Here is a 274,156-nt window from a genome sequence, read left to right as displayed (position 1 = left end):
TGAGACAGCATTACTTAGAAGATCATTAAAAACCCTAACTGTTGACTCGGGCCATTCTGTGGTTTTAGTTTTACTAGATCTGACTGCTGCCTTTGACACGGTCGACCACAACATTCTCATCTCAAGATTGGAACATGTCGTTGGTCTTAAAGGCATAGTTTTATCTGGGATCTCGAAAAGCTTATTCATGCTTTTATCACTTTCAAATTGGACTACTGTAATTCCCTCTGCTCGGGCCTCCCATATTCTTTTCTTCACCAGCTCCAGTTAGTTCAAAACGCAGCTGCGAGTCTCTTAACTGGTACTAGAAATTATGCCCACATTACACCAGTTTTAGCCAACTTACATTGATACAATATTCAACAGGGAGCCAATTTCAAAATTCTCTTGCTTACCTTTAAAATTCTAAACAATTTGGCTCCCAGCTATCGATCTGAACTCGTCCATTTGTATAATCCTAATAGAGCACTAAGATCTTCCAATCAGATGCTCCTGATGCAACTGAGGTCTTGTCTGAAGACCAGAGGTGATCTGGCCCTTGCTATAGTAGCACCCAGACTCTGGAATAACCTCCCTCCTTGTATTCGTTCCTCCGAGTCCATCCAGTCCTTTAAATTGAGTCTTAAAACTTATTTTAGTCCGGCTTTTGATTCAAACTAGTTGATAACTTCGTGGCTAGTTATGCTGTTTACCCATATTGTTTCTTGCCCTCCTTTTAACTGTTTTATTCTAACTGTCTTAGGCTATTGCATTGTCCGACTGTGAAGCACTTTGGTCAACTTTGTTGTATTATTATGTGCTATAGAAATAAATTTTGATTTGATTTGAAAATTGATGGAATTATGAACACAGACTTCCACTATGCACCACCTTTTCGAAAAGCACCATTTTTCCAGCATAACATTGATTCCACACACACACTGCCAACGTACCTGGGTAGGAAAACAGCGAAGCAGAACAAAAGGCAGCCAACATCCAAAGCAGAGCTTTGAATGTCCTTCAAGGAGCCTGGAGGACTATTCCTGAAGACCACTTTGAAAAAAAATTACATGAAAGCTTGGAGAAGAAAGTTCAGTATAAAGGACGTCATGCTAAATGCAGACTTTCAAGCTCACTAGAATTATAAAAACTATGTTTTGCTTTCCTGTTTCAATTCATTGCTGCATCTATTTCCAATTTTCTTAGCAAAACATAAAGAAATGAGTGGCGGCTAAAGACTTTTGCAATGTACTGTAGTCTAGTAAGGACTGTTATTACCATCTCTGAAAGCAATCTGCGAGCACAAACAGTCCATCCGATCATAAACGATTTGGAAAACACATTTGGAGAAGTGTGTTCTCTGGAGCTGCTTCAATTAGAACAAATGGAGCAGTAACAAAGTGTTTGTGCTGAAATTTGACATTCAAATGAGCTTCATAAATTCTCATTAGGGCAGCAGTTATTTAAATTATGAATACATGTGTCAGCTATTATAATGAATTAGTTCGTTAATGTATACAGCAGGGTGACTGCAAGCCATATACCACTCTTAATACATTTCTAACCATATCTGAGCACGATTTGGAAAACACATTGACCACAAGTACTGGAGCCTGGGCATTGTTATTGTTGCAACCTAAAAGTAGTTATAAAACTTACATTTTCTGAATCGTTGGCAAAATCTCTAAAGACTATACTTATTTAATGGTGTTTTATTTTTGGACACATTTCCAGTTGATTATTGTAGTTTCAGTTAATTTTTGTAGTTCATTAGTTCCAGGAGGTCAGAGTTCAGACACGTGATATCATCAGTAAGCGCAGGAAAAGAAAAACGGTGTGTGAGACGTGAGAACATTGTTTGCTGATGATATGCTGTGCTGCCTGTAAACTCCAAACCTGAACTGAGGAGAATAAAGTTGCCAAAAGGAGAATGGAGTCATGTCTTTCTGAGGGTGCAACATTATCAGAAGTAATAACCCTATTTTTCAGTAAAAGTAAGTTCCAAACAATTATGTAAATCAACTAAATGACATATTTATGTAACTTGAATGTTTCCATGTAACTTTAATATTTTTTAATTTTATTTTTTGTGTTGCAGCTCTCAGTTCACATGCACTGCTTTGGCTTGTTGTGCCGCTCAGTCAACAAACAGATCTGGGATATAGAATTGATTTATTTTTTTTTTCCACAATTATTCATAAACTTAAAAAAAAAAAAAAAAAAAAACTGAACTATTAAAACATATTTATTACAGCCCCATCCCCTTGGCCATCAGGTTACATCTAGCCAGTGTTTTTGACCATAAACCTTGTCTTTCGAATCACTGGTGATGGAGAAGAGGGCTAACAAAAGGTCCAGACAGCAGGGGACTTGTCCACCCATGGAGACTTGCAAAGTCTCCATGGGGACAGCCTAGGCCAACAACAAACTAACATTTCATGGTCACATATTGCTGAAAGCAGACTAAGTGTTGCAGAGTAAAAAAAACAAAAAACAACAACAACAACAACAACAACAACAAAACAAAAAAAACACAGCAATTCCAGGTAAAAATTAACGATCTTTCCACAGGTTCCCTTTCAAGGTTTATTGATTTACACACAACACAGAACTGGAGCCTTATAATAATAAAAAGTCATTAATTTATCCCATTTATCTTCTTTCATTACTGAAACATAATAGACAAATAGATAAAAGATAATAATTGGATATTTGACAATTATTGGGATGTAGATAAGCTGCATAATGTTAGACAGCAGAACATGACTCAATAATACAGGAGACAAGTTAAAATTTAAAATACGTGAATTGTAAACTTACATACATTGATACACATGAACGCAGTCAGCGGGGCAAATAAAACAGGCAGACAAATATCAGAGAAGACAAAATTAGTGCAAGGTCCAAAAACGGCACAGTCACTGTCAATTCACTGAAAAACATAAACCACAGGCAAGAAGAGGAAAAAAACAAAAACAAGAAACTCATGAACAAAGGTCTGTGGCTCTCATTCATCGTATTAATTGAACTGACCTCACAGCCCGTTGTTCATTCAGTCAGCTAGGTTCAGTTAATTTGCAAATATATTGTTTATAAGGTTGGGGAAACCTGCAGTCAGCTGAGACTAAAGATGTCACTTGGATGAGTGACAGAGCGTTTCTCCCACCTCTTTCAAGAGGTCATATATTTAAAAAAAACTAAATAAGAAATGGCTGGATAGCTTGACTACAAGGAGAATCAAAAAATATGGCACGTGAGGATTACCTGATCAGGAAGCGGTAGTCCAGAACACAGGCAGGAAAATAAAAACAGGCACAACTAAAACTTGAACCAAAAGATGGACCAGATTCAAGAAATACAACATAATGGAAAATGGTGGACAGCAATCAAAACAAAAAGCCACAACAAAGTAAATCAGTTTGAGGGACCATTTTTACTTTATGCAAATACAGTTTCCTCTTCCAGGAACCAATTAATATTACGTCAAAGAAGAGCACACAGCATGATATTGAATTCACTGTACTTCCAATATCGCCCAAACATCAGTAAAAGTCCAGGGAAAGCGAAAGAAAGGCTGGATGACAGCATACAAATTTCCACTTCTGAAAGCCAGAACTGTCTATTTGCACAATTCTGTCAAGGTTCAGTACAACAGTGCCAGGTTTCAATGGGATTTTTTTGTAAGTACTACTTTTGTAGTTTTATGTTACCTTGGACAAGGTTTTATGTTCCCTTGCAAAATTTATTGCTTATTACGCTTTTCAAAAAGCCAAGCTGCAGCAGTATACAGCCACCCAGGGGGTTAAAACAGTGCGTCTACATCTGCGGTTGAAGCTATGATATGTTTACAGCAGCTGTGCTTTAAACACTGTAGTCATCAAAGCTATGCCAGCACAATCATGTCAAATCACTGTGCACATACAATGGCTGCAATAGCACCGGATCGATTGAAATGTGTCACAGCCATAATCATTACAACCAAAGCACAGCCAAGGTTACAGCCACGGCCACAGCAATAATCATAATCGGAGCAGTCGGTTATCGTTTAATAGGACACAGACTTTGATAGCTAAGGGTCCACTGACTGTGCTGTGGTCATAACTAGAAAAAAAAAGGGTTTTTCAGCTGCTTCCTTATTCATAATGTCTAACGAAAAACTCTGAAAGACTTTTTGAAAGCTGGAGGAAACTATTGCTCATAAACACTTTAAAAATACAAAAAAAAAAAAATTCCTTGGATGAATAATTGAAAGAAATGAGAGGTGTTCAAGACTTTTGCACAACTCTACATGGATGCAGCTCTTTGTCAAAGAGGCAAGGTCCAAAAACATCAAAAAACCTAAACCACAGGTAAGAACTGGCCAAATAAAATAAGGAACAGATGAGAGAAAAAAGCCATGAAGAGGTGCAAAGGTCAGACACAATGAAACCGAACAGGAAACGGCTGGAGAGGAAACACAAATGGAAAGAACCAAAATGGGGATTTACAAAAGCACCGTTTTGGGGGAGGGGGAAAAAAGTAGCCATGAGTTGTGATGAAACCAGGCTAATGGACTGCTTGGCAGGTGGTCTAAAATAACCTTACATCTAACTTCAGTCAGAAATACTCACTGTGAAGTCAGTGCCATTATTATCCAAACTGTTACAGTTAAATTTAGTGGCACAGGTGCCATTTGGCTCTGTATGGTGCTGTGAGCTGCATGTGAAGTAGAGTGAAAATTCAGCAGGGAGCAGAACAAAGCAGGCAGTTAAAATATACTGAATTAGAGAGAAATCACCACAGGTACTGTAGAGTAGGCAGAAAGGAGGATGTTGGCAGTGGGAAAAACACTTAGCTAATGTTAACAGCAATGTTGCAGGCTGCAGACACAGCATAAAGACATCTTTAGTTTGAACCTTCTCAGTCTTAAAATACCCATTAAAATAACATTATGACATCCCAGCACAAACAGAGATAATTTCCCCATATTTCATAACTCACCACCTGGGATTTTGCAAGGCTTACAACAGGGGTATGGCTGGTTTAATTCACAGGTGTGCTGACACAGAAAGCTTTACTAGGTAGCTGTCATTTCTGCTTATTTGGATCACTAAGCTTCTTTAATGTGTCTGTGCCTGGATGGCTTTGTCTCAAAAATATTATGGCCTGCTGTTGGTACAGCCATCCTACTGTTCTATTACTCTGCTTCCAATGAAAAGATATGTCTGTGTGCATTACACCCATACAGTTTGTGGATGCATCTTGCTAACCAGGTTTGCTGGTTAAATATGATAAGGTCTCAGTCATGTAGGTCTACAGGCCTGTCAGCAACAATCTGGCCACTACCAGTCACCAGGGAAAACTGTGTATGCTCAGAGCGGTTGGCAAGTGCACCTTAGAGGCTGCTGGCCATTGCCAGGTGATATCAGTGTATCACAAAAATTGTGACACACAAACAACCTACTTGCGATTGCTTCGGTTGCTGTCAGATTACCAGGGCTGCTCATAGTTTGCATGAGGCTCATTCAAAAAATGAAAAAACAAGGAGGAAAAAAAAGGCCCAAAAGTGGATTGATTGACCATTTAAAAAAAAAAAAAAAAAAAAAAAAAAAACATCCTGAAAAGTATTCGATATTTAAAGCTACAATTTGACTGTAATCAACATTAATGTTCAAATTTTCGACCATAAAATTTTAATCTGAGATGGTCCAGCAGAAGGCTTGGCTGATTTAACCCATCTAAGATGCCAACTTGTTTGTGAACACTTGCCATTTACCCTCTGAATTATAGTGAATCCTAAAAAAGTGTGATGCTAATCAGGAAGTTTGCCTTCAAAATAAAAGCTTGCCACTGCAACCAACATGTTTCAAAACATGCAGCTTTTAATTTAAAGGCAATTTTGTGTGTGTGTGTGTGTGTGTGTGTGTGTGTGTGTGTGTGTGTGTGTGTGTGTGTGTGTGTGTGTGTGTGTGTGTTTGTGTTTGCACTTTTTACAATTCACACCGGATCTGAGATTTTAAAAAGTAAAGCTGCTGCGAGGCAGATTTTTGGTGTAGCACCATGCTTGTGACTCCCAGCAACCTCAAGCAACCATTTACATCCAGTTGGGGAATACTCTTTTCTCCCTTTTGATTGCAGATGGCTCTCCTATGACTGAGGCCTAACTAAGCAGTCTCTTCTGATGGAAATGTCACTTCTGGCTCAAAAAACACCAACATGCTGGCAATCTAAGCACAAAGATTAAGCTAAAAAAAAAAAAGTGAAGGAATCCAAGAATTAGCATTTGGATTCAAAGTTGCATATTTTATACAGAGTTTAGATGAAGCCCATGGGTGGCGCAGTTACAACTCCACACCTATAAACATTTCAGATCTATTGGTGCATGCTGAAGGCCATGCTCACGGACACGTTTTAAAGAACAATGTCATGCTTGTTTTATGCTTTTGAACACGAGCATGACTTATGTCGTTTGATGTTTTCTGTGTACACAGGTTATGTATTAGTGTAGGTTTTCCCATGTAGCACACATTTACCCCATCCAGACACGCTGCCTGCCCGACATAAAAGCACACCCATGCAGGCGTTCAGATATTTGTACAAAAGCATAGTTTCCTTAACACATGGTCAACCATTTGGAACATATATGCGCGCACACACACACGCAGCTTAAGGCGTGTCAGCTTGGCTCCACTAAGCTGCCAGAGTCCATCTCTGTTAGTGTGGGTGCTTTAGGTTAAAAGCTTTTAATATGAACAATGGAAAATACAGTGGCACATAAAAAAAATAACAGCACAGGAGTAAAATAGCAGGATGACAGAAAAAAAAAACTGTATGGAGGACGACTGAAATAGATAAAAAGTGCTGAACAGAGCACAAAGGGAATGGGATGTAAAGAGAAAATTGCAGCTGATGATTAGTTTCATTAACATTTAATATCCTGGTGATTACCGTTTGATTTAAAGGATATTCTAGCAATTAAGTCCTGCATTCCCATTATGTTTTGGGACTATCACAAGACAAATGAAAAAAGGGGCAAAGGCTCACATTTCCTGACTTTAGTCTCTTGCAAATTTTGTGCAGAAATTCACATATAGCCTGTAATGCTAATTACACCCATTGTTTCAGGTTGTCACAGCTTCTTCAAAGCAGCACAGGGTATTCAGAAAATTGTCTCTGCGTGTCTTAGAATCCTCTATAAAAAAGTAAACTATTGCATGTGGAGCTGTCTATTAAATAATTAACTACAGTACACCTAATGCATGACATTTGGGTTATATGGCTGAATTCTGCCAACAGACATCTCCGCACCATTAAGCTGCAGGATGTATTCGCTGTACAACCACAGTCACCATCACCTGTCACCTCAGTCAAATTACATTGCTCAGCATGTTGTATATGTTCCTCGGGGAAACTGCGCATCCAAACAATGTGTACAGAACATACTGAAGGCAAAGGTCCAGAGGAAGTGGACCATTAAAAAGAGGGCATGTGACTGAGCATTACACACTCCGTGGCAGCCTTACTGGCAGCTAAACTACAATACTTAGTCTGTAACATTTCTGGACATTTATAGTTCGGTGAAAATGTTGCATTTTCTTTGGGTCACATTTTCAAATTGTACTCCCTTCTTGCCTAATCGCGCACCAGTTTTCTCCACTTCTGGGCAGAGCCAGGTTGTACTTTTCTGTAAGGTAGTAGTACAGACCATTATATTTAGTCTTCAGTGTTTTGGCAGTGTTGTTGTTTACAGTTGGATTTCTTTAACAACTGTATTAAAAGTATCAGAAGTACAACAATTTTTTTCAGACTATTATCAAACCCAGCAAGGTTGATGCAACTGATTTTCAAAGAAGCTAAATATATTGTGTCTTTATGACCCTTTCACAAAGGCTTTGAGACCATTTAGCAACTATATAGCAAATGTGTGAAAACCACCTGGTGACAACCAGTCGCCACAGAAAAAAGTATTTGTGGTTCAAAGTGGTTGCTGGAAATCACTGTGAAACTGACTGCTAAATGAGGTCCAGCTTCTGACAGAATGGTGAGATTACAATAACCTTACCCTAAACACCAGGAAAACTAAGGAAGTGGTCATGGACTTCCGCAAGAAAAAAAAACAAAAAACTGATCCCCCTCCTCTCTCCATAAAAGGTGACTATGTGGAGAGGGTGTCCTCCTTCAAGTTCCTCGGTACCCACATTTCCGAGGACCTTTCCTGGACCACAAATACATCAGTCCTGATGAAGAAAGCCCAGCAGTGCCACAGGCTGCAGAGCGACCTAGTGTCCTTCTATCATGCGACAATCAAGAGTGTGCTGGTGCACGCCATCCCTGTGTGGTATGCTGGTTGCACAACAGCCAATAAGAAGAGACTCCAGAGAGTCATCAGAATTGCAGAGAAGGTGATCAGCTGCCCACTCTCCACCCTGGACTCCATTGCCAGCTCTAGATGCCTCTCCAGAGCCGGGGCAATCAAAAGAGACCACCTCCATCCTAACCACCACCTATTCAACATCATGCCCTCTGGAAAAAGGTTCAGATCCATCAGGTGCAAAACCAACAGACTAAAGAACAGCTTTTTTCTCTCTCTCCTTTTGTATATTGTCTTTTACTTTCACACCTTGTGGTCTTGTTATACAATTTCATTGTGCAAGCAACTGTACAGTGACAATAAAAGTTCTAAAGCCGCAGTTCACAGGCCTAGACACCGGTCAGTAAACCTGTGGTGACCACCAGTTGCTAAGAAAAATTGTGTATACCCCAATTGCTTGACAAGTGGTTGCAGGAGGTTGTGTGCTGTTGCTAGAAGAAATTGATCGCAAACAAGTACACGGTGTCGTACTGAAAACCTCTTCATGATTGCTTTGGTCACTAGCAGACTTCTGCAGTTGCCTGTAGTTTGTATAGAAGATGCCAACTTGTCTCTAAACACATCCCAACAGCTCACTAAATGAGATAGAAATTCTGAAGAGAAAAGTAAAAGTTGTATCTTTGAAAATGTGTTGGTTTCAGCATTAAGACACAATGTTTACTTTAAAAGATGACGGTCTCCATTTGTGGTGTGCATTGCACTTTTTCAAGTATTACTGCAGCTTGGAGAATAGTTGGAGAGTGTTTGCAGACAAGTTTGCAATTTCTATACAAACTATAGACAACCTCGGCTATCAGCTAGCAAACAAAGCAATCATAAAGATGTTTTTAGTGCAGCACTTGCTTTGTGACCAATTTTACCTCGCAATAGCCAGCAACTGGTCAAGGAATACACATTCTTCCCAGGCAACCAAAGGAACCAGGGACTTGTCACCCAGTCTCAAAGCCTGTGTGACTCAAAATTCTGTTGTTGTTGTTGTTGTTGTTGTTGTTGTTGTTGTTGTTGTTGTTGTTGTTGTTGTTGTTGTTGTTGTTGTTGTTGTTGTTGTTGTTGTGTTAGTTTTTAATTTCACTTGCTAAAAGTATTTGTTAAGCTAGCTTAAGATTTGAGTTTCTTAGCTTTAAACTATTACTGTAATAAACCTGACATTCAGATTTCTCTGAAAGCCCTTTCATCACCAATTACAACTTTTCAAAGCTAGCATAGCTGTAGACGTTCTCACTGGGTCTCAGGTTGAATTTGTTGCATAGAAGTATGCAGTGCTGCACTGAAAACCTCCTTGCAATTGCACTGGCCATTAGTAGATTGCTGTGGTCACCTGTAGAGTGTAAAAAAAACACTGATTTTTATGCAAACACTCACCAACTACTCCCTAAGTCAGGGGTGTCCAACTCTAGGCCTCAAGGGCCGGCATCCTGCAGGTTTGAGATGTGTCCTTGATCCAACACAGCTGATTTCAATGACTAAATTACCTCATCAACTGTCTTGGTAATGAACTAATCATTTGATTCAGGTGTGTTGACCCAGGGTGAGATCTAAAACCTGGGGACACTGGGCCTTGAGTCCTGGAGTTGGACACCTCTGCCCTAAGTAGTAGTGAAACTAAAAAGTGAGATGCAAACCAGAAACGGAGAAGTTCACAAAACTTTAAAGTAAAAGTTAAATGTTCTCTGTTTCTAGTTTAGATGAAGATTTTCCCGTGCTTCATTTTTACGGAGTGCAATCGGACCACATTTCGTTCAAGATATCGCGGGGCGATCGTGGCTCAAAAGTTGTGAGTTCGCCTTGTAATCAGAAGGTTGCCGGTTCGAGCCCCAGCTTGGACAGTCTTGGTCGTTGTGTCCTTGGGCAAGACACTTCACCCGTTGCCTACTGGTGGTGGCCAGAGGGCCCGGTGGCGCCAGTGTTCGGCAGCCTCGCCTCTGTCAGTGCGCCCCAGGGTGGCTGTGGCTACATGTAGCTTGCCATCACCAGTGCGTGAATGGGTGGATGACTGGATGTGTAAAGCGCTTTGGGGTCCTTAGGGACTAGTAAAGCGCTATACAAATACAGGCCATTTACCATTTATGTCAAACCTTTTTTATTGTTGGAGACAAGTTGGCATCTTACCTGAATAAAAAGGTTTTTGTATCCAAATAATGGACACAAAGATGTTTTTGGAGCAGCACCCACTTTGCCACCGATTTATCATCTTCATTTAACAACAGCCAGGAACCTTCAGTAACATTAGGGTGGATCTTCCCTTAGCTCCCCCTAGCAACTGGAGAATACGAAGGAAGTAGTGTACTTCCAGCCTTGTCTCTCTTTTGGCCTTATTTCTTTTACCTTCTGCCTTTTGGTATTAAAACTGATTTCATCTGGCTGGAACTTTATGGTGTGTATGATGTAAGCTTTATGGCCTTTGTGGTGCATTACGCTAAAAATGAATCATAGAAAGCAATTCAAGTAATTACTCTGCTAATCAGCATGAGTGCATTATGTGTATGTATCAGCCTCAGCTAGAAAACATAACACTATATTTCTAAGCTTTCATTCCTTTCTAGAAATACTCTGTTCCCACCAACACTATATGGCCAATAAAACATTTAATACTGTGGTAAAGATAATAACACTTGGCAAAGCAGAAATGTTTTGGCCGCCTATGCTGTAATACATCAACCGATTCTATTCTTGTCACTCGATTTCTCCTCGGATGCCAATAAATGACAATAAAAATGGTTCTGAATTCAACTAAAAGAGTGTTTAAGTTGAAGTATAGACTTTTACGGCAAACTGCAGGTAGACAGCTTTCTATTTATATTTTAATATCCATGTCACAATGTGAGCTACAACAGCCTTTGCTGTATTCATGTCGGAAAACATGACTCTTATGTCATGTGACTTATGTCTGCATTATGCCAGTAGGGATCCCAGTGTCATTAGGCTGCAGGACACATTCAATGTCAAGCCACAGTCACCTCAGTCACATTGGATAGCTCGGCACGTTGTATATGTTCCTCTGGGAAGACTCACATTAAGCAAAGTCTACAGAAGTGACTGAAGGCAAAGATCAGCAGGAACCGAAGCATTGAAATGAGGTCATGTGTTGAGATGTTCCACCCCGATGCTGATGACTAAAGACTACAAATTTCAGTGATATAGATGGAAGGACGGATGGAAGATAGATGGAAGGACCGATAGATAGATAGATAGATAGATAGATAGATAGATAGATAGATAGATAGATAGATAGATAGATAGATAGATAGATAGATAGATAGATAGGGTCTTTTCACCCAGCATCCTTAACTACTTGTATATTGTTCCACAGATGAATGTTTTTTAGGGTCTAAAAGGACAAAATGGTCATGGGTGAGGGGCCAAATCTAGATACATTCAAAAGAATTCTACATATATGACAACAGGGCACATTGGAACAGAAAAGCAGTGTAAAAATGTTGGTTCGTTTTCAATTCTAGCGTCTTTACCCGTAACTGAGATCTGGCACTGACTCATGTCTCGGGGAGGGGCTTGTCAGCGAGTGTGTGGTGACATGTCCTTTACCTGTAGGACTCAGCCAGCTCAGAGGGAAGGAGCCACATGGATCCATCCTCTTTGGGATCCCACCACCTGCAGGAGGAGCTCTAGGGGTCCACTTTGTTATAGATGCCTGGGTGCCAACTGGCTTCAGGAAAAGCCCTGCCTGGGGAGAGGGAAGTCTTTGCAGCTCTGGTTAGACTGCTGCCCCTGAATCTGGATAAGCAGGTGAAAACAGATATGGATCAGACAGAGGAATGGATGAATTGAAGCACAGAAGCTCTAATAACTAGTCAGAATCAAGTTAGCCATTCTTCATTTCCTTTGGTGTTATTCAGTTTGTAAAGATAGCCTTTCAATTTTCTATGACTTTGCAAACTCTCCTCTAGAAATTAGCTTTTTTTAAACAAACGGCTAAATCACAAAGGAAGTGTGTAAATGTCACAAAGTACAGTTGAGCAGACTGTGATAATGGTGCAGTGTGTGACCGTTCATGTGGAATTTTAATAGGCAGCACAAAATCTCTCTGCGCTCTGCCTGCAATGAATTCACTTTCCCACATCAGCCAGAGGGAAAAAATGTTATCTCCCGCAAACCAAAACCAATTTGGTAGAGAATAAACGATGTACCTGCCCAATTGCCAGACACTAAACCCTCTGATCCCTTGTTATCTGCTTCATTTCTTTCATTTTGACACAGCAGTAACTGATTGTACAGCAGGAATACTCCATCACTCTCAGAGATCATCATTTCCATGCAAATAAGAAAAGTGGACGAGCAGACAGCACACTTAAGGAGCACTGAGGTATAATATCCCACGGCGGATCAATAAACAACATATGGAAGTGACTCATCACCAGTGCATTCACCCGGCTCATCCTTCTGGCAAAGTGCTGAGGCAAGGCTCTCCCCACGTCTGCTCCAGATCCGATAAGGAGAGATGTTCCCACTCAGACACAAGGGGCCTGCTGGCAACAAGTCCATCTCATTTCATTGATCTGCTCCTCCAGGATCTAAGAAATATGACTGAGAGCTGATTCCCTAATGGGAGTGCAAATGTAAACAGCAGGGCCATGGCCTGTCTGCATGATGTATGCCAGGTGGATGGACAGGCCACTCATCTTCTCATTGTCAGCTAATCGGCTGCCTGCCATGCCTTGTGTCTAAGTCAAGCCCGGGCTAATAGTCGGCAGACGGTGTCTTCCGCTCTCCTAACCATCACCCATCACTCTTAGACATATACACATATAATTCCCCCTCACCCCTCTCTTCTCTGTCCCCCTCAATCTAAACTCCCATAGGGGACAAGGCGAGAGCTGTGGTTAGGGTTAAGTGTTGCAGTTATGGTGATGCACATACATTTTTAATCACACTTATGTACCTCTTGTAAGGCAGCAAGCCTTTTGGTCCCAGGCTCCACCATTTATATTCAAGCCCACTTCCTACAACTATAGATCATCTGCATTTGGACAGGCTTTTGAAATTTATTGACTTTAATAGTCAAAGCAATATTTGACTCTGTTGAAGTAAAACATAAAAAGTAATCACAGAGAAAAGTCCCAGTCCATCAGTCTAATGATGATATCTTTTAGCAATATTGAAAAGGTAAGTGATAAGATCAGCCCACTCAATCATTTTGGCAGGTAATATTCTTTTACAGTATACAAATGCAATATTGATTCATCTAGGGAGCAAATCAGGGAAACTATATTAAAGTCTTAAACTTTATTAAAGTAAATGAATGTAATAAAATGGGTTTTAAAAAAATTACCACTAACCAGCTCAAATTTATTTCCCTTGTAGCTCACAATTTACAGTCAGGAAGTTTTTCAGTGCAGCATCAAAAGGGATTTGAGATTAAGCAATAAAAAACGCTGATGGAAGTGAAGACTTTCCACTATAATTCAAAGGGTTTAAAAAAAATATTACATCAACCATTTAGCAAGTATCCCCATTTTTACAGGTTCTAAAGTACTGTAAATTGATTATTACAGTTACAACAAGGATTATCTTTAATACTTGGATGCAAACCCGTTTAGGCCAGTGATTACCTGAGGCCTGAAACCAGAGGAGTCATTTGCTGTGAAGTACCAACCCTTTAATTTTTACGCTGTGCCCCCCTTTTTTTGCTGGATCCCTTTCAGTGTTTTCAACGCTTCGATCATCCTCCTGTGTTACATCAACCCTCTGCATGTCCTCCTTCATTTCACCCATTCTTCTCTGTCATCATCATCATCTTTTACTCCTGTCTAGAAGCTCTATCTTCAACAACCTGTATCCAATATATCCACTGTTCCTCCTCTGGACATGTCCAAACCATTTCAGCTTTGCCTCTCTAACTTTGTCTCCAAACTGCTCAACCTGAGCTGTGCCTCTGGCATATGTTTTTCCACTCCTGTCCATCCTGGTCACTTCCAATGAAAATTGTCGCATCTTCAACCCTGCCACCTCCAGCTCCACCTCCTGTCTTTAGTGCCATCATCTCCAAACCACACATCACAGTAGGTTTCACTACCATATTGTAAACCTTCCTTTTCAGTCATGCAACTATCAACAGCTGATTTCAGTTCCAGCTAACATTAACTTATGGCTCAGGTGATAATTTTCTAAGAATCCATTTGGAAATTCTCATATACTGTACACAGTTTTTAAATTACTTCACCTTGCCTACATGTGCTACCGTATCTGCAACCTGCTTTGCAACCCACCTCCCCATTTTTGCCCGTACAGCTAAACATAAATTATTGCACAAAGAAAAAACATTTTTCTTTGATTATAGTGGTCCTGAACTTTAGTTTTGTGGTTAATTATTATATTTGAATGATTATTCCAGTAATTGTTTGGACTTTTCTTTCACTACAAATTCTGAGCACCTCTCCAACCTGCAAATATCTTCTCAAACATTGTATTAAAATCTCTGGAGTCTAGACTGGAGTTAGGGTTAGAATTTTAAAAAGATTTAATTATATTTTCAAGAAAATTAAAACACATTTTGACTTGCTTTGACATTGCTTTATCTAATTATCCCATAATATTTTCACAGAGGAGTGAGGACTAAAGTTATGCGAGTACTAACTAGCAGAGGCTTCAAAGTCTGATTCATATGTAACACTTTTGCTTTCTCCAGGCAATGCAGCAGGATATTTCTATTCACTGATGTATATGGGAGGTACAGCAGCAGCAGCCTGGCTGACCTTGGTGCTCCTCATGTATCAGCCAAGTACTCAATGTAAGCCCAGGCAGAGGAAAATAATCACTCTGAATAATTTCTTAATGCTTTCACAGAGGAAACTGGTCAGGCAGACCAGTGTGAAGCATAGAAACAAAAAAGAAGTTTTACTGGATGGCAGCGAGACAGAGAGCAAATAAAACCTGGAGACAAAGAGAGTGGATAACCAAAGAGTAATGTAATAATAAATAAAACTGTAGTAAAAAGGAGGGATGAATGAAAGAAGGGCCATGCATGATAAAGGGGTGGGGTGGTATGGAGGCAGTGCTGTGTCCAGAGTTCTGAGATCCTGCTGCAGTCTACATTATTCATGGCAAAGCTAGACTCATCCAGGGTGACTTACATAGCTCATCATTTACATGCTATCACTACTGAATTATTTAAATAATGAGTTGTGAGTCTGATGATCCATAAAGCATGGGGTGGGCTCCCTGAGGGGAAACAATGACTTAGAGGTTGGTCACAAGCAGCTATGGCTAATTCAGAATAATAGCAATTTACATTGTAAAGACAAGAGCAGAGAGACCTCTGGAGTAATCCACTGACATCAATAAAGATGATGTTACACTAGTGACCAGCTGGAGACCATGGCAGGACCACAATGTATGTGACCGTGTGCAATGAATTTTGAAGTGGTCTGCTATCAGCCTGTGATTAAATTGGCTCAAGTTGGCAAATACATCTGTTTGTGATATTATGATCAATGACTGTGACAAATCTGAGAAAACTGCAAATCTCTGGCCAGATGAACTTAAATTACTTACATTCAGTTTAACCAGAAATTCATATATCTGCAAAGGAAATTCCTCTAAAGTAACATAGTTGCTGCAAGATGGCAATTTAACTGCACAATGACATTGCTTTAATAGTCAGAATATAACCAGAATACAACCAGCTGGCATCCAGTTAAGTCGAGTCCCTTATTGCAAAGCAACACATTGCAGATGAGTTAGTTTCACTGACTCACTCACTCATTAGATGAAAGTTACTGGCAAACTTTTCCCAATCTGTCTGAGAGCGATTGCAGTCTCCCGCCAGGCGACTTATGCAATTGCCTTCCAACAAAAAATGCCCAACCTTGCTTAGAGGTCGAGTCTGCAAAACCATCATCCCTCAAATACTTGCAATCAGCCACCCAGTGTGGAAAAATTCAGTGCAATCACCCCTTAACAACCTTCCTAGTCGCAAGGAAGTTTCAATCCTATATTTACTCTCGTGTGACTGAGCCACTGCACATCAGACATGAAAGGTAGCTGAACCAAAATCATGAAGTGTCACACTGAAAATGGCTCAAACATGGTCCAGCATTCATGCCATACAGAGCTCTGCAGAGGCACGTCTACACGTTGTAGCTGTCTGCTGCAGCTGAGGCCACTTTTAGAAATATGGGGAAAAACCTGCATTCTTTTTTGTGTTTATGCTGATGTAGCTGTTCTCTTTTCTGTTCAAACAAGCTTTACAGCAAAACAGCATTAAATCTCTGCATAGCATATCATGCACAAGCAACACACTTGTTATAGATTGAAGCCCATCTGCAAAAACTATGCACTGATTGAATTCCCAAAGTCCTATAAATCCAGCATAAAGAAGAGAACTTAAAACACCTAAAGTGCTAAATGTATCTAATCTGGAAGCAACCTTTGGCTTCTCTGGTGCTGAATATCTGCAGCAGTCATCTTGTTGGTTTAGGGTGAACAATGAAGATTAACCCATGCTATACCATCTGTGGTATAGCAGATGAAATATCTGTATCTTGCACTGCATACCTGGATCTCTTCATAATGGAAAATATTCACTCATATTCCAAATCTCGTCATTCCAAATAAAAACAAATAAAGAGTCACAGCATCACATAAAACTCACTTTGTTTCTACAAACCTGCCACAGAAAATACATTAATTTAAAGAACCCACATAAGCAACAGACTGAATCTGTGAACCACATTACTAAACCACAGCAGTTCATCATTCATGTGAGATGTAATCATAACATCCACCTAAACCTAGGGGGACATCCAGAAACGGTAACAGTTTCATACCCCACATATATGTGATGAAAGAATCTTTTATACTGGAGGTTTTTGGCTGCGCACACACTTGTGGTCCCTGAGGCATTTTAGAGCTTCAAGCGTTGGCAGTAATAGCTTAAAGACTGTACACTTTAATGTATGATTATACTGTAGCTCCTTATTGTAAATTATATCCAGGTGTAAAACATAAGAGTGTGTTAAAGCATGATGGTTTGGCAGAGTAAAGGGAGTAATTCTAAGCTCATTTTATTCATTTTAATATTATGGTCACAGATCCAATGTCTTCTCTGCATCTTGACTCCAGTCTTCTTACTGTGGCTGCTCTATAAAAAATTGCACACATGTAAAGTGAAAGTTTATTCTTTTCAGAAGACCCCATCTTTCAGTAACTACACCTAAGAAGAAATTTGCTACACTCAAAATGATTTATCCCTTATGTTGTTGAAGCTAAAGAGAGAAGAGAGCCAGGGAGCGGCAGTGGGGATCCATGCTGAGAAAGAGTACTACAGATGTGATGTTTGCTTTGAGAGTGTTGATGGAGAAGCTTAGAGAAGGCCAGAAGCAGTTGCTCTGTGTCTTTGTTGATCAAGAAAAGCATATGATGGGGAGAGAGAGGAACTGCAGTACTGCATGAGGAAGTCAGGAGTGGCAGAGAAGTATGGGAGGCCGGTGCATGAAGACAGTGAGACAGTGGTGAGCTGTGTGGTAGGGGTGACACTGGGTTCAAGGTGGGGATTTGATTACCTCAGGCAAAGGCTCTGGGCACTTTCTTGGCTGTGATGGGGATGGACAGGCTGACACATGAGTCTCTATGATGTTTGCAGATGATACTGTCATCTATAGTGAGAGTAGGGTGCAGGTGGAAGAGAGTCTGGACAGGCACAGGTATGTGCTGGAAAGAAGAGGAATGAAAGTCAGTATAAGGAAAAGAATACGTATGTAAATGAGAAGGAGACAAGAGAAAAGGCTGGAAGTGAAGGTATATGAGTTTAAATACCTGCGGTCAACCTTGTAAAGCAGCAGACAATCAACAAGAGAGGTGGAGGAGAGAGTACAGGCAGAGTGGAGCTGGTGGAGACGAGTGTCCTGAGTGATTTACAACAGGATAGCAGTAAAAGTGAAAGGAAAGGTTTGCAAGATGATTGTGAGACCTGCTATGATGTATGGTTTGGAAATTGTGGCCCTGACAAAAAGACAGAAGGTGGAGGTGGCGTAGCTGAAGATGCTAAGATTTTGGTTGGGAGTCATCAGGATGGACTAGATTAGAAGTATATCAGAGGAACAGCACAGGCTGAGTGCTTTAGAGATGATTTGTACATGTGCAGAGGAGGAATAGTAGATATACTGGACAAAGGATGTTGTAAAAGAAGCTGCCACACTCAAAAAATAAAAAAAATAAAATGAAGGCAGGAGGAAAAAAGACCTTAGAAGAGGTTCATGCAGTGAAGGATGACATGCAGACAAGCACTTCAAAATAGATTGCATTGAATTATAACGTATTCTGGACCTTTGATGGAGGAAATGTTCTATAACTGGACCTCCTTAAATTTTAATTTAACATCCCTGATATAGCAAAACATATTTTACAAAATAATATGTATTTCAAATTCCAGTAACATTTTAAAATGTATATTTTAAGAAAACCAACTATCCAAAGTTCATATAGAACCATCCCATCTAATTATTTTTGGACAGCTAGCATGCCCTCAGGCAGCAGCTAACAATGGGACTTGATAATGATGCACAAAACGTACACTCTATAGATAATTTGTCTAAATCCATTTATTCGAGAAATGGACAGAAAGCTCATGTGGCTTTATTTTTAAAAAAGCACAGATTAAATGATTAATATTCAGCATAACCCTTAAATGAAGAGGGTGAAGCTTTAAACTTTTGTCATCACTGAAAACAAAAGAGAGATGATGCTTCCACACCAAATGACTGCTCAGATTAATAGCAAATTATCAACAATGATTTAAGCTAAGTGACTTACAGTCATGTCTTGTCTGTTCTTCAAAAACATATATCCCACCCATCTGATTATGCACTGAAATTCAGTGCAGTGATAAGATATGACAAAGCTGCGAGGGGATAGCTGCAGTACAAACCTTTCAAGTATAAATCATCCAGTGCAGAGTAGTGATCAAAGACAGGCAACACGATTCTATATAATAAAAATGCTAGTCGTTCATTAATGCTAATCGTCATAGTGGGCTGAGATGTCTCTTTTATCTTTGCATTCCCCTTTGAACTACGCAGACATTCATATTTATGCAGGTGCAGATGCATGTTGACATGGCTGAATGCCATTAGCTGGGGAACAGCTTTGTGATCTGATCTGAAAATACAGCAACAACCTGAGGATAAATAAGACTACAGTTCTATAATAATATATGTACATGCAGCAGGGCAGCGGGGTAATCCGAAAGCTGCACGACAAGTTTTCTCTTTCTCTTGTTCTGATCCTACAGGGACACAACCTGGACCACTTAGGAAGATTAAAAAGAATCTATAGACAAGTGGAAACAGGTCCGTGAAAGAGACACAGTACGTTCGAACTAAGTGTGATTTGTCTTACTAATACATTCGAAACGCTTTCAGCCTGAACATAGGCCTTCAGAGGCAGCTTTCAGCTTTCAGCTTTTCGCATGCTCAGTAATGTAATTGTGGTATAGCAGATGAAATTATCCTTCAGAAGGTACTCGTGATGAGACCGCAGGGTGTGGGCTCAAGTGCTTTTATGACACACCTTCCAGTTTGTAGTCCTTGAGTCAGAAATGAAATGAAATGAAATTCTAGGGGGAGAATTTCAAAGTCCTACTGCTACTTTAATCTAAATTTGTCTGAAAAGAAGATGTTTAGTTGGAGATGCAATAATCAGGCTTGGATATGGTTAGATTTACAAGTATTTGGACAACAGCACGTGCATTGTACCTTTGCCTCTGCACACCACCGTGGTAGTCTTTAAAGAGAGCACTTCTGTATAAAACATGTACATATGAATAGTAGGTATTTATTTTTTTGCATCTAGTTTTCTCATTATATTAACACGGTAGCTGGTAATCTGACAGCGCAGACATCTACCTTTTCCTAGCTTTCACAGCTTGGTTGTATTAACTGAAATTGCTCAACCGGGCTTGTGTGTTTGTGTAGCACAATAACACAGCTTGTGCCACTGAGGAGGTATTCCTGCAATCTGTATTTTAATTTTATACAGTTATGTTCTTTATTTGATATAATATTATTATTATTACATATCATTAAAAATGTTGGCAGTGCCCTTTTTTTGTGGGAGTACTATATTAGTTTATGTCCACTATTAAAAAAGACTGTTTTGTTGCTTTTTCTATTTTTGTTGGTCTTAATTAATTCTGCTCAGACCTGAAAATGCCTTCAGTCACATGGTTTTGAGTGACCCACAAACACTGTTCCCCTCTCTCATCTTCTCGGCATCTCCTCCTCAGTTAGCTCACCCTTCCACGTTTTCTCTTTACTCCACAAAATGTGAGAATAACAACACGACAGAAGCGAACACAGCCACAGACAAAGACTGAGGGAGAACAATACAGCTGACCGTCCTTGAAAAGGCAAAATAAAACTAAACAAAGCAAAAATACAAAGCAAGCACAAGATGCTCAGTAAGCCCTGGGTAATTAATTAGGGGTGTTCAGATTTAGTCATGGCTTAATACCCAGCAGTGCAGGGCTAAATTGCAGTGAAGTTAAATCTAATTAGGTCTGTCTCTTAAGCCGCAATGTGTTTTATTTATTGCAGCATTTCTGGAGCATTTTCTTAATTTATGTGGCACTACCATGGTGACCGGCAAATTTTCCACTGCTGGTTTTAAACTCTGAGTGTCACAAAGCCATCATAAATCTTATTATTGGGTGGAATGAGTATGTTAATAATGTAAAACAAGAACAGTTTATGAATATTCATAGTACATGTGATAGATCTGGGTAAGGCTTTATGAGTTGACACATAAGCCAGACAGCTCATGCTCAAAAACTATTCGTCATCTGAAGGCGTCACTGCGGACGTCCTCGTCTATAAAGGCACAAAAGTGGGTTTCAGACTTGAGCTAAACACTTTGGACTCTTTGAGGTTCTTTATTACAAGTTTATACATTTTCATTTTTTGTTATGAGCGGGAAGACAGACAAGAGGAATTTATAAAAAGCCAAGAGTCAGATTTAGATCAGTGAGTGTGTTAACGTGGATAGAAATATCCTGTTTATGGCTCATCTGATTAAGCATATCCCCCAGTGTTTCTGCACCTAATTACATTTAAGACTTTTTAAAAATAATAAAAAATAAATAGTTGGACATCTTAGTTGTTTATTGACATTTTTATCATAGTTACAAACAGATTTGTGCTTATCCAGCATATTCTTTTTGGGGGGCTTCACATAATGCAGTGTTTTCAGATGTATCTCACCATTATGGACATTGCATCATTACCTTCACGCACAAGAAATAATTATCAATAATTTTTTGCTTTTAATTGCTGGTTACATTTAGGCACTAAAAGGTGCTTGGGTAGCTTAAAGATTGATGACTTGGGAGTGACAGCAGAAGGACCAGCAGCTTTAACAATATGGGATTATAGGAGTAAGAACCACCTGGTTATTCTTATACATTTTTTGTCAGTAGTGCAAAAAGCACTAATTAAACTAACTTATTTAATCAGTTAACATGATAGGGAATCAGAAGAGTAATAATTGACCAATTACGACATCATTCATTGACTTTTTATTTAACTTTCATGTACTTGTATCCAAATAAGTGTCGAGCAGCTTTAAAGCTACAGAGGCTTCCAGTAACAACTTGCTTCAAAACTGGATGGTGCTGAAACTCAAACAACAAAGCTTCCTGCAGCAAAACCAAATGTCACAACAATCCCACTTTTAGTGTAGAGACGTAGAATGTCTCCTGACAGCCCACAGCCACATCACGACTAGATTCTGACTCATGGTGGAATGTTGAAGTTGCAGTTTTTTATCCTTTTGCGTGTAAGAATGAGATACAGGCGGTGAAACTGAGTTTCCACTGAAGGGTGGCGGGCCTCTCCCATAGAGATAGGTTGAGAATTTTTTTTCTGTTAGTAAACTGGAAAGACTGGATTGTGAACACCTCCAGAAAATGACCAGAAAGAGTCTGGGTCACTACTTAAACTGCTGTCCCCACGATCTGAACCTAGATAAGCACCAGAGGACGGATGCATGCATAGATATTTTGAGAAGGATGGGGTCTCTCTAAATGTTGTTAACAACTTTGGAAAGCAGAATGTGTTAATTATATCATCCATTTTGCTTAAGTGTCTATCATAGATTCCCATGGAGCTTATTCCACCTGACATGGGCAGAGTGGTGTGGTACACCACGAAGAGACTGCCAGTCCATCACAGAGCTAACACAGGTTAACAGGTTATAATTAACCTAGCATGCATATCTTTGGCCTGAGTGAACAAGCTGGAGTACCTGCAGAAAACCCACAGAGGTGCAGGGAGAACGTCCAAACTCCCATTTTTGTCATATGATACAATGGCGACTAACCCCACCAGCTCATTTCTGGACTTCATATTCAAATTGCTTTTTTCAGGTATGAGAAAATAAATTTTTTCGTTTTTTGTGCACTGGGAATGTGACTTCAGCCACAAAATAAAAGCCAAACAGCAATGCTTATTTTAGTGTGTAATTTAGATGTTGGAATTCGAGATGACTGAAATGCACATATGGTATATAAATCCATATACTGATTATATGTTTGTGCTTGACTGTATGCACAAACATATAATCAAATACCGTATTACTAAAGTTTGAACTACTTTATGTTAATTTTAGGCATATAGTAAAGGAACATATGTTATATAACTATAGCATTTAGTAACATATAGTAAAGGCCTTTTTTGCTTCACACCATATTTACGTCCACTTCAGGCTGAGTTTGACTTTTTATAGAGTTTGACAGAGCAGTCATTAAACTGTAGAGTGACCTTAAGAAAGTCTAGGGGCAAACTCTGGAAACCCCACAGTGCATTTCAATGGCAGCAGGGCAGTGTTTACAGGGACGCCGTCTCCTGTTGTCAGTCCCGTCCTTGGCTTTCTCAAAGACCCTGCGGGGAATCCAGAGCTCATAATTAATTGATCCAGTTCTTGTTTGATTCTATTTATAGTTAACCACTTCCGCGCATCAAGACATCCTTCTTCCCTATGACATGAAACTCTCAACACCCTTGATCAACACATAATTATCTGGTGGAAGCTTGTCAAGGTCACAGCAGGGCAGCTGAGAAATGAATCTCGAGTGCATTGTGTTTTATTAGACCCAGCGCTGTCACATCCACAGGAAAACCAAGCACACGCAGTGGGAGCCTCACAACATGGAGCATGCATATTTCAAAATGTTCAATTTGAGGAGACACGTGCCCCCTCGGTTGCAGACGGCTTGATGGGGGTACTGCATTTCTGGTCGGGAGGTCATCCATACTTAATGAGGTTGTTGGTTGTTTGGCAGTCATGTGACTTTGTTTTCCTCCAAAGAAAAAAGCAGACATGCTGCCTCTGTGGGATAAGCACAAACTTATTTTTGAAGTTGTGTGTAAGATAAAATGAGGGAAAATTAAACATGCATACAAGATCAGAGGGTCATTGGGTTTCATAGATGTTTCAGACATATTCGTTTACATTTCTGCAGCAGTGTGAGAAAACACGCATGAGACACAAAAGCAATCATAAGGTAATCACTGCCAACCACCTGACATCCACAGATCACATTTTCTCAGCTAAATCTGGTCAACCAGTCACGGTTTAATTTTCTGATGATAGCAGGTTTAAAAGATCTCTAAATAGTAAATACTGTCAAATCTAAAATCAGGTTACAGTAAATTTCAAAGGGAAAAGTTTAGCATACGTCTAGATCAGATGTAGCTACTGTTTAAAGATTAAACAAACATATTTAAGTTTAGTTTTGATACAAAATTGATACGAATTTTTTTGAGGTTGTGTAAATGTTAAATAGAAAGATAATGTTCACAACAGGTACACAAATATTAGCTCATGCCTTCTGCAGCGAGACCTAAAAACTCTTTTGTGTGTTTCATTCTGTGTAAAAGGCTCTCAAAACACGACATTTCGGAACATTTTACAGAATAGTTCAAATCTGATGGTTCTAGGAGTCTGCAGAGGTGCTAAGGAGGATGAGTGCACCTTCATAAGAGATATGTTTTTCTAAACATTTTTCCCAACTGAAAATACTTTTTTTTTTTTTTACTTTACATCAAATCATAACATTATATCTTTTAGTTTTGCATCCTTTAAATATATTCAGTTATTAAAAATCTTAATTCATGTTTATTAGCAGTATTTCTAAGATTATAAAAAACAAATAAAATGTTCAAAATAACAATAAAATATGTTAAAAGTAAGATTTCTCATACTGCAGAAAGATGGTTTCTGTCATCAAAAAACAACATATATTAAAGGTAACAACATTCATTAACTAAATAAGCTTCAAATGAGTTTTATTCTATGCTATATTAAATTGTTACATTTACATGTAAGCAGCTCTTTTCTGTTGTAGCTGGTTGAGACGGAGTTAGTTTTAATTTAGTGCCCTCGGTAAATCTCTGTGGCCAGTTTTGAGATGGTAGGGAAAAAATAGAATTTATATAAATAAATATTACAAATGCAAATATTGCAAAGTTTTAGTGGTTGTTTTTATTTCAAGTAAACAATCTTAAAAGGGTTAGAGTGGTTAAATAACTGTAACAAACTAACTTGGACAAGTAACTAATTATATACCAATATAGTAATTTTATGACTTGGTTGAGCAATAAAGGTTCAAACTGTAAGAATATATCTTTATCAGATTTAATCAGTGATTCAGTACAATAACTTTCACCCTGTGAGACATGACTCCTCTGACTCTATGAGCATATACAGTGCAGTACAGTGTTGTGTAGTAAATCCCAAAGTAAACCAAACCCTGATATTCATTGACTGGAACTACAAGGTGTTGAATTCCCCACATGAAACAAAAGGATCAAATTACTATAAATGTTGACATTATAAATAAACAGCTCCGATATTTTTACTGCACGCTGCGTATGTTTAACATGACAGATATCTGCATCCTTTGCTTCCTGTGCTAACAAATATTTTTTATAATTTACGTTCATGCGTCCATACAAACTGACAAATGTTAGCTTGGATTAAGTGTTAACTGTCAGACCAATTTAACACCTTTTCAAGGAGAGCGATGAGAAGAAAGAAGTCATTACATTTCTATGACCGTGTAAATCAGCATAAATAAGTGAATGAACAGAGAAGAGAAAACCCCTTGACAAAAAGCGAGAAAGACCAATAATCTCCGCCTTGAGGTATTTCTATTTATAGAGGTGGAACGTCTCTTCATATTAAGGTCAGTGGCAGCTATTTGCTGCCCTCTACTGTAGAAATACAGACTGGCTTTTTTCAGGTGTACTTACTGTAGCATATTTGTTTTGTTTTTTTAAAACTGCAGAATTCTCTATACATATTTCATATTTTTTCATTGTTCCTGGTTATTTGTTACATTGTGCACATAATATGTGGCCCAGATTTTAACTGCATAGCCCAAAACATTTTTTTTGTTGTTGTTGTTTTTTGGATAAACTCTGGGTCACACATCCACATTTGCTCTGGTCTCTTCAGCCTCAAATGGAGTGTAAAAAGAATATGAAAATAGCAAGCTGAGCCAAAGCATCCTAAGACAAACACTTTAGAATAGATTCATTATTATCATTAAGCCCTTAAAAGTAAAGCAATACTTGAGAGTCACAATTTTCAGACTGGGAAGCATGGTGGTGTGCTGTCCCATTCCCTATGAAAGCTGGGACAGGCTCCAGTACCCCTGCAATACAGAACTGGATAAGTGGAAAGTTTTTCAGACTTCAGGAAAAGTTATTATAGTTAACTAAAACTAAACACCAAAACTAGATGTCAAAAAAGATTTTAGTTAACTAAAAGAAAAACTAGACCTAGAAACTAGAAAACTAACTACAATAAAAAATGTAGAGGAATTACCCTCACTGTAGTTTTAGTCTTATAAAAATACTTTTAAAAAAAAAGAAAGCACTATGTTTTTATTGTAACCTCTGCCTGTTGCCTATGACATTTGTCCTCCTTACAATAATTAAAAAGCCATTTACTGTGTCTGCCATCTTAAACGAGTTAGTCACGATACGGCTTTGTTTTTGCTTTAAGGTAACTGACCTTTTAAAATAATGCTAATTTTCATATAGTTTTGTTTATCTTAAGTTCCTCTTATTTTTCGTTGCATAACAACACAGAAGGCCTTTATGCAAATTTAAACACATACAGGTAATTTTGATAAATGTCACAACTGGGTGTTCACTTCTGCATGAACAAGCATTGTAATAGTCTATCATTAAAAAGAAGCACATGATCAACATACTGGATTTTACTGATGTAGTAGTAGAATATGAGCAACATAGAACAAGTCATTCAACTATTTCTATGAAAAAATACAATGTTTGGACTGAACATGATTTCAGCTCATGGTTAAAGACTTCAAAATGTATTTAAACAAATGGGAAAGATGCCTTTTCATATCTGCTTAACACCAAATAAAAAGCTTACTTTGCCCCTAAAATGAGGATTTATATTGTTGTGACTTAAATCATTTGATTGCTTTCATATAATGTGTGACACCCTGCTAATTTACTGCCTCATAATACCCCACTGTTACTTTCGCTTACTGAATGTTTAAACAGCCCCCGGTGTTGTTTAACAGGGTGAGCACTGTACAGTGTCAGTATCAGCTTGCAATGGGGGAAAAGAAGACCATGGATTTAATTTTTGATTTGATGCATAGGTTTACTATCAGGTAGAGTTGACAGAGAGTACAAAGAAGTACTGTTTCAAGCTGCAGAGTTTAGGACAATCATTCAGATTGAATAACCTGATGCACTGCACTAAAAATAACAGCTACTGTTACTGCATAGCATTCAGGAGGTGCATTGCAAGAGTTAATACTCTCAGGCATTTTCTACAAACCCTTGTACCTGCAAAGACAAAGTACAGAATATAGCACAAAATATCACATCTATGCACAATTCTGAAAGTGTTTCCTACTTTTATTAAGTACAATTTTCCTTTTTCCTTTTGTGCAAACTCTATTGTACTGTAAGGACTAACTAGTCATAATGTAAAGCAACCTAAAAGGCTGAACTAAACTCCTGCAAACACGTCATGGAGGAGGCATGTCAGTACATTGTATTCACTGAAAAAGGTGTCCTAAATACAGCCTTTCTCTTTTTGATGAGCAGTAATCCATCTGATGCTTACATCTGTGTTTAGAGTCAACACTCAACCTTCTTGAGAGTCCTGGATGTGCAAACAAAAGTTAAGCACAGCCACAGCAAGACAGGAGAGGCTGACTCACACCATGTTGTACCTGTTGTACATACTGAAAAGCATACAAAAAATCATGAGCACAATGCTTCGTATTACCAATTCCTTTACAGATCCAACACATTTTCTGCATTTTAATTAAACGCCAGCAAACGAGGACACGACGACACAAACGCAGTACAACAATGAAGGATTTTGAGATGATGCTTGAAAAACATTGTATTTAGAGTCAAGCGCTCTTACAGAAAATGGCTTCGCAATGTCCTTCAAAAACAAAGCAAGTACACTTTTTTAAAAAGAAAATCAAACTAGGAGCTACAAGCGCAATTTTCACATTTAATCAACATTCAGTTTATCCTATGTTCTCAAACAGTCTGGTAAAAAAAAAAGTAAATGCATTGTCATCTTGTGCTGTAGCAAGTCTTACAATGAAGCCCTTTAGAGTCATAATACATCTGAAAACATGATGAAGACATGAAGGCTCGGGCAGATCAACTATTATGTACACATACGTGAACTCTTTGGTTCTATGATCCATTTATTACTTTTTTCCAATTAAACACACTGAATAAAGTGAATGTTTTCATGTTTTGTAGTGACAGCGTGAACCACAAATCTAAGGAAAATATGAATGTGCTACAATTACTACCGCTGCCACTCTAAGTCATTCTAAATATTAGATCTATAATTGCTCTTGCTTTTACTACTGCTAAAGGGCACAATAGTGGTTTAACTATTAATCTATACATTTTTATTTTTTCAGTACAGATTTGAATGGATCCTCATATCTCAGCATAGACTTTCCCCTCTGACTGAACATCTGGTATCGTAAAATTGAGTTCAAGAGAAGAAATGTAAAATTTTACCTTGAATGAGAATTACCATTAACTATTATACAGTTTAGTCACCTTTAAACCAAATCCATGTTTGAGCTCATGTTTCATTCCCTCTCTGCCTGTCCCCAACTAATCAGTACCATTAATCAATTTCAGAGGTCAAATATGAAATGATGCTTCTTCAAACCATAGTCTGTATTCATTTTTCAGCTCTGCCCATCTGCGGTCTTTGCTCCAGGAAAATTAAACCTGGGATGGCCAGGCAACATTTTTGACTAACAATTATGAATTGTGTCTTCTTAAAGATAATCGGGTCAAGACGTAGCCCACAACTGTTTGTGTAATTGAATCAAAGCACTGTTGTGCACGTGATACACAGCCCACAGTAACTCAGAGATGCTGAATGTTTACGATGAGGCCTGCTTTGGCCTTTCACTGACAAACGCAATGAAAACAAAGAAACATGGCGGATTTGAAAAGATGCTCTTTCACTGTATTTCTCAGAAAATAGCAACCAGCGTTTTTACTGTAATGCAATGACCTCCTTCAGCACATAGGACTAGTAGTGGAGATTTCAATCAGATGACGAGGAAGTACTTGATATTCTTGAAAGATCTGGATCGTACCTACTTTATAAATCTTATGCAGCTATTTTCTTTAGTGAGCCTGTCTCCCTTTTCTATCTTTTCTTTTCTCAGTCCACAAACTGTTCTCATTAGCCTCGTTTCCAGCACCAGCTAATTTCAGAAAACAATCTGGCAAATTCATCGCAGCCTCCTTGCCCAGCACCAAACGGGAGACGGAGTAAGCTAAAAACATGATTAAAAAGTGGAATCTAAAGCAGTTCATGAGACAGGTACTTACAGAAGAGCAACACAAAGAAAAATCAAGAGTGAAAACTAGACTTCAAGTAGCCAGAAGCATCCTCCATTAAAAACTACCTAAGGTGATATTGAATGTAAGCCCGGGGCCACTGTTTGACTACTGCTTGGCTATTTTTTCCACCTAGAAAAATAAATCCCCAAATTCAGGATCAAAACTAGGCTCAACGTAAACGAATACCAGCTCTCTGAGGAGAATTTTGAAATACATTCCAGAGGGTGATTTGGACATTTCTATCCCATATTAACAAGTTTACTTCTACCTAATCAAAATCTTACACTAGAGAATAAAGTACAGCCATAAAAAAGTCAGTAAAATTGATGTTATGGAGCCTGCTAACAATCCTCACCTGCAACTCCACTCAATTTGATGCAAGAGAAATGAAGCACACCACATCCTAAATTCATTTTTCAAACCTTTGAAAAGTCATTTTTATACCAAATATCTGGCCTAGATCCAGATCAGGATGCTTTAGGAAAGAAAGCATTAAAGAAAAACGGCAGCTACAGCTGGCAGACAAAGTGATTAATCCCGCTTTGCAAGGGTTTATTTTTCTATCTTTGTCCTGAGTGCTTTGTCGTTGCATTGTTTTCATCATTCTGGAGGATTTTTAATTCTTAGGTAAATGAAAGCAACGGTGCTACAGTGCATCAGACTGCACAAAGCGTACCTAATAAACGTAGAACTCAGTATGCAATCTGCTGACTGGTTTGAGCTGCAGACACAGCTGACTCATGCTCAACATAACAGATCCTGAGTACTTTTACAGAGCAGGAACAAACATACGTGAACATATGTTGCCCATCTCCAGAGCCAGACTGCAGGACCTTTGGATAAGTCAGATCAGTCGAGTGCTTTTGCACACAGACAGGAGGTTTGCAGCGCACAAACCAGGACAAGAGGTGTCCAAATAAGGAAATGGTCAGATAAAAATAAAGGCTGCTTAACTTCCCAATCTTGGCCCTGAGCAGAACAGCGAGGGCTAAATATAAAATCTTGTGGTTTCTTGCGTCTCGCCTCCGCTGCACTTCACAGGTCCCCTACCATTTCATTAAACTATTGTTGCTCTCCTCTAAGCTCAGAAACCTCAAGGCAGAGGAAGCTACACGCGAGAGTGAAGCTGAATAAATACAGCAGCGTATCATTACATACAAAATAACTTTGATTACTGCCTCAGAGTGCCAGTAGTGTAAAATGGCACACCACATTTGTACAACTACATTGTCCTGTTCCCCCGGCACTTGTCACATTTGAGAACGTCTACAGAAATGTACACAATACTTTGAGAAATCCTTTTAAAATGTCTCTGGAAAAATCACGAGACTCAAAGAAGATTTTCCACAAATAATCACAACTGAACACTTTCCCTTTGTGCTCTCTAGTGTTTTGTGTCTCCATCCTGGGGTTTGGTACCATGGCAGTATGCTCAATAGGCTTTATTTAGAGTGCTGCTCTGCAGAGCGAGGCGCCAAACGACCACAGATCCCGATGGTTCTGCAGCCAAATCAGAAGCTTGATACTCTGTGTGCTCTCAGCAGTCCACAGGGACGCAGGAAGGAGGTGTCCTCTTCTGCCGTGTCAGTACTTATTAATCCCAAAGATCCTCACACCGTGCAGCTGGGGCAGCTTGGGAATGAGTACCGTGAGCAAGGAGACAGTGTTGACAACAAAATGGGCCCGATCGTATTTGGTGTAGAAGCTGGTTAATATATACCTGAATCAAGAATAGGCACAAAAAAAGGAGAAGATTACAATGAGCAAAGGACACAAATCTTATGTCTAGAGTTCTCTCTGCCGGTGTGAAAGCAAGGCAGTCCGTTAAAAGCCTGAAGAAAACCACAATGTCTTTAGTAAAGGAAAATTCCTTAAAAAAAAAATGTCCCTTTGAGTATAAAAAACCTTTCACTTAGTTTTATTCTGGCAATCACACCCAGATGTTTCCTAACTCCCAAAAGCTGTGCCAGGAGTTGTTATGTGAGACCATTTTAACGTGCCAAACAACAGAATTACAACACTAGTTATGAGCAAATGAGCTGAAATGAGAATCTGTAAGCCTAAATCTACATTAGGCTTCCAAGCACCAACAAGCTAAAAAGTCTAATCTAAATCCATCTAATTTAATCCCAACACATGCATGTTAGGCTAACTGATGATTCCAATTTTGACGAGGATGAGAAGTAGATAAAACACTTAAAGTGATGTATGAATGTGAGATGATTTATCTGAAGTTCGGGAGCAGGACCACATAAACACTCCCTTTTCGGTCTTATCTACAGATGCCTGCTTGTCCCACACAGCAGTTGTTCTGATTGCTCTCCCTCCCCTCTTCCTCTGTCTGCCTCTCTCAGAGGTTTCAGGGGACTTAACCGGCTTGGGAGCCACTGCCCATCCTCAAGAGGCCTCAAGAGGCCTTCCACACACTGCAGTCTCTGGCCAAGCTCTCTGTCTCATTATCAATAAACGTTTTTTCCATTTGCATTGGGGGTGGTTAGAATGGTCTAAAGAGCTAAGGCTAGATTTCATGTATAACACAATCTATTTGTTCATAAATAGTAAATATTCTATTACCTATTCAATATTTCTACATTCAGCGATGACACCTAATCAACATATCTATAAAGCTTGTGTTTATCACAGAAATGTTTCAACTTGCAACAATCTGAAAAATTATTTGTATAATTGAGCCTTCGGCCACAATTCAACCCAACCTGCGACATCATAAAAAGGCAAACAGAGTAAAGTGGGTCTGCACAATAAAGGTATAAAAGTTTGAGGTTGGAGACATAATATATAATACATATTAAGATTCTAATGATTGTAAAGTTTAGAGTCTGCATTTACAACATAGTTCAACATCTTGCATGAGTGCAGTGGGGCATAATGAGGAAGATGTAAGCTAGTTTTTTTTTATTGTAACCTCAGAGGAAACCAAAGTAAAATATGAGAAGTAAAAACAAATGCTAATGGCGGTTATAGAGTTTACCAGAATTCAGCAATGTGTGCATCTTATTTTACAGTTCTTCATCATGTGGTCCTACACTTATTTTATTGATTTTTTATTATTTTTATTATGGCCCCCTGAGACCCCCGCCCCCCAAAACCACATACATGTTCTATATAAACTCGGCTTGTGTGCTGGCTGTATGTTTGCAGAGTTGTGTTAATCCTGGTGAGATGCTGGAATAAATAAAACTATGCTGATTTAATATGAGTCGCACTTTTAGGTGTGGCAGTAAGGGGTTTTTGTTAAGTGAGAATGATGAATTGCATTTCCTGCTCTCAGCGGAACAGGTAAGGACATGTACAAAAACACTCCCAGAAGATTTCAGCAGATGTGTAGCCTTTACATCTGGAGTCTAAAGACTGACCGCTCACTTCTTCCTGCTGGCGCTGGTTACGAAACAAAATGACAAAGAGCCCCTTTAAATAAGTGCAAAAACAAAGTCCACACCTGCAAAAGCGCTATCACTACAATGTTCGTGCTGAGCTGGCAAATAAACCCTGGGGAAGCAGAGTGCTTCCTGTAAACTGAACTGTGGTGGTTAATAAGGACAGAAAAAGGCCAAGAAAGCAGCAAGCGGCACTTCTGCACACACTGTGCCCCTTCTCAATGTGCAGGCTTAGCTAATAAGGGAGCAGTGTGTATGCTAATCAATCCACACTCACACCAAAGGATAGTAAGCACTCAATTTTATAATGCAGCATACATTTTTCACTGAGGTATAAGTGTGTGCAAGTTCACTCAGAATAAAAGGTACTGGCATTGTGATTAAGCCACAAACACACAGGTTCATTCATAGCGAGCTGCTTTTGCTTTAGGCCTGTCACACACAAAATAGCTGATGGATGACAAGGTAGTGAGACATCATGTCCTTGTCAGAGAACTGATGACCTACTCTGGTTGTCATTTCCTGTCTACACTCTCCTTAGACCTAACATATTTGCTTCAGGTGTTGTCCCATTATATTGTCCTCTAGCGTTTTTTGGGGTCCTTAAAAAGCAGCACTAAACAAAAAAGCAGAGGAATGCAACTTACAGGACAATAGGTGTGATGGTGAGGAACTTGCGTGAAGCCGTAAACTGCACACCGTAGTCCATCTGCTCCCAGTGTGTAAGGAGGCGAGCTTTGCCCTGATCAGGGGTCTCGAAAGGTGTCCCTTTGACTGTATGAAGAAGCAGGTACATGCACTACAGAGAAGGGGAAAACAGAACACTGTTGTCACATGATTGCCACATTAGTGGATTATTGATATGTGAATACAAGTGCAAACTTTGTTCAGTACAAAATCTTCCAGGAAGTTAACTTACTAAGTTAAGGGCTTCCTCTTCTTCTTCTTTTAAAATAAATCTAAATCTGCTGTAAAGCTCATAAGTAAAAGTCGGATGTGTTCTCAATATTAGGAACACTTTTAAGCTGCATGATGAAACAGCCCATGCCTCAACTAGCAAATTCACTTGTGTAACCGGATCACGGTGTGGTTAATACTGCGCTCTTCTCAAGAAATGTGGGCCTGTCCAATTTGAAAAAGAAAAAAAAGGAACTATGAAAATTTGAAAAAAAAAAAAAAAATAAGAAGCTTGTTAAAGAACCACCTCATTAACCAAAGGCATGTCTAAGAGCAGTGAAGCAGCAAGCAGTTGTGTCTCTGACTCAGCTCTCAACTTACTCTCATTCACCACATCCTAAACCTCTTTACTCTGCTGCACGTGCCCTCGACTTGATTTGACCTGACTTGACCTAGTCAGTAAAGGTTAAGGCAAACCGTGGCTGTGCTGGTCCTTTGAGGGACACCACTAACCAGATTATGGATGAGGTTGGTGAGGGTCCAGACCACGGGCACACTGGCAAAGGGGATGCTCAGCAGGATGATATGAAGGAGGCCGATGCCCAGGATGTAAGACAGCCACATACCCCGGCTGTTCATCACTCGGGTGTTGGGGTTAACCTCACTGTGTGCTGTTCCCACGTTCATGATGGCGGCGGTAAGACTTGTGTAACGGTCTCCTGAAACAAAAACCAAAGATGTTACCTTCTGACTATCTACAACCTCTAATGGTAAGCGGTAATATTTAAAGGGTTATACAGACACCTGTAGTGAACTCAACTAAAAGAAAATGAATCATGTAGCTTGGTTGCCCTTAAATGAAACTGCATAAAGGAAATAATGACTTCTATGTATTACTATGTATTGCAATAAAGCAACAGTAGGTTATATGATGGCTTTAACCTGACATCTGCAAGCCAATCAGATGCCTGTTGCCGTGGTATAAATGGAGAAAACATTCAAATATGATCAAATGAGATTTACACATTTTAAGAAGTAGCCTTGTGCGTGAATAAAAACTGCTGAGCAAGCTGGTGTCTGCTGGTTCAGTAGCAACTGATTGACTAGAGTAAACAATGTCGCAAGCGCTGATCATTCCAGCATGCTCTTTTGCAAGTTGTCTGGAAACATCACTGGAGAAAATTGATCCTTAAAAAGATCTTGAAGTGAAGCATGAAAGCAAAAACAGCAAAAAACAAGAAAAGTTCAAATGCGTTGGGTTAATTAATGAAATCATTGCACTTACTGCAGAGAAAAATGGCTTCAACTCCGACCTTTACGGGCACTACTCCGTTATCACAGTTTTTCCGTTATCGATGGCTTCAGTTATGTAACTAATACTATCCCTGCGCGGCTGACGAGTCTGCGGGGCTTCCATTAGTCGCCCGGTTCCCCTCCTTCAGTTCCGAACGTGGCTGTAAGCCCTACGGTCCCCTCGTGAACACGCAATCCATCGAGACGCGTCCACTTTTCTTTCGTCTTCTTTTAGCCAACAGCTGGTGACAACACAGCACGGTCCACGGTGTTACGTCATCGTCGCTCTCTCACGGCACACGTTTCGGAGGAGTTTTTTTGCTCCTCGCAATTTTCAGTGATACGCTGCGTTCAAGTCACGTGAGCTTATTTAGCCAATCACAGCGTAGTGCGCTGAAAACACGTAGCTACGTCTCCCTGACGTCAGGGCAGAGGAGGAGCTCAGGGAAAAGTGATTGGCACTTATAGGCTACGTTTAATAACAAGAATCCTGATTTTAAAAACGAGGAAGTATAGTTTATACAATTAAATTGCTTATATTTTTATTTTTAAACAAACAAAAATAACTATCAAAATAAATAAATAAATAAATAAAAACGTCTTAGTTCTGATGACAAAAAACTAAAATATATATATAAAATAATTTTACTATTGTATTATTAATAAAATAATTGCCTTACAGTTAGGTATATAATACTAAATCCGTTTATAACAGCACCTTTAAGGTGCCCAGATGCTGACATTAGTGCTGAATTGACCTGGAATTTAGCACATTGGGGACAAATAATATGGCATTTTAGTCAAATGCTACTTTCCCAGTTCCCTGAGTAAATTTAGGCAAATTCAATAAACATAAAAGGTTTGTTTCATCATCTTCAAACACACCTTCTATCAATAAATGTAGAAACCTTAAGTTAATGTTCTGTCTGGTAATAGTCTTTGGCTTTCAGTAGGAACTAAACCTTAGTTTGGCCATTGGCTCCATCATTTAGTTGTTTCCACATTCCCCTAACAAGGAAGTATGCCTAGTTTGATCCAGTGAGGAGATACATATCCCTTAGGAGTTGTGGCGGGAAGGTCATCTGCTGTAAAAATCTGTCAATCTGGCACCATATTTGATGTGTCGTGCAGTGGCATCCCCTTGTGAATAAAGGAGCAGCTAAAAGTAGCCAGCTAACATACTGAGATTTGCATTTCACTTCTTGTTTTTAGCCCCAGGAGCTTTGTGAGACTGACATGCACTGTTTCACTTCATGTCGCTATTCACCACCATGTGAAATATCAAAATTACAAGAACAAAGGCAAAAAATTCCACCAGTGTCATCCTGTTATAAGTAGCTTCATAGTCTTTATTGTTGCTGCATTTGCTTGTCTTTAAGGTATTTTCCATCATATTCCACTGAAATCGGCAAAGCTTTAGACTTGGTGACTTCCTCTGTTTGTTTTCCCCTGTTTGGCATACTGTAGCCAAGGCAGCAAGAGAGTGTGATGATAACATGCACATGATTCATGATGATGGTCTTTGTTCATAACCACTGGATAGCAGTGCCTTGGAAAACTAGACTAAATCAAAATGTTAGACACTGTCACAATTACAGGATGTTGTGACAAAGGACAAAAAATATTGCAGGGACACCTGGTCACCATACTTTCCCCCCATATCAGCAGAGTAAGAGTCTAGCCCCCCACAGCCCTAAGTTGGAGAAGCTGTTGAAGGGCTGTTTTTTTTAGAAAAACAAACATTTTATAAATATATGATGGAACAGAGAGATTAAACACAAAATTATCTAGAAATCATCCTGCAATGGATTCACTCCAGTTGCTACAGAAATTGGTCTTTAGACAGTTCTTGAAATATATTAGTGCATCACAAGTTACCAATGAATCCATACATTCATCCTCTGCTGCTTATTAGTTATTTTTCATCTCTGGCTCTCTTCCATAGTGTTTCTTTGTCCTGTCTTCCTCCCCTCACCCCCAGCTGGTCACAATAGATGGCTGCTCCTCCCTGAGCCTGGTTCTGCTGGAGTTTTCTTCCTGTTAAAAGGGAGTTTTTCCTTCCCACTGTCGCCAAAGCGTTTCCCCAAAGCAGGTCATCTTAATATTGGGGTTTTCGCTGTTTTTTCTGTTTTATTGTAGGGTCTTTACTTTACAATATAAAGAATCTTGAGGCAAATGTTGTTATGATTTGGTGCTAGATAAATAAAACTGAATTAAAGTGAATATTCTGATAAAATCCCAATGACAGTGAGTCTCCACAGACACTACATTAGGTTTCAACAGGCTAGCATTTTGCCACAGTAACACACAAGGAGTCACAAGTTAAAACAGTATCAGCCACGCTCTCACAGCTGCTAAAAATTCCAAAATGGTGGGTAGCAAAATTTTTATACACACACATAAAAGAAAGCTCTCGATTCTTCATGTAGCCAAGATGAGAGGAGACCTTGCTAGAGGCAACAGTAAATGTCTAACAGGATCATACTGTGGTTTCACAATCAAAAGATCAACAGTGTCGTGTTCTAGATCCCAAGATAAACCCATATACTAACTTTGGCCCACAGTAGCCTGAAGCCAAGGGGGTCATCAGTCCTCTGCTTGCATGAAATGTTATGTGACACCTACTGTATCCAAGGGTACCCCTGTGATGAGTGGCATCAAACGGGTTTAGCCGTCTGACAGTGGACTGTCTCGTGTGCTCATAGCCTTGGGAGTTATAGTTGTGTCAGATATGTAAACCTAGAGCTCTGCTCAAATGAGAACTATGCATGTCAGTGCTGTGAGATCATCTCTGGCACTGGAACAATGACCAAGTACACGACACTGATAAAATACATATAAGGAGGAGGGGGATAATGAAAGTACTCATCTGGGCACGTTTGACATCAAGAGATGAGTATTTCAGTGACTTCAGTAACACACACTCGTGTAAATGATTGTGCGGGTAAACCTTAATACCAAAATTAAGAAAAACAGGTTTTGTTATATGTTAAAATGCCATTTTAAATCATTAGCTGTTGGTTTAGTCCAGAGCGCCATTTAATAGTTGTCTTACAACTTTAGTTACCACTGATGATGATAGATCAAAGCTTCGGTGTCATGCGGTTGCATTCATTTCTCCACAGCTATAAATCTAACAGATGTTTAGACATATTCCTCTGTAAACTCCACTTCTCTACTCTTAGGGTTTTGCCTACGGCTCATTTAGCTAAGTCTTTCAGATGTAATGCGATTCCATTAATAGGATGCATGCCAGTAACAAGAGCTTTTAATGATGAGATGCATTTCATATTTCCATGTCTCCCTTAAGATGCGAATCAAGTGTAAATTCTTTGCATGGTTTTAGCCAGGAATATTTTCTTCAAGGCATAAATCTGTATCCAATTATCATCCATAAGTTTACAGACATTACTGTAGCTCACGTGCATGTATTCTGGGAAGAACATTTTAACTAAAAAATGGGACAGGAAAAAAATCTGTACCCAGAAAGTTTACCATATATATTTGTTGTTGTCTGCCTTGAAATTCTGTTACTAAACAGTTCATGTAAATCATGTGTTATAGCATAGTTTAAACAATTAGTTGAATGCTTCTTTGTTTTTTCTACATTGTTTCAAGTCCAAATATTGCTCTGTAATTTGAAAAAAAATCATAACCTTTTCAAAATGAAACTAGTGTAGCTTACATTAGTCATAAAATCAGGAATGAAAAATTGTAAGCAGTTATATATTCTGTGATGTGGCAAAAAAAACAAACTCAAAGGGCCTACAAGTTGCATTCTTTAGTATATTGTGCCATATAATGTTATAATATCGCAGTTTAAGCTAAATCAGTCAAAGAATACACAGTCAGTTTGGTCCGTTTAAAAAAAGAGTCCCAAGTTTAAATTTCAGTTTGAATTCTGCTTCTACAAGGTTTGAAAAAGTCATTTTTTTGTACATCTCTTGCTACTGATACCATAAAGATTAGTGAGTATTTGGCACCTGTATATTTCACTCATCAGACTGCAATATGCAGATAAACAGCAGCGTCTGATTGTAGAAGACCAGCAGATGTCACCATCAACACACTTTGAACTGGTTGCTGCCATCCTGGAGTCTGGACTGTGATGCTTCTACTCTTAAAGACACAACTGTGGAGGCATAGTGATATAATATGAGGTGTAATTATTAATTATCATAATTAAGTCCTGCTTTTTTCTGTCGTTCTGAGCAGCAAAGAAACTTAGGAGGTAATGAGCCTCTTCTCAGGTGTTTAAAAAGAAGTTTTTATATATAATGAATTCAATGCCTTTTTAAATGCCTGTCTAAATGCACGTTGCTTAATGATTACTCATGTCATAGGACCAGGTTTCCACTGTAGTAAATGAAGATAACAAGACTATAAGACTAGGCAATACAAGTATGAGCTTTACACAACATATAAAGTATAATCTGTACTCATCACTTCTTCAAGAAAATGTGCAGGTTTACATTTTAGTTCATCCAGTATTTTGTATTTCCAGCACTTTGTAGACATCTACCAACTCGTGAGTTCAGAATCTCAGTGAATTGCAGATTTTAAAAGGTTGATAGAGACTGTGAAAAAAGCACAATACAATAAAAGAATTATAAAAATCTGGAAGCACTGCAGAGAAAGGATTTTGGCAAATCAGTGTCGCGCCTTTAATTAAAGCATGGAGCAATGCTTTACCTGAAAACACAGAAATATCTAGCCACAAATACAGATATGTTCTTAAGGTCAGTGGTATTGGGGTTTTATGGCCTGTGGATGGGCTGCTTGTGACAGGACTGACACTGCCGGGGTAATTTTCTCCAGTAGGAGGGGTGGACTTGTGACCCAGGCGGGCTTGGATGATAGCCTCGCTGGAAAAGGCTGACGCAGGGAGTCCATTATTGCCCCTGGAGGAAGCGGAGGATTAGAACGCCAAAGAATTTCAATAAAAGAAGTGTCTGTTTGGGGGTCGGGGAGAGGCAGAAGGATGGTGAAGGTGGTAGGGTGCTGGGGGGGGGGAGTTCCCCTCATTGTCCCAGCAGTGATTGAGAGCAAGAGGAGGGGAGTGGGACAGCATTGTGTTTGCAGCTTCTCTGAAGAAGGTGGTTATTAGGGGGGATGGCTAAAGAGGGGTGAGGGATGGGGAGGCTGTTGACTCTTCATCTTGTGTGAACAAAGTCTCTGGCACATAGCCCTCTTCTGTCCCTCTGTCCTGGACACCCTTGTCTACGAGTGCCATGAATTCTGTCCCTCTCGCCGGGGACCCCCACCAACTCCAACCTGCACCGCCGCACATTGTGGGGCTTAAGTGCCCTTTAATTAGGCCGCCTCAGTGTCCGGCTGAAGACCGCTGAGGGTTTAGGCTCTTCCCTGTGGGACCTTGCTGAGCAGCTCAAACACACCAATAGTGCCCTTCACACAGCCAAGGGATAAGTGTTTGCTGCTCTAATGAAAAAGATTTATTTAAGGGTAGGGTTCTCATTGCCCCCGACTTAAAAAGTCCTCACAATGGCCCTGATATTATCTTTAACACTGTTCCATTTCCAGGAAGCATTAGCAAGGTCTGTTAGACGAGGCAATCGCTCCACCACCGAGTGGCACAAGGCTGCCAATAGACAGACAAATCAAGACAGTACACACAGTTTACTTCCTGTACAGACAGAACATACTGCACATTGAGCTCTTATTGAGGTTATCATCATGAGGTATTAATTAATCGGGCCCTTACTTCACAGATGGAGGCCAACGAGAATCTGTTTCCTGGACATTAAATTCAAGTGGAAGGTTTCAATCTCACACGCACCATAGGTCAGTGTGAACCCACGCGAAATTATGCAAAGAAGCGCTAATTCACATAAATTCTCTCTTCCACGTACACAGCCAAACACATGTGCAGCTTTGTCATTGTGATGGAGCTTATTTCATTATCATAACAGCATAAAGCACGGGATCCAGAGTGCAAAGAGGGAGGTGGGCAAGAGGCATTGGGAATTTGCTGAACTACTCCAACAAAATGAGTAATTTCTGGACACCCCATTGTGTGAAGAGCTTACAGGGTGAGGACTCTGAAAGGAAGGATACAAACATGGCAGCAAGTGAAATAAAGTGAAAGATGGAAGCAATGAGATGCAGAGAAGAAAAGAAATTTGTGAAGGGAGCAGGGCGGGATTGGGCGTGTTCAGAAACTTTTTCGCTACAGCCCAGTGTGTGTAGTTACCCTCCTAATCCTAGTTTTATTGGCTGCCTGTGTCCAGCCATGCCGGTCGGATTGAGTAGGGAGGCCAAAGAAGTGGGGGTGGAGGGGCTGAACACATGTCCTTCTTTGTGGTAATACGCTGATTAGGCCTGAGAAAGAGCCGGACCTGGTTACAGCCTTTCTCAGGTCACCGTAGAAACCAGCCCGGTAGGGGACCTCTGTGTGTCTCCCCCCTCCTGATGTAGACAGGCACACCGAGGTCTTCCTTTGCAGAAATTTTTCCACAACACCACCACTCAAAATGCCACCGCAATTGTTGTTGAGCCTCCAATGTTTTTGCCTGTAATCGCCGTTGCCTTTCTGGGCAGTTTGCGCTGCACTTGTGGCCTCAACCTGGGAAACGTGGTTTCAATGTTGTTCAGATGCAAACCGCAGACTGATTCCTTTGCCTGCGCTCATAAATTAGACCGCTGTCACATTCCCATAATCCATCCCTGGCCCTGCACACCGTCTATCGTTCCGGCACAGCAACTGTCATCCAAATCCCAGCGCTGAGCTCGGCACATTTCTGATGATGCCGTAACACATGACATTGTTCATAATCGAAAACAGACCTGCCTCAATGTCAGCACCACTATGACATACCGCATCTTGACTTGAGGCATTGAAAAGTCATCTTTATTGGTATAGCACAGAAGACTCCCCACCACAACCAACTGGAGAGCAGGCCTCATACAACTTTCACCAGGCAATCTATCAGTTATTGTCATATTTACCCCCCACAGAACCCCGACGCCCCTCTCAAACAGGGCGGTAGGTTGAGTGCTGCTCAGTCACTGTTGTTTCCCCATCTTCATTGTTAAGGAAGACTAAAACACAGAAGGGGCGGGTGAAGGGGCCACTCCACCGCTGACCTCCAGACTTTGGTCACTGGGCTCTCTCTTCATGCGGCGGGCAGTGAGCCTTCTCGATGCAGAGTGCACGCTCCCAGCCCCTGCTGAGCAACCTCACCGCCCCACTCACGCCCTAGAGGTCTCCAGGAAAGGCACCATCACCCCCAAGTCACAGCCATCCGAGACATATAGAAGTGCGGTGCAAATACTGCTACGTATACACATTGCATTTATTTAAATGTAATAGTATTTATGCTGATAGGTACATCATGAGCACTGTGTAACAGCTAGTATGAACCACAAGTCTACTGTACATGATTATGGTATAATTAGAAGCATTAACGCAATGCATAGTTGTGTAATTAATATCAGGAATTCTCAAAATTCTCAATAAAACAGGTCATTCTGACAGTTGATGAAGTTTCTGACTTGAAAACAGGATTTCCAGAAAATGCTGGCTTCCATATGGCGCCGCATTCTCAATCTGTTGTGAAATCCATCAGGTAATCTATCCAGGCTTGTATATTAATTTTTAATAAGTGTTCACTCACATTTCTGTTGTGTTGATTCAAGAATTTGTCTGATTGAATATTCACATGGCAAGAATGTAAAAAAATGTTTCCTGCACTTTATTTAGAAGTAAAATAATCCTGATTTTAAAGAAAAAAGAGATTCTTAAAAAACATGAAGTTGAGTAAGATATTTACAGGGATAAGCCCCTTCTGAAGTGCTCGCATCTTTGATGATAATTCCTCCCGTGATAACCGCCTGACAATGCTTTCAGACGAAACTTTTAACTAGATTGTCATCACTACAACTAAGTTTGTTTGATCTCTGCTGGGTTATCTTGTTTGCATTGGTGCTGATCAGTTTCCTTGTATGTGAATCAAATGCGTGGTTACTTCAGGCTAAGTCCATCACAAGCATCCCACCCTCCTCCTTCACTCCCTATCTCCCTCTCTCCGCTCCCTCTTCCTCCTCCCCGTCCCACGGCTGCTTGCCCCACAGCCCATCAGAATGACAATGGTATTGATGTAAAATGTGTCGCCTTTGGGCCGCTGAAGCATATAACCCCTGCATGCCTGGCCCAGCCACCGCCACAGTTTATGGCTTTATTGTGTTCCCTTTTATGTCCTCCCCTGTTGGGGAGGGCGGGCAACAATTTAGAAAATTCACTGTATATGTGCCCGTGAGTGGGAGGGAGATTATGCGTGTGTTGACATGGGTGTGCGCGCACTGTACGCACATGTATCCGGATCAATTAGTCAGAGCGCAACCCCCCGAAAAAAATCAATGTGTCAACATGTATGTCAGCGTGTGTGAGGCTGCTCCTGGGCAGGAGCCAGGCTACATCGCCTACCTCCAAAACCACTTTGGGGGATCATTTTTTTCCCGATGATCCCGGGATTAAGCAAGTTGAGCAACAACTCAACTCTACCTTTTTCATCTGTCCCTCCCTATCCCTCCTTCTCTCATTTCCCTCCCTCCCTCTCTCTTTTCACTCTTTCCTTTCTTTTTCACATTACCAGGGGGTGGCGTGTGATTGACAGATGGGAACGAATAATAATTTTTTTTTTCGTAACCTAAGGCCATCTTCTGTGATTGGCTTGCCAGCTGACATCTCCAAACCTCATTCTCCCCCTGCTGCCCCCACCACCCCCCTCTTAATATTGGGCCTGTGGATGAGGCATCCTGAGGGAGAAAAAAGTAGAGAGAGAGAGAAAAATATATCTACCTTAGGGAAGAACCTCAGAGAGAGGGAGGGAAGGAGAGGACGGGTAGGAGCGTGTGTGCATGTGTGTAAGAGACACTTATTCTCTTAACTACTAGGAGACAGACACACTTTCCTGGCCCGACTCAAAGAAGGGGGAAAACAGGAGGAAGATTTTTTTTTTTTTGCTTCAATATCATTTTAATTTTCCCCTCATTCAACAATCAAGCTGCCCTAAAGCTTCTCTTCCTGGAAACTCTTCTTCATTGCCTACTGGAAGTTCTATGTATTGATCTACTTACCCTCTCACACACTACAAGGCTTACCTCATGGATTTGTATCTGATTGGATATTTGATGTGTGTGTGGTTGTCCAGCTCACGGGTGCTTGGAGGCTATCCCATCTGGTGGTGAGTACAAATCCACAGTTTCAGCATCAGACCCTATAGCTGCATAAAGAGAGAGCGACTTTTTTTTGGTCAAATGATCATTTCTGAGAGGGCAGAATGTGCACTTTCAGTAGACTGCGTGGAAAAATGTTCTCCAGCCCAGTCCAAAGAATCTTAACCTCAAATACTAGTGTAACGGAAAAGGCTTGCCGTTCTTTCCCCCTGCACATTCAGGTCTATTTATCACGTTGGAGTATGTTATGATGCAAAAAGGGTGAATTTTTAGTTTAAATCATTCAAACGTGGGTGTCTTCTTTTAATTTAAGGGGAAAAAATACTTCAGCAAGTGGTCACCATGCTGATGTGAAGTGTCAACAGCAAAAGATGGACTTCGGAGTATTTTCACATAACAGTTAAAGTCATTCATAAATACATAAATTGCGTCTTTCGCTCAGGGACAATGACAGGACTGATGCTGTGCATGAAAACTCAACAAAGCCTCAAAAAACAGCCCCCCCTTTTTATAAACCATAATTAATTTCTTTTCTGAAATACAACCATATAATTTTAGGAGTGCATTAGGAAGTACAACAATAATGGCTTATAAGATCAGCGTCATTTTGGTTTTGTTTGTTATTGTGCGTCACTGTTCTACATTCAGGCCGCCGGCCCCCCAAAAAACCTGCCGTGAAGTGGATCTAAAAGATTTTTTGGGACTGACAAAGTCCCACACAATTAAAAAAGAAAATATTACAAATTTGCGGTTTACCACGGGGCACAGGCTGTGCTTAAATCGGTACATTTTGGACATTTTGCTTCAATTGCAATACAATTCACCCCCTCCACTACGGATTTGTGAGGAGACAATATGTTTAGGTGCCGCAGGGTTTTACTCTTTGTTAAATTATCCCAGATCGCTTTTGGCACCAGCAACTGAAATTTAGAGGTTTATCTCATTACAGATTCAGCTACATGCAGCTGACCTCATAGCTCCTGGTCTTCTTTTGTAACATAAAGCTTCTATTTTGGAGATATTTGTGTAGGCGTATGACAAAGCTCTTTTGGCACCCGACACAATACTTGTCAGAGCTACTGCACTTTAGTAGCCCAACTAGCATGTGGTCCCACCGTGATGCTGTCCAAACCGCGAGCATCTTCTGGTTTCATTTACAGAGCAGGCAGCTGCCAAGCACACAGGCCACAGGGCTGAAGTGTTAATGGCAAAGAGGACTTTACACCCACTCCTGGATTCAGCAAGAACCCTAAGACAACAGTGACAAAGAGCTCGGGATTCTCTCTGTGTGAATTACCTGCAGCTGTTCTGTTCAAGGAGCTTACATGACACTGGTGTAATGTTTGAACCTCAACAGTGCGCGCTACCTTTGATTTGGGTAACAAATTTTGAAGTGTAGGCTAGGGTAGATGTTACTGGAGGGGGGGTTGAGATGAAACAGGTAGCTTCAGGTGACCGGGCAGGTGCTGAGGAACGGGCACCATCAGTGGCACCATCCCCACGGTATAGAGTATGTCCAAAGGGTGACAAAATGAGCTGGTGCATCAAAAACAGGAGGGTGCCGAGTTTCAGCGAGGGCCCAGCCTCTTCTTCGCTTCTGTCTCAGGGGCGATGACTTGGCCATAAATTCTCCAGCCAAGGTGGGACGGGTTTGAGTGGAAGAGGAGTTTTTGACTGCTTTATGCCTGGCAGCCGTGCTTTTTTACAAGATGGGATGTTGAAAACAAAACAGAGCATAAATAACTCGAGTGATATGCAGATATGCGTGGATGAGGATGAGGTGTGGTGGAGAGAAAAGCCATAGCAAACTAATGAGGAGGGTTTGGAGAGACAGAGCAGTAAACTGCCTTCTTGAAATGCAAGAATGTTTGGAAAAACAGCGAGTTTGTACATCAAGTTTTGAGAGAAGTCATAACAGCTCGAAGCTTAGATGTGACCTCACATAATCCACAGGTTCCACAGTGTTTCTATCCAGTTATCTGACAACACCATGCTCTCTGTGTGGTGAAGGAAAAATGAAATAAAGATCTTATTATTAGACTTACTGCCGCGGTTTGGTTTCACCTTTTAACCCGAGAACGATGACATAATATGTTTCTCTTATTAAACGCCAGCTTTGTTAATACTCCTAATCGTAAGTTAGTGTGGCGCAGCATCTCATCTATTTTCAGAACAGCAGCCAGCAGTGTGTTTGTTTTCCTTGCATAAACAGTGATAGCTGTAAGTGAATGATGACAGCCACTCTCAGCGATGAATTACCTCAGCTGAACTGACTCCAGCCATCGAGCACCAGCAGTGATTATCGGTTTTAACTCGGCCACAAGATGTTTAAATCCAATAACTGCTGTTTTCCTGATCCTCTGTTATCATCACCACTGCTAAATCCACATGAGAAAGCAGAGAAGTTGTACACCTCTTGTCAGTTTTGTCCGTGCTCTTTGTCATTAAAAGATTACTTTAAATTTACATAGCTGCTGTTGTGAGAGGTGAAATCAAATAGAGAACAATGGCGGGGAGAAAGAAGGAGGGAAATGACAGAGAAAGAGATAAAGGAATGACGCAAGAGTCAGTTAAATGTTTTTGAAAATCGCCTTTAATGAGCAGTAAGCACAACCGCGGGTGACCATTATTAGTTTAACTTCCATTCAGGTGAAGAATTATTGACACAGTAAAGCAGTATAAATAAATCTGCAACATTAACACAAAAAACTAGCAAATTCCATTTCCTAGAAGTGCCAGATAATACATTTAATGCCCTTTAATTAACATTTGGAGCTTGCTATGGATACATACAACATCCTGGCTCAATCTGCATTACTTGTGGAAGTTTCGAAAACCACTGGGGCCTCAATAATATCTGTGGCATACCTCTCGAGATCTCCTTCCCGGTTCAACCTGAGCAGCTTAAATGGGGCTCTAGAGTCCATCTCCTGGTCTCAGGAATGTCATTATCTGGCTGTGACACCCCCCAAAACCCCTACTGCTGGCAAAAGGGGCCACTTAAATGATCCTTACTACGAGAAAATCCTCCCGTCTGCAAGTCTTGTTTGAAAAGATCAAGGATGTTTAGGTATTATTCTGCAGTTGAAGGTGAAGAAAAGAGCAGGAAAATCCATAAGAATGTAATTCATAAGAAACTTTCGGGTTCCATTATGAACGGCTGATGGCTGCTATAGGGCCAGGGTCAAAGGAAATTTAGGGCGAAAGCTTAAGATGTCTCAGCAGAAATTGACATCCACAGGGATACTGGGCACAAAACAATAATACATTTCTCAAAAACAGTATGATTATGTAACAAATGTTAAGATTCCCTTTATCCTAAAGCATCTGTAATATGACTAAATACGCATTGAAGGGACCCATTATGCTCACTTCCAGCTAAGCAGTGTTATTCTTGGACGTACGCTGGGCCTCAGTGGAGCCTCATGGTTCACACACTGTCTTTTAAAAACAAGCCATTTAAGCCTATTTTCTTCTGATTGGCCGTCCCTCATAAGCAGAAGGTTTCACATGAGCATTAATGTTTAAGTTTTGTTTCTTCTACCAGTGGAAAAAAAATGTGTATTTACAACTGTGTTTTAAAGATGAGGTTTTGAAACTGACTAAAAATTTTGACTTGATTAAACTTGATTGAGTCAGTCACTAAAAGATTTGCTACCCTTATTTTCTGATCCATTACTTTACTTCACCCAGCGCAACAAGACCGTGGGATGACACTATCAAGGCAAAACCGAGCTAGGTAAGAGGTTCAAAGGAGAGTGGTATTTCAAAGCAGCGAAGGCGAGTCCTAAATTTCTCACACCATCAAAGGACATGCGATGTGCTCTTGTAGGAAATGACAAAGTCCCCCTGGTGCGTGGCTATCAGCTGCTTTAAACCACAGGGCAGCACAGTTACTCAAAGGGAAAACAGCAACGGCCAGGGGCGAAGAGATCATTAGAGGACACGTGTGGAGGCGCACATGCACACATTATTTAAAGTCTTCATTACCTGGCTGATCTCACCTCTGTGGCTTGTTACAGAGGTCAATTATTAGTGGCAAGCAATTTCTTTGACAAACAGGGTCAGTGACAAAGATGTGCCGATCACACCTGTGCAGCCTGTGTTCAGTTAAAGCCCTCAGGTCACTGACCAGGTCAGCCGAACGCCTGACAGATCCAGTGAGAAAAGGAGAAGGCTATCACTCAAAAATAGAAGGGGTCCCATTTCAAATAAAAGGATCTTTTTACTTTGCAACCACAAAATTTATCTCCAAAAAAACAAAAAAAGACCAATTAAATCAAGTATGGGTGTTTCATTTAAAGATTTTCAGAACCAAAAGCTTTCTGTTTTCCTTTTGTTGCCAGAATTTTACTAATCAATCACATTTGGATATTCTCTGGTTGCATGCAGATACACAGCAAAAAAGGGACTGCATGAGCTGAAATACAACCTCAAACCATCTGATATTTTCTGACAATAATTCAGCTTATTAGTAGTAATTTTTATTGTAATTTTTTTATTTGCTATCATGATTATCTGACCACAACAACAGCCCTGAAAAATTAAACACTGCCAGAGAAGTTAAGCCACCAGACAAGCCAATGAGTTGCCAGACTGACACAAGTGTAGAGGAGAGAAAAGTTGCACAAAGATTGCACGGTCTTGCAACAGCAGGTCCAAAGTAATGGGCAGTGTCTCAGACTGCAGCAGCACCTCTGAGTGAAGTGTGTGAACCGGCGGGCTTTCTTAACCGCGTTTTATTTAATTAAAGCCATTAATTTTTTTAAATTACTTTTAAAGACAATTTGTGGTGTCTGAAATAACCACAATGGAATTCCTGAAATACAGTAAGAGATTTGCAACAGTTAAGCATGAGTTATGATTTGCATGAGATGCATTACCGCTGACAATTCGAGCAGGAGTGCCAACAAGCTGCCTTTCATGAAGAGAAGCTGGGGACAATGCGCTGTTTGAGTTGCAGTTCATTCAAACACTCCCTCAAGACTCAAATAAGCTCTGTCCTCTCAAGACAACAGCTCAGACTCTGTTGTGTCCACCTACCAGCAGAGAAAGATGCCAAGTTCCTGCTCTGACATTCATTTATCAGTGCCTTATACTCCCCAGAGCACTTCAGTGCAGAGCTACTGCTGCTCTCATTCTCTTCCTGACAGGGAGGTTCACAAGTTTACACCCTGTTCAGTTTCCCTCTGCACGTCTCCATACTTGTGACTGCAGGGGCTCCTTGTCCCAACTCCGCACGCTCTGCAGCAGTCTGCAGAGAGAACTCGGAGAGGAGGGGAGGCAGAAGGAGGTAGAAAGACAGAACAGGTTCGAACATTTTTCAGGGGTCCTGTCATTTTTTATCTGATCAGCCAGGAGCTGTTGGACTACAAATCAAAAGTGTGCCAAAGAAAAAGAGAAGACAACAAAACACAGATAGCAGCTTTGCATTCCAGCCTCCACCAGGAAAAGTCCCATCCTCGGGCAAAGCCGGCAACTTTTCTTGGCCCACTTACTCTCTTTTCGAGTGTCTTTATCTCTCTGTGGATTCTGTCGGGGGGATTCATAGATAAGATACCGATGGCAGTGTTTTTGGCGCACGGTGCCGCCTGCTTTTGCTAGGGCCTCGTTTAGCAACGTGACATCCTCCAGGCAAATCTCCTAGGCTGAGCTGCAGCGTCAACATATAGCGGTATATCGGAGGTAGATTAGAGTTTAATGCAAACAACAGTCTTGCAGTTTGTTACTGCAGAGGAGCGTCGCTCTCACAGAAGAAGTGACACAACACACATGGGACTCAATGCTTCAGGCACAGACCCAGCATACGCTAACAAAACAACTATAATATATAAAGTTCCTCTATGGGAAATAAGTTAACTTATTCAGACATGGCTAAGAACAATTGGAACACATCAGGGCTGGTTTTAGAGTGAAATATTAGGGTGCGCTGATAACAATAACAGGTGGATGTAGCCCAAAAGCTGAGAAAGAGGACCAGCAAGCCATATGTTGCAACTCAAAGCCAGTGTTATGAACTCAGATGTTGAAGACACATTTGAAGGAGAAAAGCCACTGCAGTCCTAAACTGTTCTAGCATGTCAGCGAGGTGCATATCAGAACAAATGTCTAACTTTCCAGCTCCCTAATATAAAGTCCATGTGATATCAGCTTGCATAGACGTGCAAAAAGCACAGCTAATAATGTGGGACATGCACTGGTAGAGAGTGGGTGTCTTGTGCTATATACTGCACCCTTTTTCTGGCCTAATCCTCAACCTTAACCCATACCCACCATAAAAGCGACGTGGTTAGGGAAATGTTATCTCGAGCTGAGAGTTTTTGCCTTCAACATGTTGGTGTTTTGAAACTAAATGTGAAAAGCTTGGGTGGATCTGAGTGTGAAATAGAAGCGTCACACGCTCACTGGCTAATGACGAGTAATAGACAAGATGTTACCCAACGAGCATAATCGTCCTTTCTGACTCCAACAATGACAATGATTTGCAAAATAAACTTCATGTTGTCTTTGATATACCCTCAAGTTAGCGATGGAGCCCATAAAGTGAACAGGAAAATCTTTACTGAGGTCAAGGAGAAAGGGCATTGAGGGCAGCTTTCCCATAGACTTATGTAGCCTTTGACAACCAAAGAAGTCGCCTCCTGCTGGCCATTAAAAAGAATGCAATTGACTCACAGTAGCGACATTCATCTTTTATGCTATCTAGGCATAAGCCAAACAGAACTTTACTGGAACCGTGAACACAAAAGAAGCAAATTATATAAAAGATATGCCAGTAATAGTCTTCTAATATTGTCCTAAGATTAAGGGTTTGAGTGTTAAATTCGGATCTGCCTACTATAGAGATCTCATGAAGACAGGAGGAATTTTCCCACACCACTACACTATCCAATGATTGTGTGTAGTTTTGTTAGACTTATCACATGCTAAATTTTATTAATGGATTTTAAATTGGAACTTTATCTTTGGTTATTTTCTAACTGATGGTTTAGGATGTTTGTTCCATCTAACCTCACTACACCTAACACGTTGTATTGGTTTGACGTCTGGTAATTGGCGGTTAGTAAACACCTTCTAGGTGCATTCAGACCACCTTCAGGTATTAATTGTGCCTTACATATTACTGGGCACCGGTAAAGCAAGGGGAAAAGATATATTTTAAGACAAGAAAAAGTCCCAAAAACCAGTGGTTATTACTGGCCTTGGGTACCTATTATCAGTTCTCACTAAGAGTGCATACATTGGATTCCTATAGATTCTAATCAAGTTTGAAGAAAGCGTCAGGTCTGTTTGTAAATGACAAATCTTTCATCTGTAGTATCTTTAGTATACCACTGTTGTAGGTATACTAAAGATCTGCATATTGCTCTTTCCTAGTTTACTGCTGAGAGAAGAAAAATTTGATTACTTGGAATAATTTACAGAATCAAACATAAAAACTCAAACATACTTGCAGGCCTCTATAATTAAAGAAGACAAATGCACCATTAGTTCTACCTGCTCTCTGACATCTTGCACGACATTTACAAATATGTTTAATGCAAATTTAGCATTTCATCTGTTGCCATGTACTGTAAATAAACATTGTGTTGGAATTAGAAACCTAAGTAGCAATGCAATCATGCAGTTCTTAAGTCTACGTCTAAAAGTCTAAGCAATAATACATAGAGGGATAGCTAGTGATAGATTCCTTCTCTTCACCTTCTGAACTATTACCATAAATAATTTAAACACAATAAAACTAAAATGCCATGGTTAGCATACTAACTAACCATTTATGCTACTTTAGACTTACAAGCTATACCTCCAATTGTTACTTTCCACATTTTACAAGCAAAACATATAATAAACATAAAATACACTAGCCTGTAATCATCAATCAGCTTTAAACATTGATCAAATTCAGGTATACAATGCCAGAATACAATGTATAATTACAACATGCTTGGGTCATTGTACTTCTAGTACTAATCAGTTAAGTTTTGACAGTAAGTTTTTCAGCTTTAGCAAAACAGCAAAATGTGACTGAGCGTGTAGTTAACTGTTGCCCCTGGAGAAGCTTTTAGCGCACCAACAATAGGCCAACACATGCTAGAGAGCGCTAAGAAAACTGAAGAAAAAAAAATGTTGTTGTGTAAAATAACGCTTCACTGTGGCTACAAGCCAAAGGCAGAACAATTAAGAGTGTAGTAAACGATACTGTAATGCTTTTACTTTAAAAGTGAGATGACTACACACAGAGCTATCTGTTAGCTTAAAGCTAAAAACATACAAGCTAGATGAAACTGGTTGGTTAATTTCCTCTGTTCAGATTGTGTCAAATAGTTATAATTAATAAATACAAGTACAAAAAAGAGTTATTTATTCATTGTGGTTCTAGACAAGACAAAGCACATCTTTTCCACCATATGTAAATAAATAAATAATAAAAATAAAACTAAGAATATAACCTAAATAACATTTTCCTTACATATTAAAATGAAGCAATTTTGTTTAATTACCGAGAAACACTTGAACTGATACTATGTAAGTCAAAATTTCAACATAATAACCCAAAATTTGGGATTAGCTCTTTCTTACAAATTTACAGAAAAGATTTAAAACACAATAAACAAACATACAGATTAATATGAGTGATACCATTGTTGCTGAGTGATAACATTAGTAGCCCTAACATTAACATAATGAACACAAAGAATAATATTTTGATGATTACACAAAGTGACAGTGTAGCAATCTGTGCCAAATTCTGTGAAACCCACTGTTTCACAGAATTTGGCAGATGAATGTAAACTTCAATAGTTATGCAATTTGAATTTCAGCTCTTCTGTACGACCTCTGTTGGTGCATGCTCTTGTAAAATCATGCTGTCTTTTACTGTCTAGAATTATCACACCAATGCAACGAGTCTTCAAACAGCGTAAGGTGCCCGCGGCAGGTTTGTCCACACTAATCTGTAAATTTGTGTATTTCAAACTTGGTAATGTATAAATCCGACAAGCCATTTTGAAGTCACATTTGATTACACCTTCATATCCCTGTGGGCACTTACCTATAATGACCCTCTATTTGCTTAACGAGGCAAACAGGCTGGAGAGCAACACTCCTGAGCTGCTTAGATTTGTGCTTATTGGCCCTGGTCATGAACTTCTGTGGACACATCGTGCTAACGGCAATGAGGTCAAATGTCATGTTGTTTTCAACAAGTTCAGAAGGTCACCTGGTACGTTTCATGCCCCTGGATATAGGAAGCTGTCACACACTGAACCCTGTAACGCAGACCTCCCACGACACAGCACATGAGTCGACTCTTCTATTCAGGTTGAGCTTGCTCAGAAACAAAACAAGAACTAAAATGTGCAATAAAGACATGCCTTGCACCTAAATTTCCTCCCCAAGCAGCAGAGACTGCAGTAGTGATTTTATTGCACTGGGAGTGGCTGAGCCAAAAGTTTTTGTTGACAGTGTTATAGTCTTGATTGCGTGAATTCCCATTTCTCAGCAAGGTGTGTGGTGGAATCCCTTTGTTTCCTTTGCTTCATTTCTATGGTTTCCAGTGGCCCATCATACTTTCACATCAGTCCGGTTTAGATACTGAGAAAACCCCCAACCAAGCTGTAAACCCCCAGGCCAGAAGAGGCCCCACACGGATGTGCCCGGGCATGCACCTGCCAAGCCCTGCCGTTTGCTGCTGCTCTTCTGCTCGTCTCATCCCCTGCAGCAGATTCCCCCGGCATTCTGCCTCTCTGGAGGTCTCTGCGTCTGCTGCTCCCTCACTCGGTTGAGACACGTTGCGCGTAGCTTCCGAGAAGTGAGGCAAAGCAGGCAGGATCAGCAGTGCACACATGCGGTCTCTGTGCATGAGTCTTCGTGTGTGTCTGTTTGCACAGTGTGTCTTGTAACTCTCATTAACACCTAGCCAATAACTTATCCCTTTCATCTCATCTATCCATAAGGATCAAGTGAGGCACATGCTTTGCAAACAAAGACAAATAGCCTGGCAGATCCACAGCCTGTTGTTTAAACACGCTATGTCCACCACAAAGTCCCATGTGGTTAGCTAATTGATTCCATCAGAAATCCTGCCCACCACAGCAAACAGTTTCATCCTCTTGAATGGCACAGTGGTCTGATTCATAAATATCTGACTTGAGCAAGAGAGATTTGTCTTTGAGGTAGCTCATTGATGTTGTTGGGGAGCATGTGACACCAGCATTCATCTAGTGGCTCATCATGCTCTCTGGTATATCCCATGACTGAGAGATTAATGGGCAGCAACCCATCTAGCAGACAGTGTAATTAAGGTCCTTAGTCACGCAGTCACCAGACGGGGTGAAGTCAGCAACACTTGAACTCTGATGTTGGTGGGATTGGGACTGGCAGATGAGATAATGTGGCTACATTCGCTTGGGTAAACTCAAGACAAGAACATGAATGGAGATTGATGAGTACTATCAAATTACTAGCTCCGCATGGGAACATGAAATCGGAGAAAATGGCATGTTAACTTTGAGTTATTAATAGACAGCAAGCGTATTTTTCCTTGTGCGTAGCAGCATTCGATAATTTTTGAGTGTCAGATCAAGTTTCGTTATGAGCTTCCACGTGAAACACAAGAATTGTTTATTGTGCATCTGTGTCAGTCACAAACCCCACAGCAGCAACACAATTGGCTCAGCTGATTATCGGATGATCAAATTACATTAGGTTGTCTGTAAAAGCAAAACAGCGTCATGTGCCAGAATGCTACCTCCGCTAGTAAATCTTAATACCTGGCAAAATATTAATCTAAGGCTATCAATGCTTAGATGAAAAACAGTATAAAGAAGGAAGATGTGGGTGCAGGGGGCTTGGTGGGAGCTTCATGGAGAAGTGCACATGAGTTGTGAACGTATCTAAGAGCCGTTTTTTTTTCTTCCCAACTTCAATGGCTTCACTTGTGTGTTCGGGTGGGGCACTGCACCGCACTCATCTGTCAGAGTCAGTGCCTGCTATGATTGGGTTGCGCCCTGCGGGTGTCCTGAGGTCATCACGAGTGGCGCTCTGATCTGATCGGCATCAATTGTTCCCGCGTGATCCTCTAAGGGCCTCCAGCGCCACGTTGTCCAGTCAGACTCAGCTAAGTGCTGCAGAGTCTGCAGACTCCTGTGAACTGCCAGCACATCTTCACATCCCTTACCCCGTACACACTCACATCAAATGCATACATTGCAAAACAATTATTTAGTCAAGCTTGTACTCAAACACATATTTTTCATGGGGTGATCAAGGCTATGCACAGAAACAAATAAACAAGAAATATAAATCTGGCATCTAAGAGAGCTTCTGGAAGAAAGCGTACATTTTGTTTGAGCTTGTCAACATGAAAAGCGTGTTAAAACACGGGCATGACACACACGTCTTCTCTCTGTCTTTTATTTCAAGAGAAATAGAAAGCAATTAAAATTAATTACCTGAGTGAAACTATAATGGTTTCTGGCAACGCATGCTGAGCTCGACTGTTTGGCAGTGATTAATCCCTGCTTAGACACATCTGCACGAGTCCTCTGGTGAGGCGCATCGCCTCAGACGTGCCATCTTTGTGCATCACCGTCAGTGTTCTTAACACATCACCTCCAGAGGACAACCGCAAATTAATGACGGTACTGCAAGGGCAGGTGTTTTCATATATTCGAAATCACACGAGGGGGCTTTTCCCCAAACTAAACAGACAGGTTCTTGTGTGTGTTATCTATTAGATCAGCAGATCTGTGCATGCTAACAAGTGGAAACACTTTGAGAAGTCAGTACTAATAGCTTGTTTCCCTGCCCTGAAGTGGGCTTATTAGCCTCCCCTCTCTGGTGAGAAAAAAGGAAGCAAAATAAAGAGGAGCTCTTAGTATAAACAATATAAATCAATAAAACACTCAGGTATGAATCATTGTACTCTCTTGGGGCTACATTTATAGTGTAATGGGAGATTAATGAATACAGAAGCGGTCTCTTCTCACAGAGCAGGTTGCCTTTCAGTGAGGCCTCCCTGGCAGGTTACCATTCTTGCTATTGTGGAACTGAGTTCACGGAGGGCACAGAAGATGTGAGGGAAGCACAGGGAAGGGCTTTTGAAAGAATACCAAACTAATGTGAGAAATGTACGGGTTAGTTTTATTTCTTTTTTGCTTATAAAACCTACAATAAAAATGTCAAAATTCCAAAAAGTCAGACAGCAGTACCAAATTTATTCAATGGGTACAATTATTTAGGCATTTTTGCTGAATATGTCTTGAGGTTTGTTGCAAATCCTCAGGAAAAAATAAGAAATGCAGTTATCAGTAAGTGTTTTTTTTGCACTTGTGTGTTTAACACAGAGGTGCTGATCTCACTTAACGATGACTTCCCTCTCTCTGTGACACAGGTCCCTGGCACTGGGGCAGCAGTACTCATCTCTGGGCTCCCAACCCATCCTGTGTGGCTCTATCCCTGGCCTCGTACCGAAGCAGTTGCGTTTCTGTCGCAACTACATTGAGATTATGCCCAGTGTCGCTGAAGGTGTCAAGCTGGGGATCCAAGAGTGCCAGCACCAGTTTAGGGGCCGCCGATGGAACTGCACCACCATCAAGGACAACCTGGCCATTTTCGGCCCTGTTCTAGATAAGGGTAGGCCTTTTTTTTAAGGTTGCTATAATATCTTTCTTGCTGGTTTTTGTACTGACATACAGGCTTACTGAGTAAAAATAAATGATCTAGAGGGATCTAAATAATCTCTTCCAAACAACACCCAACTTTAAAATGCAGTCTTTGAAGGTAAGGCTACTGCAAGCTGTTACAAAACTGGTGTTTAACACTTTCCACCCTAAGGCTCAGCACTGCCTGAGCTGCCTGGGCTTTTGCTGACAAACGACTAACTAGGGCAATTACAATAATATCCACCTTTCCTGGCTGCACTGAGAAATGAGTGCAGGTACAAGCACTGACACATTAGTCATCTTTATCTTCTATATTGCATTTATCTTCAAACTCATGGGCTTTTTTTTTTGGTTTTTCCCAACCTTGTTTACACACTCGTACATGAAAGAAGGTCAGTGCGGTAAATCTCTCAACAAAACCTGACAGCTGATGTACTGGAGGCATCCATCAGGTGCTGTACGCGCAGAATGCTAAGTGTAAACTATCCCTACACTTATCTGCGTCAATTAGGCAGTCCCACCAGACCTGACAGTGGGAAACAAGGCACACAGGTGTCCTGCTTAAGGCCTTCCACTCCCTAATTATAAAGGCAGAAGTTTGTGTGTTGCGTGTGAGGTTGCTGATTGGAAATGAATTAGCCTGTGTGTCAGAGGCGAAGGAATCTGGGCAGAAATGGGCAGTGTGAGCAGTCCAAGCTCCTCAGTCAAATAAAAGGGAGAGGGGAGGCCAAATGAGATTACAGGCAATAGAAAAGGGCCGGGGGGCTCCGCTCAACCCCTACTGTGCATGAAGGCCAGTGCGCGCCTCACACAGTCCAGCTCCCACGGACACCCCATTCACACGCCCTTTTGACTCTGTCATGAAAACAGGCTGAAAGGGGATCTCTCCCAACCTAGCCCGGGTGTGCACAGTGGGATAGGGAAGGATAGGATGGAGGGAAGGAGGTAAGGATGTAAGGATGAAGAGTGTGCCACTTTGGGAGTGATTAATGGAGAAGCTCATGCTAGGGAAGCGAGAGCTACCAACCAGTACCCTGGCCACCTTAAGCTGTGGGTTGGCTGCAGTGGTGCTGTTGGTGGATGCCTGGAGGAAATGGGGGTTGAGGTGCTGCGGTGGGTGGTGGTGTATGGGATTTCGGCTCAGGGTGTTGGCGGAGGGGGGACTTGGGGAGTTTAGGGAATGCCAGGTCCGGGCAGAGCTGGGCTGTGGGGGCGCGAGTCGCTGGACCCTTTGTGTGGATAATACGGTGTGACACAAGGGAAACAAAGGCGGATTGATGGGCCCAGCAGGTAGCAAGAGCAGCGCTAGCCTTGGCTAACAGCCAGAGCTCCAGGGGCCCGGGGCTCACAGGCCCCTGTTTTGGAGGGCCCACTTAGGCTTGCCAGGGCAAGTAGGGATGCCCAACATGAGGACAGTATGTCATCCAGTGTTGTTCATTGGACATTTAGATAAACCTCTTTTCATTAGGAATAAACAATGAACATGAAATGTGTAGACAAATAGTTTCTTATTATTTCAGTTTTACAAAATATATCAAAAATAATTAACAAACACAGTTTTGATTAATGTTATTTCATTGTCTGTATTTCTCAAGAATTTCTCAAAAGCAGCCAACATAAAAAAAGGGTTTTGGTTTTGGGACACTGACTGCAGTCAAATTGTGGGTGGGGAAAATATGGCTAGCCTCCAGACAAACATTTGTAAACTTTGTCTGTGGCTTGTTAAGTGGTCTCATTGAGTTTTTGGCAGTGGATCCATCAAAGAATTTCTAGCTCTAGTTGCCAGTGTGGTCAGCAAAATAGGAGCTTAATTCTCCAGTCGTGTTCATACAAATTTCAAAACTCAAGTCGTGCAGTTCTGTAGATCAGATATTCCAGCTGTTGAAAGCCTGAAGGTCTGTTCTGTATAACTATCATAGAGGGAAAAAAGCTGGGACGCTTGGTAAAATGTAAATAAAAAGGTTGCACAATGATTTGCAATTCTATTGATTAATGGTTAAAGCAATATGGTTCAATTTTTTTAAGAGAATTTTTTGAATCCAAAACTAGAAATATGCTTTAAAAAAAGAAGGTGGGACAAGGACTTTAAAATACTGTAAAGATTCTAATAACCAAGAGGCAACATTGGAAATGTTCCCAGTGTTGCCAACTTGTTTGTACCGGAGTTCATTTAAGATTTATGCAAACTGGAAAACTGTCCCCGTGGTCGGGCCATCAGAAATGTTTTATACCTTTTGAAAATGATGGAAAAATCATTGCCTCCAGGGTAAAGTGAAGAACATCCAACATTATTAGTACACAGTTCAAAATTTAGCATCCATAGTGATGCAGTGTGGCGTCTGTGCACATAGAATAGGTAACTTGGAGATCTGTAAAGGCACGATTAATGCTGAATACCGGTGCTCCTGTTCAGCTAACACTTGGGGAACACCCTGTTTATTTCAGCAAATACTGCTAAAGCACTTTCTGGGGATATTACAGCATCATCGCTCCACAGTGAGAGAGTCTTGGTGCTTGTTTTACCCAGGGAGAAATCATTTGGTGTCATATGAAATGGCAACTGAGCAGAAATAGGTTCCCAAACGCTTGGAGAGCATTGCCAAAAGAACAGGTTAAATCAACTTAAAATATGTTACTGGTATCAAAAAAATGTCTGTGTATAGTTTTTATTTAAATATAGGTTAAACGCTCTGAAATCATTGTGTTCTGTTTGTGTTTTCATTTTACAAAGCCCCTCACCTTTTTTTGGAATCGATGTCACAGGACACCCATAGTGTGTGTTTTTCTGTATCTGGTGGAGCGTAATGGGTGAGCCACAGTAAGTGTGCTGTGATTGTGAAACAATGGTGTCTGGCTACATAATAAGCTGTTGTCTTCAAAGACAGCGTAACTCCATCCGTCAGAGTAAAGAAGAAACAGCCTGACACACTGCTAGGTTTCACCAGAAGGCCTTAGGCTGTAAACAGGAATGGGTGGGTGGATGGGGGGTAACAACATTCCTGAAACACTATCCAGATGCAAAGCAGCACACCTCAGGGATGACAGGGGGTCACTTAGATCCCACTGAGCGTTAGACTACAATAGGCTGATGTCACTGCAGGGACTCTGCTGTTAGGCTCCTTGGTGGTGCTTCCACGTCACTGATGATGATCAGAACTGAGTAAACATAGTTAAACATTGTTTATATTATATTAAATTGTATATAAGAGATGTTAAGGTGTTCTTCTATAGGCTTCTTGTTTTTTTACAGTGGCAAATACCTGTCCATTAATGTGCCTTCGCAAAGATGAAATGTTGTGTTAAAAGGTTAGCGCCTGAAGGTATCCCTTTCAATACATCTGTCTGGATGTTGGCAGTAGTAAAGATCGCCTTGTCTACATTTACCACAAGATTGACACACTTCCTTTCCCTCTCCTTTTCTCTGTCTTTCTGTCTGTCTTCGTCCGTCTCTTTCAGCAACCAGAGAGTCAGCATTCGTCCATGCTATAGCTTCAGCGGGCGTTGCATTTGCAGTGACACGCTCATGTGCTGAGGGCACGTCAACCATGTGTGGGTGTGACTCCCACCACAAGGGCCCTCCAGGGGAGGGCTGGAAGTGGGGTGGCTGCAGCGAGGATGCAGAGTTTGGGGTGCTGGTGTCCAGGGAGTTTGCAGACGCCAGAGAGAACCGTCCAGACGCTCGCTCAGCAATGAATCGGCACAACAACGAGGCAGGACGCACGGTAAACACATTTACTATGAGGAACCTGCAGAGCTGCACTGTTATTTTTCTACTTTTCACATGGAAAATAACATTAACCAGCCAAAAATATGTGGGTACTTCAACATAATATCCATATGAAAACCTTTAAAACCACAGACATTAACCTGCCACTATAAGAGCTCCCACTCATCTCAGAAGAGTTTGCCCAAGTTTTCAGAACCAGGTTTTCACCCAGTCACAACAACAAAGTGACGTTCAACACAAAGTCGTTGTACAACTTAAACCCAAAGATCACTTTGAAATAAGAGTTAGAGAGCATAAAAAACAAAGATAGAACAGATAATCAAAGTCAAAGTTTCTTTTTAAAAATTTTTTTAAGTTTATTTGTATCATGTCAAATCACAACAATATTGGCCTGAAGGTGCTTTATATTGTAAGGTAAAGACCCCATGATAACAGAGAGAAAAAACAAATATTCAGACGACACTTGGCAACAGTGGGAAGGAAAAACTCCCTTTTGACAGGAAGAAACCACAGACGCAGGGAGGTGAGGGGAGGAACTGGACAAAATATCTCAGTAATAATTATTATTTATTATCTGAATATTTATTTGTAGTTTAGTTTTTATCAGTTTTAGTATTAGTTTACGTGTTTTATGTGTTTTTAGATTAGATGTACTTGTCAGATGAAGAAATTACAATACAAACAACATTTCACTGTCAACAAACACACATGCTGAAGACATTTCCTCTATATTTTTATATTAGTTTAGTTAGCTTTGTATGTACTTTGGGGTGGACTGGGTGCAATTAATTAGTATTATTAAAAATTATATAAGACTTAATGGGTCTGCAAGACAGCAGAAGGTTCTGACAGTCCTTTATAGCACTCTCATAAGTCGTGTTTGTTACAACAACCTGAATTATTGGTCAACATTTAAACCACGATGATGTAAAAACACGGACATGTGGACTGAAAACTGACTGAAAATATTACTATTTTGGATTACTGATTGTTCATGTGACAGACATGGATTTGGTACTTGACTTGTCCACACAATCCCAAGTTTCCATCTGAAAACGAGCACTTGACTTTGAATGACTGGTTAATTACTGATCTAAGCAACATTCATCTACCCGCCATGCCCGCACACCTTGCCTTTCATGCCTTGCATCCCAATGAGAAATTCCCCGACAGTCAAATAACCCAAGTGAGCTGAGGGGGAAAAAAAGAAGCAAATCAGCTCAGTCTTAAAACATCACTGGCTGCTGTCACTGCTGGGAGAAAACAGGCTGCTCGCTGAGAGGCAAAACAGGGGGACCACACGGCAACAAGACAGCCCTTTGATGCGCACAGCAGCAGTCAGAGCGACCACAGGAGCTCACTGAACAGAGGTAATGTCAGAGGAGTCACCCGTCCTCTCCACCTGGCCCTCTCACGCTTCGTTATTCAGCCCTGAGGGCCTTGGATTTGATGTTGGCATGACAAGCTCACGGTGTGATGTCACTGGTCCACTTTTCTCCCCTCTACTCACCCAGAGGTGCCACAGCCACCTGCCTTCCGCCCCAGCTGGGGGATTTCTGCAGCTAAATATAGCTGTTGAGCTAAAGCACAACACAATGAAAAACCGAAAACATAAAAACACGCCCCACGGGAGCATACTCACAATGTGAGCCAATAACTTCAGAGAGAATTAGCAGCGGCACAGAGCCTCCATACTCCACAGCTGCATGACACTTCAATAAAGTGCAGCCACTGGCATATTGTTTTTCTTGGCCTGCTTTGCAAGGCTTTAGTGGTTTTGTTAGTCTGCATTACTGAATTCACTCTAAATCTCTGAGCATAAAGCTTTACCAGATCTTGTTCCGTTGTGGCAGCTTCCAAAACAGTTATCAAACTAAGACCAGCACATTTTACACTTCAGAGCAATGCGCTGCACAAAGAGAAAAAAAATCACAACTTGTTTCTACCCAGAAGACAACAGCTGTAGTTAAAATCTCACCAAGCTCCAACGTTCTGTCAAAAGAAGCGTACTTAAAGATTTATTGGCTAGGTGAGAATTTGTTTTATTTTTTGGAGCATACCGAACATATACAGACAAAAAGTGATCTGTGTGTTCAAGAAGCGCACTATCCCTTCATGCAGTGAATCTGTTCTGAATCCAGCTGGATGAGGCAGATTTTCTTTTCTGGGCAAGAGTCATGACACTCAAGAGATGATGCTTTAGTGAGGAAAAGTGTTATTAGAAAAGCTTAAAAATCTTGGATGCATGCTGAGATGCCAAATATGTGGTTTTTACTTTATTTCAGTCACTACAGTCAAAAGAAGGTTGTCATTCCCATCTGTAGTAATTCATATTTGGACGTATGGTTCATTTCTGGGCCTCCCAGCGCCTCCGTGTGCAGCCAAGACAAAGAAAGTAGTGAGAAGACCTATTAAAAGGACAGAAGAGACACTGACAGCAGATATTACACAGATTATCAGAGAAACGGCATGAAAGGAAGCACTGAGGTAGAGGAGGGTTACAAAGTGGCTTGCAGATGCACAATAGGTGGGCTAAAGCAAGTGTGAGTACAGCCTCGCATTGCAATTAGGTGATCTGTTGACACTGTGGCCTACCTAAACTAATGCTGGCCTCAATATTAACTCTTTCAAGCCTGGGAAATAATTGCCAGGACATTTAAATGTGTCTCTTGAAACGTCGGACACATTTTTAAATAACGAATTAAATATAAATTTAAATATATGCGTTTTAATTTGTATAATATTTGCCACATCTAGCATTTTTTTGCAAAATTTGAAAAAGGGAGAAAACATTTTCCCACGCACAGACTTTTATTCTGGTTTCTTTTCTCGTTCTCAGACTATCCTGGACCACATGCACCTGCGCTGCAAATGTCACGGCCTTTCTGGAAGCTGCGAGGTGAAGACGTGCTGGTGGGCGCAGCCGGACTTCCGCATGCTGGGCGACTACCTGAAGGACAAGTACGACAGCGCCTCAGAGATGGTGGTGGAGAAGCACCGCGAGTCTCGCGGCTGGGTGGAGACCCTGCGAGTCAAATACGCCTTCTTCAAGCACCCCACTGAGCGTGACCTGGTGTACTACGAGGGCTCGCCCAATTTCTGCGAGCCCAACCCAGAGACGGGCTCCTTTGGGACGCGCGATCGTGTCTGCAACGTGTCGTCGCACGGCATTGAGGGCTGCGACCTGCTGTGCTGCGGACGCGGCCACAACACCCGGACTGAGAAACGCAAAGAGAAGTGTCACTGCATCTTCCACTGGTGCTGCTACGTCAGCTGTCAGGAGTGTGTGCGCGTCTACGACGTACACACGTGTAAGTGAGACAGGCAAGCTGACTGCTGGACCTTCAACTCCCCACCTCCTGCATGACTTCCTTGCTTCCCCCCCCCACACACACAAGCGCAGTCAAAAACATATTCATCAGCACACACACTCAAGCCCTAATGGGTAATGGCACATCAGTAATGGATACTTCTGTACCATTTTTTTGTACAAACCATGCACAAGAATCTATCTTCCAAACCACTACCCCCATAACTACATAATATCTGAGCAGAATGTGTCCCGTGTTGACCTGATGGATAACTTGGTCCACTCTCACGGGAAGAAGCTAGAGTTGTGCCACTCTCCCCTCGTTCGTCCTCACCCTGCAGCATTGGGCCACGACCACCCCTCCCTTCCCCTTTGTCTTTATTTATTTCCCACCCTTCATGCCAACACAGCATTTTCGGCATGTACAGTAACACTTTTACATGTGAGATTAATGCAGTAAAAAAACAAAACAAACAAACAAAAAAAAAAACAGAGACTCTCTTTGCTTTTGAGTAAAAAGCATCTTCTAACTAACACCTCACTTCTCCAGCCAGTCTGGTTGGTTTACCTTTTTGTTGTTGTTGTTGTTGTTTAACTTAACCAACCTCTCTACCCAATCACTTACTCTTAAGTGATACTGAACACGTCAGCAGCCCCAGGAAACCATCACTTTGTAACTACTGAACTGAACTGAACTGAGGCACTGGAAGTGCCGCAGTCCTGTCCTTTCTAAACTACTGAGCTGATCCCTTCCTTCCCTGCGGACTGACTCTACTGCGACAGTCAACTAGAAGATATGTGCTTCAGTCTGATTTTTTAATAGAACCACATTTCTGAAATATTACCACTGAGCTGGGGTTTGAGGTATGCAGGAGGAGGCATGCTCGTTCTGCTAACTAACAACCCGTACACATGTATTTATGTGCACTATTCATAACTCCAGGTGGTAAACATTTGAGCATTGTTTATGTGAGCAAATTCTTCTTGGTTGCAAGCTAGCAGTTCTTATGAATGACGGCTCTGTTACCACATTCACCCTGTAAATCACTCATGGTTTCCACAAATGTCATGCAACTTCACCATTCAAACTTACGGAGTCTGGGGGTAAAAACTAACCACAGAAAAGATCTGATTATATGTGTGAAGGTCACCTATTATGGCTGTGTCATTATGAATTTATGCATCAAACTTGAGTCCAGCTTATGTCCAATAATAACTCTGGTGTTTTGTTTTTTTTATATCACTCTCAGTGCAGAAAAACATTTGTCTCAACAAAAATCTTTTACTTCTGGGAACAAAAGGGAAAGAAAATAAGGGGATATGTGACAACACGTGGAGACAACGTGGGCTGAGAAAGATCTGACTGGCTGTCACGTCCTTCCATCCGTGTTTTCAGTCAGCTGGACAGTTGAGGTTTTTAAGGTTGATTTATGAACTCGTATTCTTGTCAGTATACACCGAAACACTCCTGCCGTTCTGTTTTGTTTTTTAGAATATTGGAAAAAACAATTTACTGCCATTTAATCAAAAGATTGTTTTTCATAGACATCAGTGTCAGCACATTGTGACTTGCAACAAGAGGAACCGGTTTTAAGACCGCTAACAAAAATTGCTATGATTTGCGGGTGGATTGTAAAGACTGCCAGTTCATGAAGTTTAAAAAAACGTCTGATTCTAAGAACATGAAACGTAGAACGGATGATTTATAAGGGATGTGTATGTGTGTGTGCATGACAAGCGACTACAGAAGAGGATGGATGGACCAACGGACAGCAAGCTGGCTCTTCACAATGGTGGAACTAAGCAAGAGAGGTTTCACACAACATGTTCTGACAGTCCCACCTGCTTCCTATTAATTATATTCAACAACAAACACACAAGTTACCCAGTAGTGTGTAGGCTGTCCTCTCTTTGGGACATAGCTTAGCGTTCGCGTCATCTTCTACACAGCCCTCCCTACCTGGGCCTACCTTTCTGTGTTCAGTCCCCCACCCTACCAAGACCCCCAAAGGCCCCTCATCTTTCCCCGCTATATCCAAAGTTTTGTACAAATGTTTTAAAGTTGAATAATTCCCTTTTTATTTTATAATCGTAAATGTTATGTTTTTATAAATATTATTTATTATACAATGTATATATCTGTATGACTGAACTAAGATTATATATTTGAAGAAGAAAGCCTGTGTCGTGTTTCTTTATGCTTGCAAAGGTACACTCAAACACACGCCTCACTTTTCTAAACGAAGTTGAAATGCAGGCTGAAACAAAGGTCTGTTAAATACTCCGTCCTTTGATACAGTATTCACTTACTTAATTTGATTCTACTTAAAGGAGAATTTTAAATATACTTACTATTATTCTGGTACTGTAGAAAAATCCAATGAAAAACAAACTCTTATCGAGTGTTTTTGTGCGACTGTATATAAAAGAAGGACTTCTCCACATTAAAGTCTCCCATTGGTTTATGAAGTTAGAGCGCTCTGCCTCATAAAGACGACATTTGACCACCTCCCTTTATCTTTAATGACACCTCAGTATATATCAATAAAGACGTGGTTTGATGACCATTAAAATTAATTTCCAAGTTTTTCTAAGGATAGCTGCATAGGCAGGGACCAGCTAACTTCTGATATAAACCGAGTCATTTTGTTCTACAAGCAGGCCTGAAAAACAACAGAGATCGTTCAGTTCAGAAAAAAGCTTCAAGTTATTCCTAGTAGGCTTTCAAGGGTTATGAGCTAAAGAGTCACATTTCCAAAGTCGGGAAGTCATTTGTTGTTGGGTACTTTTGCATTGTAATCTGAAAACAACATTTTTGTGACAAGTTAGAAGGTAATTGTTCCATAGATTTTTATAGGACTGCAAATCCTCTTGTAACCACAGGTATCGCCATCATGTGGCCATAAAAAGAATGCAGGTTTAAGGACAGCTTTGTCCATCTCTTATACAGTCTTTGGTCCAGATACTAGCTAATAAATGCTAAAGAAAAAACATAGAAAACACTAAAATTCAAACAAAGTACACAGACCACTGGTTTAATTTTGTTCTCTGTTGGATCTGTATACAACATAGTCTACTCAACTGGCTAGTGCTGTTGCAAGGATTTATATGGTATCCCTGCATTGCTCTGCAATTTCACATCCAAAGCTTTGGGTTGCGGTGGAATTTCTATCGTCAGGTCGATCTGCTCTCTTCAAGTAGTTTTGAAAAAACTATGGTAGAAGTAACTACAAATGTATAGTAGGAAGCAATAATACTGAATGGGCCAATCACAGTCATTGTGATTGGCTGTGCTGACGTGACACGACGTAGTTACTCATATAGGGAAGTTATGGTGTAGGGTTTCAGAAGGATTGGCAGTTACATCATACTTTTTGCTCAACATACAGATTTAATCCAGAAGGATAAATCCCACTTTAGCTGCTCTAAATTTGAGCATGTTAACAAGCGTGCATGGGAACTAACTCACTTTAAGAGGCAGCCTCTAGTGGTCATTTAGTGAACTGCAGACACTTCCATGCACGTGTCATTTGTTTCAGCTCAAAAGATGTCCGTTGCCACCACTGAGCAGAAACACACGCATGAGCCATTCTGTGGCAGTAGGTAGGTTATTCTGATTCAAACCCACATACTGCATGAAATGTATATGAATCTAAAGCTGAAAAGAGTCTCAAAGGACTCTTAAAAACTACTGCTGTTGATCCAGTTAGAATGAACAAATGAACTATCACCATGGCATCTGCTTAATCCAGTGATCTCCTGGAGTTCTTGATAATACACTGGCTAATATGTATGTGCATGAATTCAGCTTCACAAGTTTTAGCTCAAATTTAATCTCACTTGCAGAAAATACAAAAAAGAGAAGAAAAAAAATAAAATGATACAGCGACATCATTTTGATTTTCTACTAATATCTCAAACAACATTTTGCTGCCTTTTACTAAAATCCTGGAGAACTGCATCAAGAAACGTGCACACATGCAGCAGTAGCTCCTCCATAAATGGCTGAGTGTTTTCTTGCTAGGCTCTACAATCATTGCTCAACCCAGAAGCCGTGGAGGTTAACCTCAAATGTGTGAATGGGTTCATCTCATCTCAAATATTTCATAATTAGGAGGTAATTACACTAAGTGATAGTTATGACATTCTTATGATTTCAACAGCCATGAGAAAATTTAATAGTTAACTTTTTTGTTTTTCTTGGGAGCAGCAATTTTTTACATGCTACTGTGGAAAACAGACAGCTTTTTGGACGCACTGAACAGTATCTGAACTAAACAGCAACTGAAAACCTACATTATAATAATGGAACACACAGCACAAGTTCCTTTGTAACATCCCTTTAAAAACAACATTAACTACAGATACTACAACGTTTTTTTGTTAGCAATATTATTTTATTCATACAATAAAAAGATCAGAGGCAAGGAAATGTGCAACATAAGAAAAGAAGTCATGGAATGCTCTCTTCCTACAAATAAAGTCTATATAAACAAACATTATCATAATTAGTGTTTGTGCACATGTACTTTGCCCCGACTCTTTTTGTATACATATATATAAAATCCCAATGGAGTGCTAGAGGCATCACAAAGAGATTGCAGCACAAGCAGACACCGAGATACAACAAGCACTGTGCATATCTCTTATTTTACATTATCACATAATCCTGCAGAGGAGGAGACCGCCTGCTTGGTGTCTGCAGCTCAGAGAAGCACGCAGAGCTTCAGGGATGAGAAGGATGTAGAGAGATGGGATCTATATCTCGTTTGCTTCCTCCTGCCATCCTTTATCAGTCTTCTGATCCTCTGCAACTGAGTGAAGAGAGAGAAATAAAAGTGAGAGGAGGCAGGCGGGCAAAGGAGGCATGCTGCCACAGGAGAGCACCTGTCTAGTCGACCTATTTTTAGGCACGCTGCGCACCAGCTATACCATAAGCCTCTGATGCCGCGATGAGAAGCAAAGCTCCTGCTGCTTGTTGAAAGACTTGTTGTTTATCACCGTGGGCACCGTCCTCCCGCGGTTCATTTCAGAAGGCAAGGTTAGCAACTTAGACACATAACTTTCTTAAACTTTGCCCTGCGTTTTTTTAATGATTCAGATAAAGACATGGAAGGATAATAATTTTGTATTCATTCACCTAGAGAACTTTTATGGTGCCAACATTCTGAGCAAAATCATTGTCAGAACTGAACAACACCCAATGCACGTCACAGTTTTACAAGCATGCATAGTCAAGGTAAAAAGAAAGCACGCCCTCTTTAAATTCTAAGGTTTCATGTCTCAGGACATAATAACGATAATCTGGTCCTCAACAGGTCTTAAAATGCTGGAGATTTAAAGCAAAACAAGACATATAACACCATGTCATTATTATTTTTTTTAATTAAGTCAAAACACAGAAGCAGCATGCAGAGTAAATACAACTTCACTAATTCCAAGATTCAGGACCTTAATAAAAGCAGACGTTTTGGCAGTTTGCTGGTCTGGAGCATTCAGGTGTGTTAATGCCAGAAAGGAAACATCAGCAATGATCTTAAAGAAGCAATTATTGCTCCCCATCGATCTGGGAAGGGTTTAATTTTTAAACAATTTCAGAAAGAAGTAGAAAGCATTCAAGATAGGTGCCAGTGTTCCCAGGAGTGGATCCAAGAGCTCCTCCTCAGGCTCTACAGGCCTCGGTTAGCATATTAAATATTGAAGCTCATGACAGTAAAATTATAAAAAGACTGAACAAGTATGGCTTGTTTGGAAGCGTTGCCAGGAGACATGTCTGTTCTCTCCAAATAAAGAACATGGCAGCACAGCTACACGCGTGGTGACACCGCCGTGATGGCATGTTTTACAGCCACGAGACCTGGGCCGTCATTCAGGTACTTATGAACTTCAATGCATACCAAAGTATTCTAGAGTAAAATGTGAGGCCATCTGCCCAACAGCTGAAGCTCAGCCAAGACTGGATCATTCGAAAAAATCAAGGTGTTGCAAAGATCCAGACCTCAAAAAGTTCTGTAAAGAGAGCTGTGCATAAAAATGATCGCAAACCTCAATGAACTAAAGTGGCTTTGTAAAGGGAGTCAAAATTCCTCCACAATAATATGAAGGACTGATAAAGTTATACAGAAAATAGTTACTTCAAGCTGTTCCTGCTAAAGGTGTCTCCACAAACAGCTGAATCATAGGGGGTATTCAGTTTGTTGGGTTTTTTACAGTAGTGTTTAGTGCCCTGTGGAAGTGTTTTTATTGTGACAATTTTTTCGTGTGATGCTTCCGATTCCACGCACGCACAGATTAGCTGTAAAACTACTTAGTCAAAGGTAAGTTTGGTAATTCAGTTTTGAGTCAGCACATTTTAACGACATTCTCTGTTATTCTGTGGTTATATCTGCTTGACTGGACTCGCATAACGTTATTTCGAAACTTTGACTGTGACTCTTCAAAGAGTGGAGTCACAGACTTTCACATCAGCTCTCCTCAACCCTCGACAGGATATGATGAGTAAAAAAATGTAACGTTTTTGCTTAAAGCGGCCTCACCGTTGAAGGATGCCTCTATTTCACCGCGTGGCTCCACTCAGTCTAGATTGGTTTCTGATAAGTTTGTGGCAGTCTGCAGAGGGAGAAAAAGGACAAAAATGTGTATTATAAATCACACTTGGTACGATGATCAAAATGTAAACACTTTGTGCTTCTGACTAACTTTTTCCTTTCTGCTACATTTGTAACTGACAGCTGGTGAAAGTGACAGATGTGTGTGCGGTGTGAGTGTTCAATGTCAATGCCGATCCTGCTCTGGTGATGTGGTTAGAAACAGGAAAGGAATACTTACGCTCCTTCTTCCTGCAGCAGACTCACGAACTTCCTAACTCTGTAGTCAGGATCCATCTGAAAAGACAGACATGCTTGCTTAGTGCTAACAGTCATACGATAAAATAACTATATATTTGTTAGCAGGTTCTTTGTGAACAGGCACTGGTTCCTTCAGGTGTTAAACATCACAGCGGCATGCTATCATCGGCAGCGGGTCCTGGAGTTCATGTTTCAGTTTGGATTGAAGAGAAGGGGAGGGAAAAGGAAGCAAAATTAATGGGAACCTATGCAATAACTTACAGTATGTCTGGAATCGCCTGTAGCAACCAGAGTTAAGACATGAGACAAGTCAAAAACATTGGAATGAGAGGAAAAAAGATAAAGACCGCAAATGTGTACGTGAGTGCGGCTGTTTGCAGCATGTCTCGGCAAACACAGGTTCATACTTCTTCAGGCTCAGAATGGGGTGTGTGTGTGTGGGGGGGGCACTCAGCATAGCTGCATTGGAGCATACCACAGCAATTACACAGCCCCAACAAACAGGCTGCACACATAGGCAACATAACAGAGAGACAGTCGGGAGAAGAAAGGAGCTCATGGTGTGATTTAGGTTTGTCTGATGCTGCTGGTGGGATGTCCGTCATCTGTTTGGTAAACAAATATTACTTGGAATATGAGGTTTTGAGATGAACAAAGAAAATTCATTGTGGCTTTAAAGCAGCAGACATCTATTAGCTGGAGTGAAACATTTCAAGTTTTAAAACTTTACTTCAGGAGTTTAGAAATATCCGAGAAATTTGTAAGAAACAAGGGAAAAAAGGAGAGAAGCAAAGAACGGGATGATCACTGGAATGTACATTTCCTGTTATGACGTACGACAGTGACTTAATTAAATCCTGCTTGGTTCTGTGATCTCCTCAGAGGTCACAGGAGTAAGGTGTTAGGACACACAAATCATCATTTTTGCAAATCGAGTAATCAGATATTTGGTTCCTGTTTCTAATTGTTCTAACTGTTACATTTTATTTTTCCTTCTCTGTTTTGTTTTCACAAAATAAAATCACCACAGCTGGACATGATGTCACAGGTTACTACAGTGACTAATTCGATACAGTTTGTCTATTTCAGTGGAGGTAAACAGTTAAAACTAAATACAGGTTGACATCTTTTAATTTTAAACAAACTTATTACTATTACTTATTTGGAAGAAGTTGTACAAATTCATTTAAAAACCTAACGGGGACATCTTTTTTCATTTTGTGCTGCATATTTCTATTCTAGGGCTCGAGCAGTTTTGCATGACTCCGTTCAAAATGCTCCTTATTCATCTTATACTGGGCTGTGCAGCGGTTTATCCTCTGTCACCCTTTCATTTAAGCATCTTTCCTGATTTTTTCCTGATTGGCTGCCTTTTGTAAACAAAAGGCTTAAAAGGCAGGTGGGTGGGGCTTCTATGCTCATAAATAGAGCTCATACAAGGCATAGAGCAGGAAAATAGAACTGCTGAAAACCGCACATTTAGAGCAGTTTAGAGCTTTTGGCTCACAGGGATTACTTGTACTCACTGTTACTGCTGTAAAATCATATATTTTGTCTGTAATGGGGAAAAAAAAAACATAAGTCCTCTTTAAAGCCTGCACCAGTCTAAGGACCGATCAGTAAATGATTTATGATCAATCAAGTTGATTATGCTTGTGTCCTGACAGGATCAATGCCCCTACAGGCTTTGCAAGTAAATCATTTAGGGGAACAGGGCAGAAAAGAACTACACCACTTGCTACTGTACAGAAAAATGCACAAAAACAAAACTTGGAGGCCAAGCCACAAATCCCTTTAGGCAAAGTCAGGAAGGTGAGAAGACTCTGTACCCAATGTATCCCTCTACATAACGGGTGGGTTGAAAGGAGACCAAGAATCTGCTATGACTTGGTGGTCTATGTTTTCATTTTTGTACACGTCTCCTTGATTTTTTTTTTTTTAAACCTACCCCTCACATTTGCCCCTTCAGTGGCTGATCTTTGCTTAAACCGTAGGTAAAACCAGACGGCGACGAGCGTAAGACTGTTCTGATGAGTAACTTATTCGTAACACGTGAATATAACTTGGAAAGCTGAGCAGAGCACGGTTTCACAACTATGAATGTATTGGAGAGAATGGTTTGTGAACTAGAAATGTACTGGATCACTCTGCTCAACAAATCATCAGCAAAGCCACACAGTTTTTCACTCCAGCTAATAGATGACAGTTTTTTGTGCCTGACAGACGGATCCTGTTGACTGTCGAGAATGCCGGCCAGATGTCGAAGAAGAGGAGGGACGGCCTGCTCAAGCTCAGACCACACTGAGAGAAAAAAATAATAATAATGCAAAGCCTGTGCCAGTATGAAATCTGTGTTTTGAATAAAATGGGAGGTGATGAGTGAGTTATTGAAAAGACAGTTTTCTTGTGCTTCACAAGTTTCGTACACCCAAAAATAACTTGACCTTTCTGTTGTCTAACACAACTAGTACACATGGAGCTGCAACAGCATAAGAAATGGCCATAAATAGTCAAAAAAGAAACATAAGGTCACATTTTAAATAGATTTTTAGACAAACACTATAATAGTTGCTTATACAAGACATTTAATACAAGGTATGACATCCAAGCAGTCCAGATGTGTTGTTTGAGGAACTGTTCTCCATTCCTTGATGAGCATAGTCTGCAGCTATGCTCAACTAGGAGTGGAGCCTGCAACACGCTGGGTCGATGCACATCGTGTTGCAGGCTTTTTAATATCCAGAAATGCCTGCGCTACTCTGGCAGTGCAGGGGTGGGCATTGTCCTGCTGAAACAGCTGCAGGGAAGGGTGCTGTCACAAGAATGGCACAAGTACAGGTTGGAGCACTTCATCTTGTTACCTCTGTCCGATCCGATTTCCACCAAGAACAATCACATCTGAGGCGGCGCTCTCATGCAAAGCTGCAGGAGAGGCTCAGATGCATATGGCAACGTGCAGCATGCCACAGCCCAACCTCGGTCAACATCATCACACCGTCAGTCGCGGTACTCATAACAACATTGTGCACATACTGTTTTGTTTTGTTTTTTTCCTCTTGGTTTGAGCATACATGAGTTAATTTGTGTTCAGTACTGAACTGAAAACTAGTCATAGAAGATGTTTGGGTTTGTCTACGAGAGATATGGGATCACTGATATATTTCTGTTAGATCTGCTCCTTCTGCACATTTTGAACACTTATTATCATTGCTATGCAGATGACACTCAGTTGTATCTCTCTTTTAAAGCCCAAGATGTTTGTAAGTTACAGATTTCTCAGAGTTGCTTAGACTCTGTTAAAAGTTGGATGGCTAACTATTTTCTGATGTGCCCCTGACAGATTTGTGCCTAGGGTAATGGAAGGTCCCCTTGCCACATTTCCTAAATCTTCTATCAGGAACCTTTGGGTAACTTTTGACTCAGCTTTGACTTTGGACGGTCATGTTAAATCTCGCTTTTGCTTTTATCACTTAAGAAATATTGCCAGTTTCCACTGTGTCATGATGGAAATTGTTATTAATGCATTTATTTCATCACTTCTGGATAATTGTAATTCACAGTTCACTTGTCTTAACAAAGCTTCCTTGGAACGTTTGCAGCCTATTCAATAAAAGCCGCTGCGAGGCTTCTGACTAAGTCTTCTAAATAGTATCATGTCACTGCCCATTAACTTCTGACTTTAAGATTCTAGTTTTGACTTTTAGAATTTTGCATGGACAAGCACCACATAAAGTGCATGCACCCATATAGCCCCAGCAAGTGCCTGATGTCATGTGATCAGGGCCTGCTTGCTGTGCATGCAAGGCTAAAAACTAAAAGGAGACCGAGCTTTTGCTACAGTGGCTTCAGAATCCAATGATCTCTTTTAAAAAGCTGCCTAAAACTCATCTTTTTAAGCTGCTTTTCGGTAGTTTTTTCCTCTGACGTACTTTTGTGATGCCATTTTACCTACCTACTTAAAATGATCTCCTTTGGAATAGATTTAAAGCAAAGATATGCTTATTTTTGGAAAAGTATATTCTTTCTAAGGGAATGAAAGGACATCTGAGAATGCAATGTTAAACGCAAACCCAAAGTACGAAAAACTGCAGCTCCTCTAATGACCATAGACTCCTGTGTCCAACTTTACAACAGAAATAAACATGTTTTCATATTTTAGTCTGTGTAAAGCATGCTAAAATATATATATATCAGGCTGTCTAATTCCACAAAACAATGGGTATGGCTATCTTTTATATGCAGTCTATGGCATATCAGGGTTATCACAGGCTGATGTTTAAAAACTGTAATGTTTGCTGTGTACCAATGGTGATCATTAATTATAGGAGACATGAAAGTGTGCCCCCAGTGTCAAACCATCCACTTTACATAAACCCACAAATATTATATTTTTAAAAAGAAGACAAAAAAGTTGCAATACCGCAAAATTCATACTAACTACAACTAACTAAACAGTTGAAAAAAGTCAAAATAAAGACCATAATAGTTTCTCACCTGTGCCGCCATTTCAATCAGCATCAGCAACTTTTTAATGCCGATCCCCAAGCGTTTGTCCTGTACAGCTTTAGCTATCATGGCCCGTTCGTTCTCATTGAAACTGCCCAGCAGCTGTGTAAAGCAGAAAGAGACACGGGAACCATCAATGCGAGAGAGAAACACTTAAATTCTGTCATTCATTTTTAATGCATTTAGGAATTCTAATAAAAAAGTAAGCAAAAAAAATGTCGCCAAGTCTGATGGTAAGAAGAAATTCACAGAAGAAAAGCATCTTTCTTCTGTGTTTTCTTAGAAACAGACATTAAAAACGTGTAGTTTCATAGTTGTATGTATTTACTGACACATTTTAAGTCAAGAGGTGCCAAAATATTGAGAGACATGTGTGCATTTGTGAGAAAGAGGATGGATAAACAATAGGAAGTTTAATAAGTTCCCTTTAAGTGTATTCATGCTTATGTGTAGTTTACCTCAAAGGCCTCCATCAGCTGCTCTACTTTTGAGATGTTGGGAATGTGGATGGTGGTGCTGAAAGCATCCAACATCTCCATTTCCTGAAGGACGTCTTTACGACTTGTGGTGCCAATGATGAGCAGCTTACGACCCTGAAAGAGAAGCAGATGTCATTTTGCCTGGATCTTTAACCCTTCCCTCACATTCATCAGCTGGTCTCCTCCTATTGGTCATAGGAAAAAGAGAGACCAATGATGTATAACCATTTGATACTCTACGCCTGAAGTCCAGATAAAAGTGTGTGATGACTCTAACAGAGATTTGGGCATCATGATTGTGGATGGTTTCAACACTTATCTAGATCTCAGCCAGACTATACAAAAACTGGGCACAGCCAAGGTGCTGTCACCTATGGTCTTTGAGCCATATTATGAAGCCTTATAATAAAGAACATTTTGGCCACCCCTATTCCAACTTTCTTTTTTTTTTTCTCTGACCAATAACCCGTCCATCATTTGTGTAGTTTTACAGCTTTAAGGCAAATCAGCTGATGTATGGGTGTTAAATTAACCTGGTCTATACACGCAATCACAATGCCAACGCTGCCACTTGTCTCTGATCAACTCAAAGCTCTAGCAACACAAGCAGCGTATATAACAACTTTACTGCTTGATACAGAAATGATTATTGACATGTTTCATTGGTATGTGATGTAGCTGATGCTGAGAGACCACAGGCCTGTAAAAACAAGCTGCACCTTCTTAGACAACAGTAATTTTATCGTTAGCTGGTAAACAACAGTTATTAAATGCAGTCCATGAGATGCTGGGTTAATGGCAGATATGTATAAAAATTTAATTTAAGGTTGTTTTGCATTTTGTTTTCTCACTCATATCCACCCTATTAAACATGCTGTTTGTATGCATTTTTAGGACGGTGGGGAAGTTGTGCCAGAAGCCTCTACTCTGCTCCTTCAATGGCTTACACTGCAACATCAGCACTTTCTGTATCACACCGAGTTATGTTCTCATTGCCCGCCACTACAAAAAAGCCAATCGGAAGTGTCGAATTGTGAACGTTTTGTAATTAAGTTCTCATATTATCCAAATTTTGATGCAGGCAGTCTTTGATGCCAAAGCTCTTATTGATCATTGAAATACAGGGCGACTGATTTTGTCATATTTTGTAGATTTCTGTCTGCGCAGGTGAAGGCTGACATTGAGCAGGGGCTCTAAGTCACAACAGGAGTTTAAAAAATAGAAAACAATAGAAAGGAGAAAAAAGAAAGCATAATGCAGCATAATGGAGCAGAGGGCAACAGAGAAGACAAACATGAGCGGGGAAGAAAGAGGGGAAGCAAAAGAAATGTCGCAGCACTAAGCCGACGAGTTGGAGAACGACCAGAAGAAGACGAAGGAGGAGAGGCAGAGGAGTGGCGAGCAGACAGGGGGATTATGGCTGCCGCCTGCCCCCCCATGGCGTGGGGGGTTGTGATGCTGCATGCAGATGAGGTGCCACACAGGCGGCAGTGCTGCCAGGTCCTGGCTCTCTCACAGAGCCCATTCTCCTCCGTGTCCCCCTGGCCTCCCCCGGCCCCAGGCACCCCGCTGGGCCCAGCGCTTTACAACCCCAGAGGAGCACTGCAGCCAGGCATTCAACACCAGGCCCCGCGCCACTTCTCATGCACATGCAGCCATATAGTGAGCTATATCCTCATTCACAAACCCATCAACAACAGACACACACAAACTACAACTAAAGAAACTATGAGAAATGGGTCTCCACCACCACCATTCACTCCGAGCACAACAGGCCTGGACCAAAACACTTGCTAATAACCATACACTCACACACAGGCGTTCACACATGCCAGTTGCAGCCAAAGACCTCCAACAATTCCTCACAAGACTTTATGTTGGCATCCATAAGATCTGCTGCCCTCTTTCTGCCACCTCAGGACTAGCAAGAAATAAACCCTGGTTACCTTTGGAGGTGGTTTCTTCAGCAGCACCAGCAGAGCCTGTAGCACCATGTTGGAGAAACGAGGGCCAATAGGAACGTAATCTGATGACACACATCATTTTATTATTTCATTTCCTCTGTCTCATCACGTCTGATTCAAATAAAAAGTAACTTCAGAAGGCAACTGAGTAGAAGACCGCTAAATATTTTGGGCTCTCTCGTCTTACCCAACAAGCGCTCGATGTCGTCCACAACCACACAGCTCAGCTGGGATTTGTAAGCATCTTCAAATATCTGCCAAAGGGAAACAAAAAGGTACAACCTGATCTCCATCGAAGAAAAAACACACCAGCAAACACTAAAAATAACTACTAGTATTTTTAAAATGACATTACTACACTAGCAGTAGTATCTTAATTTCTTAATGCAAACGTATTTGTATGCACTGTATCTGCATTATGAAATCTCTGTTACCTTTTTGATGGCTTGGCATTTGGCGATCTCAGAGTGTCCGATCATCTTGTCCGGAGAGCAGATCTTGATGAAGGGAAACTGGGAATCCTCAGAAATCTTAGCCGCCAGTGCCGTTTTCCCGCTGTTAGGCGGGCCTGGCGGTGAAAAGAAATCACTGATCAGCCATTTTAATTGTTAGTAAAGCAGGCCGCTGTCCTCACCTTATTTTATTTGCCCTATGTGTTTGAGTTGCATGACACGTGTGAGAGTTACCTTCCAGCAGCACAGAGACTAGTGGCGTGCGGTCACTGTTCTTTGTCTGCTGCACCAGCAGCTCCCCGTCCTCCAGGGCTGCTGACACTGGGTCACCCCACCGGATTATGCCGTTCATGATGTAGCTGGCGTAGTCCTCCTGGTTGGTTCCAAATGCCTGAAGGAGTGGTACAAGGAGAGGAAAACAGAAAGTGAGACTCTAATTATGTTTGACTGCGTGAGCTCAACCGAGAACGGAAATATTAGTTATAAAAAAGATATTTCCTCTGTGTTGTATAACCTGCACAAGTCCTTCATCTGAACCCAGTGAAGTTTAATCACAAATAAATATAATTTACAAGTATTTTGGAATATAATTCCTGCTTATATCTGGACTGCTTCCTATAACATTTAGCAGCTGAACAGGTTCAATTTAGGTGTAAAATAGTGTTGAGAGGCCCCTGAAGCCTGTCAAAAACAAAACTCATGCCCAGAGTGGAAAAAACAGTTTATATTTATATGCAAAACTTAGACTAGTGACATCAGCTCGACTTCATAATACTGTCATCACAGGTTTTAGTTACAGTCTAATGAGGAGAAAAGACCAGATTATTTAGAGGCATCTTTCAAAGATTCCAGCCTGCCACTAAATTTCAAGAGATTTAAGTGTTGCAAGTCAAAACACTTTTGCAAAGGTTGTGGCATGCTCACAATTGATCGTTTAGCGTAAGGTGGTTTTAAACTCTTACTGTCTCAAGTCAGCCTGATAAAAACAAACAAGCTAAATCCTATCCTAGTTTCTTTTTTTTAAAGTCTTGACTCATGCAAATAGTGTTCGATCACATAAATATTATTAACAACCAACAGGAGCACTCAGTTCTCTCAAGCAGGTCACATGCAGATTGTGCAATGTCTTCTCTTTTTCTTTTGTGATTTTGTTTCACACAAAAAAGAGAAAAAGCTGCTTCTGTTTCTGCACCATCATTCAAAGTTTTTCTCTTTGCAAAGATCCACCAGCAACATGACTGGACTGCAAAATCTCAAAGTCTATGACTAAAAACTCTGACTTATGATGCATGGATTTCTATGTCAGAGTGTGCCGGATTTTTCACGTTTATTAGTCTTCTTGTCTGTGGTGGGCGTTAGATTAAAACATCATGGTGAATGGCGTATCCAAAACTCAGGTTTTCCTTTAGATTTTAGAAACAACATTTCTCTCAAATATTTCAGGATGTTTCACTGATCATGTTATGGAATAACGAAAAGGCCAGAGAAGGTGGGAGTGGTTGAGTTAAACTTCAGGTTATTTTGATTATTGTCACTTTTATTTCACTGTACTCTGCATTTCATTTTTAAGAACTTAAGAGAGACATGTGCACAGTAACTTACGGGTTTGATGTCGTTATTCAGCGAGGCCATGAAGTCTATCCTGTTGACCTGGAGTTTTTCCGCCGTCTCCATGTTTACCTCCACTGTGTTGCTGGCCTACATCAGAGCAACAGACAAACAGCACAGGTACAGAGACAGCAAATTGCTTCGGATGAACTCGGTACCCCGTCTCGTGAAATCCATTAAATGAAGTACTGCACATGTAGATTGCAAAATGTGTCAGAAGACAATGTACTCCCTCAGAGCAGAAAGGTCAGACAGAGAGACGGAGGGAGGGAAGAATAAGTGCCTAAAGGAGTGAAGAGAAACATCGCTGCCATCAGACATGTGTAACGCCCTTGTCTGTCATTTATCATCACCCTCCAATATCTGCTGCTCTGCGGGGGCAGAACGCTTAACAGATGAGAACTTCACCTTATCTTTGTGCCCTACAGAGCAGTATAGATTTGAGCCAATGCACCTGATAAAACACTTAAGGGAGAGCACACACACAAGCACACACACCTGGATACCTACCCAACCCTTCGACACCTGGGTGGCTGCTTAAACTGGCACTATAATATCATTTATTATGCCCACCAGGTGTGTGGCCTGCAACTTAAGCCAGGAACATGACACTGTTCCTGTCAGTGCTTTTGAAAAAGATGTATTTAATATAAACGAGCAGGTTTTCAAAAGTTGAATAAATTCTTTGCATTACTTCTACTTTCCTTCTTCTCTTCCTTTAGTTTTCTTTTTAAATTTACTGCCCTTTAATTAAACTTTGTATTTGCTTTATATAGTGCATATTGGCTTGTGGAAAATACCTTGTGGTAAATACTGGTTGCTTGCCAGTATTTTAACTCTTATATTAGTAAAGAACGAATGCATTCTGGCTTTATTGCTCTGAGGGCGTTTTACTATTATTTCCTTGTTTTCTATAACCCACAGAACATACACATACACATTAATAAATGGACAGTAAATAAGCTCCTTGGACTCTGACCTTGATGTGTCTGTTCATGGCAGTGGACTGAGCAGCTCTGACCAGACCCTCCAGTTCAGCACCGCTGTAGTTCTTGGTTTCCACAGCCAGCTCTTTAACGTCGACGTCGCTGGCCAGCAGTTTGTTTTCCCGCATCCTCGCTGTGTGGATGTGGAGGATCTGAATCCGCCCAGTTTCATCCGGTAAGCCTTGAAGAATAAAGTGGAAAACAGAGACAGCGTGACCGCGTGTGGTGTACTGGTGCTGTAGTGCACAGAGACAGCCAAAGAGTCACAGCTGATAACAGTCTTGCCTCCATTGAGCTTTACCAGTAAGGCTGCTGGTATTAAGTTGGAGAAATCTGCAAAAGATACATTACTTCTTCATTTGATAGCAGGAGTATTACTTATTTACACTGTTTTTAAGACTTTCTGACCCACAACAAGAAAAAGGTATGAAAATTATTAAAAGCATTACAGTTAGAAAATCAGTGAAAATACTTCTATTAATTATTTGAGCAAATACTTTAATTACTTCATAGGTTTTAAAAACGTGTTCTTTAATCATTTTCACTTCCTTTTCAGTTCAATTCAGTTTTATTTATACAGCGCCAAATCACAACAAAGGTTGCCTCAAGGCACTTTATGTTGTAAGGTAGACCCTACAATAATACAACAGAGAAAACCCCAACAATCATGACTCCCTATGAGCAATCGCTTTGGCGACAGTCGGAAGGAAAAACTTCCTTTTAACAGGAAGAAACCTCGAGCAGAACCAGGCTCAGGGAGGGGCGTCAATCTGCCGTGACCGGTTTGGGTAAGAGAAGGAAGACAGGACAAAAGACATGCTGTTTTCAGTCTACTGAATGAAAGTCTGTGTGTTCGCTACTTCTTACCAATCTCCATCTTCACCTCCAGTCTCCCTGGCCTCAACAAGGCCTCATCTATCAGGTCGGGCCTGTTGGTCATACCTGAGGCAGACACACACGAAAAGACAGAAGAAAGGGAAGAACAAGAGTGATGAGGCAGAGTGCGGCTGTTCAGGTGCGACACAGGAGAGGATTTACGTGTAAAAATGTTTATGCTAGTTTACATATACTGCGAAAAAATGTCTGCGTGTTCGCACCTATGACCAGGATGTTGTTGAGCTGCTCCACTCCATCGATCTTGGATAGCAGCTGGTTAACCACGGTGTCATGGACTCCTGTGCTGCCTGCCATGCTGCCACGCTGCTTGCAGATGGCGTCAATTTCATCAAATATGATGATGTGAAGGCCGCTGTTGGCACCGAGCTGTTCGCCGACAGAGACGCAGAGGAGGAAGATTAATGTGTAAACTGTAAATACGTGCTTTGCACCTTTATCCTATACCATCTGTTCACACAAGCAGGGAGGACATCGTCTCGATAATGCTGAGTAAATCCAGTTTTTCTACATCTGTCATGCTGGATATAAGTAATTTTGCAGGAGATGGTGTTACACAGTTACACCTACTTACTTGAAAGCGCAAAAGTGATATGCATGTTTATCATATTTGCTACAGGGGAGACAACACAGATGAACCACAGAGGTAAAAAAATAACTTTCCCTGTTTACAAATCAATTAAGGAACATTCTCTTTTTATATTAGAAGCTTTAAAAAAGGTTACGCTTAAATATAAAAATTAAGCTTTATCTAGAGAAATATCAGCTTCCTGCCACACTTTTCCTAAACTGAAATCAGAACTGGATAGTATAGATGCATAGCTCTTGTTTGATTTTATTGCCATATAAAAGTTACAGGTTTTTATTTGTCTATAAATCAGAAATTACTTTCAACAGCCAGAACAAGTCCATCTTTTGCACTGAATCATGCACTGAATGATAAATGAAAAAAGCCCTCTCTGTAAAAACTTTCACAATATTGAAAGGAGTAAATCTGGAACATCTGGAGGATAAGCGCTTTATATACACAGAGTATAAGAAAAGAGACATCAACACCATTAAACATGCACCAATTTGCAAAAATGTCTAAAAGATAAACTATAGACACACAAATGTGCATTTTAAACTTTTTTCCTTCTCAAATACGCTTAATTTTGCTTGTAGCTCCTTTTCTTAAACATATAGGTATGCATAAGTTTAGCGTTTTACCAAATAAACAGGGGGTTGATTTTAAGGAGCTCTCTGTTATTTTCAAGGTCTTACAATATTATAATTGTCTCTTAGTTCTGGGAGTCAGTTTTCGGGTCCTCGGGTAAAGTATGTTGGTGCTGGCCATTAAATTCTGTGGAAAAGTTCGTCTGCCTGCACAACTCAAGGCTGAAAATTCATCAGTGTGTTGCGGTCCATTTCTGTCCTCCCAAAGTTTTCTGCCCTGGAGCTGAGACGCACCTGATACAGCTGCATTTTATTGGAAGATGTGCAGAAAACTGACTTTGTTTTGGCTACTATAATTCTCAAAATAAGAAAATCTGGTTAATGAAACTGGAATAACTAAAGTCTCAGGCATTTTTGTGTAAGATCTGAAGCTGGCAAACCATAGGAAGTTCTGGTTTGGACATTCATTTAAAAGTTTAGGGAACAAAAAGTAAGCACAGCAGTGTTATTACAGCTGGGTACTGCCTCTCCTTGGCTGACCTGTATTTTCTTGACATCCAATTCAATTTACAGTGATTTAATGTGGAACTCCATAAAATGGCTTTCCATCTAGCACCTTGCAGAGGCAGAAGAATTAAAAAAAAAAAAAAGAATAAGCTTCCAATAATAACATAAAAAACAAAAAAAATATTTTTGTTAATAAAATAAAAAATTGAAAGTAAACTTTTTACCGAAAGTGGAAAATGTGAGTCAAGTTTTTATATTGTAAAAACTGGTTTTTACAAATGCCCCCTATTATATGAAAAGATACTCAACCAAAAAGTGAAACTAATACAAAAAATGACATTTTTAACAATAAAAACCAAATTTAAAGTAAAATCCACACAGCAAACAAACTAAAATCAGAAGGAAATTGTACATTTACATTAAAATAAAACTAAGTATACTATTAAACTATAATAACCTTGTAAAATATGAAATCAAATAACTATTTCTTTCAGCGGAGACACAGAAGCATAGCAAGAAGAAGCCGTGACTGCTTTTCTTTCATCCTGAGCTGAATACAAGTATTGAGCCTCTTATGAATGAATGAAAAAAAGTGATGGAGCAGCAGGGTCGCTCCATCTACGGACCTGTCAGACTCTGACGTAGCATTTAAAGCAGGTGTAGAGCTGTTCATGTCACACACTAGATGGTGTGTGTGTGGGTTTGTAGGGAGGTCTAATAGGAGGTCAAAGAGAACCCAGCCCCTCATTAAGTGGTGCAGAGTGAGGCTTATGTCACACCATCCAAACCAACTATCACTGCTGGGTTTCAGTGCCCCCTCTTCCCTTTCAAACGCACACACACACACACACACACACATACACACACATACACATACACACACACACACACACACACACACACACACACACACACACACACACACACACACACACATACACATACACATACACATACACACACACACACACACACACACACACACACACACACACATACACATACACATACACATACACATACACATACACATACACACACACACACACACACACACACACGCGCGCACGAACTTTAAAAAGTCATTACAGCTATGTCTGGCTAAAGGGCAGATCTCTCCACTCTTTGAGAAATTAGATTTTTTTTCTGCAGTGCTTATCACTATTTCACTGGGATGCTGGAAGAATACTAATAGTTACTGAGAAAATACTCTGAACAAACACGGTGACTTCTGATGACTTCTAGATTAGAAGTTTAGGAAAGTTCTAGCAACACAGCCAATATTACTTGGAATTAGCTGCAACAAAACAGACTCATTTATTAATACCAACAGGACTTCTATGTTTGCTCTGCTTTGGTAAGCTGGCTCTGTTGTGGAAGAACAATACAAAATGTACATCGTGTCCTATTCTCACCCTCTTCTGTTCATCCTCTGCATCTGCAAACAGCTTCCTGATGTTTGCCTCAGACTCTCCCACATACTTGTTGAGAATCTCAGGGCCATTGACGATCTTTGGCTCCCGGGCCTTCAGCATCTTGCCAATCTGTCGTGCCATCAGGGTTTTACCACAGCCTGGGGGGCCGTACAGCAGGATTCCCTTCACATGTTTACAGCCTGGAGACAGATACACAAGCAGAGGAGAGGAGCTGATGTTAAACTGAGCACCCACGGTTCACTTTCACAGCGAGAAAATGAGTAGAAATCGGTGGCAAAATGCAGAATTTGTATCATATGTTTCCAGAACAGTTACCTATTTAAACAGATGTCTGCATAAGAATGTGCCAAATCTATTCACAAAGGGATAAGGGATTTGATACCAGAAGCTATCTGGTTTCTGTCTGCAGTCCAGGTTGTATTGATCAGCCCCATTTGAGTAGGCTCTGGCTGCAAACAGGTAAACAGTCCGTGGGGAACTACATTGCTGAAATGCAAATTCAAAACCACTCTGTCTCATCCAATAATGTTTTAGCTTTATTTTAGCTGTGTTTAAATATATCTGCACTCGTAAACATAGACAAGCAACAGAACAGGAAGTCTTGGCCTGGAAATCTGCTGGTTACACTGGAGAGCCCAGAGGCTATGTAAGAAGGGTGGCCAATGGCTTCTCCAGTTAAAAGAAAATAGTAATTCAATAGGAGAAGGCATTTCCTTTAAGTGTGGATCATCATTTCCTTCAAAGACTTGCTTCTTCTCCAAGAAGACCATGCGTGGAATCCGTGAGCTCTCTGCTCAGGGATGTTTACAGTGTGGCTCTTTTAAATGGCCTTTTGCACCTGGTTAATGACATTTAGCTCAGACTAATTGAGAGGCCACAGATAACCATCTGAGCTGCCATTTGGGCCTGCTGAGGGAAAAGCAGCCCGACTGACAGGTGAGAGCAGAGAGACGAGGGGGTTGGCTTCTCTTGCAAGGTGGGGAAAAGTGATGTGGTTGTGTCAGATTTGGGAGAGCGAGCACTGAAGCTTCTCTCTGTCTGCTTCACCTCTGAGAGCAAAGGGGAGACAAGGTGAAGCTCTCAGGCACACACACATCATGTGTGACGTACGCATGCATATTGCCGCTCTGTCAGCACCTGCACCCCCTGCTCCCAACGCCTGCCAATTACCGCTTTACCTTTTGCTGGGCGCGCTATCAGGACATGCCATCTCATTAGAACAGCCAGCTGGGCACAGCCAAAGGCCAATTCCTGCACACAACCAACTGTTTAAAGGTCAGCTCGCACACTGCTGGACACTGCCGCTCTTAGCTCTGCAGGTATGGAGAGTCTGAGAAACTTATGTAAAGTGTATATTTGCCATGCTTTGGGGGTCCTTACAGCAGGTTTTCACAAGACTGTTAGCTTCTTGGAGCAAGGATTAGGACAGATGTGTGTGAATGCGTGTGAGAAGAGAGGGTTTGCGTATTAGTCACAAAGACCGCCTGATGGCTTTCATTAGAATGAGCGGCTGTCCTTTTGGCAAATGAATCATCATCATTGTAATCTGATTGCTGTCAAAGATTTATTAATGAGAGGGGATAGCAGGGATTTTAGTCACGGTCCAGGCACCCAGAAAGGACACTGCTTTGATTGTTCCCTCACTGTGGGGGTTGTCGATTCAGGTAATGCTGCTGCATTTCTCAGAGGAATTATTCGACGTTATGTTTGTGTTACGTCGACGAAAGGATTAAACGCAAGCTGAATGTAATAACTGAAAACACTGATTATATTTAGCATGAGTAATCTCTTCAATCTGATGAACAGTGGAAGAAATACTGAGAGAGAGAAAAACAGTGATTATTAGGATTGATTTTTTCTTTCCACATTTTTTGTTAATGTTCATCAAGTATGGACAAATGCACTCATATCGAGTGACTATGAAATTTTTTGACAGACAAAACTTGTCAAAACACTGAGGATCAATGCTTTATCACTCCAAATGGGATGATAATTTAGAAAATGAACACCATATCAGAGCCAATAAGAGTAGAAACAGTTTAGTTCAGTAACATCATCATGAAACAGTTTCCTGAGATCACAGATGAAGTAAGAAAGAGGGTCAATTTCTCATAAATTTCAACACTAATGGACTTCTTTTTGCTGGCCAGTTATGTCCTCATCACACAGATGTCTTAAATCATCATCAGACTTTAAGCATCGCAGTATAATAAGTGGAAAAAGAGACACAAACAAATGAATACGTGATGGCAAAACCGGGGGGGCTCACCCATCTGTTCAACTATGTCTGGAGGGAACACTCGGGAGGCGAAGGCTCTCCGGAAGATGCCCGAAAACTCCTTGTCAAGGCCGCCAATGCCCATCTTCTCAAAGTTCCAGTCTGGGCTAATAATAGACTGGCGCGACTCTCGGGTCTTAGATTTCCCTGGAGGATAAAACATAAAAATGTTTATTATTCGTTCAACGGTACACTTTTAATTCATTTTTCCTCCATTTGTTAGTGTCTTAGATGTTGCAAGCTTTATTTTGATGTTCAACAAAGTTAATTAAACTTTAAAATGTAACTTTAAACTGTCCTTGAGACAGTTTTGGTTTCTGTAATTAAAATATTGCATTAATAAGTCACCCAATGCCATTAAAGCCCAAAGGCTGGGCTACGTGAGTGGAGTGTGCCTCCTTGTGGTACTTTAGAGAATTGCTCCAGATGTAGTTAATGTAGACAGGTGTAACAGGTGTAGTGGTTTTAGCAGTCACCTTTGCACTGTGTATTAAGTGTAGGTATATGAGAATATATTTTTACAATGAGAGAAAAAGAAAAAGTCTGACACTCACCGGCCAGGATTACGGATGAGTTCTCTGCTTTCTCAAAAATCACCTGACTGTTTGCCACCAACAAACCAATGTCAATCTAAAGGAACAAGCAAAAGTAAGATGATAACTAGCTTGAGTCATTGCCCTGTTTTCACTGCTTCAAAAGTAGCATCAACCTGTTTGAAATCAACATTCAGGTACAACATCTGGCCCTTTAACTACCTGAGAAGGTTTAAAATAAAGTGTATGGATTAAAATTAATAGCTACCATGGTATATAGGTGAGTGAACATCAAGGGACAGCAACAAAATATTCTCCAGATACCTTCTGTTTCTTTCCAGAACCATGTCCTCCCCTCAGGATGCTGGGGTCCATGGCCTCCATATCTTTAACTCCCAAGATGAACAGCTTTTCGCAGAAACTCAACACGAACTGTTTTTAAAAAAGAAGATACGTGCACAGGACAAAACGAACATAAACACACATAGATAATCGGTTTAACGAGCACACACACATTTAAGTAGTAAACAAGTTTAAGTGATCACACATTTACTCTTACATTTATGCGTATAGGTGTTATTAAGCTTCATTTTAAAACTGGTATCTGGTTTTGTTTTAGAATCAGTATTTAAAGTGGCACAATGTTAACTGTTAAAGCCAAAAGCACCTGCTGGCCAACACTGAAGGCCTGGTTGTTGAAGTTCTGGAGGACCTCAGCAGCCATCTTGTCTGTGTCGTAGGCCTTGGTGTCTGCATGCTTCTTCTGCAGGAAGTCAATTTCCACGGTCATGCTGCTTACACACTGTTTGGACTTGTCAAACGTGTAGTTTGACACTGTGATGGCAGAAAGGAACAAAATAAAAGCAGGAAGTATTTCTCGTTAACCTGAATCATTGCTCATGGGCTTTGTAGTGGGGAGCTGGCAGACTATTTAACGCTGGATGTGACAGTTTGTATTTTTGCAAACAGCTAAAGTAATGTTTGGAAAAGTGTAGGACTGTAGTGCATGTGTAAAAATGTTTATTATATCACCTAATAAAGCTGTTCGAATAATAAAAATCACTTTATTTGTATAACAGTTTTCAAAACACAGAGTTACATTGAAGATAATACTTCATAGTGAACAAGTGAGGAAACAGTTGCCAATTCATATATCCACCATTTAAAGAGCAACATGAACATTTGTCTGGAGTCATGTTTTTTGGATAGAAGTTAGCGCTTCTCTTGTTCCATCTCGTTATTTAGCTCCTCGACACTACTCTTTCCAAACACTGATCCCAAATGATTTATTATACTGATGTTAATGTTTTGAGGTTAATGAAAATGAAGAAATTTTTAAAAAGACATCATGAAAGCTGTTTTTATCACTACCATAACCTACAAACATTTCAATCTGTTATGATATTAGTAGCTTTAATGTAATTTTATTTCCCAATACTAATAAAAAATGAATGCAACTTAAACTATACTGTCTGTTTGGAAAGACTATAAAGCCTCATAAAATGTAAATCAAAGCAAAATAAATTGATGTGCAAAACCACAAGTTTTAGATGCAATTTTGCAAACCTAAGCCATGCTGCCATGTTCTTTGTAAAGAGAAGAGGCAACACTTCCAAAGAAGAATGTGCTAGGTGTCTTCCTGGGAACATTGGCAACTGTTTAGAGTTTTCCACTTGTGAATAATCCTTCTCACTGCAGAATGATGGACTTCAAATTGTTTCAGAATGTGGAAATTGACTTCTAACCACTCCCAGATTGATGAGCAGTTACAGTTGATTACTGCTGGCGTCTTTCCTTCTTTCATTTTGTTAACATGCACCTAAACTGTCCAGAACAGCAAACTGATAACATTTTGCTTTTATAAAGCTGATTAGCAACACAGGGCAGTAAAATATACTTAGTTTTTCGCACACTGCATCTGCATTTGGCTTAGTTTTTATTAAATAAGTCATAACAAATGCAATATGTAGTTTTTTGCAGTTGATATGAGGTTTTATTTACCTAATTTTAAGACCCGCTGAGCACCAGGTTACTTATAATGTTCTGATATGTAAAACTTTAGAATTTAAAGAGAGTGTACTTGCTTTTTTCCCCAGCACTTTACATATTGCTATGCCTACTAGTATCCCTCTCATCTCTTCTTAAATGCTAACTAAATAGCTGAATCTGAGCTCATTAGTGCATATGGAGGGGTAACCACATCACTAGTTCCTCGTTAGCAGCCAGCAGCTCCTTCAGCCTTTAATGTGTGAAACCAAATGTGAAATCCAGCAGGCAGCTCCTGAATTAGATATGATCCATCATCCCCTTTCACTTTAAACTGAATGTCTTCAAACTGCTGCTATCTCATTATGAAAATGAGATAGTCTGTAAGTAGCGTGCTGATATTTCCACTGCTGCCAGGTAATGGAAATATCCACACACAATATGCCCACATTAATCATAGTTACTAGAAGACACTGCTACCACATTTATATTCATTATAAAAGTGATTTGAATGATTAAATACATGGTTTAAGTAGGTTTAAATAGCAAAACATAGTGATTTGATGAATAAGAATACCTGAAGAATAAGAGTAAGGGCTTTGATGTTTTTCACGGGGATCAAATTTTAAAACTATGACGACATTTATTCTTTTCTTTCCCCCAAATCAAGTAAGACGCACCACTTTAGCCTAAGGGGCTAAGTAAAAATATCTATCAAAGGAAAGTCTTCCTCTTTCACTGGATGCTGGCTAGCCTCTGTGACAGAAATGCAGAGGCAACACCTACACATATTGTTCAACTGTCTTTCAATCTGCCGGGCAAATCATATTTCCTCATTCCCTCCTGACACTTGAATAATAGCTATACCCTCTAACCTCACCTACAATTAGAAATCTGTATGATAAGACCATCAGAAGTCAGCACACTGGGAAAGACTGCAGTGTGCAGTCAGAAGCATGCACGCTACATCAAAGAACCTTCAAGGTCCCTGCCAGTGGTTCTTATGTTTCTATAATAGTGAGTTGCCAGTGACTCTAAAGGTATTCACTTCTATGACAGAAATACTGAAACTCTGTTGATAACTACTGTTACTTAGTTGTGTATTTATCACAAAAAATGTTATGTTAGACCTTTCAGAATGTACTTAAATCTCTTTACACTAAAATCAAGGGAAAGTTAGAGGTGTTTTTAAACTGATGGTGCACTGGTTTCATTAGTCCGGCCCTCTTTAATGGGCTCGATGTGGCTTCTTAACTAACATGAGATTCACACCCATGCCCTAGAGCAGCGGTCCCCAACCCCCGGGCCTCGGACCGGTACCGGTCCGTGAGTCGTTTGGTACCAGGCCGCGAGAGTTGAGGCTCAGGTGTGAAATGTATGGTTTTCAGGGTTTTTATCGGTTTTCAGCGTTATTTTGTTATCGTTTTTATCGTTAACTCGGTTTTCCTGGGTCTTTTCACGTGTGTTATGAATAAATCTTCTTTTTTTCGGTACCAGCACTAGTTTTATTTTGTTGTATTTATCCGCGACACTTTATTGCCGGTCCGTGAAAATATTGTCGGGCATAAACCGGTCCGTGGCGCAAAAAAGGTTGGGGACCGCTGCCCTAGAGCAATCATTAGTCTATGCACCCTGAACATAAAAGTAAGAAACAACTAATCTTTTACTGAGAGCTGCTCATAACAGAAATTATCCGTATTTTATCAGAATTAATCTGAATTATCACCTATATCAGTATAACTGCATTCTAAAGCCTCAAGAATAACAGGATGAAAAAAGGATGAAAATGCAGAGATTTTTGTCAAATAAGATTAATCCAATCATGTGTAGTGTCTCACAAATTCATCCCCAATATGAACCAGGAAAACCCTCAAATGAAGTAAACACTTTATTACTTATTTACAAGGTATCACAGTCAGATGGGGAGAAAACAAATCAACAAAAAGCAAAAAAAACCTTCATGTTTTGTATTCATTTTGCTCTGCTGCCCCCAAGTGGCCAAATGTGGGAAGCTTTAAATAAAAATGCATTGAAAAGATTAATTCTTCAACTCACCTTCAACCTCTTGTCCAATTATTATGCCTGCCCATTTTCTCTGTGAACAGAGAGAAGTGATTGATTTACTTCCACGCCTTATCATTTGCTCTTAAAAAGTTTTGCGCTATGGCAACGACCTTGCTAACATTTAGCAGTCTAAAAGGCAATAACATTTTCTACGAAGCTACCACACAGAAAACATCGCTGCATGTTTCACAGTGCAACATTCCTCTGCAAGATGGTCTTATTTCACAGAACTCCACTGAAATATATCACTTGTGTCTTTGATGGGCAACTGGCTATTTTTATTTGAGACAGCAGGCAGACTCAGTTTCCATGTTTTAAAATGGTCATTCAGTCAGTATAATTCTTGTGGTAAAATAAGACCATCTTGAGGAGGTTACAGTAGTACCTGTGTGCGGTCGTAGCTGCCAAGTTTATAGATGGAAGAAGAGCAGGCAGAGACAGGCAAGGCAAAAAGAGGAAAAAGCAGGAACAGACAGTTTGAGACAAACAAAGAGGTCCATGCAAAGAGCTCTCAAACTACCACACAGTTTTTAAGTTTACTTGTCAGAATATCAGATCACAAACTGCTATGAAGATTAAAAGAGCAATACACAACAATATGCTTTGTTGAAGTGTTTTCATTCGTTTTTAATAAGTGGAAGTTATCTATGACACAAATTTGTGTCTGTTGCTGCTCACTGTGTCCCAAACAGTGCATTGTTTTAGTTTCCATGCCGGTCAGCTTGGTCATGTGACTACTGCCGTCTACTGTAGGTAATGAGCTGTGGCTCAGGAACTCATAGAAACCCCTCATCAAAAACACTGAGCTATTCATTGCTGATTAAAAACATTAATCGGTCAAAAGGGAAAAATGTTGAAGTGTTTTACTAAGTTTCCTGAAAACTACAGCAGCTCCCGACGCAGGAAACCTCTGCTTTTAAATACATGCTACGAAGTCACATTTTCCAATCACTCTGATCACTGCTTGTAACAGCTCACCTGCTGCTTTGTTCAAAATACAGTATATACTATCAATAAAAAAGAAAAAGTACACTCTGTCAATTCTAAGGTTTTACATTTCAGGACATAATAAATAATCTATTCTTCAGCAGGTCCTAAAATTGGGTAAATGCAACCTCAGATGAAGAGAAACACATCATATATTACACTATGCAACTATTATTTAACAAAAAATAAACAATGGAGAAGCAGTGTGTGTAATTACCCCTGATGATTTAGTATCTGTTGGACAGATGGCCAACATTTAACACCTGAACACTTTGGTATGTAAAGAAGTTCATGGCCAACTCAATGACTGCAAGGTGCTCAGGTTGGCTGAAAAACAAGCCCCCCTCATGAGGTTTTGGTACTGATGCCCTCCATTTAGTTTTTGCCAAAGTAGCACTGTACATTATGGGCAAACATCTCTGTTTTGGTCTCACCTGTGCAAAGGACATTGTTCCAGAATCCTTGTGGGTTGTTCACATATAAATTTGCAAACTTGAGCCATGCTGCTGTTTTCTTTTTGGAGAGAAAAGGCTTTCTTTTGGCAGCACTTCCAAACAAGTATACTTCTTCACTCTTTCTCCAATGGTGCTGTCACGAACCTTAACATTTAACATGCTAGCTGAGGCCTATAGAGAGCCTGAGATAGATCTTTTGGGTTATTTTGCAGTTTCTCTGAGCATTGTACGGTCTGATAATTAGTTTTTCACAGACTGCTTCTGCATTTTGACTTTATTCATTTATGACACATTTATTTATGTCATGTTTTGTAGTTTATCTGAGGTTTTTTTACCAAATTTTAAGACCTGCTAAGGTCCTGACATCTACAACCTTAGAATTTAAAGAGGCTGTACTTACAGAAAACAGTCGTGGTAAAAAAGAATCGGTAAAAATACCGAGATATCATATTTGCAGGAAATGCATCAAGAAACCGAGTAATCAGTGACAACATGCGGCCAAGGATCATCTGAAACTCTCAAACATTTGAGCCTACCTGAGCCTGACTGAAGGCGATGGTGTTGATGTTCACACTGGAATGCGGCTTCAAGGTGAAAACATACTTGTGGGCTGAAATGCGCACAATCACATGTCTGCATCGAGATGAAGAATTAGAAGGAAAGCAAACATGAAGCAAACACTTGAAACAAGCAAATTCCCATTACCTTTTTTTCTTGACAAAGGTTTTCAAACAAGATACCTTGGCTGGAGTTACGAATGAATATAGATGCAAAGAAGTCATATATTATAGATGTAATAGTAACATGTTCGACTGTCCTTCACAGAAGCACTTAACATGTCTATGTTAACTGTTTTGATGAAATTATGATTGTAAACTGAATGATCTGGGCTGGACAGTTCATTCTTGGCCTTTTAACAGCATAACAACAACAGTTTGTATCTATGTTCCTTTAAGTTGTATCTTACTGGATTAATCAGACCATGACTGAGCAAATGCCATGGACATACAAACATCCATCCAATAATGGGGTTTGTTCGTCTACTAGAAAGTCAAAAATATGAATGCAGACATCACTATCAGCTGATACATAAACCCACCGATTTGACAAAACTGGACACACAGCCTGTGTAGATGCACACCAAAAACCTGACTCACTTTTCAAAGTGCTGATCCTTGTCACTGATGATAGCACAGTTGGTGAGCGACAATTCGTCTGACGGGCATCGAGCCGTTTGCATAACCTGAACAGAGAAAAAAATGTGACTTTGCAAAAGACAAAAAATACAAATAAAAGCATTTCTCAAGTTATGTCTTTACATCACTTGTGTTTGTTTTGTGTAACTTTAAAAAACCTCAGGGCAAAAGGTTTGGTCGGTCTATGGTCATACATGACACAAAAAAAGAATCAGATCATCACACATGGCCAGAATAATTGTAAATTAATTAATTTAATTTTGCAACTCCAATTTAGAGTTCTGAAAGCTAACACTGTTAGTGTGAATATACAGTACATTACTTCACTTCTTTTACCAGTTAAAGGTAAATTTTCTCAGGTGGGAAGTGCATCATGGGGAAAGTGACATGATAATTTGTGTTATTTCCTGCCTTTTGTGGAATTAGCCAGCTGAATTTAACAGCATAGAAGAACACATGTGCTGTCATGGCTGAACCAAGAAGCTTTTTAGTGCTAGTATGAATACAAGTGTGCCTTCAAATTTTGGTTTAGTACACCTTGAGCTTTAAAAAGGTTTAAAACTAGCAGTCCAATGCACCACAGGCCTGTACAATCTTTTTCTTTCAGTGCTGGTTTTTTCCTGTCAGCTGCACTATGCAAAGCAATGATGTCAAAGTCACAGCAGAACATTAACCTTCTGCACACCTGAGTCACATGCATGCATGCTTTTTTTTTACTACTCTCTCCACGTAGCCTAGTCAACTCTTAGACTGGCCTTGAAGAAACATTTTGTACTGTAATTGCACACTAGGTTTTCAGCTCAGTGATCTTTATGACTCCACATCAGGCTGTTGTGTAAAAAAATAACTATGAACCTATGAAAACAGAAAATGTCTCAAGGCAAATTCATACAAAGTCTTTATACTGACACATACAGGCTGCGTAGCAAAAAAAAAAACAAAAAACATTACCAAACCAAATTACTGTAGAAACACTGAAAATTACGAGAAAATCCCCATCTAATTACATCTTTCTTAGAAAGCAACCAAGATTTAACCTGCTTTCATTTCAAATATCCAAAAAGATGATTAAGTGCTGACCTAGATCTAAAAACGTTAATCTCGGCCTACTTTAAGCATTTCAGGAAGTAGGCTTTCTTGTGCCTTTCAGCTCTCCTGATAATCTCAGATTGTCAGTCTATCCAAGGTCAAAAGTATTAAGAATTGTTATTTTTTGGCGAGTTGTTGGTGATAATAAGAACTGTTTTAGGTTTGTTCATTGAAAAAGGGAAAACAATAGCAGGAAGGTGTCTTGACCCATGTTCAGCGGGCCCCCTCCCCTTCCTCTCTGAACAAAAGAAGTACTAAAGTACCCCAAAAAAAAGCCTCTGAGACTGAAGAAGTCACGATAAAATGTTTCTCCCATCGAAAACACTACGTCCAGGTGAACAGACTCAATTTGATGGTACAGCAAAAAGGTGACATGGCATGTAAAAGCATAGTTGACTCACATTTGCAACTACACTCAGTATCTATTATAAGATTTAGCCCAAGAGGCCTCTGTTTTTCTCAGCAATAAGTTTGATGACAGAACAGCAGTGAAGCTTACTGTCAATATGGGTGTAGTTAGTAACTGAGCTCCACACAGCAAACAGTGACCGAGATGTTGAACTGGGGGAATGAAAGAACATGTCCACAGCAACCCTCACGTATCTTATCAACATCCAAGAGTTTACTGGGGAAAATCTGATAAAAGTCCTTTATCAAACCATCTGTTTAATGAGCTTAAACTAGAAGATAATTGATCTTTCCTCGGCACTTTGTTGTACACAGTTACAGCAAAACGTGCAGACAAACTGCACGTTTACATGTTGGACTGGCTGAGAACAGCCCATTCTTTCTCTTTTTGACAGTAACACCTGTACTATGCCGAGGTGAATCTAAACGACGATCACTACATTAATTTTAAAGCTATGGTTACTAATATTTTGCACATGAATTATGTTATAGTATTAACTGTATTAAATACAACTTTAATGGGAAAAGCTACCTGACTATAATCCATCAGATTCTCCAACGTCTTGACAGAGATGCCTTCAAATAGACTAAACTTTATTAATATAGCCTAGTAGTTCTTTTCCAGTCTTATTGAGCAAAACATTTAGAATACTTTAATACAGTACTTTTAATGCTAAACTATTGTATAGTGCTTTTTTTCTTACACTGCTGATATGTCTGCAGCAGCAGTGTTGCTATTAAAGGTGCATCTTATTTTGCAAAATCAGCGGCTGTGCTGCCAACGCCTCCACTTACAAATACACTTGTAGCTAGTTTGGGAAATCCTGAGTTAACTTAGTGAGATGATGACCAGTTTCATGTGACTGCTTAGCCTGATTGCACATGTTAGGGGTGAATCCAGACAAAGGAAAGATACCCTGGGTATACTAACCTTGCTTTCAATTACAGGCCCCAGTAACTTAGCAAATATATTACTACATATAACAAAAATGCTGGTGAAATGTGTTTGTTTCATGTGTGTGAATTAATATATAGGATGATATATTACAATATCACATTTTTAAAATCACCAAATACCCTATATCTCTGGGCCAAAACCTAGTGGCATAGGGCTTTTCAGACTTAATTACTGGTTAATTGAAAGTAGCTAAAGTACTTGTTATTAGTAAAAAAAAAAAAGGCAACTTTTAACACTTAAGTTAAAAGTCAGTTTGGGCTTACAGTAAACGTTTTTCTTTATGTGCCTTTCTTGTTCCCTTTTACCCATTTAACACCGCAACACTTCCTTCATTTCACTTCAGAGACACATCCAACCCTGAACAGCAGGTTTTTTATATCGAGGCTAAAAACACAGCTAAACAGACCAAATATGGCAAATGTTACTTATAATAATTCACAGGTGGGAAACAAAAACAGCTGCATGAATGCTGAGTTTCACACTGGTCATAAGATACTCCATTTGTCTTCCGGGCTGCCTACGAAGTTATGAATGACAACCGAATCTGCCACACAGCTAGTGCTGTGCTGGCTCACTCTCCGAGTACAAACCCCCGGCAGTCCTCTAAGTGTACTTCCGGCTTATTCTTCACTATTTTCCGCTCCAAGTGTACTTCTGAGTCTGAGCTTCAAATAAACTCACCCGTGTAGACATCACTGTGAGTTGTTTTTGTTTTTTATCCTACTTCTGGTAAAACTCTGCATCAAGCTTCCGCTGACAGAGGTAAACGCACAAAATGACGTGTGAAGAAGGCGGGATTTCAACACGTACTGTAACGTCATCACGCAAGCGACGGGAAGCTTGTTTCTCAAATCCGTAGACACCCATAAAACACTGATCTTCAGCCAGGTTGGATTGCTCCAAGGTGACAAAAAATGGATGTGTCAGATAATAGATAAAGCAAAATCTTTTATATATGGGAAAAAATGATCCACAATAACATTAGGCTGGGTTTAGACTTAGTTTTAAATTATAGTCTTCAGTTTTCATTATGTCTGTGTTTTCCTTTCATATTAGAAATCCTCAGAAATTTCAAACTGGGATATTATTTAGGGATATCAAAAGTTATGTAGCCCTTGGACCAGGCGTATCTTGTCCTAGGTCCAGCTATAATAAAACATAATGGCGTTGAAGAAATAAATGTTTTAGGAAATCAGATATTAAAAAATCAATTTGTGGATGTACAACATTGTAATTTGTAATATAAAGGTGAAAACACATATTAAACATATAAGCATTACTATCACTGGGAACAAGAAATATGGGAGAAAAGAACAAAAAAATGTGGCTAAATAGTGATGGGTCCAGCAACACTGACGCACCGGCGCATGTATCAAGCTCACCTAGCGATGCCTGTATCGGTGCGTGCGTCGCTTTAAGAAAAAGTCACGTGATCGATACAGCTGCTGTATCGCTCATTACCAACGCGCCAAGCTGTGTTTAAAAGGTACCGCATCCGCATCTGTCAACGGAACGAGTCGCCACCAAAAACCCCCCACAAATTGACTTTCGCAAAGATAAATAAAAATACACATCTTTCCGTAACAAAATGGAAATGTTTCTGCTGTGTGGGATCATTTTGATCTTTTAACTGTAAATAGTTTGTCTGTCTTTGTTTCAGTGTAATCTATCAGAATAGGAAAAACAGCAATGTGACTTGCAGTGTAAATTATTTATTTCATTTTATGCAGGATAAATGTCGCATCTGTTCTGCGGAGCTTTCTTACAAACAAAAGCACCTCTTCAGTGTTACAGAGGCATTACAGAGCCAAACATGAAAATGAGGAGACAAACACACTGAGAATGAACACAGGTAGGCCTATATTGACACTGAACAGCTTTATCAACACTTTTTTTTTTATTAATATGTGTTTTATTATTTTGAAATCAAGCATCTAGGAAGACTGTTCTGGACCAGGCAGTCCTGAAGTTTATTATAAAGGACTTCCAACCCCTTAGTATTGTGGAGAGTGTCGGAGAGAAACATTCCAAGATTAGAGGATCCTTTAAGGTACTGGGGGATGAGGAAGACATCTTATCAGAACTTTTTCCACCTGGCTTTACAGTTTTTGTGTACCCCAGCTTCATCTGTGCCTGTGAGTTTTCCAAAGCTGGGGAAATGGTGTGAACCCCCCCCCCCGCAATAGACTGAATGCAAAAACATTGGATAAACTTATTTTTCTGAATAGAAATTTATAATAAACTCTGAATCAATTACATTTAAATGGGTAATATTATATTCACAATACTTTCATTTTAATTTTTACTTTATGTCATTCACAATATATTTTAAAGATGTCTACAATATTTGCAATGTAAAACATATAAAATGATTCCATGGAAAGTACAATACCTTACAGTGTATATACACGTATGACTATGTCATTGAATCAGTGTCTGTTGTGAGTCTCAAGTAAGTTCCCTGCAATGATATTTAAGGTCCAGCAGGTGTCAGTATGGAGCAAAACAGCAACACTGTGTCGACACAGTATCGATACAGTTTGGGGAATGTGCTGAAACGCTTCACGAGGCCTCATCTACCCATCACTACGGCTAAATATAAAAATGTAAATGTGCTATCTAAGTCTGATTGGATTGTGGATTCTGTGAAGAAGATAATGTGTGAAACTTTTGTTTTGTTTTCTCAAACTAGTTTCTGTAGATGAAGATAACTTCTCAGTGCAGTAGAGCAATTTTGGGATGTGGTGGAGGGGAGAGTTTTACATCACGGACGTGCAGCCGAGAACTCTGCAGGAACTGTTGATATGATGCTGTCGTGTCAGTATTGACCAAAATATCTGAGGATTGTTTTCAGCAGCTTGTTCAACCTGTGCTACTTAGCAATAAGGCTGTTTTAAGGGGAAAATGCATATGTAAGTGTCCAGTGAGCAGAGGTGGGTCGAGTATCCAAAAATTGTACTCAAGTAAGAGTATCATTACTTTAAAAAATTATTACTCAAGTAAAAGTAAAAAGTAGTCGTCAAAAAAGTTACTCGAGTAAGAGTAAAAAAAGTACTTGGTGAAAAGGCTACTCAAGTACTGAGTAAATAGCGAGTAACTGTTTGAAATGTCCGATTTATTTTATAAATAAATGCTATCAGACAATCAAAAATAAATATACAAATTTTAGTATTTTCAAAAGGAATATATGTAAAAAGATCCACAAAATAAGGCACAACAATTCTAATTTCAAGATTTCAGTTTTTCACAACGTAAAGCTTTTTCAAGCAAAACCCACAGTAAATATACTCGCATTTACAGCAGCCTCAGAAAACATTAGAACGAGGCAACTTCAACATAACAGACTACAGCTGATGCGCCAGAATGTCATACTAGGGGTGGTTCTTTTAAATACAAGGAGGGATTAAGTAAATCAGAAACAAATGACACAGAGATGCAACAGGTATAATCAGGAAAAGTTTATTCCCAAGGCGGACAGCAGGAATTTAAAAAAAAAAAACAAAAACACACACGCACGCACGCACGCGCACGCACGCGCGCGCACGCACGCACACGCACGCACACGCACACACACTAAAACTAATTATAAAAGACAAATACAAATTTCCACTATGTGGATGTACATATGTGTATGGCTCACTTTACCATAAATTGTTTCTTCAGTCAGTGAAATGGTGGTTCAGCTTCAGCAGCAGTTGGCTCTCAAGGTTCTTGCTGTGAAGCTGTGACCGTTTGGCAGTGAACAGGAGTCCTGCATGACTAAAAAGTCTCTCACAGGCTGCAGATGCAGGAAGAGCTGTATTGACTTTGATCGACAGCTTCTTGATCTGAGGAAAGCCATGCAATAGATCCACACCTCCAGTGAATGGACATGAAAGGTACCTCTCCAGCTCCCCTGCTTCTGGATTTCCTGACCCCATGGACCCAAAGAAGTCATCTTCATCAGATAGGCTGCTGTTTGTGCTGGCCTCACCCAACTCTGTGTCTAGTTGATGTCTGATGACGGTCAGACCTGTGGAAAGATGTATGGTTAGGTCTGTGCATTAGTGTGCTGTATAGACTGCCAAGCTGCTGATGTTTGGCATGAAAAATTTTATCACACCAGAAATGTTTTTTTCCCTAACTTTTGTCAGCCTTTTTTTTCCCCCCTAACTAACACTATAATCCCAAATCACAGTAACAAGAAAAGTCATTATAAGTAAAAATCTAGTGGCTCACAACTTAATGGATAACATGCATATTTACCAGCTTTTAAGATGCTCTCCTCTGTGGTCGATGATGTTCTGAATCTTGGTATTAGTATTGCAGCTGCAATCAGCTCAGGGTCTTTCATCATTTCTCCAAAACGTTTCTGGATTCCATCCATGCAGCGCATCAACAAGAGGTCTACACATTTTGCAAGATGACTCCAGCTTCCTCAGCTTCTCCAGCAACTGGTAAAGTGTTGGCAGCAAGAAGCCCATGTGCACAGATGATTCCCCTTGGAGGATATTAAGGGCCATGGCAACAGGCTTCATCACAGCAGTGTACTCAACCAAAAATCCCATTTCAGCAGAATTGAACCTAAAAAAGGTGTAAAAACAGAAATAGGTCATAGCCATTTCTACAGCAATGTAATAACTGAATTGTCTGTAAAATTTGCAAATGATTGCAAAATGAGACAGTAAAACTATAAGTAATTGATAATATTTACATTTTCAGTGTCAGTCAAAGTCACTTTAAAAAAGGGGTGGATTCACACATTAGTCACAATTTAATATTTAAAACAAGTTCCATCAACTTACATCTTTATCTTTAATGCCGTGCAAACATTGCGGATTGCTTTCTCTCCTTGCTCTTTATGAATGCGCACAAGTCTTTCCACAGCAAGGAACAGGGAGCTCCAACGAGTTTGATTGGGTCGAAGAAACTGCAACTTGCACTCACGTTCCACTGTTTCATAAGCCATGATTGACCTGCTGGTTTTATTCCACAGAGCATGACATTTTGCAAAAGCAGACCGAGACAGTCTCTTGTATATATCATTGGTAGCTTCTGCAGCAGTGGCATCAACTGTTGATATAAGATTGAGTAGATGACATGCACACTTTTGGTGCCTTGGAAGCTGGTACTCCAGACCTGTGTTGTCATCCAAAACGGCAAACACATCTTGATACTCCACCTCTAACTCACTGTCTTCTGCATCATCAAGGATAGACCCACTATCCTCCTGCCAACTGGTTGTTTCTTCCTCTTTGTCCTCACCATATAATCGAAAGGCCTTCAAGAAGTTTGAACCACTGTCTGTTGTCGTCCGGGTCACTTTTTTCTCTGATGTGATACTCTGAATGGATTTCCTCTAATGCAGCAGCAAGAACATCAAATGTGTGTGAACCTTTAAGAGGTCTACAAGCCAGTGCAGCAGAATGCCTTTCTAAAGAGATGTCATCTATCCAGTGACAAGTCACTCCTAAGTAGCTATGCTGTCTGGCAGACCAGCAGTCTGTTGTGGTAGCAACATAGTTCACAGTGCTCAGTTTTTTGATGATTATGCTTTTCATGTTCTTCACAGCGTCTTGTATTTTTGAGCACAATGTTTTCCTTGTCATTACTGTACACTGAGGTTGCAAGGTTTCCATCATAGTCTTGAAGGACGATGTCTCAACTATAGAAAATGGTTGGTTGGCCTCACATACAAACGTAAGCAGAAGCTTGTCAAATGTTGCTTGTGTTATTCGCCTAGAGCCAGTGAAAGAGTCTGTAAGTTTTGCGTTCTTCATAGGTGGCTCGGTAGAAGAGGACGACTTTTCGTTTTCTGTGGCTGTCCATTAATTCCGTATACATCCTCAATTTGTTGGAGTGAACCCTCTGTTGGCAGAAAAAATAGACCATGAAATGACATGTGACTAAGCAATTTCTATACAGTTCTTTAAAAAAAGAAAAAAAAAAAGATGATCCCATATTTGTAACCCTCCTGTCATGTTCAACCCCCACCCATTGACTGAACGACCAAATGAAAGGCCCCTGAACGACCCACTGAATGACCAAATGAAAGGCCCCTGAGCGACCCATTGGACGCACCCGCACAACTGAATTTGGTGGTGAAAACTGTTTGTTATGGTAATTTAAGAGCTGTTAAAACAGACCAGTCAATTTTGACTGGGAACACTAAAGTAAGGGGTGGGGGTGAACGAGAGGATAAACTAGCACAAAAAACATTTTTCACCACCAAATTCAGTTAAGTGGGCCGTTCAGTGAGTGGATTCCAGTTCATTTCCTATGGCAGTTACTTTTGTCCGGGAACACCACAGGTGTAACAATGCTGATTAAAACACTCAAAATTCAATGAAAGAGGTGATCATTACTTTTATATGTTCAAGTGCATAGTGCAGAGGATATCATTATGCAATCAGATGTAAAACACAATATTTATGAGTGCTTTAAGTTGTGAATCGGATAGATTTGACCGGAAGACTACAGGAAGAAAAGAGAAACAAAGTCGTGCCTACATTACATGGGTTTCCACTTAAAAAAGAAATTCCAGATTAAGTTCAAAACAAGAACGTATGCAAGGCTTAGCAGAGCTAGTCAATAGATTCTCCTTCAAAAAACAAAAAAACAAACAAAAAAACTTTAGCTTTTCCTCATAAAGTTCTACACCTTATAACTGTACTTCTCTGAAGCATGAGTCAGGACAAAAAGTCACTTGTGGAGAAAAGAAAAATATTAAAACGACTTAATTACTAATGTAGTTTCTAGGAGAAAGGGAGTGATTCTGGATATGTGCATTTTCTTTTTTAAATCATCTCATTTTTAATATGGGCAAGACCTAAGACTGTGATTCTGTAACCCACGGGTGTCAAGCTCCAGTCTTCGAGGGCCAGTGTCCTGAAACTATTAAACATGTCCTCACCGCGACACGCCGAATTATTGCTTATTAGGACATTAGCAAGACTCTATGGTACTTGACTGCATGCTGAGGTGGCAAAATTCAGCCATTTAATTCATGTGTGTTGGACTATGGACACATCAAAAAGTTGTAGTGCACCGACTCTCAAGGAATCAAGCTCGACACAGCGGCTGTAAGACTGACATCCACTTAACCACAGCTAAAAAAGAAATTTAAAGCAAACTTAACGCAACATGTTTCCTCAGGTTAGATGTTGAGTTTTTGTACGCTGAGACGTCGGTTTGCTTTGGCTCACACAGAAGACATCGCATTATATAGCTGTCCTTTTGTATTCCTTTAAAGCGAAACATGCTTTGCATATGCGGCCAAGGGTGTTTGTCCTGTTCAGTGTTAGCGGAGACGGTTGCCATTTTTTGATGTATTTCTTCTGTCCGTCTTTGGAAGTTGAAAAGGCTTGGGCTACTCGGCCTGCCAGTTTATATCTGGTCATGTGACCGCATGGCTACGTCTGATTGGTGAAAGAGTTACCGGTAGCTCCAGTGGCGGCATGATCCATAATTTATATTAGTAGTATTATCCAATGTGTGAAATTAATTATTTAAAAAAAGTAACGAGTCGAATTTTGCAAATGTAGTGGAGTAAAAGTACCGTTTCTTCTTCACAAATGTACTCAAGTAAAAGTAAAAAGTATCGTGCAAAAAAGGTACTTAAAAAGTACATTTTTTTCAAAAACTTACTCAAGTAAATGTAACGGAGTAAATGTAGCTCGTTACTACCCACCTCTGCCAGTGAGTGTATGATCTGTCTGCTCTGGGAATTATACCGTTTCCACGTGAAAAACTATATTCATTAGTAACCTGTGGTCTTTCTTCTAATAAAGAACTACTATAAATGTGCAATTTGATAACAACGTCTTGTTCTATGAGTTATACAAACTTAAATATAACTTCAAATGACGTGGACAGCAAAAAAATTTATTTATGAAAATATAAGCTGGAGAACAAGATGTTTAAATTTCAAAGGCAAATGAAAATCTTTATTTCAGATGTGGAAAATCTGTTTTTAAAAAAATCTGTAGAAATGCTGCGAGGGGATCCAGTTTCTCACAATGATGTAGTGTTTGATCTGGAACTCTTAATTATCATGACAGCTACAGTAACGACTTGTGCTTCTTGTTTTTTGATGAAAAGAAATAAATCTTGCTTAGAATCATAGGAAAGGTTAATTCAATGTGATAAAACAAATTACTTTAAGTGAAAAAAAGAGCAAAATGAAAATCAAAGCCATTAGAAAAATGGATTTAATGCCCTTTGATGTAAAGTTGTTACTGACAGAGCAGCACACAAAGGTGTAGTCTCATTCTTAGGGTGTTAACATCTCCATTTTTGGAGTAATTTTAATTTTTTTTAATGTAAACACCTCTTCTTTTAAAAAAAAGAAAAAAAAAGAAGACATTTGCTAACGTATACATCATCTGGGATACTCTACCATCATTAAATGCATGTCAGAGAATTTTGCAACATGAAACACCAGCCTACTAACCACCTCATGCAGCTTAGTGGTTAACAAACTAGCTCCATTGGCCCAAATAATCGACATTTTTTTCTTCTTTTTTGCAAGAGACAAGACAAAATCCTTAAAATACAAAATATTTATTTTCGAAAATGTCTTTATAAGAGAAAAACAAAACGAGAAAAGGAAAAAAAAATCAAAAACCAAATCAAAACCATATAAATTGTTTGGTTGCTAGCATACCACACTAGTGCTAGGAACTAACAATGGAGAATTGTTCACCCGGGTTAACTCACAGACGCTCAGAGGCGATGATCTCCACCTCTACCCTGCGATCTCATTGCACCCAAACACTGAGGCAAACAGAAGCGCCGAAAACATGGCACTAGTGGTGAAATGGCATCCTGTCCGTTCTAGAAACTTATAATAGCAGGAGGGGCAGACGTGGCAACCATCTGATTTCCTTTTTTTTTTTTTTTAAAGAAAAAAAAAGAAAAACACAAAAACCAAAAACAAAGAAAGTGTTTAATACATATCTGAAATACAGAGGGGACTAACTGTTGGCATTGATATGGCGAGGAGGAGGAGGGGGAAAAAAAGAGCTAGAGGGAGCTCTTGGGCTAAAAATCAGCACTCCAAGGAGCATCCCAACCTTCCAAAAAACTGAACAGTGTGCTTCTGAAAGATATGGAGTAGGAGAAAGCCTCGCAGAGCCCGAGGCCACAGAGGTCAAAGTTGCACCTTTGAGGTTGCAGTGGAGTCAGCTTTAAGGCTTGGCAGGCCGAACCTTACAGCAGATATAAACATATATATATTCTTAAACCTTTCCATCTTTTTTTATTGTGGTTGTACAATATTCCCTGATGGCCTGATATGGCCGCTGAGTGTTATACAGAATCCTGAAGAGATATCAAAATTAAAAAGAATAAAAAGAAAAGGAAAAAAAGAAGTGATGAAATTGTCCGTGGAGGAGGGGTAGAGAGGGGGGAGGGTTTGATGGTGGGGGATCCTGTTTTGTTGCAGTTTGTGGGACTTCCTGTTGCTCTCCCTTGTCCCCTCTGAAAATGTTGCACACGCTGGTCAAACACACAGTTTCTCCATCTCACTGCTGCAGTGATCTGCTCTGAGGGGGTTTAAAAACAAACAAGAAAAATAGGTTTAGACGAGAGAAAGAAGACTGCACATATAACCGAATCCTTTAATTTTACTCACCTATGTCAGCTTCTTGGCTTTGTTGTAAAGCGAATCCACGACTTTGCTCATGTTCTGAATTGTTTCCAAAGCTGCTTCGTATGTTTTGTCCACTGGGGGTTCTTCAAATATGATCAAAACACCTTCACCTTGGTCGAGGATTCCTAAGGCGGCGTGCAAAAAAAAGTATTACAGCAGACTGCCGAGTATAGCTTTGTGAAATATTTTAAATAAAAAAAAAAAAAAAAATGCAACAACACAATTACCGTGAAACTTTTTGTCCAGAATCATTTGTGATAATTTCCTCTCAACATCGCCCTAAAGAGATAAAGATGGGGAATTAAAAATGACCTGAGATACACAAGACTGAATGTTAGCTTAAAAAAATTTAAAAATAAAATAATAAATCCAAAATGCAGCAACACTTACCTTAGATAGTTTGATTAGACCTGATATGTGTTCTATCTGAAAACCGAAGGACACAAATTAAATACAGGTCTTAATTATACATTTTTCAGTTGTGATGAAGAACAAACAATAATATCAGTCTGTACTAGTATTAAGTAAAAGACACGTTGCAGTCACGCAGACTTCAGCTTCTATTGTTTGATAGAAATACGTAGTATAAACTGTATGATTAGCACAAGAGTTAAATCAAATAGAAAGGCTTTTAATGTAGCTGCCTCATCATGCTAATAGTCCACAGTGTGTCAGTGTCCCATTTCTGGATATTGCAGGGTTTCTCCAGGATCACTCAAACTGATATACTTTGGGAAATAAGGTGATGCATCTAAAATATATTCACGCAGTTATGCAGTGACTCTAGAGACAAAGACACCAGTTTTCACCAAAATGAAAGTGTAATAAACCAAGCAGCAGGGGAAGGGGGAGCATTATTGCTTATAAAATCAAGCTTTCAGGCCAAAAGATGGTATCGCATTAACTCAGAAAAGCAGAGCATGGCTTTCGTGGCTGCCAGTGCAACAAAGTCTGCTAGCGGCTGTATTTACAATGATCCCATGTTATGAGATGTTTTTTCCTCAAAGACACAAATACAACTTTACTTTTCAGCAAATGTAAAGTTTTAGGACCGATTGGTAAGTTTTCACATTTTGTATTACAGTGGTGGGTTTCCTATATACACCTGAGCCTTGCATGTCCTCACCTGCACTCTGGAAAATGGTTCAATGACTCGGATGAGGTTTTGTTCCAGCAGGTTGTCGTACAGCTTGGCCAGGTGAGTGTTGATGATGGGGTCGTCCCGCAGCTCTGCTCTGTACTCTGTGAGGGCCTGGAACATGCCAAACTCTAACTTAGGAAAACTTTAAATTGTCAAACAACAAGGCACAAAGATACACAACGTTAAAGTTTTAATCCTTCAAAATGAAAATCAAGGACCTAATGTTAACTTCTGAGTGTGCCACGTCACCCTCAGCTGACAAATGTGAGACCAAAGAGACCAAAATGTGTGTTTCCTTATCTTTACGTAAAGCCACGGGGCAAAATTTGATAATGATAAAAGCATTCTTACCTTTTCAAAGTCTGCTAATGATCTGTTCTTGCTGGCCTGGGCTACACATTTCAATGCTTCTGTCTACAAATAATAAGATGAGAAAATAAAATATTAATATTTTTTTTAATAATGAAACACCCACACAAAACTAAGAAATATCTGGTAGTTACAGTGAAGGTCATTTTCCACTGAAACACACCAACACATTTATTTAAATTCAAATATTTATCAAAGATTTGATTAAAATTCTGCAGCACTCGCACAAAAACCGTGTGCTTCACTTAAATTACACATTTATTACACCTTTATTCACAAAGCAGCAGCTTTAGTGTGCAATCCACAACTGATATTTCTATTGTATTTAGTTCAAACAATGGTTTGCAGCATTTGTGATTCTTTCAGTGTTTGGATAAAAATCCAGTGACAGCTTGTACTTGCCTGTCTGCCTGTGTATCTGAGGCCCAGTTTACCGCTGATCAGGGCTTGTACCTCCTCTGGCCTAAAAGAGTCAAGTAATAAATACATACATTAGACTTTTGAAAAGAGTGTTTAGTATCACGTATTACTGTAAAACAGTACAAGTACTACTTACAAGTTGAGTACAATTTTGCACAGGAGCATGTATTTGAGTGCTGTGATGGCTCTGGGGCTGTCGATAGAGTCGTAACCCTCGAAGGCCTCAAAGAAGTAGGAGTAGGCCGTCTTCCAGTCTTTCTCCTCTGCTGCATGGATGATCCCTGCATCAGAGATGACAACAGCATGACAGTTACCATTTCAGACAAAAACAAAAACCCACAACAGTGAAGTATGTCATGCTTCAACAAAAACTTGCAGGGCTGAGGCTGCCATATGACTGCATGACTCCAAAGAGTATTAAAACCACCATGTGCTGAGCTTCTCTGGGTGTTGCCCGACACGGACAACTTAATCATAAAGCTGTAAAGTACAAAAGAAATGATCATGTTGAGTCATTTTTTCAGGTCATATTGTGTTGGGCAGCTAAGTCTAAGAATTTAGTCAGCCATCCTGTAATCAGGAGGTTAGCAGTATGATCCCAAGCACCTCAAGTCTGTATTTTGCCATGAAGACAAGACTGAATGTCAAAAACATCCCAGATGTGTCATGAGTATGTATGCAATCGTAAAAGGGCTGCATGAATGCAGCTTTTGGTGCAAACTGCTTTAAACTGTTTATAAGACTAGAAAAGCTCTACTGTATTAATCTACTCCACCATTTATAGCCATGAATAAATATGATAAGATCTTGCCTCCAAGCTCTTCTGGCTTCAACATCAGAAACTGTGGTTTTCAGATACTCATAACCGTAACGTTAGAAGCACTGGAGATCAAATCTAAAATTGTTATGCATCTGTCAAGAAAAGACCTGCTTTATGTTATTAAAACACAAAATAATTGCTAATAAGGGTAAAAATGATGGTGCAGCACCGTCTACATCAACATTTTATTACTCTAAACCACTATAACATCATTCAACTTAACAAGGATAGAAAAATGTGCCTTTTTTGTAAATAAAGCTGAAACTGAGGAAAAGGAAAAAAGGCCAGAAAATTACCATTTACTATGAGATCCTATCAAACAATATTAAACTCTAGAAAAGGGCATCTTGTCAAAGATTTACGGTATGCCTGGCATTACTCAATGACTGAACCAAAAGAGGACAACATGGTAGACAACAGGGACTAATTTTTCCACATATTCAACTTATGCAATCGAATAACATAAAAGATTCTATCAATGACAATATTTGAATTTTTACATGGTAGTGTTACAGGAAAGTAGTGCTGGGCGATATGACGATATATATCGTGTGGACGATAGAAAAGTTTCTATCGTGCCATTTGTCTTCTATCGTTTATATCGTTTCTAACCCGAATTTTACAAATTATTACATAAAATATATCATTAACCCTTTACAACTCCGTTTTCCCTAACTATTTTTAAATCCCTGTAGAACTGTAACCACGTAAGGTAGCGCAATAATGTTTTTTTTGCATATGACACCGTAGGAGTTGTACTTACATCTTATTCCATTAGCTTGCCCTAGGTCACGGTTTTCTTCCACATATAGCTTTGCAAAAAATTGCATAAAAAACACTTCCAGCAACAAAACATAATATTCCAGACTTGCAGCAACAAAACACAATATTCCAGAAACAGGCTTTGCCGATCCGATCAACTGTTCAAGTCAGCGCGAACTATCTTATGTCCGCCATTACCTGTCCGAAACCGGAAGTAGCGTCATTTTCGCGGAAAATGTAGTTTTTTAAGCTTCAAAGTCTATGTTGGTATTTTTAAAAGTCATGTTTGACTTTATGCTCTTCTGTATCGTTTCTGGGATGTTTAGAAGTCAAATTGCACTGTTGTAAATAGTTTATTTTGATGCACATGCTGTGTTTTTGCAAATTTGCATTTATTTATTTTCATTTTTCCTGTAGTATATAAAAATTTGTGCATCTCCAAAATAAAACTATGAAGACACTCAAAATAAATAAATGTAAAGATAAGCTCTGGCGGACTTGGTTCTATGGTAGGTCTTAAAGGGTTAAATAGCCTGTGCAAATATATTAGTGTTGTCTTCTCACTATACATACTCTTAACTTTATGCAAGAGAAAATAAAGTATAAAAAAATGATATTTTTCGCAAAGAAACTCTGTCTTGTGGTTTCGCAAAATGGTGCTGCTTTACGTGCACCCAGATTTGCGACATGCTTTACAGTAACTCAAAACAAAGACTGCACCCTCTCCACTCGCTGTTTAAAGACTGCATACTTTCCAGATGACCACAGGTCAGGTGGTATATCGTGATATATATCGTTATCGTGATATAAAATAATTCATATCGTGATAAACATTTTTTCCATATCGCCCAGCACTACAGGAAAGGATGACTTAAAAAGCCAGATAACCGTGCTGATCTCACATCGTCAGAGCATCTGCTGACATCAGTCCAATGCAGTCCTTTCCCCTCCTCTGAACAACTAAGTTGTTCATTTTACTGTAAAAATGTGAAACTAACCCTTGCAACATTTTCCAAGTATCATCAGTGTTAAATCTGACACCTCTTTTTTTGCTAGTTATTGAGAGTGACTGTTTAGGCTCATTATTACTTTTTCTGAATCGGGTTTTTTTGCTAGTATCAGATCATTGCGTTTCTACTGAGCAGAGCATGGATGATGTACCTTCAGACAGAGGTATAATATTATGTAGTCTGTTCAGTTACCTTCTACACCTGAATGGATGAGCACACCATTCATTAGCTGTTATATCCATTTGCTTTATTAACCGTTTAAGCCCCATGCAAGAAATATTCAGCATCCTCTGAACAGTAATCAGCCGGTCAAGTGTGAACCTGGCCTTTACAATCCTGCATCTTGATGAATAAAAAAATGAAGGGAAAAAAGTCTCCCCTTTTGTTAATTCGCCCAGACAGAAAGTTATTCCAGGTAAGACTTTGGTAACTCTTACCTGACTGCATGTCCAGAGCTGCCTGGAGCTTTGGAGGACAGTAAATGGCGTTGGCGGTGGTTCTGGCTGAAGTGAGGGCTGCGCGGGCCTTGGGCAGGTTACTGAGGGCGTGGTATGTCTTACTTTCAAGCAGCTGCACCTCCACCAGAAGAGCTTTGTCATCCATCTTTTTCAGCTCCTGCAGCAGCTGGGAGCCTGAGGGTAAGAGGGCAAATCTGTGTTAATATCGTGTACACCAGCTGCTGCAATAACTTTGTTCAAAATTATGTAATTGCCTGGGGATGAATGCACAATTATAGTCCTGATATGTGCTGCTCAATTTCCTCCCATAACCCTTTATTTATGAAGTATGTTAGTGAAGCATTAACTTTTTAAATTTAGCACAAGAAGAATGAAAGATTTCTTGCCAAATATCTCTGTGGTAGAAGACAGACATTGCTATTCACCCAAAACATAAAAATGTTAAAAAGGATCTGTAAACACTCACCAAGAGCCAAGGCCTCCTGGTATCTTTTGGTGTCAAAATAGAGCGAGATCAGTCGTGCCTGAAAGAATGAGAAGCTGTTAGACGAGCTGAGAACAGCTGTGGCAGGAAGCAGTTATAAGAGACAACTAATGAGAGAATCGTACCCTTTATTAATTCCATCAGACTAATCTTAACTTCGACAGCATTTTGATGATGAAAACATCTGGTTGTAAATGGTATCAGACTGTTTCTTGCAGGTATCATATCGAGCTCCGGACCGAGCATCAAGAAATCACACCATGAGCATTTTATTAGCTTTCCAATAATTGCTGTAAATTACAACTACAACTGTCATCCTCTTCAGGCAAAGGTAAAGGATTCATAGGTTTCCTGTTTTCATCCAGGTTCATCTCAGAGTCAGAGTGGTGGCGTTGCACAACCAATCGCTCCATCATTATCTGTCTGAAATCACAGCGTCTCCCACTCCATGAGTCAGAACGCATTAAATCTGATCTCTCCCACAGCTGCTATTTATGTTTGGGGATATCGTATTTCTTTGTTTTCACTATCATTACTCATAAACTGTGTTCCATGTCAGCACTAAGTGAGGTCAGGTGGGAGGACAAATATATCAGCTAGCAATAACTTCATTTATGACAAATCCAATAACCATCTTTATACTCCTCTTCTATCAGAATGGCACAATTCATGTACTGCAATTTGTTGCTTTTACTGCTCTGGAGATCTTTACTATCAAACTTCCAAAATACAAAATAATCCCCCACTTAATCCAGTTATCTTTCCCCTTCCTTTTATAAAGTAGAAAGGCCACATCTGGTGTAAAAGTAATAGAGTTCAGGAAAAAGACTTCGTAGCACTGTTTTAACACTTTTCTGCTGTCATACATGGTTTGGACAAAGTATGTATGGGCTTACACATTTCAGGTTTTACCTGATGGCACCCACAAGCCTATGCTAGACATCTTTTTACCTCCAGAGCTTGTCGTAGGAAGGTCCTCTTCTCAGCCTTGGCCCATTCAATGCATTCAAGACACAGCTCCACCTCCTGCCCCGTTGCTGCTTCCATGTCAAGGAATAGATCTAACAGAGAGCGGACGAGCCGAGCCGCCTTTGCCTTACTGATGGACATCAGGAAAGGCCTCACAAATTTCAGGAGTCCACCAAGTTCTGTGGACAAAAACAAAAGAACTTATTCAAAACTAGGGGCAAAAACATTTATATGACAACATCTCTTAGTCTGAGCAGCGCCCTGCAACATGTTTAGTGAAAACTCATTTTGTTAACCCTGCAATGAGGGAAACTGAGTTTTTTGTTGCAAAAAGACGTATAACCTAAACAGATTGTGAACCTAACTTGCTCACTGGCAGGTTTTCTCTCTGATTGGCACCTCCTGCAGCTATAAGAGCTCTTATCAGATCAGCACAAGTTCACACTACAAATGCTGAAATCCCAGTGAGATATTCTTAACAGATCTAACCATTATCTGTATGGTTTATTTTTTTAGATTCAGTTGATGTAACTTGAATTTCACCCCTGTCAGACTGCAAAATTATTATTATTATTTTTTTTTTAATCACATAGTTTGGTGAGACTCCAGCTTTGTTGTCTATTAAATTTTGACTGAGTGGACCAAGCTGATTAAAATTAGTCTTTTCTCCTGCCCTGTTTTGTAAGACAAATGTCACAGTCCACACTGACATGCATTTAGATTATTCGGTCCACTGGATTTTAACGGAGGCTCTGCTCGTTATTTCCTGACTGCTGTTACTTAAGCACACACTTACCGAGAAACTTAATCTATTTAAAGTCAATTGAACTAACTCAGATGAGCTTTTCTGGAAGCTGAACTTTTCTCATGTTAGAGTAAATCAATTCAGAGTTTAGGTCTAGACTCAGAGTTTATTGAAACTGTTTTCTGGAACAGGACCCAGGTTTTAGCCAAACATAAAATGTACACAGAATGTCTTTGAACATTACCTGCAGCTTGTCCCGTCTTTGCCAGCAGCGTGCCCAGCTCCAGGATGCTTTGTTCTTTAACTCTAACCGCTTCCTCATCGTTCTCTTGAACATCTCTTCTCACTGATAAACAGAACAAGTTCACATGAGAAAAAAATATTAAAATATTAACTATGAGGTAAGTACATTTACAAACACGCATAGTGATCCATACTTTATTATAACAATACACAGTCCCATCTTGTGATTTGTGATGTGACATAAACAGTTTAACCAAAAATATTGAAATATTTTTCTTGGTCCTATAAAATCCTCGATAACCAAATCCTTTGAAATACTTTTGAAATGCCAAAGCTGTGCAGGACAAAACTGAGATATCTTAGTCCCATCACCATCTCCAAAATCCAACTAATTTACTAAAGAAAAAAAAATCCTGAGGAAACAGTCAATTTGTGGCTTAATAACTATGAAATGATTTTGCCCCTCTGAGCAGTTTCTGGGGAATTGAGCATTTAATCACTTTAGCACTGACACTAGAGCTATACAGGTGGAAAGAACATACGTTCCTTAGAGGTAAACAAGAGAAAAGGACATCTTGCCAGCTAGTAGGCTGGTGTGACAAGGCAGATTGGGGACAGCTATGCCTGTTGTGGGAAATGTAAGAACTCTTTACCACTACTCGTGTGTTTACACCATCATTTAGTTATTTATAGAGGTCCAGCTGATTATGAAAGAGGTTATAGGTCCTCTCGCTTTATAAGGTAGCTGCTTTTCACTGTGTTGATGACAGGCTTTTGATAACAGGCTAATGTTAGCCTCAACACTATCTATGCTAACATGACAGTCTTTAGTTGGGTTAATGAGAACTGTGCTCAGTGTGACAGCTCCAACACACACACAGTGGAACTCATACACAATTCTGACAACCACCAACAGACACATTTCATGGCTAGGCCTAGAGTTAGCAATGGTGCTAACGAGCTAACATCCACCAGCTAGCAATTCCCGTTAGCCACCGTTCTACAGTGAGTCAGCACGGCACACCACCGGCTCCAGCTATTCAAAGCCACTAGCTACATGCTAACCCCGCCGCCTCACACTAACTGTAAAATCATTCATTACAGTAGTGAATGGGATGATATTCACCTCAAAACACCAGCCTAAGACTCACCTATTGAATGTAGGATGTCGATAGAGGCGTTGCGATCCGTGCTAATGAGAGACTGAGCTCTCTGAAACTCAACCACCGCTGCAGCCGCCATCTTCCTTATTCAAATGCTGCCTGAATGAAAAATACGTGCGGGGACTACGTTACCAAACGCCTGTGACGCCACTGTACATCTTGCATGTCGGGATTGAAAGGAATAATGGGAACTGTAGTCATCAAATTCCTTTGTTACAGTATTTAAAAATTAAAAAAATAAAAACTAGTTCTTATTTCTGCCCATGACAATTTTTTCCCCACAATAACTGAGAATCTTGGATCCATTTCGTCTTCACTTCTACCAGCCGTGAGAAATCTAAGTGTCACTTTTGATGACGTATTCAGTTTTTTTAACTTTGGCTACAGTTTTTAGAGTTCTGTTTATTTTTCTATTTTATTTTCTATTCCATTTTAAAGTTCATTTTAAAAGGTGATCCCTTTCAGAGTGCTTCGTGGCTAGATGCCGCCCTAAGAACGATCATCCCTAGTGAACTGTGTTATTCTGATATCAGTTTGGGGGACAGAGTCTAAAAACTGATAAAACATTAAAGTGGTCTATTTGGTGTGTTTCTCATGGATTAAAATCATGCAATTCTATTTTTATTTAGTGCAAAATTACCCCGGCGTAATATCCAGGTCTCTTTAGGTCCCTAAATGTGTGCTGATATTCAGTCTGTACTCTTGCTGAAGCGTATTCTAAGTGGAAGAACATATACAAATACCTTCCCTGCTAAACCACTGACACCACTGCAGGAAATAGCCCATCCCAATGCACTAGAAGTCTGGTCAGGTTTTTAACCAATGTGTGGTCCACAATGATAATAATGATTATTTATCAAAAATAAATGAAATAATGTCTGCCCAAATTACAAAATTACATATAATTATTCTAAAAGCCTACAGTATTAGACATTTTTGTAGAGGCTGCTGCGGGACTTCCCATAACCCACTGAGCTTCTCTTACTCACTCAACTACATGTCATTAAATTTACAGCATGTCAATAACTGTTGTCTTCTGTCTCTCATAGTTTGTGTTTTGTTCTTGTCTCTCAATGTTCTCCTTTTTCTCCTATCTTTTCCCTCACACCAAAACCAGCTGTGGCAGATGCTGCCTCTCCCTGAGCCTGGTTCTGCCAGAGGTCTCCTGTTAAAAAGGAAGTTCTTCCTTCCCACTGTTGCCAAATTGTGCTAACAGGGATTCATCATTGTTGGGGTTTGCACTCTAATGCTGATCTTTTCGTTATCTTGCATTACAAAGCGGCGCGAGGCAACTCTTGTTGTGAGTTGGTGCTATAGATATAAAACTGAACCAAATTAAGCTGAATTCTATGGATACTAACTCTATTTTTCACAGTACACAAAACCTACTTTCTGATTAAAAACTTTAGATTACATTGCCTCTTGAGAGTTTTGCATGATCTCACCCTCTCTACAAAAGTGCTTTATTGTTTTGTTTTTTTAAAGAATCTACTGCATTTTTTACTGTGTGTTTTTTAATGTTTGAGAGAGGCATGTGACACACAAAGCCTTAAATCTGCCTAGATTATTGCTGTGATCACTTCAGAAAAGACAATTATTTCCACACATGGAGAAAAGCTATGGTAATTTAATCTAATCAGTATAATATATCCTACAGTCCTACAACAAAATGATTAAGTATGTTAGATGCTGCTGGCCACATCCACACTCACCAAGCTTGATAAAGAAAACACTTGGCAGGATAATGTTTGCACTTTCGACTATAACTTGCAAAGCCTTTTCCCCCTCTGTATTTCTCTAACCATATTGTATTCGTCACAATATGACTGATTTCTGTTCAACATGCAGTGGAAATGGATAAATTTGCTTTCTTTTTCGTTTCTTTCTCTTTTTTTGTTATCTGATCATTTTAACGTTGTAAAGGTGTGCATTGGTCAGGTCTTTCTTGAGAAAGAGATTTTAATCTCAAAGGACTTAGTGGTTAAATAAAGGTTAAATAATGCATAAAAGTATAAAATCTACACAGTTACTTAACACTTTCTTTCTTTCTTATCTTTATGTATTTAAAAAAGAAACACTACTTTACCTCGGTTTGCACTTTGTTTTATACTTGAATATATATTTGTATTCATTTGACTCTGACTCTATAAGCTTTACAGAAGACTGGTTATGCAGATCAAGTGCATATGTACAAATGGCAAATATTTTATCTTTATCTAAAAATAAATAAAATAAGAATAAATCGATTTCAATATAAAGATTTGTAATAAATAAATACAATACAGTTGGGTTTCTACAGCAAGTTACTGTAAAAATAGCCCTTTGAAATATACAACACGGTATGGAGATTAAAATCTGACAATCAGGCAGGCTGTACAATGGACCTATATTCACAACAGCCTTGCAAACCCGGGGCTATGCTCACATCATAAGTAGGCGGAGAGGTACTTCCAGATGAGTGCTGTTGCTTTGGTTATGCAGGTGCTATAGGGTGCCACGAGAAAAACATGCTAAGAGTTCATCGGGTTCATTTTCAGCACCTGCTGTGTGTGTGTGAGTGTGTGGCTACAGGCGGAGTGGTTTTCCAGCAGAAACAACACCGCGCACAGAGCGCAGAGCGGCGCCCCACCACCGCCTTTGCGTCAACCATCCTCACACAGTCAGTGACACAACACAACATCAGCCCTCGCAGCATCCGCATCTCACGGCCAAGAGGACCAGGAGCAAGCACATCTTCATCCAAGCATCCATTCCACAACTGCCTGCCGTCGTCTGCGCACCGCCGACAGCAGGCGCGTGTTTATGCGCTGCTTGATACACAAATATATATTTTTAAACTCAGCTCGGATTACGTTCTTTGTTGCATTCATATCGTGCGAGATGGTTTCGTGTTTTAATCGCGCCTCATAGGGAAGAAGAGACTCGATACACGGAGCATCGCCTCGATATCGCAGTTATTTCCACACTGAGCTGGAGATTTGGTAAGTTTGTTTCGATTCTGGGGGACTGTTTTTTGTTTTTTTGTTTTTCATTTTCTAGCTGAAAGCCAGGCATTTTTTTTTTTTTTTTACTTTTTGTGGATTCATTTTATGTGTAAACAATGCGCAGCGATATCTAATTAAGACAATATGATTATAAATGGAAAGTAAAGGGTTGTGAAGGTGAAGACAGACAAATGCATCGACGCATTGTTACACTTTCGGGGACGGGGGAGGTTTAAAAGATGAGGATTTAATTCATTTTTAAAGCCACCGCCTATCACAACCAGCGTTCTCGTTTCGACGCAGACGCTCAGTTTCAGCACCACGGAGAGCAACCGATGCACACGGCGAACAGGCCAATAAATCCTTTCATTTCACTCCAGCGGAGGCACATTCGCCTGATGCTTCGGTATCTCTCTCGCAACAAACAACGGAGCCACGAGGCTGATAATAGCTGATAACAGGGGCGCTGGAATGATGGATCGAACAGCTTGCATCCTGCGCAAGAGAGCGAGGTCGATCCACCGACTGCCTCTCGTGTTCAAAGGTGCTGCAGTGAGCAACGTCCAAATAAAAAATGCGAACATCCCTTCACGTCTTTGTTCGTCTAATTCTAACGGACATCACTGTCGTGACATTGGGGTTTGTTTGTTTGTTTGGTTTTTTTTTTTTTTTTTTTTTTTTTTTACGCTGATCAAACGCGACCTTCACCTGTTATTACGGTGTTTACGTTCTGGTCTTCCATTTTAGCTAGAAGGGTGGCGCGTGCTTCACTCTCATCGCCACTGACCGTAAAATATAGCTCTCCCGTTATAAAATATTTACGACACATGATTCCATTTGAATCACACGTGCATTACTCTGCATGCTCTATAATCTACTGCACATAAGAATCAGCTAAAGCGCCGTTTTCACACTCAAACGTTTATAAGGTGATTATTGTGCTGATCATTTGCAGCAGCGGGGGTCTATAGCCTACCGTTTTATTAATGAGCCTAAGCTATAGGCTGATCCATTCCACCACTTACTGAGCGGGATCAATACTGCTAATAAGCCTGATTGTCGGATAAAGCACTCAGACAAGAGTGCATGAAAACATTGTAGAACAGATATCTGTGATATTATCTGATGTAAGGTGAATGATGGTTCTGTTATCTGATGGAAAAGAAAAATGTTTTCTTCTATTAAAAAAAATCACTGATAATCTAAACGGGAGTGATCTTTTACTAATTATGTTTCTGATTATTGATCTTTTCTGCTTCCAGCAGCAGTGGCCATCCTGAGACGCTGACAGGGAGCTGAAATAGAACAGTCAAGGTGGTTTTAATCCCCTCAGAGAGCTCGTTACAGGACAATCCCCTCCAGCGCTTTAGATGCCCAGCACCAGCCTGTAGCCTGGGACTCTCAGCTCCGAGAAACATCCAGGCTTTGAGACCCTCAGGATCCCCCCCACCCCACCCCTTCCAAACCTCTTCTGAACCAGTGCGGCTAAAGCCCCTGGAAGCCTCCCTGCAGTCACCATGGGAACCGTGCTATCTTTGTCACCTAGCTACAGAAAGTCGGCTCTGTTTGAAGATGGACCAGCCACCGTGGGCCACTACACAGCTGTCCAGAACAGCAAGAACGCCAAAGACAAGAACCTGAAGCGCCACTCGCTCATCAACGTGCTCCCCTGGAAGCGGATCGTAGCGGTGTCAGCAAAGAAGAAAGGCTCCAAGAAGGTGCAGCCCAACGGCACCTATCAGAACAACGTTACCCACCTGAACAACGAGAACCTGAAGAAGTCGCAGTCATGCGCCAACCTGTCTACCTTCACCCAGGATCAGAGCACTCCAGCTCTCACCAAGAACTCCAACACAACGACATCGTCTGTCAAGAAGGCCCCCCTGACAAACTCCAATGTGGCCCCTGGCACCCCTAAGAGAGTGATCGTCCAGGCCTCCACCAGTGAGCTGCTGCGCTGCCTTGGGGACTTTCTGTGCCGACGTTGTTACCGGCTGAAGCACCTGTCACCCACTGACCCAGTGCTGTGGCTGCGCAGTGTTGACCGCTCCCTGCTGCTCCAGGGTTGGCAGGACCAGGGATTCATCACCCCCGCCAATGTGGTCTTTGTCTACATGCTGTGCCGCGATGTGGTCTCCTCTGAAGTGGCCACGGAGCACGAGCTGCAAGCCGTGCTGCTCACCTGCCTCTACCTGTCTTACTCCTACATGGGCAATGAAATCTCTTACCCGCTCAAGCCCTTCTTGGTTGAGAGCTCCAAGGAGACCTTCTGGGACCGCTGCCTGTCCATTATCAACCTGATGAGCGCCAAGATGCTGCAGATCAACTCCGACCCACACTACTTCACTCAAGTGTTTGCCGACCTGAAGAACGAGAGCCAGAAGGAGGAGGAGAGGAGCCGCCTGCTCATCGGCCTGGACCGGTGAGGGGATGCTTGGGGGTGGGGTTGGGGCGGGGGAGCAAAGAGGTGTGGGGAGGTGGGAACAACCTCCAGTCTGGGATTTAGAATATTTGTGATGCTTTTTATTTATAATCGTCCAAACTGCTGAGAAACTAGACTGATTCGGAAGTGTTTGACATTCACACCAACTTTGCATCTAGCAGGACTGATTGATGGAAGGAGGGGGGTCGGGGGATTGATAGGGGTCGTGTTTATCTCATGTTTGTGTGTTTGAGGTCACAAAGGTCACCAAAAAATGGGGCTTAGGGTTTAAAAAAAAAAAACTATTTCCAAACCAGCAAAGGATGGATTGTGAATACACCCAAGAATGAAAGCTTCTTCTTCTTCTTTTTTTTGACAGTTATATGTAAACAAAGAAATGCCAGACTTGGGTAAATCCTTTGCTAACATGCAGATATGTTATATCTATATAAAATACTGAAAATCTTAAAAAAAAGGAAAAAACTTGTTTTGAAAAGGAAGCTTACATCTACAGCAATGAATGTGGACAGGACTGAGGCTGCAGCAGTGACCTTCTGACTGTTTGACGATGTGATGTGCACTGCCTACTTACTGCAGGAGGGTGAGGGCCATCGCCTGACTGGCTTTCTTCACAGATGAGCAGGCACCCCCGGCTGCAAACCCTGCCTCTCTGGAATGCCAACACCCACGTCCTCTCCATTAAAACAGATACGACTGGACATTTTTGTATGCATATCTGGCCATCTAAGGAAAGGACAGCGGGGGCCATCAGTGCTGGATCCATATTTTCGTGGGTTTCTGTTTACGGCTCTGCAGCGACCTGATGGACAATAAGCACTGCATTGTGGGACTTTTGATAAAAAAAAAAAAAAAGAAAAAAGAAAAGACAACAGCCAGTGGACATGTGGCCAGTCACAAGTGGTCATGTTGTGTGTGTTCAGAAAGACCTACTTTATTTTCATCTAGAAAAAAATAAAGCAAGTTAATGGATGTTTTACTCCGAGGCTTGCACCTGTGGAGGCTTATTTATTGCTTTTCTGGAACAAGTTTTCTTTGATTTTTTTTCCTTTTTTTACTTAGAAAAATGTAACATTTTTGCATGTGTGCCATGCAACTTTACAGAGTCTCCAGGAGGGCAGGAGCAGTTCTTCTTTTTACTTGATTTGTAAACCAACTGCATCTGCGTTAGAGAATGCTGTGAACAAAGTGACACTAGTTTATTTAGCTATGCTTGCTAAAATAGGCTATTTGTTTACCAGGGAAATTCTTTTTTGTACTTTTTGTCGTTATAGGTTGTGTTGCAACCATTTTTGGAATGACGTTTGAGTTTTTGTGCTTCTGATTCAGCATAGAAAATGTTAAAACAGTGCCATATCTTTGATGAAAATCCCACAAGTCTGAGAAAACTCTGTGCTGGTTGACCAGCTGTTGAATGAAGGGTGGATTTTCATCACACACTAATATACGGATACCTAATTTATTGCCACTTATGTATTATTTAGGCACATTGTATGTAAATGAGAGACTGCGATGAGAGACTTTAAGGAAAGGACACGAAGAAGAGGTGAAGGGGGCTTGGTGGTTAAAGCCGGTGTGCTTATCTTTGGTGGGAATGAAGATTGATCTGGTTTATGCTAATGAATGTTGCAGGGATTTATCAGTGGATATCTAATTTTTAAAAAAAGCCGTTAGATCAAAACCATGCTTAAATCTGACCATCACTAAGGTGGCATCCCGAAGGACACCTTGACTCACGCTGAGCTGTTAGTTATGAGAATCACCCCGAGAATATCTTTTGTCCTGCGACACTGACTTGAATCGGGAGCTATCCCAACCTGCTGTCCCCCACATATCAGTAACAGAAAGCACAAACCATTTTTACAGTGGAATAAATCAATTAAACCGCAATGACTCCTGCATCTTGACTGCAGAAAAGCACAGCTCACCCTTTAGGATAATCCATCAGCATCGCCTCTGATGAGAGAGATGAGGCAAGCTGCAGAAGAATAATCACAGTTTTAATCAGAAGCTACAAAGACATGGAATAACCAAACAGAAAGCGTGCAGAATACCTGAACTATTCCTCATTCTTTAACCTAATGACTTCAATTACTACATAAGCTACAGTATTTGGTTTTATAAGCTCCATGTTTGGTGTCTTAAGAGAAATTGTGTGAACTGCTTTAGCTTGCAGTATTCTGAAAATCTGTCTAAAAAGCTGGCAGTGCCAACAGAAAGCTCTCCTCATGTTCCCACAGAATGAAAGCATCCCCCCATCCTCTCTCTCTCTCTCATCACCGCTGTGTTTGTGCGAATCAGAGAAAATGAGGAGCTCAGGCAGTCACGACCTGTGGCTTTTTCTGCTGTGGATGTGGAGTCACACACTGGCTGAGAAGACAGTTCATTTAGAGGGATTTGCTCTGGCACAATAGGGGGACACGCACTTTGGACGGGCTTCTACTCTAGCAGAAAAAAGCAGGGCATTTGGGATTCAGGGCCTCAAAACAGACATCCCTCCCGAATCTTTTTCTCTTTCTCTCTCTGTCCACATGCCCACTTGAAATGTGCCATGTTTTTTCACTTGCATCATTAAGTAGTTGTTTGAAAAAATACTTTCAAAAGCTTATAAAATATGAAAAAAAACCTCAAGTGATAGTTAACGATTTCTGTCAAGTTCTTTTCTGTATCTCGTTGGGTACTTTGTAGATAAAAAAAGGTAATTAAAATCAAAAAAGTCAAAGGCTGCACGTGTGAGCGAATGAAAAGAGGTGTGCGTGTGCGCGCGCCCATGTGTGTGAATGACAGCGTTTTAACTGTACAGAAGAATGTGTGACATGTTGTTTTTCTCCAGCCACACTGATACTAGGACTCGGTTTTTCCCATGATGGGCTGAGGGAGGGGCGTTGATGCTATTCAGTAAAAAAAAAATCTTTTTTTTCTGACAAAGACAAAAAAGCTGTTGCTGTAATTGAAACTTTTTTTTTTTTTAAGTTGGTTTCTGCTTATTTTAATTTATTTTTGTACTGTGATGGAAAAAAATAAAATGCACTGATCGTTCAAGGCCATCGTTTGTCTTTTTGTGCCTCCAGCGGCGGATTAATGTGTGTGAAATCTGATATTAGCATCTTTTTTCTTAGGGAAAGAGCTTTATTAGGTTTGTGTGTATTTATCCCTGGAAGCAGCCCAGTAAACACCAAAATCTAATCTGGTCTAAAACGATAGCTCCGCTGTAGCTTGACAGCTAGCTCATGGGTGGTGACAAGAATTTTGTTGCATACCAGACACAGTATGGTACGTGCCTGACTTGCAGTCTATGGAAGAATTCTGCAACAGCAAAGATGGTTCATTTATTTGAAAATTCATTTAAACAATGCCTCAAAAATAACTACCAATTAAGTGCCCAGAACTGTTATCAATAAGTCTCCCAGCCTTGAGGAGAATTATGGTAAATACTCAGGAATTTCCGCTCCCTGGACTTCCAAATCAATAAGTGATGCTTACAAGATTTCAAAAGTACAAAGTCAGTTGAGCACTATGCAGCTGTAGCCCAGAAATGTTGCAGGGCTATATTTATTTGTATTTTAATCTTTATTAATTTTCAAAATGTCAAGCAATTAGATACAGTTTACTTTCTAGATACTGTGATAGATCTGTGATTTGTCCAGGGTTGCCTCAACTGCTATAAGAGCTGAATTAAATGAGTGGAAGAAAACAGATGGATGGATCAATAATTCCTAGATTGGGGTTTTAGTTTGTAAGTATTAGTCACATCACAGCAACACATTATTATTATTATTATAGATATTATTATCTTCCTAGGCACATATCTTTGTTGTTTGCTTGTTACACCAAAACAAGCAGCCCAGCAATGAGATAGCTGCTTATACCTTTGTAACATGTTTGTTTCATAGGCTTTGAATTCTTTAAAAATCGTCCCAAATCTTTTCCCATTCAGGTGAATGAGAAGGCTAGATTGGGCTTATTAACTGTCAGAGTTGGAGGAGCAGAGAAGTTTTTCTTCAACCTGATGGCGAGCCCACAAGTCTCACTCTAGAGCAACAATTCCTCAAAACCAACAGATCCAGACGTTTTAATGTGGAGGCATTTGAGTGACAGGGGTGCAATAAAGCTGAAATAACCTCTTCTGGTAAATTCACCCAACCACTGATCTGTAGAGCAACTTTTTGGGGGGTTCTTATTTCTTTTTTTTCTTTTAAAATCATTTTAATGAGACTTGTGGTTCTAAATTTTAACCTTTTTCTGAGTGAAATATTACACAGATGTCTCTGTGTACACACAACAACATGACAAGAACAACTAACTGCTGGGGCACTTACACAGGTACACACACTGACAAGCTGACTGACTTGAATATAATCATTTTATTGGTTAATTTAAATCTCCTCTCTCTGTTTCTTTAACTGTTCTCTGATTGGTGGAAGCAAAGACTTGTCTCTTTCTCAAACAAATGTTTGTCCTGCAGACAACTTCAACCCATCTTAAACTTTTTTATCCTTCTGTCACAGTCACCGACTGTTTGTGACTTTTAGTGTGGATGTAAAGTATGGAAAAACCAAACGCGGCTCTCTTATTGAGTCATTTATCTAAGCTCCATCATCCTCAGTTTCTTAACAGAAGACCAATATACTTTAAAACCCTCATTTTTAGACAAGAAGCTATTCTGTTGCGCACAGCCATGTCTGATTTTCAGAATAAAGGCTGTGGGGAAACAGGATTCTATAAATTCTCAGGATTCTAATGTTTGTTTGTTTTTTCAAAATAAAAGCCCCCCAGTTATTTATAGATCTTGTCAAGATGCCTTATTGTTGTGAAATTTAAAATAGCTGGCCACTTAATTAAGGATAACTGTGCTGAGCCATTTTATTGGGTACACCTAAAGACTTAATAGTGTACATATGTCTTACCAACCTTTAAACCCCAGCCAACATGTCCTGCAGTGGCGACAATCGCAGCACAATTTCTGTAAAATACATACACAGTCTACTTAACTGTTATAACTTTGGCAGTCACTTTTACCCACCACAACCAGCTGCTTCTTATACACACGTGCTTCTGTTGTGGTTCGACTACTCTTCTAACATATAGTTAGACTCTGTGCTATCAGTGCTAAGGGAGTCTTGTACTATCCATGATCCTGAAAGTGATCAGTCAGTATGAATTAGCTCAATGCTAGTGTCTTACGGCAAAATTGTCTTCAGTGCAAGAGAACAAAAAGAGGTAAATTTTGTTGTTGTTTAAAAAAACCCAAATATCAATATTTTATTTCAGTCCCTTTTTTGTCTTGGATCATAGATCAATAATAATTTAGTTCAGCTTTATTCAGTCGTGCCCATTCAGAACCATTTCGTGAGCATCTTCTGGTGTAAACCTTCCCGATTTGCAGCCAGTTTGTGTCCAATGGGACAAAGTGGACTTTGTCAGCACTATTTAGGCACCATTGGCTCATAACAACACTCCTAACATTACCTATGAAAACACGTGCCATCAAGGGAGGAAATCTGCTTTCCTGTAAGACTTAGAAAACAATAGTAGGAGCCTACTGTATAAATTTAAAGTCATAAATATAATCAACATATATATGTTTTTTTTTCCACAACAGAAGATGGTTTGTTTAAGCCATATATTGTCTTTCAGTTCAGTTCAGTGAGGACTATCATGAGTGCCCTCTAGGTGAATTGCAGCCATTGTCAGAACAGTATTAATAGGAGGTGGAATTGCCCTCTATACTAGGTTCAGTGTTACTGAGCCACAGGAAAATATAACTTTTAATTTCCACACCTGCATTTCATGCTCTGTTCGGCTCTCTTTTACTGTGTTGGCAAAACTGTTCCCAGCCTCCACATCCACAAACGTTCTTGAGCAATGACCTTGAAACTCCCACACGCTGGACAGAGACACACGTGCTATAAAATTGTTGGTGACAGCTGTAAATATACAGAGTGCAACTTCATCATCCATAGTTTTGTGTATCAGGTTTTCTTTTTTTTCTCGATGTGTGGGGTTTTCATAGACCTGATTTGATTTCACAGAGTGTCCTCTCTGATTGAAGGTGTTAATATGTGTAACCAGATGGTCTGCACATTACCGTTGATGGCTTAGGGGCGAGACCAGTCAAATTAAGGCTACTTAATTAAGAGCCATGTTTCCTTAGCTCACCAGTGGTGTTAAAAGATAAAAATGTATCATATTCTGTTGTGTGCTGATGGAAATAGACTCAGCAACAACAAGCTTATTTTAGAGACTGTAGTAGAAATAGAAAATAGTCGAATGAGATCATCCTGAGCCTCAGCGATTTATGCTTTACATTACTGCAAATCTTTTATTCAACAATAACAGGCATAAATATTTTCTGATGTTGTTAAAGAAAAGCTCAGTCAGCTATGTTTTGTGTTTTTTAAAAGTCTACCCAAAATAATCGGCAGTAATTGTCATTGTCAAGAACAAAAACACCTCAGTGCAATTTGAAACCTCTTCTTAAGTGCTTAACAACTTGCAACTGGTCAGGGAATATATACATTTCCTTTGTAACTGGTGGTTCCACGTTGTTGATAATCGCTTTCTTGGCAGCATTAAAAAGCGTGTTTACAGCCTGGTACTAAAAATGGGTTTGCCCTTCATAACAACTGTATATTGTGTGAAATTTTTAATAACTGGAATTAGGCGTGTGCCCATTTTGAACAGGTGTGCCGACACAGACAGCTGTCTGCTAGGCCGCCATCCATCTTCTTCCACTTATCCAGTTCGGGGTCATGGGTGCGCTGGAGCCTGGCGCAGCTGTTGCCAGTCTTGCGGGTGGCAACACAAATCATTGATTAGCCTAATGAGCCTGTTTTTGGACTGTGGGTAAAAGCTAGAGTAATCAGGGAGAAGAGGTAGCCAGTAGATTTGAACCCAGGACCTTCTTGCTGTGAGACACCAGTGCTAACCACTGTGTCACCATTTATAGCCGTTTTACAAATAATCTAACTTACTTTGTGGGCGAGACATCCAATAACTCCATATTCTAGAAATTAAAATTCTGGTATTTTATTAGTTTGTTGCTTGGTAGGTTTCTTGAAGGTATTTACACCTGAGCTTTGCACCTCTACAGTTTATAGATGCTTCTCGCTGTAAGGAGCTCCTAATTCCACTGTTTCATCCATCGTCTGGCTCCAATAAGCAAACCTGGCAGTGACCAAAATGTCAACACTGAGGCTTCAAAATTCAAGTCCAAGACCAACTGGTAACGTTATTGTGGCTAGGTTCGTCTTTAATATATAGTCTATGCTTTTAATATGTGTAAAATAAACCGAAAAGCCTAGAAATGTTTGCAATTTTCCCCATTTAGCAGTAAAATCTGTAGACTGGACCGGATCTTTTGGCTGTGTTTAACACCTCTGAGTGATAGAGTCCATCTTTGCAGAACAGACCCCGAGAATGTAAATCCGTACTTTACTGCACATTTACTGGAAACCTCCCACACCGAGACAGACGTTTCTGGGTTAGTTTGAGCTCTGCTCATTCATTTACCCAACAGATCAGTCAGTCCGGCCTCAGTTAGTCACTGGCCTTGAAGAAAAGTAGACTCATCCCACTCTTTGCAGCAGATAGTCATCCATCAGCCAGTGGATTATAAACCCCTGCTGAGATAGCCGATGATGGCTGGTGACACATTGGCGGTGGGAAGCGGTGTTGTCATGCCAACTGCAGAGGTTTTAGCCGTCTCGACGTCAACCGGAGAAACAGCTGTTAGTGGGTGGATTAACACTGCGCACTGCCCAGTTATTACCACATCATGTGTTAGAGACTACGACTGGGAAACATTTGAGTCAACAAAACATTAGCCTTTACATCATTTACAGATTAATGACCTCTTATCTGAGCATGCCTGTAGCACATGACGGCACACACATGCAACAAAAGCACAATGAGAATCACTTAGTGAAGCAAATAAATTTATTAATAAATCAATTATTAAATTGCTTTCATTAAGAAATATAACTGGCATTCATACAGAATATTACAGCATTTCCCTTTAGATGTCCTCTGGATATTACAGTATATTTATGGTACTAATGACTTCTTACACAAATATGCAAAATACAAACTTAATATAAAATTAGGCACTTGCTGAATGAATGCTGCATAAATACAGATTTAGCTTAAAGCTACAGACGACAGAATAAATTACATTAAAGAAAAGAGAATTTGTTTCACTTTGGCTAACATGGTTGGACTTGATAACAGGAAATAGAGACTACGACTCACTGTACGCCACAATAAAGTGAAGAATGGCACAAGTCCATAAATGTTAACATTCATATTTGATCTTGCCTTTGATTTTTACTCTTATTGTAAAACTACTAATCAGCATAAAGGAAAAGTAATCGTCTTTGATTAGACTTGCACATCAAAAAATTAAATAAAAATCATTAAAGAATAAATTTTGCGATTTTTCCATATTAATAAATCCCATGAAAACCCCACAGCCAACAACGCACCGTGTACATATGCAAAAACATGTGCCATCCAGCTCACTGTATTACCGGGCGACATGTCCCTCCATTAAAATGAATGCACACACTATTTTGTGCTGTATAACCTTTATTGCACTAAGTGTGCATCAATGCATTTCTGAAACTGGTTACAAATGCATCCACTCGCACGACTGCATCTGTGCTTCAGTAACCTTTGCTAAATCTACGATGCCCAGGTGTTTTATAAAGGTACTGAAGATTATTGTGAAAATGAAAATGCATGTTTGTCATCTACACTACATGACATCAGACATAGTTTTCAGTCATGTTCCCAGTGCAGAGCTGTGGAGCCCAAAACACCCTTGATCCACTGCAGAACTGCAGCACCGGTGTACTAATTTTCCATCAGTTTCAAAACACGTATGTTTAAATAACCTCTAGGTATAAAAAAAAAAAACAGGTGAATGAAATGTAAGCTATTGGAGGTATAGTTACGTTTTATATATATATATATGTTTTTTAGGTTCTATAATGCTTCCATCTGGAGCTGAGGGCATGAAATTCTGTCACAGCCAAGGTGAGTTAGCAGGTGTGTCAGTGTTTACAGACAGTAAAGACGAGGCAGAGCTTTTCTGGGTAGGTTTCCAACTTGAATGCAATGAAATGGCCCAATATTGACAGGCTGGCTGTGAAGATGAAGGTGCTTAAGGTTTGATTTGGCCACTGCTCTTAATTCAGAGACTATAATTCACATGTAGTTGTGAACAGAGTGGGTAGTCATTAGTGCATCAGATTTAATAACTATCCAGAAATTTGGAAAAACAAAGCTGGTAAAGACGCCCGTCAGAAAGCACAGGTAAGGTGAGTGTTCCTATAAAGATGTGACAAAGCTTTTCACTGGCTCCAAGACAAAGAGATCTTCTCCTTTCCTTCATATATATGAAGATCTTTGTCTCTGTATTTAAAGAAGCTTTGTTTCCGATCGTTTATATTTCCTGCCTTGTCTTGCTCAAGGTGTACTCTCCCTCTTTATTGCCACACCTCTCAACTCCAGGACGACTGAAGAATTGTATAAACCTGAAGGATCTTCATCGCCCTGCAGGATGGTACAGCCAGCCTAGCTGGGCAGGCAGCCAAGTGATTTGACCGAGGAAGCAAAAACAGAGAAGGAGGGAGGAATGGGGGCAGGGAGAGAGGAGAAAAGAAGAAGCAGAGCAAGTACAGGAGAGGAGCCCAGGCAGGGCTTTGTTCACCAACCCCCTTTAACTTAAGAAAGCAACGAGAGAAGCGCTGAAGTGAGAAGTGACACCGAGTCCATCCTAATGATGAGCGGTGAATAGCCGCGCAGAGAGGAGGAGAGGAGAGGACAAGCCCTGTGGGAGATTATTGCATGTTGGAGGATATGGAGAGCTGCAGTGTTATAGCTCACACACACACACACACACTTTGCTGAGCTCCTCTGAAAACCACCTATTAGCGCTGCCAATGTCACTTCCTTAATCCACACCACGAATGCACCAATTTCCCCAAACAACTCTGTGTCTTATCAAGCAACAGGACAAGGTCATCCACCAGAAAAGCTCTGAGGTAAAAATGGAGATTTACCACTTTCAAAGAGAGGGGCACTCACAAGCTAATTTAGATAAACGACTTGTTCAGACACAGTCAGAGGGGCTCAGCTACTGTGGCTAAAACGACTGCTAACAAGTTTTCCTCTCAGTTGTGACGAAGCCTGCCTCTTCAAGTAGGGCAGACACAGAGGGAACTCCATTGCTAACCTTGGGCTGTTGTTCCTTAACCCAGATTCTTTACTTTGTCTTTACACAGAGAGAATGCAGCCCTGTGACTGTGGGCAGACTAATTATACAGTGCTAAAAAGTTTCTGATAATCTTTGGACTCAACAAAAGCATCCGACAGCATAACTGTTCCTTCCATATTTTAGAACCAACCTGACTTTCATCAGCAGATGTTTTTGGTGACAAATGACAAATCAGAAAGAACCCATTTTCACAATTTGCACATATGATATTTTATTAGTATGTTAAGTGCTGCATTTAGCTCAATACCTGTGTCTGTGAAGTTCTTGAATGCAGCTTTCTAGCTATAAAAAGGTTGTTGTCAAGCATTTTTTCTTAACAACTAGAAATGCCATCTGCTGATCAAAATTATGCACTTTTATCAAAAGACCCTGAAAAATCCACTAAATGAGGTTATGTGTGAATGATTTTAAAACTGCCAGAGTCAAGAGTTTTTACTTTTAAGCTCACAATCCTTATATTTGTTGCATGGTAGCAAAACTCTATTTACACAAGAAAAGCAAAGAGCATTGTTGCCGCCTGAAGATGAGCATCAGGCTTTCATCGACTGTAGTTTCACAGCCATCTGTGTTTACAATTCAAGACCTACTCTGCAGGAAGCTTCCTGGTTCTGTTTGGATGTGTACTGCTGAAAACCACCAAAATTTGAATATCACCATCCAATGCACATAAAGACAGATATTGCAATTTTTTAAGTTTTATGCTGCCACAATTTGTTGTAATTATTCTAAAAAACACAAAAACAGCATATTGGAATGTGCTAACAATGGTCACTCACCCAACAGCTTGTAAGAACATTACAAACCAGACCCAGAGCCACTTTCAAGTGCTGATGATTAGATTAGTACGATTTGGCTTTTCACACTTTGAGAAGTGTGATGAATTTTTTTAGTGAGATAAGATGTAAATTACGTCTCTGAATAGACCACAAAATATACAAAAAGTCATGGGGACAGCAGTCTGACTAACGACGTCACACCCTTCTGTCCTCGCTCCTTCTCGGTGGCTACCAGCCAGCCTCTCTGAGCCAAGAAGTGAAGAGCGAAAAGAGCTAATCAACACACACAGACTCCCTCAATCGCACTCACACACACTCACTCTCCTTTGATGAAGGGGATATTTGTCAAGTGGAAGCCTATTCCAAAGGACTAAGGGCCACTACAAGTCATCAGGCTATTCACCAAACACAAAGACAGCAAATGAGAGTGCATTTAGGAGCTGGAGTTCACATGGGATTATACAGTACTGGCCAGTAAGAACATTAAGTCTCACGTTTGGAGAAAATATGGACTGAAAACACTTGTAGGGAACAAAGTAACGCCTATGTCATCATCCGCTTATTTGACTTTTGTTACCAAGTTACAGAATCCCTGTTTACACCAAATGCAGTGTAAGTTCTGCATGTACACATATTTGCACTGCTGTTCACAAACAGCACGTCCTAACCTCACATGTATAAGCAGCGTTAGCGTGTTTATTATAAAACTGCAGACATTGCACAGACACTAAGATTACAAGATTAAAATTAGTAGATTTTTTCCATGTAGCTGGCTGCAAAATTCAGGATGTGCTCAACACATCCAGCTCAACACCCTGTGACTAAAACTAAAAGAAAAACTTGCTATTTGTTTCTCGCTCACTGTCCTTTTATGTGATTGTAACTATTAAAAAAAAAAAAACTATAAGTGGACAATCTTCCACTCACCGCTTACGCAGGCAAGTCTGCAACTAAAGTCGTTAAAATTAAAGTTATTTAGAAAACAAAAACAGGTTTCTACTGTTTTAAAGCAATTTAGATTAATCAAAGTCATACACAATTTTCCTCTTATTTAGTTTTTTATGGTTTCACTTTTGATGTGGCTCCTACACACGGAGCTGCAGGGATTATGAATTCCTGCAAAGCCTTTGGAATTTTTTTTGCCTCTTATGCAACATCAGTGGTTCTGAGAACAGTTGCTGCATAATCTCCTCTCACCTACACTCAAAATAATCAATGCACAATAAAAAAAAATATTGCACAAAGCAAATCATTTCAATTTTTGATTCTAAAAAAAGAACGAACACCTCTGTGGTGCATAATCATATAGTGCATATTAAAAAAAACAAAATGCCTAGAATTCAACTAAAAGTTCAAATTTGGCCTTGCTTTCCAAACTGAGGACCGAGCTGCTCTGTCACATTATTAGCAGCTCTGCAAAACAACACAACGAGTGAATCATCATCATTATTATTCAAGACAGCTTCGAAATCAGCTGCTTTTTCTGTCTTGGCCCACTTTAGTTGCCAGGAACAGCCAGGATGTACCCAGACCGGCTCTTGGTGAAGTCCGGCTGCGACTGGTTGATCTTGGGCTCAACGATGATCGTGCACTTTCTGCCATTCATGCTGCACTGGATGGGACTCGCAATGTTCACCTGCAGCTTCCTCTTCTCACTGTGGAAAGACAATACGAAGACAGAAATACCTGTTAGAGTTCAGACAAATTAATGAACACTGATTAGACGTTCTTAATGAAAATATCTGCAAACATAACCTCAGATTATTAGTCTGCTCATTACAATCAGAAAATATTTGCAGCCTCACTGGTTTCACTGTTTAATGCACAGAGATAAAATAAGCAGATCCATTAGTAACCAGAATGTGTGTACGAGGGAGAACACAGGTACAGGCCATTAATCATGTTTACTCCAAAAACACAGCATCATAATCTTGGAAATACACCACAGTCATTCCAACACAAACACACACACACTCGTGTTGTAAACGCTCTTACTGTATATGCACAGTCACACTCACACAGAGATAATAAATCTTGGAGCCATAAATCTTGCTGAGAAAAAACTCTCCTTTCATAAAAACAAAATCCTCCTCAGCCATGCACACTGTCAAACTCACATATGTACACACAGACACACTTTTATGAGACCAGGTATTGTTGTGCACAACAATGGCATCACATATAAGACAGAAAAACTGTTTTTAAGTGAGATGGAAAAAATATCAGAGGGAGGTGATCCAAATATACCATAAAAATACCATTTTTAAATTCTCATTTATTTAAAAAGACACTGCAATCTAACATAGTCCTCATATGGAGCATGAAACTGATGTGCTGCACATACAGCCTACAGCTATTGCTAATTTCCAACTCTTGTCCATTGTTGGGCTTTTACATCGACGGTCCACAAACAAAATTACAACATAATAATTCTGTGTAATGCTTAAAATAAAAGTCAGAAATGAAAGATATATGATTAAATTAAGATATATAAAGTGAAATACAAAAACAAATAAAATTATAAAGTGTATTAAATTAAAAACACAGCTGAAGGACCTTGAGTTGCTTAGACTTGAGGTCAGATTATTAAAGAGTCTTGGGGAGTTATTAGCGACGGCTAACTTCACCATGCCTTTTAGTTTTGAACTCAGGAATGAGCTTAAATGATTGTGGCAGAAGATCAAAGAGATCCTTTGGAATTTTATTCACGTAACACCAACTAACAGATGTCACTCTGGGTCACTTTACATAGAAAGTCTTATAGAGAGAAATCTAACAATCCCCCACTGTGCACTCAAGCAACCACAGACTTATTACAAGGTCAGAAAGGGACAACAAAAACCCGTCAGCCGGTTCATGTGGAGATTTTAAATTTGGAGTGAGGAGTAGAAATCCAGTCTACTAAAGAACCATTTCTGCAGGCAGTAGTGTACAAAATATGATCTTAAAGTTTAATGACTTCAGCTGTAAAATTCAAAAACATTATCTGATTAAATCTAGCTGATTATGCTTTTTTTTTTTTTTTTTTATATTGCTTCATCCTGTCGCCTTGCACTTGTGCCTCTGTGATGTACATTCAGTGTGTCAAAACAGAAACCTGCAACTCGGATCAAATTTGCTGAACGAGGATGAAGCTGCAGATAGTCAAATGTGACGAGCAGGTTTAGTGATGACCCAAGACTCCAATAAGTGTTTGACCCTGAGGAAAGAATTCATGGTGCACAACCCTGCTGAAGAATGACAAGCATGGCATGAATACTTATCATAGAACTAGTTCTTATTACTAGTGATGATTCTCAATATGAAAACTGATCCATGGTGAAATTACATAGTGCACATCCAAGTGTTGAGAATAGGACCTCCATGGAGTGACAGCTGTGCTGGAAGCAGTCCAAAGAGGGAAACCTCCAAGGGGAGATTGGCCAAAATGTGTTTTTTGTAGTAAAGATTCGATCACACCTCACATTGGATATGTGATGCAGAGTAGTTTGTAAGCTGAATCTTTTAAAGATCTGTATGGTCGAGACAGAAACACTGCAGCTGCACCCTGTTCAAAGCCTGCAGCTACAGCATGAAAATACACGGGTATAGTAGAGACACTGTACGCCCACGTAGGCGTTTTAAATTACTGTGGCTGTAAACATTACAGACCTACTCTAATGTCTGGTCGAAGTCAAATGATCATGTGATCTAGTGTCAAATCAGTCTAAACCTAGAAGTGTGACTGCTGGTGGTGTATAAAGTATGCTAGCATTAATAGACAGCAGCAGATAGTAGTAGTGGCTGTAGCTAACTTTATATACAAGGGCACACATGGTATTTTGTTTACATGCTGCTCAAATGGATCATTTAACGTAGTAAGTGGCCAGTATTTGTGTACCAATTTGAAACGAATACTCGACGAGCACAAACTGGCACCGTGCTGGTTTGGTCATGGAACGTGCCCGATGATCCAGGCGAGTAAAGGAACTGTCAATCAAAGCACGTCTGTTTTTGTCAGCTGAACCCTTAGACGACATCTATTCACTCTAACAACAAAAATAAAAACTGGTGTGTAGGCGGACCGTGATGTGAAGCTATTTGCTGGAACTGTCAATTAAATACAACTTCTGCACCTTCACATGATAGCTGCAGCCTGCCTGCATTCATTCTCATCCAATAACAATAATAAATATGGATGTAGCCTCTGGGTCTGAAAAGTAAAGTTGTTATGGATAATGCATTGAAACTGGTTTATTTCTAATGGAAAACAGCAAGCAACTTCTCTTGCTGAAAATAAGTGCATAAAAAACTAAGTAAACACTTTCCTGATGATTTTATGGCCTCAGTGACTAGTTACAAGCTGCATGCAATGCTGACAGAGTGCGGTCTTTAAGATTGCTAGTCATCACAGTGTACAAGGCTTTAGGTATTATGTGTGGTCAAACGCTTGGCAAGTTGTAAATGTTTGCAGTTCTGGGCAGCTGGCAGGCTAACAGCAGCCAAAATGCTGCGATGATTCATTCATTTCTAAATATAAGTAGATGTAAGTGCAAATTTTCAAAATTTAGCCACTTTGCTTCTAAGTATTGAGTGTAATCAGTAGTTTACGGGACTGTGTTGCTAAGCTAAGCTAAGCGGCTGGCATATGCAGACTTATATCCATGAGTATGATTTTGTTGTTGGACAAGCAAATGTTGCAAGTCCCAACACCCCAAAAAGATTAGAAATACTCCTTTAAATACTCCTTTAAATGGAGAAATAAGTGGTGCAGCTAAATTTCTCAGTTCCTAACTCTTTAAAAAATGAAGCTACAGGGGGCATCTGAATAAAGCCCTGGTGATCACCATGACAGAATTTAATATCTGTGTGTGTGTGAATGTGTTTTTAAAGCAAGAATATATGTATGAGATGCTGAGAGGCTATGGAAATAAATCGTGATTATGCTATGTGGGTGTATACGAGTGTATGTGGGAGAGAAATGTGTATGATTACGATGCTGTGCATCTTAATAACCTTCAACACAGTGGAGACGTATGTACGAGCATGTTTCAGCTCACAGATTGAGAAAATTAAGATGAATAACAGAGAAGAAATCATGCAGCTCTTCTGTTGAAGGAATGATCCATATGGTGGTGCTGGGTTGGAGCACAGCAGCGGATTGGCTTTTAGCGCCTGTCACATCTAGTTAGACCCTTTCTGGGTGAACGGGTGCTCTGCCTCGTTTGCTCTTAAACAGGATCGATGACGGGAATCAAAGAGTGAGAAGAAAACGGCATAAATCGTATGGTTGCTGCTAGCAGAAAACGAGAGAGAAATGTGAGGTGATGTAAATGTGAGGAGGGGAACGAGAAGATGAGAGTGATAATTGCTCTCTGGTAGAGGGGAAGATGGAAATGTAGACAGGAGGGCTGGCGACAGGAAGCTGAAAGTGTGATAAATAAATATGCATCTCTCTGTTCAGTCAAGTGCTTGTCTTGACACACTTTCTTCAGTGGCACAATTACCGATCGTGGCATAAACAAATTCATTATCCGCAATTACTGCCTCCCATCTCTGTCCCTGAAATGTAAACCGATAACGCCGACTTGTTGCACAACAACAACAACAAGAAGTCATAAACAACAAGCGAAAGGCTTCTGCTGCCCACGCTGCACTCCTCTGCAGAGTGTGTGTGCAGCTCTCCATCTCGGCTTAGAGTGGAAAAGCTCAGACTACCACTGGTGCTGGTTTCCATGGCAACCCCCGTGAGCTGAACTCCCCCATCTGTCATGGCTGCCAGCCAGGCAATGGGACTGTTGGTGTGAGTATGTTTAGATATGCCTCTCTCTCTCTCCGTCCATCTCTACTTCACCCATCTCTACTGCGCTGCTGAATTGCCAGAGGGGATGCTGTGCTGTGCTCCGTGTGAAGGGCAAACAGGGTTAGGCTCACATAAACAGCAACGTACCCACATGTATACACACACATAATACCCTGTAACACACTCTCACAAAGCCAAAATGATCTCAGACACCTTTCTGATCTGTCAGCTCCAAACCTTTCCCCTGAATAAATACTCCAATAAAAACCAATAGAAGCCTTTATCTGTGAATAGAAAAACGTGATCAGTTGAGTCTTAAGGTCACTGGCTGGCCTTTCCCATCACGAGCCAGAGCCCCGAGGGTAGACTTGGTCCTTCATTGCATGGCCTCTCCGACTGGAAAATCAATTCTTTCCTTTACTCCAACCTCGCTCCTTTTGTGCGTCTTTGCCCTTCATGCCATGTGAGCCCAACCTCACTTGCTTCCTAAAGTAATTCCCTTTCACTGAGAAGGATGCAGAATAGGAGGAGAAAGGGAAAAATAAAGAGAAGGTGAACTGAAATGAGTGATTAGATGAAATGGGAGTGAAAATAAAACTTGAGTGCAAAACTGTGGAGGGTCAAAGACAAGTTTAAGTGTGATGAAAAGGAAAGACAAATATAAAATATGTAGAAAGTCCTATGCAGAATGGTATCTGAGAGGAAAAGTGTTGCAAAATGAAAAAGGGGGGAAGAGATGTTGGAAAGACTATTTTCAGGTCGACAAGGCAGGATTACCTCCAGTCTGTTAAGCCATCCAGTCCCACTTCTGAGTCATCCCTCTAATAGTGTACCTGGCTATCCCCCAAGCTTACTGCTGCTGAAAAATATATGAGCTCTGCAGGTGGGGAAGAGGGGAGGGCCACTTTGCAAAGCTAGGCCTGCTCTAAAGACTTAAGACTTTGAGGACAGGATCAAAGTTGGAGCACAGAACACAAACTACTGCAGGAGCTTAATCAGAGACAGTGATGGGTTTGGAGTTTTATGATGACTCAAATAGCTCTTACAAAATCAGAGAAGAAAAGAAATATCTGGATAATAATCTCAATCATATTAACATGTGGTTGAAGAGCTTCCAGTGACATCATCAGTGACATAGCCTATTTAGCTATATTTGCTTTAAGGATAAACCGCAGCTCAGCAGCCAATCGCTCTCTATACTCTGGTCCTTATTTAACATGTTATGAAGGAGAAAATAATGCAGTGCAGAAATCTCTGCAGCGGTACGAAACAAGGCGTTTTTAAAAGAACAAAAAATAAAGAGCAAGGAGAAAGAATCAGGCTGTGAAAGTGTGCTGAGGGATAGAGAAAGGTATAGATCTGAACAAAAACAGAAAAAAGCACGGTAGACGCACACTTAAAGAAACCGAAACTCCCGCAGGCTGACACAAGAGAACAAAAGCTGGGTCTACACTGGAGATCTGTCAAAGCCTCAGCACAGATCTCCTCCTTACAGACAGTCCTGAAAAAGTGAGGCCACCTTCTATATATAAAAAGAAGAAAAAAAAAAAGAACAGTCTCCTTACATCAATATTTCAGCTGGGAGATCACAGAGATCAAGAGAGGAACCTCACGAAGGGAAGGCATGCACAAACGTGCCATATGTTTGTTCCTGACAGTGAGCATGAAGTTCAGGCACTGCAGGCCAACTTGACTGATGGGTTTCAGGATTTCTTGTGCACATTAAAGCTACAACTATACAGCCATGACATTACACACTTTAAAAGCATTCCCTTTACAGTACAGGCACAGGGCATCGTTCACTAACAGTAACTACACACAAATCGGTGCTCAAGCTCTTCATACACGTGAATATTTAATCAGTATTTTCCTCCCAGCTTTATACAAACAAATTTAGAAATGCCACCGGCCGTGCATGAGCGCAGACGATGAAGGGATGACCAACATTTAATGCACAATAATGACATCCACAGTTTTAAATGCCTAACGTGTTAAATTCATGACAAAAGCTTCCATTCTTGCTCGTTATAACTTAAACTCTCTAATACCTACTAAGCTATCCCTGTAAGGGCAGGGATTATTGATTATTATTGATTTTGTGCGTTTTCTGGGTAAAAAAAAAAAAAAAGATTTCTACGCCCAACAAACGAGGCCAATTCTCACTCGAAAAGATGGACACCAGAGATGCTTTTCCACACAAAATGGTTAAATTATTTATGTGAGGCTGGACATTCGTTGTGTTGTAGTTTTGACACCCTTTGTATGTGCGGGTACCTTTCCAGCAGCTGCTGATATATGTGTTTACAGTACAGCTGAACAAGAACAGTTTTAATAAAGATATCACTCAGTAATTATTTATTTATTCATTCATTTTATGCTGAGCAATGCACAACTAGTTTTCCACAAAACAATGAGGCACAGCAATTAGTTAAAAGTATGTAGCACAATATGTGAAACTCACCTAACTGCTCAGTATGGCTACTTTATCGTTTTCTACAAATGTAGCTTTTTGAGATGCTGCATATCAGAAAAAATATTAGAGCTGTGAATCAGAATAAACAGGGAAGTAAGCAATGATGGTTACCACAAGGATGACAAAAGACAGAGACATGTAAATACACTGCACTACAGGCAGGCACTGTGAATTTTTTGTGCCCATACAGAAAGTTTACAGGAATGCCTGCCTTCACCACCAAAACATGATTTATAGTCTTCTCTTGTTTACATCTAAACAATGTTGTCAGCCATTTACCCTTCACTCTGCACTCAGAGCCCTCAGATCGGTTGCTGTTACAGGTTCTACGTTAAAGATATAAAACAAGTGTGATTGTGAACTTTTATAACAGCTAAGTCGATTACTCAGTTTTAAAAACCTTTTGTAATGTCTTCTTTATACTGACTTATTTTGCTTTCATGTTTTTTGTGTTTTTATGTTTTTGATGTTAGTTTGTTTTCATTTTGGGAAACACATTTCAAGTCAGGTTTTGGAAGAGCTATAAAAACAGCAAAGCACATTACATATTACATTTAGTTTCACTGAGTCATTAGCCATAGACTAATCAAGGGGCTGTGCTTACATGTCATCATCAGGTAAATAAATCACACTTGTCCACAAGATGCAGGTACATTTCTGAGGGGATTCATTTTCTTTCAGCTTAACAGTGGAAAGTTGAGATGGTGTTAATAAACATAAATACACCGAAAAAATAAAGCTTTAAGGTGTTTAGTCCTGTATAAGGTACTCTGAGGGACAGCTAGTCGCTGATAATTGTGCTACCCTTCTCAATCATGCTACATAGCCTTCCTCCAGATTACAGGCTTACTTTTTTAAATTGACATGTCACATTTAAGCTTCTCATCTCAGCTCTGAGACTTACGCATTTAAAAATGGCATATTAAAAAGTAGAGAGAACACAGAATCTGCATTTCTGCATCCTGTTCTACTTTTCTTTTCGTTCTCTTTACATTTCCTCTCCCTTATTTGCTACATAGGCTTATATTTACCAGCAGACCTGATACAGCATCTCTCTTCCTCTCACTGTCGCACCGTTTTTGTGTCTCACATGGCTGCATCGCATGTCTCACGTGCCCCCGTGTGCTACATACACAGTGCTGCAGAGGAAATGGAAAGATGCACGGGCCATGAGGCAGCACAAACGATCATTACAAATACCCGCATCAGACTTAAAATAATTTTTTCCAGGTATAAAGAATGCATACATACTACAGGTAGAGGTTAGTGATGTCCATCTAGGACAAAAACTAACCACACACAGTGATTTAAAGTGCCCCAGTTTAAAGTGACTGAGCTCTGGACTGGTTCAACGTGTGAAAACTGCCTGAGAGGCTCTTTGAGTTCAGTTCTATAATTAGCATTAGTGAGACCATGTAGAAAAGTTTTGGTAGAACTGCAACTGCAGGCTTGGTGTATTAATAATAGAGAAATGCAGAGGGAAGAAGCAATTCTGATGGCGTGCTGCGCGCGTTGATGGGTCTGAAATGGTTGCAGTAGGACACTTTAGTTCAGAGAAAAATGAATGCTGGGGGAGATATTCCAATTGCAGATATTAGATTCCTAAAAGTCAAGGCTAACAAGTCGGAACCAGTTAGATAATTTCTTTTCATCTGGATCTACAGCTTATTCCACATTTTTACTCTACGTCTCCATCCTTCCCGTTCTACCTCGAGGCTGGCAAAAAGTGTCCTATTAACTGTGGTAGAAGCAAGGGAAAGCCCCAAAGACAGATCAAATGCAACACTGAAAACCATTTGCAGCAACTGCCCTGGTTGGTATAGAATGAGATTTTGCCATAAGACAGCCTTTGCTTGCAGTGTTCACTAAGCTGTGAAAATGCAGCAAATCCAAGCAGGCATATCTCCTTTCATGTCTTTTTTTCTTTTTTGCCTCACCCTCACCGTGCTTTCCCTTTTCCCGTTGTTATCTATTCTCCCTGCTACGGAAAGAGAAGAGCTGTTCTCACAGTGGGAAAGATCACAAAGTAGGTCATTTTGAAAACAGGGTAAAAATGCACTGACAGCGAAAAATGCGATCGATTAAATCTGGTGTGGGGAGGAAGGAAGGAAGAAAAGAGAAGTTGGTTTTCAGTGCACACGGAGAAGTGGAGTTCAGAGGTGAAGCTGCACAAGTGAGGCTCACATCAAAGCGATCTATGCAGCGGCTGAGATTCAGTCCTGCTCCAGGCCTTTGGACAAGACAAAGAAGAGGAATGTTACAAGCTATGGAAAAGTTGCCGCTGGATAACACCGTAAACCACTTTGTTCATCACACTCCCAAACATGTAAGATGGTATATTATTCTCGTTCCAATGCATTGAACTCCCATAAGACAAATTAGACTTCACAATATTGTGAGAACCAGACTCCAAAACTCCCAGGAGAAGCTGCATGAAGTTTGATGATACATGAACAGTAAACACGAGCTAAAAAGGCCTCTTCTTGTTAATATTCTAAGCGAGTGTTTCTGCTTTTTTATGCACAGTAAGCGAGATCTGGAGTGCTGCAGTCAGGGAATAGAGATGCTGACTATCAAGGGCCGTCGAGGGTCCCTGTAGTGGTTGAAAAAAGTGCCTTTTTGTGATCCATAAGTGTAAAATTTGAGAATTTCAAGCATGTGTTTCCCAGTTTGGGCTGAAATCAAATACAAGAGCTTAAAAAACAAAACAATTTAACAGCTGCTGTGTTTTCTGATGAAAACTGACTAAAGCTCAGCAGCAGCGCGTCTCAGTTTTCATCTTTTGTTCTTCCTGCTCTGATTCAGCACAGAACTGCTGCCGTTATCCTGCGAATGAGTCTGTGGAAGTCTGGGACGTGTGCGATTGGACAATTACGTTTAAAGCTTTGAAAGGAGAAGATCACTGAATCACATTTATATATTAGATTGCATATGAAGGATGGATTTAGCCTCCCGCATGGCTCCCAGTGGTTTGGTACCTTTTCCAGTAGTCATTTTGAGGTGTTTTTGTGTGATTTCAAAGTTATTTTATGGGGGGGGAAAGCACAACAAAGTTTTTTTTGTGTCAATATGCACCACAGCTTTATATAATTTCGACTTTTGCTGCTCTGATAAAATCATCCGAGACCTAGTCTAAAACTAGCTTCTGCACCAATAGCATTTAGAACAAAAGAACCAAAAATGTGTATTGACTACTGATAGGGTTGCCACATGACATCCTTATTCCCTGAGGACAGCAGGTGAATGACTGCCATCAATAACATCTACTAGCACAAGCTGTTCACAGATGCCCCAGTCAAACAAAAGGACAGACTTCTCACCTCTACATTTCATTGTTAAAGAGGTCAGTGTGAGATGAAAAAGAACCGGAAATGTGCAAAGCAAAAGCCTCGTTCTCCGGGGGGACAGTGTCGCTGCTCCACAGATGGTGGAGGCTATGAAACACTGCAGAGTCATTATAGCTACACAGCAGGAGGCTTAAACAAGCCTGTGTGTGTTTGTGCAGGAGGTCAGCTCTGTGTCGGATCCTGTCACTCTCTTTGTTCTTCTCTTTATACTGTGAAACCAGAGAGTTAAACCTTACTCACCAATCACCTGTGCCTTTGGCATTTCAGAAGAACACTGATCGCATCTCAAGGCTCAGTAGAGTTTACTTTAAACACATTAGGTCAGTCAGTACATTGGCACACACTGAGTCAGAGCAGATAACAAATAGAGTCAGCCTCAATTAGCTGCTCATTACCAAAGCGTGACTGCTCACTTGTCAAGTGGTTACGCCTCCACTTGTGTTCATTAAATTCAATCAACGTATCAATCAAAGGTTCATCCATTTTCATATACTGACACAAGACTCTTTTCTTTGCAGTGGTAGGAAAGCTGACATGTGCACAGTAAATCACATTAACAGACATGCTAATTGTCTGAGAAAGACAAGACTCATCTTTAATTCTAGCACAAACGTGTGATAACTGTAACGACGGGTTAAACTCATTTTTCAAATTTAAGTTCTTTAAAAGGTAAAAATACAGTTTTGGGAGCACAGATGGTCAGATACCTCAGCCTCAGAGCAAATAATCAAGAGAAAAATATGCACAGCGCAGGCAACAGAAAAAGTTTGAAAGACTTAGTTCAAATAACTTTTCCCCCACTTTCTATAACTTGCAAACTCAATGAATCAGTCCAGTAAAAGTCCTTAAGGATGTGACTATTCCTGAGTGCTCAGCTGGAGTAAACAGTATTGAGAACCTTGAACCAATAGCTTTTTTTCTCCCGTTGTTTGAAAAGCTTATAAAGGTATTTTTAACCAGAATGCACAAAGCATTAAAAATATTAAAGGCAAGAAAACCCGAGGCCAGTTTCATAAAGTTAGACTAACTAGAGCTCGGAGAAACTAAATAGATCTGTTGTACAAAGCAGTTTAGTCACAAATTCTGAGTAAATTACAACATATTTGAAAGAAGAGAAATGGTAGACTGAGTGACAGCATCTGTTTGCCTTATTAGAATATATTAGTCTTTTTAAAGAATTCAACAGTTACAAGTACATTTTACTAGTAGAATTCAGCATTCATCGTTTTCCTATGGAGAAAACTACAGTGACAGTAAGAAGTGTTGGAAATGTCATGCTTGATAAAATCTCAATGCACTGCAAACCTGCATTAGACTTTGTTATTTGACAAGGCTTAATACTCTTTACTTTACAGAACAAACAAAGATGGTGTAAATACGTCCTTACTTCTCTGAATCACTCTAACTCACATTAGAATAATCCATGAGAAATATCAAGACGGGTCTAATGCCTCTATTTTGACATTTTCAGATGAAATCAGTAGTCAAAGTATTTCTGCAGGCAAGCAGCCCCAAGTTTATCAGGGCTGGATATTACATAAACTCGGATAAAAGGCAGAAAAGACTAGATTAAACTGACAGATATGCAGTGGTACTTTTGATATTAGTGTGAGAAAGCACAGATGGAGGGATAATGAATGAAGTAAGGCAATAAAAATGGGAAGGAAAATATGAAGGCACAAGAGAAGCGTGGTGAGACGGCAAATGATGGGGAGTTAAATGGCAATTTGGAAATGAAGACAGGAAAGCAGGGACGGGAGCGAGAACAAGAAAACAAATGAGGCCTCAATCTGAAATGGGAGGAGAGATAATAGAAAGGATAACAGGAGAAAAGAAGAAGAGTCCAAGGGAGGAGGAGGCGGAGGAGAAACTGTGCTGAGGCTAATCATAATTGGCCTGACAGTGGGAGATGGTATGGTGCTGTTGCTGGGCGAAACATGTGTGTGTTTGGGGGTGGGGGAGGAGTACGGGGTAAATGTAAAGGTCAATGAAGAAATGGAGTCCATGAAATATCAAGGCTCTTAATTCATTCCTACTACTTCATCTCAGCCTAACAGCACTTAACTTATGCTTTTATCCACACGGAGAGTAAGATACTAGACTACAGTAAGAGCGAACATTATATCCATACATGCAGAGCTCCTGTGGGAATGCAGAGGCAGCTACTTTGCTAGCGAGTGGTCATGTAGCAGAACAAATATAGTGAGTACTGGTCCATAAAAGACAGACTGGATAAACAGCCGTAGTCTACAAATACATTTCTTTCTCATTTGACAACTTCTACAGTTAGAAAGCACCAAAAGAAGAAGTGCAATTAAAGCTTAAACAATTCAGTGCAAATGCATTTATTGCACATTTACTTGATTATTTACATTGTTGCAAAACTGTTTGCATACCAAATGTGAATATTTATGTTGAATAAAGTTTAAATTAAATGTAAAATCATCCAAAAAAAATAACATAAATGAAGTCCTACAAAAACATAGGGTGGAAAATTTATGCCACATAAACAAAGACAAAACTTGTAACCGCTACAGCCACAACATTAATGTTATTCTGCATGTGGTCCAAGAGGCGCACACGGTATGGTTTTCATGTATATTGTTTACATAATGTTGCATACATGTTCTACATTTTCAGTAATATCCATTATTTTGCATTTTTTCTGTTCTGCTTGCTCAAGACTGTTTATGGACACTAACACGAGAGACTCTGATAAGACATTTATGTTGTAAACTTTGTGTTTTCTTCAGCTTTTACTGTGTCTGAATACAATAAGAGAGCGAGAGAGGAAAAAATAAATTTTCGAAGACATCAGTATGATGCGTGGCCATTCTTTGTTGGACCCCTGTAGTTACACTTGTGCTGAGCCTCTTGCTCAGTTTGCAGTCGTCACCTCTGTGTAATCATTTGTTGATGTTCTGCATTGAAGCACAGGGACTGTGGCATTTGAAGGGTAGTTTAAAAAGGCAAAGTTCAGAGTTGAGATTTGTCTGAGATCAGAGAGCTCAGATTTGAATTAAACAGCAACGCTTCGTAATGAAGCCACAAGGTTTCAAATAATTTACTGAGGGTGCAATTAAACTTCAGAGAATTTCCCATGAAAAACTGATCCTTACGAGTAGCTTGAACTTTCCTAAATCCAGCCACACTTATCTCAGTCCATTAGAGCGCAGCTGAAATGATGCTTAATAAATCTGTCCCAGACTGCTGTATCTGTCAGAGGGTCACTAATTACATCTGTGCAGTTCTGTTCACAAGTAGTACGGCAAACACACGCCGTAAACACTATTCTGTTAACATTCACACAAGGACTTAAAGTCTTATCACTAATTCATATGTGAAAAACTGTTTTGATAAATCAATTACTGAGTTTCTGAAATTTTAGATGCACTCATGGTGATTTTAATTTTAATCTGCTTGAAGACATATGAACTATTCAGCTTGTCACTGTGGAATTATTGATGCTCAATGCACCAAAACAGCTAAAACAATCAATGCGAAAGGCTTTTCTTCTGTTAGCTGACAAATACATTAAATGCATCACCACCAGTTCTAGCCATTACCTTGTAAAGTCCCATTTCAAAGTGCTGATTATTATTGTTATTATTATTATTGTTATTGTTATCATGTTGATTTTGAAGTGGATGGGTGTGCCACATAGACACAGACACCTGTTAATTAGTATCATATGAATACAATATTCAAACCTCTTACCAAATCTCTCTACATACATCTTCTGTTAGTACAATTCACTCCACAGAAAATCATGTTATTTGTGAGATATACATAATGATGTTCTAAAAAGGACCAACACCACAAACATGGTTGAGAGGTGAGTTCAGCAGTTCAAAGTATTCGAGGCATAATTACCCACTTCTGTTTCTTTGTAACTACTTGGATCAGAGGAGTGGCTTGCTTGGAGTAAAGTTTGGTATCCAGGTTGACTGCTCACATATATATATGTATATTTGCATCTATGTGGGCCTCTGTACTCAGTCTCTCTCTCTTTCCTCCAGGTCATTTGGGTTTGGTTGAACTTTCTTTCTGCCATGTGTTGTCCCTCTCTTCATCTCTTTAAGTTGTGACAGATGTTGCACAACATATGTCAGCAATAACTGGTCAGTTAAAGTCTTAATAACTTTAATAAAACTTCAGTGGGGAAATTATTTTAAAAAATTCACCCCAATAATATTCCTATGTAAAAGGAAATGATCAAAAGCATTTTTGGATGAGGCTGCAAACATGTTTATTTCTGCTGGAAAGGCTAGCATTTTAACATGAGTCGTTGGTACAGATTTACTCTTGGAAGTAGCCTCAAGTGATCATTCAAACACGTGAAAATGCAAAACCAAGTCAGCCCTGAAGGTAGCTGCACTGTGTAATAATACAACATGGTATGAGAAGGCGATTTCAAGTGAAATTTCATCCACATATGCAGATTCAGTGTGCTATACAAGGCACAAAGTAAAATTAATATTACCCTTTATATATTGTATTATATTCTATTTTATTTAATCCAACACCTCTTTCGTCCTTGTGCGTTAGAGAAAAGCAGAGAGAAATGTGGCGAGGCAGACGGTTCAGCGGTGTTTGGGGCTCTCTGCAGTGGAAAAGTAGGTCACGTTGACTTGCACATTCACACACATTTTTTTCATTCATACACTGCACATTTTCACACTTTAAGTATTATCTCTAATGTATGCTTACCCAGTCGGCACACCTAAACACACAACCCTCACAGTCACAACAACACAAGCACTCGGGCTTGGCTACTCGCCATCCATCACTCCACCCGGCCAGCCTCCTCCCCCAGGCTGCAGCACGGTGCCAATGAGACGAGTAGGACTACCCACTGGCCCACATAACAATGACTCTGAGTGTGTCCGAGTCTCTTTTATGTGTGTGCAGAAATTTGTGAACTTGCAGATTAGAAAATATAAAAGGTTTGAAGGCATGTATTACCCATGCATTACTATGGAAGACCATAGCTACCATAACCAAATGGAAATGAAGAAATTAATACATGATTTAGTAAAACAAAATATATGCAAACAATATTAAATAAGGTAGAGACTAAATTAATATAATATCACACATGTTGGTATATTTCACATGTGATTATTGGAATACCTGACTACCCAGGGAGAGGACTACTGTGAGTCTCCTCAATGAATAAATAAATATAAAGATATGTACAACTCCCCAATAGCTTAAATAATGCATAAGAAAAGTAAGAAAATTGAAGAAAATTGTTTATCTCTATATATTTGATATTATTTTCAGTGCAGACTTGTTATTAAAATTGGTTTTTAATACCGAATTTAAGTATAAATAATTGACTATAATTATTGCCTATAAAAATCTTTATTCACGTCTAAGATGCTGTTCAAGAAACACCCTTAACTATCTAATCAAAGACTAGTCAAGGTCATATTGGTTTAATATAGCATGTATATACCCTATAGCATGGAAAAATCCACAGATGATTGAGTATCTAGACAGCTAAAATGTAATATACCAGCTTGTGCTGGTATTTTCTATTACACAATATATTCATCTCCATCCTTTTTGTGTGCTTCTTTCTATTATTTACATTTTGTTGTTGTACAGTTTTGTTAGCATGTTTCTCTTCCCCTCATTTCTCTGTCTGCGGTATGAGATTTGCTGTTATTATCTGCAGCCAGCAGGGTTATTAATGGATCGCATGCGTATCAGACTAACATGGATCCGATGGTTGCTATGGGAACTGCATCCGCAGCGCCCCAGAAAGAGGGGGGGGGGAGGCGGGAGAGAGAGCGAGAGCAGGATGAGGAATGTTAAGTGAAAAACAAGAGGGGGAGGGGGATGAGGAGCAGCAGTGGGGCGGGTGATGGATGGAGAAAGAGGAAATGGAGAAGGAGGGATGGAGCGAAAGAGGAGAAGAGAGAAGCCCACTTCTATCAGTCTGAAATATTTGATTCAGCAGAAAGGGTGACCTTGGAGAGGAAGACAAAAGCAGGTCGGCTTTCTCTCTCATTCTCTCCCTTTGTTTTTCTTATCACTCCTCTCCTCCACCCTCCCCCTCACCCTCCCTTTATAAAAGATGTGAAGATGGCACTAATATATAACAGAAAAATCACTTTGGCACATTTATTGAACAGCAGTTTTTGTTCTTAAATATTAATTAGTCTCAGCAAACGGACCTGATTCCTATAAAAAGAAAAAACTGCATGAATGGATGGCCTTGATTTATTCAAAGCACCAAATCAATGTGTTAGCACGTTGTGTCCCATTTACTGCAAACAATGTTCTTCCAGCTTCCAGATAACAATCCTGAAAAGCCTGATGCTGTGTTTTAGTTATTTGGATAAAGTTTAGCAAAAAATCCAGGTAGGAATGTGCAAGTCTGTTGGGTGCCAAATATGCTGGTGGCATCTCAGAGATACGTGGCTTACTGTGACATATCAGGTCATGTTAATAGCACATACAATAATGCAGCTGGTCTTGTCACCCTTCTTCAGGATCCGTTGGGGTCACATTAAATGCACTGGATAGCCTCAAGTACCATTTTTCTACAGGCAGGTTTAACATTGAGCTGGCATATATTATAACCCACCTTTTCCTATAAAATCTAATTTTAGCAGTTGTTGGTACCTAAACCAAACCAAGCAGTGGGTGAAAGCTCAAGTCAATACAAAACTGACCAGTGAAAGTTAAACTAACAAGAAAACACAAAGCTCTTAAACAGGAACATGAACTGTGGCTTTCAGAGTGGGACACCTGTCTGTGACTTAAGCCACTGCCAACCCTGTGGCTTCCTCATACAGACTCAGGAGACGCCAGAAAACGCCTTGTGTGTATCCACTGTGACACTAGTGACGTTGAACAGTAGTACTTGATGCCCTGGGATGGGATTCGATCTAATAACCTGACCTTAAAGACAAAATGACAGTCATGTTGTTGTGTTTCCCCTATCAGTTACAACATCTGATGGAACTTTGGTGTATTGTATGGTCAACTTTCAGTGACACAGCAACTCTTGGTCTCATGTTACCTTGAAAAACAGATTCCAGTAAGCATACAGGTCTTAGCTTTGGTAAAATGAGAGCGCTGCTGCTGCTGCAGACATTGACTGGACTTGATTTAAAGGCCATAACATCAGAGATTCATGCCTACTATTTTTGCTTTGCCAACAAAGGCTGATGTCTATACAATTTATGTTTTAAGTTTCTTTATTTCCATATGTATGTAACCATGTTCAAATATCCACTGTGGAATAATAAAATATGAAAAAGGGTCTCAAAGGGTGAACGCAGCTCTAACCATTGGAGACTCACATAAAAACCCCGCCATAGTCCTTGAAAAAGCTCAACACACCCATACAAAGAAAGATTACTGTCATAATAGAGAAGGATGGGCTTTACGCGTCTATGACTAAAATAACGATCTTACTCAAACACAAACAGAAAGGAAATTAAGGAACAGTGACGCCAGCATGTCTGACGACATCATCTTACTACTGGAGGCTAATGTGATCCCTGATACGCAACCTAAACCAAGGACACACAAATCAGTCAGACTTTATTCAGATAAATACAACTTTTCCATAACCGACATCCTCTAAATTTTCTCCATCCTTTTCCGTTATCTCTAATTTGATCCATTGCTTGCAGTCTCTTCCTCACCTCCCTTGCTGTTCTCTCCCTGTTACTAACACTCTTACTAATACTGTGTTTATTTCCCCCCCTCTGTTCTTAAACCCTGCAAGCATTCTGATTTAACACCCCTCTGGGGTGTCAGAAGCAGACAGGGGGAGGCTAAATGTTGAAGTCTTTAGGAAAGGAGGCAGGAAGCAGAAAGAGAATCTGACCACATAACTCTGATCAATGAAGGGTTGTGTACTGCACACTACTGCTGACTCATACTGTCGGACAGGAAGGAGGGAGAAGAGGATGAATAATATAAGCAAGTGGGAGTGAGACAGAAGGACAAAGGGTGGGGTAGAGGTTAGAGGAGAGTAAGAGAAACAAACGATATAACCAAGACGTATCTGTCACAAAGACAAACCTGGACAGTTTAAAGGGACAGAACGAGGAAAGGAAGGAGAAAGTAAGCTAGGATGCTCTTATGTAGGAGGTAAGCTTTTGGTAAAAGCATTTACAGTTGTAACAAAATAAGTACATACATACAAATACAGCTTTAACTCCACTAATCTTCAAACTGAGAGGACCTCAGACTTCTAGTAGGACGAATGCAGGGGAATCATACAGTTATGGGTGGTGCGAGCAAGAGCCACAAAAACCTGCAAATTATTTAGATTTTTCTTTTGATTTCTACAGTCGGTGACCAGAGTGACTGTTCTCTACGACATCTGGACAAAATCTTAGTTTTGAGTGAAATATTTTCAAATTAAAAATCACTTTAAATTAAATAACTAGCACAAAATAATAAATACAAATATGAGGCAAGCTGTGATGCTCAGTTAATTTTATCTGTCAGACGTCATGTTATACTCACCAAACTGCTGCTTTATTTTCTTTTACCAGAACAACTTTTCCATTTTCCAGTTAACTGAAATGATTTCTTCTCTCTCATGTTTTTTTTCCATTTGTCATTAAAACAAAGAATGACTCAGCATCATTTCCTGACTGTTTGTCTTGCACTACTCTGACCTTTATTATTTGATTTCTTTCTGTAAAATGTCTCAATTACCAGATGGACTGTCGAGGAAGGTAGATGTTCTCCTCTGATTTAATTTAACCAACTTTGATGATACCAAAACTTTTTATTAAGATGCAGTATTATCATTTCAGACACTGAAAACATCAACTACTACTTTTATACCTAAATATCATTGAAAGCTAACAAGCCAAACTACAAGGGTGCACAACAAAATCTGTGTTGTTAATTTAACAACAAATACTCTCATTAGCATATAAAATGTCCTGTTTTAATCGGTCTATAAAAAGAAGGAAAATACTGAAAAAAAAACAGCTTTTTCCAGGTGAAATAAATGCTTTTCAGCCTGATTTTTATCATTAAAAGAAGGAAGAGCAAGTGCAAATGGAATCTGTACTGTTAACTATCTAAACACTTTAACTGCAAATAAGCTTGTTGGTATAAATTGTTGTATAATTTATCCATTTAAATTCTACTTAGGCTTATACTTAGGGATATATTCGCTTTGCTACAACAGGCAGCTGTAGCCACTAGCCGTTTGCTTCACCTCTGCTAATTTAAGTAGCTAAACTGGACCTCTTAACCATGTTTATGTCTTGTTAAAGCAATCAACTGACAAAGTAATACGGTCTGCTGTGTGGATAATGGCACTAACAATACATACAGCCTGTCCAGGAAGCCTTTGCTCAAGTTTTGGTGGCTGAAATTCTAATATTTCATTGGTACATTTGTACAATAAATAGTAGGCTGTCTGTGTGATGTGATACAACTCTTGTATCTGAGAAAGTACCATGTTATCCAAGCTACAACCTGGTCACTTCTGGCTAAAAAGCTAAAGCTAAAGCCTAAACTTATAAATTTCAGCCTGAAAACAACAGTCAACATCAAGGTGACTATGCCCATCGTTTATTTACAGCCTGTAGTGATTATGTAACTCAATATATAATAAGTTAATAGTCAATACAGAAGTTTGTTAAACAAAACAAACCAACTGTTTTATTACATGATGGAAAATCGGTTATTGTATTGGCACTACATTCAGTCCTGATGTTCTTTCCTTGACTAATTGACTAATTTTTTAATAATAAAACCATTAATCTCTTGTTGCAGCCAAATTCCCACAGAGAACAGCAGGCAAGGATGCTATCAATGTCCTTAACCCCCCACACATCCACACACAATCCATCCACTGCACAGGCTTTTTCATTAGTCACTGTGGACATTGTAGCAACAGCTCGACTTCACAGAGTCTTTTTCTAAGAAACCAATTCCAGCTGCTTACACAGCGCAGCAACTACAACGACAGAAGACAGCAGAGATTATGTGAACCAAGGATTTAAAAGAATCAGCCATGTGGTCAGTTAGGAGGGGAAGACGTGCCAAGAAGTTTCAGATAATACATTCAGAACAACATCAACATGACGTAAACCCCACTGAGTGCCACTTTTAGATGTCAAAAAAAAAAAAAAAAAAAAAAAAATCTCAACCCCTTTTTTTGGTATAAATATATTGAATTTAATTTATCTACCACCTGGAGCTTATCACCTATGAGAATTGAAGATGAGGATGAATAATTCATTACAAAGTTATTTTTACATTTTGTCTCTCAGTGAGGAAAAGTGCGAGTCAGCATGGAAGCCTGAGACATGGCACTGAGTGAGATATAAACTGCATCACATTTAAACAGAATACAGCAAGAAATAAATCTCATATTTATTATCAAGTCATGGTTTATTATGCACATTTTAAAAGTGTGCAAGTCTCTTGTTCATGATGTAACAGAGTTATACTTTACCACAATAACATTTGACCTCACCCTGTTAGGACAAATGGTGTTCTTTAACATAGCCTGCAATTTATGGTGGGTCTGATTTTGGAAGACAAAGCCAAAAACCAAGGGTTAGGGGGTCATTTGTCTTCAAAGTAATAGTTGCGCTTTACCAATGCTGCTGGCACATTTCAAACCTGGTTTATGCCAGTTTCAGTAAAGCTCAGCGAGCAGCCTGTGAGTGTTTCCAGCCGAGTTGCCGTCTTTTGTGCAATCTACTGATGACCTCGCCAACCTGCTAGCAACTAAAGCAATCAGCACCTTTAACTCTTTACAACCAATTTCACACTAACGGCTCCCACCAACCACTCATCAACCAATCATGGAATAGACATTTATTTCCAGTGACTGGTGGTTACAGGATGGTTGCTAATTGGTCTTTCAACTTGTGTAACTGAGGCCTTAAGCAACACTAGTGACAAACAAGAACTACTGCCATACCTCTGCCATCTTTTTTTCTGTGCTGGTTAATGCTTTACCTTATACTCCACATATTAATTCTTAGATTCTAGTAGAGCAGCTTTGCATGAATCACAGTTCAAAATAATCCCTTCTCATCTTATACTGCTCCTTGGGGCAGTAGTTCACAGACTGTCTGAAACATGCTTTTTAGCTTCCTTTCCACTCCCTTAAAATCAGTTTCTGATTGGCTGTTAATCTCAAATAAAACATTTGCATAGTAGGTGGGTGGGGCTTCTCTGCTCACAGAGCCGAGTACCTGACGTGACCATATTCAAGTTATTCACTTTCATTATCACAACTAGCCAAGAGTAGAAAAACAAAACAAAACTGAAAGCATTTATATCTGAAGCATAGGTTTTTAGCTTACACAGATTATTTGTAGACACTATGACCTCATAATTTGCAACTTCTACCATGTTTAATATAAACACTGACACGATATATGAGATAAAAAAAATAAGGAAAAGGAAAATAAGTCCCCATTAAAGACATTTTAGGGCGAAAGACACTTGCACACAGCCAGTCGTTTCTTTTATGTCAGATAATCTTTACCTTTAGCATTTATTGCCAGCGGCAGAACATTTCTGATATGCGTCTATTGACACCACACTGCAGATTGGTCCTAATGAAACCATAGTTTCTCTTTGCATTATTGATAGCTGCTCCTTTGATATGTTCTTCATGGGGTGAACAAGAAAGAAAACTTCACAAACTAATGTACTGAGTTATGGTATATACAGTTTATGATATAGACCTGATTCCACCCTCTTACTATTAGAGGATGTATAGTAATCAGTGAGAGAGGCTGGAACATATATGAGGTCCTTTGGGTTCTCTGACTCTGTCCTTGATTTTAATGTGTGACAGATGCAGCGTGTCTACTCCTATCCTAGCAGAGGATTTGTGGGTGTGCTGCAGTCACTGCTGCATGGTGTGCATGTCAACACACACACAGGAGCACACATGCACACACACACACACACACACACACACACACAAGGGAAAGACAGAGAAAAAAGGGGGTGGCTCTGTCTTGTCTAAATATAGGCCTCAACAGCAGCACAGCCTTAAATATTTCATTGCCTCCTCTCCAGAAATGAAGAAGGGGGGAGCCCGGGGAGGAAAAAGGAAAGATTGAGAAAGAGGCAGAGAGAGAAAGAGAGAGAGAGATGAGCAAGTGGAGGGGGGGCCTAAGGGGTTCAGGAGAGACTGAGATCAGGACAATAGGGATAGTCAAAAATAGGAAGAAGAAAGAAGAGCAAAAAAGGATACACAGAGGAAGAAAGAAAGAAGAAAGGCTGGAGGCAAGGGAATCTAATCCCTCCTCCTCCTTTTTATGCAAAATAAGACTGAAATATTTCGGAATTTCTTCAGACAAGTGGTGCATCACGGCCGATAAGAGGAAGAGGGTTATCTTCTTATGTATGCGGAGTCGAAATCTCTGAATCACTCCAGCTTGAAGGAACTTGGTATTGATAAGTTTGTGCTTGACACTATGAAAAATACTTTCATTTCTCAGCAAAATAAATAAATAAATAAATAATAACGAAAAATATCAAACAGATTAATGTCAAGCAGATTTGGAAAGTGTCAAAAAGAAATGGCACCACACGGAAACTCAAGTATCCGGCTACAGCCATGACAGAAGAGGATTTATTCCCTTTGGCGGTGTCATTCTGTTTTGGCCTCGATGTCACTTTGAGGAGGATAAAGTGTTGCTTTGTTGCTGATTTAAGCTGCCCTTCTTCCAGTATGCTGTTATGGACACTGTGCACTGTGGAGCATGCTGAAGGAGAGATAAAGGTTAAAGCCACATCTACAGGGAGCTGCAGCAGCAGCACACTGGATGCAGAAGATCCTACAGTACACAAGCATGAGCACAATCACAATGTAGACTGCTTCTCGGGAAATCCTCCACATGCACAAACACAACACACAAATCTACTAAGAACAAAGGCACAATCACGAACACATACACATTATTTGCACATGCTGGTGTTCCCTTTGTTCTGTCACAGTTTCACAATGATGGATGAGCCTGAATGTGAAGCACATACAGGGTCATTACGCGAGGCCCGCTGGAGGTTCTTAACAGCCCGACACCTACAGGGAAATGGGCTCCACAATGGAACAAGGTAACACCACCAAACGGCAATGATGAAGGACGCACACACAGGCAATTCTGCAAACACATTAAACACCAAGATGAGCAGATGCAGGCACATCTGTCTGCAAGCAATACTATATGTACCGCCCTCTCTCCCTCTCACAACCACAGACACAATGAGACACAAACATGAACAGAGAACTCAATGCATGTAGCAGACTATACTGTAGACGAGTCAGTAATAACAATAATCAGTGAAATGAGCAATGTCAGTGATTTAAAAACACGCCTTATCAAAACATTAATGTATGGGTACATCAAATTAACGAAAAGGTCAGCTATCAACATAAACTACATCGTGTCATTGATTTGATCTTAAGCAGTCACTTAGCAGTGATGGTTTACTGAGTTTATTTTAAGACTGAGTCATTTATTTTGGATTTGCATAGCTTAGACATTGACATCATCTTCTACCATGAAAATGCAAAGTTCAACTCATGTAAATATACTATACACACTGCCAAGCAACTTAAAAAAAAGTAAAAAAACCCACTAATATTTCACTTGACCCTCTTTAGCTCCGATGATGGCACACATTCATTGTTTCAATAAGCTTATGCCAAGCTCATGTCACCATATTGATTTCCATCCAGAGTTGGATTCATTTTTCACTGAGATCTTGTATCGATGATGGGAAAGTCAAACAGCTGCATAAAGCAGCACACATCCCACAGACGCTGATTGAAATTAAGGTTTGCGGCGAACGTCAAGATGATTTCTCACACTCAACACGCTTTCACTGAATCCTGGAATATTTCAATGTCATTTCCAGGTCATTCTGTATATTCGGGTTGTCAGCCGACCAAAGTTTTGGGGACACAACATTGCTGAATCTTGTTGTGTCCCAACTGAATCTTGACCAGATCAGATATGTTTGTACAGACAGTACTAGACACGATGGGTGCATCACTTCATGTGATCTAAGGAGCTCGGAAAGAAAAGCATCTGGACTTCTTTAAGTTTCCTTGAAGACGTTTCACCTCTCATCCGAGAAGCTTCTTCAATTCTAAGAGCAATTGGTGGAGAGTCTCAGATTTTAAGCCCTATGGGAGTGTCCCCAAGAGAGTAATGGACCCCCTATGGATCGTCTACCTAATCACACGAGCCAAGGTGTGAAAACGGGTGTGGGTCACAATCAGCCATGGTTTCAGGTGAACCCACTGTGAAGCCTAGCCCCACCTTACCATCCGATTTAAAGAAGTCCAGATGCTTTTCTTTCCAAGATCCTTAAACTACGATGACGTGGATGACTGATAAACTTCACAGACATATCACTTCATGTGCCTCTTTTCTGCACCACTGTGGAATAATTGAAATCTAGACTCAGACCACATGACCTTTAGCCAATGCTTCAGTGTCCAATCTTTGCGTGCACTAGCAAACACAAGAAGAAGAAAAAAAGCTTCTGTTTTCTAGGTAAATAGAAGGAGCACTGGGAAGTAAAGCATACAGCAGACAGAGAGGTTGCAAAGGCAGAGGAAAAAGCTTATAGGGAGTTGTAGAAGCCGGGTTAAGACAGTATGTATTGTAGTATGAGACGAGCATCAGGGGTGATGTGTGACAGAGGGATAGCAGCAAATGAAAAGGAAGGTTTACAAGATGATAGTGAGACCCGCTATGATGTATGGTTTGGAAACTATAGTACTGACAAAAAGACAGGAGGTGGAGCTGGAGGTGGCAGAGGTGAAGAGGCTAAGAGTTTTGTTCAGAGTGACCAGAATGGACAAGATTATTAATGAGTATAGCAGAGGGACAGCTCAGGTTGAGCAGTTTAGAGACAAAGTTAGAGGGGCAAGGCTGGTGGATGAGGTTTGGACATGTGCAGAGGAGGAATAGTGAATAGATTGGACAAAGGATGAAGATGGAGCTGCCAGGCAGGAGGAAAAGACGAAGATAACAGAAGGATATATTAAGTGAAAGAGGACTTGCAGAGGGTTGGTTGACAGAAGAGGATGCTAGGGTAGGAAGAGATGGAGGCAGATGATCCATTGTGGTAACCCCTAAAGGGAGCAGCCAAAAGAAGCAAAAGAAGATATAGAAGAAGAGGCTGTTTTAGCAATCTCCTTAGTCCTTTTCTTTGCTTGATGCATCTTTTATCTGAATGCCACAGCCAAGTCCCTGGGTAACTGGTTTTGTCCGTTTAAAAAATAATCCCATATAGATGACTTTGTAATCTTTTCCATAACCAGCGAGTGTGTGTTGCTGCGACTGTTCACACACCTCCCCCCAATGAATACGCCAGTTGTTGGACTGACGACTGGATGTGAATAAAATGTTTTATTTATATTTAAAGACATGATGAAATTTTCAAACTTCAATACGTAATACTGCAGGTGGAGCACATAACAGCAATTATAGAAGAACTGCACGTTTAGACAAGTTCTGTCTCTGTTTTTGTCCATTTTTTGATCCACACCACATTTCGCACACGTAGCTGGTAATCCTGTTTAATCTAATGACACAACCAATCGAATAAGTCAAATAAAATGCACTGGGTTCAAGCTGGGGCGAAGTTAAACTTTTTTATGCCGTCAATAAAAGATGGACTGATCACCTGCATGTCTGATGTCCACAGCTGTAGACTTTGGTGACACTAGTTGGCTAAAAAAACAAATAAAAATAAAAATCTATGATTACCAGTCATCTGAATTTAAAAACACAGTTTTTCCCAAGACCCTGAATTGAATAAGGAGAAGAAGATGGATACATGGAATTTCTCCACTATATTTGTTTTAAGTTTAGAAGGTTAAAAAAAAAAGTTTCTTTCTGGTGACACAAATTGAAAAGATTTAATAATAAAGATGCCCAGACTTAACTGGATGCCTGTTTCTAAAACAAGCTATATTCCTCACTGTAAAGAACAGATGGGAAATCATTCTGTGTAACTTTATGAAAAAATTGTAACAAATAAATATGGATTTACTGAACTAAAGAAGTTTTTATAACCTCATTCGGCTGCTCGATTATTTGCAAGGGGTCCCCACAGTGGATAGATCCACATATTTAATTTGGCCCAGATTTTATCTACAGTACACAATATCTTCAAAAGATTTAGATTTTTAGTGTGAAAGGTCATGAAGATCTCTGATGCCTGAGATCTTTCAGCCCTCAGGTGGCACTGCATTAAAAATATGCATGAGTATTCAAAGAAAAACCACTGCATGGGCTCAGGAACACTTCCAGAACTCACAGTTCAGAGAATCATCCAAACATGCAGATTAAAGCTGTATCAAAGAAGAACAAGCCGTATGTGAACATGATCCAAAATCACATCTTCTCCGGGCCAAAGCTCATTTAAATGGACTGAGGAAAAGTGAAAGTCTTTTTCAAAAACATGGATGCCACAACCTTCGGATTAAAGAGGAGCAGGTTTTTATCAAAGCTCACTAAAAAGCCATCATGTCTGATGGCATACGGGTACATTATATACAGGTTTTAGAGGAACATGTGCTCGCATCCCGACGATGTCTTGTTCAGGAAAGGCTTTGCATATTTAAGCAAACCACTGCTAAACTGCATACTGCATCTATTACAGCAGCATGGCTTCACAGTAGAAGAGTGTGGCCCTGCCTGCAGTCAACAACTCTCCAAAAATCCTTCAGCTGGTCCCCTCAGTTCCCAGATGTTAACAGGTTATTATTAAAGAAGAGAAGATGCTACAGTGATAAACACGGTCCTCTCCCACGCTGCTGTCATCAAATTCAAAATGAGTCAATATTTTTCTTCATTTTAAACATTTGATATGTTTTCTATGTTTTCTGTTGTGATTAAAATATGATTTATTAGATGAGCAATTTTTATTTCCATTTTAAAGAGCCCAACTTTTTCACAACAGTAGTTTCATTTCACATTAGTGTGTCGATCTTTACTGCATTTGTCTTTTCCCTGCTCCCAGTCTCACTGTGAATGAACATCCTTACATACAAGAGACGGGTGAAGCGAAATAACATTGAAATGGCGACATAAATCTAAAATAGTGTAGCTCTTCCTCAGTAATGTCGGCTAACTGGATCAGAGATTGCAGTTAAGTTAAACAACTGCAGATTTACAAAAATAGTGAAATATCTCATAACTTCAGACTCTCTGCTGTTAGGATTCCTCCATGCTATGTATGTTACATCTCTCCCTTAGCAATGCAATGATGCTGACGCATGGCGTAGTAAACCGAGACCAACCGAGAATTAAACTGAACAGACTGGACAGCTGTCACCAAGAACCAATCCAGCTTTTTAATCAGGATTTGCCTGATGTCCTATCAAAACATCTGATTGGCACATCCATACTGACTTTTGTTCATTTCACATTTTTCACCCAAAGCGGACACAGAAAACCACGTAGAAACAAAACAATAGCTTTAGAGAGAATTAACAAATATTTTATCCCAATTATCCATCTGCCTTTCTCAGCTGAACAGGAAAACAACAAATGATGTACGAATTAATATCTTGTCCTGAAGAGCGCTCTGAGTCCTTATTAAGTGAACATTAGGGTTTAAGTGGGGACAGCTGCTGCTGCGTCCTCTAACTGCCTCATAATCCTGCAACCACAGGTCACATCAGCCAGTACCGCACATTTGAGCCAGTGTGACTGGATTTGACATAATGTTCTAGAAATTCAATTGAGCCAATTTTATTATTTTCTCAATTTAGGAAGCACGTTGCTCCTGCAGCTATGCGGGAAATTACCTCAAATGAGAGCCGCACAAGGTTTAAGTGGGGACAATATGCTGATTATTAACTGGAAACAGTTTTCTCTACACAGTAAATAGAAGAAATGAGCTACCTTCACCTCGTGTCACCCACAACTGTTTAAATCAGAACAGCTAACATTTTTGAGGAGATTTTAACATATGATATTGAGGCACATAAACAGGTGACTCTGCTTTCACCACTGCCTGTTGCCCTTCCTCTGACTACTACTTGTTTCCCTCACTGCTTACCTCTTGAAATGGCTAAGCAGGGTGCCAACTAGCTCCCCGATGCGGCTCTCATTGGCAGGCACCATACCCTGCAGGCACACCACGAGATCCCTGCTGTCCTTGGTGTGGAACACAACCAGCTGGTCCTTCCCGGGGGACACGCTCAGCCCTGTCACCTGGGATACACAAATAGAGAGAGAAAGGACACACGCAGTTAAACACAGATAAACATGTACATAAAACAGAGAGAAATACACAAACAAACACTCTGCACTGTTACAGTGTTGCAGTTGCATGTGAAAATCGGTGGAGTAATTTGGTTTCACCACAGCTTGCTTCACCAGGAAGCAAAGCAAAGAGAGCTGAAGGATTTGGACAGTACAATAATTACTTACACTTACCTGCCACTTTACTAGGTACACCTGTTTAATGGCTAATAACGCATTAATGTAGTCAGCCAATCACACGGCAGCAGCTGAACGTGTTTAGGCATGTCAGGATGACCTGTTGAAGTTCAAAGTGATCATCAGAATGGAAAGAAAGGTGTTTTATCATGGGAATCTTGTTGGTGCCAGATGGGTAGGGATTTTCCCACACAACCATCTCCAGGGTTTACAGAGAATGGTCCAGATAATGTCCTACTGATGCCAGAAAAAAATGTCTGGACTGCTTTGAGCTGACAGAAAGGCAGAACGAAAGGTCTCAATTTCTGCCTCAGGTGGTAGGGTCAGTATTTTGCATAAGAAAACGAAAATATCTTCCCTTTTATCAACAGTTCAGGCTGGTGGTGGTGGTGTAATGGTGCAGGGGATATTTCCTCAGTATATTTTGTGCTCCTTAGCATCAATTATACCCCACAGTCTGAGTATTGTTAACAACCATATCTATTGTGTTGTGACCACTGTGTACCCATCCTTTGATGGCTGCTTCCATCCATGATCTAAAACAGCAAGTTTACACTCAAATCTGCCCATCAGTCACCAGATCTCAGTCCCAGAGAGTGTTTGAATGGGAGATTCGCATGGTGGATGTTTCGCCAACAAATCTGCAGAAACTGTGTGATGCCATCATGTCAATATGAAGCAAACTGTCTGAGGAAGAGGCCAGTATATGTTAATGATCTTCTTCCTTTAGTCTTGTCTTTTTCCAAGATGCACATGCCTTTATCCTGTTAATTTCAACAGTTGGCATGTATTTTTCTTCATTTTAAAGGAAACAATTAGCCGCTTGAGCTTCTAGCAGAAATTGTGTAGGCTAAACATACTTTTCCCCCTTACTTTTCATTTATGATAGGATTGTACAAAATATTGCTGCTTGTTCCTGTTTTAATGTGTCCCCCAAAAGGACGCATATACAGGGTATATGGTGTATGGAAAAGAAGAAAAGAAAAGAAATACTCTGTTTGAATCATGAAAAAACCCTTTTTGAATTTTCTCAGAATAAATAAGAAAAGATCATTTCTATTACACTAAGGCAAATTGGTGATTTATCGACAAGATGTGATGAATTACTCGGACAAATATCAGTCAGTATCCGTCTCTGGTGTCAACTGGTGTACGGGATTTCTTCTGGTGGAGAACGTCATCAGCATCTGGAGTAATGAGTTATAGATTAGCCTCCCAAAGGGCCAGTCTAATTTTTCCAATTAGAGCCCCTGAACTAAAGCAGCTGGGTTAAAAGGAGACTCAGTTTTTCAGTGGGATTGTCTGCTTCACAGGTCTACAAAGTCAAAGCTACAGGAAGAATCCAATATTTTTACAGATAAACACTTTTCAGGAAAAAAAGAAGACCTGAGCTTCATGTCTCATTAACTTCCCATTACTTTTTCCTTTATCCTATATCCGCCCTCTATTTAGCCTCACTTTCCTTTGTCTCCTTTGTCATCTCCCCTAGGCTTTTAGCCATTTTTCTCCCTTCATTTGTCTTTCCAAGTTGAACTGAAGGCAGTGAATGTTGAGGAAATAGCCAGAGGGCAGCCAGTCAGCTACACTAATAACCATCACCAGAGAGCAATGCCGAGACAAACTCCCCATCACAGGCAGACAAGCAGAGACAGGTTTCGACCGGCGGCAAATCAACCAGCTAGCTTATTTAGCCTCAACATGATGCCCGTGATTTCAGAAACAAACACTTCACGTAATCACCGTGAATTAAAGCCTAAAGCCATGCCTCTCTGTATAGCAATCCACCCACAGTTAATTACAAAGAGCCGATTACATTTACATTTATATTAAAGGCTTAATTGATTGGAACGACAGTCGGTGTTCTAATGAGTTGGGTAATGATACATTCAGATTCGCTTCCTTGTCTCATTCTTTTCCTCTGTCTTGATTCCCCCAAATCAGTTTAACCAGAGTATGGAATCTGTTAGAGCCATTCATCTGCCCCGCCATCTGCTCAGTGACTCGTCTGTCATCCCGTTACATATTTAACAAAACTTGGAGATGTTGGCATATTTTAGTCCTGCCCTCCAATTTGGGCGCTACAGGCTCTGGATCTGCATTGACAACTAGCTATACACTGTAGTATATTCAGTGCAGTTGTTATGTAGACTACACGACTGTACAGTTTCTGAGCCTTTTTAAAGATGTGATGAATCCCAATTATTTTATAATAATATTTTATGGTCTCCTCTTTGTTGTCTTGTTTGTTAATAATAACCGATTATCTTTAGGACATGGAAAATTGCAAGAAATGTGAAACTGTGAGTGAAACTTTCACTCTTACACTTCATGTTATAGATGTTTCAATAGCTAATCAAGTAAAAGTAAACATAAACACCTTTCTTGATTTATTATGTTCAGAAAACTTGGCCTTTGACCTTGACTTTGACCTTGCGTTTGAGGGCAAAGAGATTCAAACTCATCCGAGATTTTTACCTATAGAATCAGTTTCATAATGTTTTCATAATGTTAGACCATTCACAAACTTCGGTGTCCACACTGCACATCTGCCCAGCAGGGTGACAGTATTATACCATCAGCCTTTTACGATTGAAGGGTAAAAACTACATCTAAAAACAAAAAAAACAACAATTTTTTTCAAAAAAAACTGGGCTTGGGGTTCGGTTGCTAGGGTTGAGGTTCGGCACCAATGATGACTTACGCCTTACAACGTCCTTAATAAAGTAACAGCTGTAGTTTGAGTGTCGTAATGACCTGGCACCATCTGCGTTCCTTTAACTTCTTTTAAAACATATCTGCATGTGAATGTGGAGAACAGTTTGGCAAGGGATGAGAATTTTAGCACTAGACGCTCACTAGTCTGTTTAACCAACCAATCATTCTAAACCAATTGAATGCATGCAGCAAAACAGTCCATGCTGTGAGCAAATGAGGAAGAGGTATTTGCTATAATACAAGTGCCAAACCATCACCTTGTTTTGTGATTTAGTTTTGAGTGCATTTCTAAGCATGAAGAAGCCTCTGCCTGACCTGGATATCTAAAGGTAAAAACAGGAGCCCTACAACATCCGATGTTGTTCATACATGCCAAGAAATGACACGACAGCCCATGGATTCTCGACTTGGCTTTTAGAAATGACTTGTTTGTAGACAATGCTCTAAGCAGACGGCATGTTTGACAGTAGCCTTCGATTATTGAAGTTTTAAAGTGACAATGGTTGCATATAATAACCAAAACAACTGTTTTGGAAAATGACTTTCTCTATCAAGCATTACTATCAGACATTAATACAAAAAGCCAAATGAGGTGCTGTTAATATGCTTTTTTCAAAAACCAGGAACTATGATACACAATTAACAAATTAAAAATAATTGCTTGGTTTGCAAGGAACTTATTTCCCCATTTGGCGAATATGACTGGATGTATCTTCTGAGCAAACCCCTGGACAAAATCACAAAGGTTTTAATTGTATGCCCTCAGGTCTGACATTCATTGGTCCACGGATGTCAAGAGGACAAAATGTGAACAGCAGGTTTTCCCAGTTTATTCTTTGGGGATCAAATAATTGGTTATATAACACATCCCAGAAGCCCAATTAAGATGGAAAGGGTGGGTGCTCTGTGATTAAGTGAATATAATAAGTTAAGCTCCATAGCCATTCATGTTGCAAAAATGCAAGGGCATCAGGGAAACTGCCAGTAAAGTTTGAAGCTAAAGAAACAGTGATCAAACTGCAGATGCATAAATTTACAGCATTATTACAATTTATTCCTCATCACATCCTGATCTTAGGTTTAAGGTAGTGCATAAGCTGGCACTTCTTGTGTTCAAGGCTTTGAGTTATTGGAGTCAACTGGTCAGGAAAAACACCACGCACTACACATCTGCATGTAGACTATTGAACTAAGTGTGTAAATAAAGTATATGTGGTCACACTGCAGCTCTAGTTTGTGTTTGGTTGAGAGGTATGAGGAGATCGGGAGCCGGAAGGATCATAAATAAGCCTCACTGCAAAGAAGGGAGGGAAAGAGCGCACATACAGGAGGCCGATTTGTGCACATGCCTGAATGACACCAGACATCAGCTGATCTGCCCTGCCGCTCGGTATCCATGACAACACCGTCTCCTGGGAAGTTGGCATGACAACAACGGCGGAGAGAGAAGAGAGAGGGGAAAGTCAGCACTAGATAGGAAATGGGGGGAGGAAGAAGACGAGGTAGAAAAAGAATGAAAAAAAGACAAAAAAACGATTGCGAACAGAAGCAGCGCGAGTCACCGATTCAGAATCAGTATTTCACCATTTCGTCAACGTTATTTTGTGTAATTTCAATGAACGATAATAAGCCAATGATCTCACTTGTGAAACCCCAGCATTAATTGGCATATAAATCCTCTGGCAGACAGTTGTTGGCTCTTCTCTATAGTTTTGGCCATCTATCAGCCCGGTCTTTCCTTTTAGCTGCCCTGCAGGAGCAGCAGCAAATACACAGAATAGGGCAGCCAAGGGGATGCTGTGGTGTTAGCCTATCACTGCTACTCAACAATAAGCTAACTGCTCTCCCCTCTGTTTGACCTTGTCCAATCAATAGCACCAAGTCACGCTGCTGTGGCTATCTGCCCACATCTCCGCTCCTCCTCACCCACCTTTCCTTCAGCTCTTGCACTTTTTCACCTTCACAAATTCACTCACCCTTGCAGTCTGACATTTATTACATAAAAGCCTTGTGTTATGTACACACTGGGACAGTGATGTAACGATTAAAAAAAAAGATGAATGAAAGTTCGACACCTAAAGACCGTGTTATGTTTTTGTGCATTTATTGGTTTAGAGCAAGATGTTTTTATTTAAATTTGTTTCCATCTCCACTTAAAGGCGGTTTCTTTGTGCACATGTGGACCTTCAGTTGCTGCCATTTTTAGATCACACCCTGGAAATTCTGTTCTGATCACTTGCATTTGTGCATCTGTGATGTGTTGGATCTCCTATTCTGTGCAAAAATGTCCATCCTGCAACTTCAATTTCAGTTTGAAGAGGACAAAATTACAGGAAGCCAGTTGCAGGTGGTGAAGAAAAATCTCCTGTCTTTTCAGTGTGCTGTGAGAGGGCACACAATGTCAATTTGTACAGAGTGACCCTGGGCTGGGAATTCAGGCAGCACAAAGCTGTAAATGTTGGAAAAATAAATGAGAACCATGCGTCTGGTTGCATCACCATGAACTCTGCACTCTCCTCCCCTGAAAATTGCCGTGTGGTCCCAGCGCTCATCAGCAGTGATACAGAAGATGATGTTTGCTCTCAAGAAAATTTAAAGTCAAAGAAGAAATTGATGAGGTGTACGTACAAGCACTCGTAACGGGTCTGCAGGAAAGTGATGATTTTGAACGGGTGGTCAGCTGAATTTAAATGAAGTCTGGATTTTGATTTTTTTATGAGCACCATTGCGTATCTTTTACAATGAAAGGGTACCAATTATATAGACGCTAATTTGTGAATGCCGATGACTTCATTAAAAAGCTTGGCACTGTAATCATTTCCAGTAAACAGCCGTCTGTTGGGAGTATTTACTAAAGAGCCCAACCTAATAACAAAAATGCATAATATTACTGAATGTACGATTTCAGAACACCAATAATTTTTTATATTTTAGATCAAATCTGACAAAAGACGAGCTGTCAGAATGTCTCTGTCCTCACGTTTCCCTCCAAATACAGTTTGCATGTAGAGCTCTGTCTATACTGAACTACTCCCATTGTGTTACTGTCACTGTTTGAATGCTACAAACCATTCACTGTGCACTGATGGCTCTCTGTATGCCTCGTACATCAATTCAGGATGTGCATATGCATGTGTGTGTGTGTCACTCTCACTGAATGAACAATAACTAAAAATCCCCTTAACTCATGCTGCTCTCTCTGTCTGCCACCATCTGTCTCAACTCAATCTCCCAATTTCACTTCCAGATGCAGCGATACCGGATTTGGGTGTCCATCTACAAGCTCTCTAATTCCCACTTGTCACTTTGTCAGATTCAACGCTGGGGTTTCTTGTCATAGTTGTCAGTGCACAGCAGCCTCATATCTCACTCATCTCTTCCACACGACAGGGGCGTATGTGATTAATGCGTTACACCTTCACTTCCTATCTCATTTCTGCCTCGTCTCAAAGGTCAGAGGTGCAAAAGCACAGCATAAGCAAGATTTGTGCCATTTTACCGCAGCAGAGCAGGTGATGGTCAAAACGTAAATGCCAAAAGTTTGTGTAACATGTTCATTAAAGCTTAAAAGAAAGAAATTCTACTTTCAAATGTATAAACTAGTTTGTACATGCTCTGTGAGATTTAACTTTTATATCTCAAGAGTTTCACCTGAGTGGTGGTCGGCCTGTTATCGTAGTAAAAACACATGAACTTGTTGTACTGTGCAAGTATAATTTACACCCACATGAGCAGTGATATAAAGTTTTGGCTCTCTGTTCATTCGTTTAAATAAAGACTGGTGTTGTAAGCCCAGCGTAACTGGCCAGAGATGCGGCTGCCAAATGGTCAGACTTTTTTTCTAGGACTGCGATGGCACCCAGAGCTTAAATTTATCTCAGGGACAGTCCAGCAGTTATTTTGGAGCATGCTTGTATTAGCAACAGCCAGGTTTGATAATATCAGTAAAATGAGTTCAACACACCATGACCACCATTATTTTACCTGATCTACTTCCAAAAGCAGACATTCCTCAACTAATGAGGAATGCCAAATATCTCAGTAGCTGTGAAGTGAACACAAATTTAACTAAACGTTCACTGGATGGTTTCAACATTAAGTGACACATTTTAAACGTGAGGAAGAAATAGTGAGAGATGTTAAAATGAGAAGTGTGCAGCTTAGAAACTGCTAGGGCCAGCATAAACACCAAGTTAATGCACAGCTTGTCAAGAACCCCAAATGCAAAAAAGCACACAGCTAATCTAACTTGCAGCAAGAAAGCAAATAAGCAGACTTTCGATCATGCCAAGTTATTCAGTTACAGTAAGAGACTAGGGGTAGTATAATAATCAGTTTAGAAGCATACAAGGACAAACTGAAACCAGGATCAATCATCTACTGACCTTATAATAATAAGGTGTTATAATAATAATAACAGCAGTTAACCTTAAATGATGCTAGTTTTGGCTGTAATAAATGGGAGCATGAATCATACAGGACACATTTACCATGGAAACAGCCTCCTGTGCTATGTGCATGCAGCAGCATTAATGGACCTATCACAGTGAGAACGTGAATTAAAACCAGCCAACTGCAAAGCTGAATGAGATTTTTTGCATATTGACACATTCCCACAGGATATCAGGCTGGTGGGAAATCAATACTGTCACCTTTGCTACAGATTAGGGAAGGCACTCACACTGCTTCCTCTTTCTGTTTGTTGTTTGCTGGTTCTAACATACAGCAGGAGATCAGCTAGGAGGGTTCGAGGTGGATGCTTCACCAGTCACCAATTTTATATTCATGTTTGTCTACACTCATGTGAAACTTTAAAAGGAAATTAATTAAAAAAGAATCAAATATAATGTTTTGCCAAGAAAATTCCACTTTCAGAAGATAAACTTGGGGATGTTCAACAATGATTTGTAAAACTTGGATTATTGACAAACATCTTCAACTTGGCAACTCAGTAGATCGATATAACAATCACCACTTCAAAGTGGGGATGCTAGATTCATAACACCAAGTCAATACACAACCACAGATGAAACATGGTCACAATCTCACCTCCTGTTTCTCAGATAAGATTCTGATTTATGTCAGGACATGCGTTTTTGCACATTCAGATGAACTCGAAGAAATTCCCTTAAGACATGATCGAAATACTGAGTTTAAAAGAATGGGATGTATGCACGCACAACTGATGGAGTTTGCTTACCCAACAGTTAAAAATATATCATTTAAACTCATTTAAATGATAATTTCAAGCCAATTAGTCTGAGCAAATGTTTCTAATATTTGTACCATTGTACAGCATGTTGACAGACCAAGCAGTTAATCAACTGAAAAAAGTATCTAAGACTCTCTAATTACAGGAAACCTTCTGAGTAGCACTCCATTACTAAAAACTAAACATAAAGTTTAAAACTAATGTACAGCACGAGAAGAATGATTCGTATAATTACACTAGGTAATTCATACTTCTTATTCCACAGGAGCAGGTTCTCAATATCCAATATATGATTTCAGTTTAATGCAGTAACCAATTCAACTTGGCCATAAGTAGGTCATATTAAAATTCTGCAGTAAATTGGGAGTTTAAATTGGTGCTATACAGATACATGGCTGGGGTTCAGCATTAAATAAATTCATGCCTTATCATATGAACCCTCATGCACTCACTGTCATTCGGTCTAATATCTGTTTGATATTGATCAGAGGAAGGGTATTTAGATCCATCTATCTATCATCTAGATGGTATCACAAAGCTACACTTTAACTATGACTCAGATCAGCAAGTTTAGTCATCTACTATCTGAAGTACAGTCGAGCTGGTGTACAATGAATGAAGAAAACAGTGGATGACGGAGTATGTAAAATGATAAACACTCATATGGAAAAACACATTAGCACAACAGTAAACAGTGCTGCATAAAATTTCAACAAGCCTGCAGCACAGCCTGGATGCTGTGGCTTTGTACCTTAGCAGGGCTCAGGTTCAGGATAGTTTCTGAACAAACACAATGTCTTCATATACCACAAGTATAAGCCATGATAACAACCTCTAATCGAGTGACACTCATTTATTTTTTTATCCTTTTTTAGTGTTTTATGCACATTTCTTAAATAAGATATAATGTAAAGGATTCTGAGCATTGGTTGCAAATGTCTTACGGCTACTAGTCTACGAAGAGTTTCGATTAATTTCAGTGGACAAATTGGCTGGTTGGAAAGTAAATGTAAAGTTTTACGAGGGGAATTCTGAAAGGCCTGAAGCAGTATTTTAAAAGGAAAAGGCTTAGCTTAAAATCATTTTTTTATATTTATTTCACAACTATGATAAAACCCCTTACTTTGCATTTGTGTAAGAATACATAGCTGTGAGTAGCTGCCAGTATTTCTATGTTAAATGTTATTTGTTTTACTCTTACCGTCTTTGATTACAAAACTTTAAAGTTTGTAATAAATCAACAAACTTATTTATGCATATTCTGTGAATTTCTATATAATTTATGTTTCAGGTTGAAACGACTCAAGTGTCTCATTCTGACCCACATCTGCGACACTAACAACGTCTTTTATGAATTTACATCGAGAAAGCTTTATGTTACATTAAATAGATAAACAGCATGTAACTCCTGAACTACAGTGTCTGTTACAGCAGTGTCTATAGAGCTGATATTGTCTGTTTAGAGTAAAAGAAGCGGTAAAACAAAGAGTGTCATACGTTGTAGAGGGGGATGCTCTTCATGGGTTTGTACTGCTTCAGGGGGTCCATCTTGTACAGGTGGCGGTCAGTGATGAGCACAGCCCGGTTCTCCGACTTGTGGAAACGGTTGATCTGGGAAACACAAAGCTCCTCATTAGTCACACCACGGGATACAGTAGGTGCACACAAACACAGTGACATTTACACACCCTGCAGGGAAATGTTGTGAGCCATCAGCAGCTGGGTTTATGTCTTTGTACACACAGACACGTGTTGTGAGTGTGTGCACATGTGGTAAAGTCATGGATATCTGCTCTGAAAACCTTTTACCTTGCGTACGTTGCAGGAGAACAGGACTCTCATGAATTTGTCTTTCCGCTGCAGATCACTTGAGACCAGTGTGAACGATGCTGCCGTGTCAGGGCTGTCTCGCTTCTGTCAGACACACACACCACAAGAAACTTATCAAAATATTCCAGTTTAACTCTAATTAATTCACAACCTGCCCGAGTTAAGATGAGCTTATAAATATCCTATTTATGCATGCATTTTATTGGTTTAATGAATGTATTATCTCACAATGAAAATATTTTCATTGTGAGAGTTTTAAATTAATAAATTTTTTGAATCATATATAGTTAACCTAAAGACAGCCACAACATCCACTGACAAAAAGCCCCGGCTTGATTGGGTACATTCCTTCAGTCCAGCATTCGCACTCTATAGTAATTACTAATTACTGGGAAAACAGCTGAGCCAACATTACATTGTTAAGATGCTTATCTTCTTATGTCTTCTATTGTCCACCGGGTGTAATTGAGGTCTGTAAGCTAAATGCGAGGTGTAAAACTGCTTCCCTTCTTTTTACCAGTCTTGTTAGGCTTATTTTCCATTCATATCACACAGTTAGTATCAAGCAAAACAAGAAACATTCTCTTAACTTTTAACAAATCTGCTCAAAGAATGAGACTGAACACTTTTCTTCTGTTTTAAACTGGAAGCTTTCTCCATAGAGTGTATATAAAAGTTAGACAAGGCATTATCACTTATTGGCCCGTGGATGTCATGAGCGATGACCAGACTGATTAATACCTGAATCCAAAAGAAAATAAAGCAGGGTTTTATGTTTGGATACAGGCAGTATAATTAAACATTGTCTGATTGAAGAGTCAGCAAACAATAATTGAATTAAATCACATGTTTAATACCAGCAGGGTACTCTATTTTTCAGCGTTTCATGCTGCAAACTGCACAGCATTGAGGTTCAATAACTACATCTGATCTGGATTTCAGCCACCGAGAAACAGCAGCTGATGCAAGCTGCAGGAGACAAAGCCTGCATGAACAAAGCTAGCAGTGCCAATTTCACTCTGTAAAATATGTCTTTTTCATCATGCTACCCCTCCTACTCACCAGATAGTTTCCTTCCCAGGCCCGTTGAAGCCCCAAGTCAGCCCTCTGGCCCTTCAGGGCCTCCAGGCTGGCTACCTTGGCCCTCACCTGCAGGGTCTCCTCTGGAGATAAGCCTTTGATCAGTGTCCATGCCCACCACCTGGAGGTAAACGCATCCAAAACACACACACACAGAGCAAACTTAGAGCAGAGGAAAATCGAACTTTCTATATAAAGGATGCTGCACAGAGCCTTGTTACTGTAGTCGGGTCAGTGGGGTGTTGCAGCAGGACTGCAGTCGACCCCGTCTTTACTGTACTGTACTTACTGACAGCCAACATAATTCTCTAGGAGGGCTATTTTCTCACTGTGTCCGGCTTCAAATAGAAAAAAGGCAAACAAACAGACAATGGGATGAAAGGAAGTGATGAGCCTTTGATGGAGAGAGAAAAATCAATGCCCAGTGTGAGCCCAAGGCAGAAGGAAACATGTGTAAGGTGCTTCAAAAAGACTCATCTGGATGTAAAATAACACTGGAGGGCATGTGTTGTCTCCTGTGGTTGGAGTCAGATTTACTTTTAGTTCAGCCAATTTAGGAAAGCGATTTTCTTCAAAAGAGAACAATTTAAAAACATTTTGTTTGAAAAAGGTTCACCTTCTGTTTCTGTACTGAACGTATAATACGACAACAGTTGGTCATGATTAAAAACTGATATTTGCTTCTACAAGTTTAACAGTTCATTTACTCTTTTAAACTTGTAGTTTTGTCCTGTGGTTTGTTTCTTTTCACACAGAGAAAACAAAGAAAGCAAACTTAACTTAGTGAACCATAAGCCATGTAAGAATGTTCAGTCTGCCTGTTGGCTAGATGTGTTCGGGGCAGGAGCAACAAAAGTAAACACAGGAAGAAGGTGCTGTACTCAGAAATAGTGGATAACAAGGAGAATTTACTCCTAACACTCATATTTTCTAATATTTCATATCAAAATTATGGTGGATCCCAGAATTCAAAGCATATACGAGTATGGGAAGGGATGGTAAATGGTAAATGGCCTGTATTTATATAGCGCTTTTATGGTCCCTAAGGACCCCAAAGCGCTTTACATATCCAGTCATTCACCCATTCACACACACATTCACACACTGGTGATGGCAAGCTATGTTGTAGCCACAGCCACCCTGGGGCGCACTGACAGAGGCGAGGCTGCCGGACACTGGCGCCACCGGGCCCTCTGACCACCACCTAGTAATTTGGTCAAATTGAGGTCAGATCCTATTCTCATGATAACCTCAGTTCAAATTATTTAGAAGTTCAATGTAAATGGACCCTTAGGGTGTTTTCACAGCTTTGGTGTTCAGTATGTTTTAATCAAATTCTGGCTTGTTTTCCTTTGAGGGTTCATTTGTGCAGACATGAACTCAGTTGGGTGCAGACCGAAACAACGAAACCGAGATCCTTTGGAGGAGGCGGTCTCGGTGTGGCTCCAAACAAGCTGCAGGTTAGTTTGTTTATGGTGAGAATGTGATCCCACCTCGATCTGCCACATGCACGCTGCAAGTCTGAGCTAAAGATCTCTCTATAGCCACGTATGCTTTGAATTCTGGGATTACACAAACTCTAAAATAAATGTTAGGTGTGCAGATTAAACAAACTGTACCAACTAGCTATAAAATTAACCAAGAGCTCACCTGATATCCACTACTTATAAACCAAGCCCTAGACACATTTGGCCAACAAGCAGGTTAAATTTTCTCACATGGTTTAAAATGACAGATTCTGGTTTGCTTGTAGTTTTGTCTGTGTGAAATCAAAACAGCAGGGAAAAGCTACATCTCTACAATCTACACAACCATTCTAGACTAGAATAAACCAATTATAGAAGCAAAAACACCCCTACATACATGGCGGGCCTATTTAAATTGAGTACCTGCTATGGATGCTCTTGAGTGCCTCTTCAAACCTGCGCAGAACCTTGGGGGGCGTGGGCCACTTCACGTGCCTGCCATGATCCTTCATGGATCGCACGTTTTTGAAGCGACGGTTGACCTCACGGATGTAGGACTTGACCTTGTAGCGTCGGTAGGCCTGCAGGATGATGAGGGCAGCTCGCATGCGTCTGTACCGCATTCTGGCTATAGTTCCTCTCCACACCTGAAGACAAGGGTTCGCATAAAGAATACATACATATAATTTATTACAATTAAGAGATCGCCACATAGATTACCATAAATGCTTTATGGTAATCCTCACTCTGGGTTTTATAGCTTATTATTGCCTCTCTTTCTGCTCATAATGCAAAATGATATTTTGATAACTTTGCAAGGCAACTCCGTCATTTGGGATTTGGGATGACAGGCCAAGTTTGCCTTTCATAGAAAATCCAATCCATCTCTATAGTGAGCTAATAAAAACCTTCACATCTGATTTAAAACTACATACTGTATGTTACAAACATAGTCTGGCTGAAACTGCTGTAAAAATGAAGGAATTCTTCACAGTAGTGTAACAGTGGGCTGTTTTTATGGCTGAGTGGTTTGGATTCCTGTGTTTGGCTGAGAACAGTGTAAAGGTTTAACCAGCAATGGGCCAGACACTCCAGCATCGATTAACCAGGTGTAGCCACAGCTTATCTGCAGAGTACTTGTTAAAATGTTCAATACAGCAGCATTTTTGTAACCGTGGTTTAAAGGAGTAATGCAATAGGGCCAAATTTAACTTCTAGATAAAAAAGAACCTGAATTCAGGATGCGTGGCTGATAAACTGTTTATGGAGACTACTGCGCAAACACTGTAATTACATTACATTACATTACTAACCACACTTTATCACACTCTTTTTCAAATATGTAAACTAACACAACAAATGTAAAATAATAGTGTGGTGTATTTTAATTTATTTCTGTATAGTACGAGGGCAATCCCAAAAGTAAGATCTCCAAAGCGGTGGGGACGTAGAGAAACTGTTCGTCACACTGTTGTGACTGGTGCTTCCTCCACTCCCAAACAAGCACGCACGGCTTCACTTGGATGCTTGTTTGGGTTTGGCAGCCATTGAAAATGGAACTCCTGTTTTCAAGGGCGAAATGTGCGCAGTTATTCGATTTTTGAACGCAAAAGGCGTTAAACTGGTTCGAATTCATCGCCAGTTAATGGAAGTGTATGGACAGTCGTGCATGAATGTCAAAAACGTTTGCAAGTGGTGCAGAGAGTTTACAGCAGTATGAAGAGGTAAAAGATGAGGTTCAATGCTTCCTGAAGGACAAGGCGGCGAGCTGGTATGACATGGGCATTGTAAAACTGGAACAGGGTGTACAAAAACGGATCAACTGACATGGCGATTATTTTGTATTTGTAAAAAAAATAGGAGATCTTACTTTTGGGATTGCCCTCATATATCCAAGTTCTCGTTTCTATTTTTCCTAAATGACTTTTTACTGACTGTATCCTGGTTATGTATTTAAAATAAATGTAAAAAAAAACCCAAACAAACAAACCTACGACTGACAGTAGTGTACTATAAAGTATATACTCTATACTCTGTCAAATTAAACTGAACTATACTTTAAATCAGCATTGGTTTTCTTATAGTGTAGTACTACAGAGAACAAAGAGACTCAGACAGCAGTGATGTTGCTTCACCAGAACCACAGAAACAAAACATTTTTAAATTGTGGAGCAGAAACAAGCAATTGTATCAAAAATGTACCTGAAACCAGTATTAATAATTTAATAACAATAAAGCAAAATGAAAAACAAACAGGGAACTGTCAGAAAGATTAAGAAAAACAGCCAGAAGGTCATTTAGATGAAATCTCTCAAAACATCCCCCCCGATCAGCAGACCTGCAGTTTCACTCTCCAAGTTACTTTAAAACCTCTTGTGATGAGTATCAGAGACCGCATCAGGGATCTCGCTGTACCCTCAGACAAACACTGACACACATTATCAATAATTTAAAACACTGTCCAAAGCTTCAACTTCGAATGACCTAAAATGGCCTTCATGTGAAGAAACAACTTCCACCATTTTGCCCTTTTATGGATTGGAGCAGGTTGGCTAGCTCATGAATCTATGATAAAAATGAACCGTAAACACGTGCAACCCACTGCACTTAAATATGAATCATGAGGTCTTCATAGTAGCATTAAATACACTTAAATACTGCTATAGTAGCTAATATATAAGCTCATATTTCAAAGTGTCAAGCACCATGTTTTCAAATTAATCACTTTGTTGTGACTCACCATTACAACTCATTAAATCTCTAATTTGTTATGCATTTCTTACTGCTATGTTTAAACACCTTTATTCAGTCTAAAGAAGCTAAAATAAGGACCTGCCTGTAACCAAACAAACACTGAGTGGCTATTAGACACTCTAAAACATGAATAATAGATGTAAGTGGGACCCCAGAGAACCATAACTCCAAACTCGGCCTCACTAAAATCGCCACCATATGTCCTCCTTTCGCTGTATTCCCTCCCTCTTATAGACACATACACAGGCATGCACAAAGATTTAAGTGGCTACATTGTGTCTAAATAATCTTTAATCGCCAGTAATCCAGTGTCACAGACCTACAAATTTAAGGCAACACTGCAGACTGCACTGGAGGCTCTCTAGCAGATATCATCTGAGTGTAATGCGCAGTAATCATAGATATCATGAATATTTAATGGTTTCAAAGTGTGGGGGAGGCCGGTGGCAAAGAAAAGGATTTCTTGCATTTGCATATTAAAACTGTGGAGGTGGTAGTTTCACCTGATGAGACTAACAAATGCCAGAGAGGAAGATAAGTCATGCACTGCTGGACTGCAGCAGAATAATTAACCGCACCAGCTGAAAATTGTTTTATATCTAGTTAAACATTTTTTTTGTGACACCAAACTTCACTTTTTAACTAAAGCATGTAGAAAATGGTCTAGTTTAGAGTGCTGACTTAACCATGTCATTACTTACTAAATGGAAAGAGGTTAGTTTTGAGCAGAAGCTGAATCATATTTGGATCAATGAGAGAAAGCTAGCCTGTTACGTAATGACCACACTGGCTTGATCACACTCTCTTTGTTAAAAAAGGGGGGGTTTAATTTCTACTTTTAATCCTCCAAAGTTTATGCAATTGTACATTATGCCCATTAAGCTGAGATTAGCCGTAGTTAGCTAGAAAGAATGGAATAATCAGCTCCTCAGATGTTAATGTAAATGATATATGTTCAAGTATACTGAGCTGGTTCCTGTGCACAGTAGATGTGATTCTTTATATGGCTGTGTTAATTATTACAGTGTAGCTCTGATAAATGCTATGCCCCATATCAAAGCTATTCTTAGTCCAAATTATTGTGATGCAAAGTTTGTAGGTTTTATGTCTCTGCTGTTGAAATTCAAATTTCCATCCACAGATGTCGTTAAAGAGAAACACAACATCGTCTTAAAGCTGCAAAACTGGATTATTGTTCCAAAGCAGCTCAAGAAAATTGATCCAAAAGGGGGGAAAAAATAGCGGTCTTTATCTTTTGACACTTGTGTTACATAAACGTCAAACAATAAGAGCAAACAGTTTTCCTCTAATGCTGTGTCATTTTACGCCTTAAAACCGTATCCTCTGTTTTCTCCATGCTGCACTGTCTTTAATACATAATGCATGAGAGTGAGAAAAGGAGGGCAGCTACACAGTCATCACTAATCGACCCCTGAGAGGACTCGCACACGTGCTCGGGGTGACGGTGGTGGGAGGAATGAATGGGCTTCAGTGACGGCGGCTTCCTCGCTTCTCTGTGAATGAGGTTAACAGTTGCTTTTGTCTGAATTCTGAAGGGGCTCAGAGTGTTACAGTCAATTAGGCAAAGTTTTAGGAGTGGGCACTGGGTCAGACATTACTGTCAAAACGTCACTGGTGTGAATACCAAACCAAACTACGTGCATTTAAATCAGAATTACGACCTGACGACAATATCTTACCCTCTTTATATAATGTTTATTTCTTCACCAACAAGAGGCTAGAAAACAGCTTTTCATGTTGAAACTCAGTTTTCATGGATGCCAAGATTGTATGTCTCATTTCCACTTCAGTTGTGTGCTGCTTTTTGAGTATTGCAAAGATTTAATTTGAACAAAAGCAATTATTAATTCATTTACAACCTTTGTTAGAACTACATTTGCTAGTACTGGTTTGTCTTTATGTGAGATGAGGTTTGTCTTGTCGTGCATAGCAAAAATGAAAAATAAATACTCAATAGTTACACAGTATCCTCCACTGTAATTATGTTTAGACTTTATAATATGCAGTCAACAGCTTAAATCATCATCTTTATATTCTTTGTTTACTGTGCACTTTACTGTCATCTGTAGCCGCTGTATGCCAAGACTTCTTATTTACGTTGTAATCTATTAGTGCATGATTATAATTACAGTTCAACATTATTTAAATACTAATTCACTCCAGATAACATTAGTCAAGAGAATTCTGTTGTTTCCATCTGCAACAATTCATTTATTGCATTATGGCTCTGTTCCAGGACCACAGACCTATTCTATGGAAAGGGGCAATGGGGGATTTATGGTGCCATGGATTTGCAGCCTACATAGATGTTTGTGAGCAGTTGGTTGAAAATTGTGTCGGAACAGGAAAGGAAAGAGTGCACAGTTCACCATGTAGAAGGAAGAGCTCAGTCAGAGCTTGAAGTGGACACTTAACATCATTTTTAACACTTTATCTCTTTGTATAAAACTTTGATTTTCTCTGCAGCTAGCTGGAGCAACAGTAGCACAGGAGTAGCTCACAGACACTGTTTATTTGGGCTACTAAACTGTCATACTGGTGACAGAAAACAGCCACAACCTGTAAACAACCGCCTTCAAAGCCATGCATAGGCTCGCACACGCCTTATTTAAGCCCAAAGGTTGTGAAAGCAACAGAAAACGCTGAGTAAGTGGGCCATTATTGTCGCTATTCTCCTCCACCCCTTGAGTTTTGTAACCTGTGTCACAACCAGATTAAAGGCATGAGTGTATGATTGTGTTGTTTTTTTTTAACCTCCATTTTAGTGATCTATCAGTACAGATGCTCAGCGATTCATAGATTATGCAAAAGGAGATGTTAGAACAGTTTTAAAAGATGAGACTTTCTAAATGACCAGTGCAGTGGATATACTGAGTTCTTAAGGCAGACACAGCATGAAAAGGATCATATGCAGTGCAGGTGGGTTGTAAAGTGGCTTGCAGATTAAATGGCAACTCTGGGCTGACTAAATGTTGTGTGCAGTGCTGTATGTGTTGAAGGAGTGCACTCAGTTTGTTTTTTCCCCCATTTTATTTCTTTTTATGGACACCAAAGCCAAAGTAGATCCATGCTTTGATTAATTAAATTCACTGGGTGTTAATATTTATAGCATTATATTTATTTAGGTTTTTTCCCCTTCTATATTAAGAACAGCTGCTTCTTGAATATGCTACTTTATATGTTTCAATTATGTTTGTCTCATTTTCTGGATTTTTTATGAAGCTGTTTTTAGAACTGCTAAATCTTTGTTTTAAAAAAAAAGGAATACACAACAAACCTGATTCATTAGCAGTGTGAAGTGCTCTTCCTGCTGCTTCCCTTTCTGTCTTGTCTGTGTCACATTGTGATATCTGACACCCCATACAGTCCCGGCCCATATGTGCTCACATCATACACTAAGTAACAAAGCAAAGTGGCCAAATTAGAGCTTCAGTGTAAGCTGAGTTAAGATGTTGCCTGCCTCATATCCACATGGTGCACAGGCCTATGCCAGATCAACAGCTGTGTTCATCTAAGCTACAAGTCACTAATTACACTGTAAAATACTGGGGTTGGAGGTGAAAGGCAAAGCAAGAGAAATAAAATGTAATAAAGCAACCATGAATCAGACAACAGGCATTACCCTCTCCTCATTGGGGCCTCATTAAAGTGCATGGCAGGTAAACAGATCTTAAAGTTACGATGAGGCCATCTAGCTACCTGTACATGCACAAACACACCCCATAAACACATTTTCTGCCCCTCAAACAGTGTAGCAGGCTGGCTGCAATGATTGTGGCAGTCTGATGAAGATGACACTCTGGGGATTGTGGATAAATCAGGCCAATAACAAGGCCCCTGACGGTCTGCCCCCTTACTCTCCCGGCCAATAAAGCCATCTGATCATCCTTTCCGAGACTCTGCTTTCACCACGCTTCGGAGGTTTGGATTTACGAGCTCATCAAAGCCAGATTGGGGATCTTTGGTTGCAACAAAGTGGGACAGAAAGCTGGGGTTTTATTTGAGGGGTTGGCTTTATGGAAATGAAGGCTGAGTAAAAGCATTTACAAATCACATGTGCCAGGGCGACTGGTGAGAGCAGGAAGGCTGCTGTTGAAATGTTGAGTAGAACAGACAGGGAACATTATTATGAGGCAATACTGAATGTCTTTAATCTGAAAGTATTCTGTAGTGCCAATAAAAGGCCTACTAACGGAACTGGACTGCAGCGTTGGCAATTTAAAAGGTCTAATTCAAAGCAGGAAAAAAAACAACCATTCCCCTTGTTGTCACCTAAACACAAAGCGTGACCAAATTCCGACATGGAAAGACAGATAGGCCGGTGCGCCACACTTCACTGCGCCACACTTCACTGCACTGACGAATGCCTGAGTTTCCACATCCTCCGGGGATATTGAGCTGGTTTTCCAGTGACATGCTCGATACGCATGTTGGGTTGGAGGGGGAGGGGTGAAGTCAAGAGTGTGTGACAGAATTTAGCGAAGCTTCAAACATGCACTGTCCAGAGGCTGTCACAGGAAAACATTAGGCTGAAGCTCAGGTCAGCAGCAATTATCATAAATCAATAGAGTGCTCGAGTGAGCAGCTCAGTAAAGATCAACGGCACAATCCAGACACCGATTCCTCATTCTTTCAATCCAGGGCATGCTGTCATTTTAAATTTTACCTCTGGCTAATGTACACTAATGATGTGAAACAAATGTTTTCAAACTCAGTTTATACATTACAATCTCACTGAGAGAGACAGGACTGAAGAGTAAACTGAACAGCTCTGCAAAGCTGATCCATCATTCAGATGGGACAGGACCAAATGGACTGGAGGATTATTGCCAACGGTCAGCAGTATGAGCTCAAAGGAACACACATTAGTCAAACATGTTTGAAGGACACGCAATAAAACCAGCTAATTGATTCATCTACTGACACCGCAAGGTAATAAAAAGGCCCCAAAGCTAATCTACAGAGCATTAATGCAGATCTCATACAAATGAAAATGTTTATCAAATTTCTAACCGACAATGGAACCAAAAAACAAAAAAAAAGAAATACCAAAATATATTCACACTTTCTGACTCTCCTGATTTTCGGAACTATCCAAAACTTTTACATTAACTTCAAAAATAGTCCAGAAATCTTATGTTTTTCTTTCATGTTTCTTTCTTTCATGTTTTATTGTTAGTAGTGGAAGGTTTGACATCTTGTCTTATCCAATATGTAACATTTAGCCTATTCAGTAGTTTTTTTTCACCCAAACAATGCCATCAGTTCTAAAACTGAAGATCATTAACATCAGTTCTCTGTTAATTATAACAATTAAATTCAATCAAAACAAAAATTAAAAAAATAACAACCTCAAGGCACTTTATAAGGTAAAGACCCTACAATAATAGAAGGAAAACCACAGCAATCAGAGAATCCCTATGGGCAAGCAATTTGCGACAGTGGGAAGGAAAAACGTCCTTTTAACAGGAAGAAACCTTTGGCAGCAGTAGGCTCCGGGAGTTGTAGCCATCTGCCACGACCGGATGGGGGTAAGGGTAGGAAGACAGGATAAAGACACACTGTAAAAGAGAGCCAGAGGTTAATAATAACTAATTCAGACTGGTGTATAAACACAGGGTGTGAAAAGACAGGAAGGAGAAATACTCCATGGATCATGGGAAGCCTCCAGTCGCCTAGACCTATTGCAGTGTAACTAAGCGAAGGTCTCCTGATCCAACCCTAAACATAACTATAAGTGTAATTGTGTCCTTCTGGTTAAAAATATTTAAACCAACTTTTGGTCTAACTGAAGTTTTTCACTTTGTGGAGATGATCTCAGTCTGCTTCCAAACCACCAAGTGGCTTGTTTATGTTAAGAATGTCATCCTGCCTTCATTCGACAAAGTGTACACGACAAGTCTGAGCTAAGCACCTTTCCGTGGCCACATATGCTTTGCATTCTGGGATGCAGCAGACTCCCATAGGAGTGCAGATCTCCCAGATAAATATAACTGGCACGAGTAAATTTTCCATTGTATACACTAGTCCAGAACACAGCACCTATCCATGCAGACATTAAGCATGTGGTTTGTAGGCAGGGACACATTTTTGTTTGCTTGGACTTTTTCTCAGAGGAAAGAAACTGAATCACAGGAAAAAGCTACAAATTTACAAACTTGTCAACTGATTCGGACCAGATTAAACTATAGTGTGAAGAACCCTTTAGCGTGTTAGCCTGAGGCACACATGCACTATTTCAAACCTGTTTCCTGGTTGACTAAATAAGTACAAGAACCAATTATTAATAATCATAAAAAAAAATCAAAGTATCCCTGTGTTTCTTTCAAGTTCTCGTGTCATGATAGCAATGAAAACAGTCCGTACTGCACCTTTAATTGGCAGTTATTTTGAAAGTCGATCACTTTCAATCTCTTAAAATGTGATTTTGTGTTTGATTTTTTCCAGATGCTTGTGTCAGATTTTCCCTCATTAGCCTGTTAAAGGCTTTCCACTATCAAGGACCTGTGGTTTGTAATTCGCCATGTTTTAAAGACGAGAATGACAACGAGGCTACAGGGTGGCCCTGTCTGTCGCATCTCTAATTTATAACATTTTCAATTTCATTCAAGTGAAATGAAATTAGTGAGAATTAGTGAGGATACAGCCAAGTGGAAAATGAATCTGCCTGTGAGCCACACTTCAGTTGCCATGGAGAAAGTTTTTACATTATCCAAAAGCATTGTGGGCTGTAAGATATTTATAGGCTACAATCAGTCTCACAGCCTTGAATTTTATCTATTTATTTTTTAAATCTGGCATTTCTTTAAAAGTCAGCTTCATAGTTTAAGGTGGTTTAAAGATCAGAAACTTAAGTACTAAATAATGAATAACGTGGAAGTTTGAGAATATGATATACTACACTATAAAATAAAGACTTTTTTGCCATAGAATCAGTGTCATATAAATAAAGACACATGAAGAGTTTCATCATCACAGGTTTCTCTGAGAACAAAGGAGGCACATTTCTTTCAAACCCAGCGGTGGGATTGTTACAAAAAAGTTAAACTTTCCTTTGATCAGTTACAGAGAGCTGCACTGAGTTTTGTGAAGGTGATAGCTTTCGATGATAACTAAAACACTTTGCAGGTTCAGATAGGATCAAAGGATTACAGATCATGTAGCTGCTGATGTCTAGAAGAAGACAGATCAGTTCTGGGCAGTTAAACAGAGAGGAGGCAGTGTTAGCCTTGCACTAAGTAGCCCACTATTCACAAGAGGGCTATAAAGGAGGGCTTTCCATGTCAGAGTCTTCCCCAAAAAGATTTAAATTATTACTGCACTTCTTATTGCCTGAAGACATGACTCACCCAACGGGAAACAGTACAAAATAATAAAATAAAGCTCTTTATCCTTTAAAGACATTTTCATTTAGCTTCTGCCGAGACAAGCCCCCTGTGGCTGCGCTGTGAAAGCTGACTGCCCAAGACACAACGCTCGCCACGTCTGATAAACCCACTGCTATGGAGAGTATGTAAAGCTTTGGAAAGCAATTAAGGCGGCAGCTCAGAATACACGAGATGGGGGTGTCTCTTTTCTCGTCATTGTCCCTGCTCTGACAAACACTGACAGGTACTGTGATGTGGATGGCTGAGCTTGAATTTATGAAATATTCATTTTAACACAGAGGGAAGGTGGGGGTGGCCTATGTATAATTTATAACATCTGTATTTATGTTGAGATGTCATGTGCTTTTTTGGGGAATCTTCATGCTTTCATTTCTCAAAGTGGTAATAATCAGATTGCTTTCAATGTGGTAGTCTTCAGTGTTGTCAGTGCAGGACTGCACAAACATGGATGCAGAGCAATCACTGGTATTGCACTCAGGCCCGGCTGCAATAAACGGCCGGCAGGGTGAATTGAGTGGATGTAGCACAACACAAGCAGGAAGATGAGGCTAATGTGAGCACGTGAATACAGGGGCTGAAGGGTAGAGGATTAAATGAAGCAGTAGAGGACTTCTTGCCCCTCCCCCTGCACCAGTCCATTCCTCTAGCTACACCAGGTTTATTGTACATTATGGTAATTTAAAGGAATAAAGCAACAGCACAGACATAGAAAATACAATGATCTCCCGATTCGGACCAGCAGCATAGGCACTATGAGCGGCCACTCAACCTGTGTTTAGGAGACTGTGCAGATTCACAGATTGTGGGGGGATTTTTTTGTTGTTTGATGGGGCAAACTGAGTGGTTTTATAATAAATCCATGGAGCAAACGGAGAAACAAGAAGTGTGTCTGAGCCGCAGTCATACAATGACAGCCCTGGCACTGTGGTCTCGACTGGCATAAGGCAGTCTGGTGTGCCAGGTGCTGATAAGGGGATTGCTTGGCACAGCAGATCATACTCCGTCTGGGATGTTTGTTTGAGTAACAGCGTGGTAGATACAGGAGTCAATTCTGCTGTCACACCACTATTTGATTTTGTGTGTCACTGCATGCATATCGCATGAGCGAACGGGCATGCGACTGTGTGTGAAGCGCAAACTGCACGCCTAGCTTTAATGCTGACAGAGGGCAAGATTAAATACCCCTCTTCCACCTCAGCAATGCTGTGATGTTTGCTTAGGTGGGGAAGCTTCAAATCCTCTGGGCTTTCCCTTCATTATCAAAGCCCGCTTAACCTGTGAGATACAAGATAAGATTCTCCTGAGGGAGTGGTTGAACCAACACCCGTCCTGCGAGCTTGTGGGAAAAGCCTGCAAAGGGTCACACGGATCGATAAGGTCAGCCAATCAATCCTGTACAAAAGTTAATTTGGCTTGGATAACCCTTTCATGTCTGAGAGGTTGGAGAGAATGTTTGAGAAAGGTAGGGATGAAAGCAACATGGTGCAAAGGAATCTGCCCACGAGAAGGTAATGTAATGACAGGTTGGGAAAAAGCGCGTGAGTGCCAATCACATGACTCCAAATGTAGGATATAGTCTGTAAGATATGTGTAGAGTGTGTACACACTGCACGCCCACACACTGCTGACAGACTGACAGTATTGCCGTTTGGCTGTCAATCAAAAGAAGCATTTTGAAGCATCCGGGCGATTTGCATTTCGTGTCCTCAATTTGATACGCAGAAAGAGCCACAGTCCACATTCTCAGACTCATGTCTTTATCTACCAAAGTAAGTGAAATAAATAACAAGTTGTACTCTGCACGCTAAGCCGACACGTGTCAGCGAATGCGACGTAATCACAACAAGACACTGACATTCTCGCCTGAAGGAGGTGTCATCAAACCACTGACGCATGAATGCAGAGAAACACACACCAGCAACCAATATTCATAACAGATCGTTTGCAGCATATATAGCTGGAAGGAAAAGTAATAAATACTGATTTCATGTGTTTCTTTTGTCCAACAAACAATCTACAATCTGAAGTTATTTAACTATAATTGTACAAACTAGAGAAAAGGCGTCGCATCTGAGAAGCTGGAACATGCAGTTGGTGCTAGCTTGACGAATGACAAATTATTGCTGTTAATCAACAATATATTAGTCAACTAATTGATACAGCACCAGGAGGCAAAGCTTGCAGGCGAGCCAAAACAGGAAGCAAAGAAATGAAAATAAAAATAAATAAATAAACAATTGGTTCAGTTTTCTTCATTTCAGTTCACTTTTCATTTCAATTAATACAAATGTCAAACTGTGAAATGTTTAAATGTGTGAAACGGAAGAAGGTAAACATACAAAAGAATCCAAATCACTTGACCAAGAAATATTGAAGAACAGTCAACTCCTTCTCGCTATGTGTTTAAGTCTCCCAGTATCGGATCCACAGACTGTATAAAAAATGAACACAACCTTTCAGCATTTGAAAAGTCAAGTGAAATCAATGCACAGTGCTTTAAATGTGCATTCTTTTTTATGACCAGCAGTGAGTCACTTTCCATATGAGGTTATAGTCTCAACTGACTAGACGATAAAGATGGGTATGCTTTGGGGCATGACTACCTTCTCCTTTGATGCCTGGTTTATAAAAACCAAGATGGCGATGGCTAAAACGCTGAACATGAGCCCTCAATATGGCTACTTGCATCTTTCATGTACAGTCTGAATTATTCCCAATATGTAGGGAAAGTCTAAGCTTAGTCCAAGCCAATCTTAACATCTAGCTGAACATCCACATGAACAATCTAGATACAACTAATTCACTTCATATTTACAGTTCACTGACACCTGCAGAGACCTCACAGTTAAAGCAGGTGTGATTAACTTCAAAGCCTGCAAAGCAAAAACATCAAAGACATGGCTCAATTACATGAGGACACATCTGCATTATGGTGGTGCTTTTAATTTAACACAAAGAACATCTCTGTTATTGCCCCAAAACCCAGACTCACCTTTAATTCTAAATTAGAGATCTACTCATCTTATCTGGTAACTGTGCGAGAGCTGCGTGGGTGAAAACTCAGACAAAAAAGAGAAGCGGCAGAAAGATATTCACCCTAAGAGATGGAGAATAATGCTAATAATACAAGATTATATCAGGTCCAAAAATACCTCGGCGCTTGTATAACTTTGAGTACAGGCTGAGCTTTTCTAGTCTCACAGGTTATTCATATGCAGAACAAAAGCTGGTGAATATCAATGAGAGCACGACTTGGGTCTGGAAACAAGAAGAACCTCATGATCTTGTTTCAAGGGTCGTAATCAGATAATAGCTGTTGATGACTGGAAATCGGAGGTATTTACAATAACAGATGTTTGCAATTAGGAACCCTTTTACTGTCAATGAATACCATAAAAGGATATTTTTTGCATGAATTCAGGACAAATTTAAGAGGATGTAAAAGGACGACAAAAAGAGAAGGAAAATATAAAATCAGTGACAACAGGGGGGCTTCTTATTAGTTTCGCCATAAATGTTCGGCAGCACTAAATCACCAATGAATTTCCCATGACATCAGTGTAATGCTGACACATCTGATTTCCATTTCAAGCTGACATGTCTGGTTCATAATCTACAGAGATTCAGTCAGACTCTTACTTTCTGGAGGAAGAGGACGATTCTCTTAACCATTTCAGCTCGCTGCTCCTCCAGGCTGAATAGCGTCCGCGGCGTGCGGATGAAGACCTTTGTTTTGCCGTAGGCCACGTCGTGGTCGAACCCACAGCCCTGCAGGAGCCTCTTGACTGCTTCTTTGTCTGATGGCAGGTCGTGGTTTGGCCAGGTAAACTCGGAGATCATCTTATATCTGGAGGAAGGACAAAGTGTTTGCATGAAGAAATGTGCACTGTGTGTCAGCAGATTTATGACTTTAAATTTAGATCATTGTGGGAGGAATTAAATATGAGCTGGATAACTCTATATATATATTTCACTTTGCTGAGGACTTGTTTTGTTTTTAGAACAAACACCAGCAACTAATTAATCTCCCATCAGCCCTAGCTGTACATCGCGTTTGTTTAGGATGCCAATACCTGCAAAACATCAACATATTAGCAATGCTATACTTAAATTCAGAGAACACTTTCTGGATATATTTTCATCATCAGATTACATAGATTTAACAAGTCCTGGGTTCAAAGACAAACAGTGCAACTCCATCTGATCTTCTCTATACTTCTCCATCTACACTCTCAAAGCAAACATTGCATCATCATCTTCTGTTACTTCCTATTCAATGCAGACTTTAGGGGTGGTTGCCAGAGCTCAGGAGGCCATCACTGCTGCCAGATCAAATCAACAGTTTTCAAAACTTTGCCACGTAACAGCTGCGAATAACAGAGTGTGATCTGAGTCATTTCACAGCTGATCCACTGTTAAGGCTGTGATATAATGCCATCACTGAGGAGGACTGGAGTAATGGAGTTGGATGCCTTGTTAGCATGTTATGCAAAAGGCTCATTACTTAATCCTCAATCCACCAGGATTTCTAGGAGGGCAGTGGGTGAATGTGACAGCTGGGGAATAAGGGCGAGGTATAATAATAAGGGCGTTAGTTAATATAATGTACACTGTGTAAGTATGAGATTGATCGCATTATGTTCCATTCGAACAAAACAATCTTACAATTATTATATCTACTATTAGTAGTGATCAGTTCCCAATAAATCATATTTTACTTGTATTTTTAATTAAAAAAAAGAACGTGAAGCTTAAAATGTCAGAGGACGAGTGCTATCAGAGGACTCTAAGAATCCACATCTGTCCTGTAACAGTCTTTAAAGTTTAACCCTGATCTTTTGTTCTGTTTTGGCCTCATTACATTTCTGTAATGAGGCCAAAACAGAACATTCTTATGAACGCTGCTGCATGCAAGACTTTCAACTGTCGAGATTATGGATCTCTTTGATGGCAGATTTTTATTATTAATTTAGTATCCAGTGAAATGTTAATATGCCCATTGTTAATATGCTGATAAGTTCTAAGACCCCAAGTAATGTCTCTGTATATCTCTTTTTTGTCGAAATACAAACAGATTAAAAGAACAGGACACATGAAAAGCCAGAATCAGCTGGTTTTGCAGCCTATTTTCAAAAACATGCTACATTTCAGCTCTAGATACAAAACAGCCAATTTTAGCAGATGTGTTGGTCAACGGGTGAAAGAAATGCACTATACATTACTACTTGCAGTGCATGCATACGTCATACTATATATACTTTGCTGTATACAGCCTATACTACCCGCCTGTCACAGGATAGTTAACAGCAGCACAGAGTCCACAGAACAAACAAGAACTAAACGAGCTCTTGTGAGTTACCCGAATCCCACTGGGGGCATCACGATGGACTGCACCAACAAAACAATGCACTGCAGCACCGTGACAAAGAAGGCAGGAAGTCAGACACAGGTAGTGCACAGAGAATCCAATTACATTTAAAAATAAAGACCCCTGCCTTGCAGACTAAATGGTGTCTCTCTGAAACTCCCCAGGTGTCTGTGTCTGTGTTAAAATAACCACAGAGAACAAAATACACTTGAAGGATAAAAGTAAAGGTATGCAGGATTCTTAATTTACTGTTATTGGATGATTATTATTAGTGGAAGCAGCAAGTTTATGTCAGAATCAGCTAAGGTGATTTTCTATTCTGCCTTACATGTAGCAGTAGCTAATTAGTTTCGTAAAGCTCTGTTTGAATCCACTAAATGTACTGGAATGTACTAAGTCTTTAAATTCAATCTTTTAACTACAACTTGCAATATTATTTTATTATTTATAATAATTATGGTAACATTATGTTTTTTTTCTTGCTAATAACTTTTGTTTCATGTTTCTTGATCAAAAACGATGTTCAACTTGGACAAATATGTTAAATTTCTTGATTAAATTCCTGTATCGATTTAAGCCTCAGAGGCCAATTATTGCACCTCCAGTTGCAAGCAATTTAGAACTAATTAGAATGTAAACAGGTTTGCAACATGTCGAAGCTTTTGCCTATGAATAAACCATGAGTTTTTAACACAAGTCACTGACTAGTACTTGCTGTTTGTTTGTTATTGTGCCACATTAAAACTGGGTAATTCTTCAACAAATTAAGATGCCCTATCAGCATCCCTCTTCAGTAATTATAATCAAATGTGGGTGTTTTAGAAATGCTTTTAATCAAAAGGACAAAACATTACGCTAAATTACTGTTTAAAAAAGAAGACACTGAAGGGATTATTTTAGAATAGCTGCCAGAGATGCAGCTGATTAGTTGATTGGATTAGATGCAAGCTGATTAGGTTACACAACACAATATTTACACCCCACAGTCAAGACTTTTTGTGCAATATCCTTGATGCCTGATCGATGCACAGCTTCAGGGGTTCAATAACATTTTAATACAGAGTGTTTCAGATGAGGGAAGCTCAGTCTCTTATTGCACAAACATTTTAAAGCTAATCTGACAAGAAAACATTTTAAAAAATGAACCGTGCACCACAAACCTTCAATCTACCATACTTTCATCTAGCATGAAAAATACATCAAACTATGATTCATAATTGTGGTCATTTTTCTCAATGGTCTGGCTTAATTGACTGAACCAAATTAATTTACTGCTCACTGAGGAAAAAAAACTTCAAGGTGCAATTAGATCAGGACCACTTGATCTTTAATTAAATGATTTGGTCTGTTGTTGTTCTAATGCTTTGTTGACATGTGCTGCTGTTGGAAAGCATGATTTGCTGCATTCACACTCAGCCTCTTGGGGACTAAAAGAATCAGGAATCCAACCAGTTTTAGATTTGTAAAAAAACATTGGCCTAATCAAATATGCGGAGCTACCCGCTGTGGCGACCCCTTGTGAATAAATAAGTAATTGAAAGTAGGTTATTTTTCTTCTACTTGGACAATACTCATGCTTCAAAAGCCTAAAATTTATATTCATCTGTGTGTTTATTTTAAAATATTGTATGAAATTTGTCACATTTGATTGTTTTCTTATTGATGCTGTGTAAATGTGCGACACAGACTTGGAAATACTGTGATGGTTTTGATTCCTTCTTATGCATACAAGTTGTAAATAATTTGGGATGCAGTGTTGGTAAGGTTAAGTGTTTCCCAGCACTGAATATTTGATGTCCCGTGGACATGGTCAGGACGGATGATTGAGGGGTGCTCTCCCTCTCCAAATATTGGCAATTTCAACTTCTCATGTGCAACAAATTGCTGTGTTTTTCCACACAGTTTGTGATGGGCTCGTGTGATAGATAGAAAACAGTAAAAAATGGCACCTAACATTTTATAGGCAAAAAGATGAATCAAAAACATAAATGAAGGATCAATCGACATAGGTGGTTTCAGCCTTGTAAGTGGAAAGTAAAGCCATTCAAAGTGTCCATATATAATTCACTCAAACATCCTTAATCATAATCTCGCCTCTCGCTACAATGTAGCTTGCCATCACCAGTGTGTGAATGTGTGTGTGAATGGGTGGATGACTGGATGTGTAAAGCGCTTTGGGGTCCTTAGGGACTAGTAAAGCGCTATATAAATACAGGCCATTTACCATTTAATCATAGGGCAGAGGTGCTTTGAAAGACTGTGTTTTGGCGAACCTTTGTAGGAAGCGAGGGTACGTCTGTCTGTTGGCGAATCCAGCGCGACGCACTCTGACGTTCTCCAGCAGCCCGAGGTATTCCACCTGATGGCGGCAGCGCTCATGCTCAAAGAGCAGAGGGGACTTGACATCGTTGGGCTTGATGCAGCGAACGTAGTAGGGTTCCTATACAGAGCAACACAAGGTGGATTTATACACCAGCCAATGTTTTCTACTGTAGTGGTGATATACAGCAACTATATGCTCTTCTATAACAGGTGTGTATTCGCCCGGACAGCAGAAACAGCAAATACAGGGGAGCTGGGAAGTTGGTCTCGCACATTAAGGCTTCACCTCATGAATGCTGTTAGATATTATTCATATTTTTCAGGTGTTTTGCCAGGTATTTGCATGTAGGGAATAAAACTAATGCCTGTAACATTCAGACTGTCTTTTATGTCATCTTTTGCATAACTTTCAGATATACTACTGACAAACAAAACACAGTTTTGCACAATAATTTCTTCCAAATTAAACCATATCAGGAAGATAACAGGGAGTAGTTTGGGCAATTAGTTTTTATTAATATTTAGCATCTCTGATGAAGATCATTCCTTTAATACAATCATTTTTACTTGCCCCTAAACATGAACATTTTCTTTAAGTCTGGTCATTTACTTCATGTACTTGAGAGTAATATGTAAAGTAAGGTTGAACAGTTCAAAAAATAAAACTTGCAGTATTGCATATCAGCAAGTGTACAGAGGTCGTGTCATTTAACAGGATTTGTAGTCAGAATCTTTCTCTTCACTTTAATTCCTTCTTAGGAACACATATGGGGTTATAATCCACTGGCTCAATATGAATATTATCTGATGCAGCACTTATGAAAAGGTTCACCTTGGAGGCGAGGTTCTCCACCAATGAGATCATAGAATTTTTGAAGAGTGTTGCAGCCGTCAGCGGTCGCTTGGTGACCTCTGTGATCCTCAGTTTGCCCTCAGGCCACATGGCCTTAAGTACTGGGTTGGAACTGGACAGAGAAAAAGTAAAGAGAGAAGATCAACATTTACAAGACTACTGAGCAAAAAGAGAAGCAGCAGGATTTAATATTTGTCCATGTTAAATGTGACATATGTGTAACATTTCAACAACTTTATTTTATCAAATCCAAACATGACATTTAATGAGACCTATCTAGTCAAGACTGCACACTGCACCACCTGGATTCTTGTGCATCCGCGTCCATATGCATGACAAACAAAACTAGATTTATGACCAGTCGGTCATGTTCAAATTTATATCCATATCTGTTAAGACTGATATAATACAATTATAGAAGACTGAGTTGTCCCTGAGTTGTTGTAATAGGACACAACCAACTATTGTCACAGTGAAGTAAAATGTTGACGTTCTGGAGGAAAAAAAAGGGACATCACATCATCATCTTCTCTAATTTGTGTGAATTTTTGTCATAATTAGCATCTGAATTCTTGGGTCATGGCCGAAAACATCTTTTTGTCTTCAGCCTTCAGGATGACCTTCACCTTTGATCACTTAAATCCAATCAATTCACCCTTGAATCCAAGAACTGCCGTTTCTGTTTAGGAAATATCACATTCAAGTGAAGTACAGACAGACAGCATGAAATTATAATGCCTCCAGCAATGCTTGACCCCAGCCTGGATGCATATTGGGGGCATTCTCATAAGGATAACAGCTCCATATGGCTACAACACCATAGCATATGTAGCTCAGCATAGCACATACTCTTCCAGCCAAAATTAACCGATCTGCTTTCAAAAATGTCATGATTGTGATTTGTGTTAAGAATGCCATGAACATACATTAGACAGGTAAGGAATTAGTTGATCACATTAATATTCAGGAGAAAAAAAAAACTGAAGAGGACTGGTGAAGAAGAGGAGGATAAGAGCAAGCTGGGAGAGGATTCATTGTACTAGGCCTTCTTTTCAGAGAGCTGTAATCAGCGTGCTAGAAAGTGAAAGAGACACTTTGAAGAGTGTGTGTGGAGGTGATTGAAAATTGAAGCAGTGTGTATTACTGTGTGTTGTGTTACCTGTTGTACAGCAGTCTCTTGAAATCCTGGAACAGAGTGTCTTTGTTCTTATCAATAAAACCCACCACTGAGTACCTGTAGAAATACAGACAGAGGTAAATGCATGTGTGGACACAGGCTACACATTTTATGCACACTGCTCTCCAAAGAGGCTGTAAAAAATATCCCCCAGGACTCACAACGCAGCTGTCGCTCACATTGTCAACAACAAAAACAAGCCACAAATGCATAGGTGAATTTTTATTTCTGCATTTTTAAATCCTTGCAGATCTTCCACACACAGTTTTCAAAGACATTTGCTTCAGTTAATACAGCAAATTCCAGTCAGTGCAACTGAGCGGCATCAACACATTTGGTAAAACAACACTACAGCCGGGTTGTGGTAGAGAGTAGCAGTATTTTGGTCTCGACCAGGCCTCCATTCATCGTCTTCAGATGGTCCAAAATGCAGCTGCTGGCCTGCTAACTGGTACCAAACGGAGAGAGCATATAACCCCAGTTTTAGCTTCTCTACACTGGCTTCCTGTCTCCTACAGGATCCAATTTAAACTTTTACTTTTTGTTTTTAAGCCACTTAACGCCTGAGCCCCTTCTTACCTGTCTGAGCTCCTTTCTGTTTATGCTCCAGGAAAAACCATGAGGCCTAGCTCAAAATTAATGCTATCCATCCCACGGACTAATCTCAACTCTCGTGGCGATAGAGCCTTCTCTGTGGCAGGGCCCAGACTTTGGAACAGTTTTCCCCTAAATATTAGATCTGCACAAACACTTTATCTATTTAAATCACTACTAAAGACACATTTTTAAACACACTATGACCCAAGCATTTTGGTCTTATTTAATAGTCTTAGTTATTGTTTTAATTCTTTTATTTTCCTATCATTGTTTTATATTGTTACTATTGTTTTACATTGTTTCTTTTTAATGGCATTTTTATATTGTTAAGCACTTTGTGCAGCATCGTCTGTCTTGAAATGTGCTATATAAATAAATTTGACTTTGACCTTGACCTTGAGAAGACTGACAGATAGTCCTCTGTTGTGTTGAAAAGAGAGCTGACTGCGAAAGCAAAGCTGTCGATTTACCCGTCATTGTACATTTCTACCTATGTCCATGAGCTCTGAGAACTGATATTACTGATATTCCTCCACATTGACAGGATCCAGGTGGTGTGGTTTAGGTATCTGACTATGATGCCTCTTGGTTGCTTTCTGGACGAGGGGTTCTGGGTAAGACCAAGGGTAACCCAGGAAATGATGGAGACACTGGTTTGAGAACAGCTCAGGGTCCTACTGGATAAGCTGGAAGAGGTGGCTAAGAAGAGGGAGGGGCTTATGTGCCTGGACTGTTACCCCCATGAGCCAACCCAGATAAGGAAGGAAGGAAGGAAGGAAGGAAGGAAGGAAGGAAGGAAGGAAGGAAGGAAGGAAGGAAGGAAGGAAGGAAGGAAGGAAGGAAGGAAGGATGGATGGATGGATGGATGGATGGATGGATGGATGGATGGATGGATGGATGGATGGATGGATGGATGGATGGATGGATGGATGGATGGATGGATGGATGGATGGATGGATGGATGGTTTAGACAGCATCAGTTAAACAGGGAGACCACAATGTGGCCTCCAGCTGCAGTCTAAGGTGTGGAAGCGCAGCTTTAACATCAGGTGCAGGGAGTGAATGTCACGTGAATTTTAACTTCAGCATCAGGTGAGGGCAAGTGTGAGTACACCCTGAAGCACAAGTGGAAGGTAAGCTTGTTCTTCTTGCCACAGCAGGACTGTAGTGGGGTGTTAATCTGAGAAGAGTGAGCAGGTGGGCTTTTATACACTAATCGTCAATAATAACGGACACTGTAGGATCAGCACACTGACAGCAGCTGGAACACTTTACCTAATCCAGTTATCCCAGTAATTTCTGTCCAGTGTTTTAAAGTGGTTGGTGAAATTGTATTGTTGTTTTTCAAATGACAATAATTTTCATGTGAAAACTGTGCGGCTAATATTGAAATCCACTTGGTGTCATGCTAGTTTTTTTTAGTTAATCAACAAGAAAATGAATGAACCTTTTTTTAATCATTTTAAAAGCTTGTGGGAAGACACACCAACAGTTAGCTGTTAGTGGTGACAGCACTGAGGTTGTAAATGAATACAAATATTTAGGGACAGCGATCAAGGAAAATCTGTCATAGGATTCAAACATAAGTGTCAATTACAAGAAAGGATTACAGCAATTGGATCTCATGTGAAAGCTGCAACAGTTTGATTCAGTTCAGTTGTATTTATATAGCACTAAATCCCAACAACATTTGCCACTTTATATTTTAAGGTAATAATAGAAAACTCCAACAATCAGACAACTTTGAGCAAGCTCTTGGCGACATTGGGAAGGAAAAACTCCCTTTTAAGAGAAAGAAACATCCGGCAATATCAGGCTCAGGCAGGGGGAGCCAAGAGCCGTGACTGGTTGGTGGTGAGGGGAGGAAGACAGGACAAAGACACGCTGTGGAAGAGAGCCAAAGATAAATGCATGTCATCTATCAAAGACATGTGATGTCTTTGATAGATGCACACTGGCTCTTTTCTTCTATTCACATGTGGAATGTACTCTCCTTCTGTTTTGCTTTATTGGCTGGAATTTTTACTGTCTGTAGTTAATAAGAGCAAATTCAATAAAATTGCACGTCAGCAACAACACAGTTTGGCACAGTCTTAACTGGTGGGAAAGGGCAAAGGTTCAGGGCACCACAATTTCTCATCCTCAGAGATCTTTTATACCTTGTATCACTCTGTCAAACAAATCAGGTGATATCACGTATGTGTACATAGGTATGCCTTGGTTTTTCGAAATATTATTTTTATTCTTAATGTCTGTAGGGTCTTCTTTGGTTGTATTTATCTCATATAAAAAGGCACAAATGGAACTTCTGGGCGTTATGTGATTGCATTACAGAACACATCCTTAGCCTAAACTGCATAAAAACTGTGACAGTTTCCTGAATCTAACAAACAGTTTAAAAATTGTTTACTTAATTCTGCTCAACCACAGAGCTGCACTGTGACATGAGTCTAACAAACAATAATAAATAATTTTAAGTAAATGCATGCTGTTACTGATGCAGCTACTATAAATATTACTCTGCCTCCTGTCTGGTGTAAGACGATCAGGGACCAATCAAGGCCGCCTGTCGAACCTGCTCCTCTGCCTCAGTCATCCCCCTGGGTGGCAGACACTTAGCCTTCACAAATGGGCTCAACATGCTTCCCTGAGAGCACTTTTTGGGAAGCTTAGCCTGTGTGGTTTATTAATTTGAATGGCATCCAAGTAAGTACTCTGGGATTTGGGACTGGGAAATGGTGCTATATTTTTTTTGTGAGACATCATGTAATTAGGATGTCATTTAAATGTTTGAATCTGTCCACCAGTCCTCTTACACAACTGGAATGGGCAGAGTGATTGACTATAATGACAGTTTTCACCAGTGACTTGGCACATCACTGCCTTTCCAATCCAATTCCCTGTGGATAAAACTATAAATTGATCATTCTGATAGAATAGAATAGAATTCAACTTTATTGTCATTGCACATGTCACAGGTACAGGGCAACGAAATGCAGTTTGCATCCATCCAGAAAGTGCTTTAGTCGTGATATAGATATATTACAATATAAATTAGCAATAATAGAGATGTGTAAGTATATTACAGAAATGGGTCTATTATGGTATGTTATAATGTACACAGTGTGAAGTATGTTATGAATATTCTATAACTATAAGTATGTACAGGCTGTAGTGAGTACAAGCTATGTACAGGCTATGAACAGGATATAAATATGAAATAAAAACTATACAGAAATCTGAGATATACAGTTATACAGAATGTGAACTATGTAAGTTATAAACAGTTGTGGGATTAAAAATTAAGATTAATCTTCATTTTTACTCAGGATGTCTTTGACGCTTTCAGTATGAATCAGTCAAACGGGGTATTTGGGCACTGAGAGCCAATTCTTTAACATCAGTAGCAGATGGTGTAAATGTTGAGGTGGACTAGATAAAAAGATTTGGGGGCTGGTTTAGAGGGAGTTTTATATTTTTTAAAGCATGACTATTATATCTGGAAAACAGTAAGTGAAAATAATGTAAATGTGTTTTTAAAATTAAGTTAACTGGAGAGACATCAAGTTAACGGCACAGTGACCAACTGCACATAAATAATCTGGTTGTGGCTGTTAGCACTAATATTCAAGGTGTGAACAAAAGCCAAATTATATATAAGATAAGGGGTCAAATTAATACTGGATCCCTACAGAAAGCTAACTGCTGAAAAGAAAAAAAGAACACGGGTTACGAAACAACAATTTGGTTAAAATTCAACTGTAAAGTGTGATTTATTGCCCTGAAAACTATTCAGATTCTTTTAAGAACCAAAACCTCCATCTGCTCCTGAAGTGGGCCAGAGTGCAAGGCTGTGGTTTGAGTCGCCAGCTCTGAGGCATGAATATGTAAAGCTGTGGAAAAGAGGATGAATCATCAGTAAAAGCTTTTCCTGAATAAATAAAAGTCTTAGATACTTACACCACATCTCCTGCATAGTGCCTGATGCGAAAGTCTCTGTCAAACTCCAAACTCTTGTCAGTTGGTGAGAGCTGCAGAGACAGACGAGAAGAGAGAGCAGCGAGTGAGCAATGACACGGTAAAATGTTTCTCAGAACAATGTATTAAAAGCACAGAGCCTTAAGGCAAAGAAAGAGACATTCACCATTTATCTAAAAAATAAAGTAGTGTTACATCAGTGCCGCTTGTTAGTACTGTACAGCCCGTTACCTAAGCTTTCCAATTCAAATCACAAGTGTTCAGAAGCAACTGAAAGCTCTTTGAGATGAAACGTTAAAGTGACACTGCCTTTAAACAACCTGCCAGCAGTTTTACCTCCAAAATAAGCAGACAAGGGTCAGATTTACATTTAAGTCCTCTCACTGCTCTGTTAAAAAATCCCCACACCATCAACAGAGTGGATATCAATGCAACATTATGTACGCCAGGGATAATTAATAAATAAGGTCAAAGTTTTCTTAACTTGAAGGCCACGTTTTGATTGTTGCTCGATCATCATCATTGCAGGGCCAACACAGCGACAGCCATTCAAGCTGACATTCACAAGTTAACCTAACACGCACCAGAGAGAACATATGCAGGCACTGGGAGAACATGCAAGCTCCACACAGAACTGCCCCAGCAGGCCAGTGGGTTCAAACCTAGGACCTTCTTGCTATGAAAAGTGTAAGGCTGACAGATGCATCAGGGGCAACCTGGGTTTAGGTATGTTACCCAAAGATCCTTAGATATGCACAGCGAAGGAGCCAGGGATCAAAATTTTGATTAGTAGATGACTCAGCTTATTTCCTGAGCCACAGGTGACCCCATAAAAAACCTTCTGATTTTATTTTCTTCTCCAGTGCCTTTAATGCAGCTCTCTACATGACAAACTATTAAAGTTAAACTGTATAGAGTGATGGCCAGAGCTGTTACTGCAAAAGTAGATGCAACGGGGCAGAAAACACCAAAACTGTCATCTCTGATAATGTCTCACAGAACAGAGCAGTGAGGGGGGAGGACAGAAAGAAACAAAAGAAGGTGATGAAAACATTGAAGGCACAGGCAATAGACATGACAGTAGAGATGAGACAAGGAGAAAGAAGAGGGATATATGTGGTGTGATTGGAAGAGACAGCAGTAAAAAAATAAAGTGCGTGTGTGTGTGTGATATACTGACACATGTATGTAGGCCAGTGACAGCAGAGCAAAGAGGGAGGAAGCATGAATGGAGAAGCAGAGAAGTCTTCCGCAGCCCTGAAACTCTGATGAGCACATCAGGGTTCTTATTTCATCCACAACTGCACAGCAGCTTGAAATGAAGCGAGTTCATTATGGGCTGTGCCGCTGGGTAAAGTTAGCGTGTGAGTGTGTGTGTGTATGAGTGACAGGCATCCTGAGATTCTGTCGCAATCCCAAGGAGACACAAGTGATTAGGAAGAGAAGGGTGAGGGTACAGGAAGCAGCAAGATTATTAACAAGGAGAGAAAAAAATAAGCCGTGAAAGCCCCTGGGATGGATATCTAAACATGGGTAGGGAAGGAAAAGCCCTGACAGACACACAGTATTTCCAGAAGTGTACGGACAGGCCTTCGGTCTGACCTTTTAAATGGCCCTTTGTTATAAAAAGTTTGTCTTCTATGATGATAAACAGCTGTTTCATACTCATTTATCAGCAGAAATACTAAAAGCTTGTTCTGGCTCCTCAGATATGTGAAAATATTCTGTTTTGTTTTTTGTTTTGTTTTTTTAAATACACAATTGTAAACTAAATTCTTTGGGGTTTAGACTGCAGGACATTTTGCTCTGTTTTTCCTCCATTTTTGTTAAACATTTTTCTAAAGTAATTAATCTACTAATTACTTGCATAATTAGTTGCCTGGAAGACTGAAAACAGCTAGACAGACTCTAAGGCTACCCTGAACACATGTCCCGTCTATTTCAGGTAAGCTTTAAACCACCAGGGCTGTAAACACGTCACATTCACATTCTATCATGCGCTGGGCATGTGTGTGGGGTATAACTAGCAACCAGAAGGTTGGTTGTTTGCAATGGTAAACAGTAAGCGTAAAAGTGTCTTTGCTTGGATTTACAATAAGATAGAAGTGTGGCAGAAACTAGCTTGAGTGCAAGGTGGTCATGGGGGTGAAAAACACAGACTGCAAAGAAGTATACTGGTACCAGGTGCATGATCCATCACTAGAGACACATAAGAATGAAATCACAAAATATGTGTGAGCTTTGCAGGTCTCCGTTTCCAGAGTTTTACAAACTAGAACGGAGTGAACAGAGTAAACGATGTTTCCAAAACTCTCCGTTTCAGGAGGTCCAGAAATGTCAAAGTTGTAACCTAGAGGTAAACCTTTCAAAGGTTACAGACAAAAATTTTACTGTGGCTCTACTCCAAGGTTCAGAACTTATCTGAACAAAATTTGCTGCAATGGTTTAATCCTAATCAGTGACAATCCCAAACTTAGGACCAAAACCAAGCCAATCCTTTGTTTTGAAGAAAAGCCAAAACATGCACAAACAGAAATTTGCAAAAGACCGACTGCCATCGCCTTTTTTGTGTCAGAGAAAGCCACCCTCAGTATTTATGCTTCACTAAGAACATCCTGATTTGCATAACAAATTGATTATCTCATTTTACACGCAGGAATAAAGAAAAGCCTCACACTTCCCAAAATATTTTAGATGCTGTTCTGAACTTCCCTTTCCTGTTGCTACTTGCACAAGCGTAGAATTTTTTGAAAGCTTGGCATGGAACAAATTTGACTGTGCAGAGCCCCAAGCTCAACCTCATCTAACACCTCTGAGATGAACTGGAACACCAGGCCTCATCACCTGTCAGTGCTGGACCTCCCTGCTGCTCTTCTATCTGGGCTGAAAAAAGACTACTGTGTCAGATCAACACCAATGATCCTGGAATATCTAAAAATCCCATAAAAAATATTTATCTTTATTTTTGGTTATTAGTGTGGATGCTGATTAAGCATCCAAAGTATTTTATTTTTTTTATTACACATTTTATTTATTATTTATACTATATGTCAGGGGTGGGCAACTCCAGGCCTTGAGGGCCGGCGTCCTGCAGGTTTTAGATATAAACCTGGGTGAACACACCTGAATCAAATGATTAGTTCATTACCAGGCTTCTGGAGAACTTCAAGACATGTTGAGGAGGTAATTTAGCCATTTAAATCAGCTGTGTTGGATCAAGGACACATCTAAAACCTGCAGGACACCGGCCCTCGAGGCCTGGCGTTGCCCACCTCTGCTATACGTACTATATAAATTATATTATATGGTCTAAATTCAATAAATAAGTAAGTTCAGTTCATTCAGTAAGTACAGCAAATTTTTCATTTTTCTCTCAAGTGTAGGAGATAAACTGTTTGGAAAAATTAAACACACTTTTCAGGGGTTATTAGCATTAAACACACACCGAAACACAGAACAGACAGACAAACAGATGCTATATCAGACAGACAGCCTGCATCTGTGGGAAGCCATACTTCCCTTCATCCATCCCAATCAGATACACTCCATCTCACACACACACACACACAAATGCAGGATGCACACATGTAGACGAGACACAAATCTTGGCAGCGCTGTTGTTAGCACCTCCTCCGTGTCTGGGTTTCAGCCTAGCATTAAGTTTGAGACTGCTGTAGTGCTGGCTGCATGCGTGCATGCGTGCGTGCGTGCGTGCGTGCGCATCTACGGAGAAAGAAGCCACTTAAAAGAAAGAACAATGGTCAGAATAACGGCACAGAGACTTTGATGCCAGAAGAAATAGCCATGAGCCGGGGTGGATGCATTATTATTAGGTCAACTTAAATCACACCATTTATTCTCAGTGAGACTAGCACTAATATAATCTACAGTACAAACCAGTACTGTGCAGTACTGACTCATATTGTTTTCTACACTATGTTAACAACTTGTATTTTTTGAAAGGTTGTATTTAAAAAGCACAAATATCTTACTATAATAATAGTGTACATATGAATATATCTGACTGTATGTACCATTTCCTCCATAACGGGTGGACCAGTCTGAGTAAACATTGTCACACATGCAGTGATATCTATATTTTTTGTAAATCTCAATTCTTTTGATTTTTTTATGTATCTATATAATTCAAATTATTCACCTGCCAATGGAATGTTATGTTCTCAGTTTGTTTCACATGTAACGTTCAATGCACGCTGCCCGTATGTAACTTAACAGTCACCAAAATTTGTATCCACAATGGAATTTCATTTGGGATGCCACTAAATTCCGAGCAATTTTTTTTAAAAGAACCACAGGTTTTTAAGGTAAGTTTAAATATTTTTCTTTATTTTACTTTCTTTATCGTAAAATTAAAAAAAAAAAAAAAGGTCTATGACCCATCAGTTTATATAAGCCATCAGTAATGATATATTAAAAGTTAACAATTTTTAATAAGTGTCAGTGATATGGTAGCACATTCAGCTCATGATCCATTAAAATTCAAAGATAAAATTAAAGAATAAACCTTGGTTTTGACCTAGAGTACAGTTTGGGGGAAGGCCTATTAAATGATGATTGTTTGCAAGTTTCACTAAAATTTGACTAAGAGGAGGAGTGATTGTTGTAAATTGTGCACAGATGAATGACTCGCCATGACATAGGTTCATCTGTATTTCAGCTTTATGAGCCAATATTCCTGTAGAAGTCTGTTTTTAATAGATAACAACTAACAGTAGCTTTAATCTTAGAAATCTAAAGACAGAAGCTGCTAAAATGTGAACAAGGCAAAAATGTAAGAATAACTAAAAGAATAACTGCAGAGAAACTCACAGTTGTTTCAGTAAAATTAAAAAAAAATGCTAGTGATGCTAATTTAAGTGATAGGAAACAGTGATTATGGCGAACAGCTTCCCCTCATGATTGTAAATATGCAGAACAGCCTCTGTGCAGAACAGAGTGTGAGAAAGTGTAGAAAAAGTACAAAACATATGAAAAGACCACAAGAGAGTTCCCAAAGCCCAAGGTGTTCCTGGTCACCAAAATGCTTGCTTTATCTGATTTGCAGTTTAAAATTTGAATGTACGATGCTAGTTTAAAATTCATTTTCATTTTCACAAAGAAACACAGAAGCACGACCACTCTGGCCTTCGTTTCACCCTGTTCTGCTTTAAAAATGAAATGCATGTTTAGCAGAAATTACTGCCGACAGCCAAACCAATTAATTAAAAACAGAAAAGGACTTCAGGTACAGCCAAAACCATAAAATGAAACTGAGGAAGAGGAAAGAATGATGGGGTAATATCAAAATGGAAACGAGATAGGCAGAACAAAATTTAATTTCATTTAACCTCTAAATAACGAGCATTAAAATCATCGTGATAAAAGGATAGAAGGCAGAAGAGACGAGACAACAAGAGATGGGAGGATTTAAATACAGAGAGAAGAAGCAGAGCGAGAGCTGAGGTGAGAAGGCGAGAGACAGAGGGGGGGAAATGACAAGAACTGTGGGCTGAGCACGTCAGGTACACAGTGTAACATAAGCTGGTGTCAAAACGACAAAAAGCAATGATAAGAAGCTTCCACACGTCATTTTCACTTTTTCCTTTTATTGATGTGACATGTTTCAACATTTATTAGCAAAGAAAAGACGAGATAAAAACAACCAGGACAGAGCTGACAGCAGAAACTGAAGCAGAGGTTACTCATTCTTCTTCAGTATGTTCAGAACATACCTGACCATGAAGATAAAGGACTGAAGCAGCACTAAGAGCCATACATCAGGTTTTGGCAACATATATGTAATTGGAAAGATCAACAAAGAGAGAGGTGACAAGTGTAAAAGAAAAAATGGAAAATGTGAGTGAGGCTACAGCTTCCACAGACACTGGTTTTGAACTCAGCAGACCTGCTATAGGAGTTACTTGTTAGATCTCTTCAGGTCCACTCAAACAAGAAACATGATTTTGATAATTCCTCTGGTAGAGTTCAGACACGTGGAGAATAGTTCTTCATTAAAACCTCCAAAGTATGTCAAGCACCCATCCGACAGTATGCATGGAGGCAAAATGGAAGATAAAAGTAGATGTTTCACGTTACACAGCTGACCTCATTCACATCAATATGGGTGTGAATCCCCTGGCTGGCTGGGGCCTTTCTGTGTGTATGCATGTTTTCACAGATAATAGGTTCTGTCTGAGTACTCCAGTTTTCACCCACAGCCCAATGAGATGCAGGGGTAAGGGTAACTGGTGATTCTAAGGGCCAGATTTACTAAAAGGGACAAAATAGCGTGTGGGCGCAATAAATCTGGCCCTAAATTAGCCAGAGTTATGAAATTAAGTGTGAATGGTTGTCTGTCTCTTTGTGGTAGCTCTGTCATAGACTGGTGACTTTTTCTATAAAAGCTGGGATGAGCTACAGCCTCCTTCTGAATTGCATAAGTAGAAAGATAGGTAGCTTTTTAAAAACATTTTTAACAGCACGTTCCGTGCTGTCTGAAACCCCCGGGGTACAATTTTTTGCTGTTTTTAAAAAAAATGTATATGTTGCTTAGATGTTATACATTAGGAAGAGATAACGCGAAAATGATAGGATGACCAATCTGAGAGAAAAAAAAGACATACACCATCACATACTATAAACCACACTACATGTCTGCATTGTGGTATGAATTTTCTTTAAATGTTTAAAATTTTACTTAAAAACGATTCAATTGAAGTACAAAATTACATTTACCCTAAAATACAAAGTTAATGTTGATCATCTTCAGAAACATGGCTACTGGTTTTGACATTGGCTGTTACATTAAACACATCGGCCATGTTTCTGTACAGACGAGTTCAGCGGCTCTCATTCTGGCAAACCAAACCTTTTTGAACAGCTTTTATTGTTACACTGCCAATAAAAGTGACCTCCACCTTAATGTGAAATGCCCCGCTTTCTGCCAGCTTCTCGCCTTCCATCACCTCCTGCAATCACTTTTCCTGCAGTCCTGTTTGCCACCTGTGCCCTCCTGCTCTCTAGCCTCTGGACTGGAGAGTCATCTATGATGGCACAAGCCAGACCTCCCAATGAGAAGCATCTGACTATCTCCAAGCCTGTCAAGAACTCACACTAGGCACCGCAGTCAACAATGCAGGTGGCAGATGAGGAGATGGATTTTACGTTTCATGCCCAGTGCACTGAGTGGCAGCTGTCAGGACATTAAAACGCAGCATATCAAACTACATGCTCATCCAGACACCAACAGACAGAGTACAAACCCTGAAACACCCATCAGACTGTCCTGGTGCTGAACTGGTTTATGCCACTGACTCTCCTCTCAGAGGCATCAGTTAGCTGCCTGTGTGCATCCTGACTGCTACAGCTGACCTTGTGCATCCCTGGGACTAATGACCAGCATCTCAGTGATTAGCATCACCAACACATGGCCCATAAAAGCTTTACCACTTAGCACACCATGTGCACTCATACATGTAGCAGAAGGCAGAGGACACACATACACAAGCATATACTCATGTACATCCCATTAGTATGCTGCGCCATAGCATGCCACGTGCTGCGATGCTGCGATCTATGTGAAAGGTAAAAAAAGAAAGCAGTGAAAGCAGATGAGAGAAAATTGAAATATATAAAGTGAAATAACGAAAGATTTAAAAGCTAATAAAAAAAGGAAAAACTGATATTTTACTGCAAAATGCTACCAAACATGTGGTTGCTTTAGCAAATTATAGATTAGAAAATGAAGCTGATGTTATTCAATTTAATGAATCAAGTATAACAATAATACTTTAAGACTAAAATGTCTGTTTGCAGCAGCCCAAATCACAGTGGTTCCTGTTGAAAATCTTTACACCTGCAATACCAGATTTTTTTTTGGGGCCACTTGGGAGCTACAAACAAAATCAGACAAAAATCCAGCAGATACAGAGCAAACGAGATATTCGCTCTCCTTTCCTTTCAGGTCTTCTCCTGAGGGGAATCTCTGAATCTTTAGCTATCAAATTCTGCTCTATGTTGAACAACTAACTCTGTGTGCTTGTAAATGGTTGGGTAGTAGCACACATTAAATTACAAAAACAGCTGCCTGAGCAGTGAAACTGAAGCAAAACAGTAAAGCTTCAGCCGGGACAAACAAAGCAATGACATAAGAGATGCTGACACTGCCAAACCCACTAGTGCATTATGGAAGTCTAACTCTTATTGCCTTTGGTGCATTTTAGTGTCTATTTGCAGAATGGTGTATATGTACACGAGATAGACACAAAATAAACTATAGTAAAGGAAGCATTGGATTTGAAGCTATATTTGGACATCTGCTAAAGAGCAATAACTGACCAACCAATAAAGGTTACCCTAGGCATCAGAGACATGGAGGTAAAAGTAAAAATGAGGTCGGTAGACGATTCATGTTACGTAGCACCATTGATCTCTCTCATCGTCAATTAATTTACAGTTCTTCTTTGGAAGGCTCATTACCAGCAAACAATCAGCCCACTTTTTTTGGTGGTCTTGAAGTCAATCAGCTGCTTTTTCTGAAAGGATGTTCAGGCAATTTCTAATCCCGCTGGTTTGGCTGCAACTAGTAAGAGCAGTCCTTGTTCTTCTCTGGAACTCTGCTGCGGGCTGCTGGGTCTAATTAGAACCTCCAGCATGTTTGTGTGCTGCTAGGCTGAGCTCATCAGCAGCTACCATCAGTCCCACTAAGAGAGACTTACTGGAGTGGCAGCTGACTATAGAAGTTATTTATTTAAAATATTACAGGCAAATAAAATATCTGTGTTACGAGGGAAGAAACATAAAGATAATCCATTCACCCAATTGTTAGCAAAGATGTTAAGGTTATACACACGCAAGCACGAATACAACTCCCTAACAAACAATATTCAAATCAGTGGTAAACACTCAGACATAACACACAATAAGCTACCACAGATTTGACATCTTATTCTATAGCTGGTCTCTACTGTTCTCTACTGTTTGTGGTTTTCTGTTTTGTAATCAGGGTCAGGCCCAATCACTTGCAGTAAAAACTGAAAAGGCCAATCAATGTCTACAACTTTACAGCAAGTGTTTAAATTGTTGTGTAACTGTGAGCCTACAAACATACTGTGCAGACTGAAATGGAAAAGAAATATTTAAACAATAAGGCTTTCACATTTCACAGTGTTTGTGGTGCAAGAAGACAAAAAATCAAGTAAAAAGGCGACGAGGCGTGTAGATAGCTACGCAGTTTGTTAGCAATGAGTCATTAAATTTATGAAACTAGTTAGATTTCAGTGTGATTAAAGTGTTGAGTCAAGCACACACAGGCTGATACAAAAAACTGGAGACAGCTGGATTTTATGGCGCCAAAAGCAAAAATCTGACTGATGTATCACTCGCATCAGATTCAAGCGCTTCCCTTTAGGTGAGAATTCTGTGTAAACAAGCCCGCAGCTCCCATGCATCAAAACTGCCTGATTAATTCATAACAAGGCTGAGAAGCCTGGAAGCAAATGAAAAGAAATTCAGATCAGCAGACTCCAACGCAACATGACATATGGAGACCTGAAAGAACGGTTTAGGAATGCTCTCTCTTCTTACTTTGACAACGGAGTGCCAAATTTAATGTCCACATGTAGTATGTAGCAAATGAACGAACACTGCAGAGCGTACGTATTTGTGCGTCACATTTTGTGAGCTGAAGCCAGACGACAGCGTAGCATCATTCAGTCCTGGAAGCAGAGTGAGAACATTACGGTAGATCGTGTTACGTGAACATTTCCTGGAATTGATCTCCGACTCAATCTCTTGCTCTGTATGTCTCATTTCCATCTCATCAGCTTTTGAGGCTCTCATGCGACTACTGCACACTGAAGTAGAAATGGTTTACATTTCGTATACACTCAGCAAGCAGTTTATTAGTAAAATAACCAGTGAAAGGTAATGGATTTTTATACAGCAGTGAACCTTCCTTCATGATGCATTAGTTCAAACTGCTTTATCTAATTTTACACTGTAGTGCTTTTGTTATTTACGATCATTATGAAGTAATTCTAATGAGTTACATTGAGTTATACCTACAAGTCTTTCTGTTATTTTGTCTGACAGTAACCTGAATAACTAAAGCATCTTTATGCATAATGCAGGTATGTATAGTTGGAAATGAAGCTGCATCACTGGTGTTTATTGATGACATGATGGCTGATAAAAGACGCAAAATAAATATCTATACTGTCTATACTGAGAAATGCTAAATTGAAAGGAGTGAGCTTTCATAGTCGTATCAAAAACAGACCAGAAAAGAGAGCTTAGACCTGCTAAAGGCAACAAAACAGTTTTCAAATGGCTCACTCTTCTGACCTCAGCCCAGCTGAGAATGCCTTTCACTTACTGAAGACAACACTTAATGCCCAAACAACCACACACAAGCAGCACTAAGCAATGCCTGACAACACATCTCAGTGGAATGAAATCCAGCATCTGCTGATGTCTGTGAGTTTATTGATAGCAAAGGTTCAGCGTTTAAAGTAATAAAAATAAGCTTAAACTCAAAAGTACTGTATGTTGGTTTACTTACTTTTGAACATGGCCTTGAATTAAAGCTGAAAGCCCACACTTTAACTGCATCATGAGTGCAGTTTAAATAAGTTCAAATCCCTTGTGGTGTTGCAGTTATATAAACACACAAATACATTCATATCCTTCGCATGGAAAACAGAGTTGCTCAGTTGACCTTGGACTTGCCTTTTCTTTATAAAGCAACAGATGACATCTTCATTTTGAATAGAGGCAAACACAATCGCTTATTTTTACACATCCAGTAACTACTCACAAATATTATTTTTGAGTTTTTTCTCAAGCCACCAAATAAATATAAATATCACAGACGTACTCAGCCAACGAGGAAGCCTCGACTGCAGCACACTGGCCATCACCGTCTGGACGTTTGTTTCATTTAGAGCTACCATATTTAGATCATTTAGGGCTCCACCCTAAATGATCGGCTAAGGCTAGCAACAGGCTGTACTGTGCACTATGTCACATTACATATCAGATAATTATATATTGAAATAATACGAAAGGCATCTTGTAGGGCCAGCCTCAAGTGGTCATTCAAGGAACTGCAGTCTTGGTGCTGGTTTCATTTTTCAACTCTGGAAGCTGCAGCTTGTTTGAAAGCAATGTTCCCTCTCTTTTAGCACAACCTTTAAGCCATTTTGATAATTATCTGGTTCTTTTGTTACTCAGATGTCTGATCTTCCTTGTCTTTTACCGATGGGTAGGTAATCTAGTGTCATATGTGTGCTCATGTGTCTATGTGCTCATGGAATCTATTTTGATGGGAGAGGGAAAGAATACAATAATACCTAGCTCTTGTTTTCAAAAAACTGTGCCTCACCCCTTTCATTTCTCTCGCGGAATGTGCACATCTCACTTCCCCTCACATAACAACTCCCAGTCTCTCACATTGCACCTCACTTTCCCTTTCCTCTTCCCTCTGTCTCCCTACATCTTCACACTTTCATCTTGCCAACTTGAGGAGCTTTGAGCTATGAGGTGAGAGTGCTTCTGTTATACTTTCAAGGCTGCAGAGCTCGTGTTCTCCTTGAATGCTCAAAGCCTTAAACCTTTTAAAACTTTCCCAAGAACTAATTTGCATATGAATGTAGGTTAGGGTGTCTGTTTTGAGGCCACACTAATATACAGTTTCTCTCTTGCTGGCTGTTTTTTTTCAGTGACCCTGTGTCAGCAATGGCAACACTATTTAACTTCTATACTTCCATACCTGACATACTAAGGAAATTCTCATGGGTTAGTTTTGGGTTGTTTTTTTTTACTCTATAAGAGTTTATGAAAAACAACTGTGGGTTTGTGATGTCACACACCATGTCAAAGAAGTTGCCAGTGTGACAACAAAAACAAAAAACAAACAATCAATCAATCAATCAATCAATCAATCAGGAGTAAAATGTACAGTAGTTTGCATATCACAGCTCCTTAACTGCCAAGACAACACATGACCTAAAAACTGTGAGCAAATTTGTCAGTGTTTTTCGATAATACAGGTATTTAACACTTTAGGTTTAAGTGTGTGTATCCAGCCACCCACCAGCTCCAACATCAGTCAGTACCAAACTAGACATGAAGCCTCCACTTCATTTAAAATTTAGGTTACTGAGTGTCATCATATAAAAGTGGAATTCTAAAATAAATTCTAAACTAAAGCTAAATAATTTGATATGCAGCAAATACATCTATCTCTATTTGTTTATATCTATTGATTTTCAGTAAAACAGATCTATTCAGGCAGGTAGAGTGCATTCTACACATAAGATAAAGCTTTGGCTAATAAACAAAACAAAAAAAAGCATATCTATACCAAGTCATAAATTAATTTTACATTTGTCAAACACCAAAAAACAGTTCCATAAATAGAATATATGTATAGTTATAGATAAAAATAATTTAACACTAAGATGCATAGGCATGATGACGGTGACAGCGTTGGCAACCCTAGACTCTAACGCAATCTACGTTATTTAAATAATCCATAGAGTGGCCGAATAGGACAAACATTCAGTGTAACAGTTATAAAATTCTTGTGTACTAAAGAGGAAATAAAGATCAGGTTAACGCAACATTACTCTGACATCTGCACTGCATAAATAAACAAATAACAGAGAAAAACATTAGAAGAGGAGTCTAAGGAGCTTGGAAAGAAAAGCATCTGGAGCGTCCAAGCTCCTTAGACTACGATGACCTGGATGACTGAGAACCTTCACAGACATTCAGAACAGGACACATCAGGCCAACACCAGAATGAAGTGAAGTGACAATCCTAGTGTGCATTTTTCATCCTTCATATAGCAAAGTGGCATTTTGTTTTGATGTGCATGTTTTCTTTTTCCAAGTCTCCTATTTTAATTTCAGTACTACATTTACATAAAACATAGACTCAATAAGAACACAGGTCTACAAGACATACATCATTTGTGAACAATTCTAACAAATGAGGAATAACCGATTAAAAAAAAATCTTTAAAGGTCATTAAGTGAAAGGAAAACCATTCTGCACATATCATGCATGTAGCCTTCTCCGCCTTTTAGATCAAAACTTTACCTGGATGTCACAAAAAGCAAATAAGACTGAGATGCAGTGAGATGTCCTGTCTGTCTCTTTGCTGCTGTTTCATTTGGTACTGGGGAAAGCACTGCGAGCCCCCAGGCAAAAAAACTAAAAATATATACAGTATGACAAGAGACTGGATCAGACAGGCTTGAAGCTTTAAATATGTTATAAACAAAAAGCACTTTTACACTTGTTTCCATGTCATTATTGTTGTTCATTTGCTGTTTTTCTATAGGGTACATCAAACTTTAACTGAGGACAGGTGGAAAGCTGTAGAAATACACTTGAGGGTGCTGCTTACTATCAGATTGTGAAGGGTTGTATATAACAGCAGTGTTTATACTTATATATGTTAAAAATACTGGCGGCTGCTGGTGTTACCTCTCAGCCTCCTAGTGCATATAGCTATGGTACCAATTTCAAAATCCCACATTGTTTTGGTTTCAAGTTATTGCATTCACAAGATTTCAAAAAAACTTGACCTCTGATCTTGAGGTCAAGGTGAGTGAGATTTGAACTTCTGAGATTTTTTTTTTTAGGTACACCAACAGTATGAATTTTAAAATGTACTTTGCCTCGTTCTCGAGTTACCTCGTTCACGCTGCCACAATACCCCATCAGCCTTTTATGGATGAGGGGTAAAAAGGAGAAGACACTAGCTACATTTCAGTTTATCCACTTTCATGCTCTTGCAATAAAGCAGCACATTTGATTTAACTGCTGGTGTTTTGTTTCAGATCATTCAAAGATCATCTTCTCTGCATTCAATGTTACTTGGAAAGCTCATCTTTTGTGGACTCTGGACAAATTAACTTTTGAAAAAATGTTCATCTAAATGGTAATACACACTGTCTATTCCCCCCAAAATGCCCCAGAGATCGACTAAAGGCCCCTACAATTCACTCATTATGGTAATACTGCCTGGCAACATTAACAGCCTCCACATTGTACAGTAGTCCAGACACTGCAGGAGGAAAGTCTCTGGATAATATTTATTCATGCCAATATTGGTTCCAGGAAGTAACAGCTGGATCACTTTACATTCAAACCCACTATTTCACATGCCTTTCAAAGTCAGAAGTCTGCTACCAGCAGTAGGAGGAGGTCGGAGTGTAGCAGAAGAGTGATGGCGAGGGGAATACTGACTCCAAGATGATAAGAGGGTAAGAGGAATACACCCCACAGTACAATCTTTACCTGATCTTGACTCATCCTGGCTTTATTCACAGTTTCTATGTCACAGTGCACTTCATTCACTTTGAACTATAACATGAACTGCAGGGTTCACTGCCTACCGTTCACTATTCTTTCTTCACATCACATGGGACTATGCAGCCTTTCAACAGTTTTGACACAGTGACTTACTTTGTAGCCTGTTGCTATAAGTATTTTGATCCACAGTATGCTGCCCAGAAATATACAGAGATGTTTACCTACCACCTGTCATCATTCATTTTCACTGTATCACCCTCTCCCTCCTCTCTCCTTTTCTTCCTCTTTTTCTCTGCATGGCTCCCCTCATGCATTTGTAAATACGCATTCTCCACTACTTATACCAACACAGCAAAGCACCAGCTCCACAAACTCTCATTGGCTGCCAGTGACATCACTTGTGCAAAGTGTTGAGTCAGACTCCAACAAGCTCTTTCACTGACAGCTGATGCCCCCTTGTGTCCACACAGAAAACTGCAGCCCTAAAAATAAAAACACCTCCTGGATTTGAACACTATCAGCTGCTCCAGACAACCTTTTACATGTTAAACAGCACTAAAAAAAGCTACATACACGCAACCCAGATCTATGACGGCAAGTCACCTTAACCTTATTGTAAGTCATCTGATCTCCCGGAGAAAGCATGGATGTTTGCAAATTAAATTGGCTTATGTTTAGTCTAGTGGTCTGCACAGACCATTAGAGTGAATTACACTGTAAGCCTGGCTGATTATTAAAGCTAACGGGATCATGTTCAGTCTCTTTCCCCAAGCACTAATCGCTGCTGCACAGCGTAATCTGCCCTCTGCTGTTCTCAGGTTACTATAGCCACACAATGCCTCATTAGAAGCACATAACGGCCTTGATTTTTTACATCAAGGTTTGCTGAGAAGTGTCTAGTTTTGGATCTACACACTTTTAGGGGATAGCAGGAAATTATGAAAAAAATATTTGATTAAACTGTGCTGCAGAAATATACCCTGTACATATTGTTCTGGATTGAAATGAAGATTACAGCCAGCTTGTTTTTTTAGATTGATTAATGTGCTATTTTGTTTAATATTTGTCAATAAAATGTCAAAAAGTTGCTGAAATCACAGTCTAAAACATATTTGGATTACTGAAAGCCAGACAGCAATCAGACTTCTGACCCATTTAAAGGAGAAGAAGCTGCTGCGTATCGCAGCTGAGTTCAAAAAAAGAGGAAGAAGATAGAAACAGCACAGCGCACTTCATTTTCCCTACCTTGCGGCTGGTGTAGTGGGCATGCTTGGCCAGCTTGGTATTGAGTCCTTGCAGAAAAACCTCATCAGTGACTTTGCCCACATTCATACAGGCTTCATCCAGCACAGCAAAGATGCCCTTATGCTGCTGTTCCACCAGGTCAACAATGATCTGGTTATTGAAGTAATCAATCTAATAAAGGAAACAAAGGAGTAAAAGTAACCATAATGAAATGAAAATATACAAGCAGGCAAATTAAATACCATATGATGATGTATGAAAGGATCTTAAATGAAAACTACTTCACAAAACATGTTAACGATCACTGAAAAGTTAGAGTATTTCCTTCTTACGTGTTTCCAGGGGATGCCTTCCCTCTGATACTCCTCCTGTTCCTGCTTTAGCACCAGCTGGATGAAGAGCTGCTGCAGCTTTTCATTACAGTAGTTGATGCAGAACTGTTCAAAGCTGCAGCATAAAGAATAGTAACATTAAATGCAAATATCTGCTTATTAATGCAACCGCACATATTAATAAACATAAGGTGAGAGTTGTAATCCTTGTCGTGTTTTACAACCACATACAAAGACAAATGTATCGGAAATTTTCCTTTTTTAAAATATTTTATTTAATTATCCTTTATTATACAAACCTGTTGTTCTGGAAAATCTCAAATCCATAGATGTCCAGAACCCCGATGACAGTGTTTTTCCCGTGGATTTTGGCGTCATAGTTCCTCACCTCAATGACGTCATTGATGCGACTCACAATCCAGCAGAACAAGCGCTCATACATGGCCTGTGGACAGCAAAATCTCAGCGTGATTGTTTGTTTTGGACTCCTTGGCAGCTTGCTGGTGAGCAAGTGCCTTGCTCATGGGCACAAGATCACCCAGTGTGCAATTAACAGTTACAGAAGCTAAATGTCAAAATATGTGAGTCACAACCCACAGTGCTGGTCCTGCAATTGCCCACATACATTACATCCTCCACAGTCTCCAGCCTCTGTCTCGAGTCATAACATTGTGACTCACGCAAGTGTGAATCAGTGTGAACAGCAGTAGAAATAACACCAAGCACTGAGCAAAATACACACAGCCCTACAGGTGAACATATCGAGTATTCACAGCAATAACCTTGGCTAGCGCGTCCCGCCCGTAGTTGGCTTCTTGTGTCGTGTGCTGTTTTTCGATGACATCCCGTCCCGTGGCTACCGTGCGATAAAGCAGCGCCTTCTCCACGTTTTCCTCCTTGGTGGACAGCAGCTCCCTGAGCACAGACACCAGCTTTCTGTTCTCTATCAGGGTCACATCACCGTCCACTCCAAATGTCAAATTCCCCTAAAATATAGAACAAAGACAATGGCTTAGTATTTATGGCATGAAATACTAAAGTAAACCTTCTACACTACGTGAGAAATGTAACTTAAATGAAGAACATATTCTGCTTAACGCAAATAAACTTTAATAATGTTGTGGTGCTCGTCTTTTAACGACCACTAAACTGAAATAATTTTCAGGAATTTGCTTTGAATAAACAGACATAAAAATCATAAAACAAAGCATAAACAACATGATCTGATTATGCGACAAACACTATATACAGTAACAAAAATAAATAAATAAAAATTCTCATTCACTTCGCACAAATCAGCCACATCAACAAAACCACTGACAGGTGCACTGAATAACTCATCGTCTCGTTCCTTATCAATCTTCAGGGGAATTCTTGGCTCCGTGTATTCACGTCTAACTCACATACCACCCACTTGAACATTGATGTAGCCTTAAGGAACCTCTCCCTGACTGGACTGGCCTCCCACAGCAGTACAGTGCACCCCACTACACTAGGGATTTTATTTAGGAACACCATAAAGGCCCCAAGTCTTGACCCATCCTTCAAAACTCCACAGATCCCAATCTGATGGAGCGCCTGCAAGATCCGCAGGACTCAGACAACCTCCTGCCAACCCCAGAGGCCAATATTAGGGGTCGCTTTAGTAATGGGGCTGGGCATTTAAAAATTCTTCTGATTTGTCCCAAGTAATATAGTAATAATAAAAGTAATAAGAGTTTGTACTCTGGGACATCTGAGGAGCTTGGAAAGAAAAGCGTCTGGACTTCTTTAAGTTTCTTGAAGATGCTTCACCTCTCATCCAAGAAGCTTCTTCAGTTCTAAGAGAACTTTCCATGACCTGGATGACTGAGAACCTTCACAGACATACACTGGGACACAGCTGGCAAAAGAAATAAGCATTGGGCATTACCAGATGCAGGATGGTTGCCAGGATCTTGTAAACAGTCTGAATCTCATCCCCTGTGAAACCGATCACTTTCATGGCATCAGCTACAGCTTTGAAATCAGCACCATCGTTGATGCAAGACTGGAGAGAAGAAGAAGAGACATTGGAAGCGGATCAAAACAAATAACTGGAAGGAAACAGGAAACAATCAGCAAAGCCTGAGTAACATCTTTTCAACATTTATCCCCTTTAATGGTTCAATGGAACAAACACAGATGTTAGTATACAATGTTTTTCTGTTAAGTCTGTGCTTTATCCTTTCTCTTCTAATCAATCGAATCAGGATATCGCGTGTTAATTAAATAACAAACCAGCTCTTAGCCGAGACGCTTTCCTATAAAAACAGGAGTCGTTGAGGCGGACAGTGTACAAACCGCCACCTCGGCTGTGTGCTGGTGTTTTGTTCCATGACGTCAGGCAATTTGTTGCTGTCAAGTGGGTTTGTTCCTACTCATTAAGCTCAGGCAAAGACGGCAACACACAGCAGAAGTCTAAATTAAAACATATCTCAAGAGACCACAGTGAATTTAATGCACCGTGACTTTGAATTATTAATCAATGAAATTATTTTTTCCACTTGTGCTCCAAATATGGGAGTTGCGTGGTTTGTTTCAAAAAAACTTGTAAACTGTGGTCAGGAAAGACACATCTGCAAGTCGTGTGCTTGATTGTATTTATCCCAGTGCAAACAAACTTACTGTCACGCTGACATTCTTTTAGGGGTTTTTTCATGCTTTGCCAGTTCTATAAACACATCTTAATAGTTTAATTTTTTAAAAACAAAACCACAACAAAGTTCATATGTGAATTGCAATGTATATAAATTGCCTAGATTACCTTAAGCTGGCCTCCAACTTTGATGAAATTGTAAGCTTTTGGGTCCTTCTGGATGTGAAGCGAGCGTAAAAGGGAATCTGGAGCTCCTCTGAGCAGCTAGTGAAGGATAACAAAGAAAAGACAGACTTTGTTGTTTTTAATGCTGTTGACTGAAACTTTGGACATGTTTACTCATATAGAACAGAAATATGCTGCAGCCTGAGCCATTAGCATGCCAATCTTAATTTAAGCCATTTAGGAAAAGTAAAAAGAAAAAGAAAAGATGTTTACTCCGTGGAATTTTTCCCCCCCGAGTGCTGGAAGTTGTCTAAATGATACCCTTAACTAAAAATGTTTTTATAAAGTTTGCTTTTCTGGTTCAAATAGCAGACCTATTAGTATGCTCCTCATGCTCAGCAAGCAATAAACAAACAAACAAAAACATATAACACAACCTAGAGTGCAGAACAGGGCAGTCGGACTAGTTGTGCAGTGCTCCTACTCTACCAATTTGCACGAGATGCATAAACAATGATCTGGGCTTACCGATAACTTAAAGCCATTGCTTTTGTTATATATGCACAAAGGTATTATGAAATCTAGGCCACATTTGTTTTGTGATAAGAAAAGTGTTTGAGTATCTGAAACAGGTTGCCAAACATCAAACAAACAAAGAGTTTCATTTGAGAAGTCACTACGGCAACGGTTGTGGAGTTTATCTCAATGAGTATTGCAACTATTTAATTTCCGGAATTTCTTTACCTGGATGTTTGAGCACGCACCAACACAGATTGTCACTATTGTTTCTGTGCTCTTTGATATTAGCAGAATATTAGTGTTGTTTTGAAACATGTTTATGTATATTTTTAAAACTGACTCCAGGAAGACTAGCTGTGCTCTGTGTTACAGCCAACGGGGGTTCCTAATAAATAAACAAATAAATTCAACATCAAACAACCTCAACTCACTATCCTCCCACATTTGGGAACAAAAGGTCTTTTGACTCAGAAATGCTGCAAGGATTCAGAATCCTGCTGCTGAGTCTGTATTTTGCATATTAAAAAGGGACCCTGTGGAGCTTTTCTAAAAATAAACTAAAATTGTGTTCTCATCCAGATTTCGCTGCCAAAATGTGTTGTCAGACTTCAAGGTCCAACTAACCTGTTTACAGACTGTTTTCATCAGTGTTTACTAGGTTGCAGTTTACTTTGATTGCACACAGTAGTGTTTATTGTTGCGCTACTGCCCACTGTTGATCACCGGATTAATGAGACACCACTGCATTTGCATTCATGTGAATCCATATGTGCATGCACAGGGAACCTTTAACAAACAAACCTAATGATTACATGCAAATAAACACAGGTGCACACATATTTACCTGGTAGAACGAATGAAAGCTCCTCTCGCCTTCCTGCTGGAAAATTACCCTGGACTGTTTGGAAAATGAACAAAACGTGTGTCACATAATGCTCGAAGCCTTGTCAACCAAGAAAAAACAAATCTGTAACTGTCACTGCATGATTTTGCTTTATAAACATATAAAAATAATATGGTAGGTTAGGATGTCAGGCAGTCACTCTGGAATTACACAAACAGAAAGAACAGACAGAGACCGCCCGGGGCAAGCTTGGAACAACGTGCTCGACATCTACTGTAACAAACTCCAGGCACCTTCATTTTAATGCTGAAAACTTTTGCACATGTACTTAAAATATTTTAGGATCGTCATGCACTAAACAAAGCAATGCATACCTTCTCCAGCAGGTAGTTGTTAATATGGCCTCCGATGGGATCTCCCTTGAAGTCAAAATTAATGTCCATGTATTTGCCAAAGCGGCTGGAGTTGTCATTACGGTTGGTTTTGGCATTGCCGAAGGCCTCCAACACGCAGTTTGATTTCAGCAACATGTTCTTTACTCTGTGGGACGGCATCATGATATTAGAAGTTAAGTGGCTGATTATAGAGGACCTCGTATGTATATTAGTTACCATGGTGATGTAGCCATTATTTCAACAGCTGATGTTTGTGTGTGTATAAGTCAGAGGTAATATAAGTACAGACGTTCTTCACTTAAGCAGAAGCTCAGATAGTTGTGTCAAAAAACACTTTTTACTCAAACTAAAAGTGTAAAAGTACAGGCTCTGAAATGTACTCTAAGTAAAAAGTAGCTCTTTGAGGGCATTTTCAAGCCATCTGAACCTCGTGTTATACTAATATACTAATAAAATAATATTAATACGAGAGAATACAAAGTTTGTTTCAACCTAAATTCTCATTCTAATGAATCCACACAGCCTGAAGCTTGTGCAGGACACAAACAGAGAAAAACAAAGGAAAAGGCACCGGTAATGCAAATTAACCTGCTTAAACCTGCTTAAACTGGACTAACCTATGTTAAACTGCTGAGTATTTTCACACAACCTTTAAATAAAAAATAAAGTTAGTATACTTTAATTTGGTTTACAGGATGTTTCACAATATGAAAAACAAAACACATGACATCAACAGCGCATCGTGCACAGATCCAATATTAGCAAGCCCTAAAATAACTGAGGACATTACATGTAAGCTTGAAATTTTCAGTTTATCAAATGTCACTGAGCAGTCTATACCTTTAAATATAACCTGCCGCCTTCTTCTCCTGACCTGCCTTTCTTACATCATTTACCATCTCTCAGTAAACATATCAATTAAAACATATCAATGGATCGTTCAGGCCCACTGTAACCCACTGAATACCGTTCTATAAATAATGCATAAATAAGGTTTTTTGTTGATGTATCTTGTGATGGATACACCAACAGGATTATTTTACATTTTACTGTTGAAATATTAAGTGTTAAACCTAAAGTAATTAGCCCGTTTTAAAAATGTAAAGAGTATTAAAAAAAGATGTGGGGAGTAAAAGTTGAGGGAGTAAAATATTGTTGGGGAAAAAAAAAAAAAACTTAAAATACCGTACCGAGTACTATAACAAAATATTTATACTTTCCAACTCTGTCCAACGCAAACCCGCGTGAGACAAAAGCTGCTAAAACAAAAAAATAAACTCTGTTTCAAACTGTCTTTTTGTCTGTGCTTGAATCTATATGACAGAAGTGAAAGCAGATATGACACATATGGTCATTTCAAGCTAAAAGCTTCAGCTGTGAACACAAAAGTCCCGCCCACCTGCTGTCAAATCATCTGTTTGCGGGGGATAGCCAGTTAAAAAGAAGTCAACTTAAAAGGAGGACAAACAGCCGCCAAGTTCAGCCAATTTAAAAACAGTGACTCATACAGTCTAGTATGTGGATCGAGAGATAAACAGGTAATTTATATGGGACATACATAAACACAACCAACAACTTTAAACACTGATGTGAACACAGTAACATACTTTAGTGCCTTTTTGATAAAGACTGTATACAAACGAAGCACATCCTGTCCACATACATTTCCTATAGAATATAATTAGTGTGTGAGTACGCAGTCAAACTCCTTTTACCCATCTACTATTTGTTATTTTCTAAATATTCTTTATATAATCAAATATTATACTCTTCAATACTCGAGGGTTTTAAAGCATTGGCTAATCATACCATCCTGTACTGAAATGTAATGTAGTAACCACCAGCTGCTGTAACCTCAGCGATAAATAGAAAGCACAATTCTAAACTTTGCTCTGCGAACAAAGAATTTTATGGATTTCAAAATGTCTATTCGTGCATAAAGTTTTAGTGTCTCCGCATTTGTCAGCACTTTGTATTCACCACCTAAACCTTCAAGCCTTTTTCAGCCTTTTCCCTTGACCTACATTTGGTGGACTTTGCATCAAAGCTGCTCTATTTTTTTATTATCTAGATCATTTTAAGAGACTGAAATAAAATCCCACTGTAATGTGATGCAACGACTTCTGTTTGCACAGGAACAGCTCACACCTCTCCACTTATCAGTGGCTCTGACTAAGCCTAGCTGAGCTGTAACTATATTCCACTATGATCTAAAAGCTTCTGACCACTTGCTGATTCGCTCCTAAAATTAAAGACTGACTTATTTTTAGCTACAAAACCTGGGATAAGACCTGCGAGTAGTCATCATTGCACTGTGACTGACACAACGAATGAAGAGTTAAATCCTGTTTACTCAGAAATGTGTTATGACACCATTTACACATTCTATTAAAACATCCGTGCCTGGTTGTTTTTGTTCAATAATCATAACATACTGATTATGTGATAAGCTTTCTGCCCACAGAAGTGGTGATGCATAACAACTGGAGTTCACAAGGAAACAACTTCCTTTCTGGTAATATTCACCATGTGTTTATGTACTAACAGTGTCCATAAGAGCTGCTCACCTTTCAACTTCAGCCCTCTGATTAGGATTGGTAATAGCAGCAATGTATTGCATTATATACTTGCTGGCTTCTGTTTTTCCTGCTCCACTTTCCCCTGAAACAAAACACAAAACAAAACAGTTTAATAGCTGTTTTTTTTTAAATAACCATAAATCATGTTGGCATCTATAATTTTGTGGTGTGTTGCATGCTCTGCAAATTTAACCAACAGAATGCAAGTGGTTTAAAAAGCTGAATATTTTAAACAGACACAAGTTGAAACGTCCATGCTGGTGACTAAGACCCATAAACAAATCCCAAGCTGCAGTTTTTGTTTTATATTCATGTTATGCATAAAACTATTTAATTCCAACATTATTATTTTTTTATTTTACAAATAATATTTGCCTGACCCACACGACAGAATGCACTCATGGCATGATCTCAGGATCTGAGGGTCTCATTTCCCTCTCTGACCACTAAGTGGTGCTTCATCCTCTCTGCACTCACCCAGCTTGTGACCACATGAAACACTTGTTTTAGACAAAGTCACAGTGAAGTGTCTATCATCATTTTCAGCTGAATTGAGAAGACAAAACATCTGAGTCATCAGAAGACAATGTGTGAAGTCAACAGCACAAAAAGAGTTTCAACAAATGCTTTGTAGATATAAAGGTGTCTTTTGTCTGGTCTGTGCAGGGGGGCTTCTTGTGATACCTGAGATGACAATGCAAGTGTCTTTGTTCCTCCTCTTCATGGCTTTGTAAGCAGCATCAGCAATGGCAAACAGGTGTGGCGGCCTCTCGTAGAGCTCACGGCCCTTGTACTGTTCTATGACGTCCCGGCCGTATATGTTCATGGCACGGTAAGGGTTGACAGACACCACCACCTCGCCGATGTAGGTGTAGATCCTCCCCTTCTCAAACCTGAAGAATATAAAAAAATTATTTGTTATTCATAATCACAACCAACAAGATTAGATTCATAGTCTGGCAATGATTTCAGTGATTTTCATTGATTTACAAAGCCTTTTTTTGGAAACATATGTTAAAAAAAAACAAAAAACAAAACTGCAATGCAATGCCTTTACTATTCAAAATGTATAGCTTTCATGCATTTAAAAGACAACAAGATATGATTCTTATCATATTTTTTATACAGCTCATTTACTGTATTACTCTAGAGTTCTGTATAGTCTAATATCAGACACCAGAAACCACAAAAAGCATTATAATCACAACACTGCAGAATCACAATGCTGACACAATTGCAACACTTGTCAACGTCGCCCTTTCACAAATCAGTCACACCACCTTTTAGACCTCTACAGAATAAATTTTCACCAATTACAATAGCAGAAAGGCATTTAGTGTTTGAGATTTATTTATTCACGCAGCAAATTCAAAGGGGAACGTGAACAGTTACCCTCAATAACTGGATAAACAGTCTATTTATAATCTCATAAAAAAGTGGTTCAGTATCAAAGCACTTGTACTTTGATTTATCACTGCTATGGACCTGTACTTTATCTCTAGCTAAACATTAAAATAAAAAGTTTATATGATGCTGAAATATAAACAAGCTGTGACACCGGCTTAAGGTTTCCCATCTGTGCAATGTTTGCTTTATTTGCATGTTACAATATCATGCTGCAGATGTTATTAACGTGCTCTGTGTTAGACGTTGCTTTGAATGTATCTGTTGTTATGGAGGTTAATATCAATAAGGAAGGTGTTTAAATAATAACTGATGACTTATGGAGAAGGGTTGGGTTAAATCAATGTGTTTGGCAAGAACCAGCAAAGGACTATTAATAGATATCGTAGTGTATTTGGGGGGAGTCTTTGTATATAGTATGCTTTTCTAAGTTTTCTGAAGAGACATTCCCAGATTTCTGTGGAAGCACCCAACAGGTCTGAGGTTTTCCCTCATCCACATCCCACACCTTTGGGATGAACCGCTGACCATATTCACTAATGGATGGGAGCATATCCAGCCACAGGAGTAAATTAGGTTTTTTCTTCTTCTTTTTTAAACTAGCTGCCAAACAGCTAGTTTAAACTGGCTACCTTTCCCGCGCTTTAACTTTCTGTGCCCTTTTCTTTCACCCACACAATCTTTCTCTCGCTCTCCTGGCTTTTCCCTCTCCCTGAGGCCGCCTGCCTGACTTCCTTCCTCTCCAAAATGGACTAGGATGCCAGTTTCTCTCCACAGAAGAATGGTCTCTTTCTCCACAGCTGCCAAACCTCTGCTGCTGCATTCGCAAACAACCCTAAAAGCATATTATGACTGCTGAGTCAGACGATGAGAGAGGTTAAGTAGTCCTCAACACTTCAATATTGCTGCACATGAACACATTTGTCAATATAAAAGTCTTTGAGCACCATCCGAAATTGCTGATGGGTGTCCAAGACTCTCATTTTGTTTATCAGCATATTTAAAAGGAGATAAGCCTTGGCCCCGTTAATCTATTTTATGCGCTATAAAATGGCCTCTGTGTGACATTTGGATTCAAGATGATCGCAAACCAACCTTCCAGTGCAGGAAATGGCTCTATTAAAAAAAAAAAATGGAAAAGTTTCCATCAGATTAGATTTATCTTTCATCAGTTGCAGTGTCCCATGGAAATAGAAACTAAATACTGGTTTATGGACATATCTCTAGACCCAAAGAAGCACAAGTACTAAGAAAACAGGAAACAAGAGAACAGAAAATTCTAAGAATGTAATTCAGCAAGGCACACACTCAGATTAGCTCATTCCTGTGTTTAGACTGACTGACACAATGTCATAGGTGGCAATGACATACAACACTCCTGTATCCTGAAAGAGGATCAACCAGAACAAGGTTAGATAAAAACATTAAAAAAAAAAAACCACAGCAAACTGAAGGCATTCATGGGATTTTGTAGCTGCTTTGTGACTCTAAGATATTCAAAACTAATTTTTGCTGACCATGCATAATATAATTTGTTTATTCTCAGCCAACATGGCCCATCATTATGTTACTTTTCAGTTACACTAATTATAAAAGAAATTCTGACATTTAAAGACAAGAGCAAATATTAAAACCACCAGTTAAACCTCCATGCACATGGAGATTGAATGTTCAGGTTCACAATAATGTCTCTAAGCAGCTAAGCTAACATGCTAGCAACTCCTCCCCTGGTGCTACAGTAAAAGACCTATTGTGTCCTCCCTGCCCTCAATCAGGAGGCTGCTGTGTGCCAGCACCATTGTTTAGACATCAATTGGAGGTCTTTGTCTGAGACGGGGCCTCCATCTCGTACTGCATGGGTCGACACAGCGAGCTGCCCACTTAACTCAGATGTGCAATAGTTTCTGGTGGACAATACTTTACGAGATGGGAGGGGTGTATCGGAAATCCCAGCCAGGTCCACCCAGATGGGAGGTGACAGGGTCTACCACCATAATGACAAGATGTGCAGGTATTTTTTAATAGTGTATTAGACATTATGCTGGTGAAGTGTCTGGGGACTAATCGGGTGGAGAAAAACACAGTGTGTATGTGTGGAAAGAGTGAGATGGGAATATGGGAATATATTTACAGACAGACTGAACTGTGCTCGTGTTTTCCAAAACAGCCTGTATAACAAAAGAAGAAGCCACAGTGACACCACCCATTGCTTTCTGATATCCTGTTTTGTTTGGAGCCAGAAGTGACCTAATTTGAACCAGAAGGTGGAGTGTTATCACCTTGGTTAGCAAGATATATTTACAGTATATGGGTGGGTGGTAGAAGGATTAGGTATCGAAACCAACCATGGTTTTGTAGTAGGATATGAACATGTTTATTCCTTTTGTTAAACTGGGTACTATCGAGGTTTATGGTCACTGAGTCGCTTTTACAGCAAGCTTGAACTGTCCAACTACGCAACTGAAGTTTCTTGTTCTACGTTAAATTAATTTCTGGAGGACGCTGTTCATTTTTGACCTCATTTAGAAATAAACTAATAAAATTACACAGTTTTGTGTATTTCATGTCCTCCTTTTTTTTTTAAAAACTGACCTTAGTATTAAGTATAGTATTAAGTGTACTTAATCTTAAATTACTATACTGATTATATTTCCAGGAATTGTGTTAATAAATGTTTTAATTCATGCAGACTTGGTGTGAATTATGACCTTCACATAATCGATCCAGTCTAATACATATGGAAGATTTTACACAACCCTCTGCAGCGATACATGCAGGCAAAAGGATCAAAGATCAAACAAACATGAACTTATTGATTTAAGCAGTGATTAACAATGTTTGATAAAACAGAATGATAAAAAAAGTTGCTAAACCCTCATGATATATTTTTTTTAAATATAGGATAAGAAGCTTTAAACGTTCTGCTAAATGAGTCCTAAGTCTGGCTGACACATGTCAACATATCATTGGTACAATAACATAGCAGCAATAAACCACATGAGATGACCTAATTACAAGCGAAGTAGCAGGTAAAGCTGGGTCACTAAAAATAGGTCAGTGCGTGCAGAATCATACATTATTTATATCAATATAATTTAATGCTGCAATACATCAAGTGTTTCTTCAGTAAATTGTTATTTTGTGCAGCTCACCACTCATTTCACCATCAGTCACTGTGCAACAGCAAGGAGGGAGACACTGTGCAGTAATAACACATGTGAATGACTTAAAGCTTGAAGTTATATTTTGATGTTAAAACTACATGACTGACAGCAGACAACAACGCTTATTAACTTTGAGAAAACAACAACGTGGGCCATAAAGCTAATAAAGAAATCTCTCTTTAAAGCCACCAAACTGCTGGCAAAAACAGTGATTTTTAAGTTTACAGTTGGTTACCAACTGCTGCCTCAGTAAACAAAGGACTCCTGTGTTTTGAAAGGTAAAATTACTGTTAGTGAACTCTGGAGTGTAACCACTTTGCTTCCTTGTCAGGAAGAACAGGTAAAGTGGTGAAACCATAAATAAAACATATACATATAAACCAATATTAATGTCTTTCAGGTGGTTAAAATCTGTTCTGCTGGCAACTGTGTCCACATGGCTTTGGTTTCTTTCACCTGCTGCTGCTGTCTGCTTAGGGGTGTAGCCTACTGATATGCACACTTATTGTAGATCAGAAGTGCATTAAAACCCCACTACAAAGAAACTGAACTAGTCCTGAGTCAAAGAAAGTTGATCTTTAGATTCATATTTATGAATGATTATACCCTGGTCAGTGCCAGTAACATCACATTTTGCATTTTGTAGTAAATATCAATTTATGTCAAGATATTTTTGTCACTATTGCAAAGCAAAAGTGGCAAATGGCTTCTTCACAAATGTGTTTCAGACAGTGAATAGAGGCATAGGCAGAACCTTTCTTTGAGCAAACACCACAGGGAAACGCATAAATATTATTACTGTGTCCACCACAATGCCAGTCCCAATGCCAGTGTCAGACTGGCATTGTGGGTTTCAATTTCCCTTCCAATAGTAAAACATTACACACTACACAAACAAAGAGTAATCTAATCATTCAACATGCTCATGATTCACTGTGAAGTTGTATAGTCAGGACTGACACAGAGGGCGAGTTTATTCAGCAAAAAGCCCAGAAGAGACCCGTTTTCCTAACCTAGGTTTATAAATATCAGAAGAGAAGAGAAGAGAAGAGAAGAGAAGAGAAGAGAAGAGAAGAGAAGAGAAGAGAAGAGAAAGAAAATCAATCAGTTGGAGCGTGTTAGCTGAGATAAAGGGCTGGCTGATCCATCTGTTCCACTCTGATTTAGGAGGATTTAAATGACACACAGGACAGAGATTAGAGAACGTTATGGGTCATAATAGCCTCCCAGAAATGTTATTTATAGGAGCGCTGAAGCTGAATCAGATTTCTGTTTGATCAGGTTATCTGCCCGTTTTAAAAACAGATAAAAATTTAAATAAGGGATTAAAGTGAGACATTGGGCAGTACATAAATCTGCAGGTGTAATAATGCGACTCCCTTTACATCCTCTCTCACTTCCTCCCATCATCCATCTTTCTGTCTGCCCAGCTGTGAAAGGAAGTGTGGCTAAACTGGTCTGACCTGCAGTCGTGTGATCTCCTTCCAAAGGGGTCCATCCTAAGGGCTGCCAGGAAATGGGAGAATCAGACAGGAAAAAAAGAGGAGGAGGAGATGGAGAAGAGCTGAAGAGAAAAATGGAGTAGGATGCTGATCTTTGCTGATGACTACTCCATGGCCTGACTTTCAAATAAATTATCATTTAATGATTAATGTTGCTAAAATAATCATGGTGACATGTATTATTTCAATGTGATCATGTGATGACGTGATCACAAGCCACCAGCAATGCACACCCATCTGCAGACACCTCAACACCAGTCCTAACCAAAAACACAGACAGGGTTGAAGGCTAACTCGAATGGAAGAATACGTTTAAAATTTCAATTTTGAGAAAAATTATGATTTCACTCTATATACTGCTTCTTGATTTTATTTTTAACATAATATTGTTAATCAATTTTATACTGATGACCCCCCCGATATATACCCCACTGAAATTTAAACAATAATCCATCTCATCTTGGTTTTTAGAACCATTTTTCAATCTCATATTTAAAGACAGAAGACAAGAAGTCCCTAATGCTTTTACTAGGTTCAGATTGGACAACTGCAATTATCATATAGGAGTGGGCAAGGATCTCATTGCAGTTTCTGCTGGCTGAAATGCTCCAGTTAGGCAGACTGGTAAGCATAAATATGAATGCATTTTAACGTCACAGGTTTGTTTTTGTTTTTTTTAAAAAAACAATGCACTGGTCACCTAAATTGACCATAGATGTGAATGTGAGTATGAATGGTTATCTGACAGTGTCTTCCCTGCGGGAGACTAGAGACCAGTCTGATAGGCTGTACCCCACCACCTGCTCTATGACAGCTGGGACACACCCCAGCGAACCTGAACTGGAAAAACAAAAAGTGCAAATTGTTGGACGTGAGCTAGAGGAACAACAGCAGCATGAGCATGTTCAAGACTAGTCCACAGACTGCTTGTTTTTGATTCTCTCCCCCATGTAAATGATGGTCTGCAAATCTCTATACAGAACTAACAGAGCCATGCTGGTGCCTTTACTTTCCCCTAAATATTTGAATGAGCTGGTCGCTAGTGAACATGTCATGACCAAAAGCTGTTAGTCATGTGATCAAGACTGGGCTTTCTTATAATCCGCTCCTAAACCTCGACTTGACGGTATCAGAGTGTAACCATCACAATGTTTCACTACACGATCAGGCTGAATCTGCCTACAGGCATCCGTCTGCTTCTTCTAGATTCCACCTTGTCTCATTGAGACATGAGAAAATCAGCACACATATTTACCCTTAGACACATGGAGACCAATGTTTTTTCACTCCAACATGGAACTCTGTCACCCCTCTAAATACCAGGACAAACTTTTGCCACACATATACACACGTAGGTCTACAACCCTACTGCACATATACACATATGACAAGTTTCCCTCAGATGTGAATTACAGAGCAAAGCTGAGCACAACCGCTGTCTCCAATCTTGTTTGGGTGGGTCTTTTTTATGGTTAACTTGGGGAGGAGTACAAGCAAATTATAACATTTTCTCACCAACAAGCACACCCCATGTTCCCAGAAAAGGAATAAACTAAGGAAAGAATTCGGAGGTAAATGTGACTCAAATAACGAGAGGAAAAAAGCCTTCTTCAACAAATCACCCTGAAGCAGCTCACAGTGATGCCATTATAACATTTTATATGATTTTCTGTCTCTGCTTAGCACTCATACAGAGACTTGTTGTAGGATTACATTATGTTATGTTTCAAATAAGTTGTATCAGCATTTTAACTCCTAAAGTTCAAATAAAGCAGGTGAGGAATTCATGTTAAAAATTAGACCAGCGAGGCTTAAACACACTTGCAATGAAGAAGTGAGTGTCTGAACTGTGTCCTACATCTGATGGTGCAATCTGTAGGAATTATGAAGGGCAGGGAGATAATCTGTGTCTGTTCCACTTTTAAACTCAGTGTTCATTACCATCACTGCTTGTGTTTAGAGTCACAGCAGCCTGCTTTAATGCTGGGTAAGGGAAGACTTTATCTTCTCTTTGAAAGCCATAACAAAAACCATGCTGCTTATTTTAGCTTTTCTGCTTCTCCCCATAAGTGTAGGCCTGAAACAATTAGTATTCATTTTTGTACTAAACAACTGCATATCTTTCTCCAACAAATATGCCAAATGGGCCAAACTTTTAATGGTTCCAGGTTTTCTTATGCAAGGATTTTAAACTTGTTTTAATAACATAAAATAGCACTCTACATCTACGTGTGGGTCACGGAATAAAAGTCTTCTGAAGATGTAAGATATGAGTCTCTTTTAGTAATGTTTCCTGAGCAATCCACCTATTCCCCCACTCTCTCGCTGGTCAAACACAGCAAATAAACTCAGAGGTTGAGACATTTGTTTTTGCTTTCTTTAAACAGCAACATCCTAAATTGATTTACTAATAGTAAATTTTCCTCACTCTTGTTTTACAAGATCCATCACCACCAACAAGCTAAAATATCATTTGATATCGTTCACAGAAGATCTTGATCAGTGGTCAATGTGCTAGACTGCAGCTGGTGACGGTATCTATTGCTCTGCTTTAGAGATCTTTTGCAAGCTTTAACATCATTTATCCAGAACCTTGCAGCAGGTGAAGAGCTGGTCATGTGCTGTTATGAGGCTGCAAAGCAAAATGAAGACTACTGCCAACATTTGCAGGATGCAGGAGTTCATCCGGAGGATGACAGACTTATTAGAGAGCAGCTGCTCAGTTATTTGTGTCAAAGTACTTGGCAAATGAAATATTTGCAGAAGACAAAATTATAAACAGGAGTATTTAATAATTCAATTAGAACCCCCCCCAAAATCCATCCCACACAATAAATAAAGTCTAAATCTGTTGAAACACTGAATGTGATCTCATGTATAACTCTCCAGCTCTCAAGGACAGCCATTGTTTCACAGTGCCCCATACAGACCAGCTATAATAATCTAAGTTTGTCTGGCAAATATCAGTGCCTTTTATTCTGCTACCAACCAGAAATGTGTTCAAAGTGCTGCTCTACTCCACTTTTCTCTCCTCTGCTCCATTCTTTTATGTACTGTGTCACAGAAGTTTTCTTCACGGTCTGCAGCCATCAGACATCTGGGCTGTGCATTAGGGGATTTTCCGTTGCTTTGTAAAGCCTGCTTAGTCTGGGAGCTGCTGTTTAGCACTATCTTTAGGAGACACAGCCCATCAACACATAACCCATCCACCCTCCCACAGGCCCACATCAAATGGTTTCAAGCTACCGGCACAGTTTCCTCCAACAATAGGCTTTTATAAAGGACTTTTCACTTTCTTTATCCCCCGGGATAAAAAAAATCTGGAATTTTTCACTGTCTAAAATAAATACAAGAAACTAGGCAACATCTTTTAACAGTTACATCAGCGACGTAAACAAAAGACTGACTAAATCTTATGTCATCTTACAACTAATGGGTCTGGTATGAACACAGACACTGTCACGCTTTTTGTCCTCTAATGATGTCATGTCTATCTAAAAGTGAACGATTTGATGATATCAAATTAGAATGAGACAGAGAAATGCAGACACCCCATCTGTCAAAATAATAACAAGCCAAAAAGTACAGTAATAAATCCACATAAGGATGATGGAACTGGATGGTGTGTATCACAGAGAGAAGAGTCTATGGTCATCTCTAAATCAGTGGTGTCAAACATAAGGCCCAGGGGCCAGAATCGGTTTGCCAGAGACTTCAATTTGGCCCAATGGAAGGAGTACCTAGATATTGGACTTTCAACTGTATTTTCAATGAGTTAGCAGAACTTTCTGTAATTTTACACTTTTATCATGTAGAAAACAGATGTTGCTGAAATTGCACTTCTTTTTCTGACATTAAGACTTGTCGGGGATTAAATGTTTAATTAAATGTCTTTGCACTGTCAGAAAGAGGAGTTTTACTGGTCCAGCCCATTTTAAGATCAAATGTGTGTTTATAAATAGTTTGATATCTGTGCTCTAAAGGACTCAAGGGGACATAAAATGCGATTGTTTTACCAAATACCAATGTCCAAATTAATAATAAACTTGTAAGAAAGTTAAAAACTCTATATTAGCTTTCAGTTCTGTTTGTATTTTGGACAGCTGGATAATTTGACTATGCCACTTTGGAAAAGCATGAGCACATGTTTGAAAACAGTGTTTGTTTGAAAACATTGTTTGCATAGACCTTTTTTATATAGCAGACTCTGGCACATAACAGGAAAAACACTGGTATAACTGATATGCTAACATCTGCTTTCATTTAAGTGACCCACTTTCAGGCTTCCGGTATTACGGATGCCGAGTAGCTAAGTGGGACCCCCGATGGACCTGAGCCAATGTTAATGGGATTTGTTTTACCTGTGCTTTACCTGACAAATCAGAGAGTCTGACAAGTCACACTGAAAGAAGCGTAACTAAACAGCTGAAATAATAAAACTAAGGATAATACTACTGAAAAAAATCTTAGAGTAATACAACAAGTGATACTGACACTGATTCTAGTAAGTAATATAACTCACTATTTCTATTGTTCACACTTCACTATGTGCACTTTTCACATAGGTAAAAACGACATTTCCATATTTTCATTTGCATAAAGTATATAGGTACTATCCCTGTTTTGCTGGCTGTTTAGAGGAAATTATTAAAGCACAACTCAAAAAACTGTCACACAAGAGGTACATGTCTTAGAAAACAATCTTCTATGAGGAGCTGCAACAGGCAGACTAACAGACAAAGCCTTAAGGCCAAGCTACACAAAGTTCCCATGAGGGCGGCAGGCCTGGATACTTAGGGGAAATGGGAGCCATGTGTAAACAGCCTGGCTGGAGATCAGGTGGCCGACCCTCCTTTCTTTGTTGAATGTGATCACAGCTATCTGCCCCGCCTCTTTAGTCACACACAATATACCATACCAAAGTTAAGCTGCCACTGCAGCATGTACAGTATTTGAGTAGAGGACTTTGCCCCGATTAAATATTAAAAATTCAATGAAGGCCTGTTAATATAGAAGAAATGAAGGGAGCGGTGGTGGTAGTGGTTGAGTTTTTGAGTCTGGCTGCTTGCCTGACACAGAACCCGTTTACGCTTTAACACACTGGCCAGCAGCGGCTGATGTAAAAATCACAGTGGGCTTTGGCTATGAAAATGGATGACTGGGTGGATTTTTGAAGAAACAGAGCGAGAAGAAAAAAAACAGAGAAATGATCCAACCCAAAAGAACCAGACATTACTCAACACGCTATTTCAGGAAAGTACTATGATTTCTATCAGGGCTAAAAGGGCGGCATGGAAGAGCACAAAAACAGACAGATGGACAAAAAAAATAACAGCAGGAGGAGACAGAGGAGGCAAGAAAAGGACAGGAACAGATGAAATGGGATTAGTTATTATGCTGGGGCTGAAATAATTAACTGAATAACAGAAATTCTAGTTTTTTTTTTTCTTAAATTATTCTGGGAACTTTTCATGTGTAAAAAAAAAAGACAGACCATCTATGCAGAGATTTCAAGTGGGTGCAGTCAGATATACTAATGTAAAAGCAGTTTTAATTTGCTTTACCAAATCCCTTAGATGTGAATTTTCACTTTTATGCCACTGCTTTGACAACTTATTACTTCAGGAACCAATTGGGAGAAATAAGAACACAAAGTTTCAATATGTACAATGTGAAAAATGGTTCCTATGAAGTTTTTGAAAGACAAAAATGGCCACTGAATGCTGACAGTAAATAATCCGCCTACATGTACTCCTTCACTTAGGAGCTGTAAAGTGATGTGAGGTGCTGGCTGTGAAAGTGAGTAAGCTGTTCCACCCCCGCTGTGGCTCAAAGCACATCTCCAACAGGTGGACAAGAGAACAATACAACAAAGGAGGAGGCAGGGGACGACATCATCGCCACCTTGGACACGCAATGTGCACAAAAGAGAACGCGTACATACCCAAAACCACAAACGCACATAAATAACCAAAAGACTAACACTCCTTATCTGGGATAGCTAAGCACTACGTCATGTTAGCGGACTTGTCAGTGGATGAGATTCAGACAGGAGATAAGTGTCCTGTGTGTAGACTGGAGAATAAGGGTACTGGGAATTTTGTCAGGGCATTATGTTGCACAGACAGGTTGCAGTTGCTTGTTGCATCATCAGCCAGACAGTTTACATGTGATGCCTGACAAGTTTAAACCCTAAAAGGCGAGTCAAATTTTAATTATTTTATTCACAGGTGAATCAATAATGGATATGTTAGTGTTTATAGCTTATTTGTGTATAGGTATGTGCTAGGGCTGTGCGATATGACCAAAATCTCATATCCCGATATTAAGACATCTATCGTCGATATAACGATATAAATTACAAAAATGTAACATTTCCTGTAAATTCTGTGAATCTCGGGCATCTCGACTTGCGTGAAGTGTTTCCAGCTGGGCGTCGTGTACCTGGAGTCGAGTGTTTTAACTGATGCATGGAACTATACATTTTTAGACGTAAGTTGTAACGGCAGCCGTTTTCTTTGTGAGTATTTATTACACAGCGTGCTGCGGAGAAAAGTCTGTTCTAACGTTTGAGTCTAAGGTTTATTTTTTAGCACCTGGCGGCTCTTTTTTGCTTCTCATCCGTTAATACTCTGCATCTTTCACGTGACTTGTTTTATTTTGAAAAACCTCAACAGGATCTTGAGCTTTATTGTGAAAGGTTTATGTGGAAAATAAACAAGCGGACACGCCGTGGTTTTACCGTCGTTGTTGCTAACGAAAACGCATAAAAAACAAGCGCTTGTCCGTCCGTAGTGTGGTTATATTAAATATAAGAGAAAGAGAGAACTTTAAGAAATTAATATAGCCACTACAGTGACCATCAAAATGATGAAAAAATATTGCCGTAAACAGTTTATTTTGCGACACCACGAAACAAACGATAGCGTAAAATGAAACGATAGACGTTTTTCTATCGTCATCCGATATATATCGTTATATCGAACAGCCCTAGTATGTGCGTTAAGATGTTTTTGGCAGCTGTTATTATTCCCTCTATAAATATTGGCTGTAAAATCCCAAATGAATCCTTTTGCATCCAAAAATGTGCTGAAGAAAATGTGTCAGCTAATCATCTGGAACCTCGTGGCTCCAGAGGAAAAAAAACATCTTATAATAACCGATACTTTTTAAGCCATTTAATGACTTGTTTAACTCTGAAATCTAAAGTGTCAAATTACATGAACTGAGTTGAATTGTGTAAGTTATTCTACACACACACACTTTGTCATGCATGCATTCAGGAAGAAGCTGCTTTATAGTTGGTATGAACAGAGGGAACAGTCTGTAGATTCAATTCAATTCAATTCAATTTTATTTATATAGCGCCAAATCACAACAAAAGTCGCCTCAAGGCGCTTTATATTGTACAGTAGATAGCACAATAATAAATACAGAGAAAAACCCAACAATCATATGACCCCCTATGAGCAAGCACTTTGGCGACAGTGGGAAGGAAAAACTCCCTTTTAACAGGAAGAAACCTCCGGCAGAACCAGGCTCAGGGAGGGGCGGGGCCATCTGCTGCGACCGGTTGGGCAAGATTCCTTGCATAACATTCAGAAAACCATTGTTATTAATGACACCCATTAAAGACACTGCATACCTGAGTAGAAGGCCCAATAAAACCAAAGTTAATTTGGATCTAATGAAGCCACCAACAGCAGTTACACAAAATAATGGAAAAGATGCAGCAAGAAAAATGGAAACTGTGACACAACAGCACTAAAATAAAGACCAAAACCTGGTCCTGGAAACACTATACTTGGGCTAACGTCCTGCTGCTGACCCTGCCTGCCATCTCAAGAGTCCACAAATGAGACGTCTCTGAGAGTCGCTGAAGCTATTTTGGAGGGAAATAAAGCTACACAAGCACAGCCCCTGTTTATGTAAGGATGGTAATGTGTTTCAGATTATAGGCGGTTGTATGGAAATTCTTGTGGTGAGACTGGACTTTTCACTGCTGGATTGCAGGGGAGCAGGCCGATGAGGCATTTCTCAAACAGCCTTCTATGAATCTGTCAGCTCGGCGAAGGCTCGTTTTCTTAGTAAGAAATCTCCCAGCAAGATAGGCAGTCTGAGGGACTGAAGCAACTTTGGAGTTTGCAATAAAGAGCAAACAGTTGTCATTAATGTTTAGCTACTGCAACATAAAGGAAACAGATGTTAATCACACACGAGCCTGTCGTCTCCCTCAGATCTTGTACCATTAACGCCAAGACGTCATACACATTTCTGCGCTTGCTCCTGCTGGCCCTCCATTCCCAGAAGCACACTATCTTAGCATTCATCTATATACATTTCTCTTCCATTGACTGAAAAACCACTGGGAGGAAAAACTTTAATAAGCGGGTTGGGATTAAATATTCTTACAGTCATCTGCTGCACACTATCACCGTTTTCATCTTTGCTGTGGGGCTAGGGAGCACGTCAGCCAGGACAGTGTTGTGCACATGGACTTTGGTTTTATTGCAGAGGAATGAACAAAGGCACAAAAGCAGCAAATAAAGAGGGATTTAGTTGAGGAAAGGCCTTAAGCTTAATATGTTCCAGATGCCAATGCATTTAAATTTAAAGAACGGCCCCCCAAAAAAACAAAAACTATAACATATAAACACGTAGTGGGTCTTTAGTGTCACCGGTCCTCTCAGAGCACATCTTACAAGAGTGAGAGACACTAGGTTTCCTATGCTAGGTTTGATCCCTTTTTTTTCCCTTTTTTTTTTGCAGCACAAAAACAGAGAAGGTTGTCTCATTTAACATCACCCCTCTTTTAATGTACCTGCAGTTGGAGCAGTTAAAACAGGGGGAGCATTGTGTCTTTTACAGCAACTGAAAGTAATTTACCAAGAATTCTACGTTTAAATACAGGCAATGCCACAATGGAGTGACAACTGTAACCTAGCTATGCTACCTGAGAACAAAATTGAATCTCATATGTACAGTATATGCCCGTCTGCACACAAAATTCTTTACTGAGCTGGGAAGAGGCTGCAGGAATCAATGAAATGTGAGGAGCAAAGGCAGGGGAAATGCCAGCTTTCCTGCTTTGCTGGCCTGCTGCACATTATTGTAGACTTCCTGCTCAAAGTCCTGTTTAACTCCGCATAGATAGGTTTAAGGGTCAAATCACTCAGAGCAGTCAAACAAACAGAAGCCTTCAGACGTTCAGAACAATATTTTGCTTGTGTAGAAGTCCTGATAATATTATCATACTTAGCACAGTAGAAAGAAAACCCACAAAGATGATTAGGATTAAAGCAAACAGCCCATTTCCCATCATGTTCCTCTCATCCAATTTTCATTCATCTGGACATTAATTAAAAACCTGCCTTCATCTGTTAGTGTAATGATCTGGAAGATCAGACACTTATTTATAAGACTGGTGTACAATAAAAATACCCCCACATTTATTTGGGAAGCGCACAGGGGTTCAGAGGATTTTTTTCCCTTGGAAAAGACAAGACAATGCTGCCTTATAAAGACATTTAGTGGCAGAAAAACTTGCCTGGTTGAAGGGATATACACAAGAGCTGTAAGTTCGCAGGATGTCAGATCTAAAGGACACAGGGGTCACTAAATGCTGCCATAACCGTTTTGCCCATATTTTGCTTTATTTAGTCAGTTTATGGTATAAAATCAATTTGCTGTCATCAGTAAACATGAGTTTAAATTAGGAGAGATAACTCGCAGTTATAAAAATAATCAGATATGGGCTCTGCTGAACAGTTTTGAGCATATCTGCTTAATGTCGATGTGCAAAGTTTTCAAGACCATACAGCTATCTGGCATGATTCTCCTACCATCTCTACAAAAAGACTTTGGGCAACTGCTGGGCTCTATTTTGAGACTGGGAGGCTCTCTGGAACAGGCCACACAGTTCAACCTCAAGTCAAACAAAGTAAATGTCAACTTGAACAACCATTTCTGGCCACAGTGAGGGAACACAAGCAATCTTTTCCAAATCATGCCTTACATGCATGCAGCCACCGGGGAACTTGATTACCTTCCCAACATGGCAGGCATTTAACAGCACTAGCAGAAATCCCATATAGAGCGGAGTAATTGAGTCGGTTAGTCAAACTTGGCCAACTGGGGAGTCACTAAATGAGGACTGGCTCCACACCAAAGCTTGGCTTTTGACCCACTTTAAATAAAAATATTTGGGGATTTTCACAACTTTTGGAAGAGTGAACAATGTGAGCTTCTCAGTAAGAGACCATGAGGAACCACCTGGAAAATGTTATGTTACCTCTTCCAGCACCTGTAAATAACTTCAAATAAATGCATTCAGTTTAGTGGCTCTGAAGCTAAATTTCAGTGTGTTACACTTATATTATGATGCTCAGCTCCCACACACAGTGTAAAACACACCCATGAGAGATGTGCAAAAGGGCTGCAGCACTGCTCACTTTGGATGAGAGAACTGGAGACAGCCTAAACACACTCACACATGTGGCCATGAATGCATGCATGCACCCTCAGACTAGGGGAAAAGGAGCAAAAAGGAAGCACTCCTGGCTGGTCACACCCTCTACAAATAACAATCTGCACACGCCACCTCCGGACCGAGCTGTCTAGCTGGAGGGAAGACAAACAGACAGAAAATAGGACAGAGTCGGGAAAAAGAGGCCCGGTGCTGTCTGGATCCTTGCAGGTTTCTTGCCTGTCTGCCAAGGCTACTGTTCACACCACAGAAGCTGATCTAATTTTAAAAGTATGTTAGTAAAAGCTTTGTTAACGAGAACGGCAATGTCCTCTATAAACATGTACACTTGTGCATCTGGCACGCTCTCCTCTCAGACATCTTTGATTTATCGTAAACAGCAAAGTGTACACTAAAAAAAGAGCAGTCCAAATGCATTTAACAACAAAAGCTCTGAAATATATTAATTAATGAAATTAATCACAATTCTGATTCCTGATTTTAATATATTCCCTAAATATATTCCCCCTAATGATGGTGTTCAAGTAACTCTAAAAGCCCCAGTTTTCTGAGCATGGATTTAAGCTTGAATATTGGCACATTATAACAAATGTTTATGCGGAGTAAAACATGAGGAAAAGCTGGCAGAAGGTACTGAGAGGGAGAAGAAAGACTTTAAGGTACCACTAATACACCAAATGATTCTGGCTGCATTGCACTTCTTTTAAGCAGGTACATGCATCCAACAGTTCTCGTCATTATCACCAGCCCCACCCCCTACGGGCGGAAAAGGAATCACAAACATTTTGGTGTGGTCCACATTCCTGAATATCTTGCTCTGCTTGGTCATATAAGGAAAACCACACAGCCAACTGACTGCCAGTAGAAAAAGACCTTGGAAAGTGCAACCTTAAAGTCCTCCAAATATTTACTCTACAAGTCCCTGCTGGCAGTATGTCTACTAATAACTGAACTTGTATGTTGTTTAATGAAGACCTTCACATTCACAGCAGCAAAACACTTTACGCTTTTGCAAAACTCACTACACTACACTACAGATGACAGGTTAAACAATGAGGGATACAGTGGCTCTGTTATACGTTCCCTAAGAAGGAAGGAAGGACGCTGTAAGTCAAAACAAAGCTGCTCTAAGTGATCACTTTAATTCTTGATGAAACAGTTTACCCCTAGTGTAAGCGGTCTCTTCAAGATGACAAAGGCAACGTCAAGACTCAGGGGCTCACTAAATAGTTTGATGAGGATGATGTCAAACATAGTCTATGGCCTTCATTGCCGCCAGGTTACAAACCCACAAACCATTCTTTGGATATTTTAGGCTTAAATGATAGTCACCGGTCTCATTATCATCATCAAATAAGGAATACCCTTTTGATTGTGATTCATGCTGCACTTGGAGAATCAATCTCAAGGAGCACAATAGTTGTCAGTATGTAATATTGCAACGAAAATTTGTCTTCCTCAAACTGCATACAATTGGCCAAAATGTCTTTGTAAGCTGAAGCATTAAGAGTTTCATTCACCTGAACAAAACTCCAGAAAAACAACTCCATAGCATCATTCCTCCTCCACCAAACCTTAAGTGTGGCACAGTTGGAGAGGTAACGTTCCCGGGTATTCTCCAAACCAATCTATCCATCAGATTGCCAGATAGATAAACATGATTTGTCTCTCCACAGAACACATTTCCACTACTCCAAAGTCCAGTGGTGCTTTACAGCAATCCATCCTGCACTTGGCATTGTGTTTGGTGAAGTAAGGCGTGCATGCTGCTCCTCAACCATGGAAACCCATGCCCTGAAGCTCCAGGGATGCGGTGTTTGTACTGATGTTCATGCCAGAAGAGGTTCAAACCTTTGAGGCTACTGAGTCAGCAATGTCTTGGTGACTTTTACACACCATGTGACTCAGCACAGCAACTTTACAGGGTCTAACGGTATGTGGCTGATTTGCTGTGGGTCCCAAACACTTCCACTTTGAAGTCATACTGCTTACAGTTCAAAAAATGACTCATTGCAGCACTCTAACCCAAACAAAAACAGGTGAGCTCTTTAGAATCAGCTCACTCTTTCTCAAATATTTGTAAAGGCAGAATGTGTGGCTACATCTTATACACCTGTGCCAAAGGGACTGAAAACACCTAAATTCAAAGAATAAGTGGTATGGTCTAAAACTTTTGTCCATACAGTACATATAGTGATACTAATAAAGCACATGTGCTACCTCTTGTTTGCTTTTTTTACCATTTATGGATCATGTTTCTTCACATGCCAGCTTACTGCCAATACTGTTATTAATTGTTCCGGCTGTAAATTTACATTTAATGAAGTACATCACACATCAACACCATGTATTTTAAACCTTTTGGTTCCGATGCAAATCTAATAAACTGTGCTGCACCATTACAGCTAAAGCTACCCAGCAGTATAAAACCAATTAAACCAATCATCTCAAGCTCCAATATTTAACCGACAAACACAGTAATTAATGATTTTTTTTTAATTATAAAATAATATAATGTGCATGATTTTGCCAAACTTTCACTTCAGGTTATTTGAGTATATTATCCTAAAAACCTTGTTACAAAGGATTGTAAGTAAAGGGTCTAACTTTTTGTTTTACTAATGTATAAAACAGTTATTAAATACAAAATAATTTTCAGGCTCTTGTGCAGCACCACTGTTCATGTATTAGCCCAAAGGGCTAAACGTGTACCTCAAAATTGTAGCCAGTGTTTCCTGTGAAGTATTTTTCTGATCAAATATTCTGATTTTCTGTGTGCCCCCCTGCTTTGTTCTAAGTTCCCCCAGTGCCACACCATTAAAAACACACCAACACACAAAGACCTCACTCCAAACTGACATTGGGGATCAGCTTCCACTTTCATCACAGATGGCAGAGGTGAAGAAAGGAGATGAAGAAACTGAACTCCAAGCCACAGCCCATCTGAAACGTAATGTTACCCCCACGCTGCAAGGCGTGCCTGACATCATGCTTGACACAGAGCCACTGACAACACAGCTGATAGAAACCGGTCTGGAGGAGAATCCGTTCAAACCGTACAGGAGCTGTGTGTATGTCTGAGTGTGTGGAGGCTGGGTGGAGTTTCGCTCAAAATATTTCGAAGGGAATTACCGGTTTGATCAGAAAGCACGCAAAGGTGTGAGAAGAGCGACAGCAACCAAACACTTCAAACAAGCTGGCTATTGTCCCATCCCATCATTCACATGTGAAAGTGACGTATCGAAAACAGGTGATGGCAGAGCTTATAGCAGCTTGACAAGTTTTCTTCATTCAGCTAGAATGAGCTTGTAGCACCTGTTGAATGACAAACAGCAAACATTTTGGCTAAAAATGCTGTTAGAAGGTACCGTGTTCGCTCTAAATCTCCACTCTAAGCGTGAGTGCTTATTAGACACTCCTGCGGATTTACAAAGGTGAACGACCGCAGCCGTGCAGGGCTGGCTTACCTGAGTTTTAGGTTAGCCATGAATTCTTCCATAGACACGTTGTCCAAAAGCACAAAGTCTGCTTTTCCAAACTCCAGGCTCTCGTGTTCTGCCATACTGTTATTTTTTTCTTCTTACTGAAACTCCTGGAAAATAAAATGTGTCAACAAGTTGCTCTGAAGTGCCGACAAAGGGTGGACATTGGCGGGCTTCCCTGACCACCTCCTCTACTTTAATGTGCAGCTCTGTAGTGGGTGCTCATTTTTTCTTTTCTTTTTTTTTGTGGTCAAATTCTAATTTTAGTCATGTTTAATTGAGGTCGGAAATTCCCTTTTAAAATCCAGCAGCTGCTAATTCTGAACGTTTTAACACGCCGTTTCCCTTCAGGAGCTCCGCTTTTCTTTTAACAAGCAGGAATTATTCCAAAGTATCCTCATGTCCATACAAAGTTTCGTCTTCACGCCGAAAAGTACCGTCCCGTTACACCGTGCGCCAGCTCCTCCTGTCCGTCCGTCCTTTTTCCTGGAGTTTCTCTCCTGTCGCCCCTAAACGACCGTACACCAATAGGATTGAAGCATCCTCGTCTAAGCCCCGCCCCCGCCCTGTGGAGAGGTGTTGGTCAGGCAGCGATGTGTAAGTTGAAAAGCATTGCAAATATTTCTGTAGACCACCGCTCCACCAGTTTCTGATACATATTTCAGCAATGACGACGCCACCTCTAAGCTGTTAAACACTCGGAGGAAAACCATAATGTTTTTGGCCTCACTTTAATGATGCCCTCTTTTACCATAAAAGGGAAAACTGGGTCTCAGTAAGATTTTCTCAAGATGATATGAATGAAAAGCAGACGTACAGTTATGTAGACAACGAGTCATTCACTGGATTAATTATCAAATAAGCTGTGATAAATAAAACATCATTTTTTAGGTTTTCCCTCCTATGCTGTAGCTTAATGTTGCCTTCTGAATGAAACCTCCTGTTAAAGAAGCTGAACACTTTAAATGCCGCCGGCTGCTCACCAGGCTTACTCTGATGTTAGTGCGCCACCTTGTGTAAAACAGACGTAAATGGCTTTTAATGACGCTTATGACTGAAAACTCCTTATAACTCCACCCTGACAAACAGAAGTGTTGCTCTAACCGTATTCACTTACATGCTTATATTGTAAAATATCATCTATTATGTGATTTCATTGAGATTAAAATCTCAATCGAAAATTTTAACCTGAATAAATGAAGGATTAAAAAAATAAATTTGTTCTGCCATTACAATACATCATAAATCAATTAATTTAGGACATAAATGACTGGATGACGTTTTATTTCCTACTTCTATATTTGGCCCAAAAATCCTTGGCCTCTAACAGCACTATGGGTAATCTTGGAGTCATTTTTAACTAGTATATGCCAAAAATATTAAAAAATACTTAGAATTGCTTTCTTTCATCTGCGCAATATTATTAAAATTGCAATTATCCTGCCTCAGTGATGCTGAAAAACTAGTTCAAGCATTTATTACTTCTAGTCTGAGCTATTACTATTTTTTAATATCAGGTTGTTCCGAAAGTTCCCTGAAAACCCTCCAATTAATCCAAAACGCTGCAGTGGGGATAGCAGCAGGAACTGCAAAGAGAGACTATATTTCCTCTATACTGGCTTGTCTTCACTGGCTCCCTATTAAATCTTTCTCCTCATATACAAAACATTGAATAATCAGCACCATTATATCTTAAAGAGTACATAATATAATATTACCCTAACGGAGCATTTTGCTCTCAGGCTTACTTGTGGTTCCTAGAATTTCTGAAAGTAGAATGGGAGGCAGAGCCTTCAGCTATCAGCTCTTTGCCAGTGGATTTGGGAGACAGACATCATCTCCACTTTTAAGATTAGACTTATAACTTTTCTTTTTGATAAAGCTTATAGTTAGGATGGAATCAGGTGACTCAAGCATCACTTTGTTATGCTGTTGTAGACACAGGCTGCTGGAAGACTTCTTGTACCAGACAGCACATTTCTACTCTCCTTACCACTTTGTATTATGGCTACTGCTCCTGCTATTACTGCTGCACATCTGTCTCTCATCCTCTGTGTTTTGTCCTGTCTACCTATGCTCCCCTTTTTCTGTTTCCTTCCATCCCCAGCCATTCACAGCAGATGGCTCGCCCTCTCTTAGACTGGTTCTATTGCAGGCTTCTTCCTGTTGAGGGGAAGTTTTTTTTTTCCCTGCTGTCACCTAGTGCTTGTTGGGATTTCGTTCCAGATAAAGTGCCTTGCTGAGTTTTGAGGCTTTATAAATAAAACTGAATTGAAAGTGAATATTAAATAAATGTATGAATTGCAGTAATGACAGATTTAGATAATAACATCACTCTTAAGTCTTTTTAATATTAATATTTTCATTTAAGCATCAAAGCAGACATTTAATACTTTGGGCATTTAGCTGGCGCCCCAGAGTAGTTAATACAGTGGAACTGGTTGATTTAGTACGAGTTAGCATGAGCAAAAATAATATAATAAATTACAACAACAGTGAATCTGTTGACAGAAAGAACAAACTTTTTCCTTATCTCTTCTTTGCTAAAATACAAAAACAAATAAAAGTGACACAATACATCAATGAGCACCATTTTAAAAAGGGGTGTATATTATTTACTTTGTAAAAGCAGTGAGCCTCCAAATGTAATAGTCATGGATGCAGCGGTGGCCCAGGAGTTACCACAGTTATGGGTGACATAGACTGAAGCCCCTCTGCGGAGGAACGTCATGTATGTAGATGTGCTTCCAACACTGTAGGAACGGGGAACATGTGCACGAGAAACAGCCACCCAGTAATTATTTATTACTAGCCACAGATCGGTTTTAAGGCCCTTAATGGTCGTCTGAGTGGAGAAGAAGAACTGGTAGATTCCTTTGACGGGAGCCCTGAACACACCAGTCCTCCTGTCGAAGGCTCGGCCCACATTCACCAGCACCTTGCTGTACTTGATCCTGTTCATTTTGCCAGTGATTTGGGCAGGGTAAGACGCAAAGAAGTGGATCTTTCGGGAAGACACTGAACAGCAGATAATCTTATTATTAGTATTATTACAAAGACAAATAGATATATACCTTGCAGCAATGTCTTAATAAAGAGAAGCTTTTGTAGGTGTATTATGGAAAACATAGGATAATATCTTAATCATTCTTACACAAACTATGTAGCAGATTCTCCAGCTTTAAGAAAGTTTAATACCAAATGAGTAATTTTTTTTGCTTACAATTAAAGTTTGAGGAGCAAAAAAAGAAGATTTCATCTGTCTCTTAATGTTTCTTAAAGTAATACAAATATTTAAACAGAGTTGTTTAATGAAGCTTTTCTAAGTTGAAGTTTTGTATTTATATAGATACAAACTAGTAACAAATTAGTGCTGTACAATAATACATGCAACTATTTGTGCCTGATTGCCCATATTAATCAATGTTAGTATTCAATAAGTTGCATTACAATTGACAAAGAAATGCTGTCATCAAACAGAGAAGAATAAAAGTCCCAGACATCCAAGGCCTTCCATCCCTTCAGCGTAAACGTTAGTATGACGCATTCAAACTGACAAAAACTTTACTTACTTCTGTTTGTCTTGCATCTCCAGTTAATCTTATCTCTGCTCACACAGGACTGGTTTCTCCTGCATCGCCCGCACACAAGCGTGTTGACGTCTGAGAACACACATTCAGCAACATTCAAACAGTCCTCTAAAAAGCACTGCTCTTAGCAGGAATTAGACTGTTCCAAAAGGTATACATTTGCAGCAATCAGGATAAATATGGATTGTGGGTGAAAGTGGATGTCATTTTTCAGCATTCAAAAGCCAAACGCTCCCACAAGTGTGCACAATATTAATGCATTTTTAACTTATACCTGCACAGTAAGCCAAATAACAGGATGTTGGCTTAGTGAACTGATAGACGTAATAGTTGCCCGGGCACTTCTTGACTTTGATGGGGGTGGAACGGAAAGCACAGCATTGTTTTTTCCAATGGCCGCAGACACTGCGAGTCACAATACCATCCCTGATCCTTGGATGAGGCCCGGACAGCCACAGCGGGGAGTTAGTGCCACATTTGTTCACAGGGACACACCTCTCAGGCATCTGCAGACTTTTACCCTTGTAGAAAAGACGGTACCACCCTCCAATAGAAGATGAAAAATTGATTCTTTTTTGAAATGCCATTGCTACTTTTATTGAATTAGGTGAATGCTACATATAAAGAAAGTGCAGTCGGTTACCTTTCCAGTCTACATGCCGATCACACATCTTCATCTTGGTGGTGGTGTTGGTGGCGCGCCAGGTCTGATCTAGGACCGTGTAGTGGAAACAGGGGTCACCTCGTCTTCTTGCATCTTCCACAGAGGACTGAAAGTTATCATCCTTAATGTCATTTGGACTGTAAGTGAGGATGTGTGTTCCTGCTTGAGAAGAGAGATTGCAGCACATACCGAATTAAGAGTACATGTTTAAAATGGTTTTATTTTGAGTAAAGACTGCAGATTATTTTATTCACTGACCTACTTTCTTCTGAGCTCTTTTCTGATGACTTGATATATGCATCTGCGCATGAAAAAAAATAACACATTCAGTAGCTGGTGCTCAGTATGGAGACAGATTGTAAGGAGTTATATAGAGGCTACCTGAGTCAGAGCATTCTGCTGCTGCTGAAGTGTTGTTTGTTCACACTTCAGGCTCTCCATCTCCTGCAATAGTGAGCATTTTTAGAAAGAGTGACATGCTGCAGTCTCATTGACAGATAAAATAATAATAATTCAGATTTATATGGATTTACATAATAATAATAATGATAATAATAATAAAAATAGTGGGTCCAGATGCTCCAGATGATGTCCAATACATACAGAGGCAGAGTAGTAACTGTGAGGTAATTTATAATACCACTAGAAGTTACTTATACCTATGTGACTATAGAAACAAGAAGGAAAAGAAAAGGAAGGAATAAATGCGTGTGTATGTGTGTACAAATACATGCATATCTATATATATGAGTATGTATACTGTATATACAGTACTCTTGTAAAAGGCTGGTTTGGATTTGAGGATTTGTTTGGAGAAGGCTGGATTGTTGTAGATGTGTATAATTTATTTATGTTTTTTATTTTATTTTGTGCTTTAATAAAAGCTTTAATGCAATGGCTGTAGCTCACGAGGTAGCGCAGGTAGTCTACAAATCCTAAGGTTGGCAGTTTGATCCCTGGCTGCTCTGGTGTGCGTGTCAAAGTACCCTTGACCAAGATATTGAGGCTCAAGTTGCTCTCTATGAATTACATCAAATTACATTCATCAACCATAAAGAAAACAAAAGCCACTGCCTTTAATTTTAAGGCATATTCTAGTATTTTCCTACTAAATGTCTGAAAAATCAAGTAAAAAATAAAAACTGATTTTTTCACACAAAAAATGGAAAGAAGCATTTCCACCTTGACTTTATCAACGCAAAATTGACAGTAGATATAATTAAAAGATTGGGGTTTTTTTTAAGTCAATTAATTGTGAAATATTGTAGCTTTTATATAATCAAATTTTTTTTACCTACAAAGATCCTTTGATAAGACGAAGGCCTGATGTTCATAAAATTAATAAGAATTAAAGTATAGTGTATTTATAATATCATGATTGATTAACCTGCCTATTTTCTTAAAATATCAATGAAGTGTCTGGTCTATAAATCAAAAAAGGTGAAAAATAGAGGTCCGAATTTCTTAAAATTTAAAAGAAAAGATGTTAAAATTTAATTAATTTTTAATAATTGAAAAATTATTTAACAGAATGACAGAATGACAATGAATCAACAGACTTGTTTGTTTATTTTGTTGCCCTAATTGTGTAATAGCTCATTGCATCACCTTGAAAACAGCAGCTAGTTGCACACCCAAAGGTTGATCTTCTATGCGCCAAAGTTTTAGTTCAGACTGGAAAAGAAGAAACAAAAACTTTCTCAAACGACAAATTGAAATAATTGATATTAAACATATTGTGATGTTCTATTCTCTCTACGAGCTCAGTGCGACAAAAGCTCGGCACAGCTCTGTCTGTGCTAAATAACATCTGGGGAAAACTTTTGTTGCATAATAAATGGGTTTTTTTGTATTGTTCCATCTGCCTTCTAGCTTCATAACATCAATGAACAAAGCTCATACTCACAGAATTTGTGTTCCCTGAGCAACCAACTGCACAAGATGACAATGCTACGAACATGGCCAGACCTAAGACAACCATCTGGGGATAACAACAGTTACACAATAGTTATGTAAAAGATGACATTTAAATGCTTTGTCATTTACTCGATGAATAAATCCCGACAAAACACTGTACAAATGTCAGTGTTTATTGGAGAAACAAACAATTTGTGACCAGATGCTCGAAGCTTTGGTTTTATTTTTTTATCACATACCATTAGTGCGAGATGTTGGAATTAATTGAGGAAAAATGCTTTTTAAAGGCTTGGGTTTTATGACAGAAACACATTTAGATACTGTTTATATTTATACAGAAAGAAAAGGACAAAGAAAATAAAAATTACAAGTCAATTCAACCAATTAAATATATTTAGATTTAATTAAATCTGCAGATTTTGCTATTTTTGCTGCTTCTTTTTTTAAAATTAAAAACAACTACAACAACAATAATTGATCATTTGATTTACAAGTTACTGAGTTCAGATTAAACACATTACATAAAAATTGAAAAGTATAAAGAATAATAAAAAGTATGCCTATAACAACACAATATCATCACACAGTCAATATTCAGCTACAGTTATATTGCAAAGAAATCTTACAATTCCATGAATATCCAAAAATTGTACCTTGAACTATCCAATCAGCAGTCTGTGGTTATAGAAGCGGGCCATTAAAGTGCTGAAAGAATGAAAATAGCAAAACATTAAATACGTTTGGACGTCCTGTTTCAATGCAATTAGATGTCTATAAGTGTAACGCTACGCTCACCTCTCATTTCATCATGATGAGAAACTGCACCACTGTCTGAACATGGCCTTAAATACTGACCCGCTTCAGTTTAAACAAAGGAGAAAATTCAGTTTAACGGCATCTAAAGGTGCAATTTTTCACAGACTTGTTGCAAGCGTAGACATGAAATTTCTGTGGTGTTGGCAATTTCTTCAGTTTGTCCAGTCAGCAGACAGTGGTGACACTGTAAAAGTGGTCATTTTTTCATGACCTGTCTCATTACTGCATACGCAGATGGCCAAGGTGTGAAAACAGTCCAACTGACATTAATGTGAAGGCTGTGACTTTTCTGTTCTTAAAATTAAAGTTATCTGGCAAGTGAACAAGTGAAGAGTACCAGCAGTAAACACTTCTTGCATATGCTACACACCTCAAGACATCTTTGAGCTTTAAGATGAAGAATGTACTACTTACTATGAGTTCAACTGAAAGCGTGGGGTGGAGCTAATGTGACTTGAAACTGTTGTGTTGTGGTGAATGTGTTATTCTTCTAAAGGAAATAGGCTGTATTTTCTTTCAGTGATGCTCAGAACAGCAGCAAATAGTATTTTATTAAATTAAATTTTTGTACATTTAAAGATTTTATCTAAATTTCTTATCAGCCAATCACATGGGAGCAACTTGATGCGTTTTGGTCAAGAGAGCCTGCTGAAGTTCAAACTGATCATGAAAACGTGGTTGTTGGTCCCAGACAAGATAGTTTGAGTATTTCAGAACCTGGTGATATACTGGGATTTTTACCACACAACCATCTCTAGGGCTCACAGAGAAAGAGCTGAAAAGAGTGAAAATCCAGTAAGCAGAAGTTCTCTGAGCTAAAATATGATATATATGATGTCAGAGGTCAAAAGAAAATACACACAAGAGTATAAGATGTTAAACCTTGAAGCAGGTGGACTAAAATGCCACTTCTGACAGCTAAGAACAGGAACTCTGAGTCTGCAGTTCACATGAGTTCACTAACAGACGATTGAGAAACACTGCCTGGTCTGATCAGTCTCAATTTCTGCTGAAACTTTGGGATAGTGGTTCAGAATTTGGCATAACCAACATGAAAGCATGGATCCATCCTGCCTTGTATCAGCGGTGGTTCAGGCTGCTGCTGGTGGCGTAATAGTGTGGGGGATATTTTCTTGGTACACTTTGAGCCTCTTAGTACCAACTGACCTTCACTTAAAATGTCACAGCCTACGTGAGTATTGTTGCTGACCATATCCATCTCTTTATGACCACAGTGTACTCATCTTTGGATCGCTGCTTACAAAAGGATAACACACGATGCCATTAAGCTCAGATGATCTAAAGGTGATGTCTCCAGCACTTTGTTAAATCTAAGCCATGATGAATTCAGGCAGTTTGAGCAAGGTGTACCTAATTAAGTGTCCGGTGACTGTATTGCAAACAGTGAATCCACTGCTTATGTACACGCTTCCATGCAAACTAACTACAGGTGGTTGTTTCTATAACCAAACAGACCACTAGAGGGTAACAGCAGCAATAGAAGCTGAGCACCATTACCCCATTATTATTATTAATATAATGAGCCAGGAGTTATCTTTACTTGAAAAGAAAATGAGATAGTTCTTCTGTTTTATTGTGGGCTGACTGAAAGTGGAGGAGAAAATTGTAGCTCCAGTCCAAATATGCAGTAAATGAATAGCTTTATGAAAAGCACCCCATTGGCAGAGCAAGCCGCGTGCTTTACTGCTGTTGAAATCACAATTAGTTTGTCATGATGAAAACATTTGGCATGTTAGTATCTGCTGGCAGCCAGGGTGTTTACAGTGTTTCATACTGGCAGTTGTGGCAGTTGTAACGTTGTGCTCTGGATATTTGTCTGCAGGTCACTGGGCCACAGGTCACCGAGAGATGTAACTGAGCTGAGGCAGGTTGTTTATCTTCCTTTTTAAAAAATCACCAATTACCACTACTTGTTCATTCATTAAAACTGAATCTGTCATGTTCCAGATGCTTTACTATAGAGAACTGATATTAAATAACACTAATAATCACAAACCCCATGTAAAAAAAAATTGTGTAAAATGTAAATAAAAACAGAATAAAATGCTGTGCAAGTTTCATGAAACCATATCTTATTCATTTCCTCTAAAGGCCACTTGAGGCTGAAATTCTTAGTATAAAACTCCTAACTTTACTCCAGAACTAAGTTTAGTTACTCCAGAACACTAGTTTTGGAGTAAATCTATGTGTTATTAGAGGTTTGGGTTGCGAACCCACTCATTGGCTAACAACTTGTCAATCACAAGTCATCAGCCAATGAGCATATCCAACAACTATCCTTTCGAAAACGGAGTATGAGCAAGATTTGTGAAACTAACTTAGGATTTTTTATTCAATATAACCCAAAATGAGTCATATTCACTCATTATTAGCCCAGAGCCTAGAGGCAGACAAGAGTCTACTGGGATCAAGTCAGAGCGCCGTGTTCTGATTAGACTTCTATGGGACTAGAGGTCTATTTAGCAAATCGCCCCCTGATGGACATTTAAAAAAATGCAGGCTTATTACGCTTCCACATTTGCTTCAACTTTTAGATCCTGAGTCTACGCCGTCTTTTATAATGTCTATGAGTCCAAAGTGAGGCTTTAAAACAGTAGAACACAAAATCAATGGGAGCTGTCATGATATATATGAAGTCTATAACTAGACTCCACTGTTTTAATTTTTATATCTGAGTGATTTGATTCAAACATTGCACACCTTTGGTACAAAAAGATTATGCATAAGGGCACTTTGAGAATTCTTGTACATGCCAACATGCTGATGATGGACATTGTGGACTTTGGCAGGGGTTGCTGTTGCTATGGAGAGTTTATCAGCCTTTTGTTTGTATGAGATAGAAGCTGAGCGCTATTGGATTCTTTCCTCAGTGTATCTGTGTAAGCCTGCGGGTAAACAGAGCTATGGCTGCATTTAGATCAGCTGCTGGCCCATATAAACCCAATACGGGATGGAAAACAAGCCACCCACAGGACCTTTCATTCATCAACAAAAACAGATGGGCATCCCTGGAGCGAGCGTGCCAAATCAAATATAACACCTGTACAGTATGTTAGGTCAGAAATGATTTATTATGAAGTTGTTTTAGTTCTGAAACTGTAATTAAATCTAATTAATCTGAACAACAAGTTATGCAAATGTAAATGTACTACATGTGAACAAAGGATGAGGTACAGGGTTTGAGAGATACTGTAAAACTGAATCAGTGATTAAGTCAGATACAGCAGTTTAATAATTCTTCAAATTTATTATATTATTATATTGTCCTCTCCTTTAAACATATCATCATATAAGAGAAACATACAAGCAAACATCTTGAATTTAAAGTCACTTAAAGCACCACATATGATCAACAAAAGGTAATCAAGTTTAGTACAAGTATTAATTTTACAAAATGCTCTCTTTGTGTTGTTTGGCAATAATAAAGTCAAACATTAAATGTTGTTGTATAGCTGGTATCACACAGTATGTATCACACAGTATCACGGGTTAGGGCCACTTTGGGAGTGATTATAAGAAAGACAGACTCCACCGCTGCATTCATCATCTGAGAACTTCCCAGACTGGATATTATCAAAAAATGTGCTGCTGTACATGCCGCTGATACTGCTACACTGCAGGTCCGAGCAACAGTGGTCCTCCTGGGATTGAGGAAAACTCCACCTGCTGATGTGACTGTCCCAATTCTGGACTGGAAAATCTGCTTGAAAGAGGTGGTACCTTTGCTCTTGAAACACAGATAGCAACGTAGCAACTGTTCACTCCTCCTTCTGTTCACTCACAGCCAGCATGTCCTGAGCATACCACGAGGCCAATTCTGTGCTATGACTCGCTGTAGTGTGTTTTTAGCTTTAGTTGTTTTTGTGAGAGCTTGGTTTGCTTTACCAGCAATAAGTCAGACTGGTTCTCCGGGGTTAGTTAGCCAGGGCTATCCTTTGCTACCAATTTCTAAGCAGTCAGTGGGTTTGGGGGTTTCAGAATCTCGTCTCTGCTTTTTGCAGATGATGTGGTTCTGTTGGCTTCAGTGAAGCAGCTTTCACTGGAACAGTTTTCATCCAGGTGTGGATCAGCCTGGATGAGAATTAGCACCTAGCATGTGGTTCTCAGCCTGAAAAGGCTGGAGTGTCCGCTCTGGAACAGGTACAACTTTCGGCACCAAGTGGAGAGTTTAAGTATCTTGGGGTTGCTTCATGAGTTAGCGGAGAGAGGAATGAGACTAACAGCCAGACTGGTCTGTCGTAATGAAGGTAGAGCTGAGTGTAAAAGTGAAGCTGTGAGGTCTGCATTTCTACTCATGAGCTCTGGGTAGTGATTGAAAGAATGAGACTGCAGATGCAAGCAGCGGAAATGAGTTTCCTCCAAAGGGTGTCTGTGCTCAGCCTTAGAGATAGGGTGAGAAACTGAGCTGCTACTCCTCCACATCAGGAGCCAGCTGAGGTGTTTCAGGTGTGTAATGAGTGCCAATCCAGCACATGCTGGAAGAGATTACATCTCTGGGATGGATAGTTATTTATTTATTTAAATTATTTTATACAGGGGGTCAAAATTACCCTGATTGGTTTCATCATATAAATACAACACAAGTAATGTTTACTTGAAATGACTGACAATTAAGTGATAGCACAATCACAGGATAATAAATATGCTTGTAAGTGGTAATGTTGATTAAGTTGTGTTAATGAAAAGTTTAGATTTTTTGTTACTAAAAATATGCAAATTAATTGTAACTTTACAAAGATTACATTAATTGCATAATAATGCTTTGAGAAGAAATAAGGTTATAAATTATTCATGGGGTAAATGAAAGGTTAACATTTAAGCCTACTAGAAAATGGTATCCCGGGTGATTTTCCAGAAAACTTGACCCCTGACCTTAACCTCAAGGTCGAGGTCACTCAAATTTAAACACACAAGATTTGTATGAATTTTAAAATCCTACGTTGCCTCGTCCTCGAGTTATTGCACAAGCTTGGATGTCCATGCTACCCCATCAGCTTTTTACAGCTAAGGGGTAAAAAAAATCAGTATTTGACTCTAGAATTTAGAGCAAGCATCTCTAAGTGACCTTTAAAGCACAGCCATTACTGAACATGTTAAATGTATACTGCCTCTCGCCCCTTTGAAAAAGAAAGCGAGCAGAATCCAGGTATTATTAGAACTCCCTTTAGGCTTTTATCCTTTGGCTGCATGAGTCTCACACTCCCCTCATATCCAGCAACCACAGGCCCATGTCTTAGTCTGTTTACCCTAACATGACCTCTGTCTTATTGGGCTCTGAGCCATGAGCTACTAAACCAGTGTGTTCCTTCTTGTCACTTCCTGGCAAAATAGTGGTGCAACTCTTTGTACCCTGAGGCAGTGAAAGCAGCTGAGTGGAAATAACTAGATGTAAAGTTCTGATCGGTCACGTACGTGGTGAGATTTCTTTGGTGCACGAGGGTCACATGGTGGAATGTCTACAGGGTAGAGTTACTGAACTTGACCTCATCTCCATCTTTAGAGGAGACCCAGTGACACCGGGCGGCAAAACTCTGTCTACTTTGTTTCTTTCCCTAATCACTTCTCCTTTCATCCCCCACAGCTGTAATCAGCCGCACCATAGGGACCATCCACTGATTGATATAATCACTTCTGTACGCTTAATTAACCGACTGCAGATGACATTAAAATAAAAAATATAACAGAAGAGTAACACTTTAAACTCGGTTTTACTTTTTTATTGTCATTTGGAGCGCATTTACAGTATTTACAATATTTTCAGCTGCAAAAAAAGTGTAGCTATAAAAATAATTCTGTACATACTGTATGATTAAGATGGATTTAAATCATTAAAAAACAAAAAACCCAAAACAAAACATAAGTGTTCATATGCAACACGCGTGGACCCAGGGCATTTTGTTCTCATATGGCACATTACAACAAAATATCTGCCCTTGCCTTGTTGGATCACAAGATGGTAGAGAATTTAAACACGACATCCGATGAAGTTTAATAACACTTGCCTCCATTGAACTGTCCAAAAGCATTAAACCTCCCTCCAAGGCAGGCAAACGCTACTGTAGCTTACTGTTGCATGTCAGAGAGAACTCAGTGTCCTGTAGATTATATCCTGTACTGTTCTTTTCACTGCAATTGATGCAAATCAACGCCCAGAAAGAGAGTGGATTACATTTAGCCTGGTCCACAAAAAAACTGATGTTAGTGGGAATACTGTGATTACATTTTTTTACAAGGAAAAAAAAAAAAAAAAAAAATGCATGCACAAAACTTGCTCAGAGTCAAACATTTGTTCAAATTTACACACGAAACAGCATTACAGTACAGCAAAAATGTAACAATGTGCAACACCAGTATTAGTTTAAATACTTCAAGTATTTAAATAAAGTGATCCTTTGGGTGAAATTGCTGTGATAAGGCTGAACAACAGGCGCTTCCTGTTCACAGAACACCTCCACATGTCCCTTATTAAACAGCTGTAAAAACTTTTAATAGATAAGAAAAGTCTTCAACAGCATTACTGTATGAAATCAGTCATAATCTACGTTTTTAAAATCACCCACAACATGCTGCATTATCCCCGCCCGTCTGTGTCTTCCTCGAGAATGTCACCTCGCACTCTCGACCGATACCGAGTGTAGTTCAGCAACACTGGAACGACTTGACCAAAGTCTGAGAGGTGATTGTAATGCATTTCCTGTTAGTAGCCATTTCTGATGTGTGCATTTTCTCATGAAAAGGATAACGGATGCAGGAAGCATTAACGAGCTACTGCTAAAAAAAACAGGCTGAAATTAAAAAGGCCACTTATGTCTGCTCTAGTCTGGAGAGGATTCTCAGAGTGAAAAAAACAAAGTCTGGTTCCCATCTTGCTGGCAGAAGACGACACGGGAATATGAAGACGTATTCTGGAGGCTTCATTGTATGCACTGCCCAGAGGAGGTTTTCACTTGGTCACCTTATAGCTGCTCAGATCTAGGGGCTCTTTGCTGGGTACACACCAGTCGTCAGCCTCTTGGCTCATTTTGTAGTTCTTCAGAGCAGTTTTGTTGTACACTGGCAGCCTTTCGATGGAGTCTGTGGACAGCGCCTGGAGGGACAAGACGACAGGATGTAATTACAAATGGCCTGTCTTACCTACACTGGTTCCACAGGTCTGCAGAGTTGGTTTTGTGTTTAACAAAAGGCATGGCACAGTGCAGCTTCTATTTGTTATGCGCTCCAGACTTTCAAACTGCCGGCTTCTTGTCACAGTTTCATGCATGATCACCCTGCCTGGCTCACCTTCAAGTAGATGACAGCGTCTGTGCCATAGCCCTCCATGGAGTAGAGCTGCAGGTCCCCCTGGAAGTACTTGGCGTAGAGACGAGAGATGGGCAGACCGTAGCCGAAGCCAGCCTGTACAGAGAGACGAGGGAGATCAAGGGTTTAAGAGGGCTTTGTTCTGTCACACTGCAAGCAGCACTGTTCATCCCTGGAACAAACAGATCTTTTGTCAAGTTTCTATTGTGACTGAAGGTCAATGGCTTTTTCAGAAAAACAAAAATATTAGTCCAGTGCTTCAAACTTTAAATGACTAAGTAAGCAATAAGGAGGCTATAAAGAAAGGCAACCAAAGACAATATGGTGCTCATAACGGCACCCTTTAGACCTGCTGAATAAACAGTTTGTGTTGTTTGTGCAAAGCTGTTAATGATCGACTCCTTTGGCTTTACTTTTACTTACCAGCGGAGGCCGTTTCTGGTCTCCTATGGGTGGAGCCGGAGCAGTAGAGTACATGTAGCTGAAAAGGTTCTCGATCCTACGAAATGGGACACCGCCACCCTGGTCACTCACCTACAGCACAGCACGGGCAGGGGGTAAAAATAGAGAATGATGTGAGGTGTTTGGACAGAGCTGAAGAGAGACGGGCCTGCCTGTCACGAACACTTGGCTTCAATTTAAGGGTGGAAACCGAGTGGCTTAGGTTTGTGTACATACTGTCATGACAAAGGTGTGGTGCAAGAGGTGGATGGCCTGTATTTGTCAGAGGCTGCTGCCGGAACTGAAGGTGGAAAGCGTAAATAAGAAGAGTCTAATTTCAAGTGCAGATACTCCCATTTAATTCACAAAGCAAAACTGTTCATATAAAAATGTGCTGCGTTAAAGACCAACAAGTTTTTGTCTATTATAGTATGTCACTTATAGTCAAGCGAGTCGGGCACAAGAAGCCTCGACAGTGTTTTGTTGACACATGGGCATAAAGTCAAGATTTATAGGCTCTGTGAGTACGAACGCACACAGCCCATGGTGCTAATCTTATCAGAGCTTAGTAGCTCTGCGTGCCAGTAGGCACTGTGCTTAATTGAGGGTGAAGTCGTTACATAACATGTTTAGAGAAAGCGTTGGGTGGACATAACAAAAGGAGGGGTAAGTTTAGCTTTGAAATCAGATGCACGCTTTGTACCGTGTGGGATATCCCTGTATTATTAATGCAATAAATACTAAATGGGTGCAACGACAACAATAAAAACGGATCAGTGTGGTGAAATAATTTTGCCTTTACAAGCTTCATTAACCTTGCTTTATATGTGCTTGTTCACAAAAATAAAACACACCTACGCTCCTGTTGACTCCTACAGGCAATTTAAACCCTTTAATCCAGCTGCTGTTAATATATTAGAACACTACGGGAGGAAACTCCTTGAAGGAACCTGCACGAATGCATGTAGAACAAGACCAAGCTCACACCAAGGATGACGTTTGATCTTTCGCTTTCCCACCACATTAAGGATGTTATCTGAATCCAGAGTCGGGCTGAACAGAGGTTCATATGCTGTGTAGATTTTAGCACTTTTTAATCATTTAATTTTAGGTACCGAGTTACTGTTAAAAATTTCTGGATTTACCAAATATACACATAAGATTGGTCCAATATGTACACCTGTGAAACCACACCTTTTCCCCCCAGTACCAGTCATCCGTTTAGATCAGCGGTCCCCAACCTTTTTTGCGCCACGGACCGGTTTATGCCCGACAATATTTTCACGGACCGGCAATGAGGTGTCGCGGATGAATACAACAAAATAAAACTAGTGCCGGTACCGAAAAAAAGAAGATTTATTCATAACACACGTGAAAAGACCCAGGAAAATCGAGTTAACGATAAAAACGATAACAAAATAACGTTGAAAACCGATAAAAACCCTGAAAACCATACATTTTACACCTGAGCCTCAACTCTCGCGGCCCGGTACCAAACGACTCACGGACCGGTACCGGTCCGAGGCCCGGGGGTTGGGGACCGCTGGTTTAGATCATTTGATCTGACGTGCCCAATTTTGGGGATCATAGGTGTAGAGATGCTTGCCTTTACCTGCACCTAAATGACACTTACTCAGAGGTGCTCAAAGTGACAAAAAACCCACTTGAAGGAGAAAAAGAGATCGCTTACAAAAAGGACAAAAAACAAACAAAAAACAACAACAACAACAAAACAAACAAACACCCCACATAAAAATTCACAAAGCTTGTTATACTTTCATGATGGGATTATTTTGCTTATAACCCTATATCTAACTGGGTTAAGTTGGCTGAGGCTCTGGATGATCAGGCCTATAGACCGCTCAACAACTGCCTGGTAACTATGAGTTGCCAGGGAAAAATGTGTATTCTCCAACTGTTTGGCATGTGTTTGCTAAAGGTTGCTGGCAGTTGCGAAATCAGTTGCTAAAGCCACATTTACACAGGCATAGACTCCAGTCAGTGCTATATGCTGCTGTATCAAAAACATCCTTGTACTGGTTTGGTTCCTACCAGACTCCCCCAGTCACCAGTAGTTCACCTGGAAGACGTCCATTTGTCTACACAAACTTAAAAACAACTCGCCATGATGCAGTGAAACTGAAATGTGGTACAAACCAGAAATGGAGATTACTTTTACTTTGAAGGCAAACCCTTGCAACCAAAACGTTTCAAAAGGTGCAACTTTTACTCTGAAGTTTTGTGTTGCACGTTTTCAAGCTTCACTGCAGCTAACAAGGTAAATGGCGAGTGTTTGCATAAAAGTTGACGTCAATCAGCACACTCAATCATCCAACCCTGAAAACTAGACTGAAACTAGCACTACTGATTTACAATGGGCTGTGAGGTCAGTTTCTTCATCATTAATATGCAAATTGTCATGACTATTGATCAATGACAATGAGCACCATTTTAACCCAACTCTCTGTGAGTGGGGGGGGCAAACATCTCCATAATTGGGCACCTGACAATAAACCAATCTACATGGAGGAAATTTGGATTTCAGGATGAATTGTCCGTTCAAGAATTTTTAATATTTTTAGATTGCAACTCACCTTAATCGTCAAATCTTCATCCCCAAGAGAGACCATGACTTTAATAGGTGGAAGGTTCTTGCTGCTCTCATGAGTCTCTATCGTAGCCCTCATAGCATTCTAGAAAAAGGAATATTTAAGACAATAACATTAATTTTCAAAATGTTCAGGAATTCTGAGTCAAACATGCACATATTCAAAACTGGCAGCAGCTGGGTCTCCTACCTTGAAGAGCTCAAACAGCATGTGATAAAGGTGAGATGGCACATAAACAATCGTTATTGGATGATTCGTCTTCTTCACTGCACAGAAGGGAAAAAAGAAGAAGTATTTATTCCATCCACTTCATTTACAATTCATTATTCTAACCACTCATGGATGATTTCCATTAGTGGCAATTACTCTGCTGCACTCTGGTTTTACACTTTGTGAGGATGGAGAGGAAAAGGTCTGTGTGTCAATACCGCCTGATGTGGTCAGCTAGGCCCGCTTAGCCATCGAATCAGACTCTCTGCTATATTTAGAGCCCTCTCAGATCCATCATGCTCTCTTACATAAAACCACTCATACTGTGCGTACATACTGGAGGCCCGGGGTCTGTTTGTGCTTTACTGAAATCACTTCATTGCACTGCAATGACTTTTACCCTTCAGGCTGTTTGCATGATTACCTTAAAAGATTTTTCACACCTGAGTAAATATAGCGCTAAAGGGTCAATATGGGCTGTAGGACAGACTTCCAGAATTCCTAAATTCTGAAACTTACGATTCATCTCCTGAAGTATCACATCAGGGGAACAGAGGTAGTACTGATCACAAAGCATCTTGGCACTTCTGAAGGCATCTGTGAATATAAAGGGAGAGCATGTCACCAAAAACAAAAAACAAAGGGTCAAAAAAAACCTCCAATTCAGCCATATTGTATATTTACCCTGGACTACGTCTCCAACTTTACAGTGAGGATCAATGCTTCCAATGGTGTTTGGGTGAACCGGATTGGTGGTACCATCAAAAATCAGGGCTGTAGGAATAAGAAAACAGTGTAAATCTTCAGTTAACGGACCACTGAGATATATGTTTAACTAAAAACTACAGAAATACTATACACAGCTTGGTTTTGATGCCAAGATAATGAAAAAGTACAACTATTTTCTATTGTTTTAATAGTGCTATTTATTAATACATATATTAGAAAAATACTTGAAAGAGGTCATATTATGTTCATGCCAGCTCGATAATATAACTGTTATACTCTAGTAGGTCAGCTTTGCATGACTCACAGCTCAAAATAATCCTTATTTATCTTATTATTGGCCTTGATGCAACCCCTCAGCCCATTTTTATGAAACAAGCTTTATGGGTATATTATGTGTATCTGGGACACCCATATATCCCTTTTTTTGAGATCATAAAGACTCAAGAAGAGTTGAACTGTGTTGAACACAGTGATTACTTATAACATATGGTGACCTCATTATTTGAAACATTGGCTGTGTTTACTATGATCATTTACCACCACGACAGTATATAAATGACAGAAAATAAAGCTGAGTTTAAGCAGCTACGAGATGCAGAAACCTGCATACGTGTTAAAAGTGTTCTCAAGAAGAGTTGTGCAGTTAATAAAGCATAAATGCTTTCCTTTACACAACAGTGATTTTGAAAATCTAAACTATCAGATCAGTGATATGCATCACCGGTCTTTGTTCCACATGGCTGATGATACCTCCACAAGCTCCCAATAACAAAACAGAAGTCTGAAGAGCATAACATCATGCCAGAGCAACCATCTGCTGTTGACATGCGAGCATTTTCAGCACTTGTCACAGGGACAACAGGCAAAAAGAAGGAGAATGGGGCGTATCAGTCGAAAAATGTAAAGCCATTCATTTGATATACTCTTTTGCCTAAAGCAGAAAAATCTGAGCAACTTTGCTTTCAGAGTTCTGCTCAAAATGGGAGGCTTGCTGCACCAAATCCAGCCATGTGATGACTCATCAGTACATTTACATCTGTTTACATCAGCTTGTAATTGTGTAATGAACGCTGCATCATATACAAGCACTGCAGTCGGTGCAGCATTTCTTGTTTTCGGTGCCTAAGTTTGTGTGGAGCCCATTAAGACTGTAATTTGTTTAAAAGCCCACACAGAATGAAATGGTCAAAAGATTAAACACGGCAGAATCAAATTAGATTTTCATAAGCTTTTTCATAACCTGATCAGAAGAAAAGAAATTCTAGCATGTAAACAATTTAAGCTAATTTCTTGCTGGCCATGCTCTTCCTGTGATGATTACCTGACGGCATTCAATGATATCCAACAACAACACACTGACAATAAAGGCACGGTGAAAAATAAAAAATAAATGAATAAAAAATTCAAACGTTACTCACTGTGCTGGTTGATGAGCATGCGGATTGAGATGCGGCTCATGTAGAAGCGATCCAGAAAGTACTGGATGTTCTGGTTGGTGGCCACATCCTGGGGGAAGGCCTCTTTGTATTCTATGACACCCTGGGCCATGGTGGGCACCACATCATTGTGTCTGTTTCTGATGGTAACTAAGGTATCAACAAATCTGGGGAGGAATGACAAAGACATCCAGCCATCAGGGGTTTGGGCTGTATCACACTGAAAGGGATGAAGGCGCTTGGGAAAACACAAAGGTCATGTTTCATTACAAAACATAAAAACATCCATAAGAATGAGAAACGTACTCTCCAAGGACTTTGTGATCATCAGGATTCTTGTCCAGGAACTCAAGGAGCTCCATTAAACTCTGGACATACCTGAAAATATAAGTTAAAACATGTTAACATATGCTGCAAAATACAAGAGAAACTGCTAAGTCCTCAATTTTTTAAGAAAAACTTTGTTTTTGGCACAAGGATATACAGATCACAGCCCACTCCTCATAAGGGAAACAGCAGAAACAGCAGTCTTGAAAACAACAGTCACGTGACATGTGGGGAGAAACTGGGGTAAAGTTCAACTCTAACGTCTCCGCCTCACTCTCACCAGCGCAGCCCTAGTTGGAAGGCGTACAGCTTGGTCAGATAGGGGGCTTTGTAATTCTGAGCACGATGGGGGGAAATAAACTGGCAATAAACACGTCAACAGCTGTGACTGTGACTAGACGGAAGATAAAAGCTGGCATCAAATATGCTTCGTAAAACACCAGAGGCTGAGAGACACTAACTGTAATTAGCTGCTCTTTTGTTTTGGAAAATGTTTCTGCTGAATAAATACATTTAAAACATAAAAAAAGCAACTAAATACATTTGATTACTTGGATCATATTAACCAATAAATCCCATTCGACTTACCAGCCCTGCACCATTTTCACAGATGGAGTTGTGAGCAGTTTGTCAGGGAGCAAGTTAATCTCCTTCATGATATTTGAGAGTCTTACTGGAAGCTCCTGCCTCAGAAAAGCAAAGGACGTCTTTTCACAGGCATTAATGGAACCTGAATTGGGGACAAACAGATGTACTGATTAGTTGATCCGGAGAAAAATACACATTCAGAAGTTTTTTTAATGTCTTAAATGTTAGTAAGAAGGACTTTGTGTGAATTTGAGACATTTGGAGAAAGTTTTTTTTTTTTGAACTGCTGACTGGAGTAAACAACTGTATGCATAACGGTGGGTAATTTTTAACTAACTTTAATCCAACAATATTGAAGTGGATTAAAAAAACAACAGCGATAACAACAACAACAACAACAATAATAATACAAATTAATAGAAAATTAATATTCGCATGTTGACATCTGTGTCGTCACTTGCAATCCCTTTGCACAAAACGTGTGATAGTCTGCACATCATAAAGTCATTATTAGCGGTTCATAGTGGTGATAAAATTAAAAATATATACTATAATGCACACATAGGGCAAGTGACAGGCCCACGTCTGACGCAACACTAGCAAAAATGAGCACCACGTTTCTGCAAACACTGCAGAGCAGATGCAGAGCCGTGCAAGCATGCATGGCCACGGGACATTTGGTCACGAAACTGTGGTACATCTGTGGTCACGTCTTCGCAGCTGATGCCACATAGGTCACGTAGCCCCCCATTGTTACATCACAAACCAGCAACAACATTAGCGAGGATCAATACTCACCGAAATCGAGAAACTGCTTCATGGAGAGGGGTGACGGAGAGAATTTCGAGAAATGCTCGATGTGTTTCGGCGCGCTGGCCATGGCGGCGTTTTTCATGATAAACCGAACGAACTTCATTGTTGCTCTGTGAGGTCCCGAGTCCACTCAGAAACAGGTTCCAAAGCTAAGCTACTCCAAACCACTGAAGGTGTTTTCATGCTGTAGTATGAAAACAAGGGAGGCAGCAGCGGAGATGTAGGATTCTCCAGCCAATAGGAGAGTGGGAATTCTAATTTACTCTCCAGGCTGGCCAATCAGAAGAGGAGGAGGCGGGCTTAGTGAGTTTGGGTTCTTCCACTCTAGGAAGCTCTTCAGAGGCCCCAACTTTTGAAATTCTTCCTAAATTCTTCCTCAGTTCTCCAAAATGAACGAATATATAAATAAATTAACACGTTTATCAAGTGGTTCTAGTCATAAAAAGGCTAACACAAACACAACATACAAACACAATAAACAACAATAAACCCTAACCTAATATTAATCCTCTTCTAGAAGCCATGCTTACTGCTTGTTTGCCATCTTTGCAATGCTTACAAGCCCTTGGGTAGTATTTTGGAGAATCACAAGAATCACCAGTAGGAAGAACCACCATCTTTGTTTGGGGAACCCAGAAAAACTGGAGCTACACCGAAACCATAAATAGCGTAAAATTGAAAAGAACCAGCCTGCTCACTTTAAGGTCAATACATAAAGGGTCTGTTTAATTCAATTTAAAACATTAAAAAAAAAACCAATACTTTATTTTGTATGAAACCAGAAGTACATGTCTCAACATGTCTGAGGCTTTGCCTCCTGCTGCCATGGAACATACAAAAGGTAAAACATACTTTCCTTTTCACTTTACAGAGAATATAAAAAAGTTGTTGGTATCTAACAGTGGTAACAAATAAGAAGTTAAGAACAGGTATTATGCTACAACTCAAGCACTCTCAGTAAACATGTGAGTCTGAATAGATATGTGCTGGATGTGTTGTTCTGACTAAAGCTAAAGCTGAGACTTTAATAGCATATTTTGTAATTTATCTTACTTGGGGTTTACATGTGCACAATATTCCTTGTTTAGATATAATAACCTTCAGAACGAGAGCTGACAGTATATGTAGAACAACCAAAATGCTCAAACCTTTATCAAGAGTATGCAGAACCCAAGTAGAAAATGACCCATTACAAGAGCTTACTTTGATCTGGTGTTATGTAATACATTACTAAGAATTAAAACATTACCCATAACTGTGTTGGTGCACTGGGTAAGTTTTTTTTGACATTGTGATTACTGTAATAATTCATGACTGTGTTCTTTCTTAGCGTTCACTAGTATAGGTTTAATGTAAGTGAGGTCAGAGGACGTTGTGTGTCTGATTCTTAGCTGCCAGTTGGCTAAAAGTATGACAGACGTGCAGTTCAACTTATCTGGTTTTCACACGTTCAACATTCATTCAGGATTAAACTGGACTCAACGGTAAACATATTCAGTCTGGTTTCAGCAGCCCTGAACTTTCCCAGTGAATGTGACAAGGCAGCTGTCCAACATGTTTTGATCAGACATTAAACATTTAACCCGCTGGTACAAAGTTTGTGTGATCATGCCTGCAAAAAGCACAGACTGAGCTGGTGTCATGCTCTCTCTTTCAGCAATCTAAAATTCATTTAGTGATTTTTAGGGTAAGGCCTGTTTCCCAGCTCTCAAAGATATTGGATTGGACATAGGTCAGAGCCCCACATGAAATCTCTTTCAACACTGGTTTTCACCCATCAAGCTGAAAAGCATTTCTGTCAGGACTGGTAAAGCCCAAATAACTCGCCTTCCCATTTCCATCTTCAGTAATTTGTTTTTAAGCTGTATGGCTCTGTTCTGGGACTTTCACCATCTATGTGCATAGAGCCACCAGCTACTTTATTAGGTTTACTTGTTCGGCTGCTCATTAATGCAAATATCTCATAGGACAATCACATTGCAGCAAGTCTGCATTTAGGGATGCAGACATGGTCGAGATGACCAGCTAAAGTAAAAGACAAGCATCAGAATGGGGAAGAACGGTGATTTAAGTGACTTTGAATGTGGTGTGGTTGCTGGTGCCAGATGTGTGAGTTTAATGACTCTTTGTTACAAAAAAGATATGCAGAGAGAGCACAACGCATAAAACATTGAAGCAAATGGGGTACAGGAGGAGAAGACGGCACTGGTCTCCATTCCTGTGAGCTAACAACAGAAAACTGAGGCTACAAATTGTACAGGCTCACCAAAAGTGGACCACAGAAGATTGGAAAAGCATTACATGATGTGATAAGTGGTGATTTCTTCTGTGACATTCAGATGTCAGGATCAGAATTTTGTATGAACAACATGAAAGCATGGTTCCATCCTGCTTTGCATCAATGTTGCCTGAGTATTGTTGCTGACCATCTCCATCCCTTTTAAACCACAGTGTACACATCTCTTGATGGGCTGCTTCCAGCAAGATGACGCACCATGTAACAAAGCTCAAATCATCTGTCAATATGGATCAAAAACTCTGAGCATTGTTTCCAGCACCTCATGGAATCTATGCACTCAACATTTAAGAGAGTTTGGAAGGCAAAAGGGGATAAACCTGTGTAGTAGGTTCTCTTTAGTGCTGACAGATAAGTGGATAGACTGTCTCTTGCCACATGCTGTACTTTATCTACACTATTTACAAGTTCAAACACCTCCAAAACTTTGCCCACAGGGCACTCCACTGCCTTTCCAGCTTCTTACTGCGTTCCATTGGTTGTTTGTGTCACTCCTACAAACCCCCACCATCACAACCTGGTACTATCAAGGTGCATTCAAGGAATAAATGAGAATGAGAAATTGCTTCAGTTATCCCATATTTGGGAAATACTTAGTGTACACAGAAAGTTAAAGGTGGGGAAACAGCAGGAAAACAGCAATACAGAGCAGATTAGCCATCAATGACAGCAGATATGACGTAAGGTCAGAAACAGCATGAAAGGGTGATTTGAGCTGGCAGTGGGTTGCAAAGCCGCTTGCAGATGAGTAGCAACTGTGGGAAGGCTAAATTGGTTTAAAAACCTGCCAGTGGTGTAGGAAATGTAGAAGAGTATCAAGTAAGCCACCAGATGTTGCAGACTACAACTGAGTTTGACACATTTTTATTCAATACTATGCTTTCTCAACAAATCTGGCTCTGTCGATGATGACAAATAAAGAAGCTGTTGCTTTAAAGCTGATTTTAGGGATATACATTTTGCTACAATTAGCTGTATTTTATTAGGTATACACAATCAAGAATTATTAACTTCATACTGTAAAGCACCTACTGTACCAACAATGATTTGCAAGTCAGTAAACAGGTGTTGCAGTTTCAAAGTCCTTACATAGTCACCTCCACCTCATTCTTCATTTCAATGATAACATAATCAGACACACTCTGCTCCTTGTTTAGTTCCTCCAGTCCGAGTGAACAGGAGTACACTCTCTGTGAATGATTCTCTGGAAGCTTGCCACACATGGTTTTGAAAAGAAGTGCCTTTGTCAGGGAACACAGTGTCCCGGTCAAATCTCCCATTACATAAGCGACGGCTGTGTCGGTACAGTTGGGATTGTCCTCATAATGCCAGTGTGTCCTGCCCCTCAATCAAAACATTAGAGTTTACACAGTATGTGCAAAGAGTGAAAAAAAGAAAAAAACAACAGCCTAAAGCAGTATTCGAGGGAAATGACAGACATCACCACCACAAAATATCACGACACATATCACCTTTTTTTTTTTTTACCAGGTCCCAGTACATGATAATAAGCTGATCCCTGGTAGACATCATCAAAACAAGCATTAGTCATATTGTTGTCAAGCGACAGGTTGTTTATTGCACCATATCAGCTACATTTGTGCTCTAACAAGATTTCATCTTGCTTCATTTTAAGGTATTTTGAGCAGCTGTGATAGATGAATCTGTGAGTTTATGCCTTGCACTGGAATACTTTGAAATGATTAGCACTTTTCCTGTAAGACTTTAAAACTTGCCAGTCAGAGGAAGATTTGCTGTCCTTGAAAATGTCTCATTTGAAAGAGAGAGTACGAGAAGCCAACAATGTAACAGTCAGCCACATATTCTGCTATGAACAAGCAAAGAGTAAAAAACCTCATGTTTTATGTATTCTCATGTATTATTTGGTCAATTTCATGTATGCTCGTGTTTTGTGTTTCACTTGAGGCTAATGTCAAAAGTAGGATTTGTAAAGGCTGCAGTCAGTGATGTGTCTAATCATCCTCATTCGAAGCACACCCGAGGGACGCTTGATTTGCACTTCTATTCCCTGATGATTTTGTTAATTTTATTTCAAGGCACACGTAGAAGCTTTGCAGCAGTAACCTGTGAAATTTTTTCCATTTTTTCCCCAAAGTAACACACACGCGTTATTGTTTTGCATGCGATGCAATTTCCTGTTGTCTCATCCATGAGAATCAGACAGTCATGTGAGAACGGCGACATATTTACTCTTTTTGATGTGATGGTTAGATTCGGGTACCCCTCTTTCCTTTTTCTGCTTTAGTCATTTAAAGAGTAACATATTTTTTCAAGTATTACTCCAGTAAGGCTCAATTTTGACTTAGTTTAGATGCCTTTGTTGTTTTTGATCTTTCAGTCAGCTTCATTAACATAGTTGAGATATATACATGTTCACTAAAAATCATCCCATATTTGTGAAATATGTTTTTAACATGCATAAAGATATGCGGCACAAATTATGCAGATATAGGTCGTGCACATTTAAGTGCAAAAGGCACGAACGTCACCTGATTTCAAAAAGAGCTGTTTCCTTGTGACTTGGGACACCTGACTCTCTCATGAGAGGCAAACAAACACAAGAACACAGAAAAATAATCATGTCTTGTGTTGACTCAGCAGAATAAAAATGAGCATTGAAAAAAAAATTAAGCTACAAAGAATAAGAAACTGAATTATTTTGCCATTTTAAACTGGTTCTAGTCCAATTTTATATTGTTTAAGAAACTTCCAGCATATATTAAGACATATAAGATTCAAATAGATTCATCAAAATTAATCAAAATGCAATTAAGTGTCTGAAGGTTTTAATTTCCTGGGGCGGGAAGAAACAATAAAATGTATTAGTGCTGACATATCCATCTGCTCTTTAGTGCAGACTCTTGGTTAATCTTTACTCTGTGACACGCCATTTTACTCTTCAAGCCAACTTTCTTCTGACTGGCTAACTCTCACAAACAGAAGGTTTTGACAACAGGTGGATGGGGCAGATGCGTCTGCCCGAGATGTTTATTTTAGGGATTCCTGCTGTTTTTTGACATCAACCAAGACAAAAAAAAACCAAAAACAAAACTAAAACTGTGCAAAAAGCTTGTTTAGCTCTGTCTAAACCCTGAAATTTTGACTGTCAGGGATCACTTCTAGACGGAACATGTTAGACGGAGTTTTTCTACAACAGCATCATTATAACATTCAGTAGGGCAGTTATATAATTTGGCTCACTGACACAGGATTTTGCACCACACTTTACATAAAAACGATTCCACTTTGTTTCAGTGGGAAAATGTGGGGAAAAGAGAGCAATGTTATTGGATCAATACTGGGGATGAGCATATCCTGGCATCTGAACTGGTCCTGGGAGGGAAAAAGTAAAGTGGGAACATCAATAGTTGTTTGACTGTGGCTTATCACTGCCAATACAAATGGCAAGAGAAGCATTTTATGAACCTGTGAGAGATCAGAACAACCTAGTTCCAGAGAATAAATGTCATTTTATTTTGCTGTCGCTTGTAACTACAGGCTTGTTTATAATTGGCCCAAGAGACACAACTATTGGAACGTGCTTAACTGGTCAGGGGGCTTATGGGAGTAGTTGTTGACTACCCCCAGTACTTTTCCGCTCTCCGTCAGCCTACATTCCTGCCAGTAGTCAGCTCCTATTCCCCACTGTCAACAAACAGCTGGGCATATCAGCCATAAATGCCTGTGCATTCTGTCAGTGCCATATTGGTGGAAGGGTGAGCAACTGGATGACAACAACAACTCCGGTGGAAATTTCCCCTCTCACTTTAGGGCAGGGGTGAGCTGTCGAGGGCTCATTAGGCAGATGTGGATCTAAATGCGTATAATTACCCTTTCCTACCAAAAAACTGACCCTGAATAAAGTTTAAGTTATCTCCATTGTAACACATTCATGCTCACAACCTGTAAAAGACCAGAAGGTTTTTAATAATTAATCAAGCCCATTGCATTTTTACAGTCTGTCTGACTAGTGTAATCATTACAACATTCACACTGTATTTAGTCCCTATTCACAACACAAAGGATAATGGGAGCGCTACGTGAATACAGATTAAAGATATTCTACTAATCAAGTCTATGAAAGGAGCTTCTGCATGGCCATTATAATCATTTTAAAGGAAGTACCGTCAGTGAACGATGAAGTAAGTAGAGAGGGAAGTGCAAATGAAAGACATAACCAGAGGCCTGCAGTGGACAATCTTTCAAAGGTTATAGCTTTGAGATCAAAGTCTCACCATTATTTAAACTAAATTCTGAGCTTCAGGATCTTCTTTTGAGCAATCTGGTCTAGATATTAGACTCTCACTCAAAACTGGGACCATAACTCATGTTTTAAAGTGTCTTTTTACTTCAAATTTAAACAGAAATGTAAATGCAGAGCAAAACCACGAGGGCTAATTACACCAATTTGTTGGCTTTAACCCTGTAATGCCAAGTGAATCCTATTTTATACATTAGTTTTTGTGACGTTTACATCATCACTGTGATTTTTTTTCCTGAAAAACCTGATGTATACAATGTGACACATGCAGCGCTACCGTGAGCAATAATTTCAACAACGCAGAAAAAATTATACAAATGAAAACTCATATAGACATAATTTGTCAGAAGGTTCAATAAACACTCAAGCTTTGAGAATTTTTTTATTTTTTTTATTGATTTTAGGTTTCAGAAACTGCTGCCACCTAAGTCTGCTCTAAAGTAAGAAATGAGTGGCCTTTGGTGCCTCCTGCCCTAATTTGAGCCCAGAGCAAGCACTCCCACCAGTGCTCTTCCAGGTTATTCCATCCTTCTTCCTCTCCATCATTTAAATTGGCCAGCCATCTCCCTGGATATTGTTACCAGGTTATCTTCTTCTGAAGGTAACATAATCATCCTCACCATTACCGATAACGTTTTAAAGATGGCACTCTTATCTAATCGTTCTTCCTCCAAGAAAAGGTCCGTGGTTGTGGTTTTCATCTTTGTGGTCTCCCAAAAGATGCATTCTCCAAACCTGTGTGCCCAGTTTGCATCATGTTTTTCTTTTTTCTACAGAATGCTGCAAAATCCAATCAGAAACTGAAGACTTTCTGTGTGCATGTATATGTTTTGATTTGATTTGAGACCCAGTCTTGTTGGCGCTATCAGTTAACTAGCTGGGCCCACGTCCTCATTTTAGGTTCGACAGCGTTTTAGTAGGTAAAGGTGAATGGCTTGGAAATGAATTGAGCTGCGGTTTGGGGAAGGCCTCGAAGGAGACTGGTGGCCGCTCCCAGGCCTGGCAGATCTCCATGAACTAAATAGAAGTGAAGAAGTTAAAGAAATAAAAAAGGGGAGGGAGGGTGGGAAACGAGAATGAACAGCTTGTAGAACTGGGAGAACATATATAGATAAGAACCGGAAGGAGCGTGTTTGGAGGCTTGGTCCCGCTCCTGAAATTCCAATACTTTATCTCCAATTAATCTGGACTGAATATGACCACTGCTCTCTTTCTCTCTTTTAACCCCCCTGTCTGTAGCTTTTACACTGTACCTGTGAGTATCAATCATAACCGTTCCCAAAGCAAGGGGATGAGTGGACTATGTCATTAATGCGTGCACTGGTGCACTGTGGCCGTAAGGCTGTTACAGAAGTGTGACCAATGAATATCAATCTCCTGCCCTGTGTGCACCAGAGCATCTGGTTCTCCACTTAGAACCAAAACTGAACTCAAGGAATGTGACAAAAAGCCTGCAGTGCTGTCTTGGCCTTAATGTCAAGCAGACCTACTGGGACAATGGATGTATTACAAACATCCTTACAGGTCAGAGATGTTTTGACCAGTACAGTATTAGGCAAGTGGATTTATTGGAGTGGCCAGTCAGTGTAAGAGCTATATATTACATGAACAGCATCAAGAAGCATACTATTTATTTTATGAAATATGCACACTCAGGGAGAGAATAATCTTTGCACTCTCTACCTTTGAGTCACTAATACTCCTGTAATCAGCTGCATACTGCTAGATTCAACCAAGAAAATGCAGCTTCTCTGATAAAATGTGACCTGGAAGCTTTCTTCTTGTGCCCATCTTCACTGACGTAAAATGTGTAGGAAGAAACAGAAATCATGCAAACAATTATTAAAAGGCACTTCCCCACAAAGGTAACAAGGAGTCAGATCTCTGCCTCAATTAATTCCTGCTTCTAAAAACCAGAGTTGCATACATTAGCACACAATTGAAGAACCTGTATATAGTCAATACATATAAATGTCTATAATTGAGATCAGGTTTTCCAGAGTTTTCCAGAGCTTCTTGGAAAAACCTTACCCAGATGAAAAAGCTCTCAGTGTGATTGTCAATCAAAACACATCCACATGCTACATTAGAGCTACAATTGTCTCCTCTCAGTGTTTGCTCTTGTGTGCCTGCTCGAGTTACTGCAGAAGCACAAACCGGGATAATTGTGTCATCAAATTCTCAGAAGACGCAGCTATCTTGGGCTTAATGCACAAGAATAGCGCCTATCAGTATAAGGAGAGAGTTGTGAAATGGTGTGATAAGAACCCTCTCACACAACATAAAAAAAACACATGAAAGAGACAGTTTTTTGATCCCAGAAGCCCAAGCCTGTGGAGATCCATCAAGAATCCATCACTCACATCTGTTCCTGCAAGAAACTTAAGCAATACAGCATTCTGGGAGAATGTCAGAAAAGGCCGTATTTCATGCATACTCAGGGTTTACAAAACAGTGCTGACCTAAAGAGAGAGCATCATGAGATTCAGAATTTCAGCTGCTTTTTTAGCCATCCTGCATGAAATGCTAAGCAACAGCGTGCAGGAATGAGTAGGCTGTGTATTGACATGCAGATTAGCTAATCAGTCAATTTGAGTCATTAAAGAGGAGACATCTTTTTAACAGCATCTTCAAGGTAGGCTTCAAGATGGTCTTTTCTTTATTTTGTGTGAATGTAAAACATCGTGACATAACCACCGACTTGAGAAAATGTGACAGATATTTTATTGTTTTCTTATCACCCCATTTCCAAATATGTTAGTGTTTCACGAGAGGAGTCACTATAACAAGGGTGAGAGAGAGGAAAAAAAGAGTTGCAGGAGGTAGATTCAGAAATAATGTGAAGATTCTGTTTAAAAGGTTTAGCTTAGACAGATAAGACCCTACGTTTATGAAAAACCGAAGACAAAAGAGAGATGACAGCAAACTCTAAATGCAGGCTGAAAGGAAGGAGATTTAATTAAAGCCTTTCTCTCCCTGTAAAACAAAAAACCCCACACTTGCTAGAAGAAGGCGGCCACAGACACTCAACACTACTGAAGCTTGCCCACTGGAGCTGGTCAGCTCCTCTCCCAAGCTTTCATACCCAGTGCTGATTGCTGAGTGGAGTCAGCTGTGCACTGGCTCTGCAGGGCAAAGGGGTGACATCAGAGGCAGGGGAAAGGACACACCTCCAACACAAAACACGTAGGCGTGCTAGGGTCATTACAGTCAGATTACTGTGAAATGTAAATGCATACACACTGCAATGATTAGCAAAGCACTCAAAGCGTTCTTTAATACTAGATGGTCTTAAAACCCACAAATCAATTACTGAAACTATGAAATTTCACCTGTGAGGCTGAACCTTTCAGAAGTAAAGATTGCAAAGTGTTCATCATTCTGCATGGACAAAGAGTTCACAAGCAAAAGCTAGATAAGGTGAACTTGGGGATTTCATCATCGGTGTCTACATAATATTAAAAGATTCAGAGAATCCACAGAAACCTCTGAAAGGATGAAAACCAATACTGAATAGCTATCATCTTCATTGAATACAGATGTGGTTCTGTAATGGGAATCACTGTATGGGCTCAGGAACACTTGTGGAAACTACTGTCACTGAACACAGTTAGCATCCAAGTAAAAAAAATCCACGAACTGCTTTTTGTCTGAGAGATCTGAGTCTGATGTGCTGTTTGGAAATCAGGGACGTCCTACCCTTCAGGCTGAAGAGGAAAGACCCCACAGAACCTGTTATCAGTGCAAAGACTGGGCGCATTGTCTGTGATAGTAAGTGGCATTAGTGCACACAGCATAGGCAATTTGTAGATCTGTAAAAGCACCACAAAATTTGGGGCGGCATGGTGGTGCAGTGGTTGCCAAGTCCTGTGCTTCTCTGTGGCTTCCTCTCACAGCCCAAAGACACAAATTTCCACTGAACATGAACGTGAGTGTGAATGATTGAGCCTTTATGTGTACCTAGCCTCCCACCCTATGACAGCTAGGATAGGCTCCAGTCCCACTCCAAACCTGAACTGGATAAAAAGGAGTGAGGGAGGGCTGGATACAGATTTTGGAGTAACATATTCAACTATGAAAGCAATGTATTATTTTGCTCAAGGACTATTTCATGGAGACAAAGCCAAACTACATTCCTTACACATTACAGGGTGAAGAAGGGCTTATTTAGCCTGCCTGCAGTCCAATCCTGCCACTCACTGAAATCATGTCGTACATTATGAAATATTTTGTTTCAAAATATGACAAAGGGGGTCTTTAACTGTGATGAAAACTTATATCAAGTAATAATAGGAAACAGTGTCTTTCAAAAGTACAATAATGTTCCTAGTTCACAAACTCTTACACAGGTGATTGTTAAAAGGCAAGGTGATGCAACGCAGTGGTAAACTTGCTCTGCTGCAACTTCTTTGAAATGTTTTTCAGGTATCAAATTCAACATGAGCACAAAAATCATGTCATTTGGTAGAGTCAACATTTGACACATTGTCTTTGCAACATTTTCAGTTAGTATATCTTTGCATTCTATGATTATTTACATTTTTACACAGGACTAGCCAATAACATAAAAACCTAAGCCTGCAATGCAAATACACATTGTTATTTAAACACCATCAATTTTTAAGTGGACCATGACGCGTTTTTTGCACCTCAAAGACAAATTTTTAAAATATTTACTGCTATAAGTCCGAAATAAGACGTGCGAATGAAACAGCACTTTCTCATTCTTGGCAGAGGTTATGCTCATTTCGGAAGTGGGACATTGACCCAAATTATCTATATGAGGGTCAAAGATGTAAAAGACACAGCAATCAGACAGAGCTGGATTTGAAATTGTGTTTCCAGTCCCTGACACTCCATCTAGCTTAGTTGGCACCAGTGCCAGTTCAAGCAGCGTTTTTTTCTTCACAGCCCTGAAAACAGAAGGTGTGAATAATTTTCATGTATAGAGGATGTAGCCATTGCAGGAGCCATGTGGCTTTAAATGTAAGCTGTTGAATTGTTTGCAAAAAAAGCGTGCGCTATAAATAACACTTCAGTCCCGTTATGTGCTCCTTTTAT

The 274,156-nt window shown here is 39.8% G+C and overlaps 8 protein-coding genes across 14 annotated transcripts; 2 read left to right on the top strand and 6 right to left on the bottom strand.

The window, feature by feature from the left end:
• Positions 1-27,222: 27,222 nt before the first annotated feature.
• On the bottom strand, positions 27,223-35,123 carry ormdl3 (ORMDL sphingolipid biosynthesis regulator 3). The gene is made up of 4 exons (XM_031759356.2): positions 34,807-35,123; positions 34,035-34,240; positions 33,272-33,423; positions 27,223-30,949 (listed from the first exon to the last, which is right to left on the bottom strand). Exons 2-4 carry the CDS (start codon positions 34,206-34,208, stop codon positions 30,814-30,816), a joined length of 462 nt encoding a protein of 153 aa, XP_031615216.1. The 5' UTR covers positions 34,209-34,240; positions 34,807-35,123; the 3' UTR covers positions 27,223-30,813.
• Positions 35,124-43,643: 8,520 nt separating this feature from the next.
• On the top strand, positions 43,644-65,880 carry wnt3 (wingless-type MMTV integration site family, member 3). Its single transcript, XM_031759402.2, has 4 exons — positions 43,644-44,017; positions 56,404-56,645; positions 60,131-60,396; positions 63,241-65,880. The coding sequence occupies exons 1-4, from the start codon at positions 43,938-43,940 to the stop codon at positions 63,718-63,720; spliced, it is 1,068 nt and encodes a 355-aa protein (XP_031615262.1). The 5' UTR covers positions 43,644-43,937; the 3' UTR covers positions 63,721-65,880.
• Positions 65,881-67,524: 1,644 nt separating this feature from the next.
• Positions 67,525-97,296, bottom strand: LOC116335620 (vesicle-fusing ATPase-like). Its single transcript, XM_031759361.2, has 22 exons — positions 97,182-97,296; positions 94,007-94,092; positions 93,386-93,482; positions 91,399-91,438; positions 88,025-88,191; positions 87,682-87,789; positions 87,379-87,454; positions 86,816-86,971; positions 84,526-84,725; positions 81,652-81,817; positions 81,422-81,496; positions 80,548-80,735; positions 79,563-79,658; positions 78,195-78,351; positions 77,943-78,076; positions 77,696-77,762; positions 77,491-77,570; positions 75,524-75,658; positions 75,054-75,167; positions 70,540-70,595; positions 70,248-70,320; positions 67,525-68,525 (listed from the first exon to the last, which is right to left on the bottom strand). The coding sequence occupies exons 1-21, from the start codon at positions 97,191-97,193 to the stop codon at positions 70,290-70,292; spliced, it is 2,241 nt and encodes a 746-aa protein (XP_031615221.1). The 5' UTR covers positions 97,194-97,296; the 3' UTR covers positions 67,525-68,525; positions 70,248-70,289.
• A 7,375-nt stretch (positions 97,297-104,671) lies between these two features.
• psmd11b (proteasome 26S subunit, non-ATPase 11b) lies at positions 104,672-114,855 on the bottom strand. 2 transcript variants are annotated; one of them, XM_031759387.2, is made up of 13 exons: positions 114,704-114,855; positions 113,554-113,655; positions 112,547-112,743; positions 111,578-111,635; positions 111,091-111,285; positions 108,198-108,342; positions 108,044-108,104; positions 107,624-107,686; positions 107,258-107,383; positions 106,522-106,557; positions 106,359-106,410; positions 106,114-106,256; positions 104,672-106,024 (listed from the first exon to the last, which is right to left on the bottom strand). In XM_031759387.2, exons 1-12 carry the CDS (start codon positions 114,792-114,794, stop codon positions 106,114-106,116), a joined length of 1,269 nt encoding a protein of 422 aa, XP_031615247.1. In that variant the 5' UTR covers positions 114,795-114,855; the 3' UTR covers positions 104,672-106,024. The 2 variants fall into 2 exon arrangements, with proteins under 2 accessions (XP_031615247.1, XP_031615248.1); XM_031759388.2 differs by having other exon boundaries at positions 104,672-106,019.
• A 2,612-nt stretch (positions 114,856-117,467) lies between these two features.
• cdk5r1b (cyclin-dependent kinase 5, regulatory subunit 1b (p35)) lies at positions 117,468-123,100 on the top strand. Of its 3 annotated transcripts, none has more exons than XM_031759393.2 (3): positions 117,468-117,696; positions 118,965-120,121; positions 120,719-123,100. In XM_031759393.2, exons 2-3 carry the CDS (start codon positions 119,217-119,219, stop codon positions 120,738-120,740), a joined length of 927 nt encoding a protein of 308 aa, XP_031615253.1. In that variant the 5' UTR covers positions 117,468-117,696; positions 118,965-119,216; the 3' UTR covers positions 120,741-123,100. The 3 variants fall into 3 exon arrangements, with proteins under 3 accessions (XP_031615253.1, XP_039472132.1, XP_039472134.1); XM_039616198.1 differs by having other exon boundaries at positions 118,962-120,121; XM_039616200.1 differs by lacking the exon at positions 120,719-123,100 and having other exon boundaries at positions 118,962-120,125.
• A 4,959-nt stretch (positions 123,101-128,059) lies between these two features.
• myo1d (myosin 1D) lies at positions 128,060-241,579 on the bottom strand. 2 transcript variants are annotated; one of them, XM_031759343.2, is made up of 22 exons: positions 241,043-241,579; positions 221,704-221,912; positions 221,008-221,101; positions 218,420-218,585; positions 218,046-218,099; positions 216,686-216,781; positions 215,813-215,929; positions 214,683-214,886; positions 214,200-214,345; positions 213,901-214,015; positions 213,569-213,739; positions 197,980-198,050; positions 193,405-193,479; positions 192,225-192,357; positions 191,344-191,510; positions 187,342-187,549; positions 173,963-174,186; positions 172,056-172,194; positions 170,973-171,077; positions 170,661-170,774; positions 160,854-161,008; positions 128,060-132,849 (listed from the first exon to the last, which is right to left on the bottom strand). In XM_031759343.2, the coding sequence occupies exons 1-22, from the start codon at positions 241,135-241,137 to the stop codon at positions 132,693-132,695; spliced, it is 3,015 nt and encodes a 1,004-aa protein (XP_031615203.1). In that variant the 5' UTR covers positions 241,138-241,579; the 3' UTR covers positions 128,060-132,692. The 2 variants fall into 2 exon arrangements, with proteins under 2 accessions (XP_031615203.1, XP_031615205.1); XM_031759345.2 differs by lacking the exons at positions 128,060-132,849; positions 160,854-161,008; positions 170,661-170,774; ... (5 more) ...; positions 192,225-192,357; positions 193,405-193,479 and adding an exon at positions 197,584-197,912.
• A 1,813-nt stretch (positions 241,580-243,392) lies between these two features.
• On the bottom strand, positions 243,393-248,085 carry LOC116335643. Of its 3 annotated transcripts, none has more exons than XM_039616210.1 (10): positions 248,024-248,085; positions 247,882-247,933; positions 247,218-247,292; positions 246,920-246,985; positions 245,693-245,755; positions 245,570-245,612; positions 245,291-245,404; positions 244,922-245,191; positions 244,630-244,719; positions 243,393-244,075 (listed from the first exon to the last, which is right to left on the bottom strand). In XM_039616210.1, exons 3-10 carry the CDS (start codon positions 247,290-247,292, stop codon positions 243,669-243,671), a joined length of 1,128 nt encoding a protein of 375 aa, XP_039472144.1. In that variant the 5' UTR covers positions 247,882-247,933; positions 248,024-248,085; the 3' UTR covers positions 243,393-243,668. The 3 variants fall into 3 exon arrangements, with proteins under 3 accessions (XP_039472144.1, XP_031615251.2, XP_039472143.1); XM_031759391.2 differs by having other exon boundaries at positions 245,291-245,473; positions 248,024-248,084; XM_039616209.1 differs by having other exon boundaries at positions 245,291-245,470; positions 248,024-248,084.
• Positions 248,086-253,767: 5,682 nt separating this feature from the next.
• On the bottom strand, positions 253,768-262,729 carry pdk2a (pyruvate dehydrogenase kinase 2a). The gene is made up of 11 exons (XM_031759342.2): positions 262,503-262,729; positions 261,705-261,846; positions 261,096-261,167; positions 260,772-260,956; positions 259,309-259,398; positions 259,144-259,221; positions 258,604-258,680; positions 258,400-258,498; positions 255,788-255,898; positions 255,347-255,460; positions 253,768-255,152 (listed from the first exon to the last, which is right to left on the bottom strand). The coding sequence occupies exons 1-11, from the start codon at positions 262,618-262,620 to the stop codon at positions 255,009-255,011; spliced, it is 1,230 nt and encodes a 409-aa protein (XP_031615202.1). The 5' UTR covers positions 262,621-262,729; the 3' UTR covers positions 253,768-255,008.
• Between the last annotated feature and the right edge of the window lie 11,427 nt (positions 262,730-274,156).

Source organism: Oreochromis aureus, linkage group 8, assembly GCF_013358895.1.
Source record: "Oreochromis aureus strain Israel breed Guangdong linkage group 8, ZZ_aureus, whole genome shotgun sequence".
Taxonomy (NCBI): Eukaryota; Metazoa; Chordata; class Actinopteri; order Cichliformes; family Cichlidae; genus Oreochromis; species Oreochromis aureus.
The sequence above is the reverse complement of the archived record's forward strand: the minus strand, read 5'-3'. Positions and strand labels throughout refer to the sequence as shown.

What these genes read in the sequence shown, in the direction of transcription:
- ormdl3 (XM_031759356.2), bottom strand. Translation starts at nt 34,208, where the DNA reads ATGAACGTGGGAACAGCACACAGTGAGGTTAACCCCAACACCCGAGTG. An exon ending in CCAACCTCATCCATAATCTG is followed by an intron (nt 33,424 to 34,034) that starts GTTAGTGGTGTC and finishes CCTTCTCTGTAG; the next exon opens with TGCATGTACCTGCTTCTTCA. An exon ending in ACCATCACACCTATTGTCCT is followed by an intron (nt 30,950 to 33,271) that starts GTAAGTTGCATT and finishes TTCTTGATTCAG; the next exon opens with GTATATATTAACCAGCTTCT.
- wnt3 (XM_031759402.2), top strand. Translation starts at nt 43,938, where the DNA reads ATGGATTTGTATCTGATTGGATATTTGATGTGTGTGTGGTTGTCCAGC. An exon ending in CGGCCCTGTTCTAGATAAGG is followed by an intron (nt 56,646 to 60,130) that starts GTAGGCCTTTTT and finishes CGTCTCTTTCAG; the next exon opens with CAACCAGAGAGTCAGCATTC. An exon ending in ACAACGAGGCAGGACGCACG is followed by an intron (nt 60,397 to 63,240) that starts GTAAACACATTT and finishes TCTCGTTCTCAG; the next exon opens with ACTATCCTGGACCACATGCA.
- LOC116335620 (XM_031759361.2), bottom strand. An exon ending in TGAAGAAACCACCTCCAAAG is followed by an intron (nt 75,659 to 77,490) that starts GTAACCAGGGTT and finishes CTTCTCTTTCAG; the next exon opens with GGTCGTAAGCTGCTCATCAT. An exon ending in TGATTGAAATGGCGGCACAG is followed by an intron (nt 70,596 to 75,053) that starts GTGAGAAACTAT and finishes CTGTCTTTTCAG; the next exon opens with ATGGATCCTGACTACAGAGT.
- psmd11b (XM_031759387.2), bottom strand. Translation starts at nt 114,794, where the DNA reads ATGGCGGCTGCAGCGGTGGTTGAGTTTCAGAGAGCTCAGTCTCTCATT. An exon ending in AGCTCTGGACATGCAGTCAG is followed by an intron (nt 108,343 to 111,090) that starts GTAAGAGTTACC and finishes TCTCTGATGCAG; the next exon opens with GGATCATCCATGCAGCAGAG. An exon ending in GTCTAATCAAACTATCTAAG is followed by an intron (nt 106,411 to 106,521) that starts GTAAGTGTTGCT and finishes TTATCTCTTTAG; the next exon opens with GGCGATGTTGAGAGGAAATT.
- cdk5r1b (XM_031759393.2), top strand. Translation starts at nt 119,217, where the DNA reads ATGGGAACCGTGCTATCTTTGTCACCTAGCTACAGAAAGTCGGCTCTG. An exon ending in CTGCTCATCGGCCTGGACCG is followed by an intron (nt 120,122 to 120,718) that starts GTGAGGGGATGC and finishes TACTTACTGCAG; the next exon opens with GAGGGTGAGGGCCATCGCCT.
- myo1d (XM_031759343.2), bottom strand. Translation starts at nt 241,137, where the DNA reads ATGGCAGAACACGAGAGCCTGGAGTTTGGAAAAGCAGACTTTGTGCTT. An exon ending in CCTGGGAAGGAAACTATCTG is followed by an intron (nt 171,078 to 172,055) that starts GTGAGTAGGAGG and finishes TGTGTCTGACAG; the next exon opens with AAGCGAGACAGCCCTGACAC. An exon ending in AGAGCATCCCCCTCTACAAC is followed by an intron (nt 161,009 to 170,660) that starts GTATGACACTCT and finishes TGTGTATCCCAG; the next exon opens with GTGACAGGGCTGAGCGTGTC.
- LOC116335643 (XM_031759391.2), bottom strand. Translation starts at nt 247,292, where the DNA reads ATGGTTGTCTTAGGTCTGGCCATGTTCGTAGCATTGTCATCTTGTGCA. An exon ending in AAGAGCTCAGAAGAAAGTAG is followed by an intron (nt 245,474 to 245,569) that starts GTCAGTGAATAA and finishes TCTCTTCTCAAG; the next exon opens with CAGGAACACACATCCTCACT. An exon ending in TCGGCATGTAGACTGGAAAG is followed by an intron (nt 245,192 to 245,290) that starts GTAACCGACTGC and finishes CTTCTATTGGAG; the next exon opens with GGTGGTACCGTCTTTTCTAC.
- pdk2a (XM_031759342.2), bottom strand. Translation starts at nt 262,620, where the DNA reads ATGAAGTTCGTTCGGTTTATCATGAAAAACGCCGCCATGGCCAGCGCG. An exon ending in GTGAAAATGGTGCAGGGCTG is followed by an intron (nt 261,168 to 261,704) that starts GTAAGTCGAATG and finishes TTATATTTTCAG; the next exon opens with GTATGTCCAGAGTTTAATGG. An exon ending in GATCACAAAGTCCTTGGAGA is followed by an intron (nt 260,957 to 261,095) that starts GTACGTTTCTCA and finishes ATTCCTCCCCAG; the next exon opens with ATTTGTTGATACCTTAGTTA.